Source organism: Hemitrygon akajei, chromosome 11 (assembly GCF_048418815.1).
Source record: "Hemitrygon akajei chromosome 11, sHemAka1.3, whole genome shotgun sequence".
In the NCBI taxonomy this organism is placed as follows: domain Eukaryota; kingdom Metazoa; phylum Chordata; class Chondrichthyes; order Myliobatiformes; family Dasyatidae; genus Hemitrygon; species Hemitrygon akajei.
In genome coordinates this window covers 134502173-134775955 of record NC_133134.1, presented here as the reverse complement: position 1 = coordinate 134775955, position 273783 = coordinate 134502173, and the positions used below count along the sequence as shown (strand labels likewise).

General features: G+C 40.2%; 4 protein-coding genes across 7 annotated transcripts; all 4 read right to left on the bottom strand.

Moving 5' to 3' along the window:
• Window positions 1-9404: 9404 nt before the first annotated feature.
• On the bottom strand, window positions 9405-15095 carry LOC140736027 (tumor necrosis factor receptor superfamily member 6B-like). Its single transcript, XM_073061717.1, has 4 exons — window positions 15074-15095; window positions 13955-14345; window positions 13255-13449; window positions 9405-11421 (listed from the first exon to the last, which is right to left on the bottom strand). The coding sequence occupies exons 1-4, from the start codon at window positions 15083-15085 to the stop codon at window positions 11069-11071; spliced, it is 951 nt and encodes a 316-aa protein (XP_072917818.1). The 5' UTR covers window positions 15086-15095; the 3' UTR covers window positions 9405-11068.
• An 11040-nt stretch (window positions 15096-26135) lies between these two features.
• LOC140736026 (tumor necrosis factor receptor superfamily member 6B-like) lies at window positions 26136-31845 on the bottom strand. The gene is made up of 4 exons (XM_073061716.1): window positions 31716-31845; window positions 30596-30986; window positions 29896-30090; window positions 26136-28063 (listed from the first exon to the last, which is right to left on the bottom strand). The coding sequence occupies exons 1-4, from the start codon at window positions 31725-31727 to the stop codon at window positions 27612-27614; spliced, it is 1050 nt and encodes a 349-aa protein (XP_072917817.1). The 5' UTR covers window positions 31728-31845; the 3' UTR covers window positions 26136-27611.
• Window positions 31846-43490: 11645 nt separating this feature from the next.
• LOC140736025 (tumor necrosis factor receptor superfamily member 6B-like) lies at window positions 43491-79054 on the bottom strand. 2 transcript variants are annotated; one of them, XM_073061715.1, is made up of 4 exons: window positions 78919-79054; window positions 47978-48368; window positions 47278-47472; window positions 43491-45420 (listed from the first exon to the last, which is right to left on the bottom strand). In XM_073061715.1, exons 2-4 carry the CDS (start codon window positions 48264-48266, stop codon window positions 45068-45070), a joined length of 837 nt encoding a protein of 278 aa, XP_072917816.1. In that variant the 5' UTR covers window positions 48267-48368; window positions 78919-79054; the 3' UTR covers window positions 43491-45067. The 2 variants fall into 2 exon arrangements, with proteins under 2 accessions (XP_072917816.1, XP_072917815.1); XM_073061714.1 differs by lacking the exon at window positions 78919-79054 and adding an exon at window positions 49097-49227.
• An 11340-nt stretch (window positions 79055-90394) lies between these two features.
• rtel1 (regulator of telomere elongation helicase 1) lies at window positions 90395-259447 on the bottom strand. 3 transcript variants are annotated; one of them, XM_073061710.1, is made up of 36 exons: window positions 259360-259447; window positions 253172-253281; window positions 251670-251865; window positions 249623-249713; window positions 245499-245580; window positions 240433-240493; window positions 238250-238325; window positions 235286-235370; window positions 233264-233329; window positions 227977-228130; window positions 226260-226298; window positions 224406-224484; window positions 219349-219446; window positions 218655-218710; window positions 213419-213493; window positions 208947-209028; window positions 204015-204147; window positions 203369-203482; window positions 200367-200407; window positions 199281-199366; window positions 193836-193913; window positions 193633-193710; window positions 189522-189668; window positions 189024-189139; window positions 181943-182066; window positions 180145-180295; window positions 171048-171199; window positions 130873-130959; window positions 125867-126077; window positions 121259-121402; window positions 112838-112981; window positions 112193-112444; window positions 109522-109722; window positions 103647-103874; window positions 101879-101979; window positions 90395-90898 (listed from the first exon to the last, which is right to left on the bottom strand). In XM_073061710.1, exons 2-36 carry the CDS (start codon window positions 253271-253273, stop codon window positions 90794-90796), a joined length of 4035 nt encoding a protein of 1344 aa, XP_072917811.1. In that variant the 5' UTR covers window positions 253274-253281; window positions 259360-259447; the 3' UTR covers window positions 90395-90793. The 3 variants fall into 3 exon arrangements, with proteins under 3 accessions (XP_072917811.1, XP_072917814.1, XP_072917813.1); XM_073061713.1 differs by lacking the exon at window positions 101879-101979; XM_073061712.1 differs by lacking the exon at window positions 112838-112981.
• Between the last annotated feature and the right edge of the window lie 14336 nt (window positions 259448-273783).

The window sequence follows — 273783 nt, the reverse complement described above, 5'->3', positions numbered from 1 at the left end:
AGCTGCTTATGCATCAGTGGGGGTAGCTGGGGGGGCTTTGGGGTTCTAACATTTAACTGTCATTCATTATTTGGAGCACTCCTCTGTTTCCGTGGATGTTTGCTAAGAAAAAGAATTTTAGGATGTATATTGTATACATTTCCCTGACATTAAGTGTACATTTGAAACCTTTGAATTTCATTCAAATTTGCGCCAGCACTGTGCTGTTCCCGCAGTTTATAGACTCACTTTCAAGGACTCTTTATTTCATTTTCTCAATATTTATTATCTCTTTTATTATTTTCTTTTTCTTTTATATTGCATGGTTTGCTGACTTCTGCACATTGGGTGTTTGTCCATCTTGTTATGTGCAATCTTTCATTGATTCTGTTGTGTTTCTTTGTGTAGCCTGGGAAAAATGCACACTCAGGACAACAAATACCGTTTTGCGTCTTTAATTCCTAAATCTGTTTTAAATGTTTTAATGCAGAAAGAAGGTATCAAAATAAAAAAAAAACAAGTTTGAAAAAACACAATTCCTTACAGTCTCAGATTAATTTTGGTCCACTTACTTGTGTGTCAACTAATTACATATGCAGTATGAAAATACATAAAATAAAATAGACAAAACTAATATGGCAGTTGCAATTTTTGGCACACACGTACTTAAATTCCAAACACGTATAGGCTAGACCTTGAAATGAATTCTCCTCGCCCACACTACTAGTCTGATAAGGAATTCGCACGACCATGCTATCCAATGCCAATACCTTAATCGCGAAAATCTTTCCTCACCACACGACCAGTATGCCTGGGAAAAGCAGCTCCCAGTACTTGATGTTCATCTTTCTAGAATATTGTAACTCTTATTTTCTACTCTGTATGTGCATAATGATGTCATCATTCTCTCTTAAAGGCACAGGCAGCTGTTTTTGCATCACTGGGGTGAATACATAAGTGCATTTTTAACAATAATAAAAAGTAATATTCAACAGTCACCTGGTTACATTTATATTTACTGTGAATGCCTGCAAGAAAATGAATCTCTGAGTTGTATATGGTGATAAATACGTATTTGATTATAAATTTATTTACAACAGCCCCATCTCTGGTTTGATCATCCATATGTTGTTTTGAGACACCCTCCTGAATGCACCAACAAAGTCTAATCTAATTCCTTGGCACTAAGAGAGTTCACTTAGGGAAGTTAAAATCACTCCGTACAACTACTCTTGTCATTTTTACATCTTTCCATGATCTGCCTGCAATTCTGTTCCTCTAGCTCCCACTGGTTATTAGGAGGCCAATAGTATAAGCCCATCATGATGATTGCATCTTCCTTATTCCTGACTTGTACCAATATGGCCTTGCTGGATAATCCCTCCAAGGTGTCTCTCTCTCTCTGTGCAGCCATGACATTCTCTCCAATCAGTAAAAAAATTGCACTATTTTCACATATGGATGCCATGCCTAAAACATCTATTCCCTGGAACACTGAGCTGCCAGACCTGCTCTTTTCTCAGTTTCTATTCTTTCCTACCATGTCTAAATCATTCCCTCCATCCACCAACCCTCCCACTGCTCAGGTAATGCCTTGTAAATTCTGCTGCAGCCACAACTGTTGAATAATTAAATTAAATCCACTCTGATTCAATGTTGTAAAACAATGAAACTTGAAAGCCTCCAAGGGGTTGAATACTTTTTATAGGCACTGTAAATGTAGATCTTCATCCCATTCCTCCGTCTGGTTTGAAAGAACTGTGTACAGTTGCAATTAATATGTACATTGCTGGCTTTCACCCTAATCTTCAAGTTAAATCTGAACCCATGCCGGATGATTAAAACTTGTCAAGATTCACAAAGTACCACAATTCAGAAAGTTAATAGTTTATTAAAACTGAATAAGCACAATCTGCAATGTGACATATTACATAACAAATAATATTATAAAAGCCTACAAGAAGTTATTTGAAATAAAATACTGTAAAATGCCATTGGCTTACATGGCCTTTGTACTCCATATATACATCCTTAGCTCTTCATTGTAACTGACTGAATCTTATGTATCCCTAATTTGAAATATTACACAATTCTAGCCATCACTCAAAGAAGATTGATCTTAGAGATGGAGATTTACTGTGTTCTCAGTTTCATTGAGACATGGCTTACTCTGGATACATAGGTAAGACCTCGAGGCTTCATATTACACAGGATGGACCAGAATGTGGATATGAAGAAAGCAAAAGGGTCTGTGTTTCATGGTAAACACTTTGTGATGCTTGGATGCAGCAGATTAATTACACTCTTGTTCCCCCGACCTGGAACGATTAAGTTATACTTACCAACAGAGTTCTCTCCTCGATCCAAAGGCCAACATGAAGCAGGCACTTGAAGTACTGATTGCAACCATTAGCAAACAAGAAGCAGCTTACCCTAACACATTTCACATCATTGTAGGGGACTTCAATCAGGTTTGTTTGAAGAAATCTCTGCCCAATTATCATCATCATATAACCTGCAGTACCAGGGGTCCAAACACACTCAACCAATACTGAACTACAATTAGGAACCCCTACTGATCCCTACTGGATCACTTGGCTGTCCTTCTTCTACCTGCATACAGGTAGAGGCTAAAGAGCAAGGCTCCAGAGATAAGGACAACAAAGGGGTGGTTGTGGGAGGCAGAGGAGCGTCTATGGGATTCCTTTGAATCAGTGGACTGGGCTGTGTTCAAGGACTCAGCGGAGGATCTGAACGAATACACCATTGTTGCCACAGTCATAGACAAGTATGTCCCCACAAAATCATACAGGGTCTTTCCCAAGCAGAAGGCCTGGATGAACCATGAGATTCGCAATCTGTTGAGGGCCAGATCGTAGCATTCAGGTCTGACAACCAAGTAAAATGCAAGAGGTCCAGCTACGATCTCCGGAAAGCCATTTCATGTGCAAAGTGTCATTCTGGATCAAATGTGAGTCACTGAAGGATGTTGCACAGCTGTGGCAGGGTATGAATGTTTTTAACTCTTATAACATGAAAGGAAGTGACACAGGTGACAACAAAGTTTTTCTCCCAGTTGAGCTCAGTGCCTATTATGCTCACTTTGACTGTCAAAACGTGGAGGCACTTTCACAAACTCCCACAGCCCCTGATGATCCAGTGCTTTCAGTCCATGAGACCAATGTGAGAGCATCCTTCAGGGCTGAGAACCCACGGAGAACACTTGGTCCAGACAGGGTTCCTCACGGAGTACTAAAGAGTTGTGTTGATCAACTGGCTAGAGTGTTCACTGATAAATCCAACTTCTCATGTTGGTAATCTGAGTACCCAGCTGCTTCAAGCAGACTTCAATTAGACCAGCGCCTAATAAGAATGTAGTAACCTGTCTCGATGATTATTTTCCAAAAGCACTTACATCCACTGAAATGAATTATTTTCAGAAGTTTGTGATTAAGCATATCAAACCCTGCCTGTGAAGCAACTTGGATCCATCCCAGTTTGCCTACCAACACAACAGGTCAACAATAGATGCCATTTTATTGGCTCGTTACTCTACCCTAAAATATTTGGGCAGCAAAGATACATACATCAGGATGCTCTTAGAAAAACTTAGAAAACCTACAGCACAATACAGGCCCTTCAGCCCACAAAGTTGTGCCAAACATGTCCTTACCTTAGAAATTACAGGGCTTACCTGTAGCCCTCTATTTTCCTAAGCTCCATGTAACTATCTAAAAGTCTCATAAAAGGCCCTATCGTATCTGCCTGCACCACCGTTGCCGGCAGCCCATTCCATGCACTCACCACTTTCTGAGTAAAAGACTTACCCCTGACATCTCCTCTGTACCTACTCCCCAGCATCTTAAACCTGTGTCCTCTTGTGGCAACCATTTCAGCCATGGGAAAAAGCCTCTGACTATCCACATGATCAATGCCTCTCATCATCCTGTACACCTCTATCAGGTCACCTCTCATCCTCCATTGCTACAAGGAGAAAAGGCCGAGTTCATTCAACGTATTTTCATAAGGCATGCTCCCCAATCCAGGCTACATCCTTGTAAATCTCCTCTGCACCCTTTCTATGGTTTCTATATCCCACCTGTTGTGAGATGACCAGAACTGAGCACAGTACTCCAAGTGGGGTCTGACCAGGGTCCTATATAGCTGCAACATTACCTCTCGGCTCCTAAATTCAATTCCATGATTGATGAAGGCCAATACACCATATGCCTTCTTAACCACAGAGTCAACCTGCGCAGCTGCTTTGAGCGTCCTATGGACTCGGACCCCAAGATCCCTCTGATTCTCCACACTGCCAAGAGTCTTACCATTAATACTATAATCTGCCATCATATTTGACCTACCAAAATGAACCACTTCACACTTATCTGGGTTGAACGCCATCTGCCACTTCTCAGCCCAGTTTTGCATCCTATCAATGTCCCGCTGTAACCTCTGACAGCCCTCCACACTATCCACAACACTTCCAACCTTTGTGTCATCAGCCAACTTACTAACCCATCCCTGAAATTCCTCATCCAGGTTACTTTTAAAAATCACAAAGAGTAGAGGTCCCAGAACAGATCCCCGAGGCACACCACTGGTCACTGACCTCCATGCAGAATGTGACCCGTCTACAACCACTCTTTGCCTTCTGTGGGCAAGCCAGTCCTGGATCTACAAAGTAATGCCCCTTGGATGCCATGCCTCTTTACTTTCTCAATAAGCCTTGCATGGGGGTACCTTATCAAATGCCTTGCTGAAATCCATATACACTACATCTACTGCTCTTCCTTCTTCAATGTGTTTAGTCACAACCTCAAAAAATTCAATCGGCTCATAAGGCATGACCTTCCCTTGACAACGCCATGCTGACTACTCTTAATCATATTATACCTCTCCAACTGTTCATCAATCCGTCCTCTCAGGATCTTCTCCATCAACTTACCAACCACTGAGGTAAGACTCGCTGGTCTATAATTTCCTGGGCTATCGCTACTCCCTTTCTTGAATAAAGGAACAACATTCGCAACCCTCCAATCCTCCGGAACCTCTCCTGTCCCCATTGATGATGCAACGATCATTGCCAGAGGCTCAGCAATCTACTCCCTCATCTCCCACAGTAGCCTGGGGTACATCTCATCCGGTCCCAGCGACTTATCCAACTTGATGCTTTCCAAAAGCTCCAGCACATCTTCTTTCTTAATATCTACATGCTCAAGCTTTTCAGTCCGCTGCAAGTAATCCTTATGATCGCCAAGATCCTTTTCCGTAGTGAATACTGAAGCAAAGGATTCATTAAATACCTCTGCTATCTCCTCCAGTTCCAAACACACTTTCCCACTGTCACACTTGATAGGTCCTATTCTTTCATGACTTATCCTCTTGCTCTTCACATACTTGTAGAATGCCTTGGGGTTTTCCTTAATCCTGCCCACCAAGGCCTTCTCATGGCCACTTTTGGCTCTCCTAATTTCCTGCTTAAGCTCCTTCCTATTAGCCTTATAGTTGTCTAGATCTCTAACATTACCTATTTTTTGAACCTTTTGTAAGCTTTTCTTTTCTTCTTGACTAGATTTATTACAGCCCTTCTACACCACGGTTCCTGTACCCTATCTCAATGGAACATACCTATACAGAACTCCACACAAATATCCCCTGAATATTTGCCAGATTTCCTCCTTACTTTTCCCTGAGAATATCTGTTTCCAGTTTAAGCCTCCAATTTCCTGCCTGATAGCCTCATAATTCCTCCAATTAAATGCTTCACTAACTTGCTTGTTCCTACCTCTCTCCAATGCTATTGCAAAGGAGGCAGAATTATGATCACTATCTCCAAAATGCTCTCCCACTGAGAGATCTGACACCTGACCAGGTTCATTTCCCAATACCAAATCAAGTACAGTCTCTCCTCTTGTAGGCTTATCTACATATGGTATCAAGAAACCTTCCTGAACACACCTAACAAACTCCACCTCATCTAAACTCCTTGCGCTAGGGAGATGCCAATCGATATTTGGGAAATTAAAATCTTCCATCATGACAACGCTGTTACTATTACATCTTTCCAGGGTCTGTTTCCCTATCTGCTCCTTGATATCCATGTTACTCTTGGGAGGTCTATAAAAAACACCCAGTAGAGTTAATGACCCCTTCCGGCTCGTACCTTCCACCCACAGAGACTCTGTAGACAATCCCTCCATGACTTCCACCTTTTCTGCATCTGTGACATTATCTCTGTTCAACAGTGCAACGCCCCAACCTCTTTTGCCTCCCTCCCTGTCCTTTCTGAAACATCTAAAACCCAACACTTGAAGTAACCATTCCTGTCCCTGAGCCATCGAAGTCTCTGTAATGGCCAGCACATCATATCTCCAAGTATTGATCCACACTCTAAGCTCATCAGCTTTGTTCACAACACTCCTTGCGTTAAAATAGACATAACTCAAACCTTCGGTCTGAGCATGTCCCTTCTCTATCACCTGCCTATCGTCCCTCTCGCCCTGTCTACAAACTTTCTCTATTTGTGAGCCAACCTCCTTTACCCCAGTCTCTTCAGTTCGGTTCCCAACCCCCAAGAATTCTAGTTTAAATTCTCCCCAGTAGCCTTAGCAAACCTCCCTGCCAGGATATTGGTCCCCTGGGATTCAAGTGCAACCCGTCCTTTTTGTACAGGCCACACCTGTCCCAGAAGAGGTCCCAATGATCCAGAAATCTGAATCCCTGCCCCCTGCTCCAATCTCTCAGCCACTCAGTTATCCTCCACCTCATCCTATTCCTATTCTCACTGTCATGTGGCACAGGTAGTAATCCTGAGATTACTACATTTGCGGTCCTGCTTCTCAACTTCCTTCCTAACTACCTGTAGTCTTTTTTTCAGGACCTCTTCCCTATTCCTACCTATGTCATTGGTACCAATATGTACCACGACCTCAGGCTGTTCTCCCTCCACCGCAGGATATTTTGGACGTGATCTGAAACATCCCGGACCCTGGCACCTGGGAGGCAAACATCCGAGTTTCTTTCCTGCATTCACAGAATCGCCTGTCTGACCCCCTAACTATAGAGTCCCCTATCACTACTGCCTTCCTCTTCCCTTCCCTACCCTTCTGAGCTGCAGGGTCAGATTCTGTGCCAAAGGCATGACCACTACCACTTCCCCCAAGTAGGTTGTCACCCCCACCCCAACAGTACTCAAACAGGAGTACTTACTGTCAAGGGGTACAGCAACGGGGGTACTGTCTAGTACCTGACTCTTTCCCTTCCCCATCCTGACTGGGACCCACTTGTCTGTCTCCCATGCTTCTGCTGTGACCACCTGCCTAGAACTCCTTTCTATCACCTCCTCACTTTCCCTGACCAGGTGAAGGTCATCGAGCTGCAAACTCAGTTCCCTAACTCGGTCCCTCAGGAGCTGCAGCTCAACACACTTGGTGCAGATATGGCCATCTGGGAGGCTGGGAGACTTCAGGACCCCCCACATCTGACACCAAGCACAGAAAACTGGCCTCACACACATACTACCTCCTTTCCGCAATTAACACAGTTAAACCTACCTTGCCTCGTAGTTACCGCCTAAGGCTGTTGAGACAAAGCCCCGTCACTCTGCTGCCCGCTCCGCTGCTGCCCGCTGGATACGGCAGTTTTCTTTTTAAACCTTTTGTGTGCTACTGGCTGACGTCACGCGCCTGTGCAGTCTCGCCTTTCTTTTACCCCGAGTAGTAAAAAACTCCCTTCGCTCTGAAAATTCAGCTATTCACTCGCAGCCTTCTTGTTCCGAATCAAATTGACTTCACTCTTCATTGTCTACAGTTCAGCATTCAATTTTATCACCCCCAAAAAACTAATCAATAAGCTTCAAGACCTTGGCCTCAATACCCCTTGTGCAGCCAGATCCTCGATTTCCTCATTTGCAGACCCCAGTCGGTTCAGATTGGCAACAACTTCTCCTCTATGATCTCCATCAGCACAGGTGCACCACAAGGCTGTGTGTTTAGCCCCCTGCTCTACTTGCTTTGTGAGTGTGTGACTACGCATGGCTCCAATGCCATATTTAAATTTGCTGACAACATCATTGTCATTGGCTGAATCAAAGGTGGTGATAATTCAGCATGGAGGACTTAGATTGAAATCCTGGCTGAATAATGTCATAACTCAACCTTTTACTGAATGTCAGCAAGACCAAGGAACTGATTAGAGACTTCAGGAGAAGCAAACCAGAAGTCCATGAGCCAGACCTCATCAAAGATGGAGAGGGAAACAACTTTAAATTCATAGATGTTATTATTTTGGAGGACCTGTCCTAGACCCAGCATGTGAGTGCAGTTACAAAACAAGCATGGCAGAGCCTCTGTTTTTTAGATGTTTGCAAAGGTTCTGTGTGTCATCTAAAACTTTGTCAAACTTCTCTAGAAATATCTATAGAAATAGAAATCTGGTGGAGAGTATATTGACTGCTTGTATCACTGTCCGGTATGAAAACACCTACGTACATTGTTGAATGGAGAAGCCTCTAAAAAGCAGTGGATACAATCCAATTCAACACAGGTAAAGCACTCCCCTCCACTGAGCACAGCTACAAGAGCAGTCACAGGAAAGCAGAATCCATCATCAAGGACCCTCACCATCCAGGCCATGCTCTCTTCTTGCTGCTACAATCAGGAAGAGGGTACAGGAGCCTCAGGACTCACACCACAAGGGAAAGGAACAGTTATTACCCCTCAAACATCAGGCTCCAGAACTAGAGGGCATAACTTCACTCAATCTCACATGAACTGTTGTTTCATCGATAGACTCGTGCAGCAACTCCTCATCTCATGTTTTTGACATTTATTGCTATTTTATTTATTATTACTATTATTTTTTCTCCGTTTTTGCATCGCTTTTTGTCTTTTGCACATTGTTTGTTTGTCCTTCCTGTTGGGTGTGGGCCTTCATTGATTCTATTGTGTTTCTGATGTTCACTGTGGATGCCTGCAAGAAGCTGAATCTCAGGACTGCATATGGTGACATATATGTACTTTGAACTTTGACAAATAGGTGATCAATCGTGTCCTCAATTTCTTACAGATTGGTGTAACTACACTCTCCAACATCTTTATTAGAACATAAAAGGGTCATGCTCACTACAGTAGACATCTCTGCCTGGTATAATTTATGTTCAAGTTCATATAATTTAATGAATTGATGGATTTCATTAATCTATGACATTAATTGTCACAGAGGAAGATCTCTGAGCCCATCAGCACCTTGAAAAGATCTTACTCATTCCGTCACTTGTAAATTGACTTGCAAATTCTGCTGACAGTCATATTACAAAGGATCCATGCAGCAGGCAAATAAATCGCAGTCTTAGATCTCTTTGAAAAATTCCTGTCAGAGATTCATATCCAGTTTCTTCAGAAAGCTCTGATTCTTCAAGCATCTAGTTTTAGTCAATGTAGTAACTGACTGCACCTTTATTAAGCATCTTTCAAACTGACATGTAAAAGCAAAACATTGGAAAAAGCAATGGATAAAGAAAATACTTGATTTTTATTTAGAAATTCTTCAAGTACACCATCTATTATAGCATATCTCTAAATATAAATGTCGATAACTTAGCGGCAGCTTCACAGCTTTGCATTGTTTCAATATTCAGTCACAAGTTATTCACATGTTCTCTTTAATTCAACTAATATAAATTAAATTTCAATGTCAAGGTATCCTAAAATAATATAGAACAGACAAATACTTTTCAGGATCAAGTGTTTGAACAGATATCCAATGACTTACTGTTGCCCTGTAAAATTCATTGGCTGCAATCATGTTGAATGTTCTAATGGTATACAAACATAATTCCGGAATGACCTCAGATTTTATTCCTGTGCAATATTGTTTCTTCATCCACATCAATATTTTCATGCACTTAATCTTTTTAAGATGATTTTACACCTTTCCCCTTCATTTTTGGTGTTAATTTTATTTTACTTTCTGTCAAATTAAGTATGATAAAAGCTACTGGTTAGTTGCTTTCTGCTGTCATCTGGAATTCTTCCATGCAATTTATCAGCCTGGGTAAGATCAGAACTGTTTTTGGATTTTCAGAAATTGAAGGCTGAATAAAATTAACATAGGGGTGGTAGAGTACATGCTAAGTGAAATGTTAGACCTTATGAGTAACTTCTTTTGATAGTTAGCATATTATGCAGAAATTCAACAAATAGCTTTAGAAAATTAATAAGACATATTTCTAGCTGCCTGGCGTTCTCTCACACCTTTGTTAAATTCAATGATTGTTGAACAATTACCATTGACAAATTCTTATTTACCAGTAAAATATCTTGAGTTATTTACAAGAACATGAGCCAAAAATTGACACCAGAGCAAAGAAGCAGATCATCTAATCGGTGAGATATACAGCGATTGACTGTTGGATAAAGGGAGCTGCATATGCTTACAAGGCTAGACTTACAGTAATGTAGAATACTTGGAAGCTTGCAGCACGCATAAGGAGGAGTAAGGTCACAGAACAATGGGGGAAAGAATGAAATCAGGATTAAAATCGGGCTTTCTTTAGTGCCCAATACCACAGAGCATTTGCTGCCAGTTAAGATAGAGGCAATAGAGTTTTTGGTTCAAGATTACAGAGGATAGAAAATAGAAGCCTGACCAGTGAAACATTGTAACAAATAGCTTGGATCAGGGATTCAGTAGCAAGTGGGCGAGGTAGGAAGAGATGGGCACTGCTTTTCTAATGCCAACAGAAACATTGTGGAATTAGAAGGCCTTCCCAAGGTCAAAATGACATTTGGGTAGTCTCCATATTCTCCTCCTCTCAAATTTCTCCCCTTTTACAGCATTGATATTTGCTGAAGTAAAATTGCCCAGATATCAGTAATATCCAAGTCACAGGTTTCCATGTGTAACTCCAGACAATGCAAAACATCACAGATGAGCCAAACTTCAGCACGCACACGTCACAGGATACCCAGCAAGAGTGGAAAGCTCAGCTAGCTTTCTTCCTCCATTTGCAAAGTTGCATTCAACAGCTGCTGAATCAGTTTATTAAAACCTGGAATAAGATCCAAATCCTCCATTTGCATATAATTTAGTAATAATTTTTTTTTAAACCATTGGCCTTTAGTCCAAGGGGATTGAGTAATTCTGAATTTAAATGATTATTGCACCTGAAACGTTCTAGCACATTTTTTAAAATATTTTTCATCTTTGCCTTTTCAAGTACTGAGACCATTTTTTCAAATACATGCTCTTCATTGACATCTTCTTTCCATTTCGTTAACAGGGGGTGTAATATTAGAAATATCATGTTCTTGTTCTCCGGTTTTTCTTGCTTAATTATTTTCCGAGCATTTTGAATCTGAAGTAAATTAAGAAACTTAGCAAGCCTCTTTACTGGGATCCTCTGATAGGCCACAAACTGAATAAGTGCTTCATTGCACTCTGTTGAAGAAAGAAAAACCAAGGTTGAACAATTTATTCGACAACCTATATTGGTATTAAGCTATTGATATTTCCAGCCATAATAAACCTTTGTCTTTTCCTTTCTCGAGAAAGTCACAAGAAATTGAAAGTGCCAATAGACGTTCTAATTGAATTTCTTTTTAAACTCAAGACTTGAGTGGAGCTAATATTATGCAGGAATGTACAATGCAGATCAATTAAAACAAATCTCATGTCAAGCAAAATAAATAATTTCAGCAATTCAGCTATATTCATGTATTTCAATGTAGTTCTACTTATTGAATGGAGTTGATGGTTAGGATGAATGAAGAGTGAAAGTATATTTCTCTCCTTTGGTTCTCCTGAGCTCAGTTATTTGTTTACCTGTGCTTTATGATCTGAAAGATTCTAAAGCTGTGGTTGTTATATGTGTGCCTTTGTGTTGGAAGGCTGGGGTTCAGGTCCTATTCCAGAAAAACTCACACATGCTGCAATAGTAAAAAAGGAGTACACTGCAAGAAATGCCTTGAAGGAGAGATAAGGAATTACTCAGAATTCAGGTCGATGGATTTTGTCTACACTTCTCACTGCTTCAATAAAGCAGCCAACATAATCATAGACCCTACGCATTTTGTACCTTCTTTCTTCAATTGTATCCCCTCTTCCACTGGGCAGAAGATACAAAAGCATGTAACACTAGGCTCAAGGACAGCTTCTACCTGCTGTTATAGGACTGTTGAATGGTTCCCTGGAATGTTAAGATTAATTCTTGACCTCAAAATCTACCTCATTATGATCTTGCACTTCATCATTTATCGACACTGGAGAGAAAATTCAAAAATATGAGATGCATAGGGACTTGGGGGTCTTTGTGTAGGGTTCCCCAATGGTTAATTCACAGGTTGAATCTGTGGTGTGGAAAGCCTATGCAATGTTGGCATTCACTTCGAGAGGACTAGGATTTAAAACCAAGGATGTAATGTTGAGCCTTTATAAGGCACAGGTGAGGCCTCACTGGGAGTATTGTGAGCAGTTTTGGGCCCCTTATCTAAGGATGGATAAGCTAACATTGTAGAGAGTTCAAAGGAGGTTCAGAATAAGGATTCTGAGATTGAACTGCTTATCATATGGGGAGTGTTTGATGGTTCTGGGCCTGTACTCAATGGAATTCAGAAGAATGAGGGGGAAGATCGCACTGAAACCTAACAAATATTGAAGGTCCTAGATAGCGTGGATGTGGAGATGATGATTCCTATGGTGGGGGAATCTATGACCAGAGGACACAACCTCAGAATAGAGGGATGTCCATTTGGAACTGAGATGAGGAGGAATTTCTTTAGCCAGAGAGTGGTGAATCTGTGGAATTTATTGCCACAAGTAACTGTGGGCAACAAGTCGTGGGTATATTTATGGCAGAGGTGATTATTCAAGGCACGATGGAATGCAGGGAGAAGGCAGGAGATTGGGGCTAAGAGAGAAATGGATCAGCCATGATGAAATGGCAGAGCAGACTTGATGGGCCAAATGGCCTAATTCTGCTCCTATATCTTAGGGTCTTAAGATAATTTCGATTAGAAGAAGTCTGTTACTGGATGGCTAAACTGTTCATGCCAGTAGCTGCTTTATGTGATGAGCAAGAGAAATGTAAGGTCCTATTCATGACTTTTTTAAATCTTATAAGTTTTGTGGATGGTGCACAGAACATCCAGTGAGATTAATATTTTGATTCTACCGACCTCACAATGATAAATTCTGATTATAGAGAAAATATTTCATTGCATATTGGATATTTAAGAGAATCTAAGCATTATAATGAAAGTGAGAAATACATACCTGTTTTATTGATAGAAGATCCAATATATTTCTTGCAGGGAGTACACAAAGTGTTGTGATATCGGTTACCTGGGACATTAACCACTAAACCTTCATCACAATTTGTGTGAGCTTTACAAGGTTCTGAACTAGAGGGTGTTGAAGAGAAAAAGCCATCAGAACATTGTTCACAGATTGTGTCTTGGAAAGCCGTTCCTAGGAAACACAAAACACATGGGTCCAGTTAAAATTCAGGAGAAAGGAAATTCCTTTCAGAAATACATATTATTGAATACTTTGTATTTCAATCTCAGACTAACATATTTGTGGTCTATAATGAATTTAGGAACCCCATTATTTGACACATAAAGTAGAATCAAAAAGAAAATTATTCATCTGTTTGAATATAATCTCTTATATACCAACCCATTACAGTTCACGTTTACAAAAAAACCTATATGTGCTGTAGGCTAAAATGACAGCCAAATTCAGCTTTAATTCTGAACACTTACTTTCAACTGATTTAGCAGTGGAATTCTGTCTTTCAGAATAAGCCCACTATCTGTACATATCTTTACAGTTTCCCACACATCCTTACTTAGCAAGTTATACACATCATGATTTGCAGAAAAATAAATGTATTATATTTCCTGATAAAATCCACAGGTATCAATACAACAGGTGTTAGATAAGGATCCATTAAGGGAGGTATTAAATTTACCTGCTTTAGTCACACCAGAACCAGCGGGGCACTCTTTGTGTTCCAGGCAGAATTCAAACTCTAAGTAATAACCAGGTTTGCATTCGCACACTCTGTTATGTGTGGAGTTACATTGCTGCTTTTCGTACTGATGCTCCACACAGAAAACGTTACAGTAACGACATTTCCGAAGATAATTCCAGTACTGAGTATAATGCAACTCTGGGCAGCACCCACATATTGTTGGATGTGAACTGGTGCAGTGCTTTTCTACAAACGTCCCCGGTGGGCACTTCTCACATGTCACCATCTGACCAGTTATTTCATCTCTTCTTTGGTAAGTAGGTTTGGCTTCTAACAGAACAGCATCTGCTCTTGAAATAATTCCTCTGAGTGCAATACAGATGATGTACTGTAGAGGAAATTATAATAAAGGAATTATTCAATCTATCTATCTTTGCCAATACATCCGAAATAATTTTGGACAAAATATTCCTTTTGTTTGCCTGTTTTTAGAAATTACAACACTTTAAAATGTACCAAAAGCAATCAGCCATTTCATTCTTCAATAGACACGCAGGCACGATAAGCCGAATGGCAGCCTGGTTCAATGAAGTACAATTTAAAACTCAGATCTGTAAGTTATTAATACTTCAGTATTGGGGTTTCCGACTTAAGATCCCGAAAACTCCAAACATTTCCACACCATAAGCACAAAACCTGCACTATAAAACCAAAAGAGTTTGGCTAGCGGGAGCTCAAGGGATGACAACTCTGGCTTCAGACTTTGATCGAGCTGTAAACTCACTCTGCTTCACGAGCGGAAAGTGGTACACAGATAACTACCAGGATCTTTGAAGCGCGACTTAAATAATCTACTGATTCTCCTACGAGTAAAATGCTTAGTCAATAGCGCTGCCACGTAAAATATATATATTTATAGTTCGAGACATAATTGATTACACTGGACAATATATGAAAAAATGTTTATATATAAAAGACTTTCAATTATTAAATGTGGGTAAAGTTTCTAAAAATAGGAACAGCGTGACACTTTAAACGCTTTCGAACCACGATTTAAACATTTGTCAATGCAGAGTCAATAGCAGCGAAACTTTTCAGAACTGTTCATCCGCTTACCTTGAAGATCATGTTTGCTTGGGATTAGCTCAACTATTGAAGAACCTGATAATCGCATCATTTATAGTGCTACAATTACGTAAGGAATGAATCACTGCGAAATGACGACATTTTCGTAGTTTGAAAGGAAGAAGGAAATGATTGGAGGGATTTCTCAGCGTTCCTATAGAGTACTTTAAAAACATCACCGTTTGGAAAATGATCCCAAAGACTTCATCGGTATTACAAAGTATCACAAGAGTGACCGTGCAATTATAATTCCTGCAATATAACTGGTCTGGGCCTGGGTGCTTGGATTTCCAGCATCTGCAGATTTTCTCATGTCTGAGGAGCACAACCAGAATGGTTAGTCAAATCCAACACCTGGCATGTGTCATAAGTGTGTTTTATGGCACGTGCTAGGTCCTGGATTTAACTGATCATTGTCCTGTAGGAAGAGGAAACCAGAGGTTCTAGAGCGAGTCGTCATTGGGGATCAGAGGAGGAGAGGATCAGCAACTTTAAATTCCTAGTTTTTATCATTTCAGATTTGTCCTGGGTCCAGCATGTAAATGCTATTACAAAGAAAGTAGGGCAGCGTCTCTACTTTCTTAGAAGTTTGTGAAGATTTGGCATCTCATCTAAAACCCTGACGAACTAGAGGTGTGCAATGAAGTATATATTGACTGGCTGCATCGTAGCTTGGTATGGAAACACCAATGCCCTTGAATGGAAACACCTGCAAAAAGTAATGGATACAGCCCAATTCAGCACAGGTAAAGCCGTTGAACACATCTACATGGAGTGCAGTCGCAGGCAAGCAGCATCCATCATCAAGGACCTCCACCACCCAGGCCATGCTCTCTTAATGGTGCTGCCATTAGGAAGGAAGCTACAGGAACCTCAGGAACCACACCACTATGTTTAGGAACAGTTATTGTCCCACAATCATCAGGCTCTTGAACCAGAGGGGATAATAGCTGCTTAGGAGAACGATGGTGCCTAACGGCAACTCCTTTGCTTGCATCTTCAGAAACAGCTTTATTTCTGTCTTTAACATCTCTTTTTCCCTTTCAGCGTTCTTTTGAAGACCCCGACCTGGAGTTACACGCTGACTTTGGTTTGTTGTAGGAATGGGACCTGCTCTCAGGGCCTCACGACTGGCTGTTATTCGGTTCGCCAAAGATGCAGCCTAGAAGACTAGTGCGCCTTCAGGGTTCTGGGATTTCGTGGCTCTGGAGGTGGGTGGACTCGAGGTCGGTACCGTTGCAGGAAATCAGTGTGTCGTGGGAGACGGAAGATCGAGAGCAAGCTGGCTGCTGGTTGTGTGCGCAGAGACCCGAGTTCATTGGGCTCAGAGCTCAGAAGAAGTGATGCAATGGACTTTTAACATCATAAATCAGTGAGTTGTTTGTTATGTCTCCCTTCTCACACTGTTTCCATTATTAGGGAGAGAGAGAGCTTGTGGTATGTAGAATTACCAGGTGAACGAGTGGTACTTGGGGTACTGAAAGTCTGTGTCTTTATTGATGCTTTTCTGTATGCTTCAGTGCTTGGTGGTGGGGGGGGGGTGCAGATGTTTTTTTCGCTCGTGGGGGAGGGTGTTGCTTTGCAGCTGCTTATGCATCAGTGGGGGTAGCTGGGGGGGCTTTGGGGGTCTAACATTTAACTGTCATTCATTATTTGGAGCACTTCTCTGTTTCCATGGATGTTTGCTAAGAAAAAGAATTTCAGGATTTATATTGTATACATTTCCCTGACATTAATTGTACATTTGAAACCTTTGAATTTCATTCAAATTTGCGCCAGCACTGTGCTGTTCCCGTAGTTTATAGACTCACTTTCAAGGACTCTTTATTTCATTTTCTCAATATTTATTATCTCTTTTATTATTTTCTTTTTCTTTTATATTGCATGGTTTGCTGACTTCTGCACATTGGGTGTTTGTCCATCTTGTCATGTGCAATCTTTCATTGATTCTGTTGTGTTTCTTTGTGTAGCCTGGGAAAAATGCACACTCAGGACAACAAATACCGTTTTGCGTCTTTAATTCCTAAATCTGTTTTAAATGTTTTAATGCAGAAAGAAGGTATCAAAATAAAAAAAACAAGTTTGAAAAAACACAATTCCTTACAGTCTCAGATTAATTTTGGTCCACTTACTTGTGTGTCAACTAATTACATATGCAGTATGAAAATACATAAAATAAAATAGACAAAACTAATATGGCAGTTGCAATTTTTGGCACACACGTACTTAAATTCCAAACACGTAAAGGCTAGACCTTGAAATGAATTCTCCTCGCTCACACTACTAGTCTGATAAGGAATTCGCACGACCATGCTATCCAATGCCAATACCTTAATCACGAAAATCTTTCCTCACCATACGACCAGTATGCCTGGGAAAAGCAGCTCCCAGTATTTGATGTTCGTCTTTCTAGAATATTGTAACTCTTATTTTCTACTCTGTATGTGCATAATGATGTCATCATTCTCTCTTAAAGGCACAGGCAGCTGTTTTTGCATCACTGGGGTGAATACATAAGTGCATTTTTAACAATAATAAAAAGTAATATTCAACAGTCACCTGGTTACATTTATATTTACTGTGAATGCCTGCAAGAAAACGAATCTCTGAGTTGTATATGGTGATAAATACGTATTTGATTATAAATTTATTTACAACAGCCCCATCTCTGGTTTGATCATCCATATGTTGTTTTGAGACACCCTCCTGAATGCACCAACAAAGTCTAATCTAATTCCTTGGCACTAAGAGAGTTGACATGGGGAAGTTAAAATCACTCAGTACAACTACTCTTGTCATTTTTACATCTTTCCATGATCTGTCTGCAATTCTGTTCCTCTAGCTCCCACTGATTATTAGGAGGCCAATAGTATAAGCCCATCATGATGATTGCATCTTCCTTATTCCTGACTTGTACCAATATGGCCTTGCTGGATAATCCCTCCATGGTGTCTCTCGGTCTCTGTGCAGCCATGACATTCTCTCCAATCAGTAAAAAAATTGCACTATTTTCACATATGGATGCCATGCCTAAAACATCTATTCCCTGGAACACTGAGCTGCCAGACCTGCTCTTTTCTCAGTTTCTATTCTTTCCTACCATGTCTAAATCATTCCCTCCATCCACCAACCCTCCCACTGCTCAGGTAATGCCTTGTAAATTCTGCTGCAGCCACAACTGTTGAATAATTAAATTAAATCCACTCTGATTCAATGTTGTAAAACAATGAAACATGAAAGCCTCCAAGGGGTTGAATACTTTTTATAGGCACTGTAAATGTAGATCTTCATCCCATTCCTCCGTCTGATTTGAAAGAACTGTGTACAGTTGCAATTAATATGTACATTGCTGGCTTTCACCCTAATCTTCAAGTTAAATCTGAACCCATGTCAGATGATTAAAACTTGTCAAGATTCACAAAGTACCACAATTCAGAAAATTAATAGTTTATTAAAGCTGAATAAGCACAATCTGCAATGTGACATATTACATAACAAATAATATTATAAAAGCCTACAAGAAGTTATTTGAAATGAAATATTGTAAAATGCCATTGGCTTACATGGCCTTTGTACTCCATATATACATCCTTAGCTCTTCATTGTAACTGACTGAATCTTACATAACCCTAATTTGAAATATTACACAATTCTAGCCATCACTCAAAGAAGATTGATCTTAGAGATGGAGATTTACTGTGTTCTCAGTTTCATTGATACATGGCTTACTCTGGATACATAGGTAAGACCCGGAGGCTTCATATTACACAGGATGGACCAGAATGCTGATTTGAAGAAGGCAAAAGGGGAGGGTCTGTGTTTCATGATAAACACCTTGTAGTGCTTGGATGCAGCAGATTAATTACTCTTGTTCCCCCGACCTGGAACGATTAAGTTCAACTTACCAAGAGAGTTCTCTCCTCGATCCAAAGGCCAACATTAAGCAGGCACTTGAAGTATTGATTGCAACCATTAGCAAACAAGAAGCAGCTTACCCTAACACATTTCACATCATTGTAGGAGACTCCAATCAGGCTTGTTTGAAGAAATCTCTGCCCAATTATCATCATCATATAACCTGCAGTACCAGGGGTCCAAACACACTCAACCAATACTGAACTACAATTAGGAACCCCTACTGTTCTTGGAAAGTGGATCACTTGGCTGTTCATCTTCTACCTGCATACAGGTAGAGGCTAAAGAGCAAGGCTCCAGAGATAAGGACAACAAAGGGGTGGTTGTGGGAGGCAGAGGAGCGGCTACGGGATTCCTTTGAATCAGTGGACTGGGCTGTGATCAAGGACTCAGCGGAGGATCTGAACGAATACACCATTGTTGCCACAGTCATAGACAAGTATGTCCCCACAAAATCATACAGGGTCTTTCCCAAGCAGAAGGCCTGGATGAACCATGAGATTCGCAATCTGTTGAGGGCCAGATCGTAGCATTCAGGTCTGACAACCAAGTAAAATGCAAGAGGTCCAGCTACGATCTCCGGAAAGCCATTTCACGTGCAAAGTGTCATTCTGGATCAAATGTGAATCACTGAAGGATGTTGCACAGCTGTGGCAGGGTATGAATGTTTTTAACTCTTATAATGTGAAAAGAAATGACATAGGTGACAACAAAGTTTTTCTCCCAGGTGAGCTCAGTGCCTATTATGCTCACTTTGACTGTCAAAACATTGAGGCACTTTCACAAACTCCCACAGCCCCTGATGATCCAGTGCTTTCAGTCCATGAGACCAATGTGAGAGCATCCTTCAGGGCTGAGAACCCACGGAGAGCACTTGGTCCAGACAGGGTTCCTCACGGAGTACTAAAGAGTTGTGTTGATCAACTGGCTAGAGTGTTCACTGATAAATCCAACCTCTCATGTTGGTAATCTGAGTACCCAGCTGCTTCAAGCAGGCTTCAATTAGACCAGCGCCGAATAAGAATGTAGTAACCTGTCTCGATGATTATTGTCCAAAAGCACTTACATCCACTGAAATGAATTATTTTCAGAAGTTCGTGATTAAGCATATCAAACCCTGCCTGTGAAGCAACTTGGATCCATCCCAGTTTGCCTACCAACACAACAGGTCAACAATAGATGCCATTTTATTGGCCCGTTACTCTACCCTAAAACATTTGGGCAGCAAAGATACATACATCAGGATGCTCTTAGAAAAACTTAGAAAACCTACAGCACAATACAGGCCCTTCAGCCCACAAAGTTGTGCCAAACATGTCCTTACTTTAGAAATTACAGGGCTTACCTGTAGCCCTCTATTTTCCTAAGCTCCATGTAACTATCTAAAAGTCTCTTAAAAGGCCCTATCGTATCTGCCTGCACCACCGTTGCTGGCAGCCCATTCCATGCACTCGCCACTTTCTGAGTAAAAGACTTACCCCTGACATCTCCTCTGTACCTACTCCCCAGCATCTTAAACCTGTGTCCTCTTGTGGCAACCATTTCAGCCATGGGAAAAAGCCTCTGACTATCCACATGATCAATGCCTCTCATCATCCTGTACACCTCTATCAGGTCACCTCTCATCCTCCATTGCTACAAGGAGAAAAGGCCGAGTTCATTCAACCTATTTTCATAAGGCATGCTCCCCAATCCAGGCTACATCCTTGTAAATCTCCTCTGCACCCTTTCTATGGTTTCTATATCCCTCCTGTTGTGAGATGACCAGAACTGAGCAGAGTACTCCAAGTGGGGTCTGACCAGGGTCCTATATAGCTGCAACATTAACTCCTGGCTCCTAAATTCAATTCCATGATTGATGAAGGCCAATACACCATACACCTTCTTAACCACAGAGTCAACCTGTGCAGCTGCTTTGAGCGTCCTATGGACTCGGACCCCAAGATCCCTCTGATCCTCCACACTGCCAAGAGTCTTACCATTAATACTATATTCTGCCATCATATTTGACCTACCAAAATGAACTACTTCACACTTATCTGGGTTGAATGCCATCTGCCACTTCTCAGCCCAGTTTTGCATCCTATCAATGTCCCGCTGTAACCTCTGACAGCCCTCCACACTATCCACAACACACCCAACCTTTGTGTCATCAGCCAACTTACTAACCCATCCCTGCACTTCCTCATCCAGGTCACTTTTAAAAATCACAAAGAGTAGAGGTCCCAGAACAGATCCCCGAGGCACACCACTGGTCACCAACCTCCATGCAGAATATGACCTGCCTACAACCACTCTTTGCCTTCTGTGGGCAAGCCAGTCCTGGATCTACAAATTAATGCCCCTTGGATGTCATGCCTCTTTATTTTCTCAATAAGCCTTGCATGGGGTACCTTATCAAATGCCTTGCTGAAATCCATATACACTACATCTACTGCTCTTCCTTCTTTAATATGTTTAGTCACATCCTCAAAAAATTCAATCAGGCTCGTAAGGCATGACCTTCCCTTGACAACGCCATGTTGACTACTCTTAATCATATTATACGTCTCCAACTGTTAATCAATCCTTCCTCTCAGGATCTTCTCCAGCAACTTATCAACCACTGAGGTAAGACTCACTGGTCTATAATTTCCTGGGCTATCACTACTCCCTTTCTTGAATAAAGGAACAACATTCGCAACCTTCCATCCTCCGGAACCTCTCCTGTCCCCATTGATGATGCAAAGATCATCGCCAGAGGCTCAGCAATCTACTCCCTCATCTCCCACAGTATCCTGGGGTACATCTCATCCGGTCCCAGCGACCTATCCAACTTGATGCTTTCCAAAGGCTCCAGCACATCTTCTTTCTTAATATCTACATGCTCAAGCTTTTCAGTCTGCTGCAAGTAATACTTATGATCGCCAAGATCCTTTTCTGTAGTGAATACTGAAGCAAAAGATTCATTAAGTACGTCTGCTATCTCCTCCATTTCCAAACACACTTTCCCACTGTCACACTTGATAGGTCCTATTCTTTCATGACTTATCCTCTTGCTCTTCACATACTTGTAGAATGCTTGGGGTTTTCCTTAATTCTGCCCGCCAAGGCCTTCTCATGGCCACTTCTGGCTCTCCTAATTTCCTTCTTAAGCTCCTTCCTATTAGCCTTATAGTCGTCTAGATCTCTAACATTACCTATTTTTTGAACATTTTGTAAGCTTTTCTTCTTGACTAGATTTATTACAGCCCTTCTACACCACGGTTCCTGTACCCTGTCTCAATGGAACGTACCTATACAGAACTCCACACAAATATCCCCTGAATATTTGCCAGATTTCCTCCTTACTTTTCCCTGAGAATATCTGTTTCCAGTTTAAGCCTCCAATTTCCTGCCTGATAGCCTCATAATTCCTCCAATTAAATGCTTCACTATCTTGCTTGTTCCTACCTTTCTCCAATGCTATTGCAAAGGAGGCAGAATTATGATCACTATCTCCAAAATGCTCTCCCACTGAGAGATCTGACACCTGACCAGGTTCATTTCCCAATACCAAATCAAGTACAGTCTCTCCTCTTGTAGGCTTATCTACATATGGTGTCAAGAAACCTTCCTGAACACACCTAACAAACTCCACCTCATCTAAACTCCTCACTCTAGGGAGATGCCAATCGATATTTGGGAAATTAAAATCTTCCAACATGACAACGTTGTTACTATTACATCTTTCCGGGGTCTGTTTCCCTATCTGCTCTTTGATATCCCTGTTACTCTTGGGTGGTCTTTAAAAAACACCCAGTAGAGTTAATGACCCCTTCCTGCTCGTAACTTCCACCCACAGAGACTCAGTAGACAATCCCTCCATGACTTCCTCCTTTTCTGCAGCTGTGACACTATCTCTGTTCAACAGTGCCATGCCCCCACCTCTTTTGCCTCCCTCCCTGTCCTTTCTGAAACATCTAAAACACAACACTTGAAGTAACCATTCCTGTCCCTGAGCCATCCAAGTCTCTGTAATGGCCACCACATCATATCTCCAAGTACTGATCCACACTCTAAGCTCATCCGCCTTGTTCACAACACTCCTTGCGTAGAAATAGACATATCTCAAACTTTCTCTATCACCTGCCTATCGTCCCTCTTGCACTGTCTGCAAACTTTCTCTATTTGTGAGCCAACCTCCTTTATCCCAGTCTCTTCAGTTCGGTTCCCAACCCCCAAGAATTCTAGTTTAAATTCTCCCCAGTAGCTTTAGCAAACCTCCCTGCCAGGATATTGGTCCCCCTGGGATTCAAGTGCAACCCGTCCTTTTTGTACAGGCCACACCTGCCCCAGAAGAGGTCCCAATGATCCAGAAATCTGAATCCCTGCCCCCTGCTCCAATCTCTCAGCCACTCAGTTATCCTCCACCTCATCCTACTCCTATTCTCACTGTCATGTGGCACAGGCAGTAATCCTGAGATTACTACCTTTGCGGTCCTGCTTCTCAACTTCCTTCCTAACTACCTGTAGTCTTTTTTTCAGGACCTCGTCCCTTTTCCTACCTATGTCATTGGTACCAATATGTACCACGACCTCAGGCTGTTCTCCCTCCACGCAGGATATTTTGGACGTGATCTGAAACATCCCGGACCCTGGCACCTGGGAGGCAAACATCCGAGTTTCTTTCCTGCATTCACAGAATCGCCTGTCTGACCCCCTAACTATAGAGTCCCCTATCACTACTGCCTTCCTCTTCCCTTCCCTACCCTTCTGAGCTGCAGGGTCAGATTCTGTGCCAAAGGCATGACCACTACCACTTCCCCCAAGTAGGTTGTCAACCCCCCCCCAACAGTACTCAAACAGGAGTACTTACTGTCAAGGGGTACAGCAACGGGGGTACTGTCTAGTACCTGACTCTTTCCCTTCCTCATCCTGACTGGGACCCACTTGTCTGTCTCCCATGGCTCTGCTGTGACCACCTGCCTAGAACTCCTTTCTATCACCTCCTCACTTTCCCTGAAGGTGAAGGTCATCGAGCTGCATCTCCAGTTCCCTAACTCGGTCCCTCAGGAGCTGCAGTTGAACACACCTGATGCAGATACGGCCATCTGGGAGGCTAGGAGACTCCAGGACCCCCCACATCTGACACCAAGCACAGAAAACTGGCCTCACACTCATACTACCTCCTTTCCGCAATTAACACAGTTAAACCTACCTTGCCTCGTAGTTACCGCCTAAGGCTGTTGAGCCAAAGCCCCGTCACTCTGCTGCCCGCTCCGCTGCTGCCCGCTGGATACGGCAGTTTTCTTTTTAAACCTTTCGTGTGCTACTGGCTGACGTCACGCGCCTGTGCAGTCTCGCCTTTCTTTTACCCCGAGTAGTAAAAAACTCCCTTCGCTCTGAAAATTCAGCTGTTCACTCGCAGCCTTCTTGTTCCGAATCAAATTGACTTCACTCTTCATTGTCTACAGTTCAGCATTCAATTTTATCACCCCCAAAAAACTAATCAATAAGCTTCAAGACCTTGGCCTCAATACCCCTTGTGCAGCCAGATCCTCGATTTCCTCATTTGCAGACCCCAGTCGGTTCAGATTGGCAACAACTTCTCCTCTATGATCTCCATCAGCATAGGTGCACCACAAGGCTGTGTGTTTAGCCCCCTGCTCTACTTGCTTTGTGAGTGTGTGACTACGCATGGCTCCAATGCCATATTTAAATTTGCTGACAACATCATTGTCATTGGCTGAATCAAAGGTGGTGATAATTCAGCATGGAGGACTGAGATTGAAATCCTGGCTGAATAATGTCATAACTCAACCTTTTACTGAATGTCAGCAAGACCAAGGAACTGATTAGAGACTTCAGGAGAAGCAAACCAGAAGTCCATGAGCCAGACCTCATCAAAGATGGAGAGGGAAACAACTTTAAATTCATAGATGTTATTATTTTGGAGGACCTGTCCTAGACCCAGCATGTGAGTGCAGTTACAAAACAAGCATGGCAGAGCCTCTGTTTTTTAGATGTTTGCAAAGGTTCTGCGTGTCATCTAAAACTTTGTCAAACTTCTCTAGAAATATCTATAGAAATAGAAATATGGTGGAGAGTATATTGACTGCTTGTATCACTGTCCGGTATGAAAACACCTACGTACATTGTTGAATGGAGAAGCCTCTAAAAAGCAGTGGATACAATCCAATTCAACACAGGTAAAGCACTCCCCTCCACTGAGCACAGCTACAAGAGCAGTCACAGGAAAGCAGAATCCATCATCAAGGACCCTCACCATCCAGGTCATGCTCTCTTCTTGCTGCTACAATCAGGAAGAGGGTACAGGAGCCTCAGGACTCACACCACAAGGGAAAGGAACAGTTATTACCCCTCAAACATCAGGCTCCAGAACTAGAGGGCATAACTTCACTCAATCTCACATGAACTGTTGTTTCATCGATAGACTCGTGCAGCAACTCCTCATCTCATGTTTTTGACATTTATTGCTATTTTATTTATTATTACTATTATTTTTTCTCCGTTTTTGCATCGCTTTTTGTCTTTTGCACATTGTTTGTTTGTCCTTCCTGTTGGGTGTGGGCCTTCATTGATTCTATTGTGTTTCTGATGTTCACTGTGGATGCCTGCAAGAAGCTGAATCTCAGGACTGCATATGGTGACATATATGTACTTTGAACTTTGACAAATAGGTGATCAATCGTGTCCTCAATTTCTTACAGATTGGTGTAACTACACTCTCCAACATCTTTATTAGAACATAAAAGGGTCATGCTCACTACAGTAGACATCTCTGCCTGGTATAATTTATGTTCAAGTTCATATAATTTAATGAATTGATGGATTTCATTAATCTATGACATTAATTGTCACAGAGGAAGATCTCTGAGCCCATCAGCACCTTGAAAAGATCTTACTCATTCCGTCACTTGTAAATTGACTTGCAAATTCTGCTGACAGTCATATTACAAAGGATCCATGCAGCAGGCAAATAAATCGCAGTCTTAGATCTCTTTGAAAAATTCCTGTCAGAGATTCATATCCAGTTTCTTCAGAAAGCTCTGATTCTTCAAGCATCTAGTTTTAGTCAATGTAGTAACTGACTGCACCTTTATTAAGCATCTTTCAAACTGACATGTAAAAGCAAAACATTGGAAAAAGCAATGGATAAAGAAAATACTTGATTTTTATTTAGAAATTCTTCAAGTACACCATCTATTATAGCATATCTCTAAATATAAATGTCGATAACTTAGCGGCAGCTTCACAGCTTTGCATTGTTTCAATATTCAGTCACAAGTTATTCACATGTTGTTTTTAATTCAACTAATATAAATTAAATTTCAATGTCAAGGTATCCTAAAATAATATAGAACAGACAAATACTTTTCAGGATCAAGTGTTTGAACAGATATCCAATGACTTACTGTTGCCCTGTAAAATTCATTGGCTGCAATCATGTTGAATGTTCTAATGGTATACAAACATAATTCCGGAATGACCTCAGATTTTATTCCTGTGCAATATTGTTTCTTCATCCACATCAATATTTTCATGCACTTAATCTTTTTAAAATGATTTTACACCTTTCTCCTTCATTTTTGGTGTTAATTTTATTTTACTTTCTGTCAAATTAAGTATGATAAAAGCCACTGGTTAGTTGCTTTCTGCTGTCATCTGGAATTCTTCCATGCAATTTATCAGCCTGGGTAAGATCAGAAATGTTCTTGGATTTTCAGAAATTGAAGGGTGAATAAAATTAACATAGGGGTGGTAGAGTACATGCTAAGTGAAATGTTAGACCTTATGAGTAACTTCTTTTGATAGTTAGCATATTATGCAGAAATTCAACAAATAGCTTTAGAAAATTAATAAGACATATTTCTAGCTGCCTGGCGTTCTCTCACACCTTTGTTAAATTCAATGATTGTTGAACAATTACCATTGACAAATTCTTATTTACCAGTAAAATATCTTGAGTTATTTACAAGAACATGAGCCAAAAATTGACACCAGAGCAAAGAAGCAGATCATCTAATCGGTGAGATATACAGCGATCGACTGTTGGATAAAGGGAGCTGCATATGCTTACAAGGCTAGACTTACAGGAATGTAGAATACTTGGAAGCTTGCAGCACGCATAAGGAGGAGTAAGGTCACAGAACAATGGGGGAAAGAATGAAATCAGGATTAAAATCGGGCTTTCTTTAGTGCCCAATACCACAGAGCATTTGCTGCCAGTTAAGATAGAGGCAATAGAGTTTTTGGTTCAAGATGACAGAGGATAGAAAATAGAAGCCTGACCAGTGAAACATTGTAACAAATAGCTTGGATCAGGGATTCAGTAGCAAGTGGGCGAGGTAGGAAGAGATGGGCACTGCTTTTCTAATGCCGACAGAAACATTGTGGAATTAGAAGGCCTTCCCAAGGTCAAAATGACATTTGGGTAGTCTCCATATTCTCCTCCTCTCAAATTTCTCCCCTTTTATAACATTGATATTTGCTGAAGTAAAATTGCCCAGATATCAGTAATATCCAAGTCACAGTTTTCCATGTGTAACCCCAGACAATACAAAACATCATAGATGAGCCAAACTTCAGCACGCACACGTCACAGGATACCCAGCAAGAGTGGAAAGCTCAGCTAGCTTTCTTCCTCCATTTGCAAAGTTGCATTCAACAGCTGCTGAATTAGTTTATTAAAACCTGGAATAAGATCCAAATCCTCCATTTGCATATAATTTAGTAATAATTTTTTTTTTAAACCATTAGCCTTTAGTCCAAGGGGATTGAGTAATTCTGAATTTAAATGATTATTGCACCTGAAACGTTCTAGCACATTTTTTAAAATATTTCTCATCTTTGCCTTTTCAAGTACTGAGACCATTTTTTGAAATACACGCTCTTCATTGACATCTTCTTTCCATTTCGTTAACAGGGGGTGTAATATTAGAAATATCATGTTCTTGTCCTCCGGTTTTTCTTGCTTAATTATTTTCCGAGCATTTTGAATCCGAAGTAAATTAAGAAACTTAGCAAGCCTCTTTACTGGGATCCTCTGATAGGCCACAAACTGAATAAGTGCTTCATTGCACTCTGTTGAAGAAAGAAAAACCAAGGTTGAACAATTTATTCGACAACCTATATTGGTATTAAGCTATTGATATTTCCAGCCATAATAAACCTTTGTCTTTTCCTTTCTCGAGAAAGTCACAAGAAATTGAAAGTGCCAATAGACGTTCTAATTGAATTTCTTTTTAAACTCAAGACTTGAGTGGAGCTAATATTATGCAGGAATGTACAATGCAGATCAATTAAAACAAATCTCATGTCAAGCAAAATAAATAATTTCAGCAATTCAGCTATATTCATGTATTTCAATGTAGTTCTACTTATTGAATGGAGTTGATGGTTAGGATGAATGAAGAGTGAAAGTATATTTCTCTCCTTTGGTTCTCCTGAGCTCAGTTATTTGTTAACCTGTGCTTTATGATCTGAAAGATTCTAAAGCTGTGGTTGTTATATGTGTGCCTTTGTGTTGGAAGGCTGGGGTTCAGGTCCTATTCCAGAAAAACTCACACATGCTGCAATAGTAAAAAAGGAGTACACTGCAAGAAATGCCTTGAAGGAGAGATAAGGAATTACTCAGAATTCAGGTCGATGGATTTTGTCTACACTTCTCACTGCTTCAATAAAGCAGCCAACATAATCACAGACCCTACGCATTTTGTACCTTCTTTCTTCAATTGTATCCCCTCTTCCACTGGGCAGAAGATACAAAAGCATGTAACACTAGGCTCAAGGACAGCTTCTACCTGCTGTTATAGGACTGTTGAATGGTTCCCTGGAATGTTAAGATTAATTCTTGACCTCAAAATCTACCTCATTATGATCTTGCACTTCATCATTTATCGACACTGGAGAGAAAATTCAAAAATATGAGATGCATAGGGACTTGGGGGTCTTTGTGTAGGGTTCCCCAATGGTTAATTCACAGGTTGAATCTGTGGTGTGGAAAGCCTATGCAATGTTGGCATTCACTTCGAGAGGACTAGGATTTAAAACCAAGGATGTAATGTTGAGCCTTTATAAGGCACAGGTGAGGCCTCACTGGGAGTATTGTGAGCAGTTTTGGGCCCCTTATCTAAGGATGGATAAGCTAACATTGTAGAGAGTTCAAAGGAGGTTCAGAATAAGGATTCTGAGATTGAACTGCTTATCATATGGGGAGTGTTTGATGGTTCTGGGCCTTAACTCAATGGAATTCAGAAGAATGAGGGGGAAGATCGCACTGAAACCTAACAAATATTGAAGGGCCTAGATAGCGTGGATGTGGAGATGATGATTCCTATGGTGGGGGAATCTATGACCAGAGGACACAACCTCAGAATAGAGGGATGTCCATTTGGAACTGAGATGAGGAGGAATTTCTTTAGCCAGAGAGTGGTGAATCTGTGGAATTTATTGCCACAAGTAACTGTGGGCAACAAGTCGTGGGTATATTTATGGCAGAGGTGATTATTCAAGGCACGATGGAATGCAGGGAGAAGGCAGGAGATTGGGGCTAAGAGAGAAATGGATCAGCCATGATGAAATGGCAGAGCAGACTTGATGGGCCAAATGGCCTAATTCTGCTCCTATATCTTAGGGTCTTAAGATAATTTCGATTAGAAGAAGTCTGTTACTGGATGGCTAAACTGTTCATGCCAGTAGCTACTTTATGTGATGAGCAAGAGAAATGTAAGGTCCTATTCATGACTTTTTTAAATCTTATAAGTTTGTGGATGGTGCACAGAACATCCAGTGAGATTAATATTTTGATTCTACCGACCTCACAATGATAAATTCTGATTATAGAGAAAATATTTCATTGCATATTGGATATTTAAGAGAATCTAAGCATTATAATGAAAGTGAGAAATACATACCTGTTTTATTGATAGAAGATCCAATATATTTCTTGCAGGGAGTACACAAAGTGTTGTGATATCGGTTACCTGGGACATTAACCACTAAACCTTCATCACAATTTGTGTGAGCTTTACAAGGTTCTGAACTAGAGGGTGTTGAAGAGAAAAAGCCATCAGAACATTGTTCACAGTTTGTGTCTTGGAAAGCCGTTCCTAGGAAACACAAAACACATGGGTCCAGTTAAAATTCAGGAGAAAGGAAATTCCTTTCGGAAATACATATTATTGAATACTTTGTATTTCAATCTCAGACTAACATATTTGTGGTCTATAATGAATTTAGGAACCCCATTATTTGACACATAAAGTAGAATCAAAAAGAAAATTATTCATCTGTTTGAATATAATCTCTTATACACCAACCCATTACAGTTCACGTTTACAAAAAAACCTATATGTGCTGTAGGCTAAAATGACAGCCAAATTCAGCTTTAATTCTGAACACTTACTTTCAACTGATTTAGCAGTGGAATTCTGTCTTTCAGAATAAGCCCACTATCTGTACATATCTTTACAGTTTCCCACACATCCTTACATAGCAAGTTATACACATCATGATTTGCAGAAAAATAAATGTATTATATTTCCTGATAAAATCCACAGGTATCAATACAACAGGTGTTAGATAAGGATCCATTAAGGGAGGTATTAAATTTACCTGCTTTAGTCACACCAGAACCAGCGGGGCACTCTTTGTGTTCCAGGCAGAATTCAAACTCTAAGTAATAACCAGGTTTGCATTCGCACACTCTGTTATGTGTGGAGTTACATTGCTGCTTTTCGTACTGATGCTCCACACAGAAAACGTTACAGTAACGACATTTCCGAAGATAATTCCAGTACTGAGTATAATGCAACTCTGGGCAGGACCCACATATTGTTGGATGTGAACTGGTGCAGTGTTTTTCTACAAACGTCCCCGGTGGGCACTTCTCACATGTCACCATCTGACCAGTTATTTCATCTCTTCTTTGGTAAGTAGGTTTGGCTTCTAACAGAACAGCATCTGCTCTCGAAATAATTCCTCTGAGTGCAATACAGATGATGTACTGTAGAGGAAATTATAATAAAGGAATTATTCAATCTATCTATCTTTGCCAATACATCCGAAATAATTTTGGACAAAATACTCCTTTTGTTTGCCGGTTTTTAGAAATTACAACACTTTAAAATGTACCAAAAGCAATCAGCCATTTCATTCTTCAATAGACACGCAGGCACGATAAGCCGAATGGCAGCCTGGTTCAATGCAGTACAATTTAAAACTCAGATCTGTAAGTTATTAATACTTCAGTATTGGGGTTTCCGACTTAAGATCCCGAAAACTCCAAACATTTCCACACCATAAGCACAAAACCTGCACTATAAAACCAAAAGAGTTTGGCTAGCGGGAGCTCAAGGGATGACAACTCTGGCTTCAGACTTTGATCGAGCTGTAAACTCACTCTGCTTCACGAGCGGAAAGTGGTACACAGATAACTACCAGGATCTTTGAAGCGCAACTTAAATAATCTACTGATTCTCCTACGAGTAAAATGCTTAGTCAATAGTGCTGCCACGTAAAATATATATATTTATAGTTCGACACATAATTAATACATTGAAGACAATATATGAAAAAATGTTTATATATAAAAGACTTTCAATTATTAAATGTGGGTAAAGTTTCTAAAAATAGGAACAGCGTGACACTTTAAACGCTTTCGAACCACGATTTTAACATTTGTCAATGCAGAGTCAATAGCAGCGAAACCTTTCACAACTGTTCATCCGCTTACCTTGAAGATCATGTTTGCTTGGGATTAGCTCAACTATTGAAGAACCTGATAATCGTATCATTTATAGTGCTACAATTACGTAAGGAATGAATCACTGCGAAATGACGACATGTTCGTAGTTTGAAAGGAAGAAGGAAATGATTGGAGGGATTTCCCAGTGTTCCTCTGGATTACTTTAAAAACATCACCTTTTGGGAAATGATCCCAAAGACTTCATCGGTATTACAAACTATCACAAGAGTAACCGCGCAATTATAATTCCTGGAATAAGACTGGTGGGTCTAAAACAAATGCTCGTCGATATAACGCGACTAGAACGGCTGCTTGTCATTAATGCAGTATACAGTGTTCTTGCGGCAATTGCAAATAACGTGATTTCTAAGTTACAAAGCGCAGGGTTTATATGATTTTCAATAAAGAAATCAAAAATTGCATAAAAAGATTCACCATTCAAGCATGTGCAGTCTCTGTAAAAGGCTACCAATAATTGTATAGGAACATCAGTTTCCTACATGGGGCCGAAAGTTTATTACAGCTCTTTTCACCTCTCACAACACACACAAAATGCTGGTGGAACACAGCAGGCTAGGCAGCATCTATAGGGAGAAGCGTCGTCGACGTTTCGGGCCGAGACCCTTCTCCAGGACTAACCGAAGAAGAGATAGTAAGAGATTTTAAAGTAGGAGGGGGAGGGATGAAGCTGAGAGCTGGAAAGGTGATTGGCGAAAGTGAGACAGAGCTGCAGAAGGGAAAGGATCATGGGACGGGAGGCCTCAGGAGAAAGAAAGGAGGGGGTGGGAGCACCAGAGGGAGATGGAGAACGGGCAGAGTGATGGGCAGAGAGAGAGAACAAAAAGGGGAGAGGAAAAATAAACAAATCAGGGATGGGGTAGAAAGGGGAGGAGGGGTATTAACGGAAGTTAGAGAAGTCAATGTTCATGCCATCAGGTTGGAGGCTACCCAGCTGGTATATAAGGTGTTGTTCCTCCAACCTGAGTGAGGCTTCATCTTAACAGTAAAGGAGGCCATGGACAGACATATCAGAATGGGAATGAGAGGTGGGATTAAAATGTGTGGCCACTGGGAGATCCTGCTTTCTTTACACCTCTCATATTTTTATTTACAAGGTAGAAGGAAACCACGTCTTTGTTGGCCCTCAGACCAAACCCATCTCAGTATCATCTTCCCACTTACTTTCCTGTAACCTGGTCTCTTTCACAGAAACATTAATACCCACAACTACCCCCACCCCACCAACAAACACTGCTTAACAATATATGCTAATCCCGTATCACATCCTTGGGCATATTGGCTGCAAACACAATTGACACGTTTCACTGTATGTTTATATGTACATGTGATTAATAAATTTGAATCTGAATAGGAATCAGATCAGAAAAAAATCTTTGGACTAACACTGAAGCCATCTAAGGTTTGCATTAGCTTCATTGAAAATATCATGCACAGACTTGTGCTCAGTAAACACTAAAAGATTCTGGCCATGCAAATGTTTGTGAAACTTTGTCAAACTGAGGTGTTCACTAACCCTCCCCTTCTCAGTCACATTGCTTAGTTTAGGCTTCAAGCTCACTTTCCAATAAATTGCACATACTGCCAGAAAATCACGGGACTGCAGCAATGTTTTTGTTCCCTTGTGATCAACAACTGATGCAGACGTCTGACAGATGGCAGTATTCACCGTAGTTCAGCATTCAAAAGCATGTCTTCGGCTCTGTCAGGGTGACTGCAAAGAGCAGGAACACAAGGGGCGCACACAAAATGCTGGAGGAACTCAGCCGACCAGGTAGCAGCTATGGAAAAGAGTTAAACGTCGGTGTTTTGGGCCGAGACCCTTCATCAGGACTTGGATTTGGTTGCTTGGATTTCCAGCATCTGCAGATTTTCTCATGTTTGAGGAGTACAACGAGAATGGTTAGTCAAATCCAACACCTGGCATGTGTCATAAGTGTGTTTTATGGCACGTGCTAGATCCTGGATTTAACTGATCATTGTCCTGTAGGAAGAGGAAACCAGAGGTTCTAGAGCGAGTCATCATTGGGGATCAGAGAAGGAGAGGATCAGCAACTTTAAATTCCTAGTTTTTAATCATTTCAGATTTGTCCTGGGTCCAGCACGTAAATACTATTACAAAGAAAGTAGGGCAGCGTCTCTACTTTCTTAGAAGTTTGTGAAGATTTCAGGGTGTGCCTTCAGGGTTCCGGGATTTCGTGGCTCTGGAGGTGGGTGGACTCGAGGTCGGTACCGCTGCAGGAAATCAGTGTGTCGTGGGAGACGGAAGGTCGAGAGCAAGCTGGCTGCTCGTTGTGTGCGCAGAGACCCGAGTTAATTGGGCTCAGAGCTCAGAAGAAACGATGCAATGGACTTTTAACATCATAAATCAGTGAGTTGTTTGTTATGTCTCCCCTCTCGCTCTGTTCCCCTTATTAGGGAGAGAGAGAGCTTGTGGTATGTAGAATTACCAGGTGAACGAGTGGTACTTGGGGTACTGAAAGTCTGTGTCTTTATTGATGCTTTTCTGTATGCTTCAGTGCTTGGTGGTGGGGGGGGGGTGCAGATGTTTTTTTCGCTCGTGGGGGAGGGTGTTGCTTTGCAGCTGCTTATGCATCAGTGGGGGTAGCTGGGGGGGCTTTGGGGTTCTAACATTTAACTGTCATTCATTATTTGGAGCACTCCTCTGTTTCCGTGGATGTTTGTGAAGAAAACCAATTTCAGGATGTATATTGTGTACATTTCCCTGACATTAAGTGTACATTTGAAACCTTTGAATTTCATTCAAATTCACGCAAGCACTGTACTGTTCCCGCAGTTTATAGACTCACTTTCAAGGACTCTTTATTTCATGTTCTCAATATTTATTATATTTATTTATTATTATTATTATTATTATTATTATTATTATTATTATTATTATTATTTTATTTTTCTTTTATATTGCATGGTTTTCTGGCTTCTGCACATTGGGTGTTTGTCCATCTTGTTATGTGCAATCTTTCATTGATTCTGTTGTGTTTCTTTGTGTAGCCTGGGAAAAATACACACTCAGGAGAACAAATACCGTTTTGGGTCTTTAATTCCTAAATCTGTTTTAAATGTTTTAATGCAGAAAGAAGGTATCAAAATTTAAAAAAGTTTGAATAAACACAGTTCCTTACAGTCTCAGATTAATTTGGTCCACTTACTTGTGTGTCAACTCGTTACGTATGCAGTATGAAAATACATAAAATAAAATAAACAAAAGTAATACAGTAGTTGCAATTTTTGGTACACACATACTTAAATTCCAAGGAGTTAGAGGAGATTTCGTCTGTCACCAAAGGCTCTTATGAATGTCTATAATACAGAGTGTTATGGTGGTGGTATGGAGCTTCCAACGCACAGGATCACAACAGACTACAGAAGGCCCTGGACCCAGCCAGCTCCATCACAGACACAAGAAGATGACATCCATCATTAAGCAACTTTACCATCTAGGACACGCCTTCTGGTTGTTATTATCATCAGGCAGGAGGTACAGGAGCTGAAGACCCACACTCAACAATTCAAGAACAATTTCTTCCCCTCCATCATCAGATTTCTGAATGGTCAATGAACACATGGACCTTTACCACATTATTCCTTTTGTCACCCTATTTATTTTTGTAATTTATGGATTTTTATATTTTTGCACCATACTGCTGTTGTAAAACACCAAACTTCACCTAATAGGTCAGTGAAAATAAATATAATTCTGATTCTCGTTATGATTCTGACTGGGACGGAACCACCAGCTTGGTGAGAACCTGGTGCTTTTTGTTTAGATGTGGTGATAAAGCATTCTGTCAGATGGTGAGGACAGTCTGCTTAGGGAATTACGTTCCTTCTTATAATGCAGTGACCAAAACTCCACACGTGGTCTAACCAGAGTTTTATAGAGCTGCAACATTATATTGCAGCTATTGAACATAATCCCCCAACTAACGAAGGTCAACACACTTTCTGAATCACTGTATAAACTTGCATGTAACACACACAAAACGCTGGAGGAACTCAGCAGGTCAGGCAGCATCTAGTAAAAGTGTATAGTCAACATTTCAGGCCAAAACCATTAAGTAAGACTGGAGAAAAAATGCTGAGATTTAAAAGATGAGGGAGAGGGGAGAGAGGAACACAAGGTGATAGGTGGAGGGGGAAGGATGAAGTAAAGAGCTGGGCGGTTGATTGGTTAAAGGGACAAAAGGCCATGGAAAAACGAAAAGGGGGAGGGCACCAGAGGAAAGCGATGGGTGGGCAAGGAGATGTGAGCGAGGGAAAAGGGGTTGGGAAACGGTGAAGGTGGGCATTACTGGAACTTTAAGAAATCGATGTTCATGCCATCAGGTTGGAGGCTATGCAAACCAAATATAAGGTGTCATTCCTCCAATTGAGTGTGGCCTTATCACGGCAAAGGAGATCATGGATGAACATATCAGAATGGGAATAGGAAGTGGAATTTAAATGGGTGGTGGCCCTGGGAGATCCCACCTCCAATCTGATGGCATGACCTTATGATATCTTTTGATGTCAGAGGTTCTTGAACCTTGCCACCCTTATCCATGATCTTCACAGAAACATGCTAGTTCCGAACCTTAACCAACTGGTCTTTTAAAAACTTCCACTTGTCAGATGTGGATTTGCTCTCAAACAGCCACCCCAGTCTAATTCTCCACTTCCTACTTAATACTGTTTTAATTAGCCTTCTTCTGATTTAATACTTTCACCTGAAGACCAGCCTTATACTGATCCACATCTATTTTAAAACTAACTTAAATACGATTGCTATTCCCAAAATGCTCCCTCCACTGAAAATTCACTCACCTGGCCATGATCATTCCTCAATAGTACAGCCCCATCTCTGGTTTGATCATCCATATGTTGTTTTGAGACACTCTCCTGAATGCACCAACAAAGTCTAACCTAATTCCTTGGCACTAAGAGAGTTCACATAGGGAAGTTAAAATCACTCCGTACAACTACTCTTGTCATTTTTACATCTTTCCATGATCTGCCTGCAATTCTGTTCCTCTAGCTCCCACTGGTTACTAGGAGGCCAATAGTATAAGCCCATCATGATGATTGCATCTTCCTTATTCCTGACTTGTACCAATATGGCCTTGCTGGATAATCCCTCCAAGGTGTCTCTCTCTCTCTCTGTGCAGCCATGACATTCTCTCCAATCAGTAAAAAAAATGCACTATTTTCACATATGGATGCCATGCCTAAAACATCTATTCCCTGGAACACTGAGCTGCCAGACCTGCTCTTTTCTCAGTTTCTATTCTTTCCTACCATGTCTAAATCATTCCCTCCATCCACCAACCCTCCCACTGCTCAGGTAATGCCTTGTAAATTCTGCTGCAGCCACAACTGTTGAATAATTAAATTAAATCCACTCTGATTCAATGTAGTAAAACAATGAAACTTGAAAACCTCCAAGGGGGTTGAATACTTTTTATAGGCACTGTAAATGTAGATCTTCATCCCATTCCTCCGTCTGATTTGAAAGAACTGTGTACAGTTGCAATTAATATGTACATTGCTGGCTTTCACCCTAATCTTCAAGTTAAATCTGAACCCATGCCGGATGATTAAAACTTGTCAAGCAAGTACCACAATTTAGAATGTTATTAGTTTATTAAAACTTAATAAGCACAATCTGTGATGTGTCATATTACATAACAAATAATATTATAAAAGCCTACAAGAAGTTATTTGAAATGAAATATTGTAAAATGCCAGTGGCTTACATGGTCTTTGTACTCCATATATACATCCTTAATTCTTCATTGTAACTGACTGAATACTATGTATCCCTAACTGGAAATATTACACACTTCTAATCATCACTCAAAGAAGATCGATCCTAGAGATGGAGATTTACTGTGTTCTCAGTTTCATTGAGACATGGCTTACTCTGGATACATAGGTAAGACCTCGAGGCTTCATATTACACAGGATGGACCAGAATGTGGATATGAAGAAAGCAAAAGGGTCTGTGTTTCATGGTAAACACTTTGTGATGCTTGGATGCAGCAGATTAATTACACTCTTGTTCCCCCGACCTGGAACGATTAAGTTATACTTACCAACAGAGTTCTCTCCTCGATCCAAAGGCCAACATGAAGCAGGCACTTGAAGTACTGATTGCAACCATTAGCAAACAAGAAGCAGCTTACCCTAACACATTTCACATCATTGTAGGGGACTTCAATCAGGCTTGTTTGAAGAAATCTCTGCCCAATTATCATCATCATATAACCTGCAGTACCAGGGATCCAAACACACTCAACCAATACTGAACTACAATTAGGAACCCCTACTGTTCTTGGAAAGTGGATCACTTGGCTGTCCTTCTTCTACCTGCATACAGGTAGAGGCTAAAGAGCAAGGCTCCAGAGATAAGGACAACAAAGGGGTGGTTGTGGGAGGCAGAGGAGCGTCTATGGGATGCCTTTGAATCAGTGGACTGGGCTGTGATCAAGGACTCAGCGGAGGATCTGAACGAATACACCATTGTTGCCACAGTCATAGACAAGTATGTCCCCACAAAATCATACAGGGTCTTTCCCAAGCAGAAGGCCTGGATGAACCATGAGATTCGCAATCTGTTGAGGGCCAGATCGTAGCATTCAGGTCTGACAACCAAGTAAAATGCAAGAGGTCCAGCTACGATCTCCGGAAAGCCATTTCATGTGCAAAGTGTCATTCTGGATCAAATGTGAATCACTGAAGGATGTTGCACAGCTGTGGCAGGGTATGAATGTTTTTAACTCTTATAATGTGAAAAGAAATGACATAGGTGACAACAAAGTTTATCTCCCAGGTGAGCTCAGTGCCTATTATGCTCACTTTGACTGTCAAAACGTGGAGGCACTTTCACAAACTCCCACAGCCCCTGATGATCCAGTGCTTTCAGTCCATGAGACCAATGTGAGAGCATCCTTCAGGGCTGAGAACCCACGGAGAGCACTTGGTCCAGACAGGGTTCCTCACGGAGTACTAAAGAGTTGTGTTGATCAACTGGCTAGTGTGTTCACTGATAAATCCAACCTCTCATGTTGGTAATCTGAGTACCTAGCTGCTTCAAGCAGGTTTCAATTAGACCAGCGCCGAATAAGAATGTAGTAACCTGTCTCGATGATTATTGTCCAAAAGCACTTACATCCACTGAAATGAAGTATTTTGAGAAGTTCGTGATTAAGCATATCAAACCCTGCCTGTGAAGCAACTTGTATCTATCCCAGTTTGCCGACCAACACAACAGTTCAACAATAGATGCCATTTTATTGGCTCGTTACTCTACCCTAAAATATTTGGGCAGCAAAGATACATACTCCAAGGATGCTCTTAGAAAAACATAGAAAATCTACGGCACAATACCGACCCTTCAGCCCACAAAGTTGTGTCGAATATGTCCTTACCTTAGAAATTACTAGGCTTACCTATAGCCCTCTATTTAACTAAGCTCCATGTAGCTATCTAAAAGTCTCTTAAAAGGCCCTGTAGTATCTGCCTGCATCACCGTTGCTGACAGCCCATTCCACGCACTCATCACTCTTTGAGTAAAAAACTTACCCCTGACATCTTCTCTGTACCTACTCCCAAGCACCCTAAACCTGTGTCCTCTTGTGGCAACCATTTCAGCCATGGGAAAAAGCCTCTGACTATCTACACGATCAATGCCTCTCATCATCCTGCACACCTCTATCAGGTCACCTCTCATCCTCCGTTGCTCCAAGGAGGAAAGACCAAGCTCACTCATCCTATTCTCATAAGGCATGCTCCCCAATCCAGGCAACATCCTTGTAAATCTCCTCTGCACCCTTTCTATGGTTTCCACATCCCTCCTGTAGTGAGGCGATCAGAACTGAGCACAGTACTCCAAGTGGGGTCTGACCAGGGTCCTATATAGCTGCAACACTACTTCTCGGCTCCTAAATTCAATTCCATGATTGATGAAGGCCAATACACCATAGACCTTCTTAACCACAGAGTCAACCTGCGCAGCTGCTTTTAACATCCCATGGACCCCAAGATCCCTCTGATCCTCCACACTGCCAAGTCTTACCGTTAACACTATATTCTGCCATCATATTTGACCTACCAAAATGAACCACTTCACACTTATCTGGGTTGAACGTGATCTGCCACTTCTCAGCCCAGTTTTGCATCCTATCAATGTCCCACTGTAACCTCTGACAGCCCTCCACACTATCCACAACACCTTCAACCTTTGTGTCATCAGCAAACTTACTAATCCATCCCTCCACTTCCTCATCCAGGTCACTTATAAAAATCACGAAGAGTAAGAGACCCAGAACAGATCCCTGAGGCACACCACTGGTCACCAACCTCCATGCAGAATATGACCCGTCTATAACCACTCTTTGCCTTCTGTGGGCAAGCCAGTCCTGGATTCACAATGCACTGTCCCCTTGGATCCCATGCCTCTTTACATTCTCAATAAGCCTTGCATGGGGTACCTTATCAAATGTCTTGCTGAACTCCATATACACTACATCTACTGCTCTTCCTTCATCAATGTGTTTAGTCACATCATCAGAAAATTCAATCAGGCTCGTAAGGCACAACCTTCCCTTGACAAAAGCATACTGACTACTCTTAATCATATTACACCTCTCCAACTGTTCATAAATCCTTCCTCTCAGGATCTTCTACATCAACTTACCAACCACTGAGGTAAGACTCACTGGTCTATAATTTCCTGGGTTATCTCTACTCCCTTTCTTGAATATAGGAACAACATTCGCAACCCACCATTCCTCCAGAACCTATCCTGTCCCCATTGATGATGCAAAGATCATCGCCAAAAGCTCAGCAATCTCTTCCCTTGCCTCCAACAGTAGCCTCCAACTTGATGCTTTCCAAAAGCTCCACCACATCTTTTTTCTTAATATCTACACGCTCAAGCTTTTCAGTCCGCTGCAAGTCATCACTACAATCATCAAGATCCTTTTCCATTGTGAATACTGAAGTAAAGTACTCATTAAGTACCTCTGCTATTTCCTCAGCTCCGCACACACTTTCCCACTGTCACACTTGATAGGCCCCATACTTACACAACTTATCCTCTTGCTCTTCACATACTTGTAGAATGCCTTGGGGTTTTCCTTAATCCTGTCCGCCAAGGCCTTCTCAAGGCCCCTTCTGGCTCTCCTAATTTCCTTCTTAAGCTCCTTCCTATTAGCCTTATAATCTTCTAGATCTCTAACATTACCTTTTTTTTAAGCTTTTTGTAAGCTTTTCTTTTCTTCTTGACTAGATTTATTACAGACTTTCTACACCACAGTTCCTGTACCCTACCATAAACTTCCTTGTCTCATTGGAACATACCTATACAGAACTCCACACAAATATCCCCTGAATATTTACCAGATTTCTTCCGTACTTTTCCCTGAGAATATCTGTTTCCACTTTAAGCTTCCAATTTCCTGCCTGATAGCCTCATAATTCCCCTTATTCCAATTAAGCACTTTACTAACTTGTCTGTTCCTATCTTTCTCCTATGCTATTGCAAAGGATGCGGAATTATGATCACTATCTCCAAAATGCTCTCCCACTGAGAGATCTGACACCTGAGCAGGTTCATTTCCCAATACCAAATCAAGTACAGCCTCTCCTCTTGTAGGCTTATCTACATATTGTGTCAAGAAACCTTCCTGAACACACCTAACAAACTCCACTCCATCTAAACCCCTCACTCTAGGCAGATGCCAATCGATATTTGGGAAATTAATATCTTCCATCACGACAACTCTGTTATTATTACCCCTTTGCAGGATCTGGATCCCTATCTGCTCCTCGATATCACTGTTACTATTGGGTAGCCTATAAAAAATGCCCAGTAAAGTTATTGACCTCTTCCTGTTCCTAACCTCCACCCACAGAGACTTCGTAGACAACCCCTCCATGGCAACCGACTTTTCTGCCACCGTGACACTATCTCTCTTCAACAGTGCCACAACCCCACCTCTTTTGCCTCCCTCCCTGTCCTTTCTGAAACATCTAAAACCCAACACTTTATTATCACCCCCAAAAAACTAATCAATAAGCTTCAAAACCTTGGCCTCAATACCCCTTGTGCAGCCAGATCCTCAATTTCCTCATTTGCAGACCCCAGTTGGTTCAGATTGGAACAATTTCTCCCCTATGATCTCCATCAGCACAGGTGCACCACAAGGCTGTGTGCTTAGCCCCCTGCTCTACTTGCTTTGTGAGTGTGTGACTACGCATGGCTCCAATGCCATATTTAAGTTTGCTGACAACATCATTGTCATTGGCTGAATCAAAGGTGGTGATAATTCAGCATGGAGGACTGAGATTGAAATCCTGGCTGAATAACAACATAACACAACCTTTTACTGAATGTCAGCAAGACCAAGGAACTGATTAGAGACTTCAGGAGAAGCAAACCAGAAGTCCATGAGCCAGACCTCATCAAAGATGGAGAGGGAAACAACTTTAAATTCATAGATGTTATTATTTTGGAGGACCTGTCCTAGACCCAGCATGTGAGTGCAGTTACAAAACAAGCATGGCAGAGCCTCTGTTTTTTAGATGTTTGCAAAGGTTCTGCGTGTCATCTAAAACTTTGTCAAACTTCTCTAGAAATATCTATAGAAATAGAAATATGGTGGAGAGTATATTGACTGCTTGTATCACAGCCTGGTATGAAAACACCTACATTGTTGAATGGAGAAGCCTCTAAAAAGCAGTGGATACAATCCAATTCAACACAGGTAAAGCACTCCCCTCCACTGAGCACAGCTACAAGAGCAGTCACAGGAAAGCAGAATCCATCATCAAGGACCCTCACCATCCAGGTCATGCTCTCTTCTTGCTGCTACAATCAGGAAGAGGGTACAGGAGCCTCAGGACTCACACCACAAGGGAAAGGAACAGTTATTACCCCTCAAACATCAGGCTTCAGAACTAGAGGGCATAACTTCACTCAATCTCACATGTTCCATCACTGAACTGTTGTCTCATCGATAGACTCGTACAGCAATTCCTCATCTCATGTTTTTGACATTTATTGCTATTTTATTTATTATTACTATTATTTTTTCTCCGTTTTTGCATCGATTTTTGTCTTTTGCACATTGTTTGTTTGTCCTTCCTGTTGGGTGTGGGCCTTCATTGATTCTATTGTGTTTCTGATGTTCACTGTGGATGCCTGCAAGAAGCTGAATCTCAGGACTGCATATGGTGACATATATGTACTTTGAACTTTGACAAATAGGTGATCAATCGTGTCCTCAATTTCTTACAGATTGGTGTAACTACACTCTCCAACATCTTTATTAGAACATAAAAGGGTCATGCTCACTACAGTAGACATCTCTGCCTGGTATAATTTATGTTCAAGTTCATATAATTTAATGAATTGATGGATTTCATTAATCTACGACATTAATTGTCACAGAGGAAGATCTCTGAGCCCATCAGCACCTTGAAAAGATCTTACTCATTCCGTCACTTGTAAATTGACTTGCAAATTCTGCTGACAGTCATATTACAAAGGATCCATGCAGCAGGCAAATAAATCGCAGTCTTAGATCTCTTTGAAAAATTCCTGTCAGAGATTCATATCCAGTTTCTTCAGAAAGCTCTGATTCTTCAAGCATCTAGTTTTAGTCAATGTAGTAACTGACTGCACCTTTATTAAGCATCTTTCAAACTGACATGTAAAAGCAAAACATTGGAAAAAGCAATGGATAAAGAAAATACTTGATTTTTATTTAGAAATTCTTCAAGTACACCATCTATTATAGCATATCTCTAAATATAAATGTCGATAACTTAGCGGCAGCTTCACAGCTTTGCATTGTTTCAATATTCAGTCGCAAGTTATTCACATGTTGTCTTTAATTCAACTAATATAAATTAAATTTCAATGTCAAGGTATCCTAAAATAATATAGAACAGACAAATACTTTTCAGGATCAAGTGTTTGAACAGATTTCCAATGACTTACTGTTGCCCTGTAAAATTCATTGGCTGCAATCATGTTGAATGTTCTAATGGTATACAAACATAATTCCGGAATGACCTCAGATTTTATTCCTGTGCAATATTGTTTCTTCATCCACATCAATATTTTCATGCACTTAATCTTTTTAAAATGATTTTACACCTTTCCCCTTCATTTTTGGTGTTAATTTTATTTTACTTTCTGTCAAATTAAGTATGATAAAAGCTACTGGTTAATTGCTTTTTGCTGTCACCTGGAATTCTTCCATGCAATTTATCAGCCTGGGTAAGATCAGAACTGTTTTTGGATTTTCAGAAATTGAAGGCTGAATAAAATTAACATAGGGTACATGGTAGAGTACATGCTAAGTGAAATGTTAGACCTTATGAGTAACTTCTTTTGATAGTTAGCATATTATGCAGAAATTCAACAAATAGCTTTAGAAAATTAATAAGACATATTTCTAGCTGCCTGGCGTTCTCTCACACCTTTGTTAAATTCAATGATTGTTGAACAATTACCATTGACAAATTCTTATTTACCAGTAAAATATCTTGAGTTATTTACAAGAACATGAGCCAAAAATTGACACCAGAGCAAAGAAGCAGATCATCTAATCGGTGAGATATACAGCGATCGACTGTTGGATAAAGGGAGCTGCATATGCTTACAAGGCTAGACTTACAGGAATGTAGAATACTTGGAAGCTTGCAGCACGCATAAGGAGGAGTAAGGTCACAGAACAATGGGGGAAAGAATGAAATCAGGATTAAAATCGGGCTTTCTTTAGTGCCTAATACCACAGAGCATTTGCTGCCAGTTAAGATACAGGCAATAGAGTTTTTGGTTCAAGATTACAGAGGATAGAAAATAGAAGCCTGACCAGTGAAACATTGTAACAAATAGCTTGGATCAGGGATTCAGTAGCAAGTGGGCGAGGTAGGAAGAGATGGGCACTGCTTTTCTAATGCCAACAGAAACATTGTGGAATTAGAAGGCCTTCCCAAGGTCAAAATGACATTTGGGTAGTCTCCATATTCTCCTCCTCTCAAATTTCTCCCCTTTTATAACATTGATATTTGCTGAAGTAAAATTGCCCAGATATCAGTAATATCCAAGTCACAGGTTTCCATGTGTAACTCCAGACAATACAAAACATCATAGATGAGCCAAACTTCAGCACGCACACGTCACAGGATACCCAGCAAGAGTGGAAAGCTCAGCTAGCTTTCTTCCTCCATTTGCAAAGTTGCATTCAACAGTTGCTGAATTAGTTTATTAAAACCTGGAATAAGATCCAAATCCTCCATTTGCATATAATTTAGTAATAATTTTTTTTTAAACCATTGGCCTTTAGTCCAAGGGGATTGAGTAATTCTGAATTTAAATGATTATTGCACCTGAAACGTTCTAGCACATTTTTTAAAATATTTCTCATCTTTGCCTTTTCAAGTACTGAGACCATTTTTTGAAATACACGCTCTTCATTGACATCTTCTTTCCATTTCGTTAACAGGGGGTGTAATATTAGAAATATCATGTTCTTGTCCTCCGGTTTTTCTTGCTTAATTATTTTCCGAGCATTTTGAATCCGAAGTAAATTAAGAAACTTAGCAAGCCTCTTTACTGGGATCCTCTGATAGGCCACAAACTGAATAAGTGCTTCATTGCACTCTGTTGAAGAAAGAAAAACCAAGGTTGAACAATTTATTCGACAACCTATATTGGTATTAAGCTATTGATATTTCCAGCCATAATAAACCTTTGTTTTTTCCTTTCTCGAGAAAGTCACAAGAAATTGAAAGTGCCAATAGACGTTCTAATTGAATTTCTTTTTAAACTCAAGACTTGAGTGGAGCTAATATTATGCAGGAATATACAATGCAGATCAATTAAAACAAATCTCATGTCAAGCAAAATAAATAATTTCAGCAATTCAGCTATATTCATGTATTTCATTGATGTTCTACTTATTGAATGGAGTTGATGGTGAGGATGAATGAAGAGTGAAAGTATATTTCTCTCCTTTGTTTCTTCTGATGGTTCTCCTGAGCTCAGTTATTTGTTAACCTGTGCTTTATGATCTGAAAGATTCTAAAGCTGTGGTTGTTATATGTGTGCCTTTGTGTTGGAAGGCTGGGGTTCAGGTCCTATTCCAGAAAAACTCACACATGCTGCAATAGTAAAAAAGGAGTACACTGCAAGAAATGCCTTGAAGGAGAGATAAGGAATTACTCAGAATTCAGGTCGATGGATTTTGTCTACACTTCTCACTGCTTCAATAAAGCAGCCAACATAATCACAGACCCTACGCATTTTGTACCTTCTTTCTTCAATTGTATCCCCTCTTCCACTGGGCAGAAGATACAAAAGCATGTAACACTATGCTCAAGGACAGCTTCTACCTGCTGTTATAAGACTGTTGAATGGCTCCCTGGAATGTTAAGATTAATTCTTGACCTCAAAATCTACCTCATTATGATCTAGCACTTCATCATTTACCAACACTGGAGAGAAAATTCAAAAATATGAGATGCATAGGGACTTGGGGGTCTTTGTGTAGGGTTCCCCAATGGTTAATTCACAGGTTGAATCTGTGGTGTGGAAAGCCTATGCAATGTTGGCATTCACTTCGAGAGGACTAGAATATAAAACCAAGGATGTAATGTTGAGCCTTTATAAGGCACAGGTGAGGCCTCACTGGGAGTATTGTGAGCAGTTTTGGGCCCCTTTTCTAAGGATGGATAAGCTAACATTGTAGAGAGTTCAAAGGAGGGTCAGAATAAGAATTCTGAGATTGAACTGCTTATCATATGGGGAGTGTTTGATGGCTCTGGGCCTGTACTCAATGGAATTCAGAAGAATGAGGGGGAAGATCTCACTGAAACCTAACAAATATTGAAGGGCCTAGATAGCGTGGATGTGGAGATGATGATTCCTATGGTGGGGGAATCTATGACCAGAGGACACAACCTCAGAATAGAGGGATGTCCATTTGGAACTGAGATGAGGAGGAATTTCTTTAGCCAGAGAGTGGTGAATCTGTGCAATTCATTGCCACAAGTAACTGTGGGGGATGAGTTGTTATGTATATTTAAGGTAGAAGTTAATAGATCCTTGATTATTCAAGGCACGATGGAATGCAGGGAGAAGGCAGGAGATTGGGGCTAAGAGAGAAATGGATCAGCCATGATGAAATGGCAGAGCAGACTTGATGGGCCAAATGGCCTAATTCTGCTCCTATATCTTAGGGTCTTAAGATAATTTCGATTAGAAGAAGTCTGTTACTGGATGGCTAAACTGTTCATGCCAGTAGGTGCTTTATGTGATGAGCAAGAGAAATGCAAGGTCCTATTCATGACTTTTTTAAATCTTATAAGTTTGTGGATGGTGCACAGAACATCCAGTGAGATTAATATTTTGATTCTACCGACCTCACAATGATAAATTCTGATTATAGAGAAAATATTTCATTGCATATTGGATATTTAAGAGAATCTAAGCATTATAATGAAAGTGAGAAATACATACCTGTTTTATTGATAGAAGATCCAATATATTTCTTGCAGGGAGTACACAAAGTGTTGTGATATCGGTTACCTGGGACATTAACCACTAAACCTTCATCACAATTTGTGTGAGCTTTACAAGGTTCTGAACTAGAGGGTGTTGAAGAGAAAAAGCCATCAGAACATTGTTCACAGATTGTGTCTCGGAAAGCCGTTCCTAGGAAACACAAAACACATGAGTCCAGTTAAAATTCAGGAGAAAGGAAATTCCTTTCGGAAATACATATTATTGAATACTTTGTATTCCAATCTCAGACTAACATATTTGTGGTCTATAATGAATTTAGGAACCCCATTATTTGACACATAAAGTAGAATCAAAAAGAAAATTATTCATCTGTTTGAATATAATCTCTTATACACCAACCCATTACAGTTCACGTTTACAAAAAAACCTACATGTGCTGTAGGTTAAAATGACAGCCAAATTCAGCTTTAATTCTGAACACTTATTTTCAACTGATTTAGCAGTGGAATTCTGTCTTTCAGAATAAGCCCACTATCTGTACATATCTTTACAGTTTCCCACACATCCTTATATAGCAAGTTATACACATGATGATTTGCAGAAAAATAAATGTATTATATTTCCTGATAAAATCCACAGGTATCAATACAACAGGTGTTAGATAAGGATCCATTAAGGGAGGTATTAAATTTACCTGCTTTAGTCACACCAGAACCAGCGGGGCACTCTTTGTGTTCCAGGCAGAATTCAAACTCTAAGTAATAACCAGGTTTGCATTCGCACACTCTGTTATGTGTGGAGTTACATTGCTGCTTTTCGTACTGATGCTCCACCCAGAAAACGTTACAGTAACGACATTTCCGAAGATAATTCCAGTACTGAGTATAATGCAACTCTGGGCAGGACCCACATATTGTTGGATGTGAACTGGTGCAGTGCTTTTCTACAAACGTCCCCGGTGGGCACTTCTCACATGTCACCATCTGACCAGTTATTTCATCTCTTCTTTGGTAAGTAGGTTTGGCTTCTAACAAAGGAGCATCTGTCCTTGAAATAATTGCTCCGAGTGCAATACAGGTGATGTACTGTAGAGGAAATTATAATAAAGGAATTATTCAATCTATCTATCTTTGCCAATACATCCGAAATAATTTTGGACAAAATACTCCTTTTGTTTGCCTGTTTTTAGAAATTACAACACTTTAAAATGTACCAAAAGCAATCAGCCATTTCATTCTTCAATAGACACGCAGGCACGATAAGCCGAATGGCAGCCTGGTTCAATGCAGTACAATTTAAAACTCAGATCTGTAAGTTATTAATACTTCAGTATTGGGGTTTCCGACTTAAGATCCCGAAAACTCCAAACATTTCCACACCATAAGCACAAAACCTGCACTATAAAACCAAAAGAGTTTGGCTAGCGGGAGCTCAAGGGATGACAACTCTGGCTTCAGACTTTGATCGAGCTGTAAACTCACTCTGCTTCACGAGCGGAAAGTGGTACACAGATAACTACCAGGATCTTTGAAGCGCAACTTAAATAATCTACTGATTCTCCTACGAGTAAAATGCTTAGTCAATAGCGCTGCCACGTAAAATATATATATTTATAGTTCGAGACATAATTGATTACACTGGACAATATATGAAAAAATGTTTATATATAAAAGACTTTCAATTATTAAATGTGGGTAAAGTTTCTAAAAATAGGAACAGCGTGACACTTTAAACGCTTTCGAACCACGATTTAAACATTTGTCAATGCAGAGTCAATAGCAGCGAAACTTTTCAGAACTGTTCATCCGCTTACCTTGAACATCATGTTTGCTTGGGATTAGCTCAACTATTGAAGAACCTGATAATCGCATCATTTATAGTGCTACAATTACATAAGGAATGAATCACTGCGAAATGACATTTTCGTAGTTTGAAAGGAAGAAGGAAATGATTGGAGGTATTTCCCAGAGTTCCTCTGGATTACTTTAAAAACATCACCTTTTGGGAAATGATCCCAAAGACTTCATCGGTATTACAAAGTATTACAAGAGTGACAGCGCAATTATAATTCCTGCAATATGATTGGTGGGTCTAAAACAAATGCTCGTCGATATTACGCGACTAGAACGGCTGCTTGTCATTAATGCAATATACAGTGTTCTTGTGTGCGATAATTGCAAATAACGTGATTTCTAAGTTACAAAGCGCAGGGTTTATATGATTTTCAATAAAGAAATCAAAAATTGCATAAAAAGATTCAGCATTCAAGCATGTGCAGTCTCTGTAAAAGGCTACCAATAATTGTATAGGAACATCAGTTTCCTACATGGGGCCGAAAGTTTATTACAGCTCTTTTTACTTCTCATATTTGTATTTACAAGGTAGAAGGAAACCAGGTCTTTGTTCGCCCTCAGACCAAACCCATCTCAGTATCATCTTCCCACTTACTTCCTTGTAACCTGGTCTCTTTCACAGAGGCATTATACCCACAACTACTCCCACCCCACCAACGCACACTGATATACTACAGAACTACTGCGTAAGAATATCTATGCTAATCCCGCATCACATCTTTGTGCATATTGGTTGCAAACACAAATGACACGTTTCACTGTATGTTTATATGTATATGTGATTAATAAGCTTGAATCTGAATAGGAATCAGATCAGAAAAAAATCTTTGGACTAACACTGAAACCATCTAAGGTTTGCATTAGCTTCATTGAAAATATCGTGCAAAGACATGTGCTCAGTAAACACTAAAAGATTCTGGCCATGCAAATGCTTGTGAAACTTTGTCAAACTGAGGTGTTCACTAACCCTCCCCTTCTCAGTCACATTGCTTAGTCTAGGCTTCAAGCTCACTTTCCAATAAATTGCACATACTGCCATAAGATCATGGGACTGCAGCAATGTTTTTGTTCCCTTGTGATCATCAACTGATGCAGACGTCCGACAGATGACAGTATTCACCGTAGTTCAGCATTCAAAAGCATGTCTTCGGCTCTGTCAGGGTGACTGCAAAGAGCAGGAACACAAGGGGCGCACACAAAATGCTGGAGGAACTCAGCCGACCAGGTAGCAGCTATGGAAAAGAGTTAAACGACGGCGTTTTGGGCCGAGACCCTTCATCAGGACTTGGATTTGGTTGCTTGGATTTCCAGCATCTGCAGATTTTCTCATGTTTGAGGAGTACAACGAGAATGGTTAGTCAAATCCAACACCTGGCATGTGTCATAAGTGTGTTTTATGGCACGTGCTAGGTCCTGGATTTAACTGATCATTGTCCTGTAGGAAGAGGAAACCAGAGGTTCTAGAGCGAGTCGTCATTGGGGATCAGAAGAGGAGAGGATCAGCAACATTAAATTCCTAGTTTTTATCATTTCAGATTTGTCCTGGGTCCAGCATGTAAATGCTATTACAAAGAAAGCAGGGCAGCGTCTCTACTTTCTTAGAAGTTTGTGAAGATTTGGCATGTCATCTAAAACCCTGACGAACTAGAGGTGTGCAATGAAGTATATATTGACTGGCTGCATCGTGGCTTGGTATGGAAACACCAATGCCCTTGAATGGAAACACCTGCAAAAAGTAATGGATACAGCCCAATTCAGCACAGGTAAAGCCGTTGAACACATCTACATGGAGTGCAGTCACAGGCAAGCAACATCCATCATCAAGGACCTCCAACACCCAGGCCATGCTCTCTTAATGGTGCTGCCATTAGGAAGGAAGCTACAGGAACCTCAGGAACCACACCACTATGTTTAGGAACAGTTATTGTCCCACAATCATCAGGCTCTTGAACCAGAGGGGATAATAGCTGCTTAGGAGAACGATGGTGCCTAACGGCAACTCCTTTGCTTGCATCTTCAGAAACAGCTTTATTTCTGTCTTTAACATCTCTTTTTCCCTTTCAGCGTTCTGTTGAAGACCCCGACCTGGAGTTACACGCTGACTTTGGTTTGTTGTAGGAATGGGACCTGCTCTCAGGGCCTCACGACTGGCTGTTATTTGGTTCGCCAAAGATGCAGCCTAGAAGACTAGTGTGCCTTCAGGGTTCCGGGATTTCGTGGCTCTGGAGGTGGGTGGACTCGAGGTCGGTACCGCTGCAGGAAATCAGTGTGTCGTGGGAGACGGAAGATCGAGAGCAAGCTGGCTGCTGGTTGTGTGCGCAGAGACCCGAGTTCATTGGGCTCAGAGCTCAGAAGAAGTGATGCAATGGACTTTTAACATCATAAATCAGTGAGTTGTTTGTTATGTCTCCCTTCTTGCACTGTTTCCATTATTAGGGAGAGAGAGAGCTTGTGGTATGTAGAATTACCAGGTGAACGAGTGGTACTTGGGGTACTGAAAGTCTGTGTCTTTATTGATGCTTTTCTGTATGCTTCAGTGCTTGGCGGCGGGGGGGGGGGTGCAGATGTTTTTTTCGCTCGTGGGGGAGGGTGTTGCTTTGCAGCTGCTTATGCATCAGTGGGGGTAGCTGGGGGGGCTTTGGGGGTCTAACATTTAACTGTCATTCATTATTTGGAGCACTCCTCTGTTTCCGTGGATGTTTGCAAAGAAAAAGAATTTTAGGATGTATATTGTATACATTTCCCTGACATTAAGTGTACATTTGAAACCTTTGAATTTCATTCAAATTTGCGCCAGCACTGTACTGTTCCCGCAGTTTATAGACTCACTTTCAAGGACTCTTTATTTCATTTTCTCAATATTTATTATCTCTTTTATTACTTTCTTTTTCTTTTATATTGCATGGTTTGCTGACTTCTGCACATTGGGTGTTTGTCCATCTTGTCATGTGCAATCTTTCATTGATTCTGTTGTGTTTCTTTGTGTAGCCTGGGAAAAATGCACACTCAGGACAACAAATACCGTTTTGCGTCTTTAATTCCTAAATCTGTTTTAAATGTTTTAATGCAGAAAGAAGGTATCAAAATAAAAAAAACAAGTTTGAAAAAACACAATTCCTTACAGTCTCAGATTAATTTTGGTCCACTTACTTGTGTGTCAACTAATTACATATGCAGTATGAAAATACATAAAATAAAATAGACAAAACTAATATGGCAGTTGCAATTTTTGGCACACACGTACTTAAATTCCAAACACGTATAGGCTAGACCTTGAAATGAATTCTCCTCGCTCACACTACTAGTCTGATAAGGAATTCGCACGACCATGCTATCCAATGCCAATACCTTAATCACGAAAATCTTTCCTCACCATACGACCAGTATGCCTGGGAAAAGCAGCTCCCAGTATTTGATGTTCGTCTTTCTAGAATATTGTAACTCTTATTTTCTACTCTGTATGTGCATAATGATGTCATCATTCTCTCTTAAAGGCACAGGCAGCTGTTTTTGCATCACTGGGGTGAATACATAAGTGCACTTTTAACAATAATAAAAAGTAATATTCAACAGTCACCTGGTTACATTTATATTTACTGTGAATGCCTGCAAGAAAACGAATCTCTGAGTTGTATATGGTGATAAATACGTATTTGATTATAAATTTATTTACAACAGCCCCATCTCTGGTTTGATCATCCATATGTTGTTTTGAGACACCCTCCTGAATGCACCAACAAAGTCTAATCTAATTCCTTGGCACTAAGAGAGTTCACATAGGGAAGTTAAAATCACTCAGTACAACTACTCTTGTCATTTTTACATCTTTCCATGATCTGTCTGCAATTCTGTTCCTCTAGCTCCCACTGATTATTAGGAGGCCAATAGTATAAGCCCATCATGATGATTGCATCTTCCTTATTCCTGACTTGTACCAATATGGCCTTGCTGGATAATCCCTCCAAGGTGTCTCTCTCTCTCTGTGCAGCCATGACATTCTCTCCAATCAGTAAAAAAATTGCACTATTTTCACATATGGATGCCATGCCTAAAACATCTATTCCCTGGAACACTGAGCTGCCAGACCTGCTCTTTTCTCAGTTTCTATTCTTTCCTACCATGTCTAAATCATTCCCTCCATCCACCAACCCTCCCACTGCTCAGGTAATGCCTTGTAAATTCTGCTGCAGCCACAACTGTTGAATAATTAAATTAAATCCACTCTGATTCAATGTTGTAAAACAATGAAACTTGAAAGCCTCCAAGGGGGTTGAATACTTTTTATAGGCACTGTAAATGTAGATCTTCATCCCATTCCTCCGTCTGGTTTGAAAGAACTGTGTACAGTTGCAATTAATATGTACATTGCTGGCTTTCACCCTAATCTTCAAGTTAAATCTGAACCCATGCCGGATGATTAAAATTTGTCAAGATTCACAAAGTACCACAATTCAGAAAGTTAATAGTTTATTAAAACTGAATAAGCACAATCTGCAATGTGACATATTACATAACAAATAATATTATAAAAGCCTACAAGAAGTTATTTGAAATGAAATACTGTAAAATGCCATTGGCTTACATGGCCTTTGTACTCCATATATACATCCTTAGCTCTTCATTGTAACTGACTGAATCTTATGTATCCCTAATTTGAAATATTACACAATTCTAGCCATCACTCAAAGAAGATCGATCCTAGAGATGGAGATTTACTGTGTTCTCAGTTTCATTGATACATGGCTTACTCTGGATACATAGGTAAGACCCGGAGGCTTCATATTACACAGGATGGACCAGAATGCTGATTTGAAGAAGGCAAAAGGGGAGGGTCTGTGTTTCATGATAAACACCTTGTAGTGCTTGGATGCAGCAGATTAATTACACTCTTGTTCCCCCGACCTGGAATGGTTAAGTTATACTTACCAAGAGAGTTCTCTCCTCAATCCAAAGGCCAACATTAAGCAGGCACTTGAAGTACTGATTGCAACAATTAGCAAACAAGAAACAGCTTACCCTAACACATTTCACATCATTGTAGGAGACTTCAATCAGGCTTGTTTGAAGAAATCTCTGCCCAATTATCATCATCATATAACTGCAGTACCAGGGGTCCAAACACACTCAACCAATACTGAACTACAATTAGGAACCCCTACTGTTCTGGGAAAGTGGATCACTTGGCTGTCCTTCTTCTACCTGCATACAGGTAGAGGCTAAAGAGCAAGGCTCCAGAGATAAGGACAACAAAGGGGTGGTTGTGGGAGGCAGAGGAGCGGCTAAGGGATTCCTTTGAATCAGTGGACTGGGCTGTGTTCAAGGACTCAGCGGAGGATCTGAACAAATACACCATTGTTGCCACAGTCATAGACAAGTATGTCCCCACAAAATCATACAGGGTCTTTCCCAAGCAGAAGGCCTGGATGAACCATGAGATTCGCAATCTGTTGAGGGCCAGATCGTAGCATTCAGGTCTGACAACCAAGTAAAATGCAAGAGGTCCAGCTACGATCTCCGGAAAGCCATTTCATGTGCAAAGTGTCATTCTGGATCAAATGTGAATCACTGAAGGATGTTCCACAGCTGTGGCAGGGTATGAATGTTTTTAACTCTTATAACATGAAAGGAAGTGACACAGGTGACAACAAAGTTTTTCTCCCAGTTGAGCTCAGTGCCTATTATGCTCACTTTGACTGTCAAAACGTGTAGGCACTTTCACAAACTCCCACAGCCCCTGATGATCCAGTGCTTTCAGTCCATGAGACCAATGTGAGAGCATCCTTCAGGGCTGAGAACCCACGGAGAACACTTGGTCCAGACAGGGTTCCTCACGGAGTACTAAAGAGTTGTGTTGATCAACTGGCTAGAGTGTTCACTGATAAATCCAACTTCTCATGTTGGTAATCTGAGTACCAAGCTGCTTCAAGCAGGCTTCAATTAGACCAGCGCCTAATAAGAATGTAGTAACCTGTCTCGATGATTATTGTCCAAAAGCACTTACATCCACTGAAATGAATTATTTTCAGAAGTTTGTGATTAAGCATATCAAACCCTGCCTGTGAAGCAACTTGGATCCATCCCAGTTTGCCTACCAACACAACAGGTCAACAATAGATGCCATTTTATTGGCTCGTTACTCTACCCTAAAATATTTGGACAGCAAAGATACATACATCAGGATGCTCTTAGAAAAACTTAGAAAACCTACAGCACAATACAGGCCCTTCAGCCCACAAAGTTGTGCCAAACATGTCCTTACCTTAGAAATTACAGGGCTTACCTGTAGCCCTCTATTTTCCTAAGCTCCATGTAACTATCTAAAAGTCTCATAAAAGGCCCTATCGTATCTGCCTGCACCACCGTTGCCGGCAGCCCATTCCATGCACTCACCACTTTCTGAGTAAAAGACTTACCCCTGACATCTCCTCTGTACCTACTCCCCAGCATCTTAAACCTGTCCTCTTGTGGCAACCATTTCAGCCATGGGAAAAAGCCTCTGACTATCCACATGATCAATGCCTCTCATCATCCTGTACACCTCTATCAGGTCACCTCTCATCCTCCATTGCTACAAGGAGAAATGGCCGAGTTCATTCAACCTATTTTCATAAGGCATGCTCCCCAATCCAGGCTACATCCTTGTAAATCTCCTCTGCACCCTTTCTATGGTTTCTATATCCCTCCTGTTGTGAGATGACCAGAACTGAGCACAGTACTCCAAGTGGGGTCTGACCAGGGTCCTATATAGCTGCAACATTACCTCTCGGCTCCTAAATTCAATTCCATGATTGATGAAGGCCAATACACCATACACCTTCTTAACCACAGAGTCAACCTGCGCAGCTGCTTTGAGCGTCCTATGGACTCGGACCCCAAGATCCCTCTGATCCTCCACACTGCCAAGAGTCTTACCATTAATACTATAATCTGCCATCATATTTGACCTACCAAAATGAACCACTTCACACTTATCTGGGTTGAACGCCATCTGCCACTTCTCAGCCCAGTTTTGCATCCTATCAATGTCCCGCTGTAACCTCTGACAGCCCTCCACACTATCCACAACACTTCCAACCTTTGTGTCATCAGCCAACTTACTAACCCATCCCTGAAATTCCTCATCCAGGTTACTTTTAAAAATCACAAAGAGTAGAGGTCCCAGAACAGATCCCCGAGGCACACCACTGGTCACTGACCTCCATGCAGAATGTGATCCGTCTACAACCACTCTTTGCCTTCTGTGGGCAAGCCAGTCCTGGATCTACAAAGTAATGCCCCTTGGATGCCATGCCTCTTTACTTTCTCAATAAGCCTTGCATGGGGGTACCTTATCAAATGCCTTGCTGAAATCCATATACACTACATCTACTGCTCTTCCTTCTTCAATGTGTTTAGTCACAACCTCAAAAAATTCAATCGGCTCATAAGGCATGACCTTCCCTTGACAACGCCATGCTGACTACTCTTAATCATATTATACCTCTCCAACTGTTCATCAATCCGTCCTCTCAGGATCTTCTCCATCAACTTACCAACCACTGAGGTAAGACTCGCTGGTCTATAATTTCCTGGGCTATCGCTACTCCCTTTCTTGAATAAAGGAACAACATTCGCAACCCTCCAATCCTCCGGAACCTCTCCTGTCCTCATTGATGATGCAAAGATCATTGCCAGAGGCTCAGCAATCTACTCCCTCATCTCCCACAGTAGCCTGGGGTACATCTCATCCGGTCCCAGCGACTTATCCAACTTGATGCTTTCCAAAAGCTCCAGCACATCTTCTTTCTTAATATCTACATGCTCAAGCTTTTCAGTCCGCTGCAAGTAATCCTTATGATCGCCAAGATCCTTTTCCGTAGTGAATACTGAAGCAAAGGATTCATTAAATACCTCTGCTATCTCCTCCAGTTCCAAACACACTTTCCCACTGTCACACTTGATAGGTCCTATTCTTTCATGACTTATCCTCTTGCTCTTCACATACTTGTAGAATGCCTTGGGGTTTTCCTTAATCCTGCCCACCAAGGCCTTCTCATGGCCACTTCTGGCTCTCCTAATTTCCTGCTTAAGCTCCTTCCTATTAGCCTTATAGTTGTCTAGATCTCTAACATTACCTATTTTTTGAACCTTTTGTAAGCTTTTCTTTTCTTCTTGACTAGATTTATTACAGCCCTTCTACACCACGGTTCCTGTACCCTATCTCAATGGAACGTACCTATACAGAACTCCACACAAATATCCCCTGAATATTTGCCAGATTTCCTCCTTACTTTTCCCTGAGAATATCTGTTTCCAGTTTAAGCCTCCAATTTCCTGCCTGATAGCCTCATAATTCCTCCAATTAAATGCTTCACTAACTTGCTTGTTCCTACCTCTCTCCAATGCTATTGCAAAGGAGGCAGAATTATGATTACTATCTCCAAAATGCTCTCCCACTGAGAGATCTGACACCTGACCAGGTTCATTTCCCAATACCAAATCAAGTACAGTCTCTCCTCTTGTAGGCTTATCTACATATGGTATCAAGAAACCTTCCTGAACACACCTAACAAACTCCACCTCATCTAAACTCCTTGCGCTAGGGAGATGCCAATCGATATTTGGGAAATTAAAATCTTCCATCATGACAACGCTGTTACTATTACATCTTTCCAGGGTCTGTTTCCCTATCTGCTCCTTGATATCCATGTTACTCTTGGGAGGTCTATAAAAAACACCCAGTAGAGTTAATGACCCCTTCCGGCTCGTACCTTCCACCCACAGAGACTCTGTAGACAATCCCTCCATGACTTCCACCTTTTCTGCATCTGTGACATTATCTCTGTTCAACAGTGCAACGCCCCAACCTCTTTTGCCTCCCTCCCTGTCCTTTCTGAAACATCTAAAACCCAACACTTGAAGTAACCATTCCTGTCCCTGAGCCATCGAAGTCTCTGTAATGGCCAGCACATCATATCTCCAAGTATTGATCCACACTCTAAGCTCATCAGCTTTGTTCACAACACTCCTTGCGTTAAAATAGACATAACTCAAACCTTCAGTCTGAGCATGTCCCTTCTCTATCACCTGCCTATCGTCCCTCTCGCCCTGTCTACAAACTTTCTCTATTTGTGAGCCAACCTCCTTTACCCCAGTCTCTTCAGTTCGGTTCCCAACCCCCAAGAATTCTAGTTTAAATTCTCCCCAGTAGCCTTAGCAAACCTCCCTGCCAGGATATTGGTCCCCTGGGATTCAAGTGCAACCCGTCCTTTTTGTACAGGCCACACCTGCCCCAGAAGAGGTCCCAATGATCCAGAAATCTGAATCCCTGCCCCTTGCTCCAATCTCTCAGCCACTCAGTTATCCTCCACCTCATCCTATTCCTATTCTCACTGTCATGTGGCACAGGTAGTAACCCTGAGATTACTACATTTGCGGTCCTGCTTCTCAACTTCCTTCCTAACTACCTGTAGTCTTTTTTTCAGGACCTCTTCCCTATTCCTACCTATGTCATTGGTACCAATATGTACCACGACCTCAGGCTGTTCTCCCTCCACCGCAGGATATTTTGGACGTGATCTGAAACATCCCAGACCCTGGCACCTGGGAGGCAAACATCCGAGTTTCTTTCCTGCATTCACAGAATCGCCTGTCTGACCCCCTAACTATAGAGTCCCCTATCACTACTGCCTTCCTCTTCCCTTCCCTACCCTTCTGAGCTGCAGGGTCAGATTCTGTGCCAAAGGCATGACCACTACCACTTCCCCCAAGTAGGTTGTCACCCTCCCCCCAACAGTACTCAAACAGGAGTACTTATTGTCAAGGGGTACAGCAACGGGGGTACTGTCTAGTACCTGACTCTTTCCCTTCCTCATCCTGACTGGGACCCACTTGTCTGTCTCCCATGCTTCTGCTGTGACCACCTGCCTAGAACTCCTTTCTATCACCTCCTCACTTTCCCTGACCAGGTGAAAGTCATCGAGCTGCAACCTCAGTTCCCTAACTTGGTCCCTCAGAAAGCTGCAGCTCAACACACTTGGTGCAGATATGGCCATCTGGGAGGCTGGGAGACTTCAGGACCCCCCACATCTGACACCAAGCACAGAAAACTGGCCTCACACACATACTACCTCCTTTCCGCAATAAACACAGTTAAACCTACCTTGCCTCGTAGTTACCGCCTAAGGCTGTTGAGCCAAAGCCCCGTCACTCTGCTGCCTGTCACACTGCTGCCCGCTCCGCTGCTGCCCGCTGGATACGGCAGTTTTCTTTTTAAACCTTTTGTGTGCTACTGGCTGACGTCACGCGCCTGTGCAGTCTCGCCTTTCTTTTAGCCCGAGTAGTAAAAAACTCCCTTCGCTCTGAAAATTCAGCTGTTCACTCGCAGCCTTCTTGTTCCGAATCAAATTGACTTCATTGACTTCACTCTTCATTGTCTACAGTTCAGCATTCAATTTTATCACCCCCAAAAAACTAATCAATAAGCTTCAAGACCTTGGCCTCAATACCCCTTGTGCAGCCAGATCCTCGATTTCCTCATTTGCAGACCCCAGTCGGTTCAGATTGGCAACAACTTCTCCTCTATGATCTCCATCAGCACAGGTGCACCACAAGGCTGTGTGTTTAGCCCCCTGCTCTACTTGCTTTGTGAGTGTGTGACTACGCATGGCTCCAATGCCATATTTAAATTTGCTGACAACATCATTGTCATTGGCTGAATCAAAGGTGGTGATAATTCAGCATGGAGGACTGAGATTGAAATCCTGGCTGAATAATGTCATAACTCAACCTTTTACTGAATGTCAGCAAGACCAAGGAACTGATTAGAGACTTCAGGAGAAGCAAACCAGAAGTCCATGAGCCAGACCTCATCAAAGATGGAGAGGGAAACAACTTTAAATTCATAGATGTTATTATTTTGGAGGACCTGTCCTAGACCCAGCATGTGAGTGCAGTTACAAAACAAGCATGGCAGAGCCTCTGTTTTTTAGATGTTTGCAAAGGTTCTGTGTGTCATCTAAAACTTTGTCAAACTTCTCTAGAAATATCTATAGAAATAGAAATCTGGTGGAGAGTATATTGACTGCTTGTATCACTGTCCGGTATGAAAACACCTACGTACATTGTTGAATGGAGAAGCCTCTAAAAGCAGTGGATACAATCCAATTCAACACAGGTAAAGCACTCCCCTCCACTGAGCACAGCTACAAGAGCAGTCACAGGAAAGCAGAATCCATCATCAAGGACCCTCACCATCCAGGTCATGCTCTCTTCTTGCTGCTACAATCAGGAAGAGGGTACAGGAGCCTCAGGACTCACACCACAAGGGAAAGGAACAGTTATTACCCCTCAAACATCAGGCTCCAGAACTAGAGGGCATAACTTCACTCAATCTCACATGAACTGTTGTTTCATCGATAGACTCGTGCAGCAACTCCTCATCTCATGTTTTTGACATTTATTGCTATTTTATTTATTATTACTATTATTTTTTCTCCGTTTTTGCATCGATTTTTGTCTTTTGCACATTGTTTGTTTGTCCTTCCTGTTGGGTGTGGGCCTTCATTGATTCTATTGTGTTTCTGATGTTCACTGTGGATGCCTGCAAGAAGCTGAATCTCAGGACTGCATATGGTGACATATATGTACTTTGAACTTTGACAAATAGGTGATCAATCGTGTCCTCAATTTCTTACAGATTGGTGTAACTACACTCTCCAACATCTTTATTAGAACATAAAAGGGTCATGCTCACTACAGTAGACATCTCTGCCTGGTATAATTTATGTTCAAGTTCATATAATTTAATGAATTGATGGATTTCATTAATCTACGACATTAATTGTTACAGAGGAAGATCTCTGAGCCCATCAGCACCTTGAAAAGATCTTACTCATTCCGTCACTTGTAAATTGACTTGCAAATTCTGCTGACAGTCATATTACAAAGGATCCATGCAGCAGGCAAATAAATCGCAGTCTTAGATCTCTTTGAAAAATTCCTGTCAGAGATTCATATCCAGTTTCTTCAGAAAGCTCTGATTCTTCAAGCATCTAGTTTTAGTCAATGTAGTAACTGACTGCACCTTTATTAAGCATCTTTCAAACTGACATGTAAAAGCAAAACATTGGAAAAAGCAATGGATAAAGAAAATACTTGATTTTTATTTAGAAATTCTTCAAGTACACCATCTATTATAGCATATCTCTAAATATAAATGTCGATAACTTAGCGGCAGCTTCACAGCTTTGCATTGTTTCAATATTCAGACACAAGTTATTCACATGTTGTCTTTAATTCAACTAATATAAATTAAATTTCAATGTCAAGGTATCCTAAAATAATATAGAACAGACAAATACTTTTCAGGATCAAGTGTTTGAACAGATATCCAATGACTTACTGTTGCCCTGTAAAATTCATTGGCTGCAATCATGTTGAATGTTCTAATGGTATACAAACATAATTCCGGAATGACCTCAGATTTTATTCCTGTGCAATATTGTTTCTTCATCCACATCAATATTTTCATGCACTTAATCTTTTTAAAATGATTTTACACCTTTCCCCTTCATTTTTGGTGTTAATTTTATTTTACTTTCTGTCAAATTAAGTATGATAAAAGCTACTGGTTAGTTGCTTTTTGCTGTCACCTGGAATTCTTCCATGCAATTTATCAGCCTGGGTAAGATCAGAACTGTTTTTGGATTTTCAGAAATTGAAGGCTGAATAAAATTAACATAGGGGTGGTAGAGTACATGCTAAGTGAAATGTTAGACCTTATGAGTAACTTCTTTTGATAGCATATTATGCAGAAATTCAACAAATAGCTTTAGAAAATTAATAAGACATATTTCTAGCTGCCTGGCGTTCTCTCACACCTTTGTTAAATTCAATGATTGTTGAACAATTACCATTGACAAATTCTTATTTAACAGTAAAATATCTTGAGTTATTTACAAGAACATGAGCCTAAAATTGACACCAGAGCAAAGAAGCAGATCATCTAATCGGTGAGATATACAGCGATCGACTGTTGGATAAAGGGAGCTGCATATGCTTACAAGGCTAGACTTACAGGAATGTAGAATACTTGGAAGCTTGCAGCACGCATAAGGAGGAGTAAGGTCACAGAACAATGGGGGAAAGAATGAAATCAGGATTAAAATCGGGCTTTCTTTAGTGCCCAATACCACAGAGCATTTGCTGCCAGTTAAGATAGAGGCAATAGAGTTTTTGGTTCAAGATTACAGAGGATAGAAAATAGAAGCCTGACCAGTGAAACATTGTAACAAATAGCTTGGATCAGGGATTCAGTAGCAAGTGGGCGAGGTAGGAAGAGATGGGCAGTATTAGAGAAGTTTAGGTGCACTGCTTTTCTAATGCCGACAGAAACATTGTGGAATTAGAAGGCCTTCCCAAGGTCAAAATGACATTTGGGTAGTCTCCATATTCTCCTCCTCTCAAATGTCTCCCCTTTTATAACATTGATATTTACTGAAGTAAAATTGCCCAGATATCAGTAATATCCAAGTCACAGGTTTCCATGTGTAACTCCAGACAATGCAAAACATCATAGATGAGCCAAACTTCAGCACGCACACGTCACAGGATACCCAGCAAGAGTGGAAAGCTCAGCTAGCTTTCTTCCTCCATTTGCAAAGTTGCATTCAACAGTTGCTGAATTAGTTTATTAAAACCTGGAATAAGATCCAGATCCTCCATTTGCATATAATTTACTAATACTTTTGTTTTAAACCGTTGGCCTTTAGACCAAGGGGATTGAGTAATTCTGAATTTAAATGATTATTGCACCTGAAACGTTCTAGCACATTTTTAAAACTATTTTTCATCTTTGCCTTTTCAAGTACTGAGACCATTTTTTGAAATACACGCTCTTCATTGACATCTTCTTTCCATTTCGTTAACAGGGGGTGTAATATTAGAAATATCATGTTCTTGTCCTCCGGTTTTTCTTGCTTAATTATTTTCCGAGCATTTTGAATCCGAAGTAAATTAAGAAACTTAGCAAGCCTCTTTACTGGGATCCTCTGATAGGCCACAAACTGAATAAGTGCTTCATTGCACTCTGTTGAAGAAAGAAAAACCAAGGTTGAACAATTTTTCAACAACCTATTTTGGTATTAAGCTATTGATATTTCCAGCCATAATAAACCTTTGTCTTTTCCTTTCTCGAGAAAGTCACAAGAAATTGAAAGTGCCAATAGACGTTCTAATTGAATTTCTTTTTAAACTCAAGACTTGAGTGGAGCTAATATTATGCAGGACTGTACAATGCAGATCAATTAAAACAAATCTCATGTCAAGCAAAATAAATAATTTCAGCAATTCAGCTATATTCATGTATTTCATTGTAGTTCTACTTATTGAATGGAGTTGATGATGAGGATGAATGAAGAGTGAAAGTATATTTCTCTCCTTTGTTTCTTCTGATGGTTCTCCTGAGCTCAGTTATTTGTTAACCTGTCATCCAACAGATGACAATATTCACCATAGTTCAGCATTCAAAAGCATGTCTTCGGCTCTGTCAGGGTGACTGCAAAGAGCAGGAACACAAGGGGCGCACACAAAATGCTGGAGGAACTCAGCTGACTAGGTAGCAGCCATGGAAAAGAGTTAAACGACGGCGTTTTGGGCCGAGACCCTTCATCAGGACTTGGATTTGGTTGCTTGGATTTCCAGCATCTGCAGATTTTCTCATGTCTGAGGAGTACAACGAGAATGGTTAGTCAAATCCAACACCTGGCATGTGTCATAAGTGTGTTTTATAGCACGTGCTAGATCCTGGATTTAACTGATCAATGTCCTCCAGGAAAATGCTCAGAGGTGATCCTACACCTGATGGAAGTCTGTTGTTTTTGAAACAGTTCAAACTAAATATTATTTTAAACCTTTGCTGGTAATCACTAAATAGGTTACCAGTTGTGACGATCTGTACACATCCCAGCTGACAAGTAATCAGTCAGAGTTAAGGGGTACCTGTGTATCTTTGCCTTTCTGCTGATTTTACTTTATCCTCTCCACAGATTCCAGTCTCCACTAAAAGTATGAGTAGAGCAGCTCAGGCAGGAAACTGAACTTGTTTAATAATAATTCCAGCACAACTTTTAGCCTTTGAGCAATCGATTCCTCTATACAATAAAGTTCAGTGTAACCTTTGAAAAACAAAGCTCTAGGTTTCCCCATCTGGTGAAACTTATCTTTCACACCCTGAGTACTGTAATTCATCAGCAGACAGCTCAAGGACTACTTAAACATGACTGAAACTGTTCCTTCATGCTACTTAATCTAGCTTTATCTGTCATTGCCTTTTCCAGATTTCTCACCTAGCAAATTAGGTATTTGCCCAGAAACAACAATCAGATGAGGAAACTTTGTTTCATTTTCACTATTTTTTTCCTAAATTCAAATATTCTAATTACCATGACCCTTTCCCCATTGTGAAGCAAGGTACTGTGTTCCTTGAACTACAGTACCTGGTCATTGGTAATTAAATTCCTGCTTTCTGATACTGGAACATCATTATCATTTTCTAATGATACTACCTTTTTCCTTTAGATCTCAACTGAAGTGCAAAAAATTGATTCAAATTCTGACTTAATGTGAACAGATAATACTATACATTTAGTGGCCACATTAAAAGGTACAGGATCTTCTGCTGATGTAGTCCATGCAATTCAAGGTGAGATATGTTGTGCATTCAGCAATGTTCCTCTGCACATCACTGTTGCTTTCTTGAGTTACTGATACCTTCTTGTTAGCTTGAACGAGTCTGGCCCTTCTCCTCAGACCTCCCTCATTAACGACGTGTTTTCAGTATGGAACTGCCTCTCGCTGGCTGCGTTCTTTGTTTTTTGCACCATTCTCTGTAAGTTCTAGAGACTGTTTTGTGTGATGTTATGAGTGATGAACAGATCTGATGGACAATGGGGTGCAGAGTTACCCATCCCCCCTCCCTGAGAACCATGAACTATTGCTGTTGCTATGCTGCTCATGATAGAGAGAGACGAAACACAGGCAAGAACATCTGCTACAGATAAGAGGGGGAGAGAGACTGTTGATTAACTGTATTATGACTCTTCCTGGATTATTTACTTTCTACTACAAGGACTGTACTTGGCTTGTTAACATTCCTCAGGAGATAACAGGAGTGGCCTGATTTGATGGACACGGTCATGCAGAGTTGATGGATAGCTGAGACCCCATGAGTGGGGATAAAAAGACAGGTCTGGAGAGACACCCTTCAGACACACCAGTGGACACTGGCTGAGTGTTGGGAACCCACAGAAAGGTGGGGGCTTCGGAGACCAAACCAGGTGATCGGCCAGTAAAGCTCACAGTGTTACAGCAGGGCCGGTGGGGACTTGTGTGTGTGTCCACTCATGCCAGAGTGACGAGTCCACCACAGAAGAACAGTCTAGCTGAAGACCAGAGGGGTCATAACTGAATGACCACAACGATACGACGGATTAAGAAAGCAAAGGAAGGTTTGGCTGCTGTAGCTGTTACCTCTCGCTCACTCTCTCTCCCTCTCTCCAATGATTTCAACACAACAACCATAACTACTTCAGCATTTATGAACTGAACTTTATACTTTTCTATGACAATTCATTTACCCCTAGACATCGATAGAGCTTGTTTATTATTGATTATTATTATTCCTACACTTTTAGGTTTATTACTGCTAACTTGTTTTATATGTATATTTGCATTTTTGATATTGTATTATGTAGTTTTCTAATAAACACCTTTAGTTTGGTACCACCAGACTCCAACGGATACTTCTATCTTTGCTGGTCTGACACCCAGTTACGGGGTACGTAACAGTGAAAATCCCAGGAGATCAGCAGCTTCTGAGATACTCATATCATCCTGTCTGGCACCGACAATCATTTCACAGTCAAAGTCACTTAGATCACATTTCAAAGTTCAAAGTAAATTTATTATCAACATACATATATGTCACCATATAACAACCCTGAGATTTATTTTATTGTAGGCATATTCAATAAATCTATAGAATAATAACCATAATAGCATCAATGAGAGACCACCCAACTTGGGCATTCAACCAGAGTGCATTAGACAATGAACTGTGCCAGTACAAAAATAAAGAAATAATTCTTACCCTTTCTGATGTTTAGTTTGAGAAACAACTGAACCTCTTGATCATGTCTGCATGGTTTTAAGCAAAGAGTTGCTGCCACATGATTAGCTGATTAGATATTTGGATTAATGAACACATTTATAGGTGTAGCTAATAAAGTAGTCAATGAGTGCAAATACCTTGCTTGTACTCTTCCAGGTCATTGTCTTCCTCATCTAATTCAAGTCTTTAAATAACAAAAAAAGAAAATGCTAAATGTTCAGGTGCACAGGCCACGTTTATGGGAGGAGAAACAGCTAAAGTTTCTGGTTGAATGATTTTCTTCCAAATATTCATCACTTCTCTCTCCACAGTTTCTATTTGATCTGTTGAATACTCCCAGTATTTTTTTCCTTTATTATTTTAGATCTTCATCATTTTCAGTGTTTTTGATTTTCAATGATCCATGGACCTCTTGCTAATAAGCTTTTCTTGCTTTAGGTGCCTGAATTTGTCTAAAATCCTAAAATCTAATAGAAGACATGTAACACTCCTAAAGGCAAACTATTTAGTTTTAGCTTTTTTTTTCACAAACTATCATGACTATGCCTTTGCATAATGAATAAAAGCTGCTAATATTCAGCAGTGAAATGCATGTTAAAGTTTTTATTTTTATTTAAGGGCAACTCATTCAATCGAGGGCTTGATAACAAATACAGTTTCCTACAGCTCTTTAAATACTACTTTAAATACATTAGTATTCTTTAAATATAGAAGGTCAAGAATAGTCTGGATAATAAAGATGAATTTAAATCTAAATCAGCTATCAATTTCTTTACAGATATAAAATAATGGTATTGAAAACCTTACCTTTTTATAAAGTAACTTTTCTATGTGGAACCAATATCCTCCATTTCCTGGGACAATTTTTGTCTTTTGATGAATGATCATTGTCATCACATATGGCTGGACTTAAGGTATTTTTAATTCAACAGACTTGTCACCTTCAAATTATTGGCCCTCAAAATGGTATCAGCCTTGATGGCCCAGATGTTTCATTACCAGATGTCGCCCTAGGTATATTCAAACTGTGATGTAAGGCAACTACCTAAGTCTTCAGTACAACACTGATTTGGTGATCCATCTTGTGGACATCAGGTCCTCTCATGGCCCCTGTGCTGAACAGTGTTTGTCAGAGAACAGGGCAATGAAGTAATCCAGGAGGTGTCCACGCCCCACCCCAGATGTCTCCAATCTCATATTGGAGATATGAGATTGGAGATGATATGATATTGGAGATATCAGACATCTCCAATGTCTGTTTATTCTCATACCATTCCACTTGATGGTTCCATTCCATATTTTGCCATCATATCCAACACCCACATTGAAGTTGTTCTTGAGAATTACTTCATCATGCCTGGGATGGAGGCATTATCAAAATCATTACCTTTCAATGTTGCTGTCATGGAATGCCCTGGTGATAATGGCATGTTAATCTGGTACAGGGTCATTAGCCTTCCAGTAACATTTACGGCAGCATGCCAGTGTAACAATATCCTTTCTACAAAGAAGTGGATCTTCCACCGCTGCTCCCTCAGCAAGCTGAGAGCTACACTGTGGTGTCTGTTGAGCTCCCAACATGTTTAAATACTTCACGCATTCCCTTTAACCTGCCCACCTTTATCATTCATCTATATACTAGCAACAAAATCAAATATCAAATTACTTCCCCACCCACACACTCTTGGAATGCAGGTAATTCTGAGCAGCCAGAGGAAGCCAACATGGTCAAAGACACAATGTGAAAATTCCACACACACAGCACCAGAGGTCAGGATTGAAACCAGGTAATTGGAGATGTAAACACGAGGAAATCTGCAGATGCTGGAAATTCAAACAACACACACAAAATGCTGATGGAACACAGCAGGACAGGCAGCATCTATAAGGAGAAGCATTGTCGATGTTTCGGGCTGTCTTGATGAAGGGTCTCGGCCTGAAACGTCGACAGTGCTTCACCTTATAGATGCAATCTGGCCTGCTGTGTTCCACCAGCATTTTGTGTGTGTTCATTGGAGATTTGATTACATTAAGGTTGTTCCTTGTGAGATCCTGGACAACAATGGCTACTCATCATTCTGGGTGGTCACTCTTTGAGCTATCCATGTGTGTTCCCATGTTCCAGATTCCCAAGTTTATCTTTTCCATGTCTTGGCCCCAGTAACAGAGATTCCATTGAGTTCAACTTCCCATTCAGTAGAGATGGTAGAGCCTATATTTACCATTGAGGATGAGCAATGTGTTTACCTTGAACAGGGCTGATCTGCCATTGATCCAGCTGCTGCAGTATACTCCTGTCCTGAGATGGGTGCCTGGGCGCCCCTATCACATGGCTGCTCTCAGTAGGCAGATTTTGACTGGGGGGCTTTGTGTATCCCAATCATGCCCCTATTGTCAATCCTCCACTACCACGGAGTTTTTGAATTTGATGTAAACCTGGATGTATTTTACTTAGCAAAATTTCACCATCCTAGGAATCAGTTTTATGCTCACCATGCCAGATTTATCATTTCTCGGATAAAGAGACCAAAGCTGTACAGAACATGCACTTTTTACAATGATTCAAATATTGAGTATTGAACATGAGATCCGTTTTAATCTGTTTGAACAACTGAGCCATTCATATTAAAGTGCTGAATTGCAGAGAATGCCTACTCATTCTTTTTCTCATGTAATTGATCTGTAAATGCAAAACATTTTCAGGTAAATTTTGTGCTATTTTGACTCATACTCTTGAAATTAAATTAAATTGCATTCTGATATTGTCATCAGTTATTCAGTCTGTCAAAAAATATTTTACCGTCTGAGTCATCGGTTTGTTTTATCATATGAGGGAGTGCCTCAATACTAGAGAACTTGTGGAATCCTGTGATGGTTAATAATCACAACAAGCTGAACTGATGTGACACTTGTTTACACGGTGGTCAGCAGCACAGGAGCGCCGCAGGGAACCGTACTCTCTCCGGTCCTGTTCACCCTGTACACATCAGACTTCCAATATAACTCGGAGTCCTGCCATGTGCAGAAGTTCGCTGATGACACGGCCATAGTGGGGTGTGTCAGGAATGGACAGGAGGAAGAGTATAGGAAACTGATACAGGACTTTGTGATATGGTGCAACTCAAACTACCTGCGTCTCAATATCACCAAGACCAAGGAGATGGTGGTGGACTTTAGGAGATCTAGGCCTCATATGGAGCCAGTGATCATTAATGGAGAATGTGTGGAGCAGGTTAAGACCTACAAGTATCTGGGAGTACAGTTAGACGAGAAGCTAGACTGGACTGCCAACACAGATGCCTTGTGCAGGAAGGCACAGAGTCAACTGTACTTCCTTAGAAGGTTGGCGTCATTCAATGTCTGTAGTGAGATGCTGAAGATGTTCTATAGGTCAGTTGTGGAGAGCGCCCTCTTCTTTGTGGTGGCGTGTTGGGGAGGAAGCATTAAGAAGAGGGACGCCTCACGTCTTAATAAGCTGGTAAGGAAGGCGGGCTCTGTCGTGGGCAAAGTACTGGAGAGTTTAACATCGGTAGCTGAGCGAAGGGCACTGAGTAGGCTACGGTCAATTATGGAAAACTCTGAACATCCTCTACATAGCACCATCCAGAGACAGAGAAGCAGTTTCAGCGACAGGTTACTATCGATGCAATGCTCCTCAGACAGGATGAAGAGGTCAATACTCCCCAATGCCATTAGGCTTTACAATTCAACCGCCAGGACTTAAGAACTTTTTAAAAGCTATTATAAATGCTTTTTGAGATATTGATTTAGTTGCATATCATATTGTATGTAATTAGCTTTGCTACAACAAGTGTATGGGACATTGGAAAAAAAAGTTGAATTTCCCCATGGGGATGAATAAAGTATCTATCTATCTATCTATCTACTTGTCGCAGTTCATCGATAAACATGTTGAAAGGTCTGAGACAGCACAGGTGTATGTGAAAGAATACAGCCTCCCAGCTTCAGTAATCTGGGTTCAATTCTGACCTCCGGTGCTGCGTGTACAGAGCTTGCACTTGGTCCCCATGACCGTGTGCATTTAGATGCTAAATTCCTCTGCTTCCTGGTTTGGCAGGGTAACTGGATATTGGATGTTGTGGTTAGGGTGTAGACGAGTGATAGAACCTGAGTGGAGATAAAGGATGTGTGTGAAGAATAACACAGGTTTAGTGTAAGTGGGTCCCTGCTGTTCCTATGCTCTATGGCTGCATTTTTGAAGTCATGTGCAGGGCCTCCAAAAGTCAGAAATGGTAGGATTCACAAAATGAAAATGGCAGATCTTTTCAAGTTACTTTCAGAGAGGTTGTGAGGAGGACGCAAGTGACTGCATGTGACCTACCACAGAAATTGTTTTGTCAGAGGAGCAAGTCAGACAGACCACTGGTCCTCAGTTCAGAGATGAATAAAATAGACTGAAACATGAACAATTTCACGTGGTGGATGCAGGGTTGATTTGAAGATTTAAGAGAAATTTGGATAGGAACATGGATGGGAGGGGTATGGAGGGCTATGGTCATGTGCAGTCAATGGGATAGGCAGATTAATAGTCCAGCACAGGCTCGATTGGCTGAAGGGCTTGTTTCTGTGCTATAGTGTTCTATGTCTCCATGACTGTAAGCATGTTTCACATCCACGGCATCCTGAACAGAATCAGAGTCACAGAGTTGTATACAGCACAGAAACAAGCCCTTCAGCTCAACTTGTTCATGCTAATCAAGATGCCCCATCCAACATTTGGCACATCATCTTCGAAGCCTTTTTGATCCACATACTTGTCTATCTGCATTTTTAAAGTTGTTATTGTACCTGCCTCAAATGCTTCCTTGGCAACTGATTCCACATAAATACCATTCTTTGTATAAAACAAAGTTTCCCCTCAAGTTCCTATTTAATCATTCTCCTGTCATCTAGTTCTAAGTTTGGCAAAAACTATTGTGTGCATTCACCCTATCTCTGAACTTCATCATTTTATACACCTCTATACGATCTCCTCTCAGCCTCCTGTGCTCTAAGGAATAAAGTACAAATCTGTTGAATGTCTCCCAATGACTTAGTCCCTCAGTGTCCTTGAATATCTCTTTTTTTGCACTTTTTCCAGTTTATTAATACCCTTCCTATACTAGGGTGACCAAAACTAAACACAATATTCCAGATCTGGCCTCAATGGCTTTATTTATGAAGGTCAGCATGCCAAAAGCTTTCTTCACCACCAGACTATCTGTGACTTTATTTTCAGTGAACCATGTATTTGTGCCCCAAGTTCCCTTTATTCTACAACAATCCCCAGAGCCCTGATGTTCACTGTGAAAATTCTACCTGTACTGAACATTCCAAATGGTAACATTTCACACTTAGTTTAATTAAACTCCATTTGCCATTTCTGGGCCCAATAACTCAGCCAATTTTTGATCACATTCTTCATTATGCATTATAACACCTATCTTAGTGTCATTTGTAAACCCACTAACCATGCCTTGTACATTGCGTCCAAATAATTGATATGGATGACAAACAATAGGTGTTGCACCAGCTTCTGAGGAACATCAATAGACATGGGCCTCGAGTCTGAACAGCAATCTTCTTTCGTCATGCTCTACTTTCTACTATTAAGTCAATTGCGTACCTAATTAACAAGCCCTCCTTGGATTCCACGTGATATAAACTTTTAGAGCAATTGAGCATATGGAACCTTATTAATTTATTTACTGAATTACCACCATCCTATCATCAATTTTCTTGGTTACTTCATCAGAAGTCTCCATTAAGTTTCTAAGACATGTTCTTCCACAAGAAGCAATATTTATTATGGATATTGAGGAAGGATCATGGCCCAAAATGTCAACTGTTTGCTCTTTTCCATAGATGCTCCCTGACCTGCTGAGTTGCTGCAGCATTGTGTGTGCGTGTTGCATTCATTAAGGACCTTGCTCATCTCCTCCAGCCCCACACAAAGATGTTTCCTTTGGTTGTTGAGGGGCCCCTGTTTCTCTCAAGTTAATCTTTCCCCTTAATATACTTATAAATTTTATTTGTATTTTCTTTAATTTTGTTTCTGCCGAAGTTATCTTAAGCCTAATTTTAGCATTCCCAATTTCCATATTAAGTACACCTCTGTATCCCTTATATTCCTCCAGAAATTAGCTTGACCTACCTGCCTGTACATGATCCATGCCTCCTTTTTTTTTCTGGCCAGGGATCAGTATCCTTGGTCATTGAGGGCTGCCTAATCCTACCAGTCTTCTCTTCATATCAACAGGAACAGGCAGGCTTTGAGCTCTCACTATCTCACTTTTAAACCCTTCCATTTGTCTATGGTTCCTTTGCCAACAAGCAAGCTACACCAATTAATCTTTGTGAGCTCCTGTTCCACACTGTCAGACTTCACCTTGCTCCAATTTAGAACCTGAACTATAGATTATTTATTCCCATAACTATTTAAAAACATATAGAACTTAGAAATCTACAGCACATTACATGGTTGTTCTGACCATGTAAACTACTCCAGAAACTACCTAGAATTACCCTACCGCATAGCCCTCTGTTTTTCTAAGCTCAATGTACCTATTATCTAAGAGTCTTTTAAAAGACCCTATTGTATCCGCCTCCACCACCTTCGTTGGCAGTGCATTTCACATAGCCACCACTCTCTGTGTGAAAAACTTACCCCTTACATTCCCTCAGTACCTACTTTCAAGCACCTTAAAACTATGCCCCCTTGTGTTAGCCATTTCAACCCTGGGAAAAAGCCTTTGGCTATCCACATGATCAATGCCTCTTATCATCTTACACACCTCTATCAGGTCACTAATAGAACTATGGTTACTGGTCCAAAAGTGTTCCCCCATTGTTATCGCAGTCACTTGCTGCACCTTATTGATAAGAATAGACTGAGCATTGACCTCTCCCTAGAAAGGCTTTCTACGTATTGCACATAACAAGTTCCATCCCACTTAGGTCATTAATTGTATGGCAGTCCCAGTTTATATTAGGAAGGTTATAAATCCCCTCAGACAATTCTATTGTTCTTGCAGTTCTATACTTCTTCCTGCATACTGTATTTGTTCAATTTACAATTGACTATTTGTGGCCTTATAGTATATAAGTGATTGTACTATCTTATTTCATGGCACATAAAGCTACACTGGATGATCGTCAGTGATTTCATTTCTGAATACAGCTGTGAAATTCTCCTAAAATATTCCCTCTATTTTTCTTTCCCCAGCTGCACGGGTAAAATCATTGCTCTGAGCAGGAAATTTTTACGTGGCCTGAAAACGCAGTGCACTGTAACTTTTTCTTTGTAATGTGCATACTATGAGTGTTTAGAATGAAAATTGAAAAATTACTTTCTTTTGATTTTACTAATTAACAGTACAACATAAGAAATCTTTCACGTTTTGTAAACTTTATTTGGGTTGGTGCATGGCCTAGTGGCATCGGTCTAGTGAGCTGAAGGTCACTGAGTTCGAGCCTCAGCTGAGGCTGTTATGGTCCGGTCTGGAGCCCGCATTCCAGGTCTTGATCCAGTCTGCGGACTCTGGACTCCAGGTCTTGTAGCCGTCCCTCCTTTCACCCTTAACCCCAAATAGGATCATCTTAGCTTAAGGAGGTGCACCTGAGACCTATTGGCTGGCAGGTGTATATAAGGGGCTCTGGGATTGTGTCTAGTTGGGGGTTGTTCTGTTCCTATATTTGTCTTGTACCTGCTGGTCTGTCTGGCTATCCTGTTTTGACCCTGGCTTGGAGTACCCACTGTTAATCATTTAGTTCTGTAAGTCTGTTCTTGTAGTCACCCTGGACTGAGCTCCCTTCTGATCCCTTGCCTCTGTTGGGTAAGCAGGCTGGACTGCTGTTGCCCAGTGGTGGGGGGGAACTCTGACCCTTTCCTACCCCTTGCTTCTGATGGGTGGTGCCCTGCATCCTGTCCAGGTGTCCTGTGACCTGTCCAGGCCCCTGTTTTCCTGCCTGGGAGGCTGGGCCCTCCCAGAAGTAATGTGGCATGCCCAGGGGGCTATCCTCCCAGCATTCCTTATCCCATAGACCCATCCTTTAGCCTAGCCTGGGTCCTGCCTTTGCCATGAACTCTCTGAACTCCAGGATCACCTTTGCATGCCATGGTCTCCCCATCTTGTTCTATCCTTTAGTTGTTCCTGTCCTGCCCCTGGTACTTCAGTGCCTGTGTTCTGCATTTGGGTCCAGTTTCCATGTCCCCATGTGACAGAGGCAGTGTGTTGTGTCCTTGAGGCACTTAACTACACATTGCTCTGTGATGACACTGGTGCCAAGCTGTTTGTGTCCTAGTGCCCTTCCCTTGGACAACATTGGTGGCATGGAGAGGGGAAGGCTTGCAGCTTGGGCAACTGCTGGTCTCCCATGCAACCCTACCTAGGCCTGTGCCCTGGAAACCTTCCAAGGTGCAAATCCATGGTCTCATGAGACTAATGGATGCCTATAAAACTTTATTTGCATCTGCCTTTATTACAAATACATCGTTTATAAACATTATCCAAATTAACTTTGCATCCAGACAAAAGATATGTCTTAATCCTTGAGATCATTCAAATGTTTGAGAGAGAAAAGAAAAAAAAGAATAAATAAATAAACAAATAAATAAATTGGGGAGGGGGCATTAATGGAAGTTAGAGAAATCAATGATCATGCCATCAGGTTGGAGGCTACCCAGGTGGCATGAACATTGATTTCTCTAACTTCTGTTAATGCCACCTTCCCCTTCTTACTCCATCCCTCATTTATTTGTTTGTTTATTATTTTTCCCCCTTATTTTTCATTTTTCTCTCTCTCTGTCCCCCTCACAATCACTCCTTCCCTGCTCTTCATCTCCCTCTGGTGCTCCCCTCCACCTTTCTTTCTCCCTAGGCCTCCTGTCCCATGATCCTTTCCCTTCTCCAGCTCTGTATCACTTTGCCAATCAACCTTCCAGTTCTTAGCTTCATCCCACCCCCTCCTATCATTTCGGATCTCCACCTCCCTCTCCCACTTTCAAATCTCTTACTATCTCTTCTTTCAGTTAGTCCTGACGAAGGGTCTGAGCCCGAAACGTAGACTGTACTTCTTCCTATAGATGCTGCCTGACCTGCTGCGTTCCAGCAGCATTTTATGTGTATTGGTTGAATACATTTCATTTGAATTTTTAAAATAGTGCAAGAAATTTGTACTTTAAAACTTCATTAATTTTAAAGCAAATATTTACATTAACTGAAATGGGATCACACAGGGTACATATGGTATGATATGGGCCTCCGTCAGTCAAGGTCGACCACGATGTTGCATCCTTGCCCTTTTGGTACATAAGTCCGGACAGTACAATATGGAGAGCAAGCCGTTGCCCATGTAGCAAGTTCTCCCTCTCCATGCATCTGATGAACTCAAAGGAATGTCAGAGACCGATAGAGTCTGGCACCCGCAGCGTCACAGGACTTGTCAGTCAACATTAATCTCAGTGTAAGACTGCCTTAGGGACTCCAGCTCCAGTTTTTTCCTGTGGGGTTTACTCCTGAAGCCTTCCCCATGAGAGCAAGGCAGTGGAGATTTGAGATCAGAGTTCTCCTTCTCCTAGATGAGGGGCCAATCAGAACTGATGAGCCCCATCTGCCTGAAATGACTGTTTTAAGGAACCAGTAACCCACCGTTGCCCCTTCTCCTGTCAGTAGAAGTGGTTCTGCCGGGCTTAGTGGCTAAGCCAGACATGAAGGCCAGGAGGTTATTTGAAGCACATGCCATTGGAAGCATTTAATACATATTGGGAACTTGTCCCCATTATCAGCCCTGGCTATAACAACCTTAAGGAATCACACAGGGGTCACACCTGCACGAACTCTGCACCTTAGAACTTCACCACGGAGTTGGAAGCTCAGACACAGTGATGCATAAAGGGTGGGGAAGTTATGTGGATACATTGCTTCAAGAAGCAGTCACATTCCCTTTGAATTAATTTTAGAATTAAGTCAGCCAAGACAAACAGGAAACTGTGGTTATGAGTAAGGCTGGAATGCAAATCCAGAACATAGGACTGGAGAAACCTCAATGCTTGGGGTTTATCCAACAGCACAGAACTCTTACAGCTTCTGCGGATGAGAGCAGAAACTGTTGGGACGGCACGTAGACTGTACACAACTTGAGGCTATTCAAGTAGGGGAATGAAAAGGATTGTCGTAATGATAACAGTATAGTTAGGGGGACAGATACACCATCTTCAACAATGAACACAGCACAGCGCAACACAGGGCCCTCAGCCTTCAATGCTGTGCTGTCCTTTTTAATCTAATCCAAATTCAGTCTAACCCTCTTTCCCACATGTGTCAATCTAAGAGTATCTTAAATGTCCCTAATGTATCTTCCTTTACCACTATCCAGAGAGCACATTCCATGCATCCACCACTCTCTGTTTTATTAAAAAAAACCTACTTCTGATATTTCTCCCTCTAATCAACTTAAAATTATTTCCTCTTGTACTAGCCGTGACCACAATGGGTAAAAGTCCCTGCCTGTCCACTCTCCTCTCATTCTCCTTCGCCCTCAAGGAAAGATTGAGCCTCATGAGGAAAACCTCAAACTTTCCTCACAAGAGCTGCTTTTTTTCTTTGCGCTTTCTGGAGAGAGTCTCATGGATACAAATACACAATTAGTTTATAAATTGGTAGCATAAAACAGAAGAAAAATAATGCAGAATAAAGTTACAGTTCAAGCAGACAAATAAAATGCAAGGACTGTGACAAAGTTGATGGGGAGATCAAGAGTTCATCTTTACGGATAGAAATTTGCCTTCCTGTTCCATACAGCCCTATCACACCCTCTGGCGAATCTACAGAACTGTTAACATTTAATTACTTTGAACCTAACAGTACTACTTCAACCATTTCAACAGAATCATAGCTGATTTTTTACCTCAGCACCACCTACCTCACCAGCACCCTTATCCCTCTCTTTCCTTAAGAGCTAGACACCTCACCCTTTGGTACAATCAGAGAGTCCCAAAAATTCACGATTAACATAGAACAGTACAAGCCTTTTGGCCACAACGTCGCACCAAATTTTTAACCTACTCCTAGAATCAATCTAAGCCTTCCCTCCCACATAAACCTCCATTTTTCTTTCATCCATGTACCTATCTAAAAGTCCCTTAAATTTCTTCAAAGTACCTGCTTCTACCACCACAACATCAGTGTGTTCCAAGCAATCTGTGTCAAAACAAAAATACCTTTGACGTCTTCCTTATGCTTTTCTCCAATCACCTTAAAATTATGCCCACTTGTATTAGCCATTTTTGCCCTTGAAACAAAAAGGCACTGGCCTCAGATGGAAGTCAATAACGGAAGGTTGTTAACTCTACCTTCAGAATGGTTGAATCCATGAACCCTGCTCTGGACAACAAGCCAGGAGAAACATTATCCTTATACTGACTGTTGGAGACTCTGTAAGCATGCTTGTCCGTGTCGCTCAGATGGGAATTCCAGGTAAATGGAATTTTAGGTGGACAGGTATTCCAGGTAAACCTTCTAGGGCAGCACAGTAGCACAGTGGTTAGCACAACGCTTTACAGTACCAGTGACCTGGGTTCAATTCCTGCTGCTGACGGTAAGGAGTTTGTATGTTCTCCTTGTGACCGTGTGGGTTTCCTCCGGGTGCTCCGGTTTCCTCCCATGGTCCAAAGACATACCAGTTGATAGGACAGTTAGTCATTGTTAATTGTCCTGTGCTTAGACTAAGGTAAAATCGGGGACTGCTGAACAGCGGTGCAGCTCAAAGAGCTGGAAGGGCTTATTTCGCCCTGTGTCTCAATTTTAACAAATAGATAAATAAGTAACCACATAAATAAATGAGGGGTGAGAGCCTCAGATGGAAGTCAATAACAGGAGGTTGTTAAATTCAGGAACCACTGAGGAATGGGTGAAGTGGAAGGAAAGGAGGAGGGAAAGGGTAGGTTGGTTGGTGTGCTGGCATCAGTGGGACAGTATATGGTGGGAGGAGACACAGTGATAGCTCCATCTACTGGTTACAGCATAAGTAGTCCGAGCACTCTGCTGGGCTAAATGGGGGAACTCCATTCAAACTGTTGACTTTAAATGTGGGAATTAAATTCTTACTGCAAAATAGTGACAGTGTCGCACCATGACAGGAAATGCAGATGTAGTGAGAATCGATAAAAGTAGAGTAGTGGCATAAAATGTTTGTCAAGTTACTGGACAGAGATCTTGCTGACAGACCAGCTGTGCTGTTGCCTGGTCAAGAAGTCATAAAATAATACAGCATGGAAGTAGGTCCTTCAGACCAACTCATCCATGCTAACCATGGCACCCACTGAGCTAGTTCCATTTGCCCATTTGGTCCTTAACCCTCTAGCTTTTCCTGTCTGTTTACTTATTGTTTACTCGCAAACAAAAAAGACAAGTTTATTTCATTTAAAGAACTTTACTTAGTCCTTTCAAGTTCAGTACGAAGACTGCCATCTTACCCACAATCCCTCACACACACATGCCATAACTGAGAAAGTGATCACATCCAAATGACCGGAACTCAACAAGCTTCCATCCTTCATGTATACTAAACAAATTTTTAAACATTTAAAAAAACAATTCAAATGTCTATTGGGATAAGGGAATTAGTTCTAACCTTTAATGCTGATACATTTCTTAAGCCTTCGCTAAGTGCCTTTAGCAGCACAAGAGCTGGTGCTCCCTTCTTTGTGAGACAGTCAGCTAGTTGTTTCTTTGTAGTTCACCATAGCACGTGATGAATTTTCTGTAACTCGGCAGGCCAGACAGCATCTATGGAAAAGAGTACAGTCGAGAATTTGGGCCGAAACCTTTCAGCAGAAGTTAAAAGGTGGGGGGAAGGGAGGGAGAAACACAATGTGTTGTGCATGGATTAGTTCCTTGACACTGCTTATCTCTAGATGAAGCCTCTTCTCTGTAAATGACCTGGTGGATTTGATGGCAACAACCAAAGAGTACCGTAGTTGTCTGCGAAGCCATTTATTTCTTCTTTGGGTCACCATGGACAATCTCAGAATCACAGAACACTGCAGCAGCAGCTGCGTAAAAAGGGCCCAGAGGATCATCAGTGACTTCAACCACAAACTCTTTCAGCTGCTACTGTCTGACAAATGGCACCACAGCATTAAGGGCTGGACAAACAGGCTCTGGGACAGCCTCTTTCAGATTGGTCTATACACATTGACCTGATTGTATATCTGACTGTACATTCATGTATACAAAACAATTATGTATGCAATCTTACTGTTTGGGCAATATCCTCTCACATTTCCCTTCCTTATCGCTTGTACATTATGACAGAAATGCAACATAAGGATTTTTATTTCCTCATGTTGTGAGATGGATATAAGAAATACAATTCTAATTGTAATTCTAATTCCTTAATCCCCCATGCTCTTACGAATGAAGACCTAGCCTACTCAACTTCTTCGAATTTGAATTGTACTTGGAACAATGCCACAGTCAAGTGGACAACAATAATTTAAAAGAAACAGTGGTAAACCACTGGGAAGGGCTCTAGAGATTAGAAATTGCAAAAAATAAAGAGAAGGAACAATGATAAATTTCAAGACTATAAAGTTAGGAGTAGAGTCGGCCCTCCTTATCCGGGGGGGATTGGTTCCGAGACCCCCGCGGATACCAAAAATCGCAGATGCTCAAGTCCCTTATTTAACCTGTCTCAGTGCGGTGGTCTTAAGGACCCAGCGGAACCCCAGACTTTATTTAACATTTTCAGTGCGGTGGACGTTAGGACCTAGCGGTGGAGCTCTGAATCGGCAGTGTTTCTGTTCACGAAAATTATCATGATCACGATTGAAAGTAAGCTGGAAGTAATAAAGCGATTGGAAAAGCGTTAGGCTACAGTTGGTCAACAATCGGAACAATTTTAATGGAGCTTATGAAAGGTCCTGCCCTGATGAAAGCTACAATTATTACTAAGCAACGCAGTGGTTTAATTATTGAAATACATATGTTTCTTAAGTGTTTTATATGCATAGAAAGGTTAAATATGTACTATATACTAAGAAAAACGTTTGACTAACTGATGCTTAATAATACCGGATGTACCTGTTCCGACTTCAAATCCGACTTAAAGACAGACTCAGGAATAGAACTAACTCGTTCATAACCCGGGGACTGCATGTACTTTTAAGTCATTTCTAGATTACTTATAATACCTAATACAACGTAAATGCGATGTAAATAGTTGTTATACTGTATTGTTTAGGGAATAATGACAAGAAAAAATAGTTTGTACATGCTCAAATAACGAGTGCTGGAGGGAGAACTTCCGGGTTCTCCCGATCTGCGGTTGGTTGAATCCGCGGATAAGGAGGGCCGACTGTATATCTGAGTGGGAGAAAACATACTAAAAATACCTTTAATGAGTCAGCCTAGGTAATAAAGGTAAAAATGTAAACTTGAAGGCTCTTTACTTTGAATATATGAAACATTCATAACAAGAAAGGTGAATTAATGGCATAAATAGAAATAGCTGACAGAAATATGTAAATTAATTAATACTATTCTAGGGTAAGAGATGGCAGAGTGAAAGGTAGTTTAACACAGGCACTAAGAATGAAATAAAGGTAGCAGAGGTAAAGAATTTTCCCTTAGAATATCCAGTAAATTCAGTTTGCATGGTGCTAAATAAAAACAAGGGGCTGAAAACAATGGTTGTAAAGTGGACCATAAGATAAATCAGGGGACTACACCCTCAAGAACAAGAGGAGCTCATGGGCAACTTTCACCAATATATAGGCTGACAAACTAAGCCCAGAGAATGAATTTGTGCAGTAGATCAGAAATCACAGCTCCAAAAGTCCTATTTACTGTAATTGAATTCTTTTGCTTTCAAATAGAGAATGTACACATTTAATATTTGCAATCAGTGATCCATATTCTTGCATTTTTGAGGAATTGAAACCAATTCCTCAATTGGTCAGCACTGCCTCAATCATCCCACAAAATTTGAACTTTTATGTCCAACTCCAGAGATTAGTGCAAAAATCTAGGTTAACAATCCAGTACTGTACTGAGGAATTGATATATTGGAGGGATTGCATTCTAGATAACAATTTAAAACAGGGTTTCTCAACCAGGGTTCTGTGAGATCATGATCAAAAAAATATCTGTTTTGAATTTTGTGTAATGCGCGATGCTAATGCTCGCAGTGCTGGGCAGTGACCAAGCAGCCTCATTAGCAATCTCGTTAGAGGTCTCTCAGCCCAGTGCACACTCGGACCATGTCCATTCTCAGCTTTTGATGCGAGACAGGGAAGGCCATTGATAATTGGTGAGTGCTGTATTGCACAAAAGGGAGGACAGTGGGCTGATGAGGAGCGTGAAGTCATTTTACTGCTCTAGTGCAACAACGGATACAAAAAAGTCTGTCTTTACAATGAAAGCTACTTATCAATGGGTTTTACATGGATTGGTGATCCAAGCTGTCCTGTTCCATTGTGCCTAATCTGTGTTAAACAACTTACAGATGTAGCAATAGTTCCAGCAAAATTGAAAAGACACTTAACTATAAATCACAGCAGTATGACATGTAACAGTGCTGATTTTTTTAAATGGCTATTGTAATTTCCAAACAGAGTGAAGTGTTTGTTAATAAAGTCACAGTCAGTAAAAGAATCTGGCAGCAGGTTATTTAGTAGCAAATTGATTGGAGTACTGAGCAGACAGAAGCATTTGTGTGCAGGTCTGGCGAAGAGCTTCAGAATGCAGGGATTTTTCGATGGGAGTCAGACGCAACAGAAATGTTCCCACGAAGGTCTGGCAAAGAGCTTTAAAAAGCAGGAAGGTTTTCGATGGGAATTGTTGATTGGAGTACTGCACAGATGCAACAGAACCCTTCCTGTGCAGATCCGGTGAAGAGCTTTAAAAACCTAGCCTTTATAAAAGAGAAGTATCACCTAGCAGAGCGGTCATTGTGGGAGAGGTCACTGTCGGAGTTGTCTAGCAAGGCTTTGGCTCTGCGAGAATAGGCAGAGTAAGGGAAGTAGGTAAGTTCATTCCATCTGGGTAGCCTCCAACTTGATAGCATGAAGTCGCGATGTGACCACACTCAGGTTGGAAGAACACCACCTTACATTGTGTCTGGATAGCCTCCAACCTGATTGCATGAAAATATTCCCATTCCGATATTCTGAATGTTCCAGAGATTAGAACATGTCCACATTATCCTGAAAAGGGAAGGTGAGCAGCCAGTAGTCGTAGTACACATTGGTACCAATGACATAGATAGAAAAAGGGAGGAGGGCCTGCAAAAACAATACAAGGAGTTAGGAAGGAAGCTGAGAAGCAGGACCTCAGGGGTAGTAATCTCGGGATTTCTGCCTGTGCCATACAACAGTGAGGATAGGAATAGAATAAAGTGGCAGTCAAATGGGTCGCTGAAGAATTGGAGCGGGGGACAGGGATTCAGAATTCTGAATAATTGGGACCTCTTCTGGGACAGGTGTGACCTGTACAAAAAAAGATGGGGCGTACAAATCTGAGGGGAACCAATATTCTTGTGGGCAGGTTTGCTAGAGCTGTTGGGAGTGGTTGAAAGTAATATAGCAGGGGGATGGGAACCAGCATGATAAAGCCAAGGATGAGCCAACAGCTTTACAAGTAGATGATGGATTTAACATGAACGTAAAGAAGGACAAGCCAATGACTGGGTACAAATACAGACAGAGCAAGAGTTAAATTGTACCACAGAGGCAAAATTCAAAAGGGCGAAGAATGCAGGACTGCAAGTGTTGTATTTAAAGGTGCGTGACATTCAGAATAAGGTGGTTGAACTCGTGGTGCAAATACAGCTTAGATGGTATGACGTTACAGGCATCACTGAGTCCTGGCTGAAAGAGGCCATAGTTGGGAGCTTAACATCAAAGGATATACTTTGTGTTGAAAGGACAGGCAGGAAGGCATAGGCGGCAGTGTGGCTCTATTGGTAAGAGATGGAATTATTTAGAAGGAGGTGACACAGAGTCAGAGAATGTTGTAGCTTTGTGGATGGAGTTAAGAAATTGCTAGGGTAAAAAACCCATTATGGGAATCATTTATAGGCCTCCAAATAGTAGCCAAGATGTGGGGTTGAGATTGCAAAGGGAACTGGAAAAGGCATGTAATAAGATTAATGTTACAATTGTAATGGGGGACTTTAATAAGCAAAGGAATTGGGAAAATCAGGTTGGTATGGATCGCAGGAGGGGCAATTTGTTGAATGCCTATGGGATGGCTTTTTAGAGCAGCTTGTGCTTGAGCCTGCTCAGGTAAAGGCCATCTTAGATTGGGTGTTGTGTAATAACCCAGATCTGAATTTGGGTGCTACTGGTAAGCAGTTCTTGTCTTACACTTGTTCATCACAAATATGTACTTAACAGTAAAAATTATTACATGCCAATAATATAATGAAATAATAATGTGTGTAGGTTATCAAGCAGAACAGCAGCATTGGGAGAGAATAACTAAATCAGATGTTGAACAACAAACAGCAGCAGGATTTCAGTCTCCACCTCTGAGACCATGTGTTGATTAAAAGGTGACAGTACACTGTATTTGTATTTTACTTTTTTCAGTCTTTATGCAACGTATAAAAACAATCAACATTGTAGACTTGTTCTGGTGCCCAACATATTAATGCAATTACAGTGGCATGCAGAAGTTTGGGCACCCCGGTCAAAATCTCTGTTACTGTGAATAGCTACACGAGTAAAAGATGACCTAATTTCCAAAAGGCATTAAGTTAAAGATGACACATATCTTTAATATTTTAAGCAAGATTACTTTATTTCCATCTTCTACAGTTTCAAAATAACAAAAGAGGAAAAGGGCCCGAAGCAAATGTCTGGACACCCTGCATGGTCAGTGCTTAGTAAGATCCCCTTTGGCAAGTATCACAGCTTGTAAACACTTTCTGTAGCTAGCTAGGAGTCTTTCAATTCTTGTTTGGGGGATTTTCACCCATTCTTCCTTGCAAAAGGCTTCTAGTTCTGTGAGATTCTTGGGCTGTCTTGCATGCACTGCTCTTTTGAGGTCTATCCACAGATTTTCGATGATATTTAGGTCGGGGGACTGTGAGGACCATGGCAAAACCTTCAGCTTGCGCCTCTTGAGGTAGTCCATTGTGGATTTTGAGGTGTGTTTAGGATCACTATCCTGTTGTAGAACCTATTCTCTTTTCATCTTCAGCTTTTTTTTAAGAGACGGTGTGATGTTTGCTTCCAGAATTTGCTGGTATTTAATTGAATTCATTTTTCCCTCTACCAGTGAAATGTTCCCCGTGCCACTGGCTGCAACACAAGCCCAAAGCATGATTGATTCAACCCCATGCTTAACAGTTGGAGAGGTGTTCTTTTCATGAAATTCTACACCCTTTTTTTTCTAAAAAAAATACCTTTGCTCATTGTGGCCAAAAAGTTCTATTTTAACTTCATCAGTCCACAGGACTTGTTTCCAGAATGCATCAGGCTTGTTTAGATGTTCCTTTGCAAACTTCTGACACTGAATTTTGTGGTGAGGACACAGGAAAGGTTTTCTTCTGATGACTCTTTCATGAAGGTCACATTTGTGCAGGTGTCGCTGCATAGTAGAACAGTGCACCACCACTCTAGAGTCTGCTAAATCTTCCTGAAGGTCTTTTGCAGTCAAGCAGGGGTTTTGATTTGCCTTTCCAGCAATCCTACGAGCAGTTCTCTCGGAAAGCTTTCTTGGTCTTCCAGACCTCAATTTGACCTCACCGTTCCTGTTAACTGCCATTTCTTAATTACATTACAAGCAGAAGAAAGGGCTACCTGAAAACGCTTTGGTATCTTCTTATAGCCTTCTCCTGCTTTGTAGGCATCATCTGTTTTAATTTTCAGAGTGCCAGACAGCTGCTTAGAGGAGCCTATGGCTGCTGATTGTTGGGACAAGGTTTGAGGAGTTAGGGTATTTATAAAGCTTTGAAATTTGCATCACCTGGCCTTTCCTAATGATGATTGTGAACAACCCATAGCCCTAACAAGCTAATTAAAGTCTGAGTGAGACCTTGGTAAAAAGTTATCTGAGAACTCAAATCTCTTGGGGTACCCAAACTTTTGCATGGTGCTCCTTTCCTTTTCTCACTCTAAAATTGTATAAAGCAAAAATAATACACTAATCTTGCTTAAAATGTTGAAAGGAATGTTTCATCTTTAACTTTATGACTTTTGGAGATCAGTTCATCCTCTACTCACTTAACTATTCACAGTAACAGAAATTTTGACCGGGATGCCCAAACTTTTGCATACCACTGTATACAAACTGCATGCTAACAACTATATTTAATTAGGAGTTTGAGTGGATTTGGCATAGTGTTTTACTAAAGATTCTGGCAAATATTACAGATGTACCATGGAGAACATTTTGATAGGTTGCGTCACTGTCTGGAATAGAGGCATTAACGTAAAAGATCAGGAAAAAGCTGCTGAGGGTTGTAAACTCAGCTAGCTCCATCACGGACATGAGCCTTCCAACCATCGAGACCATGTTCAAAAGGCAGTGCCTCAGGAAAGGACCCATGATTAAAGACCCACACCATCCAGGACATGCCCTCTTCTCATCTCTACTGTCAGGGAAAAAGTATAGGATCTGAAGAGATACACTCAAAAGTTTTAGGAGCAGCTTCTTCCCCTCCGCCAACAGATTTGCGAACAGACCGTAGATAGATAGATAGATAGATAGATAGATAGATAGATACTTTATTCATCCCCATGGGGAAATTCAACATTTTTTCCAATGTCCCATACACTTATTGTAGCAAAACTAATTACATACAATACTTAACTCAGTAAAAATATGATATGCATCTAAAATCACCCTCTCAAAAAGCATTAATAATAGCTTTTAAAAAGTTCTTAAGTAGTTTACTTAAATACATTGAGTCCTAACCCCGGAACATTAACCTATCTTACTCCTGGCGGTTGAATTGTAAAGCAGAATGGCATTGGGGAGTATTGACCTCTTCATCCTGTCTGAGGAGCATTGCATCGATAGCAACCTGTCGCTGAAACTGCTTCTCTGTCTCTGGATGGTGCTATGTAGAGGATGTTCAGAGTTTTCCATAATTGACCGTAGCCTACTCAGCGCCCTTCGCTCTGCTACCGATGTTATACTCTCCAGTACTTTACCCACGACAGAGCCCGCCTTCCTTACCATCTTACTAAGACGTGAGGCGTCCCTCTTCTTAATGCTGCCTCCCCAACACGCCACCACAAAGAAGAGGGCGCTCTCCACAACTGACCTATAGAACATCTTCAGCATCTCACTACAAACATTGAATGACGCCAACCTTCTAAGGAAATACAGTCGACTCTGTGCCTTCCTGCACAAGGCATCTGTGTTGGCAGTCCAGTCTAGCTTCTCGTCTAACTGTACTCCCAGATACTTGTAGGTCTTAACCTGCTCCACACATTCTCCATTAATGATCACTGGCTCCATATGAGGCCTAGATCTCCTAAAGTCCACCACCATCTCCTTGGTCTTGGTGATATTGAGACGCAGGTAGTTTGAGTTGCACCATATCACAAAGTCCTGTATCAGTTTCCTATACTCTTCCTCCTGTCCATTCCTGACACACCCCACTATGACCGTGTCATCAGCGAACTTCTGCACATGGCAGGACTCCGAGTTATATTGGAAGTCTGATGTGTACAGGGTGAACAGGACCGGAGAGAGCACGGTCCCCTGTGGCGCTCCTGTGCTGCTGACCACCGTGTCAGACCTACAGCCTCCCAACCGCACATACTGAGGTCTATCTGTCAAGTAGTCCACTATCCAATCCACCATGTGAGAGTCTACTCCCATCTCCGTTAGTTTGTGCCTTAAGATCTTGGGCTGGATGGTGTTAAAGGCACTAGAGAAGTCCAGGAATGTAATCCTCACAGCACCACTGACCCCATCCAGGTGAGAGAGGGATTTGTGTAGCAAATACGTGATAGCATCCTCCACTCCCACCTTCTCCTTATACGCAAACTGAAGAGGATCCCGGGCGTGCCTGGTTTGTGGCCTCAGATTCTGTATTATCAGCCGCTCCATGGTCTTCATCACGTGCGACGTCAAGGCAACACCACCTCACTTTTTGCACAACTTATTTTTTAAAATAAATTACTTTTTGTAACTTGTAAATTTTTTATATATTGCATTGTATTGCTGCCACAAAATGAAGTTTACAACCTATAGTACATCAGTGATAATAAACTTCATTCTGATTCTGATACTGAGCATTCACACACAGTGCCTTGTTTTCAGGCCCCAACTCTTTGTTCACAAAAGTGAGCATTACAACCATGGATTTTTATCAATTTAGCTGTGAATCACATGTTCTGTTTTTCACAGTAGAGCCCAAAAAAAGGGGAAGTTGTAAAGCATGAAAAACAAAAATAACTGAAATGTTAGCAGTTCAAAAGCATTCACCCTGTTTGCTCAGTACTTAGTTCATCCACCTTTCGCAGTTACTGTATTACAGCCAGTAGTCTTCTTCGATAAGTCTCTATTAGCTTTGCACAATGTGTTGGACCAAGATTTGTCCATTCCTCCTTGGAAAATTGTCCAAGCTTAGTCGGTGAGTGGCAGTGGACAGCAATCTTGAAGACTTGCCAGAGATGTTCGAACAGGTTAAGCTCATGACTCTGACTGGGCCATTCAAGGATTTCAATTTTCTTAATTTATACCCACTCCATGGCTGCTTTGGCATTGTTCTTTAGTTTGTTTTCCTGCTTAACTTTCTCCCATCCAGTTTTAGCTTTCTGGAAGAGACTAGCAGGTTTCAGAATCAGAATCTGGATTAATATCACTGATGTATGTTGTGAAATTTGTTACTTTTGTGGCAGCAGTACAATGTAATTCATGATAATAGAGAAAGAAATTGAAAGTTACAGTAAGTGTGTGTGTATATACTGTGTGTGTGTATGTATAAAGTGGTGAGGTACTGTTCATGGGTTTAGTGTTCATTCAGAAATTGCACGGCAAAGGGGAAGAAGCTGTTCCTGAATTGTTGAGTGTGTGCTTTCAGGCTTCTGTACCTCCTCCCTGATGGCAGCAATGAGAAGAGGGCATGTCCTGGATGGTGGGAGCCCTTTCCTTGATGAGGTTCTGGAGATTACAGAGGCTAGTGCCCATGATGGAGCTAATTTTTCAACTCTCTGCAGCTTGTTTTGATCCTGTGCAGTAGCCCCACCTAACCCCATACCAGACCAGACAGTGATACAGCCAGTAAAATGCTCTCCACAGTATACCCATAGAAATTTGCCAGTGTATTTGGTGACATACCAAATCTCCTCAAACTTCTAATGAAATATAGCTGCTGTCTTGTCTGCTTTACAGCTGCATCAATATGTTGGGTCCAGGTTACATCCTTAGAAATATTAACACCCAGGATCTCTTTCCACTTCTGTATGTTCCCTCGTCTTATCCTTTCTTAAGTCCACAATCAGTTCTTTAGTCTTACTGATGTTTTTATCCAGGGTATCTTCGTATTTAGCAGCATTGATCTTCCACCAATCCTGACCAGATTTCCAGCCTCTGCTGCTGAAAAGCATCCCCATGGCATGATGCTAACTCTACCATACCTTACAGTAGGGGTGGAGTTACCGGGCCAATGGCTGTGTTAGAATTACGACACACATACCGATTAATGTTGAAGCCACAAAGTTCCACTTTAGTCTCATTCATCCACAAGACCTTCTTTGACATATTTACAGTATCTTCTAAGTGATACTTCACAAAGTCTTTACAGGCAAGGATATCCTTTTTTTAAGCCAGGGCTATTTCCTTGCCACTCTTCAATAACTACCCTTTTTGTGTAAGGTCTTAAAAATTGTGGAGCCATGAACTTCATCTCCAGTTGCAACCACTAGTTTCTGCAGATCACTCAGAGTGATGGTTAGTGCCTCAGTAGCCTCTCTTACAAGTGTCATGTTTCTCCGGTAATTAAGTATAGAGGGACAGCCTGAACAAGACAGTGTAGATGTGGTTTCATATTTTATCCACTTTTCACAATAGATTGCACTGAGCTCCAAGGTATGTTCAGTGCCTTTGAGATAGTCTTTTACCATTCCCCAGAATATGCTTCTTTATTATCAATTGCTCTTTTGTCTTAATTTTGGTTCAGTCTATTGAAAATCTATCATACTGTTGGACCTTACAGAGAGAGGGGGTATTTATTCTTATGAATTAATTGAAAACAGGTGATCCTCCAGTTTTCTACATCAACAAATTGGATGAGTTGGTAAGATAATATATTGCTCCTGAGGAAACTTAACATAGTAACATTGTCACATGGTGCAAGCAGAATCATCTGCAGCTTAATGTGAAAAAGACTAAGGAGCTGGTGGTGGACCTGAGGAGGGCTAAGGCACCAGTGACCCCTGTTTCCATCCAAGGGGTCAGTGTGGACATGGTGGAGGATTACAAATACCTGGGGATACGAATGGACAATAAACTGGACTGGTCAAAGAACATTGAGGCTGTCTACAAGAAGGGTCAGAGCCGTCTCTATTTCCTGAGGAGACCGAGGTCCTTTAACATCTGCCGGACGATGCTGAGGATGTTCTACGAGGCTGTGGTGGTCAGTGCTATCATGTTTGCTGTTGTGTGCTGGGGCAGCAGGCTGAGGGTAGCAGACACCAGCAGAATCAACAAACTTATTCGTAAGGCCAGTGATGTTGTGGGGGTGGAACTGGACTCTTGACGGTGGTGTCTGAAAAGAGGATGCTGTCCAAGTTGCATGCCATCTCGGACAATGACTCCCATCCACTCCATAATGTACTGGTTAGGCACAGGAGTACATTCAGCCAGAATTTAACACTGAGCGTCATAGGAAGTCATTCCTGTCTGTGGCCATCAAACTTTACAACTCCTCCCTCGGAGTGTCAGACACCCTGTGCCAATAGGCTGGTCCTGGACTTATTTCCACTTGGCATGATTTACTTATTATTTAATTATTTATGGTTTTATATTGCTATATTTCTTCACTATTCTTCGTTGGTGCAGCTATAACAAAACCCAGTTTCCCTCGGGATCAATAAAGTATGTTTGTCTGTAATTACCAAGCGGATGAATACTTTTTTCAGCTTCACAATTTGGTTTTAATTTTTGGTAAATTGTTAACAGGTTTTGGAATTTTTCTTTTGATTTGACATGATGCATAATGTTTTGTATATTAACTCAAAAATTCTACTTCAATATTTTAAATTTAGAAAATGAGACAGTAAAATGAGAAAATATTTGCTTTCTCAAAGCAGTGTAAATGTTTTATGAAATCATAACTTAGGTGAAAAAATCAAAATGACAGTTATCATGCCACAAAATCATATCAAAACATTCAGTGTACTTAGTAAAAATATTGTTTTTTGACCAAAATATTTATTATTCACATACTCTGTGCCTTTTACAAAAAAAAATGATAATGGTTGCTACAAATTACAGTCCAACACTTTGACACCCTCTGAGAATCATATTCAAGCTGTATTCATTCATGAATGTCCGTCATAGCCTTGTGAATTATCTGTCTCAAAGAAAACTTGCCTCAAGTATCTTCTGGTGGTGGTTCCTTTGCATTGAGGGCACATTTTACTCTCCTGGAAGGATAGAAGGACAAAGAATAAGTTTGTAAACTGAACTGCATTTCAATATAGGTGTGTACATTAGACAGCTGAGAAAACAATGACGCTCTTTAATGCTCTCAACTTAATATGGCTTACAGTGCGAAATAATTGTAAATATTAGAATAAAAATATCAGTCAAGAATAGCATCAAAGTGATTTTCATGTTTTACAAATAATACTTAAAACAGCTTTGTTTTTTCTTTTCAATGTAATTTATCTGTGTTTTCCAAAGGGAAAACTCTGCAGAAATGGAGAAAACAGATTAATTGCCATGACCAATTGAACTACAGTGCCCATAAAAAGTATTTCAACCACCCCCCCCCCCCCCCCGGGGAAGTTTTCATGATTTACTATTTTGCAACATTGAATCATAGTGGATTTAATTTGCTACTGATCAACAGAAAAAGACTCTTCTGTGTCAACGTAAAAACAGATCTCCACAAAGTGATCTACATTAATTACAAATATAAAAGTATTCACCCTCTTCAAGTCAGTATTTGATAGATGTACCTTTGGCAGCAGTTACAGCCTTGATTTTGTGGATAGGTCTCTATCAGCTTTGCACATCTGAACACTGCAATTTTTAACTGTACTGTATAAGATTAGCTTTATATTTCAAAACCTGGAAAAGGTTTTGTGAATAAAGTTCCTTTGGAACATTTAAGTATATGGTAATTATTGTGTTGCTTTATGTGCAATTTGATTGTACATATCAATACTACTTGTTTCCCCAGAACATTTCATACAACCCACATGCTGCTCCCAATTAAAGAATATGATTATTGGCTGTAAAACCTTAAAGATCAAGAGAGTGTAGATCTAATGTACTCTAATGTACGGAGTTATTAGATACTTCATGATTGTTACCAATTTTTTATAATCTATTAGTAAGATTAAAATGTATAAACAACTTGTCTGGCATTTCACAATCCAGACAAAGCTTGTTTAACAATAACAGGAACTGCTATTCCACTGAAATACAGTTGAAACATTATACGTCATGAGCATAATAGAATACCTGGAACTTAACTGGCAAGTGCAAGTAAGGAACATTCCAAACAATATGTACTTTGTTTTGGATTTAACTATTTAAATTGCATCCATAGACTGGAGAGTATTAGCTATAAGGAGAGGTTGGACAAATGAGTTTTCTCTGGAAGGTCTTACACTAAGATCTGATATAAAATTATGAAAGTCATAGGTAGGTCAGATAGTCATTTAGACTAGGTGCAAGTGTCAAGAGAACAGAAGGCACAGATTAGCAGCATCTCCATGACGACCAAAACCTTGTCGTGGTTTGGAGGCTTGGGTGCCTCAATGATCCAGATGGCTATGTTGGCTGCAGTCAGTGCTTTATGCTTTGGCTCTTGGTTGGGTCACCTATGCCAAACAGATCAAAGAGTAGAGGACATACTAAGAGTGGCTCACAAGTCCTCCAGGCTCAGGGGTTCAGATCAGGAGAACACTGATGGGAAAACAAACTTGTTACTGAATCAATAGTAACAAATCCTTCTACAACTGCGTGCGATGGTATTCCCAAATCTCTACCTGGGACTTGCATGACTGACAGTAGCGAAAACCAAGGAAGCTATCACATGATGAAGAAAGCCATGAAAACTGTCAGAAATGTATGACCTTCATTGATGCCCTAAATGCCAGAGGCAGAACGGACAGCAGGAGCCTGTAACGTGGTGCCAGAGGCAGCTAAACAAGAAGATATACCAATTGCTTGCATCCATTTACAAATAGGATACAGACCATGTTCATGCAAATGGAATTAGTTACATTGGCCTGTAGCTATGCAGTACTTTTGTATGTTCTGTTGTAGACCATAAGACATAGGAGCAGAATTAGGCCATTCAGCCCATCGAGTCTACTCTGCAATTTCATCATGGCTGATTATTTTTTCTTCTCAACCCCATTCTCATGCCTTCCTGGAATGTTCAGAATAATCAAAAACCTATCAACCTCTGTCTTCAATACATCTGAAGACCTAGCCTATAATACCATGGGCTCATAGCTTGTTAAGCCTCCTCATGTGTGGCACCTTGTCAAAGGCCTTCTGAAAATCCAAGTACAGAACCTCAAGTGATTCTGCTTTATCTATCCTGCTTGTTATTTCTTCAAAGAATTCCAACATATCTTTTCAGGCAAGATTTTCCCTTAAGGGAATGATGCTGACTTTGGTCTACTTTATCATGTGCCTCCAAGCACCCTGAGACCTCATCCTTAATAATCAACTCCAACATCTTCCCAACCACTGAGATCAGATTAACTGGTCTATAATTTCTGGGGGGTAGTCCATCTGATCCAGGTGATTTATCTACCTTCAGACCTTTCAGATTCCCAAACATCTTTTCCCTGGTAATAGAAACTGCACTCACTTCTGCTCCCAGACATTCTCGAACTTCCGGCATATTGCTAATATTTTCCACAGTGAAGATTGATGCAAAATACTTATTCAGTTTGTCCACCATTTCTGTGTTTCCATTCGACCTCTCCAGCGCCATTTTCCAGCTGTCCAATATCTGCTCTAGCCTCTTTCACACTTTATATACCTGAAAAAGTAACCGCTCTTTTGCTTTTATGGTGTAGTTGACTTCCTTTGCCTGCCACAGTTGCATCATCCTGCCTTTAGAATACTTTTTCTTTGGGATGTATCTATCCTCCGTCTTCTGCATTGCTCTCAGAAACTCCAGCCATTGCTGTTCGACGAACATCCTTGCAGGTGTCCCTTTCCAATTAACTTCAGCCAGCTCCTCTCTCATGCCTCTGTAATTTCCTTTACTCCACTGTAATATTTATACTTCTGACTTTAGCTTCTATCTCAAATTTCGGGGTGATTTCTATCATATTATGATCACTGACTCACAAGGGGTCCTTTCCCTTAAGCTCACTAATTAAATACGGTTTATTACACAACACCCTATCCAGAATAGCTTCTCTCTAGTGAGCTCAACCACAAATGATCTCTCTTAGGGTACAGTTATGTGTTTAATACAAGAGTTTTCTTCTGACCTCAGTGAATTAAAAAAAAAAGTAACAATGCTATGCACCCTTATTCCAAAACACATAGGATAGAAAAGATAATTAATCCTACATTATCCTATTGGATACTGAAAGGCTTGGATAGAGTGGTTGCTTCTATTAGGAGCAGAATCTAGCATATGAAGGCAGAGACTCAGAATAAAAGAGATAAGGAGAAATTTCTTCAGATAAAGGGTGGAACTCTGTAGAACTCATTGCCACAGAGGGCTGTAAAGGACATGCCTTTGGGTTTGTTTCAGGCAGATTGATAGGTGGTTGTTTGATAATGGGATTATTGATTATGGAGAGAAGGTAGGAGAATGGGGTTGATTTAAAAAAAATCATGATTGAATGGTGGAGCAGACTCAATGGAACAAATGACCCATTTCTGCTCCTCTATTTTATTGTCTAATGGGGGACATACATCTAAGGTACACTTGGGAACCAGTGTCAATGTGTGACAGCTGCACTTTCAACTTTTTAAAACTCTCCCAACATGCGTGGAACTATATAAAGTTAAAGAATGGTGTCCATTTCGTCACTAGATCTAAATTGGCCAATAGTGAGAAAAATCCAATTCCACTGCCTGATTCTTCTTCTGGAGACCTGCATTTAGTAGCTTGAAATGTTTATCCAATTTCTCTTGAAAAGATGCAATATCCCTTGCCTCAAACATTTATTAAGTTCAAGTTTATTATCATTTAAGCATATACATGTATACAGTCAAACAAAACAATGTTTCTCCAAATCAGGGTGTAAAGCACCGTAGTGCATACAACACACAATAACTTATGAAAGTAAAGATAAAATCTACAGATGAATTACACATAAATAAAGTAAGTGCTAAATTAAATATCATAAGATAGAGAACAGATTAACCAGTTTGAATGCAATGCGGTAAGGAATTCAGAAGCCTGAGAGAACAAACTGTTTCTCATCCTGACTGTTCTTGTTTTTATGCATCGGAGTCTCTTGCCTGATGGTACAAAATCAAAGAGGATGCTGGATGGATGGGCAGGATCCTTAATAATACTAAGGACCAGGTATACACAGTGCTCCTGATAAATGTCCCCGATGGATGGTAGGGAGACCCCTATGATCCTCTCAGCCGTTTCTCGCAGTCCTTTGTAAGGACTTCTGGTCCAATGCTCAGCTGCTCACATACCTGATGAAGATGCAACTTGTCAGGACGCACTCAATGTGCTCTTATAAAATTCAATTAAGATGACAAGGGTGGGTGAGAAGGAGCTTCTCCTTAGGAAACGGAGGCACTGCTGTGCCTTCTTGTTCAGGGAGGTGATATTAAGAGATCAGATGAGGTTATCTGTGAACTCCCAGGAACTTGATGCACATTACTCTCTCCATGCATTTGCAGAAGGGAATGGTTCATCTGCACCTTCTTGAAGTCCACAATGATTTCCTTGGTCTTCTCCATGTTCAAACTTAGGGTTTGCATCTCACACCAATCCACCAGCTGCTCTACTTCCACTCCGTACTCCATCTCATCATCGTTGTTGATGAGGCCAGCCAGCGTTGTGTCATTTGCAAACACGATGGCACAGTTTGAGCTGAATCCTGTGATACAATCATGGATCAGCAGTGTGCTGAACACACAGCCCGGGGGAACGCTTGTGTTCAGCATAATAGGACTAGAGACGTTGTTACCCACACACATTGACTGTGGCCTTTCTGTTAAAAATTCCAGGAGCCAGTTGCAGTGGGAGGTGTTGAGACCCCAGCGCTGACAGTTTCCCCATTAGTCTCTGGGGTATGATGGTGTTAAACATCGAACTGAAGATTATAAAATAGCAGCTTGGCATTTGAGACCCCATTTTCCAGGTAGGGACAGGACAGAGAGGAGGCAGAAGTTACTGCATTGTAGTGGATCAACCTGAGCAATAAGCAAACTGGAAAGGGTTCATTGTAGTTGGGAGGAAGACTTTAATGCACTCCATGACTAGTGCTCAAACCATTTCACATTGGTTCTGTTAATACCACCGGACTATAGTCATTTAGAGAGATTACTGTCACCTTCTTTGGCACTGGAATGATAATTGCCGCCTTAAAAACCAAGGGGATAACGTACTGTTCCAGAGTGATGTTGAATCCATTAGCACCTCAGTTAGGTGGGCTGCGCAGTCTTTCAGAACCCAACCTTGTATATTATTGGGCTCCACAGCTTTGCATGGGTTGACTCTGGCCAGGGTCTTCCTCACCTCAGCTTCAACTAGACGGAGTGTCTGCTCCCTGGGGGAAGGTATGTCTTCCTCGCAGGCACCTTGATCTGTGCATCAGACCAGGCATAAAATACATACAGCCTCTCAGGGAGTGAAGCATCCTGGTCACTGACGTGCAGGGTAGCCTTGTAGTCTGTAATCCTCTGAATTCCCTGCCACAGGCGCCTCGTGTCTCTGGTATCACAGAAGTGGCTATAAATTCTTTGAGAATGCTCCCATTTCGCTGTCCTAATGGAGTGGAAAAGCAATTCTTGCTTCCCTGATAGCTGTCATATCCTTCAATTTAAAGACAGCATCACAATCCCTCAGCCATGCATGGACCTCTGCAGTTAAGCCATGGCTTCTGATTTGCCCTCACCTCTGTGTGTTCGTGATGTTAACATCCTCAGTACACCTCTCTGTGTAGCTGGTCACGGAATCCATATATTCCTTGATGTTAACGTGGTTGCCATTGGTAACAGCCTCCCTGAACCTTCTCCAGTTTGTGTTTTCAAAGCAGTCCTGCAGTATTGACATTGCCCCCTCAGGCCAGGTTTTCACCACTTTAGAACCAGTTTGGCCCTTTGATCAGTCGTTTGTATGCTGGAATTAGCATTACAGATAAGTGATCCTAGAGCCCAATGTGGGGATGGGGAGTTGCTTTATATGCACCTGATATGTTAGTATAAACCAGGTCTAGTGCATTTTCACCTCTGGTAGCAGAACCAACATTCTGGTGGAATTTAGGCAGGACTGTTTTTAGGTTTGCATGGTTAAAATCACCAGAGACAATGAAGGTTTGAAAGTCACTGATGCACTGTAGAGCTCACGCAGTGCCTTGCCAGCATTAGTGGGGGGGTAGGGGGAGATATATACAGTTACCAACACAACTGTGAACTCCCTCGATATATAAAACAGTCTGCATTTCACAAAAATGAACTCAAGTATTGGTGAACAGTGGGATGCCACTGTTAAACCGTCCGTACACCAGTTTTTATTTAGATATATGCAGATAATGGCACCGCAGGTCTTGCCTGAGATCACTGGGCTCCTGTCACCCTGAAACATGCTGAAACCTTCCACCTGGATGGCTGCACCTGGCATCAAGTCCTGAAGCCAAGTTTCCGTGAGAATTAGTTTGCAGATGTTCTTCATCTCCCGCTGGTTCAGTCTCAGGTGCAGGTAGTCCAGTTTATATTCAAGTGAATGGATGTTTATAGTAGGAACGATGGGAGAGCTGCCTGAAAGGCTTTGATCTAAGTCGCTCCTGGTTCCCAGCGTGCTTTCTACTCTTTTACTTTTGTGCGCACCACTTTCAACGGCGCCTCTTGCAGAAATCTGTAGCAGCCAATGGCGTGCACAGTAAGCACAAGCTGTGGAGCTCCTCTGCAGTCCAACAGTTCACTAGTGAGGTGGAATTGCTGTACAGTATATTTAATAGCCAGCAGCGTTTTCTGATCATACTAAAGATGTACAGGACATGGATGCAGCAAAACATTCAAATTTCCAACAAATTTGTGTGGTTAAAGAATTCTCTTCATCTCCTTCCCTAGTTTGTCAACAACTCTCAACCACAAAAAATACTTTTAAACCTAGTTACAATCAGATCTTTGAATATAGAGTTGGTTAAATTTTCTTGTCTATCTCACTTTATTGATAACATAGTATTTGAACCATTCTCTCATGATCAGATTTTCTTCCCAATAACCACAATGGTGATTCCACAATATACACTGAAAATGCCCCTCATCTCTTATTATGTAATAAAATCCTAAGCCTACTGTATCAAGGCTATATCCTGATAATGGTGCTTGTATCCCCATATGCCCAAAATTCTAATTCATTTTCTAGCACATGGCACTTACAACTTTAAGTATTGATATATTTAAATATTTAGATTTTTTGTGGCCTTTTACATTCCTCTGTTCCTCTATATTTATCAGACAAATTATGATGGGAAAACATAGTTACTTCCAATACAGCACACACTCAGTGGCCACTTTATAAGGCACACCCACTCATTAATACAAATATCCAATCAGCTAATCATGTGGCAGCAACTCAATGCACTAAAACATACAGGTATGGTCAAGAGGTTCAGTTGTTGTTCACACAATACATCAGAATGGGAAAGAAATGCGATCAAATTAACTTTGACCATGGAATGATTGTTGGTGTAAGATGGAGTGGTCTGAGTATCTCAGAAACTGATCTCCTTGGATTTTCACAGACAACAATCTCTAGAGTTTACATAGAATGGTGCAAGAAACAAAAAACATCCAGTGAGCTGTAGTTCTACTGGTGAAAACACTATGTTAATGAAAGCTGTCAGAAGAGAATAGCCAATCTGGTTCAAGCTGACAGGAAGTTGACAGTAACTCAATCAACTAAGCATTACTACAGTCAGTGGCGTATCTGAGGTATGGCATGTGCCCTGGGCGCCACTGAGCAGTTTCTATTAAAGCCAGACAAACCATCTTCGGATAGTGGGAAAAAAATGTTCTTCAGATGTATGATCTGTCTTTGATTATCAGGGGTGAGAAGCACTAGGATGGCCTTATTTCAGAGCATTATGTAAGAAGACCATGAAAAGTTTCTTCGCAAAGCAGGAAAGTGGAGCTGAAGGACGGAAGAGATGAAAGTTGGAGGTGGAGGAAGCCAAGAAGTCAAGCAAGTTCTTCATGCCCTTCTTTGAAAAGCCCGGAACAAGTAATTCAACATGTTCTATGGAGTCGTCTGCACCTACTACAAGTTTGTTAGAATCCAAAGGTGGATCGAGTACAAATGCGTCACCAGCCAAGCAGGTAGTCAAGTCAGATAAATCCGAGTATGACGAGATTAAGAGTGAGGCTACCATAGAGAATGTGGACACGACAGGAGAGGAAGACGGTGATGGTGATGTTGAGTTTATTGACGAGATTTTACCTGATGAGATTGAACCTGACAACAATGAACCTAATGAACTGGATGGTGTCAAAGAGCCTCAAACTGTCATACCAGAAGTGATTGAACAGCATGACATTGGACTTCTGAAATTCGATAAGGATACTGGAAAAGCAATTCTGCCTGATGCGTTGAGAACAGAAATAATAAAGCTGGGTTCAAAGTATTTTCAGAACAGTGAGAGGCCTTTCCTACCAACAAATAACTGCTCAATGAACAAAACTTGCTTCAAGAGGAAATTGGGAAATGGTCGTGGTGAGGAAGTGCATTGTTCATGACTGGTCTATTCCCCTTCTAAAAAGTCTGCATTTTGTATCTGTTGTCTTCTCTATTCCCCGTCAGACCATCAATCCTCATTGGAGCAGGAAAGTGGATTCAACCAATGGAAAGCACGTGAAAGGATCAGTGTTCGTGAAAATGCCAAAAATCATTGGGAATGCTTCACACAATGGAAAGAAATGAAAAGAAATTTAGCTGGAAACAGAGGAGATATTGATGTGGTATTTCAGTCACAGATTGAGAAGGAAAAGCAGAAGTGGCGTGATATCTTGATGAGAATCCTTCATTGCATAAAATTCCTTGCGACTCAGAATCTGGCTTTGCAAGGAGAGATATTTCAGCTAGACGATGACTCCAATGTTCCCACAATGTTTCCTTGGCTTACTGAAACTACTGGCCATCTTTGACCCTGTCATAAAAGAACACCTCACTCATTTGGAAAGTCCCCTGGATCCACGTCTTATCATTCACCAGGTGTCCAGAAAAAATTCATCCACATGATGGCATCCAAAGTTCGCCAGAGTTTACTGAGAAGCATTGGTAAAGCCAAGTACTATGGTCTCATGTTTGACTCGACTCCTGACCAAGCACACCCGTGAGCAGATGTCAGAAGTAGTGAGGTATGTGGAAGTTGATGTGAGAGGAAAACAGTCCATGTTAGAGAGTCCGTCCTTGGTTTTATCCAGATAAGCCAGAAGGATGCTGACAACTTGGTTGAAGACATCTTGAAACAGCTAGAGAAGGACGAAATGGAGCTACAAGATTGTCGGTTACAGTGCTATGACAACGCTGCTATGACAACGCTGCTGTGATGGCTGGACACAGATGTGGTGCTCATCAAAGAATAAGTGAGAAAAACAACCTGGCAGTGTTTGTGAATTGCGATAATCACTCACTCAACTTGGTGGGTGTACATGCAGCCAAGCAGGATATAATGATGGTCATGTTTTTTGGAACCATCAAAGCTCTTTATGTATTTTTCTCTCATTCAACACAGTGCCGGGAAAAACTCAAAAACTCTGTCCCTGTGGTTGTTAAGTCGGAGTCCAAAACCAGGTTGAGTGTAAGGACAGAGGCAGTGAAGCCCGTCAACAAGTACCTTGAGGAGATACTTCAAGTTCTCTAGGACATGATAGACAATGAAAACGAGACCAGTGAAACAAGAAGTGACGCAAGGCAGCTGTACAACCGCATGCTGAGTTATGATTTTCTGATCTTGCTAGGATTTTGGATCAAAGTACTTATTCGCATTGACCGTATTCAAAAGAGGCTGCAGGATCCTAGCATGAACTTCCACAATGCTGCCCTGGATCTGAAAGCCCTCTGAGATCACTTTTATGATGAAAGAGAAGTGTTGGTCAATAAGTCACTTGAAGAAGGAGTCGGTCTCTGTCAAGAATGGAATACTGAAGTTGAAAGACATCAGAGACGAAAGAAACGAATGGCTGATGAGAACTCGAGAATGTTGCTATCAAGGTGGGTCAAAATTAAAATATCAAGACCTGAAGAGCTTCTTGAACTTATTGTTCAGTATGGAGATGAGAGCGTCTTCCCCAATCTTCGCTCTTCAGATAATACTAACCATCGCAGTTTCCATCGCCAGCTGTGAGAGATCATTCAGCAAGTTAAAACTAATACTTTCGCATTTGAGAGCCTCCATGGGTCAAGGCAGACTCTGTGATCTTGCTCTGCTGAGTGTAGAAGGAGAAGAAACTGAAAAAACTGACTTTGATCACATCATAGACCAATTTGCATCAGTGAAAGCAAGGAAGGTGCAGTTATAATTTTCATGCAGTGCCATAATTTGTTAATTAAAAGATTAACGAGCTTGACTTGTATTTTTGAGCCGATATTATGGTAAAGTTATCTAAAAGATGGGTGTCAGATGTTTGGACAGGGGCACAATTTCAGTGCTTGCCATAGGCGCTATTTTCCATAGATGCGCCCCTGACTACAGTGGTGTGCAGAAGAGTATCTCTGAACACAACACGTTGAACAATCAAGTGGACAGGCTATAGCAACAGAAGACCATTCCTGTATCTAATAAAGTAACCACTGAACATGCATCAGAGGAAGTGAACTCAATAGACAGTTATGGATGCACTTTATAATTCCCAAGTAGCAGAAAAACAAACATACACTTGGCGCAAGTCCAACTTATAATGAGCCATCAAAAGGAGAAAGTAGCAAAGGAAAAACAAATAAACTTCAATCCAATTTAAAAATAAATGTGCACATTTACATAAGTTAAGCATTTACATAAATTGCAACCCAAGCCAAACTAAATAAACAATTTAATTACATTTTAATTAATAGTGAAAAAAACCTAGTTAACCATCTATCCTAAATGCTCCTAAATATACATGCAACAGGAGACTGTCTTTTCAGTTAATTTTCTCAGACTTGATCTGGTCATGATTATAATCAATCAACCTTCCAAAACAGTTAGAATCCTTTTCCCCATCATAAATTTAAAGATCAGTCTAACCTTCAATAACTGCTTCCAGCAGGACATGCAGGAGGTGAAGTCACAGTACTGACAACTAAATGGCACTGCTGCATCAATTCTACAATGTGTGCAGTGGAAACCTAGCAGAATATGTTGCAAAGTTTTCAATATTAAAAAATGATTCAAATAAATTAAAACATTATTGTGCACATTCTTAATGTCATACAGTACCTTTCAGTACAATGCAGAAAATGAATCAGGAAACAGCACAGAAGGAGAACGTTGAGGAAGAATTTTAAGCAGACTCTGTTGCTGTATTTACCTAGCTGGAAACTGTTTTCACACAAATTTTCATACAATGGCAGTTACTACATTACAAACAACTCTACAACTGTAACTTTTTCGTAACTTAACTACTGAGACAATAATAATATGTGAGCAGGTGACGATATTCCTTTGTGGTTAAAAGTCTGAGATCAAGTTAGGGAATATTTTCCAAACTAATATGTTAGCCTCACACCATGAGCCTGAAGTGTACAGGTATCAACAATCTAGCTCTAAAAAGCAAATTATACTCAATAAAACAACATCAAAAATTTAAATTTGGTATAAAATTAAAAGTTAATCTTAATCTGATTTTTAAAAGAACTTTTAAAATAAGTAAACTTTGTGGCAATTTTGTTTTATTCCATATTGATTTGATAGTTTTGGACACATCAAATCAGTTCAGTCTGGGAATGTTAAAACTGGAGCTTACAACGAAAAAATGCAACAGAGATTGCTTTAAATACCTAAAGCATTTCAATATCTAAATCACCAAACGTGCAATTCAGGTATTTTAAATGGGTTACATCACACTTCAAAGTAACATAAAATCCATCTAATTTTTCTAACACATCTGTTTACTGACTTATAATGACTCCTCATCAAACAGACTTTGTATTAAAACCATAATTTGTGATTTCATTTCTGACTCAGTGATTATTTTTATTTTCAGGTTTAATTAAATCAAGACGACGTCTGTAGGCTTAAGAGATGAAGCAGTTTTGGAATGTCCTGAGGAAGTGAATGACACCATAAATGCAAAGAAAGGCTTCAAGCTCTTCCCTGTCACTTCTTCCTTCAATCCATATTAGGAAGTACTCAGACAGACCTATGAAGAATTTCCAGGTAAGTTAGTATAGGCAAAAACTCTAGAATGTGTAAACATGCAGAGAAGCCTTTGTTAATGGCAACTAACCACAAAAGAAAGCCAAAATATTTCCTCCAATTTACTAAAAGAAACCTAAAAGAAACCATGACATTGATTTTCACCGAGATGAATGAATAACACGTAAGCAAGCTAGCTTATCCAAAAAGATCTGCTTTATAGAATGCCTTGAACAACATCAGGACAACATTAAGTGGTCTTCAATCAATTAAATATTTGTAGAAAACAGTCTATATTATAATCGAGGATACACAGCAACTAACTCATTGAAATAAATGGTCAGCTCAACAGATTTAGACTTTGATTAGGAGATAAATTTTGTCTTGGACACTGGAAAAACTCTTGCTTCTTTTCAGATTGTGCCACTGTATTTTTGAGTCAGTGTTACTTTCTAAAGACAGAAGCAAGAGTATTATCACTGAACACTTTGTCCAGTAGAAGCATGGCAAAGGGCAAATACCTGAAAGTGGTAGATTTTTAAAATTAACTTTGGATATGGAAAACTATTTTAGCAAGTTAAAAGGGTATGTTTGTTAAATGTCAGAAATACTGTAAACTTGAGCTCAGTTCTAGCATAATTTAATTCATTTAACTTACCAAACTTCAAATTCACATCAGAGGAGAAAGGCAACAGTGTTTCCTTTGATGTTGGAGGCCGTATAGTTTTTGTTGTTATTTCCTGAGCTTCAGAGGGACAGCTTTTTACTGAACTGTCATAAACACAATGCCAAGTGTTTGAAGTCCCTGAAGCATTTGATGCTTTTAATTTCTCACTCTTTGGAAAGAATGCCGAAATCTTACATTGTGTTGAAACAGATCCTTCACCTATTAAAATATAATTGTAATTTACATTAATTATTTAAGCAGAAAAAGGTATCACTACACACAAAAACTTGTGACAGTGATCTTTATCTTGATTACCCACAAACTGTAACTGAATTTATTGTTCTATTGAATAATGCTGCTGTGAATGTGCCATTCAGTTTTAAGTGAAAACTTTTTTTGAAGATTATCAGTTACAATTCAGCATGGCTAAAGCCTCATACGGGATTTAATTTCCGACTGTTCTCTTAAAAGTACATTTCCTCTCTCCATAGCTGAGAAGCCATTTGGTTCCAAGCCAACCCAGTTATTGTGCTTGTCCACTGGTTCTTTTCAATGTAATAACTATGTAGAATCTACAAGTATAATTCTGTTCAACCAATATTCAAATATGGTCAGATTATGCCTTTTGATGGTGGTACAATGTTCATGATGAGAAAAAAATGACCTTTTGCTCTGTAATTTAATAAATATCAATTGATATTGCTTTCATAGAAAAATACAGCACAGGCCCTTTAGCCCAATTAGTCTATGCCTACCAATATTCCTATCTACATTAGTACTATTTGGCCCATATCCCTCTAAACCTCTCCTATCTGTCTGGCTTATTTTAAATGTTGTTACTATATCTGCCTCAAATACTTCATCTGGCAGCTCATTCCATTCATAGATCATACTCTGGATGATGAAGGGTCTCGGCCCGAAACGTTGGCTACTCTTTTCTCACGGATGCTGCCTGGCCTGCTGAGTTCTTACAGCGCTCTTTGATCCACAGCATCTGCAGTTGTATTTTTGTGTTTTTATACTCTGAATGAAAAGGCTGCTCTTCAGATTCCTATTAAATGGTGCACATCACCCTATAGCACTGCCTCCTGCACGCATGCTGAGCTCTGACGAAGGGTCTCGGCCCGAAACGTTGACAGTGCTTCTCCTTATAGATGCTGCCTGGCCTGCTGTGTTCCTCCAGCATCTTGTGTGTGTTGTTTGAATTTCCAGCATCTGCAGATTTCGTATTTGCACATGCTGAGCTTGTTGACTTCATTAACTTTGCCTCCAACTTTCACCCTGCCCTCAAATTTACCTGGTCCATTTCCGACACCTCCCTCCCCTTTCTTGATCTTTCTGTCTCCATCTCTGGAGACGACTTATCTACTGATATCTACTATAAGCCTACAGACTCTCACAGCTACCTGGACTATTCCTCTTCCCACCCTGTCTCTTGCAAAAATGCTATCCCCTTCTCACAATTCCTCCATCTCTGCCGCATCTGCTCTCAGGATGAGGCTTTTCATTCCAGGACGAAGGAGATGTCTTCCTTTTTTAAACAAAGGGGCTTCCCTTTTTCCACCATCAACTCTGCCCTCAAACGCATCTCTCCCATTTCCCGCACATCTGCCCTCACCCCATCCGCCCGCCATCCCACTCGGGATAGGGTTTCCCTTATCCTTACCTACCACCCCACTAGCCTCCAACGTATAATTCTCCGTAACTTCTGCCACCTCCAACGGGATCCCACTACCAAGCACAACTTTCCCTCCCCTCCTCTTTCTGCTTTCCGCAGGGATCGCTCCCTACGCGACTCCCTCATCCCCCCCCGACCATCCCTTCCCACCGATCTCCCTCCTGGCACTTATCCTTGTAAGCAGAACAAGTGCTACACCTGCCCTTACACTTCCTCCCTCACCACCATTCAGGGCCCCAGACAGTCCTTCCAGGTGAGGCGACACTTCACCTGTGAGTCGACTGGTGTGGTATACTGTGTCCGGTGCTCCCAGTGTGGCCTTTTATATATTGGTGAGACCCGACGCAGACTGGGAGACCGTTTCGCTGAACACCTACGCTCGGTCCGCCAGAGAAAGCAGGATCTCCCAGTGGCCACACATTTTAATTCCACGTCCCATTCCCATTCTGATATGTCTATCCATGGCCTCCTCTACTGTCAAGGTGAATCCACACTCAGGTTGGAGGAACACCTTATATACCGGCTGGGTAGCCTCCAACCTGATGACATGAACATTGATTTCTCTAACTTCCGTTAATGCCCCTCCTCCCCTTCTTACCCCATCCCTGACATATTTAGTTGTTTGTTTTTTTTTCTCTCTCTCTGCCCATCACCCTGCCTGTTCTCCATCTCCCTCTGGTGCTCCCCCGCTCCCTCTTTCTTTCTCCCAAGGCCTCCTGTCCCATGATCCTTTCCCTTCTCCAACTCTGTATCACTTTCACCAATCACCTTTCCAGCTCTTAGCTTCATCCCACCCCCTCCGGTCTTCTCCTATCATTTCGCATTTCCCCCTCCCCCCACTACTTTCAAATCTCTTAGTATCTCTCTTTTCAGTTAGTCCTGACGAAGGGTCTCGGCCCGAAACGTCAACAGTGCTTCTTTCTATAGATGCTGCCTGGCCTGCTGTGTTCCACCAGCATTTTGTGTGTTGTTTGAATTTCCAGCATCTGCAGATTTCCTCGTGTTTACCCTATGTCCTTTATTATTTTGTACACTTCTGTAAGCTCACCCCTCATTCTCCTACACTCCAATGAATGAAGTCCCAACCTCCTTAAAACCTTTCCATAACTCAGTTCAAGGCCAAGCAACATTATCATAAATCACCTCTGCATTCTTTCCACTTTAACAACATATTTCCTATAGCATTGTGACCATAACTAGACAGACTATTATTCCAAATGCAGCCTCACCAATAATCTGTACAACTGTAACATCATATTGCACACTTCATCATATTACAACTTCCATACCGGCAGTCTCCGGGTTACGAACGAGTTCCGTTCCCGAGTCCATCTTTAAGTTGGATTTGTACATAAGTCGAAACAAGTACATCTGGTATTATTCAGTGTCAGTTAGTCAAACGTTTGTCTTAGTATATAGTATATATTTTACCTTTCTATGCATTTAAAACACTTAAGAAATGTATGTATTCCAATAATTAAACCACTGCGTTGCTTAGTAATATTTGTAGCTTTCATCGGGGCAGGATCTTTCAGATGCTCCATTATTCTCACTTTATCCATTAAAATTGTTCCAATCGTTGACCTAACGCTTTTCCAGCGACCGATGGTGTTTCACCTCTTTCCAAAAGCTTTATTATTTCCACTTTATTTTCAATCACAATTGCTTCCCGTCAATGGAACAAAAACACTGCGGGCGGTGGGTCCCGAGTTGTGCCGACTCCTGAGGTCCGCTGGCTCCTAAAGACCACCGCACTGAATTCCCCGGGTCCTAAAGGCTACTGCACTGAGACAGGTTAAATGGGACAAGTGGGGGCGGTGCTGGGTTTGGGTATTTGATCCTCTACAATATTCTGCGTGGGAATTTAAACTGGAGGTGGCAGTGTTTTCTTTTACGAGGTCGAGTTGCGAGCTCGACATCAACCCAGCACTGGATCGAACTCAGGAACCTCCATTCTCCAGCCTGGCGGTGATATCATTGCGCCACCAGCCGACTGGAATGGAATGGGGGGGGGGGGGGGGGTTCAGGGCGAATCTTGCTAAGAAAAATTTAAGCCAAATACAAAGTTACACACTCAACACAGTGTCAACGGCAACGACTTAAAATGGCGGACGGCGTTGCGATCCAACTCAAAATGGCGGACAGCGTTCGTAACTCAGGGACTACTTGTACTCAATGTCCTGACTGATAAAGTCCAGCATGCTAAAATCTTTCTTCACCACCTTCTATGATGCCACTTTCAGAGAGTAATGTACTTGTACTCCCAAGTCCCTCTATTCTCCAACACTCTCCAAGGTCCTACTATTCACTGTGAAATCCTACCTGATTTGTCTTCTTAAAATACAAATGCTCTTATCCAAAAATAAGATCCATTTGCCATTCCTCAGCTCACTTACCCACTGATCAAAATCCATCTGTATATTCTGATAACAATCTTGACTGTCTACACCAATCTTCTCTACCTTCCTGTGTTCTTGATCATCCCTGGAGATTTATCTATCTTCATAAGTATTAAGACATCCAGCATATACTCTGTTATAATGTGGACTACCACAAGACTCATCTCCAGCTCCAAAGTCTTCAGGTTTTTCTTCACAGGAAAAAAAAGGGAGAAATATTCAAGACATCGCCCAACTCCTGCAGTTCCAGACAAATTGTCCACTTGGTCTGTGAGGTCCATTTAAGCACTTAACACTCTGGCAGTCCATAAGCATGACCTTATTATTTCTCTTCTGCACTATTTATTTTGTAATTTATAATGATTTTTGTTTTAGTGTTAAAATATCTTTTTCCCTTAATATTCTTATAAATCTCTTTGAATTCTCCACAATCTTATCTGCAAAGCTACCTCATGTCACCTTTTTGCCCGATTTCTTTCTGAAGTATACTCCTGCATTCTCCTATAATGATTCACTTGGCCCCAGCTGCCTAAACCTGCCCATGCCTCCTTTTCTACCTTGCTACAGGATGACCCTTTTCATCCAGGGTCTCCTACTTTTGCCAGACTTGGTTTTTACTGTAACAAAAATATGACAAACTTAAACTCTTGTCATTACACTTTTTAAAGCCCTCCACTTCCCTGTGGTTCACTTGCCCTCAACTTACTCCAATCAACATTTGCAAGTTCCAGTCTAACACTGTCAAAATTTGCCTTGCTCCAATTTAGAACTTAAACTGAAGGGCCAGTTCCATAGCTATTTTAAAACTAATAGAATTATGAACTATTTCTCAAAGTTTTCTTCCACTGTCACCAGTTCCCCCCCCCCCCCCAAACACACACACATTACTCAAGAGTAGGTCAGGGTTTTGCCCTTCCCTGTAGGGCTTTCTATATATTGCCTGAGGGAACTTTCCCTGAACACTCTTAACAAATTCCATCTATTTAGGCCCTTATCACTCATTACATCAATCCATAAACACAATCTCATTACTACTTTTTTACATTATTTATTTTGTCATTTATAGTAATACATGACTTTGTACTGTACTGCTACTAAAAAAAAACAGATTCTATATACTATACTGTAGGTCAGTGATAATAAACCTGATTCTGTTCCATTTTATATTAGGAAAATTTAAAATCCCCTACTATAACTATGTTATTATTCTTGCAAATTTTTACAATCTCGCTGCATATTTATTCCCTTAATTCCTGCTAACTATTAGGAATCCTATAGTACATTCCCAACAATGTTATCATCACCTTCTATTCCTTACCTCCAATCATGAAGATTCTTTGGATGACCCTTCAGTAATTTCATCTTGATTACTGTGTGATGTTCTCCTTAATGAGGAATGCAACTCCCTCCTCCTCTACCCCATCATACCTATGGCACCTGTAACCTGGAACATTTAGCTGCTAGTTCTGCCCTAATGACTACATCCCAGTTCCGTGAGTTATCTATGCCCTGAGTTCATTTGCCTTTTCTGTCAGGCCTTTTACATTGAAATAAATGCAATTTAATCCAAAAACCTTTCCTTGTTTCCTGTCATGCTGCCTTTCTTGTAAACTCAACTTACTGACATTGAATTCTGCATCAGATTCCAGCCCCCCACTGGCCTCGCTGCTTCTTTGTAACCTGCCCCACTGCATTCTAGTTTAAGCTCTCCCTGGTAGCACAGGCAATGGCCTTACCATGGAAATATTGTACAAATATTACTTGTGAAAGACAGTAAATGGCTACTTACCATTTTCTCTATTGCTGGCAATCTCCTTTTCTGTCATAAGTGTATGCTTAGGGAGCTTCTGTTGATCCTTATTCAGAATTTCCCCTTGTTTATCAAGCTGATGCTCCTTCTCGAAGAACTGATGACAGTCTGCTCCTGTTAGTTCTTTGCATATCTGGTTAAACTGTGTTTTGTGATGTGTTCTAACAAACATATAAAATCCTGTAACGATATAATTAGTAAATATTGCCACTGTTTAAGCAATTCAGTATTTTATTTTTGTTGAAAACTACTTTGAAATTGATATCAAAATGTTTCCAACGCTACCAAATAATTCTCCCATAGGTGAGCTGAGAATATCGGATCAACTGAGATTTCTATAAATTGCTCACTTTTACTTGTGTGTCGATTTTTGTTCCTACTGTAAAATTTTCCAATAGCTTCTCCTTGATTTCTAGCCATGATTACATCAAATGGCATACTAGGCTTTCTTGCATTCTTTTAAGCTAAATGCAACTTCTGGGCCACATGATCAACAGATATGTATAAATACTTTTAAACTCAATGCAGCTCTACCTTCTTTGCCACCATTTCAATGCCTTTTCCTGCAAGTGATGGATTTGACAGGCAAAACACAAAATAGAAAAGGATCAAGAGCTAGAAAATGGGAAAACAAACTTATAACTGCGAGGTTAAGTACAGCTCTGATGCTATATTCAAGTTAGCTGACAATACCACTGTTGCTAGCCAAATCAAAGGTAGTGACAAACTGGCATATTGGAGGGAGATTGAAAAGATGGCTGAATAGCACCACATCAATAACCTCACAATCAACGTCAGGAAACCAAACATCTGATTATTGACTAGAGAGGGGAAAGCAGAGATCCATGAGCCAGTCCTCAGTGGGGATTAGAGTTGGAGAGGATGAGAAACTCTAAATTCCTTGGCATTATTATTTTAAAGGATGTATCTTAGGACCAGCACATAAGTGCCATTGTAGGCCTCCATTAGTCTCGATAGACCATGGATTTGCACCTTGGAAAGTTTCCAGGGTGCAAGCCTGGGCAAGGTTTTTTTTATGGAAGACCGGCAGTTGCCCAAGCTGCAAGTCTCCCCTCTCCACACCACCAATGTTGTCCAAGGGAAGGGCATTAGGATAAGTGCCATTACAAAAAAGGCACAGTAGCAATTCTACTTCCTTTGAAGTTTGCACAGATTCAGCATGTCATCTAAGACTCTGACAAACTTCTATAGATGTTTGATGGACAGTATCCTGACTAATTGCATCATGGCCTGGTATGGAAAAATCAATGGCCATGAATGGAAAAGCCCACAAAAAAAAAGTGGGTACAGCCCAGTCCATCATAGGAAAATCTCTCACAACTGCAAGGAGTACTGCCACAAGAAAACAGTATCTATCATCATGGAGCCCCACCATCCAGGCCATCCTCTCTTCTCACTGCTGCCATCAGGAAGAAGGTACAAGAACCTTAGGTCCCATACCACCAGGCTCAAGAACAGTTATTACCCTTCAACCATCATGCTCTTGAACCAGCGTGGATAACTCACCTCAACAATGAATTGATTCCACAACCTATGGACTCACCTTTAAGGACTCTACAACTCATGTACTCAATATTATTTATTTATCTAGCTATTTATTATTTATTGCATTTGCATAGCTTGTCTTCTTTTGCACATTGGTAGTTCATCTTTCTGTGTAGTTTTTTATTGATTCTACTATGAATATCTGCAAAAGTGAATCTCAGGGTAGTATATGCTGACATATACGTATTTTAATAATAAATGTACTTTGAACTAAAGAATGTTATGAATGCAAGACATTGTTTATCCAAAATAGATGTAAACACTTATTCATAATGAGTCCTGAACAGTTTCTATAAATTTAGCAATTCCTTCTGTTATAGTCAGGTTTAATCCTGTCCTTAAAGGTCATACATCATGACCAATGGTTCAGATATTTGAGATAAATTACATTCCTGTGATGCCATTAGCAATGATTGAATGACGATTCAATAATAGTTCTTAAATGCAATGGCAAAGAACTTTGAGCTTCTAAGGTAGAGTAATTTATTAGATACTGTATTTATGTAACTGATAGCAGTTTTGACTGTTGTAAACAGTGATCAGCAAGTAATCTTTTCTTCAGAACTTTAACAGACTTAAACTACTCAGCCCCAATTGTGAGCTTCCAGATCCTGTACACTAGAGTCCTTACAAACATACTCATTTTATACGGAAGTATTTTAAGACAATTAAATGGAGGTGAAGAACATACTGCAGTTACAATTAGTCAATTCATTTGGTACATGACAAAGCATAAACAGTAGCAAGCTGAAATGGAATCTAAGTTAAGGAAGAACATGTAATCAACATTAAAACAACAATCTGGAAATCTGAAATATCAACAGAAAATGCTTAGGTCAGCCATCAACCACTTTCCAAATCACAATTCAAGCAACAAAACCACTATTAGCTGTGCTGCCTGTGTTCTGTAAAATTTTTTCACAATCATTGGAGAATCTAGGTATTTTCAGAAGAACTTAATGAATGTCTTGGAAGTAGTCAACCATATAAACACATGGAGATAGATGTAGCATTGGAGAACTAACTGCAAAACAAATACAACCTTACTATACAATTCAACATTATCGAAACAGTAGTTACTTACTTCTTAGCAAATGAAAATCCTCACACTTTTCTGTAAATAGCGCTGCTATTTCTGACACCATGTTTTCATAGTTATCAGTCCTTTTATACGTCTGAAGTATTGTCGAGAATCTGCTGTATTTACAAGGTCCTAAAGCTTTCTTAACATCATTAATATAAGCAGCAAGTAATTGTTGCTTCTTCTGCTCTGCTGTTGTAATTGATGTTTTAGATGTGCCCGCAAAACTGGTTAGTTCATTATTAGATATTTCATCTATATTTAAAGACAAAAGCCTATATTAATGCAATATTTTAAGCAAGATAAAATAATTAATTGAAAATCTCATTCATTTTTAGTTGGAATAGTGAGGATATTCATAATAAAACTTAAATTTCTTAGTCCTAAATTCCTAATCTTTCCTACAGGATTTTTAAACTGTAAAACACTGAGATATTGCAATAGCAGAGCTTATTAAAAAATGACAGGTGAATCAGAGATCAAAGTATGTTTAAATTTCCCAAATCATACTCTTGGGAGTTTTCCAGTTAGGATTATTGAATAGCAAGGTTACCTAAACAAAAATAAAATTGAGAGAACACAAAATAGGAAAACTAATCAGCAAAAGAAATTGTAATATTACATAATACAGCCTAAAAATTCACATACCTTTGCTAAGAGGTCCATAGTTTAAATGCTGTCCACCTTTATTAAGGTGTGTGCAAGCATTTAGCTGTTGAGTTGAACTTGCTGTTGATGTGAACTTACTCATGTCAGAATCTGCACTCGCAAATTTCCACTTATTTTCACCACCTGAATTTTTCATAGAATGATGAACTACAATTATTCTGTTTAAACATAAGGGTAGTAAATTTGCAGCCTTCAATTTAACCTAGATAGTAACCAATTTTAAAAATTCTATGGCTATAGTAGAATTCCAATAATTATTTGTAAATAGTAACCAAGATGTGAAAGTCTGCATGTTTCTAGCTTATTTTTTTCATGATTCAAAATTGATTCTTGTCATTCCAGATCTGATGCAGCATAAAAAAACACAGTAAGCATAAAGAATGCAATAAAAACAATAAATACATTAAAGGCCGGTTAATTGGGACATTGGTTTATTAGGCAGCCAGTTATCTGGGACAATTCTTAAAGAACAAAGTCAAGTTTGAGCAAATACCTTGGGATTCCCTTAATTTACTTGGGACACTATGCTAATCAATCAGGACAGGAGACAGATACTGAAGAGTTTCTAACTAGCGGCGTTTGCGTGCACTTGTGTGAGATCCTACACTATGCTTAGAGCACACACTTTTTAAATAGCATCAGTTGTGTGTACTTCTGTTCAAAAACTAGCGATTTCTGTCACTGATAGTTATCGAAATAAGCAATAAGACAATTCAGAATTGTTTATGCTGACTGCGGCTTCAAGATTGAGACTGGAGGTGCCAGAAAAGCCAGGAGTGAAAATTAAACAATTTCATTACTTCAACAGGATAAGGACTATGAAGAATTTGAAGGTATCGGCACTCTTCTTGAATGATGCAGTGTTAATGAAGATCTGAAGGATACAGTCGGTGAAAGCATTGTACGAAGGCAATCCATTATCTGCACTTGGTGTCTGTGCTGATTTTGTTCATTTACAGTCAAAAGAACATGGCAGTGTACACTGGATGAATTCCTCTGTTGATAAATATTGGGAACTAATACACAGTTTTATAGTACTCTGTTAGTATTGGTAGTGTTCTAATTTATTCAGTATTTCATTTAAATACACCCAGACCCTGCATAATACTACCCAGCATACTGCTGATTTGTTACAATGCGTTTATTCAATCCTTTATTGAAATTTTTAAAAATGACAAAAATTCATTCACACACATGTCCATTTACATAATGTTATAATGACCCCGCATAGTGTTGATTTATATAGCATTCCAACTCTAAGGAATGCATCCTCAGTGTTAAGCAGGTCTGAGTGCACATAATTTGTTATTCTGTCAAACTCTAGTTTGCCTAATTTTATACCTCTTTAACTATTTCCATGAAAGTTTGGAGCTACTAGCTTTGTCTCTTCATTTCTCTGTGAACTAAGATCTGGATCCTGATTGAACCAAAACTTTTGGTGTGAAGATTTACATTTAGCTCCCCACATTGACCTCTGCTTTTGAAGACAGCACATACTCTGGGAAACAATTTATGGTTTTGATGAACCCTGTTATAGGCTATGCCAATATTCATTTTAACAAATTCCAGATGGTGCCCTTTTCTCCTTAGGGTGAGAAAATCCAAATCAGCTCGATTCATCACTATTATTTAATGGCTGAAGAATAAGCTTAGTTTCAGAATCATTAGTGGTCCAAGCAAAATAAGAAACAAATCTGAAACCATCTAACCGTATAAGAAATATTCTACATGTGCATGACAGCTTAGAAGCAAGGGAATAATCAGAAAATACACCCTAAAGTGAAAGTAATTATTGTTCTGTGAAAAAGAGTTATGCAATATGAGGAACTACATTATTTGTATTTCCTGGAAAATTAACCTTGTGAATTCCAGATTGTTCCGCTTTTTAGAATAAATATTAGTCACAGCTGTCAGTTATAAAATTTCTTTAGCTTCTTTTAAAACTTATTGCTAGAAAATAAACCTTTTGCAGTAGCTTCTGCCGCAATCTTCATATGGTTATATTGCAAGCAACAAACAAAAAAAGCTTGAGGAACTCAGCAGGTCAGACAGCCTTATGGTGGAGGGGTGGGGTGGCGGGGAATGGACAGTCGACATCCAATCCAGATGAAAAGACTCGATTTGAAATAATGTCTGCCCATTTTCCTCCACTGATGTTTTAGATCTGCTGAGTTCCTCCAGCTTTCTGTGTTACTCCATATTCCAGCATCTGCAGTCTCTTGTGCCTCCATTTGTAAACTATATTGAAGTAGTCTGAATTGAACAGGCACATTGTTATGTGCTGATGAAATATACACACAGATTTCAAGAGTCCAGGACTTTCCAGAAACTGTAACTTTGATTTATTAATGTGATGTATAAATTTGCTATTTCAAATTTCTTATTAAATCAATAAGCTGATTGACAATGGAGCATGCAGTAAGATACATATTACTTAAAACCTCAATAAATAAAACAATTTGTTTAAAGTTAAACAGGATTTAAATTTCACATTCAGTTTGGGCTCTCGGATTTTACTCTGTCTCTCAGATTCTAGGACACCATGGTGAAGACCACAAGACCATAAGATAAAGGAGCAGAATTAGGCTGTTTGGCCCGTCTAGTTGGCTCAGCCATTTCATCATGGCAGGTCCATTTCCCCCTCAGCCCCAATTTCCTGCCTTCTCCTTGTATCCCTTCATGCTCTGACCAATCAAGAATCTATCAACCTCTGCCTTAAATATAAAGCCTCCATAGCCGCCTGTGACAATTCCACGGATTTACAGACTCTGGCTAAAGAAATTCCTCCACATTGCCGTTCTAAAAGGACGCCCCTCTATTCTGAGGCTATGTCCGCTAGTCTTTGACTCTCTCACCATAAGAAACAGCCTCTCAACATCCACTCTGTCAAGGCCCTTTATCATTCGATAGGTATCAATGAGACCCTCCCATTCTTCTGAATTCTAGTGAATACAGGCTCAGAGCCATCTCTCTTCATGACAAGCCATTCAATCTTGCAAACATTTCCATGAACCTTCTTTGAACCTTTTCCAGTTTTAGCACATTCTTTCTAAAATAAGAGGCCTAAAACTGCTCACAATACTCCATGAGGCCTCACCAATGCTTTATAAACCCCCAGTGTTAAATCCTTGCTTTTATGCTCTAGTCCTCTTGAAAGGAATGCTAACGTTGCATTTGCCTTCCTCACCACACACTTATCCTGCAAATTAACCTTTAGGGAATCCTGCACAAGAACTCCCAAGTCCCTTTGCGCCTCAGTTTTTTGTATTTTCTCTCCACTTAGAAAATAGATAACACTTCCATTTCTTCTACCGAAGTGCATGACCATAACTTCCCAACACTGTATTCCATCTGCCCATTCTCCAAATCTAAGTCCTTCTGTAGCCACTTTACTTCCTCAAAACTACCCCTGCTCTCTGCCTATCTTCATATCATTTGCAAACTTTGCAACAAAGCCATCAATTTCACCATTCAAATCATTGACATAAAACGTAAAAAGAATCGGTCCCAACACAGACCCCTGTGAAACATCACTAGTTACCGGCAGCCAACCAGAAAAAGCTCCCTTTATTCCCACTCTTTGCCTCCTGCCAATCAGCCACTTCTTGAGCCATGATAGAATCTTCCCTGTAATACCATGGGCTCATAATTTGTTAAGCAGCCTCACATGTGGCAGCCACAAAGGCCTTCTGAAAACTGAAGTACACAACATCAACCAATTCTCCTCTGTCTATCCCACTTGTTATTTCTTCAAATAATACCAACAGATTTATCAGGCAAGATTTTCCCTCGAGAAATCCATTCTAAGACCTATTTAATCACGTACCTCCATGTACCCCAAATGACATCCTTGATAATCGATTCCAACATCTTCCCAAACATTGTGGTCAGACTAACAAGGTCAAGGAAAGTTGAATTTCCCCATGGGGATGAATAAAGTATCTATCTATCTATCTATCTATCTAACTGGCCTATAATTTCCATTTCCGGCCTCTCCCTTCTTGAAGATTGGAGTGACATTTGTAATTTTCCAGTCTTCCAGAACCATTCCAGAATCTAGTAATTCTTGAAAGATCATTACTAATGCCTCCACAATCCCTTCAGCCATCTCTTTCAGAACCCTGGGGCGTACACCACCTAGTCCAGGTGACTTAGCTACCTTCAGACCTCCCAGTTTTGCAAGAATCTACTGCCTAGTAATAACTTCAGACTTCATGACCCCTGACTTCTAGAACTAACACCATACCGCTAGTGCCTTCCACAGTAAAGACTGATGCTAACAATTTTTCAGCTTGTCTGCCATTTCCTTGTCCCTCATTACTAACTCTCCAGTATCATTTTCCAGTGGTCCGATATTCACTCTTGCCTATTCTTACACTTTATGTATCTGAAGAAACTTTTGGTATTATCTTTAATATTATTGTCTAGCTTGTTTTCATATTCCATCTTTACCTTCTTAATGACTGTTTTAGTTGCCTTCTGTTGGTTTTTAAAAGCTTCTCAGTCCCCTAACCATACTAATTTTTGTTCTATTATATGTCTCTCTTTGGTTTCTATGTTGGATTTGACTTCTCTTGTTAGCCACAGTTGTGTCATCTTGCCTTTAGAATACTTCTTCCTCTGTGAGATGTATATATCCTATGCCTTCCGAATTGCTTCCAGAAATTCCAGCCATTGCTGTTCTGCTGTCATCCCTGGCAGAGTGATTTTCTAATCAATTCTGGCCAACTCCTCTCACAAGCCTCTGTATTTCCCTTGAATCCACTGTAATACTGATAAATCTGAATTTTGTTTCTCCTTCCCAGATTTCAGGGTGAATTTGTTCATATTATGATCACTTTCCCCTAAGGGTTCTTCTACCTTTAGCTCTCAAATCAACTCCAGTTCTTTGCATAACATGCAATCCAGAATACCTGATTCCCTTGTGGGCTCAACCACAAGCTGCTCCAAAAAGCCATGTTGTGTGCATTCCAGAAAATGCCCCTTCTTGGAATCCAGCACCAACCCAATTTTCCAAATCTACCTGCATATTGAAATCACCCATGACTATTATAACATTACCCTTTTGGTATGCATTTTCTATCTCCCATTGTAATTTGTAGACCACATCCTCACTACTGTTTAGGGGCCTGTATATAACTCCCATCAAGGTTTTCACTCTTGCAGTTCCTTAGCTCTATCCACAATGATTCAACACCTTCAGACCCTATGTCACATCTAATGACTGATTTCATTTTTTACCAGCAGAGCAATGCCACTCCTTCTGCCTTCCTCCCTGTCTTTTCGATACAATGTGTATCCTTGGACATTAAGCTCCCAGCTATAATCTTCTTTCAGCTACGATTCAGTGTGCTTACATCATACATGCCAATCTGTAACTGTGCTAAAAGTTCATCTACCTTATACCATATACTGCGCACATTCAAATATAACACCTTTAGTCCTGCATTTTCCCTTTTTTATTTTGTCTGCCTTTTAAGTTGCAACTCATCCTGTAGACTACAATTTTGCCCTATCATCAGCCTCTCCTTGCTAGGAGTCTCACTGCACATTGCCTGTTTGTAAACCAACTACCTCATCTTCAGCACTATCACTCTGGTTCCCACCCCACTGCCAAGTGAGTTTAAACCCATCCGAAAAACTCTAGCCAACCTGCCCACAAGGATATTGGACCCCCTTGAATTCAGGTGTAAACTATCCATTTTGTACAGGTCGTAGCTTCCCCAGAAGAGATCCTAATAATCCATGTATCTGAACCCCTGCCCCCCGCATCAGTTCTGCAGCCATGCATTCATCTGCCAAATTATCCTTTTCTTATCCTCACTGGCACAGGCAGAAATCCAGAAATTACCTTCCTGAAAGTCCTGTTTCTCAACTTTCTACTTAGCTCCCTAAAATCTCTCTTCAGAATGTTGTCTACCTATGTCATTGATGCCAATATGTACCAAGACTTCTGGATGCTCACCCTTGCTCTTGAGAATGCCATGGACCTGGTCCGAGACATTCTTATTCTTGGCCTCAGAACCTGTTGCAAAGCTCTGCGTTTTAAATCTTGAATGCAGACTTGCCTGAAAAGTAGCTCTTTTCATTCACTTCTCAACTCAGAGAAACTGATGCAAAACTCTGCCTTTAAAATCTCAATTGCCCTCCTGATTAAAATATAGCTCTTTTTATGCAGTCCTGACGTTGATTGTCGTTAACTCAGAGAAAACTGCCGCGAAGCACTGCTCTTTAAACCTTAATCACCATCCTCATTAAAAGGTAGCTCTTTTTACACAGCCCTGACATTGATTGTCCAACTCCATGGCAAAATGGTGCCAGTTTGTATAGAATCATAGAAACCTAAAGCTCAAGAGCTCACAAATGATACATACAATTATAAAGTTGATGCTTATCTAGCTCAGCAGTTCTTCACCTTGCAAGTTTCAGCATGTTAAAATTTCTTCTAGGTACATTATGAATGCATTGAAGAGTTCTACCTTGCTTGTGGCTAGTGATCCTATCATTCTTTGGGTGCCAAAATATTTCTTTGAATTCCTTCATTAGATTTTGACTCCTGCTAAGTGAACAAAGCTTTTCCTACTCACATAATCGAGACTTCGCGCACTGCAGTCCTAAAGAAAATGATCCCCACCTCGTAATCATGCTTCCTATCTAATCTTTTCCAGTCTCAACCAATTCTTGTAATTCAATTCGAACTATATCCGTACTCTAATTATGCTCTAACTAGTACTTACAGTTCTTCCATCCCCTCCCTGTTCTTGTATTCAATGTCCTTGGAGCACACTTTAGCATATTTCAAAATCAGTGACATTTTCCATTAGCATGTACAAACTCCATAAAAGCCACAGCATCATTTTACAAAACTTCATATAAAACATGCATTTCATTAGTCTTGCTCCTCAGTCACTTCTCGGGAAGCATGTGCACTGGGACTCCAGCTGTACATGAAAGATCTGACAAGTAGGGCCCCTCTCAGGCCCAGTCAAGCAAGGTTTGGCACCAATTTGAAAGTTTGGACAAAGAGGTGTTCTGGCAAATGACTTAATGACTTTAACAGACTGCCCAGTAAACCATCCACCAGGATCCATCATCTCCTTCACAACACCCCCTCCTAATAGGCTTTGAGTCCTGATGAAGTGTTTCAGCACAAAACATCAACTCTTTACTCCCTTCCACAGATGCTGCCTGGCCTGCTGAGTTCATCCAGCATTTTGTGTACGTTGCTTTGGATTTCCAGCATCTGCAGATTTTCTCGTATTTGAGGTTTTGAGAATGTTTTATGTAGACAATGACTTGCAGTTCTTCTGGATGAAATGTTCCATCAGGGACAGGAGGAATAGAAGAATGCTGCTGAACGGAATGTTCTACGGCAACATAGCCAACATCATCCTTCACAATATTGGAAACAGTCAGAATTCCAGTACATACAGTATTGCATTTGGTATTATACCAGGGTCTATGTACAACTTGATGTAGCCATACGCAAAGGTAGTCTTTAGGATGAAAGACAAGTTAGACACATTTTCCACCACTTTCCTTGGAGATATATACAGTGTATTTTTGATATTGGGATAAAATAGAAAGTGGTTTGGGCAACTGCACTTGAATACTAAGGTGCAAGGCCTGGTATCCTGTTTATGATGACCAGCTTCTTTGTCCAAGTGGGAGTGATAGCTGCTGTTAGAATCCAGTTTCTATTTCAGCCTAACTACAGGCAATGTTCAGCTTATGGTGTATATCCCAGCTCCCCTATACCATACTCCCAGAACCTACAGATAGTCAGAACTGCCAGTGTAGGAATATTGGATAATTTGGAGCTATAACCAAAGAATGTGGCCTCACTTTTGCCTGACCCTTAACCTAATACAAACCGGTTTCAGATGCCAATCAATCTGCAGAACTATCTTGAGTTGCATTTAAAGATTTATAAGATTCGTCCTGAGTGGCAACACTGTCTGGGCTCAGCTACCCTCTTTTGCCCACATCCTTCCAGGCGGGCTCAGCAAAGGATACGACGTAACATAGAAGACAGAGGATAAAAGGGGAACCTTGTCTAATTCCTGAATTTCCTTTGATTTACTGAAAAGCAAACACTCATTAGTTATTTCATAATTTGCAACATTTCCCATTAGAATATCTTAACTGGAGGTACACATATGGTTACAGTAAAACCAGACAAATTATTGTTGAGATTGGTTGATGGAAAGTACCTTTAGATACTTCCTATTTATTATCTCAACAGAAAATGACAGTGAGTGTTTAATTTCATCTGTATTGTATCTTGAAGGGAAATATGAAGGAAGCTTTTTTCGCAGGCTCGTGCAAAATTGCTTTCTCCTTAAGAGGAACTGATCAGAAATTAACATATTCCAGTTAATAAAGGTTTAAAATACATACCTGCATCGGTTTCGTGTTCTCTCTTCTGCCTCTCTTCTCGTGGAATGGCATGCTGTGGTTTAAATCCACAACCTTCACCAGTCAAATTATAGCAGGCTTCATCAAACATCTTCTTGTGATGTGGGCGAACAAACTGATAAAAATCTGTTTGTAAGGAAATGCATCAGAACCAGAAAGTATCTCAGAGTGTTAGTTTGTCATTATTATGTAGCATTTCACAGCACTCCAACCTGATATAGTTAACATAGAATCACAATTATGAAGCAGTATTGGAGTTCTCCATCACCATGCATCTAACCTCTTTCATCCTACACATGTAGACAGCTAATGGTGCCAAGGTGCAGAAGAACACATATAGTGGCATGCAAAAGTTTGGGCACCACTGGTCAAAATTTCTGTTACTGTGAACAGCTAAGGGAGTAAAAGATGACCTGATTTCCAAAAGGTATGAAGTTAAAAATGACACATTTCTTTAATATTTTAAGCAAGATTACTTTTTTATTTCCATCTTTTACAGTTTCAAAATAATGAAAAAGGAAAAGGGCCCAAAGCAAAGGTTTGGGCACCCTGTATGTTCAGTACTTAGTAACACCCCTTTTGGCAAGTATCACAGCTTGTAAACACTTTCTGTAGCCAGCTAAGAGTCTTTCAATTCTTGTTTGGGGGATTTTCGCCCATTCTTCCTTGCAGAGAAGGCTTCTAGTTCTGTGAGATTTTTGGACAGTCTTGCATGCACTGCGCTTTTGAGGTCTAACCACAGATTTTTGATGATGTTTAGGTCGGGGGACTGTGAGGGCCATAATGAAACCTTCAGCTTGCGCCTCTTGAGGTAGTCCATTGTGGATTTTGAGGTGTGTTTAGGATCATTATCCTGTTGTAGAAGCCATCCTCTTTTCATCTTCAACTTTTTTTTTACAGACTGTGTGACGTTTGCTTCTGGAATTTGCTGGTATTTAATTGAATTCATTCTTCCCTCTGCCATTGAAATGTTCACATGCCACTGGCTGTAACACAATCCCAAAGCATGATCGATCCACCCTTGTTCTTAACAGTTGGAGAGGTGTTCCTTTCATGAAATTCTGCACCCTTTTTTCTTCAAACATACTTTTGCTCATTGTGGCCAAAAAGTTCTATTTTAACTTCATCAGTCCACAGGACTTGTTTCCAGAAAGCATCAGGCTTGTTTAGATATTCCTTTGCAAACTTCTGACACTGAATTTTGTGGTGAGGACACAGGAAAGGTTTTCTTCTGATGACTCTTTCATGAAGGTCACATTTGTGCAGGTGTCGCTGCATAGTAGAACAGTGCCCCACCACTCCAGAGTCTGCTAAATCTTCCTGAAGGTCTTTTGCAGTCAAACAAGGGTTTTGATTTGCCAAACTTTTGCATGCCACTGTATCGTCACACCCATCACATATAGTTACAATCCAGCACATACAGACACAAAATAATATTAGCACAAGTCCACGAGAGGCATGGCCTGAAGACTGACAGATTGACATAAAGTGCAAGGTGTAGGATTATGTAATATTCCTGGAACAACTGTAATAAAACAAGGAATAGTATAAACATGTGAAACAGCAGCAATAAAAGATACAAATGAGCAGTGAAAGATGAGAGAGTGTCTGTAATTTAGGAATTGACTCACTGAAAGTGGAATACAGCTGGCAGAACATAAAGTGGCATGCAAGAGTTTGGACACCCCGGTCAGGATTTCTGTTACTATGAGTAGTTTAGTGAGTAGAAGATGAACTGATCAGGAAGATTTAGCAGACTCTGGAGTGGTGGTGCACTGTTCTACTATGCAGCGACACCTGCACAAATGTGACCTTCATGAAAGAGTCATCAGAAGAAAACCTTTCCTCCGTCCTCACCACAAAATTCAGTGTCAGAAGTTTGCAAAGGAACATCTAAACAAGCCTGATGCATTTTGGAAACAAGTCCTGTGGACTGATGAAGTTAAAATAGAACTTTTTGGCCACAATGAGCAAAGGTATGTTTGAAGAAAAAAGGGTGCAGAATTTCATGAAAAGAACACCTCTCCAACTGTTAAGAACAAGGGTGGATCGATCATGCTTTGGGATTGTGTTGCAGCCAGTGGCATGTGAACATTTCAATGGCAGAGGGAAGAATGATTTCAATTAAATACCAGCAAATTCCAGAAGCAAACGTCACACCGTCTGTAAAAAAAAAGCTGAAGATGAAAAGAGGATGGCTTCTACAACAGGATAATGATCCTAAACACACCTCAAAATCCACGATGGATTACCTCAAGAGGCGCAAGCTGAAGGTTTCATTATAGCCCTCACAGTCCCCCGACCTAAACATCATCAAAAATCTGTGGTTAGACCTCAAAAGCGCAGTGCATGCAAGACTGCCCAAGAATCTCACAGAACTAGAAGCCTTCTCTGCAAGGAAGAATGGGCGAAAATCCCCCAAACAAGAATTGAAAGACTCTTAGCTGGCTACAGAAAGTGTTTACAAGCTGTGATACTTGCCAAAAGGGGTGTTACTAAGTACTGACTATGCAGGGTGCCCAAACTTCTGCTTCAGGCCCTTTTCCTTTTTTGTTATTTCGAAACTGTAAAAGATGGAAATAAAAAAGTAATCTTGCTTAAAATATTAAAGAAATGTGTCATCTTTATGCTTTTGGAAATCAGGTCATCTTTTACTCACTTAGCTATTCACAGTAACAGAAATTTTGACCAGTGGTGTCCAAACTTTTGCATGCCACTGTACTCTCAAAAGTTTTCTATATTAACTTTGAAGTAGCATAGTATCATTGAGTCATAGAACATTAGAGTACAGAAACAGACCCTTAAGTCTCATGTAGTCCATGCCGAACTATTAATCTGCTTAGTCCCATCAATCTGCACACGGATTATAGCCCTCCATATCTCACATCTGTGTACTTATCTGAATTTCCCTTAAAAGTTGTAACAAACCTGCATCTACCACTTCCACTAGCAGCTTGTTCCACACTCTCACCGCCCTCTGAGTGAAGAAATTTTTCCTTATGTTCCCCTTAAACATTTCATCTTTCACCCTTAACCCATGACCTTTAGTTCTACCCGCGCCCAACCTCAGTGGAAAAAGCCTGTTTGCATTTAGCTCATCTCTAACCCTCCTAATTTTGTATACCCGTCAAATCTACTATCATTCTGCTATGCTCCAGGCAATAAAGTCCAAACCTATTGAACCTTACACTTGTTTGCATTAAATTCCATCTGCCATTTTCCCAGCTGGTGTAGATCCCACTGCAAGCTCCATGTCACCACAATCTTGGTGTTATCAGCAAATTTGCTGATCCAGTTAACCACATTATCATCCAGATCATTGAAAGATGACAACCAACAACGGACCCAGCACCAGTACCTGTGCACACTACTAGTCAAGTGCCTCCAGTCAGAGAGGCATCATTTACTACCACACTCTGGCTTCTGCTGTGCAGCCAATGTCTAATCCAATTTACTACCTCATTCTGAATGACTGACCTTCTTGACCAATCTCCCATGCGGGACCTTGTCAAAACCCTTGCCAAAGTCCATGTAGACAACTTCCACAGCCTTGCCTTCATCAACTTTCCTGTTAACTTTCTCAAAAAACTTCACAAGATTGGTTAGACACAACCTACTACGCACAAACCCATATAGACTATCGCTAATCAAATACTTATATATCTAGTCCCTTAGAATACCTTCTAATAACTTACCTACTACTGATTTATTTTCTATTTCCCACTGCTTAAAAATTGTTTTATGTAGCAGTGTCTCATTCTATTTTATATTGTTTCATTTAATATTACTGAAATGTGCTATTTTCTAATTAAGCCTTTAATCTCTCCTTGTTCAATTTTAGTACTGAATCTAATAATGCAATGGTTACTATTTTACAGTAATTTTTGGCATTTTTCACAGAAGGTACAAAGTTCTAAATTGTTTACATTTTACCTTGATGCATGAGTGTTCAAACAATTCTGGAGCCTCAACAAACATATTCAATTACACAAAAGTCTATTTAAAATAAAATATTGTTGCAAGAGAGTCCAGAGATATTCAAAAAAATAAATTAGCTTAATAGCAGAACCCCAAGAAAATTTAGATTGCTTAAAAAGCTTCGGGATAGAAGTATGGCACTATCATCACTTCTATTTTCAGTGATAGAAGCATTTCTATGACCAGTACAAAATAATCTATTACCTAAAGAAATACAAAACTGTGAACTTGCAGATTGGCACGAGAACAAAAGCAAAAAGATTCCTAGCACCAGTCAGGCAGATCAACTTAAAGTTTAGTACACAGAACATATCAGCAGTATTTACATTTACTTTATTATGAGGGGGAACAGAGAAGCAATGATATATTTTTGAACATCTGTAGTGCAAATAGTGCAGATATCAGAAATATAGTATATGGAGATAGTATAGTATATAGTATCAGAGTCCAATATAGTATATAGTATATAGTATCAGAGTCCAATGGGTACAGTTGTCTATTTTTAGATGGTGTGACTCAAAATCACTACTTCATTTAAAACCTTATTTGGTAGTATTTAGTTCTGTGTTTTTGGTGAAGCTGCACAATACTTAACTCTTTACAATTAATTACCTCGCAGAAGGTTGTTTTTCCTCGAATCTTCTGTAAAAAGAGCAGCCATTTCACTTAACATGGCATTAAAATCATCAGTCACTTTGTACTTCTGCATTGCTTCTGTGAAACGCTCATAGTTTGCCTTGCTGAGAGTCTCTTTTACAGCTACTATGAAAAATTTGGCTTTTTCTGCTTTTGTCTTCTCTGATGGTGGTAACACATCAAAGCCCTATATAGAAAGAAACAAATCAACTGCCAAATAAACAAATCTATTGCTGAAAAGATATTCAATAAGATTAAAATCTAAGTAAACACTGAAAACAGAATTATCCTGACAGTCAAGTGACATCAATTAATGCTGAATTTTCAGTACAATTAAAAGCAATAGTTTTTAAATACAGTTGATTCCAGTTAACTGAGCCATCAATTAATCAGGGCAGTCAGTTATTTGGAACAACTCTATAAGAACAAAAACAAATGGAGAAAATACCCAGGATTCCATTTGTTTATTTGGGACACAATGGTGCTTAATTGAGACAGGACAATGTTGCTGAACATTTTCTAACCAGCATCAGTAGTATGCATGTCACTTGGCTGTTAGACACTACAATAGTGCTTAGAGTGAACAGTTTTTAAAATAGTGTCATTTGCGTGCTTGTGTTCAAAAAGGTAGCGACTGTTCTCACTGATAGTTGGTGGTTTCGAGCATTCAGGCTCAGAGAAGTCAGAAATGGCTGGCAGTGAAAATGAAACAATTTCACTACTTCAACAAGTTAGGAGCTGCAAAGAATTTAAAAGGTATTGACAATCATACTGAATATTACAATTAAAATAAAGACTTGGAGGATGCAGTCATTGAAAGCACTGCTTGAAGGCAGTCCACTACCTGCACTAGCGCTGACTTTGTTCATTTACAGTCAATCAAAATATGTCAGCGTGCACTGAATGAATTCCTTCGTCAGTAACTATTCAGAAACTAATAAACAGTTTTATAGTACTGTAGTAGTTTTGGTAGTGTTCTAATTTATTCTGCATTTCTTTTAAATACATAATTTGTTACTCAGTTAAACAGTAGCTAACTGGTGCTGTTGCTTAATTGGTCACAATGTACTGGTTCTGATATGTCCCAATTAACCAAAATCCACTGTACTGAAGTAGTTGGGAATACTTTAAATACAGTTCTATTGAAGTGCTAAGAAGCTTGAAAAATAACATTGTGTATTTTACTTTTCAGAAACTGGCCACTCATCCTTTCTATTGGTTCATTGGAAGTACAGAAGTTCTTCCACTCACGACTCACATTTGGTCACAAACTTGTATATTCATCATTCTCAAATACCTCTGCAATTCAATTTTAAGTTTCAAAACCAAATTAGTTTCTCCACCTTTTAGGTTTGACATTCCAGATCCAGAGTGAAAAAGAAAATTTCTCCTCTCTCCAAAGGAGCTTTTGGCATTGAATTCATAAGACCATAACACAGGAGCAGAATTAGGCTATTCAGCCATTGAGTCTGCTCTGCCATTCCATCATGGCTGACCCTGAATCCCACTCAACCCCATACACCTGCCTTCTCGCCATAACCTTCGATGCCCTGGACCAATCAAGAAACTATCAATTTGTGTTTACAGTCTTGACATCCACAGCTGTCTGTGGCAGAGCATTCCACAGATTCACTACTCTCTGGGTAAAATAAATTCCTCCTTACCCTTATTCTAAAAAGTTACCCCCCCACCCCCAAATCTGAGGCTGTGCCCTCTAGTTCTGGATACCCCCACAATAGGAAACATCCTTTCCACATCCACCTAATCTAGACCTTTCAATATTTGCTAGGTTTCAATGAGATTCCCCCTGCATTCTTGTAAATTCTAGTGAGTACAGGCCCAAAGCTGCCAAATGCTCCTCATATGTTCAGCCCTTCATTCCTGGAGTCATCCTTGTGAACTTCCTCTGAACTCCAATGACAACATATCCTTTCTGAGATATAGAGTCCAAAACTGTTGACAATAGTCCAAGTGTGGCCCAACTAGTGTCTTACAAATTCTCAGCATTATCTCCTTGTTGAAGAGTCAATTGATATTCTACTCCCTTTAAAATAAATACCAATACTGAATTTGCCCTTTTACCACAGACTCAACCTGTAAATTAATCTTCTGGGAATCTTGCACGAGGACTCTTAAGTCCCTCTGCACCTCTGATGTTTGAATTTTGTCCCCATTTAGGTAATAGTCTGCAAATTTTGTTTCTTTTACCAAAATGCATTATCATACATTTCCCAACACTGTATTCCATATGCTACTTCTTTGCCCATTCTTCCAATTTTTTTAACTACTTCTGCAATCACATTGCTTCCTCAGCACTTCCTACCCCTCCACCTGTTTTTGTATCATCTGCAAACTCTACGAAAAGCCATCAATTCCGTTATCTAAATCACTGACAAACAATGTGAAAAGTAGAAGTTCCAATATCAACCCCTGAAGAACACCACTAGTCACTGGCAGCCAACCAGAAAAGGCCCCCTTTATTCTCACTCGCTCTCTCCTGTCTGTCGGCCATTCCTCTATCCATGCTAGTATCTTTCCTGTAACACCATAGGATTTTATCTTGTTAAGCAGCCTGATGTGTGGCACCTTTTCAAATGCTTTCTGAAAACCCAAGTAAATGACATCCACTGTCCAACCTGCTTGTTACTTCCTTGAAGAGCTCTAACAGATTCATCAGGCAAGATTGCCCTTTACAGAAACCATGCTGACTTTGACTTATTTTATCATTAGTCCCCAAGTACCCCGAAACCTCATTCTTAATAATGGACTCTAACTTTTTCCCAACCACCGAGGTTAGGCTACCTGGCCTATAATTTCCTTTCTTTTGCCTTCTTAAAGAGTGGAGTGGAGTGACATTTGCAATCTTCCAGTCTTCCTGGACTATGCCAGAGTCAAGTGATTCTTGGAAGATCATGACACATGCATCTGTTATCTCTTCAGCAACCTCTCTCAGGACTCTGGAATGTAGTCCATCTGGTCCAGGTGACTTACCTCTCTAAAGACCTTTCAGTTTACCTAGCCACTTTTTCCTTTATAATACAGTGGCTCTTGCTCCCTGATACTCACAAACCTCTGGCACACTGTGTCTTTCAGAAGACTGAAACAAAGTACTTATAAGTTCATCCACCATTTCTTTATCCCCCATTACTATCTCACCAGCATCATTTTCCAGTGGTCCAATATCAACTCTCATCTCTCTTTTACTCTTTATACAACTGAAAAAAAAACTGTTGGTATCCTGCTTTATATTATTGGCTAGTTTGCCCTCATATTGCATCTTTTCTCTCTTATGGCTTTTTCAATTGCCTTTTGGATTTTAAAAACTTCCCTATCATCCAACTTCACACTTATTTTGCTACTTTATATGCCCTTTCCTTAGTTTTTATGCAGTCCTTAACTTCCCTTGTTAGCCATGCCCACTCCTTCCATTTGAGAACTAGTACTTCTGTGGGACATATCTATCTTGCGCCTTGTGAAATACTCCCAGAAACTTCAGCCACCTCTGCTCTGACATCATCCCTGCCAGCAACCCCCTCCAATCCACCTGAGCAAGCTCCTCTCTCATGCTTCTGTAATTCCCTTCATTCCATTGCAATACTGATACAAGTGACTTATGCTTCTCCCTCTCAAATTGTAGTACGAATTCAATCATATTATGATCAATGCCTCCAAAGGGTTCCTTTAACTTAAGCTCCCTAATAAGATCTGGATTATTACACAACACTCAATCTAAGACAGCCTTTCCCCATGTAGGATCAAGCACAAACTGTTCTAAAAAGCAATTTTGTAGGCAGTGAACAATTCCTTCTCTTGCGATCCGACACCAATCTGATTTTCCCAAACCCTTGAATATTGAAGTCCTCTATTACAATTGTGACATTACCCTTATTACATGCAATCTCAACCCCTTGGCAGTTCCCTTTGTAATCTCAACGCCACATCTTAGCTACTATTTGGAGGCCAATTTGATCCCCATAATAGATTTTTTACCCTTGCTGTTTTTTAACTCCACCTACAAAGATTCAACATTCTGACCCTATATCACATTTCTAAAGATGCAGTTCCATCTCTTACCAACAGAGCCTATGCTTTCCACCTGTCTTTTGACACAAAGTATATACCCTTTGATATTAAGTTCCCAACTATGACCTTCTTTCAGCCATGACTCAGTGACGCTGACATCATACCGAACAATCTCTAATTGAACCACAAGTTCATCCAGCTCATTCTGAATTCCACGTGGATTTAAACACAATTCCTTCAGTCCTGCATTCTTTGCTCTTTTGAATTTTGTCTCTGAGGTACAATTTTACTCCCTATACTGTCTGCATTTGAACTCAATCATTGGCTTGTCCTTCCTTACCTTTATGATCTCTTGTTTTGTTGGTATACTTGCAGAGGGGATAGTTTACACTGTCAGTTCTATTAAAACAGTTAATTATTTTTAAGTTCTCTATGTAGCCACCTTTCAAGTGGTTGAAGCCTAGTACCAACTTATCCTACCTCTCCTCATAGCAGTTTGTTCCTCACATTTACTTTGTAACTTTTCTGTGATTTATACTCTTTTGTAATGTGGTCTCCGGAAAAATTCTAAATACTGTGGGCTTACTAGCAATCATAAATCCTAGTGTGGTCTTTTGTGTTCCTTTTCTCTATTTATAAACTCAAGTAACTCATATGCATTCAGATCATTTGTCAACTTGACTTGCCATCTGTAAAGATTTGCAAATAGAAGTCTATTTACCAACACTCATTCATTGCCTTTGGATAATACTCTTCCAAAACTGCATAACCTCACACTTCCCCAACTGTACTCCATCTGATGTATTTTTGGTCTTTTATCACACTGTCTTGTCTTCCTCACTATCCAATACTCTGACAAGTTTTCCATCACCTGCAAACTTTAAAATGTTACACAGTACCCCAGGTCTTGGTTAATGAAGAAATTTGAAAATAATGCGTGAAATTACAGGCATACATACATAACTATTCACAAGTGTGATTTTTTTTCTGCCTCCTTTTTGTTCTCCACTCAGATGTTTAAGTGACGTAGTTGATATCTTAACTGCCTAAAGAAATAAGGGAAAAAATAACAATTTGTCACATTTACCTATAAAGCAAAAGGTGATAAATGTTCAGAAGTAATTCATTCATGTCACATATAATGTTACATTAATGTGATTTCCGTATCTACTAATTATAATCTCAGTTATTATAGTGCAAGAAATGGGCTTACATCTGACTCAATACCAACACTGAATTAGAACTCGAATTTTATTTCTTACATCTCACAACATGAGAGAGTAAGCATTTTTATGTTGCGTCTCCATCGCTAAGTACAATTGATAAGGAAGGGAAATGTGAGAGGATACTGCCCAAACACTAAGATTGCATACATAATTGTTTTGCATACATGAATGTACAGTCAGTTATGCAAGTAAATCAATGTGTATTGATCAATCTGATGGCCTGGTGTAAGAAGCTGTCCTGGAGCCTGTTGGTCCAGGCCTTAATGCTGTGGTACTATTAGCCAGATGGAAGCAGCTGGAATAGTTTGTGGTTGGGGTGGCTGGAGTCTCTGATGATCCCCCAGGCCCTTTTTACATAGCTATTGCTGTAAATGTCCTGAATAGAAGAAAGTTCACATCCACAGATGCGCTGGGCTGGTCACTCAGTTATTCACGATGATCTTCACAAGTTCTCAAGCTCAACAGGCTGATGCATCAGCAAATCCTTGTGCCATACTGGCCTTAAAGGTGCTCCTGGGTTGTAAACGGATTTGAAGATTTATTTATCACCTCCACTTATAACTAAGTGGAAGTAGGTGCCTCAGAACTAGCTCCCCTCCAGATCATTTGGAAGACTGAAGGGAATAAGACTACAGAATCCAGAGTGGAAGAACCTTTTACAGCAACTGAGAAACAGATGTTGCTGAATGAAATAACTGCTGTTAAATGTCGATGAAAATGTTCCTTTTTGGCAAGGGAATTGAAAAATTAAAGGAAGCTCATCATCTGAATCTAAATGATATACACCTCCTTTTGAAGGTTAAATTATTAAGCAAGGTCTGGTCCATGCTCCCTGACAGTGTCCAAATTAAGAATTGGCTTAAAGAATGAAGCAGATCCCCAGAGGGAGCCAGTTAAGGATGCAAACACGAGGAAATCTGCAGATGCTGGAAATTCAATCAACACACACAAAATGCTGGTAGAACGCAGCAGACCAGGAAGAAGTATAGTCAACGTTTTGGGGCGAGACCCTTCGTCAGGACTAACCAAGTCCTAACTAACTAAGCAATGGTTAGTTCAGTTAAGGATGCGATAGTTAAGGGTCAGGCAAACCAGAACAAGGTCAGTTTAATTAAGCAAGGTCCATAGGAGAAAGTTGAGGATTTTCCTGAGCAAAGTATCAGGCATTTGAGCAACATAGTTGCCTAAAGGTGATCCAGTGGATTGATGACATCTTCTTACAACTCCTGATGGATGGTATGGGTCCACATTTGACCTTATTAATAAAGATGGGATTATCTGTGGGTCACACATTTAGCCAGATTCTAAACTGGAAGCAGAGGCAGAGGGGGGAAAACCAGGAGAATGCCATAGTGGCAGCTTTGAGGCAGGACAGGCAAGGTGATGTAGAACTTTTCAGCTGAAGAAGTAAGAGGCATGTAGTCCATGGCTGTAAAACGGGAAAAGTCCAAATTAGGTGAAACAATTGTGAAAAGACAGGACAATTGTTGGTTCAAAGGCAGGTGGAAGACAGTACATGAAATGCAGACACAACAGGCTGAGGATTAGCACTTGGCTTCATGTGGTAGTAGAAAAAGACCTATCTTCCAGATCTCCCAGAGGAGTTGAAATGACTCCAGATCTATTAGCAAGTATTGACCCTTTTCAGGAAGGGTGGGGACCCCAGAATGTTTGTCATTGTGCTTGATTACTTTGCAGATAAATAGCTATGTGGATGATTAAATAAAGATAACAAATAGGTAGTAAATAATGACATAATGAAATAAACAAACTAAACTGATTAACAGAAACAGAAATGGGTATAGAAGGAATCAAACTGGGTAAAGGGCAACTAAATTTAAAGGTAAGGGTGTGGCAGATGTGACAGTTTAACCTTCAAATCATCAACTCTTACATGTTACGAGTGAACATAATATAGCAACACGACACAAGGTGGCCATCCTACATCTGTAAGGTCTCTCCCAGCCAGAAATTAAATGGCAAACAGGACTTTCAAGATGTGCTGTCTGAACTCTTTTGAAGAACCACAAAGAAGCGGGGAAGGTTGAAGACCAGAAATGCAGTGGTTGGTCACAGAAACTGAGGGCAGCACATGAGAGAATCAGCAAACTAATGTCAAGATTCAAGATTCAAAAACTTTATTGTCATTCTAACCGTACATCAGCTCTGCAGGGCAGAATGAGACAGCGTTTCCAGGAGCAGTGCAATCATAACATAACAAGCGCAACACTAAATAATAAACATAACAATAAATAGTAAAACACAACAGCCACATGTCAGTTAAAAACAAGTTATAAGTGTCCAGTGCAAGTTAGAAGTGTCCAAAACAGAGTCAGGTAGAGCAGCTATTTAGCAGTCTGACTGCCTGTGGGAGGAAGCTGTTTAGTAGCCTTGTGGTTTTAGTTTTGATGGTCCTGTAACGTTTACCTGATGGCAGAAGAACAAACAGTTAATGGAGAGGGTGTGAGGGGTCTTTAATGATGTACTGTGTCTTCTGGAGGCATCGACTCTGAAAGAGGTCTTGGACAAAAGGTAGGGAGACCCCAATAACCTTCTCTGCTCCCCAACCACCCTCAGCAAGGCTTTTTTGTCGGCAGCACTGCAGCTGGAGTACCAGGTTGTGATGCAAAAGGTCAGCACACTCTCAACCGCGCCTCTGTAGAATGTAGTTAAGATGTTAGTGGGGAGTGATGCTTGTTTAAGTTTCCTCAAAAAGTGCAATCTCTGCTGGGCTCGTTTCAAAATCCCAGTGGTGTTCCTAGACCAGGTGAGATTGTCCCAGATCTGCACCTCAAGGAACTTGACGTTTTCCACTCTTTCCACTGTGGAGCCGCTGATGCTGAGGGGTGTGTGCTCAGGCTGAGACCGTCTGAAATCGACGATCATCTCCTTGGTTTTGGTGACATTAAGCATCAAGTTGTTGTCACTGCACCAGCTCTCTAGGTGTTTAACCTCCTCCCTGTACATTGTTTCATCATTTTTGCTGATGAGCCCCACCACTGTGGTATCAGGTTCTCCTTGAATCTGGCTGCACAGTCATATGTTAGCAGTGTAAACAGCAATGGGCTAAGCACACAGCCTTGTGGGGATCCAGTGCTCAGTGTGATGGAGTCAGAGATGTTCCTGCCAACACGGACTGACTGTGGTCTCTCTGTCAAGAAATCCAGTAGCCAGCGACACATGAATTGGATAAATTGAAGTTGTTGAGTGCTGCTATCAGCTCTGAACTCACATAAACCACTAGGACCCAAGTACACCCCTCTATAGTCTGTAGAAGTCTTGTCTGAAGTGGTCTTGAATGAGTGAATGAATGAATGAATGAATGAAATTAATTTATTTCTGTCATAACAAAAATGATTTCATAGGACCAAATTACAAAAAAACTTAGATATTCTTTAAAACAGACCAAAAGGGTGTAGGCTGAAGCTACAGCTTATTACGCCTACCCCTCTTACTTATACAAAAACATATTTGGCGTCAATCATCACATCAAAAACAAAAAAATTCATAATCTTTTTAACACAAAATCCAATTCCAAATATCATTTATTTACATTACTCCCATTCATTTTGAATCATGTATTTTATATTTGTTCATTAAATAATTTTTAAACTTGTTAGGTCAGATTCAGATTCAGTTTATTGTCATTTAGAAACCACAAATGCAATGCAGTTAAAAAATGAGACAACGTTCCTCCAGAATGATATCACAAAAGCAAAATGACAAAACAGACTACACCAGAAAATCCACATAACGTTTGGCAATCCCCAATCCAGAGTCCAGAGAGGTTGCTACGTATTAGTATCGTGCTACTATCTTAGCGCGTTCCCTGGAAAGGAGCTCCAAAGCCACCAGACAAAAAAAGACCAAAAACTAAAGCTACAAGACTTGCACAAAACCACAGTTACAACAGTGTTACGTGTAGTGCATGTTTTTAAATTCTTACTACAACTTGTTAGGTGTAGTGCATATTTTTAAATTCTTACTACAACTGTTCCATAGATTCACCCCTCTGACTGAAATATAATGATTTTTTACATTTGTTCTTATCCTTTGTTTTTGAAATATACATGTTCCTCTCAAATCATGTTGCCTTTCTCTCATCTTAAACAAACTTTGGATACTTTATGGTAGCTGTACATTTTTTACTCCATATATAATTTGTATTATTTTAAAATCTACAAAATCTCTGAATGTTAAAGTAGTTAGTTAAATAAATAGTGGATTGGTTGGCTCATAATAACTTGTCTTATTTACAATTTGTATAACTTTCTTTTGGAGTAGAAAAACAGAATTTGTATTTGTTTTGTATGTATTTCCCCATACCTCTACACAGTAAGTCATGTATGGGACTATAAGTGAACAGTATAATGTATACAAAGATTCCTGATTTAAGAAATCTTGCACTTTTGTACAGTATTGCAATAGATTTTGACATTTTTGCTTTGATATAATTTATTTATGGTTTCCAGCTTAATTAACTATCTATTACCACTCCTAAAATTTCGTTTCAGATACCTTATCAATTTCAACATCATTTATTCTAAGTTTACTATATGATTTTGGTACACGGTTTCCAAATATTATGAATTTAGTTTTACTTAGATTCAGTGACGATTTGTTAGTATCAAACGATTTCTTTATAATTTTTAGTTCTTTCTCCACTGTATCCAAAAGTTGTTTCAGATGTTCCCCACCATAAAATATAGTTGTATCATCAGCAAATAATATACATTTTAATGTCAAGAGATCATGGAAGAGTTCCTGGTAAAAAGCCATTTCTCCAAAATAGAAACAGAGCCAGACTCACCTACGTACAAAAACACAAAAACTGGGGTACTGAATGATGAAAGCAAGTGCCCTGGACTGACGAGTCAAAATTTGAAATTTTTGACTCAAACAGGAGGCAGTTTGTCCAAAGAAGAGCAGGAGAGTGCTACATGGATGAGTGTCTGCAACCAACAGTGAAACACTGCAGAGGTTCTATGCAAGGTTGGGGCTGCATTTCTGCAAATGGGGTTGGTGATCTGGTCAGAATTAATAGATTCCTCGATGCTGAGAAGTACAAGCAGATTATCATCCATCACGCGGTACCATCGGAGAGGTGTCTGATCAGTCCCAACTTCATTCTGTGGGCGGACAATGACCCGAAACACATGACCAAAGTCATAAAGAACTACCTTCAGCAAAAAGAAGAACAAGGAGTTCTGTAAGAGATAATTTAGTCTCCACAGAGCCCTGATTATAGAGGCTGTCTGGGATTACCTGGAGACAGAGGCAAGCAAGACAAACAAAGTCTGCTGAAGAACTGTGGCAAGTTCTCCAAGATGCTTGAAACATCCTACCAACTAATTTCCTTCTAAAACTGCACGACAGCATACCTAAGAGAACTGATGCCGTTTTAAAGGCAAAGGGTGGTCACACCAAATATTGATTTGACTTAGGTTTTTTTTTTAAAAGCTGTTTACCTGCCCTTTATAATAATTTTTTTGATATTTAGTAACTTTTCATTTCATTATTTTTGAAAGCACCTTTACTTTACAGAATTATTTTTAAATGTACCTAAGACTTTTGTACAGTATTTCTACAGGAATAATAAACATGGAGTCAAACAAGCTTTATCCAGAATATTTTGAACAACTGGGTGGGTTGTCCTTTTGAGCTCTCTTAAGACAGCAGGTAAAATATGTACTGTAAATCAAGGAAATAATGAAGAATGACCAGTGGCAGTGGTAGCAATGGTATATAATTTTACATGGGGACATGTAAAATTGATAGCATGTGATGCTATAAAATGGATATTTGAAAATAACATGCACTAGAGAAATGTCTGGTGGCGAATGATCAGGCATGAGGGGGTAATCTCCTGTTAATACCTGTCATGGGACAAATAAACCATTCATGCTTGAGTGCAGCAGATATATGTATATCTCAGGCAATAGGCACATTCAGTTATCTTTTAACATTACAGTTCCCAAGGTGGTGTGGTGTGGGGCAGCACCCAACACCTCTTCCAACATTTACTCTGTAGGTAGGTTACTCATTGTGGGTTTAAGGCAGAAAGTTTGATAGGATTATTAGGAGTAGGATATGCAGTGGGATATCCTAGATACACAGCAGAGATAGATTCATAAGCCAATTATGTTCTGCAAAAGTTGAAAGGGATCACAGGACAAAATTATGGTGATCTGGCACAAGTTGGTAAACAAGGAGCAGAAGTAGTGTTAGAAACTACTCAGTTACTGCAGCCATTAGAAGACAAAACTAGCAAGAATATTGATAGAATGAATAATGACACTCAACACAGTGAAAAAGATTAAATTTGTGCAAAATGCTGTGTGGTACATATCTGTAGTCGGAGCACATATTCTGCACTTAGAAGGCCATACAGTGCCAGATTGGATTAACAGACAATCAGATGAAAGAATAGGTAGAAGATGTCCATGTGTGCCACATTTGGAATCTCACTCTCACTAGTCACATCCTGGGGGACTGCAAAAATAAGAGGAGTCCACTGTATACTGCAATAGTCCTGCTTATTCCCTAACATGGCAAAAAACATGTACTCACTTATTAGAGTGCATCACTTTGGAAAATACAACGAGGGAATGTCAAAGTGAAATGTAATTTATTTTCAAAGTATGTACATATATGTTACCAAGTTCTACCTTGAAATTCATTTTTTTGCAGGTATTTACAGGAAAATAAAGAAATACAAAAGAATTTATGAAAACCTGTACATAAACAAAGACTGAATATCTCTGAGCAACCAGTCGACTTAAGTTATCAAGTCTAAGACAGGAGATATGCACGTGATGCAATGCCAACAGAGGGGAGATCAATGAGTATATCCAGAGATCATACCAAGGGGCCTGACTGAAAGAGATTTACTACATATGACAAGTGTTGTTTGTCCACTTTGCCTATTAATACTGGGATCTTCTTGAAGTGTGCTTTGGTGAACAATATTTACTATGCCATGACAGCAGCAAAAACATATTACAAGAAGCAGTTACAATGCAATTCGCCTGGCTGTAATGTGGCAACAACTGATACCTCATAATTGTAGGACAGAGCTATTTGCTGGCCTAAGCTAGTTGCAGAAGGAATGCTGAAGTTGGAATTTACCACTTGTTGTAGTTTCATGAAGAACTGTAGAAGTATTGTATGTAGCTACAGAATTACTACCCATTTCACACTTTACTGCTGATTGGGGAAAAGACCATCCAGGAGCAGAATCAGAATCAGGTTTATTATCACCGGCACGTGATGTGAAATTTGTTAACTTAGCAGCAGCAGTTCAATACAATACATAATTTAGCAGAGGGAAAGAAAAATAATAATAATAAGTAAAATGAACACCATAATAAGCAAGTAAATCAATTATGTATATTGAATAGATTTTAAAAATGTGCAAAAACAGAAATATTGTATATTAAAAAAAGTGAGGTCGTGTCCAAAGCTTCAATGTCTATTTAGGATTCGGATGGCAGAGGGGAAGAAACTGTTCCTGAACCACTGACTGTGTGCATTCAGGCTTCTGTACCCCCTGCCTGATGGTAACAGTGAGAAAAGGGCATGCCCAGAGTGCTGGAGGTCCTTAATAATGGACACTGCCTTTCTGAGACACTGCTCCCTGAAGATGTCCTGGGCACTTTGTAGGCTCGTGCTCAAGATGGAGCTGACTAGATTTACAACTTTCTGCAGCTTCTTTCGGTCCTGTGCATTAGCCCCTCCATACCAGACAGTGATGCAGCCTGTCAGAATGCTCTCCACGGTACAACTATAGAAGTTTTTGAGTGTATTTGTTGACATGCCAAATCTCTTCAAACTTCTAATAAAGTATAGCCTTCTTTATGACCACATCGATATGTTGGGACCAGGTTAGATCCTCAGAAATCTTGACACCGAGGAACTTGAAGCTGCTCACTCTCTCCGCTTCTGATCCCTCTGTGAGGATTGGTATGTATTCCTTTGTCTTACCCTTCCTGAAGTCCACAATCAGTTCTTTCGTCTTACTGACATTGAGTGCCAGGTTGTTGCCGCAGCACCATTCCACTAGTTGGCATATCTCACTGCTGTACGCCCTCTCATCACCACCTGAGATTCTACCAACAATGGTTGTATTGTCAGCAAATTTGTAGATGGTATTTGAGCTATGCCTAGCCACAAAGTCATGTGTATACAGAGAGTAAAGCAGTGGGCTAAGCACACACCTCTGAGGTGTGCCAGTATTGACTGTCAAGAAATGGGATGCACCATTGAAAAGAATGATGGATCACGAGAATGGACTAAAACAGCAAGGTGTAGAACTTCCTCTACCCAGTATCTTGTTATCAAATGTAGTCATTGGAGAACAAGATCGAGGACTAAAGGACAAGATTGCTATATTGGAGGGAAATGAGAGATTACTGCATTCTCTGTTTCACTAAGACATGGCTCACCCCCAATAAAGCCAGATACAGTGGTCAGGCTCGAGGGCTTTTTAATCTTGGCAGCCAAAGGCAGACGTTAAGCAAGCACTCAATGTATTGAGTGCTGCAATTAGCAAACAAGCAACAGCTTACCCCAATGCCTTTCAAATCACTGCTGGGAACTTCAGTCAAGTTTACTTGAAGCAATCTCTGTCCAATTATCATCAATATATCACCTGCAGCAACAGGGGTCCAAAAATTCAACCACAGCTTCACTACTATAAGGAATGTTTACCATTCCATCCCTAGACTGCATTTTGGGAAATCTGATAATCTGGCCATCCTTCTCCTATTACATATAGGCAGAACCTAAAAAGTACAGCTCCAGAAGGAAGGACAATGAAGAGGTAGTCACAGGAGATAGAGCAGCAGCTGTGGGACTGATTTGAGTCATAGACTGGGCCATACTCTGGGACTCAGAGGATCTGATCGAATACACCATGGTTGTCACTTGTAGACCAGTCATTTTGGATTGGTAACAACATCTCCTCCATAATCACCATCAGCACAAAGCTGTTTGCATATCCCCCTGCTCTATTAACTTTTTATTTATGACTTTGAGGCTAAGCACTACTCCAATGTCATATTTAAGTTTGCTGACGACACCACCGTTGCTGGCTGAATCAGCATATAGGAGGGTGATTGAAAATCTGGCTGAATGGTGCCACAACAACTTCTCATGCGATATCAGTAAAACCAAAGAGCTGATTAATGACTACAGGAGGGGGAAAGCAGAGGCCCATGAAGAGGTAGTCATAGGAGTTCTCATTGGGGGGTGGCAGAGGTGGGGAGGGTCAGCAACTTTCAATTTGCTGGTGTTACCATTTTCAAGGATCTGTCCTGGCTGTGCCTGTACTTTCTTAGAAGTTTGCAAATATTCAGCATGTCATCTAAAACTTTGACAAACATCTATTACATATGTGCTGGAGAGTATATTGACTTATTGCATCATGGCCTGGTAGGGAAACACTAATGCCTTTGAACAGAAAAACCAACAAAAAGTAGTGGATACCGCCCAGATCATCACAGATAAAGTCCTCCCCATGCTGAGCACATCTCAAAGAGCCCTGTCATAGGAAAGCAGCATCCATCCTTGAGAACATTCCCACTATCTATGTCATGCTCTCGTCTCACTGCTGCCATCAGGAAGCCTCAGGTTCAGGAACAGTCATTACACCTCAGCCACCAGGCTGTTGAACCAAAAGGTATAACTTCCCTCAACTTCACTCACTCTTAATCTCATGTTCTGAATATTTATTGCTTATTTATCATTATTATTTTGTTTTTTTTGTATTTACAGTTTGCTGTTTGTTGCACATTGGTTGTTCGTCTGGATTTGTGTACAGTGTTTCATTGATTCTATTATTGTATTTACTGCAAATGCCATCAAGACAACGAATCACAGGGTAGTATATGGTGGTTTATACATGTACATTGATAATAAATTTACTTTGAACTTTGGGGCCAAAGTGGCTCTGGAGAACCCCTCATTTTGGGACATTACTTGGAACTGGAGTTTGAATATATAATTCCATTCCTGGATTCAACTTGTATCTCATACTGTTGTTGTTGTTGAACAACTGATTGCTTTAAAGGCTGTTATTATTTTAATGTGTTCTGTGACAACAGATAAAGCATTGGCATCAGTGGGAGGGCAGTTTAGAAGGCCAAACTGAGCTACTTTTAGAGATAGAATCTTGTACACTGTACTGGCTACTTTAGACCAAAGGCTAAATGGCATGCTTATCGGAACTGATATCTGAACTTCCCTTATGGACAAAATAAGCATTGCTTTTCATTTCTACTTAGTAATTCCTCAACCTTGTATCCTTCCAACACAACAGCTCTCCAATACTTTAGGACCAGACTATACCAGAGATCACCTTCCTTCCCCCGATTTCACTGAGCTAAAGGTCTCCCACCATCCAGCTGGCATGAACTACTGATAATTCCCAGTACAGTCTCAGATGATCAGAAGAGAAGGCTTCCGCTAACACAATGATGGATGATTCAGCAACTCATGCCATGGTCAGGGAACCAAATAACTAGCCAACTGTGAGGAATTTGTTGTCAAACAATTGGTGAGAGATTCCACCAATCGTCCCACCTTCTAAGCCTGGACTAAGTACAGAAAGACATAGCATATGCTTCTTGTATGTAGGAAAAAGATCCAACAAAACTTTGCTTTAGAAATTTACTTATCAGCCCTGCAGCTGATAGTAATTCAACTTGTGTGGACACACAGACATGTACAAAAGCCAATTCCTTGAACTAGATGGTCCACAGTCCACAATTTAAATAAAGTCCATAGACCATAAGACATAGGAGCAGAATTACACCATTCAGCCAATCGAGTCTGCTCCGCCATTCCATCATGGCTAATCCCAGATCCCACTCAAGCTCATACTCTTTTTGAGATAGTGATTTAGATGCATATCATATTTTTTACTGAGTTAAGTATTGTATGTAATTAGTTTTGCTACAACAAGTGTATGGGACATTGGAAAGAAAGTTGAATTTCCCCATGGGGATGAATAAAGTATCTATCTATCTATCTACACCTACATTTTGCCATATCCTTTAATGCCCTGAATTGTCAGAAAACGATTAACTTCCACCTTAAATATACCCATGGACTTGGCCTCCACCGCAGTCTGTGACAGAGCATTCCACAGATTTAATACTTTCTAGCTAAAAATATTCCTACTTACCCCTAAAAAGTCGTCCCTCAATTTTGAGGCCATACCTTCTAGTTCTGGATACCCCCAACATAGGGAGCATCCTCTCCACATCCACCCTATCTAGTCCTTTCAACATTTAGTATGTTTCAATGAGATCCCTTGCAGTCTTCTAAATTCCAGTGAGTACAAGCCCAAAGCTGCCAAACGCTCCTCCCAGGTTAACCCTTCATTCTCAGAATCATCCTCGTGAACACCCTCTGGACTCTCTCCAATGACAACACGTCCTTTCTAAGATATGGGGCCCAGAACTGTTGAAACTCCAACAGTTTGACTGGTGTTGGTATTCTATAAAGGCTCAGCATTATCTACTTATTTTTATAGTCTATTCCCCTTGAATCAAATGCTAACATTTGCCTTCTTTACCACAGACTCAACTTGTAAATTAATCTTCTGGGAGTCTTGCATGAGGTCTCCCAAGTCCCTATGCACCTCTGATATTTGACACGTACAAAACCTGGATGAACTCAGCAGGTCGGGCAGCATCCGTTGAAATGAGCAGTCAATGTTTCAGGCCAAGACCCTTCGTCAGGACTGCGGTGGAGGCCAAGTCCATGGGTATATTTAAGGTGGAACTTAATCGTTTCCTGACAATTCAGGGCATTAAAGGATATGGCAAAATGCAGGTATATGAACTTGAGTGGGATTTGGGATTAGCCATTATGAACCTTGCCCCCATTTAGATAATATTGTTCCATTTACGAAAATGCATCATCATACATTTCCCAACACTGTATTCCATCTGCCGCTTTTTTGCTCATTCCTCCAACCTAAGATTTGCTGCAATCACATTGCTTCCTCAGCACTACCTACGCCTTTATCTATCTTAGCATCATCTGCAAACTTTGCCACAAAGCCATTAATTCCATTATCCAAATCACTAACAAACAGTGTGAAAAATAGCAGTCCCAATACTGGCCACTGAGGAATACCACTAGTCACTGGCAGCCAACCACTAAAAGGGCCCTTTTATTCCAACTCGCAGCCTCCTGTCTTATCAGCCCTTCCTCTATCCATGCCAGTATCTTTCCTGTAACACCATAAAATCTTATCTCATTAAGCAGCCTCATTTGTGGCACTTTATCAAATGTCTTCTGAAAATCCAAGTAAATGACATCCTCGGCCTCTCCTTTGTCCACCCTGCTTGCTATTTCCTCAAAGAACTCTAATAGATTTGTCAGGCAAGATTTCCTTTCATAGAAATCATGTTAACTTTGATTTATCATTAGCCTCCAAGTACCCAGAAACCTCATCTTTAAAAATAGATTCCAACACTTTCCCAACCACTGAGGTCAGGCTAACTGGCCTATTATTTCTTTTCTTTAGCTTTCCTCCCTTCTTAATGAGTGGAGTGACATTTGCAATCTTCCAGACCTCGGGACCATGTCAGAATCAAGTGATTCCTGAAAGATAATGACCAATGCATACATTATCTCTTCAGCAGCCATTCTCAGGACTCAGGGATGCAATCTATCTGGTGCAGGTAATTTATCCACCTTAAGACCTTTGAGTTTGTCTAGCACTTTTTTTCCTTTGTAATAGCAATGGCACTCACTCCTGCTCACTGACACTCATTGACCTCCTGGCACACTGCTAGTGTCATAGAAACATAGAAATCTACAGCACATCTGTGTGAAAAACTTACCTCTGACATTCCCCCCTGTACCTACTTCCAAGCACCTTAAAACTATGCCCCTCGTGTTAGCCATTTCAGCCCTGGGAAAAAGCTTCTGGCTATTCACATGATCAATGCCTCCCATCATCTTATACACCTCTATCAGGTCACTTCTCATCCTCTATCACTCCAAGGAGAAAAGGCCAAGTTCACTCAAACTATCTCATAAGGCATGCTCTCCAATCCAGGCAACATCCTTGTGAATGTCCTCTGCACTCTCTCTATAGAATCCATATCTTTCCTGTAGTGAGGTGACCAGAAATGAACACAGTACTCCAAGTGGGTTCTAACTAAAGTCTTATATAGCTCTAACATTACCTCCCAACTCTGGAACTCAATCCCACGGCTGATGAAGGTCAACACACCATACACCTTTTTAACAACACTGTCAACCTGCGCAGCAAATTTGAGTGTCCTACGGACACGAACCCCAAGATCTGACTGATCCTCCACACAGTCAAGAGTCTTGCCATTAATACTGACAAACTGTAATGAACCACTTCACACCTACCTGGGTTGAACTTTATCTGCCATTTTTCAGCCCAGTTCTCTATCATATTGATGATCCGCTGAAACTTCTGACAACCCTACAGACTATTCACAACACCCCAACTTTTGTGCCATCAGCAAGCTTGATAACCCACCCTTCTACTTCCTCATCCAGGTGATTTATAAAAATTGGAAAGAGGAGGGGTTTCAGAACAGATCCCCGCAGAAAACCACTGGTCACCATTCTCTGTGCAGTATACGAACCATCCAGAACCACCCTTTGCCTTGTGTGGACAAACCAATTCTGGATCCAGAATGCAAGGTCTCCTTGGCTCCTATGCCTCAATACTTTCTGAATGAGCCTTGCATGGTGAACCTTATCAAATGCCTTACTGAAATCCATATACACTACATCCACTGCTCTACCTTCATCAATGTGTTTTGTTACATCCTCAAAGAGTTCAATCAGGTTCGTAAGGCATGCCCTGTCCTTCACAAAGCTATGCTGATTATCCCTTTTAAAAGCTTCCCAATCATCCAGCTTTCTACTCACTTTTGCTACCTTATATGCCCTCTCCTTTACTTTAATGCAGTCCTTAATTTCCCTTATTACCCACGGTTGCATACCCCTGCCATTTGAGAACAATTTCTTCTGAGGGACATATTTATTCTGCACCTCAAGAACTATTCCCAGAAACTTCAGCCACCTCTGTTCTGCCATCATCTTTGTCAGTATCCTACTCTAAATCACCTGGGCAAGCTCTTCTCTCATGCCTCTGTAATTTCCTTTATTCCATTGTGATACTGCTATGTGTGACTTATGCTTCTTCCTCACAAATGCAGTATGAATTCAATCATATTATGATCACTGTCTCCTAAGGGTTCCATTACAGAAAGCGCCCTGATAAGATCTGGGTTATTACACAACACCCAATCTAAGATAGTCTTTTCCCGAGTAGACTCAGCACAAGCTGCTCTGAAAAATAAACTCATAAGCATTCAACAAATGCCTCCCTACCCCTCTCAGCTTTTCACAGGGGTCGTTCTCTCCACGACTACCTGGTCCACACGTCCCTCCCCACGGAACTCCCACCTGGCACTTATCCCTGCAAGCACAAATGCTACACCTGTCCCCACACCTCCCCCCTTACCACCATTCCGAAGCAACACTTCACCTGCGAGTCTGCTGGAGTCGTCTATTGCATCCGGTGCTCCCAGTGCGGCCTCCTCTACATCAGTGAGACCCGACGCAGATTGGGGGTCCGCTTCGTCGAGCACCTACGCTCCATCTGTCACAATAGACAGGACCTCCCGGTTGCCATCCACTTCAACTCTGCCTCTCATTCCCATCTAGATATGTCCATACATGGCCTCCTCTACTGCCATGATGAGACCAAACTCAGGTTGGAGGAGCAACACCTCATCTACCGTCTGGGTAGCCTCCAACCTGGTGGTATGAACACTGAACTCTTCAATTTCCGGTAATTCCCTCCCCCCCCCCCCGCCCCCCCCCCCCCCTTCCCCAATCCCAGGTCCTTCTCTGCCTCTCTCCCCTTTCAACTTTCTGCTTCTTTATCTCTACAGTTCTTTCATGCTTATCCCCTCTCCCCTCCCCCCTTTATCTTTCCTCTGATTGGTTTTCCACCTGGCGCCTCTAGGCCCTACCCCCTCCCCTATCTCTTTTACTGGGCTTTGGCCCTCTCTTCCCCCCATTCCTGATGAAGGGTCTGGGCCCGAAACGTTGGCTACTCTTTTCTCACGGATGCTGCCTGACCAGCTGAGTTCTTCCAGCGTTGTGTACGTATCCCTCTCTTGCGATCTAACACTAACTTGAGTTTCCCAATCCCCTTACATATTGAAGTCCCCACCTCAATTGTGACATTACCCTTAATACTTGCCTTTTCCAGCTCCCTCTGTAATCTCAACCGCATATCTTGGCTACTACTTGGAGACCTATATATAATTCCCATAATGTTTTCTCCCCCGTTGCAATTTCTTATCTCCACCCACAAAGATTCAACTTTCTCTGACCCTAGTCACCTCTTTCTAAAGATGTAATTCCATCTCTCATCAACAGAACCACACCATCACCAATGCCTTCTTGCCTGTCCTTTCGATACAACATGTATTCTTTGATGTTAAAATCCCAACTGTGGTCTTCTTTCAGCCATGACACATTGATGCCCACAACATCACACCGACCAGTCTGTAATTGTGCCACCAGCTCATCCACCTTATTCTGAATGCTACTCATATTTAAATACAGCACCTTCAGTCCTGCATTCTTTGATTTTTTTGAATTTTGCCTCTGGTAAAATCTAACTCTTTGCTCTGTCTGCATTTGTACTCAATCAGTGGCTTGTCCTTCTTTACATTAATGTTACATCCATCATGTACTTGTAAACCTGCTGGCTCATCATCTCTATCATACTGGTTTCCACCCCACTGTTGTAGTAGTTTAAACCACTTCCAACAGCTCTAGTAAACCTGTCCGCAAGTTTCTTGCAGCCCACAGTGAATTACAACCCGGCATTTGAATGTGATTTGCTTAATCCTACTATCCAGTGAGGGATCGATTTGAGAGATGAACATCAAGCGGGAAAAGATATAACACTCCGGTAAGGCATGATGTGCATGAAGGCTGACTCCAGCAGGACCTTCTACCTGATGAAACTTTTGGAGCACAGTCTAAAGCAGAGCACGGTAACACGTTGCAAGCTGCTCCCAGCAAATCCACTCAGAACTTCTATTATAATCATTCTGTTTTCTTCTACCTCAATGCACTATGTGTAATGACATGATTTATATGATCAAAGTATTAAGATAAGCTTTTCACCATATCTTGGTACATGACAATATTAAAGCAATAAACTTTGTTCATCAGAGACAAGTAAAACTTCTTGGTAATCCCCTGGCTCTAGACAATGGTACTGATTGAAACACAAGATTGGCCACATTACGTGTGCAGTGCTGATGTCTGCAGACTGACTGTCACCGAATCCATTGTTACCTCTGGTTCATCTGGTTCTAAAACAAGAAAATCAAGATACAAAGATAATTCTGCACAGATAAGTTTTCGGCTGTCTGCCAACAGTGTAAAGTTTATTGACTTCCCTGAAGTTTGTTGTTATTGCAGCTGTGTTGGAACTCATGTGTTTTTGCACACAACAATCAGGATTTAATTTAGTGAAAATGACAAGGGCAGGCATACCGATCTACCATAGATTCCGGATTTTAAGCCGCTACTTTTTTCCCACATTTTGAACAGCTTTGAACACTGCGGCCTTTAAAACGGAGCGGCTAATGCATGATTTTTTTTCATGCCGCCTCGTAAACATTTTGCCTCGTAACAGTAGACCAATAAAATTGATGAGTAGTTCACAGAGGTCCAATGAAATTGTACGATAAATCAAGCGCACTTTCACAATTAAATTATTGTAAATCAGTCATTTGTACTCACCCTCATCAACATGGAAAACACTCGAAGCATTGTGCTGCCTTATGGCAGTTATTTAGTTTATAATATTTTCGCTTAGTAATTCATTTTCTAGTTAAAGTTAGAAGAGTTTTAACTATATTTGTTTTCTGTACTACATCGCGGGATGCTATGACATCACACCCGGTTTCGCCGCGTCTTGTGGGATACCAGTTTGCGATAAACGGGAAGGAGGGAGGGAGCGCATTACGCGAGCGGCTTTAGATCTGAGCGAAATGCTGCTTTTAAATGCCGTTTGCGATAAAACGGGACGGCGGGGGTCGAGCGGCGAAGCGAAAACGCTGCTTTTAAGTTAAAGGCGATCAATAACTTTTCCTGGTAGGCTGCAGTATATATATTTTTTACCAGTCGTTAGGAGATATTGGAATGTTGTTCAGTAAAGAAGTATACGCAACGTATATTTAAAAGTAGCCGCGTTCGAAAAAAAGCATTTGCAATATGTGTTTGTTTTTGTTACCATATGGATTTAATTAAAAGTTAAAAAATCCTCACGTGTAATATCTTTCTGTGTAAATATCTCATATTACAACGTGGGACACCTACGGCCGAAAATCCGGTGCGGCCTTTACAAGTAAAAAATTGATTTTATTTCTAAAATTAGAGCCAGCGGCTTTTAATCAGGTGCGCTCTGTAGTCCGGAATCTACGGTAATTGATCTCAAGCATAAGGCATTATTGAATCAGAAGTAGCAGTATGTAGCAGAAACCAAGGGTCTCATCCACTAAAAGCAGACCAAGGAAGAGTCCATATTCCTTCTAGCCAGCCCTTTAAAGATATCCCGACTAACACAGATTAATATTCTATATGCCTTCTTAACCACATTATTTACCTGGATTGCCACATTTGAGGATCGTTGGATTTGTGCACCAAGGTCCCTCTGCTGTTTAATGCTCCTTCGGACCTTAACATGGTGTACATCTTGTTCATTAAAATTCCATTTATTTAAAGTTCCAAGTAAACATATTATCAAAGAAAAACCAACAGGACAGACAAACAGCCAATGTGCAAAACGGCAACAAACTGCAAATACAAAAAGAAAAACAAGCCATGCCACCCAGCAACCCACCTATTTAATCTTAGCCTACTCACAGGACAATTTACAATGACCAATTAACAGACTAACTGATATTTGGACTGTGGAAGGAAACTGGAGGACACCCACGAGTTCATGGAGAAGACATATAAACTCTTTACAGAGAACTCTGGAATTCCTAAGCAGTAATAGCGTTGTGCTAACCGCTACAGTACCAAGGCACCCCCACTGGATTAAAACCCATCTGCTATTTCTCACCCCATTTCACCAGCACATTGCAATCAACTCTGTGCCCCAAGACCCTCCACCAATCTTCATGTTATTTCCAAACTTCCTGATCATGCCCCCAATATCTGCACCCAAAGCATTCAAGTATATTACAAACAACAAGGGTCCTGGCACAGATCACTAGGCATTCAGTCACAAAAATAACCTATTACCATCACCCTCTGTTCTATCATCAAGACAATTTAGATCCAATTCACCCAGGATCCCATGGATCCTAGAACAGTACATCACTGGCATAAAAACGAGAACATCTGCAGATATTGAGAATCCAAAGCAACACACATAAAACCCTGGACGAACTCAGCAGGTCAGGCAACATCTATGAAAAGGAATAAACAGTCAATGTTTCGGTTTGAGACCCTTCTTCAGTACTGGAAAAAAAAGAGAGAAGTCAGAGTAAGCAGGTGGGGGGAGGGGAGGAAGAAGTACAAGGTGATAGGTGATAGGTAAAACCGGGAGGGGGGAAGGGGGTGTAATAAAGAACATGGAAGTTGATTGGTGAAAGAGATAAAGGACTGGAGAAGGAGGAATCTAACAGGAAAGGGAAGGAGCAGCATCAGAAGGAGGTAATGGGCAGGTAAAGAAAAAGGTGAGAGAGGGAAACAGGAACAGGGAATGGTGAAGTGGGGGGGGGGGGGGGGGGGGGGAAATTAACAGAAACTCAAGAATTCAATATTCATCCAACCTAAGCGTGGCCTCATTGTGGCAGTAGAGAAGGCGATGGAATGATGTGTCGACATGTCAGAATAGGAATGGGAAGTAGAATTAAAATGGGTGGCTACATGGAGATCCTGCTTTTTCTGGCAGATGGATTGTAGGTGCTCAGCAAGGTGGTCTCCCAATCTATGTTGGGTCTCACCAATACATAGCAGTGGGCAAACTATTTGGTCCACATTGTTGGGCCGATTTTGATGTTAATTTATACTAAATGTCCTCCTCCTATCATCCATATCACTACATTCCATTTATATTTCTTGGTGTCATCTGCATTTTTATCTTAAATGCTACAAAACTTCCACTCCTATCCCGGGTAACTTATTTCAGGCACCTACCATTCTGTACATAAAACACTTGCCCCTCACGTTGCCTTTTAAATTCCTCCCTCTAATCTTAAAAGTATATTCTCTGGTGTTCGACATTTCTACTCTGGGGAATAGCTTCTGACTCTCATGATTTTATCAAAGACTCTCAATCTTCAAAACTTTTATCTGGTCTCCCCTTAGTCTTTGAAGCTCTAAAGACAGCAACCCAAATAGCCCATCCTTTCCTTATAGCTCATGCTCTCTCATCTAGGCAACATCCTGGTAAACCACTTCTGTACCCTCTTCACATCCATCCTATAATGGGGTGACCAGTTATTGACACAATATTCCATGTGCAGTTTGACTAAAGTTTTATATGCCTGCAACACATCTTCCATAGTTTAAAACTCAGAACACCCAAGAATGAAAACAAGCATGCATATGCTTTTGTTCCCACCTTCTCTACTTGTGTAGCCACTTTCAGTGAACTATGGCTCTGGACCCCAAGATTCTTCTGTACTTCAAAGTTATTAAGAGGTCTAGCATTAACTGTATACTTTCTCCTTTCACTTAACCCCCCAAAATGCCACACCTCACATTTGCTTGGATTAAACTTTGTCTGCCACTTTTCTGCCAATATCTGTAACTGATCTACATCCTATTGATAGTCCTTCACACTGTCCTTATCTCCACCAATCTTTGTATTATCCACAAACTTGCTAATCTACCCATATATGATTTCATTCAGATCATTAATATACTGTATACACAAATAACAAAGCTCCCCTTTAGAACACCACCCACAATAACAGCCTTACACCCCTGACTTCCGACAAGAGAAAATCTATAGATGCTGGAAGTCCAAGCAACATACACAAAATGCTTGAGGAACTCAGCAGGTCAAGCAGCATCTATGGAAAAGAGTATAGTCGACACTTTGAGCCAAGACTGTTCCGCAGGACTGGAGAAAAAAAGATAAGTAAATTTAAAAGATGGGGGAAGGAGAGGTAGAAACACAGGGTGATAGGTGAAACCAGGAGGGGAAGGGGTGAATAAAGAGCTGGGAAGCTGATTGGTGAAAGAGATATAGGGCTGAAAAAGGAGGAATATAATAGAAGAGGACTGAAGGACAGAGACCCCTAATCTCTGTCTTCTATTGGCAAGATAATTCCAAATACAAGCTTGCAATTCACTCTGGGTCCTGTGCATCTTTATCTTCTGAATCCATCTACCAGGAGGGACTTTATCAAATGCCTTACTGAATTCTATGTTGATAACATCCTCTGCCTTACCTTCATCAAGCTCCTTTGTCATTTCCTTGATAAACTCTATCATGTTTGTGAGATATAACCTGCCCTACACAAAGCCACACTGACTGTCCCTAAGCAGGTCATACTTATCCCTCAGTATTCTTTCCAACAGCTTCTCTAGCACTGATGTGAGGCTCACTAGCCTACAATAATCTGGAGGCCACACAAACCACAACTACTGCACTACCACTGTCAATGCACACTTTGCTACCACTTCAGAAAATTCAGGCAAAATGGTCAGACAAGATAGACACTTGACAAAGCCACGCTGGCAATCTTTGATATGTCTCTGCTTTTTCAAGTTATACTCAGAAATGTTCCTCAGAATTTTTTTTCCATTAATTTTACTACTAATCATAACCAGGTCACAAGACTGTAGTTACCACTGCTGCCCTTCTTGAAAAGAGTTCAACATTTGTAGTCATCTGCAATCTTTTTTCTTTATTTCCTTAGCAGACTGCACCTCCCTATAGGTCCTCCTCAACCAAATTCTCCCAGTGACCCGAGAATTGTTCTCCAAATTCTGCTGTGCTGTCCTCCCATCAAGAAGCTCAGTGGAAATGATCTTCATACAGTGGTAGTTTCCAAGAGAAATGCAGGGAGTAGCTGCAAACACTATAAATAGCTTATCCTTATTCTTCTGTCTCAGCAACAGAGCAGCCTTCTCAATTTGGGTGTCCTCATGAATTTGGTTTCCTCTTATGTTTCCTTTGTGGTGGTTAGCAAAGCATGATTCTAACTCATGATTCACAACAAGTTTGGAGCAGCTCAGTGTCAAGCAAGGCTTTGTCATTGTCCTCAGTCTTTCTCACTGCAGTGGTATACCTCATCTCCAACAAGCTTGCTGGTGGAGTGGATCTAAGGAAAATTGCTCAAATTGTATACCAAAGTTACTCCAACCCCAATATCCAAGCTGCATAACACAGGCTATTTTACATTTTTGCAACAGAGTTCTAAGTTATGGAGGTCTTACATGATGAAGCATTTGAGAGGATGGGTTTTATACTCAATATCCACAAGACTAAGTTGACCCTCACTGGTCAACACTGTCCTTTATAACAATACAGATTCACATCATGGCACTGGAAAACATGTCTCACTCTGTGTGTCTCGGATGACACCCCCTGATGAAGGTACACATTAGTGATGAGATCCACCATTGTCTTAAATTTGCCACATCAGCCTCTGACCAACTAAAGCAAAGAATGTTTGAAAATCAAGACCTGGCACAAAATTCATGCTCTACCAGTCAATGATGATTCTGCCCTTCTTTATGTTTTTGAGACGTGAACTTCCTACAGGCACTTCAAATCAATGGAAAGACATCACCAACATTATGACATTAATGTCTCCACCAAAGAACTTCAATGGTGTATGTTAACTTTTTAAACTTGTCATGTTATAAAATGCTTTTGAAAAACTAAATCCACTGTTTTTACTTCCTTAGCTACACCCAAAATACTATTACATTTGTTACAAACTTTACAAAATAACTAGAAAATGGGAGTGACCTGTTGGAGCATCCTTTGAGAGAAAGGTAGTGCAGTCTGACGTGACCAGAATGAACATTAAATTTTCCTTAATGCTATTGGTATTGCTTTGCTTTGGAAATTGAAGAATAAAAACCAGTTTATTAAAGAAGAAAGACACGTAGCAAGGCAAACAACACACACAAAATGCTGGTGGAATGCAGCAGGCCAGGCAGCATCTATAGGGAGAAGCGCTGTCGACGTTTCAGGCCGAGACCCTTCATCAGGACTAACTGAAAGGAGAGATACTAAGAGATTTGATAGTGGGGGGAGGGGGAAATGCAAAATGATAGGAGAAGACTGGAGGGGGTGGGATGAAGCTAAGAGCTGGAAAGGTGATAGGCAAAAGTGATACAGAGCTGGAGAAGGGAAAGGATCATGGGACGGGAGGCCTCGGGAGAAAGAAGGTGGGGGGAGCACCAGAGGGAGATGGAGAACAGGCAAACAACTAAATATGTCAGGGATGGGGTAAGAAGGGGAGGGGGGGGGGCATTAACGGAAGTTAGAGAAGTCAAAGTTCATGCCATCAGGTTGGAGGCTACCCAGCCGGTATATAAGGTGTTGTTCCTCCAACCTGAGTTTGGATTCATTTTGACAGTAGAGGAGGCCATGGATAGACATATCAGAATGGGAATGGGATGTGGAATTAAAATGTGTGGCCACTGGGCGATCCTGCTTTCTCTGGCGGACCGAGCGTAGGTGTTCAGCGAAATGGTCTCCCAGTCTGTGTCGGGTCTCACCAATATATAAAAGGCCACACCAGGAGCACTGGACACAGTATACCACACCACCCGACTCACAGGTGAAGTGTCGCCTCACCTGGAAGGACTGTCTGAGGCCCTGAATGGTGGTGAGGGAGGAAGTGTAAGGGCAGTAGCACTAGTTCTGCTTACAAGGATAAGTGCCAGGAGGGAGATTGGTGGGAAGGGATGGGGGGGGGGGGGGGGGGGGACGAGTGGACAAGGGAGTTGCGTAGGGAGCGATCCCTGCGGAAAGCAGAAAGAGTGGGGGAGGGAAAGATGTGTTTGGTAGTGGGATCCCGTTGGAGGTGGCAGAAGTTATGAAGAATTATACATTGGACCCGGAGGCTGGTGGGGGTGGTAGGTGAGAACAAGAGGAACCCTATCCCGAGTGGGGTGGCGGGCGGATAGGGTGAGGGCAGATGTGCGGGAAATGGGAGAGATGCGTTTGAGAGCAGAGTTGATGGTGGAAGAAGGGAAGCCCCTTTGTTTAAAAAAGGAAGACATCTCCTTTGTCCTGGAATGAAAAGCCTTATCCTGAGAGCAGATACGGCGGAGATAGAGGAACTGTGAGAAGGGGATAGCATTTTGGCAAGAGACAGTATGGGAAGAGGAATAGTCCAGGTAGCTGTGAGAGTCTGTAGGCTTATAGTAGATATCAGTAGATAAGCTGTCTCCAGAGATGGAGACAGAAAGATCAAGAAAGGGGAGGGAGGTGTCGGAAATGGACCAGGTAAATTTGAGGGCAGGGTGAAAGTTGGAGGCAAAGTTAATGAAGTCAACCAGCTCAGCATGTGTGCAGGAGGCAGCGTCAATGCAGTCGTCGATGTAGCGAAGGAAAAGTGGGGGACGGATACCCGTATAGACTTGGAACGTGGACTGTTCCACAAAGCCAACAAAAAGGCAGGCATAACTGGGACCCATGCGGGTACACATGACTACACCCTTGGTTTGGAGGAAGTGGGAGGAGCCAAAGGAGAAATTATTGAGAGTAAGAACTAATTCCCCTAGACAGAGGAGAGTGGTGGTAGAGGGGAATTGGTTAGGTCTGGAATCCAAAAAGAAGCGAAGAACTTTGAGACCGTCCAGGTGGGGGATGGAGGTATATAGGGACTGAACGTCCATGGTGAAAATAAGGCGGTGGGGGCCAGGGAACTTAAAATCATCGAAAAAATTCAAAGCGTGAGAAGTGTGACGAATATAGGTGGGAAGAGATTGAACAAGGGGGGATAAGACGGTGTCAAGGTATGCCGAAATGAGTTTGGTGGGGCAGGAGCAAGCTGAGAGAATAGGACTACCCGGACAGGCAGGTTTGTGGATCTTGGGTAGGAGGTAGAAACGGGAAGTGCGGGGTGTGGGAACTGTGAGGTTGGTGGCAGTGGATGGGAGATCCCCAGAGCTGATAAGGTTGGTGATGGTATAGGAGACAGTGGCCTGGTGCTCCTTAATGGGGTCATGATCAAGGGGTAAATAAGAGGAGGTATCAGAGAGTTGTCGCTGTGCCTCTGCCAGGCAGAGGTCAGTACGCCAGACAACAACAGCTCCCCCCTTATCAGCAGGTTTTATAGAGAGGTTGGGATTGATGCGGAGGGAGCGGAGAGCAGAGCGTTCGGAAGGAGTTGGGTTGGAATTGGAACAGGGTGTGGTGAAGTCGAGACAGTTGATGCAAGGCAAACATAGCTCCTCCTCGTTTAATGAAGGACACTTCTGATGGCAACATTTCTAGTTGATCTGCCACCCTTATGCCTCTCATTGTCATCCTGGAGATGTGCAGCCCTTTCATCCCCCATCTCTTCATTTCTTCTGCTGTTTGTTCTTTGTCTCTGACCTTGGAGACGTGCATTTCTCTGCTCCTTTGTCTCTTCCTCTCTCCTCCTTCTCTGCCTGTTGTTGTCATTCTGGAGATGTGCATGCCTCTCCTCCTCTGCCTCTTCTTCTCTCATCTTTTTTGTTCTGACTCTAATCCTGGAGTCGTACGGCCCTGGCCTCATCCGATTCATGTTCTCTCCCTCTCCTTCCCGCTTCCCGACGACATCTGGCTTTCCCCCTTCTCTTTCCACACGGCATAATTAGGGTGACTATTTTTTTAACCCTAATGCTGGATAGAAGATTTGAAGCAGTGTTATGTGCGCAGCCCCCTCCTTTGTGAGAATCGCAAGAGCACTAAAGGGAGGGGTGAGTCAGTGGACCCAGAAAATGGGAGAGAGACGTGCTGGATGCCTCGTTCCTTGGAGACACATTTGTGGATTGGGGACTAGTATATGTGCAAGCCCTCGGGCAACGTGGGCAGGTTGAGAGAGAGAGATTGCATCATCCACCAACCTGACTGACATCTTCAATCCTGCCAGTCAGAATAAAAGAGGGGCTGTAGGAACAGCCCCCTTGGACGCAACAGAAGAAACGCTAGCGATCCCGTAATAGCGGGCAGCCATTTGAAGGAAGGCACGTGTGTTCGGTTCCCTTGCCTGGGAGCCAGTGGCGGGTACCACAAAAACGATTTTCTTGAACTAACAACGGGGAACCAACTCCCCCGACTCAATGGATTGGCCTCATCAAAAAGACCCGGGCAAGTTTCTTTTTCTCACTAATCTCTCTCTCTCTGCAACAAGTGAAAACCCAGCGGTCCCCAAAAAAAACCCGAAGCCTGCAGGAACTGAGTGACTCTTATATTTTCAACGGACAATATATTACCCCCTAGACAAACGATAGAGCTATTTCTTATTGATGATTATTACTATACCCGCACTTTAGATTGAGTATTGATGACGTATATTATCTGAATGTTTGTATTAACCTTACTTTTGTGCCCCTTTATAAATAAAGACTTTTAAAAATAGTACCATCAGACTTCAACGGACCTCTCTATCTTTGCTGGTAAGTGACCCAGTTACGGGATACGTAACAGCAGTAATACCAAAAGAAGCTGATTATTCTTGATGATGTGGTTGGCACTCTCCTAAATGGACGTAATATAGTCACCGGTGTCCTTTGACTGCAGCAAAGGGTTTTATTTGTGTCTTGAAGTATGTCATTACGGGTTACAGGATGTTATGTCATGCTTAAATTTAGAGAAGAGCCAATGTTCAGTTTTTGAATCTCGTCAAGACTTTTATACATTGTGGGGACCATTTTTGAGTTATTTTCAAAACCTTTGATTTGTTGTAAAAGTACAGATGGTGGCTAATAATATATTTTATTATATGATAAGGGTTTCCCCCCTTTCATCTTGCCTTTCCTAACAGCTCTGGCTTTGGTAGTGGGTTTAGATTTTTTTTTTGTATACCTAATTTTTTATATTTCAATATTATGATTTAATTTAATTTTTATGAATACAGGATTTTGTGATTGTAACTGTATTTTTAATACAATGTATTTGGTACTTTTTTCTGACATATAATATATATCTTCTTGTACTCTGTATTCCTTTATGCAGAAACTAATAAAAATATTGAAAGAGAAGTATGTCATTACAAGAAGATTTAATGATCTCTTATTGATGGGTGGCAGTTAGATCTGTCCCAGTCTTGCACATGCTGATGGTGATACGTGACCACTCAAAATAGAGCTGTCATGCCCTTTTGCTCCGGTTGGTGTCGCTGCTGAGGCTGCCCGTGCGCATGCGTCATGGTGTTGCGTCCCGATTTCCATAATGGTGGATCGGCTCTCGGGTGAAAGGCGAATGAGCAAGTTTATACGAACATATAACCCTGAAATTTGCCTGCATTCTGTAAGTTAGCGCATTTTAAGTTGATTTAGTCAAAAAAAGTGTGGCTGTAATGTACTGTTTGCGCTAATTGGAGGACACAAACAGACAGAGCATGAGAGCTTTAGAAGTATATAGATGTTAATTCTTCAATGTTATCTTTGTCTCCCTTTGAAATAGATAGAGTGACTTGGCATTTTCTGTTTTTATTTTTAAGATGTTGACTCTGCTTAATCATAGTGATCTTCCAAATCTACTGCATGATAGTTAATTAATGTTAGTGTCCTCCTCTAGGTCAACATTCCCAGCTACAAAGTCTGAGTTATACTCAGTCAGCTCTGCTTGGGCTGAGTATGTCATTTACATGCCCAACACCAGATACTGAAGCAAATGCGCTATTCTGAGTTCCATCAGGAATTGGTGGACATGAATACGAAAGAACCAAAGATATTTTCAAAGCTTTCCCACAAAAATATAAGCAGCATTCATGGCTGATGACCACACAAAGTAGATCAGCAGGTCAGGTAGCATCTATGGATGATGTTTCGTGCTGAGACCCTTCATCAGACTGGAAAGGAAGGTGGAAGAAACTTGAATAAGAAAGTGGGGAGGGGGAGGAAGAAGTACAAGGTGGCAGGTGATAGGTGAAACTGGGAGAGGAGGAGGGGGTGAAGTAAAGAGCTGGGAAGTTGATTGGTGAAAGAGATAAAGGGTGGGAGAAGGGGTAATCTGATAGGAGAGGACAGAAGACAATGGAAGAAAGGGTAAGGGAGGAGCACCAGAGGGAGATGATGCGCAGGTTAAGAAGAGAAGGCATGAGAGGGAATCAAGAATGGGGTATGGTGAAGGGGGGAGGCGCAAATTTCAAGAAATTGATGTTCATGCCATCAGGTTGGAGGCTACCCAGAAGAAATGAAGGGTGTTGCTCCTCCAACCCGAGTGTGACCTCATCGTGGCAGAAGAGGAGGCCAGGGACTGAAATGTCAGAATGTAAATGGCAAGTAGAGTGGAAATGGCAAATAGAGTTGAAATGGATGGCAACCAGGAAATCCCACTTTTTATGGCAGATGGGGCAAAAGTGCTTGACACAACAGTCTCCCAATCTATGTCAGTTCTCTCCTCCAGGAAGCCATAGCTGGAGCATTGGACAAAGTAGGTGACCCAAAAGACTCTCAGGTGAAGTGTGGCCTCACCTGAAAGGACTGTTCAGGGCCCAGAATGGTAGTGAGGGAGGAGGTGTGGCACTTGTTTCACTTGCAAGAATAAGTGCTAGGAGGGAGATTAGCGGGGAGGAACGAGTGGACAAGGGAGTCACATAGGAGTGATCTATGCAGAAAGCAGATGTGCTTGAGTGGGATCCTGTTGGTGAAGGCAGAAGTTACAGAGAATTACATGCCGAATGTGGAAACTTGTGAGAAGGCAGGTGAGAGTAAGAGGAAACCTACCCCGATGAGGTCATATGTGTGCAAAATGGAAGAAATGCAGATGACGGCAGCGCTGATGGTAAAGGAACGGAAGCCACTTTCTTCGAAAAACCTCTCAGTTGTTCTTGAATGAAAAACTTCATCCTGTAAACAGATGCGGCAGAGAAAGAGGAACTGAGAAAAGGGGAAGTCATTTTTACATGTGACAGGTTGGGAGGAAGTAGAATCAATAAAGCAGTGAGAATGAGTGGGTTTATAAAATTTGTCAGTGGATAGACTGTCTTCAGAGACAGAGACAGAAAGAGAAAGGGGAGAGAGGTGTCAGAAATGGACAAAGTAAATTTGAGAGCAGGGTGGAAATTGGAGGCAAAGATGATGAAATTGATGAGCTCAGCATGGGTGCAGGAAACTACACAAATGCAGTCGCCATTGTCGTATAGGAAGAGCTGAGAAATGATGCTGGTGTAGGCTTGGAGCATGAAGTGTTCCATATAGCTGACAAAAAGGCAGGCATAACTGGGACCATGCAAGTGCCCACGGTTACGCCTTGAGTTTAAAGGAAGTAGGAAGAGCTGAAGGAGAAATTTTTGAGGGTGAGGATCAGTTTTGCCAGATGGAGGAAAGTGGTGATGGAGGGTAATTGGTTGGGTCTGTTGTCCAGAAAGAAAGCTTTAAGGCCCTCTGACAGGGAGGGACTAGACAACCATAGTAAAAATGCTACAATCAGGGCCAGAGAACTTAAAGTCATTCAAGAGATCGAAAGCATGTGAAGCGTCATGGACATAGGTAGGAAAGGACTGAACCAAAGGGGATAAAATAGAGTCAAGGTATGCAGACATGAGTGCAGTGGGCCAGGAGCAGGCAGAAACATTGGGTCTACCTGGACAGTCAGGTTTGTGGGACTTGGGTAGGAGATAGAAATGGGAGCTGTAAGATAAGGGAACTATGAAGTTGCTGGCAGTGGATGGGAGATCCTCAGAGTTGATGAGGTCAGTGACGGTGCCCAAGACAATGGCCTGGTGCTCCTTAGTGGGATCCTGTTCAAGGGGTAAATAAGAGGTGGTGTAACGTTCTCGCTCGGGTTGTAACGGAACGCCGAACTAAACGTCGAGTTAAACCGTAGTCAATGAAAACAAGGTCGCAGTAAGATTAACCATTTCATTCTGGAGGACTATAGCCCGGAGGTATTACGGGCTAGGCTGGCTTTTAGATCGGTTATGTCGAATTTTCACCAGAAAGGCTACAAGCAAGCGTTGCTGTTTCCAGCACACCTGAGAGTCACCCTTCAAGATGGATCTTTTCGGCTGTTTAAATCGCCAGCGGATGCTCAAGGTTTCCTGGAACAATGACATTTGATCGGGCTGACCAATGTAATTTAGCCTATAGATTTGGATCTGTTATAGATTGACGTTTGGGGTTTTTTTTTTGATACGGTTTACATGTATTTTTTACATACGGTTAAAGCTCTTTTTTTTTACTGGGCTTATTCTGACTTTATATTTTTTCATATTATTAATCTATTAGCATTGAAAATGACCTATTAGGGTTTTTTTTCTTCTTTTTTGTTTTTCTTTTTTTTTAAAAATCGATATACGCTCTTTTTTACACTTTTAACATTTGAATATTAAGATTGGGAAAAAATAAAATGGCGTTTCTTCTTCCCGACAGACTCCAGTGTTTGCAGCGTCATAACTGTTTTGATGTGTTTGAAAGTTTTAAACTTTCATTTATTGTTTTAATTTTTTTTAACCCTTTTGTTTATATACATTTATAACACTAATTTTATATTTTAACTTTTGCTATATCAACCCTTTTTTATAATGTGGGTTGTTTGTATTTTTTTTTAACTTTGTTACGTTTGAGTTGCCGTCTTGAGACAAGGGGGTAATTTTAGTATTAGATCGCTCGCTTGCCTCTTTTTGGCTTTTTTCCTGGGGGTTTGAGGGTGGTGGGAGGGGGATTTTTCTTTTTTTTCTTTTTTTCGCTTGCTTTTTGCTTAGTTTTATTTCATGGGCTTATATGAAACTACAAAAATGGCTGCAGTGCTGTGACTTCCGGTTTCCCTTTGAACTTACTTCCCTCTTCTGGGTTCATGAGTTCACTTTTCTTTCGAACCTATATGTTAACTGTAATATATATTGTCAATATGGATAAGACTATTAACTTTGTTTCTTGGAATACTAATGGTTTAAATAATCCGATCAAACGGAAAAAAGTATTCAAAGTATTCCATAGAATAAATGCTAATGTTATTTTTGTACAAGAGACTCATGTAAGGAAGGTGGATAGTCAGCGGTTGTTTAGGTTTTGGAAGGGCCAACAGTATCATTCAAATTCGCAAGCCAAAGTGAGAGGTGTTTCTATTTTTATAGACTCATCAACTGCTTTTATACATCATGAAACAATTTCAGATCCGCAAGGTAGATTTTTGCTTATTACTGGTTTACTTTTTAATCAAAAAGTTGTTTTAGTTAATGTTTATGCTCCAAATACTGACTGTCCTGAATTTTTTAAATGCTTATTTACATCCTTTCCTAATCTGAATCAATATAGATTGATACTGGGCGGGGATTTTAATTGTTGTCTAAACCCTTTGATGGATAGATCCAAGCCCACTCAAACTTTTCCGAACAAATCGGCTTCTCTTATTAATTCTTTTATGATTGATTCAGCTATTTGTGAAATTTGGCGTTTTCTACACCCTAATGACAAAGAGTTCTCATACTTTTCCCATGTGCATCATAATTACTCAAGAATTGATTACTTTTTCATTGATCAGCATTTACTTATAGACGTTATGGATTGCAAATATGACTCTATTGCTATATCTGATCATGCACCTTTGGAAGTTATCTATTAAGGTGACGGATTCATATATTAGTACTAAAGGTTGGAGGTTCAATCCTGTTTTACTGCAGGACTCTGACTTTGTTAACTTTATTAAACAGTAAATTGATTTGTTTTTCTCAATAAATTCTACAGCAGAGATCTCTAGTGGAATTTTGTGGGATACTTTTAAGGCATATATTCATGGACAGATTATTTCATATTCTGCCGGAGTTAGGAAACGAACTAATTCTAAAATATTAACATTAGTTGATAAAATTAAGGCAATTGACAAGATCTATTCATTGACCCCTAGTAAAGAACTTTATAAAGAAAGGGTGGAACTTCAAATGGAGCATAGTTTATTATTAACCTCCTCGATTGAAAGTCAGTTAATTAAATCGAAAGCTCAATTCTATACATATGGAGATAAGTCTGGTAAACTACTAGCTAACCAATTGAAAATTGTTTCGGATAAGCGACAAATTACTAAGATTCGCAAACAAGATGGTACTTTGACGATTGATCATAAAGAGATAAATAAAGCCTTCCAAGATTTTTATAGTTCTTTATATCAATCAGAATGTACTAAGGACTCTTCTATAATGAGTGAATTCTTAAGGAAATTGAATATTCCAAAAGTAACTGTTGAGGATAGTGTATTTTTGGACACACCTATTACGGAGTCTGAAATAGAAAAGGCTATTTTCTCAATGAACTCGGGTAAAGCTTCGGGTCCAGATGGTTTTTCTGCAGAATTTTTAAAATCCTTTTCTTCTATACTTTCTCCTTGGCTTTGTAAAATTTTTAAAGATGCATTAAGTATAGGTAAACTACCACAATCTTTTTATGAAGCTTCTATTTCCTTAATTCTTAAAAAAGATAAAGACCCCACTGAATGTGCATCCTATCGGCCTATATCTTTGCTGAATACGGATTTTAAGATTTTTAGTAAAATTTTGGCTATTAGATTAGAAAATATATTGCCTCGGATTATTTCTGAGTATCAGACTGGATTCATTAAAAATCGCTATTCATCTTTTAACATTAGAAAATTAATTAATATTGTTTATACCTCTTCATCTAAAATCCCAGAATGTGTCATTTCCTTAGATGCCGAAAAAGCATTTGATAGAGTCGAATGGTCATATTTATTTAATACTTTGCAACATTTTAATTTTAGTTCAAAATTTATATCATGGATTAAATTAATATATCAGAAACCTTTAGCTTCGGTCTTCACCAATAATCAAAGATCCCCTTTTTTCAGTTATTTCGGGGCACAAGGCAAGGTTGTCCTTTAAGCCCTTTATTATTTGACATTGCTTTAGAACCCTTGGCTATAGCTATTCGTGAATCACCCAATATTTTAGGTATTACCCGTGGGGAGACGATGTATAAGGTATCATTATATGCGGATGATTTGTTATTATATATATCTGACCCTGAAAGATCTATTCCTGCTATTTCTTCTTTGCTTGCTCAATTTAGTAATTTTTCTGGATATAAATTGAATTTTAATAAGAGTGAACTTTTTCCATTAAATATGCATACTTCAATTTATAATCAGGTACCATATAGAATTGTTACAGACTATTTTACTTATTTAGGTATTAAAATTACTAAAAAACATAAAGATTTATTTAAAACTAACATTTTGCCTTTAATAGATCAAATTAAGCAACTTGCTAATAGGTGGTCCCCACTATCTTTGTCTTTGGTAGGTAGAATTAATGCCATTAAGATGATGATACTACCTAAATTTCTATATCTATTTCAAGCATTACCAATTTTTATTCCTAAATCTTTTTTTGATATAGTTGATTCTAAAATATCTTCGTATTTGTGGCAGAACAAAAATCCTAGGCTAGGTAAAAAATATTTACAGAAGCCTAAGAAGGAGGGCGGCTTGGCTCTACCAAATTTAAGATTTTACTATTGGGCAGTTAATATACGGTATTTGATATTTTGGACACAAGAATCGACTACAGTTGCTGGCCCACAATGGGTAAATTTGGAATGTAAATCTGTGCAAGATTTCTCATTGATCTCAATCTTAGGATCTTCACTTCCTTTTTCGTTATTCAAAACGAATAAACAGATAACTAATCCTATAGTCAAGTATACATTACGAATCTGGTTTCAATTTCGTAAATTTTTTGGTTTGAATAAGTTTATGCTGTCAAGTCCTATAATATCTAACTACCGTAGATTCCGGACTACAGAGCGCACCTGATTAAAAGCCGCTGGCTCTAATTTTAGAAAGAAAATCAATTTTTTACTTGTACAGGCCGCACCGGATTTTCGGCCGCAGGTGTCCCACGTTGTAATATGAGATATTTACACAGAAAGATATTACACGTGAGGATTTTTTAACTTTTAATTAAATCCATATGGTAACATAAACAAATACATATTGCAAATGCTTTTTTTCGAACCGTGCCTGTAACGCGGCTACTTTTAAATATACGTTGCGTATACTTTTTTACTGAACAACATTCCAATATCTCCTAACGACTGGTAAAAAATATATATACTGCAGCCTACCAGGAAAAGTTATTGATCGCCTTTAACTTAAAAGCAGCGTTTTCGCTCCGCCGCTCGCCCCCCGCCGTCCCGTTTATTGCAAACGGCATTTTTCCCACAAGACGCGGCGAAACCGGGTGTGACGTCATAGCATCCCGCGATGTAGTACAGAAAACAAATATAGTTAAAACACTTCTAACTTTAACTAACAAATGAATTACTAAGCGAAAATATTATAAACTAAATAACTGCCATAAAGGCAGCACAATGCTTTTCTTCGAGTGTTTTCCATGTTGATGAGGGTGAGTACAAATGACTGATTTACAATAATTTAATTGTGAAAGTGCGCTTGATTTATCGTACAATTTCATTGGACCTCTGTGAACTACTCATCAATTTTATTGGTCTACTGTTACGAGGCAAAATGTTTTTGGCGGCATGAAAAAAATCATGTATTAGCCGCTCCGTATTAAAGGCCGCAGAGTTCAAAGCTGTTCAAAATGTGGGAAAAAAGTAGCGGCTTAAAATCCGGAATCTACGGTACTTTTTCCGACCATCATCTATAGATCAAGCTTTTCTTTTATGGAAAACAAAAGGTATAACATGTTTTCGTGATCTGTTTTTGGATGATAACATTATGTCCTTTGAACAGTTATCTAATAAATATAATTTATCTAAAACCCATTTTTTTAGATATTTACAAGTTAGAAATTTTCTATATAATGAACTAAAGTCTTTTTTGAAAGAATGTCCATTGGACATTACAGAAAGAATTTTAGCTCTTAATCCTTGTCAAAAGGGCTTAGTAGCTATCATTTATAATATGATTATGAATGTACAACCAGATATATCAGAAAAAATTAAGAAGGAATGGCAGGAAGAATTGCATTGCCCTATATCTACTGAGCAATGGGAAAAAATTTTATTATTGGTAAACTCATCCTCTGTCTGTGCTAAACATGCTCTAATACAATTTAAGGTTGTACATAGAGCTCACATGTCTAAAGATAAACTTGCTCGATTTTATTCTTATGTTAATCCAACCTGTGATAGATGTCATTCTGATATTGCTTCATTGACCCATATGTTTTGGTCTTGTCCTTGTTTACAAAACTATTGGAAAGATATTTTTAATGTTATTTCAAGAGTCTTAAATATTAATCTTCAACCACATCCTTTTACCGCAATTTTTGGTCTACCAATGATAGATAATAAGCGTTTATCCGCTTCATCCCAACGAATGATTGCATTTGTTACACTAATGGCTAGAAGATCTATTTTACTGAATTGGAAAGAAATTAACCCTCCAACTGTATTTCAGTGGTTTTCTCAAACTATTTCCTGTTTGAGTTTAGAAAAAATTAGAAGTGTGGTTTTTGATTCTTCAGTTAAATTTGAGGAAACTTGGAGACCATTTATTCAACATTTTCATATGAATTAAATGGTCTGATCCTGAACCTTATTGTTACTATCCTGAATTGTGTGGATGGAGGTTGGGAGTCATTGACACTGCTGTATGTATTTAACATTATGCGATTGCCCATGTTGGTTAGTTTTTTTTTTAGTTGTTGTTGTTTTTTTTTGGGGGGGGGGGTTCTTTTTTTTCTCTTAATTCCTTTACATTATACTATGAGTTTGAGAGACTCTATGTATTGATTAATACATATTTCATTGTTAATTAATCTATTATGTACTCTCAAATGTTTTGTACTAATATTTTTCTTATGTTTTTCTTAAAAAATTAATAAAAAGATTTGAAAAGAAAGAAAGATTAACCATTTACTGTTCACTCTTCACATTAACGTATGGTGAAAACTGTTGATAAAAAAATACAAGATTGGTACAGTGTTTGTTTCCTTCTAAATATCACATTTACATCGTGAATACTTGCAAAGGTAAAACTACAATAACTACATTACATTAAAGTGCAGCATAGTCAGAATCTACCTGCTCCATTGACTGCTTTAAATACACTTCAACACAAACTATCCCGACTCTTTAACTAACGAAAACATAAACCTTATCGACCGTCGTTACTTTTAACAGAATCAGCGTTAACATTTTAATTCAACTTATCGATTATCTCATGACTTACAGCGTTGCTTTCACTGTGTCTCTGGTGCATAGAGAGAAAACTGCTCGCGCTGTGGCGCCACATGTGTTTATCCTTGCGTTTATCCCAAACCGGTATTTTCCCACAAGATGCGGCAAAACCGGATGTGACGTCATCGCAGCCGCGATATATTACAGACAAATGAATTTACTTAAACAATCCTAACTTTAACTAAAAAATGCTAACAAACGAATTACTAAGCGAAAATATTATAAACTAAATAACTGCCATAAAGGCAGCACAGGTGGTATTCTGAGAATTGCCATCTGGCCTCAGCATTGTAGATCTCAGTCCTCCAGACTACAACATCCCCACCCTTATCTGAGGGCTTGATGGCAAGGTTGGGATTAATACGGAGACTGGAGAGCCATGCGTTCGAAGGGAGTGAGGTTTGAATTGGAGCGAGAAGTAGTAAAGTTGAGAAGGTTGATACCACATCAGCAGTTAGAGATAAAAAAGATCCAGAGCAGGCAGAAGACCATAGTGGGGTGTCCAAGAATTTGGAGGAGGTTTGAAAACAGGAGAAGAGAAGTGGTCATTGGTACGGGCTGGAGAGTCCTTGCCAAAGAAGTAGGTATGGATACGGAGGCGACAAAAGAAGAACTCAACGTTATGGCAGGCACAGAACTCACTGAGAGTGGGTGGAGGGGGACAAAATTGAGGCCCTTACTAAGAACAGAATGTTCTGCCCCAGAGAAGGGGAGGTCGGAGGTGATGGTGAAAACATAGCAGGGGTTAGAGCTAGGGTCGGGGTGCGTTGAGTGTTGGAGGGGTCAGAGGAGGGGATGGGGGTGTTCTGGGAATGTAGAGTGGGAGGAAGATGGGGTGGGACTGTTCTGGGATCGTAGGGTGGGGAGAAGACTGAGGTAGCGGAAGAATGATGGAGAGTAGCCCGGGAGACCCAGGGTTAGTGTGGAGTAATGGTGGTGGAAGAGGAACCACGGGACCCAGTAGCAGTGAGAAAGGTCTCGGCCTGTGGAAGGAGGTGGCTGAGGTTAGAGCTGGAGACAGTGGGATCTGCGGTTTGAATGCAGCTGGCGAATGGGTTGAAGAGAGAGCTGGTGACAGCGAGTTCTGCGGTTTTGAGGGGGCCAAGTTCAGTACTGGAGTTGGAGGCGCTGGTGTCCACAGTATGGAGGAAATTGATTCCGAAGTTTGAACCTGAGCTGGAGGCAGCAGAGTCAGCGGCTTGCAGGAGGCCGGGGTCCAAGCTGAAGGAGGCAGGGGCGACGGCTCCCAATCCTTAGTGGAAGCAAGGAAGGAGAAGAATCAGCCGTTGGAGGTGTGGATTCAGCAGAGGACGAAGTGTTAGAGAGGTTCATGGTAGGCAGGGAAAAGTGAGGTAGAGAATGGGAGAATGCTTGCAGATATCTTTGCACAGTGGTGAGGGTGGTGCATCGAGGCTGGAGGGAGCAGCGGCAGGAGAAACAGTCAATCAAATGTAGGTACTTTGAATTCTTGCTGGGTTTAAATTCAGAGACCCAGAAATGGAGCTGGAAGCTACATGATATAAGATGGCAGCAGAGGTAAGTTCCCAGGAAGGATAGTGGCTGTAATAGTGAATCTGGGTGAGCACGTGGTCGAAGAATCGGAAAGCAGCAGAGATTCCAGTGGAGGAGCAATGAGAGAGGCTCACTGAGCTCCTGTTGAAGAGAAGATTTAAACTACTTCAGGGTAGACTTATCTCAAAGAGACTTTGCAGTGGCAAAGTAAATCAGACACAAGAGGTACTGCAGATGCTGGAAATCTAGAGCAATGCACACAATGTGCTGGAGGAGCTCAGCAGGTCAGGCAACATCTACGGGTTGGAATAAAGAGTCAACTTTTTGGGCCAAGACCCTTCATCAGGACTAGAAAGGAAGAGGGTAAGAAGTTAGAATAAGGTGGCAGGAGTGGAGGAAGAAATACAAGATGTCAGGTGGTAGATAATCCAATCACAAGCAAGACAAAACCTACAGATGCTGGAAATCCGAGCAACACACGCAAAATGCTGGAAGAACTCAACAGGCCAGGCAACATCTATGGAAAAGAGTACAGTCGAAACCCTGGAGTAAAGAAACTGAAGAGTAGATTTAAAAGGTGATAGGGAAGGGAGAGAGAAAGACAAGGTGATAGGTGAAGCCTGAAAGGGGAGGAATGAAGAAAGAGCTGAGAAGTTGATTGGTGAAAGAGACAGAAGACCATGGAAAAAAGGAAAGGGGGGAGGAGCACCAGAGGGAGGCGATGGGAGGACCAGATGAGAGATAAGAGGGAAAAAGGGATGGTAAATGGTGTGGGGGGGGGGGGGGAGAGAGCATTACCGGAGGTTTGAGAAATCAATGTTCATGCCATCAGGCTGGAGACTACCCAAACGGAATTTAAGGTGTTATAAGGTCCAACTTAAGTGTGGCCTCATCTCAACAATGGAGGAGGCTTTGGATGAACATATTGGAATGGGAATGGGAAGTGGAATTAAAATGGATGGCTACTGGGAGATCCTGCTTTTTCTGGCAGACTGAGCATAGGCACTCAGCGAATAGGTCTCCCAATTTATGCCAGGTCTCATTGATATACAGGAGGCCACACCTGGAGCACCGAACTCAGTAGATGACCCCAAAAGACTCACAGGTGAAGTATGCCTCACCTAGAAGGACCATTTAGGGACCTGAACGGTAGTGAGGGAGGAGGTATGGGGCAGGTGTAGCACTTGTTCCGCTTGCAAGGATATGTGCCAGGAGGGAGATCAGTGGGGAGGGACGAATGGACAAGGGAGTCACGTAGGAAGTGATCCCTGCGGAAAGCACAAAAGGTGGGGGGGGGGGGGGGGGGGGAGGAGAGGGAAAGATGTGGCCGGTGGGGGAGAGTGGGAAGAGTGGAAGGTAAAAGAGCTGGGAAGTTGATTGGTAGAAGAGGTAAAGGACTGGGTAAGAGCGAATTTGATAGGAGAGGTCGGAAGACCATGGGAGAAAAGGAGGAGGAGCACCAGAGAGAGGTGATAGGCAGGTAAGAAGAGAAGGTGTGTGAGGGAAACAAGAATGGGAAATGGTGAAGAAGAAGGATGGGGAGAATTACTGGAAATTAGATAAATTGATGTTCATGCCATCAGTATCCAACAATTGAACCATAGATTCTCATTTGTAGCCAAAATGGTACAACTTATTCCATCTGGGTAGCCTCCAGTAATTCACACAAAGATTCTCAGTTGTAGCCAAAATGGTACAACTTATTCCATCTGGGTAGCCTCCAGTAATTCACACCAAGATCCTGGATTAGAAGCAGGAGTATACCACCTCACAAGTGAACCAACTAACCATCTTCTAACAAACTGAAGGAAGAATTTGCAGTTGCTACATTAGTTTCATCATCCACCTCAGAACTCAAAGAACTGGTCTGAAATCAGGCTAGCTAACATTTTGAAGGATGGCCATAAAGAAAGGGTTTAGATCTAGCAAATTACTATTAATAAAACAGGCCCATCCTAACAGCCTTAGTCTTATGATTTAACGTTTGATGTCTCATGTTTTCAAATACCAAATAAAAATCCGATGACCTATGATTGAGAAGAATTACATGATGATATTGAGATAATAAGTCACAAATCAAAATATGAGTTACTCTGAATGTGTAATTAGGGAGTAAACCAAACACCTATTCACACTTGGATAACTCATATTATTACACCTTCAAGAAATTCTATTTGATTTATTACACACTATTTCCTTTTCATAACATTGTTCAACTTTATGGCAGTAATTTTCCAGAATCCCCATTTACACTCCCTCAGTGATAAATACTAGTATTTAACACCCTTTTGATGTCAAGTAACACGATGGATATTTCCCTCTTTTCTTGACTAAATGATCAGCAGAACAGTTTAAATTTGCTACCTTCCAGTCCACACAGATCATTCTAGAATGAAGGGGTTCCTAGAAGATTAAAACTATCAAATGCATCTGTGGTAATTTAGAAACTTAGAATGGGGGCATATGAGTCCAGTAGGTCTTTTATAAGTAAAATTAAAAATATATCGATGTTATTTACTAATATTAGCAAGTTTACATACATCAATCTCATTTGACCCTCTATACCTTGGAAAGGAGATGAGACTAATTGGAATGCTTTTCAAAGTATTCAGTGTAGACTTGATGGGTGGGTTATCATTGGGTGAGGAAGGAAACATCGCTCTGTGAAGAGTGACAGTACAAATACAATGATGGGAAAAGACAAGACAGCAAGAGGGAAAGATATTTGATTTGGTAACCATAATAGCGAAAACTAAATCATGCTTTCTCTCCCAAATGTCTATTAGAGCAGTTTCAGAGAAAAACAAGTTGAGCTAATGGGCTGATTAATTAATAGTTTAAATACAAGCAGTTAATACTAACATTTCAAGGACAGTGAATTTTTTTGGAATGATCAGGTAAAAATAACTTACATTTTCAGAAATACTTACTTTACAAAAACATACCGGGTAATGGAGAACATTTGTGCTGGTAAAGTGTAAATGGTATTGTAAAATATTTCATTCGAGGACATATCCTACCTTTTTCTCACCTAGGGATGTCCCTTCATCAGCGTTCGTTTCACTATGTTCTAAAGCATCAAGGAGACTTTTGGGTTTTCTTCTTGTGCTTGCAGAGTCTCTGTCATATTCAATGCAAAGCTTAGCCATTCCATCTTCCCCAGAATGACCATCTATGTAAAAATACAAAATTAGTTAAGAATCCTTCTTCAAGGATGCAGAAAGAGTTAGTGACCTCACAATTTGAAAAAAAATAAAAGTTAATCTTGTCCAAGTGAAAATGGATATGCTTTAAAACAATTAAAATGGCATTAACTGAAGCAAAAACTGCACTCTTAGAAGAGAAAATAACATAACATTTCACTAAACCAGCCTTTCAAATGCTGTACTGTAAAACACGCTACTTTTTCAAAATATTTTGGATCTGGGTATCATTGACAAGGTCAGCATTTATTGCTCATCTCTAAAGTATAAGGGAGGGTGTTGGCTACATTTCCTTTTAATGAAGATATTTCTTCTAATGAGGGCACACAGTAGTGTAGGGATTAATGCAATCGCTTACACTGCCAGCCCCACCGCCGATCGGCATTCAGTTCCCACTGCTGCCTGTAAGGAGTTTGCACGTTCTCCCCATGACTACATGGGTTTCCTCCAGGAGCTCCCGCTTCCTCCCATATTCCAGTTGTGGGGATGTTAGGGTTGCACCAACAGCATGGTGACATTTGCAGGCTGACCCTGCATACTCCTTGAATTTTGTTGGTGATTCACACAAAATAACTCATTTCACCAGATATTTTGATGTACAAATTATATTGTACAAACAGAGCTAACCATTAGTCTTTAATTTCCAGTGGACTGTTGAGTAGGGAATTCTAGGCTTTAGATTCAATGACAATAACAGGAAAACATTTCTAAGCTGGCATAGTGTGTGGATTGTACATAACTTTTAAGTGCTGCTGTCCCATCGGTTTGGCTGCCTTTGCTTTTCTCCGTAGTAGAAATTGAGTGTTTGGGAGGTGTTTGCTAAAAAACCTAGATGAGCAGCTGGGGTAACTTTTGTGGGTGACTTTCACCATAATCACTGTAGACCAGTGTCTAAGGACTGAATATTTATTTAGCTTGATGGAGTACGCTGCTTTCTTCTGGATGATACAGAGTTTCCAGCAAGTTGACAGAATTCCAGAACACCAGTGACTTAGAAGGAAAAAAGGGTTTGAGGTGTCAGAAAGCACACCACACACCACAGGATATCTTGCCTCTAACCTTTTATGGCAGCCACATATTGCTGACTAGTTTCCAGCTGATGATGGCCACTCAGATGTTAATCAGAATATCAAGACTCCTTCTCGCTGGAGACAGATATTGCCCAACACTTCTGTTGCATGAATATCGCTTGACACATCAGCTCATGCTTGAATGTTATCTGGAACCACCGTCCGGTGACATAGAAACACAGAAAACCTGCACCTTTTGGCCCACAAAGCTGTGCCGAACATATCCTTACCGTAGAAAGTACCTAGGGTTGCCCATAGCCCTCTATTTTTCTAAGCTCCATGTACCTATCCAGACATGGACTGCTGCACTTGCTGTCAAGTTGGGAATTAAACTAAATTGTGTCATCATCAGTGAACACTTTCACTCCAGACCTTGGGATGGAAGGGAAGTCAGCGATGAAGGAATTGAAGATGACTGTGCTGAGAATAATGCTCTGAGGAACCCCTACAGTGATACACTGGGGCTGGAATTATGAATATGCAACAACTCCTTAATGTACTCCACTTCATAATGTACTGGTTAGGCACAGGAGTACATTCAGCCAGAGACTCATTCCACTGAGATGTAACACTGAGCGTCACAGGAAGTCATTCCTACCTGTGGCCATCAAACTTTACAACTCCTCCCTCGGAGTGTCAGACACCCTGAGCCAATAGGCTGGTCCTGGACTTATTTCCACTTGGCATGATTAACTTATTATTATTTAATTATTTATGGTTTTATATTGCTATATTTCTACACTATTCTTGGTTGGTGCAGCTGTATCAAAACCCAGTTTCCCTCGGGATCAATAAAGTATGTCTGTCTGTCTGACAACAGGCATTTTTTTGAGTTATAAATCCAACTATTTTAGTGTTTTCCCCTTCAGATTTACCAGATGTCACACTTGGTCGATTGCTCTGTCGGATTCAAGAACAGTCACTCTGATCTCACATCTAGAATTCAGCTTATTGGACCATTCTTAAATAATGGCTGTTAAGAAGAATGAAGCTAAGTAGCCCTAGATGGGCATAACTGGACATCAGTGAGCAGGCTATATTGATTAATAAATATCACTTGACAAAACTGTTGACAGTACCTTTCATCATTGAGTGTAAATTGACAAATTAGTAATTAGCCAGATTAGAAATCAAGATTAGATATCAATATTGAAAACCATGGATACAGCAAAAGCTACAGTGGCACATAACATTGCTGCTGAAGATCTACACTCACAACTCAAGTGTAGCCAAGCTGTACAAATAAAAGAACGTAACACAACAGCACAATCATCAGTGAATTCCCTCACCTGACTAATTCTAAAGCTTTAGCATTCCTGCTGTATTACAGCCTGATCCATGAAAGCGTCATCATTCCCAAAGTGATATGTCCACAACATTCCTCCAATACCCCCAGCCCACACAATTGCCTTTCATTTTAATCCACCAACCACACGCTGGTTTGGTAAAGATATAGAGAGAAGGTACCTTCCAGTCTGCCAATCTTATTGTGATTTGGCAAGGGAAACTATATCTACAACAAATAGAACTCAGATAAACATAGACTTGCAAAGAATAACTAACTGCCACTGTTTGCTCAAAATAAATGAGATCCTAAAGGAACTGTTCCTATTGGAAGGCAATCTGAAGGAACAGTTGAAACCAAAAATGCAATTTCCTGTTTTCATAATATCGAGCACAACTTGAATACTTGTTATGCCATATGGTAGCAAGAGCTAAGTAAACAATAAAAATGCAGTAACAAGGTTTGCGGTGAACTTTGCAGAAAATCAATTGTCATGTGTCAAATACTCAGCCACAATCCCACTTCCTCCCATCCCCAAGTCACTCAGCACTAATTATATCTTTTACAACAATGTTTTATAAAATAACAATATGAACTGGCAAGTAGATAATTGAGTACTATGCTACACTTTCAACATTACATCTTTAACCACAATCCCAAGCAAGAAGGAAATCTGCAAAGGAGCCAACTCAAATTAAATGGCAAATAAATACCTCCAGGAGAGGTAATGTCATGTTCTTCTACCACACATAGAGCTGTATTATTTTTTATTTCCTCTCTTCCATTAACATTAAAAACCTACCTTTGACATCCAACATTCCACACCATCCACAGTGACACTTGAAAAAAAACTAATCATAACAAGCTCCCAGTTGACAGGAGTCTAGATAAATTAAGATCCCTCCCATAAAGCACTTGAAAAATTGAATTTAATCTAGTCATCAGTCTCTCATCTCTAAATGGTGACTACATTGCATTCCATGTCTATCTAAGAAACCAACACTCAAGGAACAGAAATACTATAACAGCCCCACAATTTCAAAGTGAATTCTACCTCCAGCATCAAAGACAACTTGTTCCCTTCATAAATATGGGTTATACCTAAACAAGATGTAAAGTGTTAACTCATTTAAGTGATAATGAGCATAAAAAACTAAAGAGAATGGGCTTCACTAATCTGTTTTTCTCCTCATTTAAATCAGGACATAGGAGAGGAGTTGCTATTCTTATCTCAAGTAAGCTAAATTTTGAAAAAATTATTCGAAATAGGAGATAAAGAAGGCCGATATATTCTGGTAAGGGGGAATATAGACGGCAATTCAGTTACTCTATTGAATATATACGCAGCCCCGGGAAGTGATATTGGTTTCTTTCAGAAAATTACTGATATTATGGTAACGGAAACAGAAGGTCTCCTGATATGTGGGGGAGACTTAAATTTACAATTACAACCAAACTTAGACTCTTCCAATAGAAAAACCTATGAAACAAAATCTTTACATAAGAAAGTTAATACACTTTTTGAGGATGTTGGTTTAATTTATATATGGAGGGACCTTTTCCCTGACAGAAGGGATTACACTCATTATTCTGCTCCACATTCTGTATATACAAGAATAGACTATTTCATAACATTTGGAAAAGGCAAAGACAAAATAAACACCTGTGGAATTGGGACAATAGATGTAAGTGACCATGCACCTATATATTTATCTATTGATTTTGACCTACAACCAAAGAATACTATTTGGACACTAAATTCAAGTCTACTCAATGATCCGTACTTTAAGGAACAAATTGAAAAAGAAATTGGTCTCTACTTAGAATTTAATGATAATGGAGAGGTTTCACCTCTCATTTTATGGGATACTCTGAAGGTGGTCTTAAGAGGGGAAATTATAGCAATATCTTCATATAAGAAAAAAATAAGGAATTACATTACATTAGATTACATTACATTAGAATTACATTAGAGGAATTACAAAATAGGCTGAAAGAACTAGAGAAAAAACACAAGTTGAATTTGGCACAGGATACATTAGGGGAAATTAAAAGAATTAGGAATGAAATAAATAATTTGGCTACGCAAGAAATCAGGAAAAACTTAATGTTTCTTAAACAGAGACATTATGAAAGTGGATCAAAATCTATGAAAATACTGGCGTGGAAACTGAAAAAAAAAGATAGCAGTAAATACAATTCATAGAATTAGGGACCCAAGAACAAAAATGATAAAAAATAAGCTAAGTGAAATTCAAGAAGCTTTTGAAGTGTTTTACAAAATGCTATATTCCAAAGTTCCAGGGGGAAGCATAACCCAAATTGACACCTTCTTGAATTCTCTAGAGTTACCCACTTTAAGCGAAGAACAAAATAGGATGACTGCTGACATAACTGAAGTTGAATTAAAAGCTGCAATTAGTAGATTTAAATTAAGCAAGTCACCAGGATCAGATGGGTATACGACAGAGTGGTACAAAGAATTCAAAAATGAGTTAATTCCTGTTTTACTCCCCACACTGAACTGGGCTCTAAAAAAAGGCACAAATGCCACCCAGCTGGAAGGAAGCGATAATCTCAACCATACCGAAAGAAGGCAAGGATAAAATGGAATGTGGGTCATTTAGACCAATATCCGTGCTTAATGTAGATTATAGGTTATTTACCTCCATCATGGCCAAATGATTAGAGGAGTTTCTATCCATACTGATACGTAATGATCAGACAGGTTTTATACAACAACGCCAGACTCAAGATAATATACGAAGGACACTTCACATTATGGATCATATACAAAAAAAAAAATCGAAGCAATAGTGATAAGCGTGGACGCTGAAAAAGCATTTGATTTGGTTAATTGGAATTTTCTTTACAGAGTTTTACATAGATTTGGTTTCCAAGACAATTATTAAAACTATACAGACACTATATGACAATCCTACTGCTAGGATTAAAATCAATGGATATTTATCAAATAGTCTTACCCTAGAAAGGGGCACGAGACAGGGCTGTGCATGGTCACCACTACTCTTCGTGCTATATCTAGAACCATCAGCTCAATACATCAGACAAAATGAAGATATCAGGGGAATTATTATTAAAGGGACAGAGCATAAATTGGCTTGTTATGTGGATGACATTTTGATCTATCTAGGGCAACCAACATACTCTTTACCTAAATTGATGCAATCCTTTGAACAATATGGTTAATTATCAGGATACAAGATCAACATAGATAAAACCCAATTACTTTCATATTACTATAGCCCACCAAGAGAAATTGAAAGTCGATACCCCTGGGCATAGCACACAGAGTCTTTCAAATGTTTGGGCATCATTATGCCAAAAGATTTGGCAAAATTATCAGAATGTAATTATCAGCTTCTATATAAAAAAATTAAGGAGGATGTGGCAAGATGGAGCCTGATTCATTTTTTCAGTCTCAGTTCAAGGATTGAGTCTATTAAAACGAATACACTGCCCAGACTGTTATATCTCTTTCAGACCCTACCAATAGAGATTAATCAAAATCAATTCAATGAATGGAATAAGATGCTATCAAGGTATATTTGGCAAGGTAAAAGGCCTAGAGTTCGTCTCAAAACTCTGCAATTAGCAAAGGAAAAGGGGGGATGGGGCTTGCCTTCTCTTAGAGATTATTATTTTGCAGCACAGTTGAGAGCTGTGATATGTTGGTGCAACCCATCATATGACGCTCAATGGAAAAACATTGAGGAGCGGGTACTTCCCATCCCCATACAAGCAATTTTGGCTGATAACAACCTGCAAAGGTACATAAATACTATTGATAACCCATGGGTGAAATTGACTCTTAAAATATGGAAAACCAATATAAAAGAATATAATCTAGAGGGAGATATTGCAATTCTTAAATGGTGTGCATATGACTCTGATTTTACACCAAATAAATTGGATGCTAGATTTAAGGACTGGACAGCTAAAGAAATAACAGTTCTTTGCAACATAATGAAAGAAGGAACACTGTTCAGTTTTGAAATGCTTAAAGAGAAACTCTTATTGGAAAAACAAGATTTTTATCGGTATTTACAGATGTGACAATATGTTAATAAGACGCTTAAAAATGTAACCAAGGCAGATACATGCTTGATAAAGCTCTTTAGAAAAGCATTTAATTCAGATAATGGTAGTAGAATCATTTCAAGCATGTATAAGGGATTGTCAAATCTTAAAACACATTCGACTTCATACATTAAAACAAAATGGGAGAAGGAAGGAGGGATAATTATATCTGAGGAAGAATGGACAACAATATGGAGATATCAATGGAAGTGTACCAATTCACAGAAATGGAGGGAGTTTGGATATAAAAACTTGATAAGATATTTTATTACACCCTCTCAGAAATCCCATTATGATAGTAACCTCCCTGTTTGCTGGAGAAATTGTGGAAATCAAAATGCAAATCATTATCATATGTTTTGGGGCTGCCCTGTTATCAAAAACTATTGGAGGGGGATACACAATGCCCTACAAGACATCTTTAAATGTGAAATACCCTTGGAGAGTAAGACCATATATTTTGGATATATACCTCAAGAATGGTTGAAAAGAGATAAATATTTAATGAATATACTATTGGTGGCTGGTAAAAAGACTCTTACTAGGAAATGGTTATCACAGGAGAGCCCAACTTTAAATACATGGATGGAAATTACAATGGACATTTATAAAATGAAGAAGATAACAGCACCTGTTAATCATAAGCTGGAACAATTTGATTCATACTGGGAAAAATGGTTTAACTACATAATGCCTCATAGGCCTGATTTTATTCTCACAAATCAATGAATCTGTTGTAAAAAAAAAGATCACTCCTACTTGTACATAGTTCTTTCCTTTTGCTTGTTTTTTCTTTCCACTCTTTTCTATAAGTGTATACCCCAGATTAATACTTTGTGGAGATTTTGTGATATTTATGATTATATGATATATATGTACAATGTCTGAAATACATCTTATGGAAATGTTTGTTTGATGAACTTCAATAAAAAAAATTACAAAAAAAAAGATGCAAAATGTTTAGGGTGTACAGAACTAATAATTCTACTTGGCTGGCTGAAAACCGACCTTTCAATAAATCAAAATTAACACTGCTTTAATCATCAAAGCCCCTAGAGGTCTCCTAACCAACACTGTAACACAGACCATTAGAGCCCACACTCATCACTGGAGGCCACATACCTTCTAACACGTTTGACCAGAAATTATCCTTTTCACCTGATTATACGCACATACCATAAGACCATAATAAGATAGTACAGGAACAGAATTAGGCTATTTGTCCCATTGAGTCAACTCCATTACTCAATCATGGTTAATTTTTTAAAATCCCATTCCCTTGCCTTTTCCATAAAACCCTTAAACTTCATTAGCAATCAAGATCCTATCAATTTCTGGTTTAAATATACCCAATGGCCTTCACAACCCTCTCTAGCAAGATTCCATAGAATCTGGTCATAAATGTGGTCTGACCAGTGCCTTATAAAACCTCAGCAGGACATCCTTGATTTTGTGTTCTAGTTCTTGTGAATGAATGCCAACATTAAATTTGCCTTCTCTATTACTGATTCAAGAAGTGGCACCACCAAATTTTTTTCACTCTCTATCCTGACCTCTTCTTAGTCAAATTTAATTAACCTTGGTCATCTAAACCAACTTGAACTGAACATGGCACATGACCTTGGATTCCCTCTGTGTAATACTGTAAAACATTAAATTCTTGCATGATAAACACTGCTGAATTTATCATATAATACTGTCTAGCTGAAGAAATTCCTCCAGTTTTCAGTTTAAAGAATCATCCCCTTACTCTGAGGCTGTTTCCTCAGAAGCTAGATTCTGTTAAAAATAGAAACATTTTTTCAACGTTCAGTCTATTCAGGCCTTTCAATATCTGGTAGGTGTCAATGAGCTCTCCCCTCATCCTTCTGAATTCAAGTACAAGCTTAGAGAAATCAAATTCATATGTTAAGACTTTTGTTCCTGGGGTAATTCTTATAAACCTCCTCTGAACTCTTTCCAGGGCCAGCATATCTTTTAGATAATGGGCTAAAATTTATCACAGTATTCTAAATGTGGTCTGACCAGTGCCTTATAAAACCTCAGCAGGACATCCTTGTTTTTGTGTTCTAGTTCTTGTGAATGAATGCCAACATTAAATTTGCCTTCTCTATTACTGAATCAAGAAGTGGCACCACCAAATTTTTTTCATTCTCTATCCTGACCTCTTCTTAGTCAAATTTAATTAACCTTGGTCCTCTAAACCAACTTGAACTGAACATGGCACATGACCTTGGATTCCCTCTGTGTAATACTGTAAAACATTAAATTCTTGCATGATAAACACTGCTGAATTTATCACTACTATTTCTTTTGCAAAGATTGAAATTTTGTTTATGTAGTTAATCTTTTGGGAACTTTGTCTATTCAAAATGACTGGAGATAGATTTCTAACACACGTATAAATACCCAAGTATGAAAATGGTTGACTTAATCTACAATAATTATTATACTGTACCTGTACGCTTTCTTTTGAGGCTGGGGACATGAGAATCTAAAGTTTTTGCTTTCTTCAGAATTTGTACAGAAGCAGAAGGAAAAGATGAGGTAGAATTTACTTCTGAGCACTGGGCACTACATGTCACCATCTTTGGTTTTGGTGGAGGCATCTGTTTGTGCAAGGGAAATGCTGTTATTACACTAGTAAGCCTGTAAGTAATGGTCATGCAACTATATCATTTTATGATTAATAAATTTATTTAATTTGCCCAGAAGTGGCATACCATAAATTCCGGTGTATAAGCCGAGAATTTGGCCCTAAGTTTTGGTCCTAAAATTAGGGGGTCGGCTTATACAGAGGGTGCCAACTTTGGAAAAACGAATACACGGAAGACAGGTTGTATTTATTGGTTGTTTTTGAATCAAATTGGTTCCACTGTCGACACATGAATTCTTTGGTTTGTTTAAACTGACATCTAGTGGCTGGAGCACAGACATCAAACCACCGGGGATGACTGCAATGTCCGTATTTTCAGCTTTCAATGCTGCTTTTGTCTCACCTGACAAGTGCGCTTTGAACATGTCCCAGACAAGCAGCAACTTTTCCTTCCTGACACCTTCCGGATGTCGACGCCACACCTCTTTAACCCATTTCAAGCAACCAGCTTCGTCCATCCAGCAGCAGCCTTGAACAGGAATTTTCTGAGCAATCTTTGTTTTTTAGTCTCAACACAAGATCATGTCTGTTCATAAATCGGGTGCACCAACTTCGCGTAGCTTTGAAATTTTCGCTGACCTCATGGTGTTTTTCGTCCCATTTCAACGCTTGAAATCGAATCATTTCTCTGGTAACAATGTATCCAGCCGACCGCTGCCTTTCTCCACTCTCTCTCGTTTACACTAAACTTCTTAGCAGCTGCAGAATTATTTGTTCCTTTAGCGAAATCAACAACCTTCAGCTTGAAGCCAGCATCATATCGCACTTGTTTTAATCTTTTGTACATGGTGGTCACAAACTCAATACTGAGTACACGTTTTGATCCCGTCACCTTGTGTTATGTTTTAACGAGATTACGATGGGTGCTGAATGGTTTCACGGGGGTTACATTTCAGAGGATTCTTTTCCATTGGAAACCTAATCCAAAATTTCTCTCCCTGATTTATTTATTAAGAACTTGCCTATGACGTTCTACTATGTGTAGGCCTGTTTTCTTAGCAGGTACTCGTTCACAAAATTTCCAGGATCCGGATCCGGCAAAGCTGAGTACTGGCATATGAGATCTTGTGATCTTTTCTGGTTAAATCAAAAACCTCTACAAAAGGGGTCAGCTTATACAAAGGTAACATGAGAAGTCACATTTTTAAACCTTGAAAATGGGGGGTCAGCTTACACTCCGGGTTGGCTTATACTCCGGAATATACAGTATTCTTAAAAACAACATGTGGCACTAGAGAACCTTTTGAATATAATAGGCTAAAACATTCATGGTTGATGAACTTATTTCATCCAAAATGTTTTGAAATATATCAAAGCTTTGATCAACTTTAAACTGAAATTCTAGAAGGGATGACACTTGTTTAAAATTACATTACATTAATTTATATAAAAGGTTGACACAACTTCCAAATAATAACCTTTTTAAAAAAATTAGCTGTAGCGCATGGTGGGAAAAAAGATCACAGTAGTAAGCTACTCTCTAAACCACATAACCTCCCAAAAATAATCTCTCTTTGCCGCTGGCCCACTGTTCTTCTGCTAATAACAAGTGGGAGCAGCACTTTGTAGGTTCAATTCAAATATACTGTAGGATACTTACTACTTTTTGAGCAACACGAAAAAACTGAGATACATCTCGAATTATATGTCCGAAGTTATCATACACTTTGACATATGGCTGCAACCATGACGGTAACTGTGATTTCACTTCAGTACCTGTAAATCTAAAAAGAAACAAACTCAGATGAAGTCGACAACAAATCCTAAATTTAGGAAATTAAAAGCTGACTGAACTTAACAGAATAGTATTTTTTAAACAATATCTAACTAACAAGTTCAAACATCAATGACAAAAAATATTTTAAAAAATCTGCTAACAGTTAAAAATATGCACTTATTCAATCAATTTTTTTCCAACATCAGTCTAATCAAATTCAGTAGTCCACTTTACTCAACATTAATCTTATTTAGGTTACACGAGGAAATCTGCAGATGCTGGAAATTCAAGCAACACACACAAAATGCTGGTGGAACACAGCTGGCCAGGCAGCATCTATAAAGAGAAGCACTGTCGACATTTCGGGCTGAGACCCTTCCTGATGAAGGGTCTTGGCCCGAAATGTCGACAGTGCTTCTCTTTATAGATGCTGCCTGGCCTGCTGTTTTCCCACCAGCATTTTGTGTGTGTTGCTCTTATTTAGGTTACCTCATTTTTCACAGCAAACACTACACACAATGTTATAAAAATAAAAAATGATGTCGAAGAACTGACATATTGTGCTGAGTCAATAGTTTAAGAAATAACCTTATTTTGGTAGAACCATTTAGAACTGGTAGAGACAAAGGGGATAATACTATGATGGAGGTACAAAGTATAAGGCTCAAAGGGTTTGCATAATGAAATACAATGGATTCTGGTTAATTGGGCCATTGTGGCAGCAATTTATTTGGAACTTCTATGGAACAACAAAAACTAATCAAGAAAATAGCTGGGATTCCCTTTGTTTGTTAGTGACACTATGCCGCTTAATTGCGGCAGGAGACCGTTGCCAGTTTCTAACTAGCAACAGTCATGGGCATTGTGTGATCACTAGACACTACACCGTGCTTGGAGCAAACAGATTTTCAATCATGCTGCGTTTGTGTTAAAAAAAAGTGATTATTGTCACTAATAGTTGGCAAGAAATAAGCAGCAAGACAACTCAAAACTATTTTGCTCATTGTAGTTTCAAACATTCAGATTTGGAGTTGCAAAAAACAGCTAGAAATGAAAATGAAACAATTCCACTACTTCAACAAGTTAGGCACTCTGAAAATTTTGAAGGTATTGACAATCATTGTTAATGTACAATGTAAGTGAAAATTTGGAAGACATAGGCAAACTCAAAGGTCTCAAGGCGGATAAGTCACCTGAACCAGATGTACTACATTGCAGAGTCCTGAGAAAGGCTGCTGAAGAGATACTGTATGCATTGATCATGATCTTTCAAGAATCACTTGATTCTGGCATGGTCCCGGAGGACTAAAATATTGCAAAATGTTCTCCACTCTTCAAGAAGGGAGGAAGGCAAATTAAAGTAAATTATAGGCTAGTTAGCCTAACGTCAGTGGTTGGGAAGGTGTCTGAGTCCATTACTAAGGATGAGATTTTGAGGTACTTGGAGACTAATGATAAAATAAATCAAAGTCTGCATGCTTTCTGAAAAGGGAATTCTTGCCTGACAAGTCTGTTAAGAGTTCTTTGAGGAAGTAATAAGCAGGGTGGACAAAGGAGAGGCAGTGGATATCATTTACTTGGATTTTCAGAAGGCATTTGGTAATGTGCCACACATGAGGCTGCTTGACAAGATAAAATCCTATGGCGTTAAAGGAAAGATACTGGCATGGATAGAGAAATGGCTGACAAACAGGAGGCTGCGAGTGGGAATAAAGGGGACCTGTTCTGGTTGGTTGCCAGTAACTAGTGGTGTTCCTCAGGGGTCAGTATTGGGACTCTACTATTCACATTATTTGTTAATGATTTCAATAATGGAATTAATGGCTTTGTGGCAAAGTTTGCGAATGATGCAAAGACAGGTGGAGGGGTAGATAGTGCTGAGGAAGCAATGCGATTGCAGCAGGACTTAGTCAAATTGGAAGAATGTGCAAAGATGTGGCAGATGGAATACAGTGTTGGAAAATGTACACTAACGCATTTCGGTAAAAGGAACAATATTTGCAGATTATTATCTAAATGATGTGAAGGTTCATCACAGGTGTGGAGGGACTTGGAAGTTCTTGTGCAAGACTCCCAGAAGGTTAATTTGCAGGTTGAGTCCGTAGTAAAGAAGGCAATTGCAATGTTGGCATTTATTTCAAGGGGAATAGAATGTAAAAGCAAGGAGATAATCCTGAGCCTTTATAACACACTAGTCAGGCCGCACATAGAGTACTGTCAAGTTTGGGGCCCCACATCTCAGAAAGGATGTGGTGTCATTGGAGAGAGTCCAGAGGAGGGTCACGAGGATGATTCCAGGAATGAAGGGTTTAACATATAAAGAATGTTTGGCATCTTTAGGCCCGTACTCACTGGAAATTAGAAGACTGCGTGGGGATCTCAATGAAACCTACTGAATTTTGAAAGGACTAGATAAGGTGGATGTGGAGAGGATGTTTCCTGTGGTGGTCATATCCTGAACTGGAGGGCACGCCTCAAAATTGAGCGGTGATCTTTTAGAACAGAGGTAAGGAAGAAGATTTTTTAGCCAGAGAGCAGTGAATCTGTGGAATGCTCTGTCACAGACTGTGGTGGAGGCCAAGTCCATGGTATCTATCAGGCATAAGTTGATAGTTTCCTGATTGGTCAGGGCATTCAAAGGATATGGCAAGAAGGCAAAGTGTATGGAGTTGAGTGGGATCCGGGAGCAGCCACGATGCAATGGCAGAGCATATTTGATGGGCGGAATGACCTAATTCTGCTCCCATGTATTACGGCAATCATCAAATGGATTGCATGAAAGCAGTCCATTATCTAAATTAGATGTCTGTTCATATTGTTCATTTATAGTCAAATAAAAGAACAAAATCAACAAAAGGTGAATAGTTCCGTGGTAGAATTGATGGTGTTCAAATTTGTTCTGTATTTCATTTACATACATAATTTGTTAGTTGGTTAAATGGTAGTTTGCCTTTTTATGCCTTTTTAACTACTTCCACTGCTGCTGGTTTTCAGTTTATGTTTGGGTTATTGTTGAAGGTAAGGGATGAGGAGAAATGTGGGCCATCCAATTAAGATGGTCGAACTGAAGGGGAGGTTTCTCTGATGAGGGACACTAATGTTGGGCTTGGAGCTTTTGTTCGAGAGGAGTTGAAGAGGGAAGACGCTGGCGAGAAGAGGTCGTAGGATTTGACCCAGAACAGGACTGTGTTTTGACGAAGCCTGGGATGAGATCAATTGAGCGCTGGTGACTTGGGGAAACTGTGAGCGCCAAATTGTGCACATTAGATTGTTTCATTAAAATGGGCCCTTGTCTATTTTTGTTCTTTTCTTTACTAACCCTTTAGTCAAATTAAGAACTATAATATCTTTTAATTGTAGGCAGTGTACTGTCTGTAATTTTGTGGCACTAATTTGTAACAGGGCAGTGAATTACACGGCATCCACACAAACAGGGAGTTTGGGGTGGGATCACACGTCAATTTCACAAGTTTGGCAAGGCCGGAGATTGTCTTCTGTAAACTTGCACATCTGAGGAAACCACAATGGTACGTGTGTGTACACGTACACACACACACACACACACACACACACACACACACACACACTACTGTACCGCTGCTGCAAAACAAAACAAATTTCATGACATTTGTGAGTGGTGACAACCTATTTCTGATGTGGGTCTCCAATTGTGGACTGAAAGTGAGAAGTGAGAAAGGAGCAGGGAGAGTGGAATTATGGTTGGAAAAAAGGGAAGGGAGAGGGGAGGGAGCGGGAAGCACCAGAGAGATGTTCTGCAATGATCAATAAAACAATTGTTAGAAATTAAATGACCTTGCCTGGTGTGAGCTGGGTGTGTCTGCACCTGCTTCACCCCTTGTTCTTGGCACTCTTTTGCTGCCACCTGTTACACATCGCTCTGGTGGCGCTCCACCCTCACCATTCCTGAACATCCAATGCTCCCATCAGATTTACAAACTCACTCTCTGCTCCATGTCAGTAGTGTGCTAAAGCCTTAGGCACCCTAGCTATACGTAGATGCCTTAAGACCTTTGCATAGTACTGTATAGAAACATTATATGCCTCCAAGTTGGGGGAAATACAGAATTTAATGTCATTTACCATGTAGTAAGTTTTCACTGCTAGTTTGTTCTTACTATTTAAATCAGGGGTGTCAAACTACCGGCCCGCGAAGGGGTCCAATCCAACCCGCGGGATGATTTGGGGGGAAAAAGTATATTCACAACCATTTATTATGTATCAGTACGGCAGCCATACAATAGGCGGCAGTTAATCACCCGCCGTGCATAAGTACCTACCAATCTGCACTGAAGACCACTATGTCATCAGACACAGTATAAACACACACTCAGGTAAGTAACACTTATAGCAAGGCTATGATTGTTTGCTGCTGTGGTTCAAAACGCTTTCCAAGAAAAGTTGACATCGAAGGTCGGATATTCAACGATAATTGGAAAGATGTTTTTTTACTTCTGTGAGGTCAACGGCAAACCTGTGTGTCTGATATGCTTGCAACAAGTGGCTGTGGCAAAAGAGTACAATATCAAACAACACCATGAGATGTCACAAGGAGAAAAATATGACAAGAACGCAAGACGACTCAGAACGCAGAAGGTAAATGAGCTTGAAGCAGCTCTGAGAAAACAGCAATCAGTGTTCACCAAAAGTTGAAAACTCATGATGGAGCTGTCAAGGCCAGCTATATTATTGCCAACAAAATAGCTGCTACGTCGAAGCCATACTCAGAGGGGAAATTCATCAAAGCAGGCATGCTGATGGTGGCTGAGCTAGTGTGCCCTGAAAAGAGATAGGCTTTTGGTAATATCAGCTTGTCAAGAAATACTGTGGCAGAGAGAACCGGGGACCTTGCAGGAGATTTGAATAGTCAACTAAAAGACAAAGTGAAGTCATTTATTGTCTTCTCTATTGCAATTGATGAGAGCACCGAAGTAACTGATATAGCTCAATTGGGAATATTTATTTGTGGTGTTGATGCATCTTTGACCATCACTGAGGAGTTTGTGGAGATGGTGCCCATGACAAACACCACAACAGCGAATGACGTCTTCTCCAGCCTCTACGAGGCCTTGGACAGACTGGGGGTTGACTGGAGTCACGCTGTCAGCGTGGGAACAATGGCGCACAGTCCATGGTCAGGAAAAAGGCAGGTGTTGTTGCAAAACTCAGAGAGAAAGTTCAAACAGAGAATCCAGAGCAGGAATTCTATTTTCATTGCATTATACACCAAGAGGCATTATGTAGCAGGAGCCTGAAAATGGACAATATCATGGATGTAGTAATCAAAATGGTTAATTTTATTAGAGGCAAGGATCTCAACCATCAGCAATTTGACACTCTTTTGTCCTAAAGTAATATTGGACACGGCCTACCCTACCACACTGAGTTCCGCTGGTTGAGCAGAGGGGTTGTGCTCAATCGTTTTCTTCAATTAGGTGCGGAAATTGGACTATTCATGAACTAGAAAGAGAAGCCAGTGGCAGAGTTGGATGACCCAGACTGGCTTCACGATCTTGCATTTTTGGTGGATATAACAGAGCACTTAAATGTGCTTAATGTTAACATGCAAGGCTGCAACCAACTTGTTAGGGAATACTACGATAGCATTCGTGTCTTTCAAATCAAATTAGGCTTGTGGGATATGCAACTATCCCAGAGCAACCCAGCTCATTTCCCCTCTTTGCAGTCTGTGCGTGTTGCTCAAGGGAATAATGACAACATGGACAGGTACAAGGATAAAATATCATGGCGGAAAAGTGAGTTTCAGAATCGTTTCCAAGTCCTCACTCAGCTCGAGAAGGAATTCTCACTATTTTGCTCGCCATTTGCCGTCAATGCAGCATCAGATGTGCTGGAGGAACTCCAAATGGAACTAATCGAAATTCAGTGTAACTGGGCTTTGAAATATAAATTTGAGACTGTGGGTCTGGACGCATTCTATCGATAGCTGGGACTGATGTACCCCAAGATGACAGACTTTGCTTCAAAGATCCTTTGCATGATCAGGACGTATCATCATTCTCCATAATGAACATTAACAAATCCAAACCGCGCTCACAGCTGACACACAGACATCTAAATGACATTATGAAAATCACAACTGCCCAGAACCTGGTCCCTGATGTTGACAGGTTGGTTAAAGCCAAGAGATGTTAGGTGTTTGGAAGCAGCGAGTGAAAAAATGAGTGACACTGTTTGATGCACAGCGACACGTAAGCAAAATGCATTATGAAATATTAAGTGTCATAATATTGTGATTCATTCATTTTCTGACTATTTTATTATTGTAAATGTGATCAGTTCAATAAAAGTAAAGGCTAACTGTGTTCATTGTCTGACTCTGATTGCTAATAAAAATTAGGTGTGGTTGTGTAGCCTACATTTACAATTTGTTTTGTTAGGTCTACATTTGTGTCTGCTAACGTTCGATTTCAAATGGTTTATTAAGGAAAGGGTGTAGCTCCCAAAACAATCTTAGCCAAAATAGCATCATTTTTTTCTCTCTCTCAACACAACTTTCTTGTAGCCTATGACTGTAAGTTAATACCAAACTTAAAAATAATGCTTGCTAGGCAATCTTCTTCATAAGAAACGAAATTCGTAAAGTGAAACACTTTGTAGTTATAGCAGAGACTGAGACACATGACAGCAGGTTGAAAAAACGAAGGCAACGACAGCTGTGGGAGCATGCACACGTGCGTTCGCGCGTGCACAACTGATCTGGCACGCGTGAAATCGCATTTTGCCCAATCTGGCCCGTGACCTAAAATGAATTTGACACTTCTGATTTAAATGGTAAATCATATGGCATACTAGAATTTAGTAAGTTAAAAAAAATGTTAGTAGTAAAGTTACATTTGTGATGATGTTGTAAGTTAATTCTGGCACTGACTTTTATCATTTCTTGTTGCATTGGAATAAGATTTTACTTGATTTATTTACACACCTGTGATCACAAAGAAAAATGGCTCCATAGTCATTTCGGTGGCGAATTACCCTTCCAATAGCTTGATTGACAGCACGTGAAGCTTGCTGCCTGTACCATTCTTGTCCAGACAAATACTTAAAAACAAACATGCCATAAAACTGTAAATTAATTGAGTAACATTGCCAATGCAATAAAACTTAATTTGTTGTGAACACTATTGACAAACAGACCTATCAAATAGAAGCAATATGATTTGTGTATTAACCTAAAAAGCAAAATTAACTTCCTGAAAAGCAAAACCAGGTATCCTCTCACGGAGATGGAATATTTTGACCTTATCTATGCGCAGTTACCGAGAAGTTTACTTTTCACACCTGGACAGTATAATTTGAACTTCATATAGTGTTAATAAATCGATAACCATCAAATAGCAAGTACTAAGTAAATAGGTCTATGAATCAGATGCTGTTAAAGGACTGGCTCATTAAGCTACTTTATGCTTTGTCTGTTCAATACCTGAACACCTCCAATGCAATTTCTTCTCATTTCATCAAGGAATTGCATCTTCAGTATTACTCTTGGATCCATTCGTGGAGGAAATGGCAAACCAGTGATAATCACACCTCGCCCATTCATGTCAGCAAAATCCAAACCTTCACTGGCCTAAAGAAGGCAAAGGTATTTATACAGTACAGAGGAATTTAAATGGTAGAAGTATCTTTTTTCATAAAATTGATATCTATTTTAATTAATTCTGTTCAAATTGTCCTAATTCTTTTCAAGGAGATATGTTGAATCAAAGGACATAATCCCACCATGTAGACAGGAGCTCAATATACTTGAAAAGGAGGGAATGCTAATTTTCTTTTCATTCACATACACCTGCTAAATTTTGCACAAATACACCTTATTTTGCTAGATATATTTTTGCTAAAAATGCAGAAACTTTTTCTGTAGTATGGATTACATTACTATCCATTGCTGATGCAATTTCCTGTACTTAGCATCTTCATAACTTTGGTCTGCACCCTATTTCAAGCATTCCTTTAATTAATGTCCACTACTCCCCCTGAATTTTAAAACGTTTGTTTTTGTTTTTCCAGTTCTGATGAAATATTGACTCCACTTCTCTATGAACGGATGCTGCTTGACCAGTTGAGAACTTGCAGCATTTTCTACCTTTATGAGTTATCTTCTAGCTGAAATAATTCCAAAAACCACTATAAGCCAGAAAGGCAATTTTCTGTGGCAGAATAATTTACTCATTAAATTAGATGTGCATCTTTAACTCCAGAGCACTGATGCCAAGTTTCAATCAATTAAATTCCAAGAATGGTGGTTACTGCAGACGTGCAGCAGATAAATTACTAGACTATTAACAAAGAGGCTTGGGGGAACAAGTAAACACAAGAGATTCTGCAGATGCTGAAACTTCCAGATTAACACACAGAAAATACTGGAGGAATTCAGCAGGTGAGGCAGCAGCTATGGAAGTCGACATTTTGGGCTGAGAGCCTTTATCAGGAATGGAAGAGGATGGGGGGAAAATGCCAGAATAAGAAGGTGGAAGGAGGGTATGGAAGGAGGGTAAGGAGTACATGCTAGAAGGTGATAGGTGAACCCGGTTGAGTAGTGGTGATAGGTGGGGTGGGCAGTGAGAAGCTGAAAAGTGATAGGTGCAGAAACTAAAAGGATGAAAGAGGAGGAATCTGATAGGAGAGGAGAGTGGACCATGGGAGAAAGAAAAAGAGGGCACCAGGGAAAGGTGATAGGAGATCAGAAGAGAAGTAGTAAGGGAAGAGGTAGGGTGGGCAATGGAAGAAGAGGGAGGGGGATGGAGAAAATTAACTGAAGTTAGAGAAATCAGGTTGGAGGCTACCCAGACAGAATACAAGATTTTGCCCCTGGAGTGCCGTTCAACTGGCTGGAATATTCAAGATATCTCTAACTTCATGCTTCGGCAGTTTGAGATACTCAACTGCTTCAATTATACCTGTGCCCAGGAAGGTGGTAACTTGCCTCAATAACTATTATCCAGTACCACTTAGATCCACTGTGACAGTGCTTCAAGTGGCTGATGATGAAACATACCAAATCCTGCGACTTAAATCTGCTCCGATTGCCTACTTTAAATTATTGGCTAGTTTTCCCTCATATTTCATGTTTTCCCTTCTTATTGCTTTTTTAGTTGTCTTTTGTTTGATTTAAAAGCTTCCCAATCATCCAACTTTCAACTCACTTTTGCTACCTTATATGCCCCTTCCTTGGCTTTTATGCAGTCCTTAACTTCCCTTGTCAGCCACAGTTGCCTACCCATATCATTTGCGAATAACTTCTTGGGACATATCTATCCTGCGACTTCTGGACTATTCCCGGAAACTTCAGCCACATCTGCACTCCCGTCATCCCCACCAGTATCTTCCTCAAATGCACTTGGGTAAGCTACTCTCTCATGCCTTTGCAATTCCCTTTATTCCATCGTGATACTGATACATGTGACTGATGCTTTTCCCTCTCAAACTGCAGTATGAATTCAATCATATTATGATCACTGTCTCCTGAGGGCTCCTTTACATTAAGTTCCCTAATAAGATCTGGCTTATTACACAATAATCAATCTAATATTGTCTATCTCTGAGTAGGCTCAATCGGAGGTTCACGAGCTAGTTCTCATCAGGGGATCACAGGTGGAGAGGGTGAGCAACTTTAAATTCCTCTGTGTTAATATTTCCCAGGATCTTTTCTGGGCCTAGCACAATTATGAAAAAAGCCATTTAAATGAATGAGATCTAAATGGGCTTCAGTTAACAAGTGGTAAATATTCAATGTACGGGAATTATTTCAAATGCCAAAGATAAATAACCACCAGGTTGAGTTAGTAATGATGACACAATGGTTTTAATAATGTAGTGTAGTTTACTTATGAAAATCCAAACCCAAACAGACTTGTCCCAGAGTGAAGGGCAATGACAAACATTTATGGCTGTTCTGTATCACTGCGGGAACTCAGCACACAAATGCAATTATGAAGAAAGTACGGCAGTAGCTCTACTTCCTCATAAACTTGCAAAGATTTGACATGACATTAAAACTTTGACAAATTTCCATAGATGTGTGGTGCAGAGTATATTGACTGCTGCATTGTTGCCTGGTATGGAAACACTAATGCCTTTGAATGGAAAATCCTATAGGAAACAGTGAATAGTGCCTGGTCCATCATGTGTAAAGCCCTCCCTACCATCAGGCACATCTACATGGAGCACTATTGCAGGAGAGCAACATCCATCATCAAGGACCCCCATCATCCAAGCCATGCTCTCTTCTCAGTGCTGCCATTGGGAAGGTGGTGCAGGAGCCTTAGGGCTCACACCACCACATTCAAGAACAGTTGTTACCCCTCAACCTTCAGGCTCTTGAACCAGGGTGATAACTACACTTGCCCAATAATGACTCTTTATCTCATGTTCTTGACATTTATTGCTTATTTACTTATTATTATTTCTTTTTTTCTTTTGTATTTCCACCATTTGCTGTCTTTTGTACATTGGTTGTTTGTTTATCCTGCTGGGTGCGGTCTTCACTGATTGATTCTTGGATTTACTGTGTATCTCGACAAGAAAACGAGTTTCAGGGTTGTATAAGGTGACATAAATATACTTTGTTAAAAAATTTGCTTCGAACTTGTCTAATTATCTTTTTGATACCCTTCCCGGAAAACACTTCAATTACTTTATCTAATAGCTTGTGTTGGTTTTTCCTTTCTCCCTCAATGCCTTTAATGCTTGGTAGGATAATGTACAAAATACAATGATAGAAAAGAATTTGCTGTTCCTGCACATTAATTGTGCTTGTATATGCTGACAGTATTTTAACTGGTGAATTTAACATTTACAAGTATATTAAGCAATTACCAAGTTGTAGAAGACTTTGAATACAAGAGTAAACTTATCTTACTTGCAATTTTATGGGTTCTTGGTAATACTTCATGAAAGGACTATGCTCTCCTTTTCTAAGAAAAAAGGGTATGTTTGATTGATTCCTAGGATGGTTGGTTTGTCAGTAGAGGAGATATGAAGTAGGTGAGGCCTCTATTAAGGAGCTTAGAAGAATGATAGATGACCTCATTGAAATGCACAAAATTCTTCCTGGAGCTGTAGATGAAGATAATACTTGCCCTGACTAAACAACTCAGAACACTGGAGGATATAATCTTAAAATAAGGGACTGGCTGAAATTAAGACAATTGCTTTTCTGCAACAGGGTAATGAATCTTCAGATATCTCTACCCCAAAGTATAATGAAGCCTTAATCATTGATTACATGCAAAACAGAAGTCAATAAATTTCTGGATATTGAGAAAGGGCACCAAATAAAGATGTCTGAAGTAAGAAATCAGCCATGACCCTGTTGAAGACTAAAGCCACCAGGAGGTGTGAATGTTCCCCCCCCCCCATTCCTAATGTTCTAAACATTAATATCAAGATTAGTGACAGCAATTACGTTTTATTACAAACATGAAACATTATGATTAAATTTTGCATTTAATAAATGCTACATTATCACAAATTAATTGACAAATCAGACATTAACTTGATTTTACAGAAGCCAATGAATCTTGTTTGCTCACCTTTCCTCTGCACACTGCACAGAAACAAGCTCCATTTGACTTTGGATTATTTACTTTATCATAGTATGCATCCATAACCTGAAATAGATTTTCCATTAACTAGGAGCAGGTTGTGAATGTCAAGGACTTTAATTTTCATTAAGTTAATAGAAACATAAAAAGTAAATTCATAAACCAGTGAAAATGAGTAAAATTTATCAAACCTCTGTGAATAATCCTTTGCCCTTTACTTCCACAAAGATAGGCTTGATCTCATCTATTTTATTGGAAATTCCCTCTTCCTGTTAGACAGAATAGTGTAAAATGAATCTGACTCTTAATGACTTTTGAAAATTCAGTGATAAAAACTTTTGTGATGCATAAGGAAGTTTAAAGTAAGTGCCATGCACTCTCTAAGCAGAATGGACAGAAGTCTTGCTGAACATGTTTCAAACAAATTATGTAAACACAGAGTAATTATAACTTAAAATTATTATTCAAGCTGAATGTGTTACGTTCTTCACCCTACTTCATTTCTTCATTTGAACAATAAGTACTCCTGTTTGAGCACTGCTGGGAGGGGCAGCCTAACTGGGGGAAGCAACAGTGGCCGTGCCTCTGGCACAGAGTCTGGTCCTGTGACTCAGGAGGGTAGGGAAAGGAAGAGGATGGCAGCAGTGATAGGGGACTATAGTTAGGGGGTCAGACAGGCGTTTCTGTGGACACAGGAAAGCAACTCGGATGGTAGTTTGCCTCCCAAGCGCCAGGGGGGGATGTTTCAGATCGCATCCAAGATATCCTGCGGTGGGAGGGAGAACAGCCAGAGCTCATAGTACATATTGGTACCAATGACGTAGGTAGGAAAAGGGAAGAGGTCCTGAAAACAGACTACAGGGAGCTAGGAAGGAAGTTGAGAAGCAGGACTACAAAGATAGTAATCTTGGGATTACTGCCTGTGCCACGTTGCAGTCAGTATAGGAATAGAATGAGGTGGAGGATAAATGCGTGGCTGAGGGATTGGAGCAAGGGGCAGGGATTCAGATTTCTGGATCATTGGGACCTCTTTTGGGGCAGGTGTGACCTGTACAAAAAGGACAGGTTGCACTCAATCCCAGGGGGACCAATATCCTAGTGGGGAGGTTTGCTAAGGCTACTGGGGAGAGTTCAAACTAGAATTGTTGGAGTGGGAACCAAATTGAAGAGACTGGGGAAGAGACAGTTGGCTCATAAATAGAGAAAGCTTGGAGACAGTGTGTGATGGAGGATAGGCAGCTGATAGAGAAGGGATGCGCTCAGACCGAGGGTTTGAGATGCATCTATTTTAACAGAAGGAGTATTGTGAACAAAGCGGATGAGCGTAGAGTGTGGATCAGTACTTGGAGCTATGATGTGGTGGCCACTACAGACTCTTGGATGACTCAGGGACAGGAATGTTTACTTCAAGTGCCGGGTTTTAAATGTTTCAGGAAGGACAGGGAGGGCGGCAAAAGAGGTGGGGGCGTGGCACTGTTGATCAGAGATAGTGTCACGGCTGCAGAAAAGGTGAACGTCATGGAGGGATTGTCTAAGGAGTCTCTGTGGATGGAAGTTAGGAACAGGAAGAGGTCAATAACTCTACTGGGTGTTTTTTTATAGGCCGCCCAATAGTAACAGGGATATCGAGGAGCTGATAGGGAAACAGATCCTGGAAAAGTGTATTAATAACAGAGTTGTGGTGGGAGATTTTAATTTCCCAAATATCGATTGGCATCTCCCTAGAGCAAGTGGTTTAGATGTGATGGAGTTTGTGAGGTGCATTCAGGAATGTTTCTTGACACAATATGTAGATAAGCCTACAAGACGAGAGACTGTACTTGATTTGGTATTGGAAAATTAACCTGGTCAGGTGTCAGATCTCTCAGTGGGAGAGCATTTAGGAGATAGTGCTCATAATTCTTGTCTTTTACAATAGCATTGGAGAGAACAGACAAGTTAGAAAAGAGTTTAATTGGAGTAAGGGGAATTATGAGGCTATCAGGCAGGAACTTGGAAGCTTAAATTGGGAACAGATGTTCTCAGGGAAAGGTAGGGAAGAAATGTGGCAAATGTTCAGGGGATATTTGTGTGGAGTTCTGCACAGGTACTTTCCAATGAGACAGTGAAGTTATGGTAGGGTACAAAAGCTTACGAAAGGTTCAGAGAAATAGGTAATGTTAGAGATCTAGAAGAGTATAAGGCTAACAGGAAGGAGCTTAAGAAGGACATTAGGCGAGCCAGAAGGGGCCATGAGAAGGCCTTGGTGGGCAGGATTAAGGAAAACCCCAAGGCATTCTACAGGTATGTGAAGAGCAATAGGATAAGAAGTGAAAGAATAGGATGTATCAAGTGTGGCAGTGGGAAAGTGTGTATGGAACCGGAGGAAATAGCAGAGGTACTTCATGCAACACACACAAAATGCTGGTGGAACGCAGCAGGCCAGGCAACATCTATAGGAAGAAGCACTGTTGATGTTTTGGGGCGAGACCCTTTGTCAGGACTAACTGAAAGAAAAGATAGTAAGAGATTTGAATGTAGGAGGAGGAGGGGGAAATCCAAAATGAGAGGAGATGGGGTGAAGCTAAGAGCTGGAAAGGTGATTGGCAAAAGGGATACAGAACTGGAGAAGGGAAAGGATCATGGGACGGGAGGCCTAGGGAGAAAGACAAGGGGAGAGGAGCACCAGAGGGAGATGGAGAACAGACAAAGAGTGATGGACAGAGAAAGAAAACAAAGGGGGGAGGAAATAAATCAGGGATGGGGTAAGAAGGGGAGGAGGGGCATTAACAGAAGTTAGAGAAAACAATTTTCATGCCATCAAGTTGGAGGCTACTTGGATGGAAAATAAGGTGTTGTTCCTCCAACCTGAGTGTGGCTTCATCTTGACAGTAGAGGAGGCCATGGATAGACATATCAGAATGGGAATGGGACGTGGAATTAAAATGTGTGGCCACTGGGAGATCCTGCTTTCTCTGGCGGACTGACTGTAGGTGTTCAGCGAAACAGTCTCCCAGTCTGCGTCGGGTCTCACCACTATGTAAAAGGCCACACCAGGAGTACTGGAGACAGTATACCACACCAGCCGACTCACAGGTGAAGTGTCACCTCATCTGGAAGGACTGTCTGGGGCCCTGAATGGTGGTGAGGGAGAATGTGTTAGGGCAGGTGTAGCACTTGTTCCACTTACAAGGATAGATGCCAGGAGGGAGATCGGTGGGAAGGGATGTGGGGGGACGAATGGTCAAGGGAGTCGCGTAGGGAGCAATACCTACGGAAAGCGGGGGGGAGGGAAAAATGTGCTTGGTGGTGGGATCCCGTTGGAGGTGGCGGAAGTTATGCAGAATTATACGTTGGACCTGGAGGCTGATGGGGTGGTAGGTGACGACAAGGGGAACCCTATCCCGAGTGGGTTGGCGGGCAGATGGGGTGAGAGCAGATGTACGTGAAATGGGAGAGATGCATTTGAGAGCAGAGTTGATGGTGGAGGAAGGGAAGCCCCTTTGTTTAAAAAAGGAGGACATCTCCTTTGTCCTGGAATGAAAAGCCTCATCCTGACAGCAGATGCGGCAGAGACGGAGGAATTGAGAGAAAGGGATGGAATTTTTGCAAGAGACAGGGTGGGAAGAGGAATATTCCAGGTAGCTGTGAGAGTCAGTAGGTTTATAGTAGATATCAGCAGATAAGCCGTCTTCAGAGATGGAGGCAGAAAGATCAAGAAAGGGGAGAGAGGTATCGGAAATGGACCAGGTAAATTTGACCCCCTCTTTTCCTTTGTTACATCGACGACTGCATTGGCGCTGCTTCCTGCACGCATGCTGAGCTCGTTGACTTCATTAACTTTGCCTCCAACATTCACCCTGTCCTCAAGTTTACCTGGTCCATTTCCAACACCTCCCTCCCCTTTCTTGATCTTTCTGTCTCCATCTCTGGAGACAGCTTATCTACTGATATCTACTATAAGTCTACGGACTCTCACAGTTACCTGGACTATTCCTCTTCCCACCTTGTCTCTTGCAAAAATGCCATCCCCTTCTCACAATTCAAGAAAGGGAGTACAGACAGCCCAGGAAACTATAGACCAGTGAGTCTTACTTCAGTGGTTGGTAAGTTGATGGAGAAGATCCTGAGAGGCAGAATTTATGAACGTTTGGAGAGGTATAATACGATTAGGAATAGTCAGCATGGCTTTGTCAAGGGCAGGTCGTGCCTTACGTGCATGATTGAATTTTTTGAGGATGTGACTAAACACATTGAAGAAGGAAGAGCAGTAAATGTAGTGTATATGGATTTCAGCAAGGCATTTGATAAGGTACCCCATGCAAGGCTTATTGAGAAAGTACGGAGGCATAGGATCCAGGGGGAAATTGCTTTCTGGATCCAGAACTGGATTGCCCACAGAAGGCAAGGGTGGTTGTAGACAGGTCATATTCTGCATGGAGGCCAGTGACTAGTGGTGTGCCTCAGGGATCTGTTCTGGGACCCTTACTCTTTGTAATTTTTATAAATAACCTGGATGAGGAAGTGGAGAGATGGGTTAGTAGGTTTGCTGATGACACAAAGGTTGGGGTGTTGTGGACAGTGTGGAGGGCTGTCAGAGGTTACAGCGGGACATTGATAGGATGCAAAACTGGGCTGAGAAGTGGCAGATGGAGTACAACCCAGATAAGTGTGACGTTGTTCATTTTGGTAGGTCAAATATGATGGCAGAATATAGTATTAATAGTAAGACTCTTGGCAGTGTGAAAGATCAGAGGGACCTAGGGGTCCGAGTCCATAGGATGCTCAAACCAACTGCGCAGGTTGACTCTGTGGTTAAGAAGGCATATGGTGTATTGGCCTTCATCAATCGTGGAATTGAATTTAGGAGGTGAGAGGTAATGTTGCAGCTATATAGGACCTTGGTCAGACCCCACTTGGAGTACTGTACTCAGTTCTGGTCGCCTCACTACAGGAAGGATGTGGAAACCATAGAAAGGGTGTAGAGGAGATTTACAAGGATGTTGTCTGGATTGGGGAGCATGCCTTATGAAAACAGGTTGAGTGAACTTGGCCTTTTCTCCTTGGAGCGACGGAAGATGAGATCACCTGATAGAGGTGTATAAGATGATGAGGGGCATTGATCGTGTGGATAGTCAGAGGCTTTTTCCCAGGACTGAAATGGCTGCCACAAGAGGGCACAGTTTTAAGGTGCTTGAGAGAAGGTACAGAGGAGATGTTGGGGTAATTTTTTTTTTACACAAAGAGTGGTGAGTGCATGGAATGGGTTGTCAACAATGGTGATGGCGGTGGACACGACTGGGTCTTTTAAGAGATTTTCGGGTAGGTACATGGAGCTTAGAAAAATAGAGGGCAATGGGTAACTCTAGTAATTTCTAAGGTAGGGACATGTTCAGCAGAACTTTGTGGGCCAAAGGGCCTGTATTGTGCTGTAGGTTTTCTATGTTTCTAAATCTATTCAAATGGAACAAATGGAAAAAAAAAGTGAAGTAATATAACCCAATGAATCGATAAATAGGCAATAACCTACACAGGGGAAAAAACTGACTTATTCATTCACCAGCCCCGTCAAATAACTTAAAAGCAACAGAAATTTATTTTGAAATGCCTTCAAATAAAACAAACCATGATGAAAGAATATCAGATTAATGACTAACCTTCCAAAACTCTAGACTTTTTTCCATAACTGGATATGACGGAAAGAACACCAACAAACCATCTGGCACCACTCTACATAGATTTACTAGAAGTGAAAAATGGTGAACAAATTTACTTGATAAAATACATGTCTTGAGAAGTAAGTTAATGCTTTCCAATTATTTTCGCAATGTTAATAATGATTCACTTTAAAATATTTTCTTTGTTAGTTCTGGAACACAAGCATACACAGAAAAACAATTCTATAAAACTGTATAGGAACAAATAACATTCATGTTCTGTTATGAGAATGAATCGTTCAATTCAAAGGAAAGGAAAGTTTGTCACAGTATTCAGAAAGCAAATAGAGAGGAAGATTGCACGCAAGCTTGAGATCAAAGGCAGGCTGCACATTTCTACATATATATATTTTAAAAAAGCTGTATGCCTTACATTTAACCTGTTATTTCAAAATCTGAAAGGAGGTAAGGCCTGCTTCATTGAAAAGGTCGTCTTTTTTTCAGCAATATGTTTTTTCCCCAGCCACAAAGTCCAGAAGCCCCATTATCAGGACTACTTCCTACCACAGCAACCCCCAATTCCAATTCATCACACACCTTCAAGCTATCCCAACCTACAGACTTTTTCTGAGTTCCTTAGACATGCTCCCCATAGAGCAATACTCCATTCTAGTACTGATCACTTAACTAATTAAGACAGGACTAGAGAATGAGAGAAAGAAAGACTGTAATTTCTGTTTTGAGGACTGACACATCATCACCTACTTTGAGAGCTAGACATCTGGAATGTAATGATTAAAACAGTCTGAAAAATAAAACTAGCAGTTAATGTATGTATACAAGAGCTATCTCTGTATAGTTAGAAGCATTACCTATGTGTAAAGTATTAGTAAAAATGACTATAAACCTACTACACGTAAAAGTCAATCTGGGTTACGTATCTCCATCAATGAAGGAAATCTCCCCATAATCAGAAAGCACCATATGTAACTGAAGGAACACTAATGCACTTGAATCTTAAGTTTCCTATGAAATGATCTATGAGTAATTAGGAATGGATAACGAAACAAAAAAAAAGCTACTTACTCATTGTTTTTCCTAGGGAAGACATATACTCAGGTGAAAATCTAAACAGGGAGAAGAGTGCCATTACTAAAAGCCATAAAGCTTTTTTTTAATATACATTTACATTTTAGAACATAAGAAATAGGAGCAGGAGTAGGCCATCTAGCACATCGAGCATGCTCCATCATTCAATAAGAATAAGTGATCTGGCCATGGACTCATCTCCAACTATCTGCCTTTTCCCCATAACCCTTAATTCCCCTACTATGCAAAAATCTATCCAACCTCATCTTAAATAGATTTACTGAGGTAGCCGCCACTGCTTCACTGGGCACCACTCTCTGGGAAAAGCAGTTCCTCCTCATCTCCATCCTAAATCTACTCCCCTGAATCTTGAGGCTATGTCCCCTAGTCCTAGTCTTACCTACCAGTGGAAACAGTTTTCCTGCCTCTATCTTATAACTTTTAACTTGCACTGGACACTTATAACTTGTTTTTAATTGACATGTGGCTGTTGTGTTTTACTATTTATTGTTGTTTATTATTTAGTGTTGTGCTTGTTATGTTATGGTTGCACTGCTCCTGGGAAACTCTGTCTCATTCTGCCCTGCAGAGCTGATGTACGGTTAGAATGACAATAAAGTTTTTGAATCTTGAATCTTATCTATCCCTATAAGACCTCTCATTCTTCTTAATTACAGTGAGTACGGTCCCAGGCGACTCAATCTCTCCTCATAGTTTAACCCCCTCATCTCTGGAATCAACCTGGTGAACCAGCTCTAAAGCCAGAATATCAGACCAGAACTACACGCTGTACTCCAGATGCAGCCTCACCAGTACCCTGTATGGTTGCAGCATAACCACCCTGCTCTTAAATTCAATCCCTCTGGCAATGAAGGTCAATATTCCATTTGCGTTCTTGATAGTCTGCTACATCTTTATATACTAATGCATTTTAATTTTGATATAATAAGATACAGTAATAAACAGAAGATATCACCATTGGTGCTAAAATTATCTGAGAAAAATAAACACAATCTCAACTGACATTGATAGCTATACAGAAATGTTAAAATAACAAGCACCAAAATAACTACTTATAGATAGTGTGGTTTTAAGCATTTAATTCACACCCTTTTTAAACTACAGTATTTGTGATGAATGTATCTAAAACTATAGACATAGCAAGTGTTGGATTAGGGTGTAGAACTGTTATTTTTCTAATAGTTTTTTTGTAGTTTAACTTTCCTATACTAGCTTCTATTTTTATACAATCACTGATATATACTGATTTTGCAATGAATTTTCCAGTAATCATGGTACAGTTGTTTCCATTTTTTTTTCTAGAGGTTTCTTTGTATTTTTGTAGCAGGTCTCACACCATTTGAATCTGGCTATTTTAATTCTTACCACTGGAACAGTGTTATTTTTTTAGTTGGAGCTAGCTTTTATAGAGGATGACCATAATGTCTCTTTTCTGTCAGCTCTTCTTTGTTTTTTTTTGTTTTTGTAACACTTAATAAAACAGTTGTAAGGAACAAGTTTCTGACTTTTGAAGAACCTCTGGATAACAAAAGCACCAAGATCCAACACAGGGGATTACAGTAAGTGCAATGTATTTATGCTCTCTAAGTTGTGGAGAGCCAGTGGTAGACTGGTTTCTTATCAAAGCAAGCATCAAAAAATTAAGGACAGAGTTCCACTGTTCCTGATCTTTAGTCATAACAGCTTCCACGTTTAAAGGATTACCTTTACACTTTTCACAAGATTCCACCACCAGATACTGTACTTAGTCCTCTCTTCTCTTGGCACAGGGTCTCCCTGCTTCAAATATTCTGTCCCTACCAAGCATTCAACCGCAAAAGAGTCAGCAGAGATACTTTCATCTTGTCCCTTCTCACCACAGCTTATTCTTATGGTAATACTCTACTACAGATATTACTTTAATTCCATTCATGCCACAACCTCTCTCAAATTTAATTCATTTTTTTCTCATCCCTGTTCTGACAAATGGCCTTCAACCTGAAATATAGTCTTTGTCTTTCCACAGATGCTGACCAACCTGTTGAGTGTTTTATGCATTTTCTACTTTTATTTCCGTGTAATGCTCTGTTTTTACTGTTATGCTGTATGTATTTCATTTAGCAGTTCTGTAAGAGCAGTCTATTCTGTTTTCAGCTTGTTTGGGTTATTGTTGAAGATAAGGGATGAGGAGGAATGTGTACCATCCAGTTAGGATGGTAGAGCTGAGGGGAGGTTTCTCTGGTGAGGAACACTAAGGTTGGGCTTGGGGCTTTTGTTCAGCGGGAGATGTAGAGAGAAGACACTGGAGATGAAGAGGTCGTAGGATTCGACCCGGATGGGTCTGTGATTTCATGAAGCCAGGGCGAAATTAATCGACGATCAGTGAATATGACAAGACTTTGAGCTCCAACTTATGCACATTTGACTGTTTAATTAAAATGGGCTCATTTCTTTACTAACCCTTTAGTTAAGATTCATAAGTATTATTCCTTGAACCGTATGTGGTGTGCTTCTGTTATTTCGTAGCACTAATTTCTAACAGGGTAGCAAATTACAGAGCATCCACACAAACCGAGGTTTGGGGTGGGAGAGCTGTCGCAATCTCATGAACTTGGTGGGACTGAAGAGTGTCTTCCTGTGACTTATGCCGCCATGGAAACTGGGGGTGGGGGGGTGGGGGGGAGGGGTTCATCAGGTTTCTAACATCTGTGTTTTTTTTTTGATTTTCAAGTTTCAACATTTGTTATGGTACAGGCACACATTTGCATTCAAGATGTCTTCTGCTGGTTCTGTTGCCATTGCAAATTAGCAACTCCCACTCTATGAATCAGGGCAAGGATGATGAACTTGTAAATTTCTGACTAACTATACTGGAAAAAAATTCTGAGTCACAAAGACTTTAAGCGTGCATAAGACAGTGAACAAATTTAGTTTGAAAATTAATGTACCTGTATGTAACTTTTTAAGTAAATACTAACAGTATTTCATTTGCAGCCTACCTTTTGTTATATGCAGAGCTCAACTGGACTCCATCAGGGCCTCTTGGAACAATCCCAATCCATATCTGATGTTTGTCAATTACATGAGGATTTTCCAGACTTACAGGGAAAGGACTTAAGGAGATAAGGGCAATATTAATAAAGATATATTATTGTTGTATACTTATCTTTTCATTCTAAGAATAAAGATATAATGCAGTAGTCATCAAAAATTAAGTATTAACAAAATTATTCCAGGGTTATACATGCATTATAATGGAGATATTCATCAAAAGAACTTCTCCTAATTTAGATAGCGATTTATTTGGATTAAGTCACAGGGTATGTATGGTTAAAAACGAGATCACTTCTAATTTCCTGTCATGGCAAACATCTACATAATGCAAATGAGTATAGTTATTTCAAAATACCACTAACACAAGCTTTTCTTTTTACATATATAATGTGGATTAAAAATTAAATTCTTTAACTCTTTATCATTTTGAAACAGGATCAAAAAAATTGAAAGTTTAGACCCATTGAACTTTAAGAATTAAATTTATTTTGTACATCTAGAGTGAAAACAATTTTTAGTTGGAAATGTTGTGACAAAATGCAGCAAATGACTTAGTAATACGTTTCTACATGCTTCAACGACCATACTCACATTTGCATTTCTGATGTGAAAGAGGACAGTGGAGAAAGAGTACCACTTGTGAGGATGATGGACCGAATTCCTTGACGAACCAGCTCAGCCATACTGTAGCCAGGGCAGAAGCACCAATAACTTAAAATTTTTCCTGTCAATATGAAGAGACCAACATATTAATGAATGACGAATGCAATAAATTTAAATACATCTGGAAAAAATGCTACCAGGTATATTTGCAGATAAATTAAAAAAAAATAAGACTCACAAATAAATAACTTGTTTTAGTGCTTTGTATATCCCCTCTACAATTTTAGTACTGAGGAGTGTATTCAAACAAAAGTCATATACTATCCTGACACAAGTATACCTTAGCTTATTGTTTTACTGGTCCTAAATACTGTTACTATCATCACCAGAAGGAATACAGGAGTTCAAGAAGTTGGTTCACCATCCACCAACTTCTCAAGGGCAGTAAGGGATGGCAATAGACATCGACCTTGCTCATAAGTACCCTCACATCCATTGTTTGAATAAAAACAAATGACAATGATAATGGTAACTTCTATGCAAAGTTGTGAATGACATGCCCAGTATAATCGGATACAAAATTTTTTCCACTAAGTACAGGTACCTTTAACTGGACACAAACAATATATCTGAATATTAATTTTACACAGAGGTATTTTAATGAGTAACATGCACAAATATGATTTTTTCTGAAATTTTAAAGGTTCATGTAATAAAATCTTCCCTTTAGTCTATAAACTACACATCATCAAAATGTATAACAAAAGGTCTTAAAGCCATCCATTAGCTTAGTATAATAAAACCCAAGAAAGATATCATTAAACAATACAGCTATCAGCAGACCACTTGTCCCTTTCAGAAACCCCTCTAATACCTTCTTCCTCTGTGACTTGTCCAATTCCTCTTAAAAAGGAAGTATTTTCTGTATGATAAATCTACTCCCTGTGACTAAGTATCTTCATGCTCCATGGGAAGAAATGCCTCCTTATTTTCCACCACAAAAGTTTGTGAACTTTAAATTGATACTATGAAGTTTTTGTAACTCCAACCAGCATTCAATCTTTTCCTAGTGCAAAATCAAAACCCTTCAATGAGTTATATACACTTGCACTGTTTGGAATGTAGCTCCCCGCCGGATTTTGAGATTCTGAAAATAGTTTGTTACACAAACAACAGCATGAACATATTATTTCTAGGATAGAAGATAGCTTGATTTACTGATTCACACTCCAAATACATGTAATTAGAAACAACATAATTAGTGAATTGTTACTCCAGCTATAGTACTGCAGCTGTCGCCATCTGACCAAGGCTGTACAACAGTATTAAATGAGAAGTGACTTAAACATATATCAATAGTAGGTTGCATAAATCATTTGAAGCCCTACATATGACTGCATTCAATCAGTGAATTTTAAAAGTAGGGGTTTCAAACATCACTGAGTACCACGTACAAAATAATGCTCACAGGACTGACTGAAACATTTGATGGTTTATCATTGGAATTACATAAATGCCATTTTCCGGCAAATTTTAAAAAATCCCTTTTAAGATTATGCTTAGTTTGAAAACTGAAAACTCTGTTTTTTATTTGTTTCACACAGAATAGGATTTTTAAAAAACACCTAAAACTCAACAAAGCAAATTCAGGATCTGGCTATATTTTTCTTGGCTTCATGGTATACATGCAGTCCCCAGGTTACGAACAAGTTCCGTTCCCGAGTCTGTCTTTAAGTCGGATTTGTTCGTAAGTCGGAACAAGTACATCTGGTATTATTTAGTGTCAGTTAGTCAAACATTTGTCTTAGTATATAGTATATATTTTACCTTTCAATGCATATAAAACACTTAAGAAACTTATGCATTTCAATAATTAAACCACTGCATTGCCTAGTAATAATTGTAGCTTTCATCGGGGCAAGGCTTTTCACATGCTCCATTATTCTCACTTTATCTTTTAAAATTTTTCCGATCGTTGACCGACTGTAGCCTAACACTTTTCCAATGACCGATGACGTTTTACCTCTTTTTTTAAAAAAATTTTTTTACCCTCTCCCCCCAACCCCCCCCCCCAAACCCCACGAGCAGCTTCCTGGGTCCGGGGCCCAGCACGAGCGCCAACCGACACCTCTTTCCAAAAGCTTTATTATTTCCACTTTATTTTCAATCATGATCGCTTCCCATCAACGGAACAGAAACACTGCAGGCAGTGGGTCCTGAGCTCCACCGGGTCCAAAGGACCATCACACTGAATTCTCCGGGTCCTAAAGTCCACCGCACTGAGACAGGTTAAATGGGACAAGTGGGGGTGTGCTGGGTTTGGGTATTTGATCCTCCACGATATTCTGCGTGGGAATTTAAACTGGAGGTGGCAGTATTTTTTATATGAGGTCGAGTTTCGAGCTCGACATCAACCTGGCACGGATGGGAGAGCGCGCTCAGGAGCGGTCTGTCACTGGATTGAACTCAGGAACCTCCATTCTCAAGCTCAGCGCTGATCTCACTTCGCCACCAGTCGACTGGAAAGGGGGGGAGCGGGGTCAGGGTGAATCTTGCTAAGAAAAATTTAAGCCAAATACAAAGTTGCACACTCAACACAGTGTCAACGGCAATGACTTAAAATGGTGGACAGCGTCGCGATCCGACTTAAAATGGCGAATGGTGTCGTGATCCGACTTAAAATGGTGGACAGCATTCTCCTTCCTCGGTTCGTAAGTACAAGTTGTTCGTAAGTCGGACGTTCGTAACTCGGGGACTACCTGTACTTCAGCTCAATCTCCTTTTCATCATATCATCTGCTCGTGTAATTCTCAACAGCTCTGTAATAACAGCACCTTTTCTTTACTCATATTTCTCTCCAAGAGGCAAGTTGCATGAAGGATTTGCACTCAGTGACCACTTTATTAGGTACACCTATACTAATCAGCCAATCATGTGGCAGCAACTCAATGCATAAAAGCATGCAGACATGGTCAAGAGATTCAGTTGTTGTTCAGGCCAAACATCAGAATATGGAAGAAATACAATGTAAGTGACGTTGACTGTGGAATGATTGCTGCCGCCAGATGAGGTGGTTTGAGTATCTCAGATTCCTGGGATTTTCACACCTAATATTCTCTAGCGTTTACAGAGAATAGTGAGAAAAACAAAAAAAGAAATCTGGTCAGTGGCAAGTCGGTGGGTGAAAACACCTTGTTAATGACAGAGGTTGGAGCAGACTGGCTCAAGCTGACAGAATAGCAACTGCAACTCACTTAACCATGTGTTACCACAGTGGTGTGCAGAAGAACATATCTGAAGATAGATGCTTTATTGATCCCAAAGGAAATTACAGTGTCACTGTAGCACTACAAGTGCACAGATATACAAATATAATGAAGTAACAAAGAATAAAAAATAAGTTACCTCAAACAGTCTAACAGGAGGCGGTCATCACTTCCCTGGCTACAGGTTGACTCATTATAGAGCCTAATGGCCGAGGATAAGAATGACCTCATATAGCACTCTTTGGAGCAGTGCTATTGTCTTAGTCTATTATTAAAAGTGCTCCTCTGTTCACGCAAGGTGGCATGAAGTGAGTGAGAAACTCCAGATTTGCTAGGATTTTCTATAGGGTCTTTTGTTCTACCATAGCCTCCAGTGTGTCCAGTTTGACTCCTATAACAGAGCCAGCCTTTCTGATCAGTTTAGTAAACCTGTTGGCATTACTCGTGCTGATGTCATTGCCCCAGCATACCACTGCATATAAGATTGTACTGGTGACAACAGATTGGTAGAACATGTGAAGGAGAGGCCTACATACTCCAAAGGACCTCAGTCTCTTCAGGAAGTAGAGGCGACTCTGGCCCTTCTTGTACACAGCCTGTGTTGGTGCGTCACTCAAGTCTGTCATCCAGGTTCACCCGCAGATACTTGCAGATCCTCACCACATCCTTGTCCACACCATCAGCAGTACAGGGAACAGTGCAGGCTTAGTCTTCCTAAAGTCCATCACCATCTTCTTTGTCTTGATCTTCTTTCTCTGATGTTGACATGCAGATTATTCAACTTGCACCATTTGACAAAGTCCTTCACCAAGGCCCTGCATTCCTCCTCCCTTTATACACCCAACTGTTGCTGCGTCATCAGAGAATGCACAGCCTTTCAAACCTTGAAGTGGATGGGCTACATCAGCAGAAGACCACACCAGGTTCCACTCCCATTTCCAGATTTACTTTTGTTAGCACAGACTAATGCTTTTTTCTACAGAAGACCGAGGAAAGGTTGAAGCTTTTACATTCTGAAAAGTAATTGTACAGAAGAATTATTGCGGTCAGTGGTATGGGTGGGTACTGACAGGCAAAGGGAAGAAAAATGGAAGAAAAGTCAAAATGAAAAACCATAATTATAAGACGGTCACAAAGAAATGAAACCTTATAAATAAATCACCCTAAAATGTCATTCTTTCACCACTTAGGCACAATGAATCTATGTGTACCATTAAAAAAATGCAATGTAGTAACTCAGCTAGGCTACTCCATGTCTTGGCTTCTACAATCAAGGATGAGGGCAGCGTTAGGTCTATTTGCAGGTTGCCCTGCAAGTTGAAGTCCTAGTTTGGAAATAAAAACTGGATGCCTACCTGCAGCAACAATCCAAACATGAACCAAATTGATGAAATATTCTACTTCTGTTCAGGAATACTGAAAATTGTTTTACTAATTGGAGACATGATTACATAAAAGAAAAGAACATTTTGTTAGAACTTCTTGGATCTCTGAGAATATTTGAAGTACAGATGTTTGCTGCAAGTTCAGAAATATGGCAATTATTTTGCACACCTTCGGACCTCAAGCAACAGATGATTAAACACAAGTAAGTTATTTTTTTACAATGGTACAATCCTGCATTGGCAGTTAAATTATTCCTATAGATTTGTACCGTGTTTTCTTGTAACCGATGAAGTCCATAAATCAGTTCTCTGCTGCTTCTTGTTCCCACTGTTATCTGGGTGTATGTGAACCTAGTGAAATTTAAAACTGCATTTATTTGTACAGCAGTAAAACTGGTTTGGCAGTTATTTAAACAATGAAGAAACAAAGTTATGAGCAAACAACAAAGATAATACAGTGCCATCAACACCTTAAGTTGATAAATAAATTTACATGTGGTAGTACAGTGGATTCTGGTTAATTAGGACACATCAGCATCAGTACATTTTGACCCAACTAAGTGCCTGCTTCAACTTGCTGAGTTTTCATTGAAATAGATAAAAAGGTATTAAGAAAAAAGGCAAACTACCATTTAACTAATTAACAAATTATGTAAATAAAATACAGAACTAATTAGAACACTACAGTACTATAAAACTGTGTATTGGTTCCTACCAGTTATTGATGGAGGAATTCATCCAGTGTATGCTGCCCTGTTCTTTCGATCGACTCTACAATAAGTCTACAGCAGATATGATCTCATTGGCTGTTCATGTGGCCTTGGATCACCTGGATAATACTTATGTCAGGTTGCTGTTTATTGACTACAGTTCAGTGTTTAATACAAACATTCGTACAGGTCTGATCAAAAAACTCCAAAACCTGGGAATACTGTGATCACTTTTAGGTCCCTTATCTATGAAAAGTTTTGCTGTTATTAGAGGGATCCAGAAGAGGTTCACACGAATGATTCTGGGGATGAAAGAGTTAGCACATGTGGAGTGTTTGATGGCTCTGGGCCTGTATGCGCTGGAGTTCTGAAAAACAAGGGGGGACCTAATTGAAATCTTTCAAATATTAAAATACCTAGATAGAGTGGATCTGTAGACAATGTTTCCTATGGTGAGCACACAGCCTCAAAATAGAGGGACATCCATTTAGAACAGAGATAAGGAGGAATTTCTTTAGGCAGAAGGTAGTGAATCTGTGGAGTTCACAGCCACAAACAGCTGCGGAGAGCAAATCATTGAATATATTTACAGTGGAGGTTGATTGGTTTTTGACATTAAATGTTACGAGGAGAAGGCAGTAGAATGGGATTGAGAGGGATAATAAATCAGCTGTGATTGAATGGTGGAGCAGACTCTATGGGTCGAATGGCTTAATTCTGCTCCTATATCTTAGATCTAAAATCAGCGCGGACACCTATTGCAGATAATGGACTGCCTTCATACCATGCTTTCGACGATTGCATCTTCCAAATCTTCATTTTCATTGTAACATTCAAGTTGATTGTTAACACCTTCAAATTCTTCGTAGTTCCTAACTTGAAGTAGTGAAATTGTTTCAGTTTCACTCTCAGCCGTCTCAGGCATCTCCAAGCCTTAATGCTTGAAATCGCAGTCAACGAAGGAGTTCTAAATTGACTTATTTCTCGCCAACTATCAGTGACAAAAATCACTATTTTTTGAACACAAACATATGCAAATGATGCTATTTAAAACCTGTAGGTTCTAAGCAAAGTGTAGAGTCCAACTGCAATGAAGTTGTAGGTGACTGAGGATAGTTTGAAACTGCTTGGCAACAGTTTCCCAATTAAGTAGCATAACGTTCCATACTGCATTCAGACCATCTATAAATTTATACTGCACATTTCCCATGTACATCATTAAAGATGTGAATATGAGAATCGATTATTTTATTCCAAGAAAAGTGTCAAGCTGCTGTTTCCACTGAAGTTGCAGCTCATATTTAGTGGTTCTTTGAGTTGTTTTCTTAGGTTCATAAGCATGGTTTTGAGGAAGGGAGTTAGGGGTCAGATTTGGCCTTAAGGACTGGAATGTAGGGGAATGAGATATCAGTTGGGGTCTAAGCCTCCACTCCACATTTGAAGGTAAGTGTTACGAACCCGCAGGTTTCGTTTACTGTGGACTGTCACTTTAAAAGAGTGCTTCAGTGAGGCAGGACTATGACGTCGTTCACTGACTGACTCGCAGCTTGTTTAACTTTAAAACAAGGACACAGACAGTCACAGTCAGAAGTCAGAAGAAGAGAGGGAGAGGAGCAAACCTGGAAAACGACAGCAGCTCCAGCTTGTCAAAGCTGGGAATTTGGAACGCTGCTATACCCACAAGGGTGGGTTGATTATCGATCCAGTGCACATTGAATGTGTTGTGTCACTTCATATAATCCATAGGAGTGGACTTAGGAATGTCCTGTGGGACCACTCACAGTTAACCTTGCCTGGGTAGGTTATGTGGTAACCCCTTGAAGACAACGTCCCTGTGACAAATCACTTTGGTGGTAATTCGTATGTGGATTTGGAAAGGCTCGACGGAGGATCTTCGACCACTGATATTTATTAATGACCATCGTGGAACCTGTGGAATTCGACGTAATTGCCTCCTCTCAATGTTTTACCTTGGATTACAGATATCTCTCTCCCATCATTTATTCTGTGGATGAACTGAACCTTCATGCTTCACCATCTCAAGACTCTGAGCCTTGTTACCCCAAGCTCGATATATTTACACACACATACACATAACACTGTTAACTTTTGTTTATCTTGGTTAAGTTGCTAATTATAAGTAGATACTAATAAAGATAGTGGTTTTAACATCAAAACCAGGCTCCAAGTGTGAACTCTATTGCTGCTGGCTCATTTCTAAATTGTTACAGATCGTAACACCAGTGACATGGATATGGTACATTCGTGGTCAGATGTCGGACTGGCAGACCAGTGCAAGCAGACACTCCCCCCCCCACTTCTCCCCACAACCACCCTCACAGGGTCAGCAAACTGTTGGTGGTTTCCGGAGTTGGAGGTCCATGTGAACAGCAGTAATGAGTCTGATGAGCCCCTGGGTTTGTGAATTGGTGAGTCCAGATTTCAAGACCCAGTGTTTGGTGTCCTGTTATTGGCGAGTCTGGTGTTTCAAGGTCTTCTATTTGGTGACTGGCCAGTCTTGGGGTCAATGCCGAAGGTTTGAATTGGAAGTCCAGAATTCAAGAGATTCTGCCGAGAGTGGTGCGGACAGCCCAGTGCATCTGTAGTTGTGAACTTCCCATGATTTAGGACATTCACAAAGAGAGATGTGAAAAATGGGCCGAAGGATCACTGGGGACCCGAGTCACCCCAACCACAATCTATTCCAGATGCTACCATCCGGGAAATGGTACCGCAGCATAAAAGCCAGGACCAACAGGTTCCGGGACAGCTTCTTCCACCAGGCCATCAGACTGATGAACTCACGCTGATTTGAGTCTATTTCTATGTTACATTGACTGTTCTATTTATTATAAATCACTATGCTTGCACATTGCACATTTAGACGGAGACATAACGTAAAGATTTTCCCCAGCTATGTGAAGTACTTCACCAAGTCTTCAACTTGAGCCTGAGTCTCTAGAGGGTTCCTGTGCTGTGGAAGATGTCCTGCCTCGTTCCTGTACCGAAGACGCCGCGCCCCAGTGGCACCAATGACTACAGACCGGTGGCATTGACCTCCCACATCATGAAGACCCTAGGGAGATTTGTTCTAGAGCAGCTCCGGCCTGTGGTTAGGTCACACTTAGACCCCCTCCAGTTCGCCTATCAGCCCCGACTAGGAGTTGAGGATGCCATCGTCTACCTGCTGAACCGTGTCTACGCCCACCTGGACAAGCTGGCGAGCACTGTGAGGATCATGTTTTTTGACTTCTCCAGTGCGTTCAACACCATCTGCCCTGCTCTGCTTGGTGAGAAGCTGACATTGATGCAGGTGGATGCTTCCCTGGTGTCATGGATTATTGATTACCTGACTGGTAGACCACAGTACCTGTGCTTGCAACACTGTGAGTCAGACAGAGTGGTCAGCAGCACTGGGGCTCCACAGGGGACTGTCCTGTCTCCCTTTCTCTTCACCGTCTACAGCTTGGACTTCAACTACTGCACAGAGTCTTGCCATCTTCAGAAGTTTTCTGATGACTCAGCCATAGTTGGATGCAAGGGAGATGAGCTGAGTACAGGGCTACGGTGGGAAACTTTGTCACATGGTGCGAGCAGAATCATCTGCAGCTTAATGTGAAAAAGACTAAGGAGCTGGTGGTGGACCTGAGGAGGGCTAAGGCATCGTTGTGGAAGTCAATCCTGGAGTGGGGGAGAGGTGGTTGGAACACTTTATATTGTATGTGTGAGTGGGAGGTCACAAGGCAGCTTATTTTGCTGGTGCTGTGTTGTTGCTTGCTGTGTTGTAAATATTGTGGGCATGCTATGTTGGCACTGGAAAGTGTGGCCACACTTGCAGGCTCCCCCTGCACACCCTCAGGCGTGTTTGTCGTTAATACAAGCAATGCATTTCACTGTATTTTGTGATGTACACCTGATAAACAAATTTGTATCTTGAATATTGGAAAAAAAAGTCACAATAGTCATGATGACTTACCTGAATACAAACATTGTAAGAACACAATCTTAAAAATAAAGTAAAATTCAATAACCTTGTAATGTTTGGCTGCATTCAGTCCCATTCTGTCTTGGACACCACCTTCAGGGGGATCTATGCAAAAAACAATCTGGAAAAAATACTTTTTTATCAGTAAGACTGACTTATTACAATAACATTGTAGTATCACCAACTCTAATAATGGACGGCATGGAAGGTAAAGATGCTGCCTCATAGCTTTGATGCTACCTTACAGTGCTGCGTGTTGGCGCGTGGCCTAGTGGGCAAGGCATCAGACTAGTAACCTGAAGGTCACTGGTTCGAGCCTCAGCTGAGGCAGCGTGTTTGTGTTGTATGTCTCCCATACAACCCTACCCAGGCCTGCGCCCTGGAAACTCCAGGCGCAGATCCATGGTCTCTCGAGACCAACGGATGCCACCACAGTGCTGCACATTTCCACCATGACTATGTGGATTTTACCTGGGAACTCCGGTTTCCTACCATATTGCTGGGACATGCTACATGCTGGTTGACAGGTTAAATGGGCAATGTAAATTACCCCTAACATAGACAAATGGTTGGAGAATCATGTAGAATTGCTGGGCATGTAAAATAATATGTTACACCAAATTAGTGGGGATATTGAGCAACACACTCAAAATGCTGGAGGAAATCAGCAAGCCAGGCAGCATCGATGGAGGGAAATAAACAGTCACCATCTTAAGTCAAGGCTCTTCAACAGGACTAGAACAGGAGAGGACAGAAGCTAGAATAAGAAGGTAGGGGGAGGGGAAGAGTACAAGCTGAAAGGTGATAAGTGAGACCGGGTGAGGGGAGGGGGGGACGAAGTAAGAAGTTGGGAGGGAAGAAGTGGAAGAGAGAGAGAAAGGGCTAAAGATGAATGAATAATAGGCGAGGACAGTGGACAATGGAAGAAACAGAAGGAGGAGCGGAAACTGTGGGAGGTGATGGGCAGGTGAGGTGTAGGGTGAGAGGATAACCAAAATGGGAAAAAGAGAAAAGGAAGGAGGGAGAAGAAATTACTGGAAGTTAGAGAAATCGATATTCACACCATTCATTGGAAGGCTTCGTGGACATAACATGAGGTTTTGCTCCTTCAACCCCAAGTTTGGCCATATCACAACAGCAGAGGAGGCCATGAACAGATATGTCAGTATAAGTCAAATTAATATGGGTGGCCACCAGATCCTGCACTTTGCGAAAGACTGAGCAAAGGTGCTTGACAAGATGGTCCCCCAACCTGCATGGAGTCTCACCAATGTAGAAGAGGCCACACTGAGAGCAATAGACACTGATGGACTCACAGGGACTTTTTGGGACCCTGTATGATGGTGAGGGAGGAGATGCAGGGGTAGGTGTACCTTTTGTCAAACTTGCAAGAAGTAAGTGCCAGGAAGGAGATCAGTAGAGGGGAATGAGTGGTCAAAGGAGTCATGTAGAGAGTGATCTCTACAGAAAGTGGAGGGGGGGGGGGGGGGGAAGAGGGAAAGCTGTGTTTAGTGGTAGGATCCCGTTTGAGATACCGGAGGTTATGGAGAATGATATGCTGAATATGGAGGGTTGTTGGGTGGTAGGAAAGCACAAGAAGACCCCTACCCTTACCATGAGAGCAGGAGGATGGGGTAAGGGCAGATGTGTGAGAAGTGGAAATATGAATGAGGGCAGCACTGATGATGGTGGAAGGGAAACCCTACTGTCTGAAATAAGAGGACATTTCAGATATTTTAAAATAGAAAGCCTCATCTTCAGATCATATGTGACAGAGATGGAGGAACTGAGAGAAGAGGATTACATTTTTACAAGTGACAGGGTGGGAATAAGTACAGTCAAGAAAACTGTGAGAGAAAGTTGGGTATTGGAATTGCTCTGCGGATAGCACAGACTCAACGGATTGAAGAGCCTAGTGACTTCTTACATCCTGCCATAGCACATCTCGCCTTCTGTCACCCAGAGAATTAATTAAATCGAGCTATCTATCTATCTATCTATCTAATAAATTGGTTATAATTCCATTTCAATTTTAGCCAACAGTATCTCCTAATTTTATCTAATGACTTGTAGAAATGCTTTAAAATAACATCCATATAAATTTCTATTTGCTTAGTCAACCCTTTAAAAAATCAAAGAAGTCCATCAGATACGAATTACCCACAAACCTATGCTGCCACTTTGAAAAAGTTTTTTCAATGTGTTCAGCCATGTTATTAGTAATCCTTTACTCTGGGTTAATTTCTCTGAATGTCGCACAATTCATTTTTTTCTACCCTTCTGATACACTTTAAAGATGCTGTCATCAAACAACAAATGCAATGCAAGTTTGTTAACCTCATTCATTCATGCACTGTGTTAGCACTGTATCTTCAAAATATTTAACTTGTGCTATTATCACATCATTAAATTGTATTGTCCCGGTACCGAAGAAACCACAACCAAAGGAGTTGAATGACTTCAGACCTGTTGCCTTGACGTCGCACATGATGAAGACCATGGAGCGGCTGATAATACAGAATCTGAGGCCACAAACCAGGCACGCCCGGGATCCTCTTCAGTTTGCGTATAAGGAGAAGGTGGGAGTGGAGGATGCTATCACGTATTTGCTGCACAAATCCCTCTCTCACCTAGATGGGGTCAGTGGTGCTGTGAGGATTACATTCCTGGACTTCTCTAGTGCCTTTAACACCATCCAGCCCAAGATCTTAAGGCACAAACTAACGGAGATGGGAGTAGACTCTCACATGGTGGATTGGATAGTGGACTACTTGACAGATAGACCTCAGTATGTGCGGTTGGGAGACTGTAGGTCTGACACGGTGGTCAGCAGCACAGGAGCGCCGCAGGGGACCGTGCTCTCTCCGGTCCTGTTCACCCTGTACACATCAGACTTCCAATATAACTCGGAGTCCTGCCATGTGCAGAAGTTCGCTGACGACACGGCCATAGTGGGGTGTGTCAGGAATGGACAGGAGGAGGAGTATAGGAAACTGATACAGGACTTTGTGATATGGTGCAACTCAAACTACCTGCGTCTCAATATCACCAAGACCAAGGAGATGGTGGTGGACTTTAGGAGATCTAGGCCTCATATGGAGCCAGTGATCATTAATGGAGAATGTGTGGAGCAGGTTAAGACCTACAAGTATCTGGGAGTACAGTTAGACGAGAAGCTAGACTGGACTGCCAACACAGATGCCTTGTGCAGGAAGGCACAGAGTCGACTGTACTTCCTAAGAAGGTTGGCGTCATTCAATGTCTGCAGTGAGATGCTGAAGATGTTCTATAGGTCAGTTGTGGAGAGCGCCCTCTTCTTTGTGGTGGCGTGTTGGGGAGGCAGCATTAAGAAGAGGGACGCCTCACGTCTTAATAAGCTGGTAAGGAAGGCGGGCTCTGTCGTGGGCAAAGTACTGGAGAGTATAACATCGGTAGCAGAGCGAAGGGCGCTGAGTAGGCTACGGTCAATTATGGAAAACCCTGAACATCCTCTACATAGCACCATCCAGAGACAGAGAAGCAGTTTCAGTGACAGGTTGCTATCGATGCAATGCTCCTCAGACAGGATGAAGAGGTCAATACTCCCCAATGCCATTAGGCTTTACAATTCAACCGCCAGGAGTAAGATATGTTAAAGTGCCGGGGTTGATTGTATTTAATGTATTTAAGTAAACTACTTAAGAACTTTTTAAAAGCTATTATTAATGCTTTTTGAGAGAGTGATTTAGATGCATATCATATTTTTACTGAGTTAAGTATTGTATGTAATTAGTTTTGCTACAACAAGTGTATGGGACATTGGAAAAAATGTTGAATTTCCCCATGGGGATGAATAAAGTATCTATCTATCTATCTATCTATCTATCTATCTAAATGATGATGCTAATGACATTAGGAGCAAGTTACATTATCAGAAAATGGCTATCAATACAACTTCTGCATGAAAGTGAAACAAAGTCATCAAATCGAAATTTGGTTTCTCCGGACCAGAGGAGACAACATCAGGAGCACTAAATGCAATTGAAAGTCCAAGTGAATTACTTTTTCACTTGGAAGGACTGCTTAGGTTCCTGGATGGCAGAAAGTAAGAAGTAAACAAAAGAAAACAATTGTAGAGGTTGTGTGGGAAAGTGTGATCCACTTCTGAATGCTGAAAGATGGGAAGGGGAGGGAAAGATTACGAATCTTTAGACATTGCTGCCTTAATCATGGCTTTCCCTCCATTATAGTTGAAAGGGCTCTCATCTGCATCTGGCACATTACTGCTCTCACCCATTCATCTCAGCCAGAATAGAATTCCTTTCATTCTTGCTAGCCACCTAATAGACTCTGCAATCCATGGATCATCCTCTGTAAGCTTTGTGGCATTCTAAACAATGCTACCACTAGAAATATCTTCTGCTCCTCTTTCACCATTCTGAAAAGACTACTTATTTCTCCATTTCCTTTTCCACTTCCATGAAACTTTCTCTTCTCACAGCATTATTCAAGCAATGGCAAAAGGTACCTCACTTCCACTTTTTCCTCTTCCATGCCCACCTTCTAGGGACTAAAGTTGTCCTTCTAGTGAAGCTACAATTCACTTGTAGTTCTTTCATTTAGTGCATTACACATTGTGCCCATAATAGTCACTGGAGGAATTAAGTGTAGATCAGACAACTGTTTTGCAGAGCACCTCCATTCAGTCCATAAGGGTGACTCTGAATTCTCAGTCACCTTTCGTTCTATCGTGTTACCTCTCCTTCCGATTTTCATCTTCACAATCTTTTGCTACGTACACCATTCTAATGATGCATATCACATGACTGAGGAGTACCAGCCCATTGGACACAGTGCAGCCTTTGGAATTAGCTGTTTAACTCAATTTCAAAGAACTTGTTTTCCTTCCTCCATAGATGTTTCTGTCTATTTCAGTTTCAACTTGTTCCTTCATTTCATCTCTGCTCAATAATTACCTTGACAACTTTGATGGAACCCCACCACAAATATTCTCTCCATCCCTTCACTCTCTGAAACTTAAAAAAAAATGCTTATTTTCATATTTTCTACCTCTGATGATTTGAAATCCTCTGTTTCACTCTCCAGGAATGCTGCCCATACTGCTGTGACCTTCTGGCACTTTTGCGTTAGTTTCAGATTCTGTTTTAGTTAATGTCAGATTGAAGAGCTGCCTGCAAACTGAGCATCTTAGGTGATCCAGAACTGGGTTTCTGAGGTCTAAAGATGCTTCTTTCTTTAAACAGAAAAAAATGTGTTATCACAATTTAACAAGAGCATCTTACCTGCAGAATATCTGCTAACTTCTGCAAACCACTTGTATTGGTGAATATTCCAACACCTAAGGTAAGTAAATAAAGACCCTATTATAATTTCAAGTTCCAATGTTGTCGTGGTTTTAATTTCTTTGATATTGAAGAGAAAGTTTACTGGCTTCAACATCAGAAACACACTTTTGATGTCAACATCAGAAACACACTTTTGATGTCAACATCAGCAACACACCAGATGTTGGTAGCAGACTTTGTTATATTACACTTTAGCATTACTCTTCTAAGCAAACTCAAGTCATGCCCTGACTGAGGAATAAGCACAAATTAGTATACAAGGCTGCATGCATATGTATGAAAGGAACTAACATGAAAACCTGAGGGAATCTACGTCATTACAATCTGATAACTAGTTTACACAGAATGCCCCCATATAAATTCATTTATACTATTGAGATATACATTTACAGTCTTATCTGTAGCCACTGACAGATCAACCCTTCCCTACTGTTCTACTTATCATTCTGAAGTCAGAAGGAAATAGATCTGAAATGTTGCATCAGTAGCAAAGAAGAACCCAGACTGTACAATTACTTGGATTGTACTTTGAGAGCCACTCTCCAATAATGTAAAAGTTACACTATGCAGTAAAATTTCTCAGGCAGCATGTGTGAGTGACACAAAATTAAAATGAAGCACAAATACTTACGTTCTGACAGAGCACTCATAATCTGGTCCAATGCTTCTAAAATTGCAGACTTGTTTTGGAAAGTAATTTGGGCTTTTGCAAATAATTCGAAGATGAAGCTGTAAATGAACATCGAACATTAATCAAAGAAAAGCAGCAATTACTGAACAGAAAGCTAGAAAATAATCTCCATCAAAGAACTCAAGACTTAATAGAATCATAGAGAAGTACAGCACAGATAATGTTCTTTGGCCCACCTAGTCCATGTCAAAACCATTAAAACTGCATACTCCCATTCACCTACACCCGAACCATAGCCCTCCATTCCCTGCTATTTATGTGCCTATTTAAACTTCTCTTAGATTTGAAATCAAGCTCACATGCACCACTTGCACTGGCAGTTCATTCCACACACTCACCATTCTCTGAGTGAACAAGTTTCCCTTAAACTTTTCACCTTTCACCCTTAACCTCTGGTTGTAGTCCCACACAACCTCAAACTAATATGCAGGCTAACTCCAGATTACATATTTGGATTTTTTATTGAAATATTCCACAGCAGCTCGAATTGTACAGCCCTCTAAAAGGGTGAAGAACCAAAGAAAGCTCTGTGCCTGTCCACACAGTGAAAAATAAATTGATTATATTGCAAAACACTGTTTTGATAAAATTAGAGTTCTGCATCCAATTTTGATCACAACACATTAAGATATGAAGGTCTTAATGCAGCTTAAAGCAGGTACAGGAAAGATTTTCCAAGGATTTACGAATGAGGATCTGTTATGGACAATGATTGGTTAGGTTGGAGTTGTTCTTCTCAAAGTAATACCCTGAACCATGAGGATCAAATGGTCTTCTCAGGTACCAGTACCACCGTATGTCAGAGAGCACAGCTGATAGAAGAGGGGGAGTGGCTCTGTTAGTTTTTTAGGATTTGAATCTCTTTGCACCATTCACCTGGTCATTCACCAATCTGATGCTGAATTGATGTACAACTCCTGCAAAGCAAGGTGCTTGCAGTGAAGCCCTATAGCCTAGATAGGCCAGAAACCTTAGCAAGGATTTCAACCCATTGTACTCAAGTCTAAGGTTGGGCTTGGGGCTTTTGTTTGACAGGAGATGAAGAGGGAAGATGCAGGGGAGAAGAGGTCATAGAATTTGACCTGGAGCGGGACCGTGATTCGATGAAGCCAGGGGGTGAGATCAATTGAGGATTGGTGACTATGGAGAAACTTTGATCTCCAACTTGTGCACATTTGACTGTTTCATTAAAATGGGCCCTTTTCCATTTTTTTTGTTCTTTTCTTTACCAATCCTTTAGTCAAATTAAGATTCAAAAATATAATCTTTAGTCGTATGCTGTGTACTGTCTTGTTATTTCATGGCACTAATTTTTAACAGGGTAGCAAATTACATAGCATCCACACAAACAGGGGTTTGGGGTGGGAGAAGGCCTCAATCTCACGAGTTTGGCGTGCCAGAGGTTGTTTTCCCTAGACTTATGTAGCCAAGGAAACCAGGGTGTTTCACCAGGGTGTTTCATGGAAATATACCAATGTACAGAAGACCATGAACATAGTGATCTTTCCCACCCACTATCAACACTTCTCCTGTACTGAAGATTTATTTGCAACTACAGCTGAGGCACATTTAATCACAGTAGCTTTAAAGGAGTGTAGATGTCTCACATGCTGTGCCTCGCTGAGTTACTGGTAGGAGAATTATTCCAGATTCCCTTGGGTAGATGTACTTTCCCGCAGAGATCCTTTCCTCACTACCTCATTGCACTTCCTGTACTGAGTAAACAGTCTATTTAAATGCCCCCTGGTCTGGTAGCATCTGCTTTAAAGCATAATTCAACATTGGGCAAACCACTGTTTATGGACTTAAGCTACTTCAAGGAACCCTAGAAAGCAGATTTGTAGTGATAGGCAGTGGAGGATAATCAGAAGTAAACCTGAAAATTAATCCTTTAAATTACATTGGGAAGGAGTTCTAAATGTTCTTATTCATGAGTTAAGTTGAGAGATGTTGACACAGGGTACTAGTTGATATGTTTAGAATCAATTCAACAGGTTTTAAATGAGCACTATTTATGGCATTAGCCTTAGTTTAGTGTTTACTGTCCTTATCATAACAGCTTGATTATATACGTACAACAACACACACAAAATGCTGGTGGAACACAGCAGGCCAGGCAGCATCTATAAGGAGAAGCACTGTCGATGTTTCGGCCCGAAACGTCGACAGTGCTTCTCCTTATAGATACTGCCTGGCCTGCTGTGTTCCACCAGCATTTTGTGTGTGTTGTTGTTTGAATTTCCAGCATCTGCAGATTTCCTCGTGTTTGCTGATTATATATGTATACAGGTTTCCCCCGCAATCCGAAGGTAGAGCGTTCCTATGAAACCATTTGTAAGCCGAAATGTTGTAAATCGAAGACGCGATTACCATTAATTTATATAGCAAAAATTTTTGAGCATTCCCAGACCCAAAAAAAACCTACCAAATCAAACCAAATAACACATAAAACCTAAAATAACACTAACATATAGTAAAAACAGAATGACATGATAAATATACAGCCTAAAGTAAAAATATTGTATGTACGGTGTAGTTTCACTTATCAAACTCGGGAAGACAGCAAGCCAAAGTCGATTTGGAGGGAAAAAAATCACACGTACACGCATGCGCAAACAACCACCCGCACAAGGCTTCACTGTCATTGTAGTTTTTCTCGGGGTAAAGACACGTATAAAGCAGGCATCTTTTTTTCGTAAAAGCGAAAATCCTCTTTGGTTAGCGAAAACAGGTACTAATGTAGGTCTTTTGTAACAGCGAGGTGTCATAAAGCAAACTTTCAAAAAGCGGGGGACACCTGTAATTGTTCACATACACATTAGATGCCATACTTAAAATAATCTGAATCCAATTACCGTAGATTCCGGACTACAGAGCGCATCTGATTAAAAGCCGCTGGCTCTAATTTTAGAACTAAAATCAATTTTTTACTTGTACAGGCCGCACCGGATTTTAGGCCGCACCGGATTTTCGGCCGCAGGTGTCCCACGTTGTAATATGAGATATTTACACAGAAAGATATTACACGTGAGGATTTTTTAACTTTTAATTAAATCCATATGGTAACAAACAAATATATATTGCAAATGCTTTTTTTCGAACCGTGCCTGTAATACGGCTACTTTTAAATATACATACGTATCGGTAACACAAATTACATTGCATATACTTTTTTACTGAACAGCACGAACAACATTCCAATATCTCCTAGCGACTGGTAAAAATATATATACTGCAGCCTACCAGGAAAAGTTATTGATCGCCTTTAACTTAAAAGCAGCGTTTTCGCTCGGGTCTGATGAGCTCGCGTAACGCGATCGGGTCTAATCGGGTCTAATGTGCTCGGGTCTGATGAGCTCGCGTAACGCAATCGGGTCTAATCGGGTCTAATGTGCTCGGGTCTGATGTGCTCGGGTCTGATGAGCTCGCGTAACGCGATCGGGTCTAATCGGGTCTAATGTGCTCGGGTCTGATGTGCTCGGGTCTGATGAGCTCGCGTAACGCGATCGGGTCTAATCGGGTCTAATGTGCTCGGGTCTGATGAGCTCGCGTAACGCGATCGGGTCTAATGTGCTCGGGTCTGATGTGCTCGGGTCTGATGAGCTCGCGTAACGCGATCGGGTCTAATCGGGTCTAATGTGCTCGGGTCTGATGAGCTCGCGTAACGCGATCGGGTCTAATCGGGTCTAATGAGCTCGGCTAATGTGCTCGGGTCTGATGTGCTCGCGTAATGCCCCCACCTTCCCGTTTATCGCAAACCGGTATCCCACAAGACGCGGCGAAACCGGGTGTGATGTCATAGCATCCCGGGATGTAGTACAGAAAACAAATATAGTTAAAACACTTCTAACTTTAACTAACAAATGAATTACTAAGCGAAAATATTATAAACTAAGTAACTGCCATAAAGGCAGCACAATGCTTTTCTTCGAGTGTTTTCCATGTTGATGAGGGTGAGTACAAATGACTGATTTACAATAATTTAATTGTGAAAGTGCGCTTGATTTATCGTACAATTTCATTGGACCTCTGTGAACTACTCATCAATTTTATTGGTCTACTGTTACGAGGCAAAATGTTTACGAGGCGGCATGAAAAAAAACCATGTATTAGCCGCTCTGGATTAAAGGCCGCAGAGTTCAAAGCTGTTCAAAATGTGGGAAAAAAGTAGCGGCTTATAATCCGGAATCTACGGTAGGTGAGTACCCAACTAATTGTTGGTAATGACAAGAAAAAACCTTCTGCTGATCAGTATGAAGCTGAGTTGGAAATCAAGCTGAAGCATGAACACAGTATGGCTAAATGGAGGGACAACTTGAAGCACAAAGGGACAAGGGAGTCGCGTAGGAAGCGATCACTGTGGAAAGCAGAAAGTGGGTGGTAGTGGGGGGGGGGGGGGGTAGATGTGCTTGATGATGGGATCCAGTTGGAGGTCACCATTGAATGAACACCATTCTATGTTTCATTTATATTCATCGGAACTATAACACTGATAAGTAGAACTAATTTAAAAAAATATTTTCCAGCTCTTTGAGCCTTTTATTTAAATCTCAAGTAATCTTCTGTTGCTAATTTCTTCTTACAGTTCTGTAGATGTCTATTTGCTTTAGCATTAAATAGTAACTAGAACAAAGTTAGGCAAACAGTGTTATCCACCTGTTGCCCTAATAATCTCACTGCAATGGTGCACCAATCAATGTAGTGCAGAAGTCTGACACTACAAAAGCACAGAGTAAAATGAGAAGTTCCTGGCACCTTGCATGCACTAAGAAGTGCAGCTCCCCATGATAAGCAAGAGGTTTCGATGTTCTTGACTCATTATTGTTGAGGATAAAAAGGAAGTCTAACTTAAACTTCAGTGTTCGAATTAATGAAGTGCATTTCTTTATTTCCTGGTTGTAACATATACATTACCAAATTTGTAATACAAAAGGGCAAAAGGTATCCTGTTATCACACTTAACAATTATTGAGACAGAAGAAGTATTCAATTCATACCTTCCTGGTTTGGTCACTCCACTTCCACTTGGTGATAATTCAATTGAATCTATTGTGCTTTCTAGGTCAAGGAGGATTTCTTTCAATGACGGAAGATAAAAAAAACAAAAACAGTTATAATGTATAGATAAGAAAAATTGTGATTTTTATAGTGAAATTACTGCAGTTATTCTGACATCTGAAAGTGATTTAAAGTTTAATTTATCAAGCAATAATTTATTTTTAAAGCAAATGAAATAATCTTTACTCAGAAAATAAATATTTACTTGGCTAAATAAAATCAAAAATCACAGAACTTTAGTAGTTACTTATCCCAACACAAGCTCTCAGTCAAAAATTCTAATCTCCAATATAATCTTCCCCATCACCAACAGAGCTTTTAATCATCACAGTTCTCTACTTTGTGACACTTCCCTAAAAGAACTGTAAAATTACATCTTAAAAACATATCGCTTAAATTTCAGCTTTTAAGTCAATCTTTTGATATACTCCTTCAAATCTTGCAGTTGTTCACTTCCCTCTACAAAGTTAACAATTTTGTCATCATTCCAGTAATAAACATTTCATGGATATAAAATGTTTAATGCATATGTATAAATACCTACAGAAAAGAAGTCATCACCCTGACACAGTGGTGTCAAAAAAAAACCTCTCACTCAATGTTGCAAAAACAAAGGAGCTGGTTGTGGATTTCAGGAAGAATGGAGACGGGCTAACCCCTATTGACATCAATGGATCTGAGGTTGAGAGGATGTACAGCTTTAAGTTCCTCGGCATACTCACCACCAAGGATCTCACGTGGTCTGTGCATATCGGCTGCGTGGTGAAAAAAAACACAACAGCGCCTTTTTCACCTCAGACAATTGAAGAAGTTTAGCATGAGTCCCCAAGTCCTAAGGACTTTCTATAGGGGCACGATTGAGATTATTTTGACTGGCAGAGAATCTCATCTGGTCCTACAACAACAGCTCCATAGCCAAGAAAGCCCAACAGCGTCTCTACTTTCTGCAAAGGCTGAGAAAAGCCGATCTCCCAACCCCTATATTCACCATATTCTACAGAGGATGTATCGAGAGCATCCTGAGCAGCTGCATCACTGCCTGGTTCAGGAATTGTTTATTATTAATGTATTAATTAATTAATTATTGTACTGCCCTGCACTGTTTTGTGCACTTTTCTTGTGTAGATCTGTAGTCTAGTGTAGTCTTTGTGTTGTTTTTCATAGTCTAGTGTAGCCTTGAGTTGTCTCACATAGTCTAGTGTAGTTTTGTGTTGTTTCATGTAGCACCATGGTCCTGGGGGACCATGTTTTGTTTTTACTGTGTACTGTACCAGCAGTTTATGGTCAAAATGACAATAAAAAGCGACTTGACTTGGATGCATCATTGCCTGGTATAGGAACTGTGCTTCCCTCATTCACAGGACTCTGCAGAGAGTGGTGTGGACAGCCAGAAGGATCACTGGAGACCTGAGTCACCCCAACCACAAACTGCTCCAGCTACCACCATCTGGGAAATGGTACCGCAGCATAAAAGCCAGGACCAACAGGTTCCGGGACAGCTTCTTCCACCAAGCCCTCAGACTGATTAATTCACGCTGACACAGTTGTATTTCTTTGCTATATTGACTGTCTAGTTGTATATATTATTCATTACAAATTACTATAAATTGCACTTTCAGATGGAGACGTAACATAAAGATTTTTACTCCTCATGTATGTGAAGGATGTAAGAAATAGTCAATTCAATTCAAATGTTTGTTATTTTTGTTCATCTTGACCAACAGTCAATGCAATTTCACTTATCCAAGTTATATTTGATATAAAACATCCTCTGAAATTTTAAACTAACTTACTTTTTATTTTGGCCAGGTCACTCAAATCCATTTTGAGCCCTAAAAAAGACAAATTACTTGAACAGCAATGGAAAACTAATATAATTGCACAACCTGGAATATGAAACTAGAACAGAAATACTGAAAGAACTCAAGCAGTAGAGCACACAATAAGAAGTGGGTTTTGATGAACATTCTTTGACCTTAAAAGTTAATTAACACTTTCAGCAGATTCTACTTCACTGGCTGAACTTCGTTGGCATTTTTGCTTTGTATAATTTCAATATTATCTTTTCCAACATACATAACATCTTATTTAAAGTTAATGAAAGGCTAGTATTTCAGTCTTTTTAAATTCTTCATGGTTTTATTTTGTTTACTGGAACCATCACTTTATGAGCAAGCACAAATGCATGGCTGATTCCCAACATGAGGGTTCTAGTTTGAATATTAATCTGAACTATATCTATATTTGGACTTAAAGGTTACTAAAAGATTATCTACCCATTCAGTGATATTCAGACTACTAAGAAATTGATTGTTGGTGGTGCATACTGCACTCTGTATTGTGGCAATACATTCTACTCTGCTGTTGTATTTCAGTTCAGTTGACTACATAGAGAAGAATGTGCTGCTATTGTAGAAAGCAGTTAGTGTTATCAACAGGGGAATGAACATCAAGACAATAATCTCAGAAAACCATTATTATTAGAAATTAATTTGTAAAAGTCGTCATTTATTTCCAAAATCTTGCAATTATAAAATGAAGAGAAACACTTAAATTGCATTTAAGACTTAATAAAATAATTTTGCTTGTTAAAATCCCAATCCTAGCAAATGCATTAAACAGACATCTAGTCATTATAAGCTTTACATAGAAATTAAAATCATAGCAGTTTCATATATTTAAATGATGTTCTAGATTATTCATATCCTGCTTGGTGTTTATGCAATGGTACTCTGATAAACAACCTGGAACTGACTACCAAACTAAAAACATTGGGAACTATGAAAAAAGAAAGAAACATAAATTGTGAAGCCCACAAATCGAGACTATTTATTTACGAATACAACAAGGTAACACATCCTTCTTGCCCAATTACACGAATGGGATAAATAAACCTACTAACTCATACGTCTTTGGAATGTGGGAAGAAACCAGAGCACCTGGAAGCAACCCACACAACCACAGGGAAAACATACAAACTCCTCACAAGATGCGGCAGGAATTGAACCCGAGTTGCTGGTGTTGGAATAGTGTTACTCTAACCACTATGCTACCATGCTACTGATTATTCCCTTGAAGTTCATTCCTAGTTGGTATCAAACTGCTTTATATAACAGCAACAGCACATTTCTTTCTACTTTATGAAGCTGGCCAACATTCCCTCTATTTGTTTTTTTACAGCTGCGCAGTATTGCTCTCAGCAGGAAATGTTTCACATGGCCTGAAACCTGAGTGGCACTTTATATTAACATTATTTTAAAGGAAAATTCCCACAGCGCAGCAACAAAGACTACATACATGGGAGCGTTTTAGTTACTGCGTGGCTGTGCAGCTTAGAGGGAAGTGAAGCTGACTGAACTGAATTTCAGCAGCAGAGTAGAATGCACTGCCACGAGAGACTGTTCAGTAACTCCTGTTCACAAATTATAAAATTCCCCACTTCTCATCAAAACTCATATGAGGGCATTTACCAGAATTCACACAGGCATTTGAAAAGGTTAATGCACAAACCTGAGTTGACTGATTCAAGATTGAAGTCTGTGTTGCCTTCAATGTGTTCTAATTTCTTTGCTTCCTCCTCCAAGATCATATTAACTGCTTCAATTCCAGAAGCAAGGTCATAAGGAGTAAGGTCAAATGAAGCACACTCTTCACACATTTTTTCCTATGATTAAGAAAAGATAAACATCACCTATACAGGCAATTGAGTACAACACAATCCATTCAAATTTTATAATTTTATTACACATTCCACACCTTTATTTTGACTTGGATCATCAAAACTTAATTTTAGTAAACCAGCGCGACAATTTTTGTTACAAAACACTTATCTCAGCTACACACAAACAGCACTGAATCTGACAATTATGTCACAGTTGAGCCGCTACTAAACAGCTTCAGATTTGTTCATTCCCAAGCTCCAGATTGGAATGATGGAGTTTGTATATTCTCCCCTTGATCTTGTGGTTTCCTTAAGATGTTCCTCTTTGCTTTGGCACCCCAAAAAATGTTGGTAGGTTAAATTGCTCTCATGCTTACAAGTGGTGGAGTCTGGGGGTTGGTGGGGATTGAAGGAATGTGGAGAGAATAAAACATTATTAGTATAGATAGTGTAAATGGATGCTTGATGGTTGGCAAGAACTCGGCTGGCTGAGGGACCTATTCCCATGCTGTACAAAGAGAAGAAGATAAAGATAGATGTCTGAGTTTAGCACTTAGCATTAAACTTTGTTATAAGCATAAGGTTTAGCGATAAGAAAACAGCAACTGATTTCAGAAAGTTACCCACAAAGCAACCATATTTACTTAGTCACTGATATAATGTAGAATCCAACTATCAAATGAAGTTTAGGGCTATTCTGAAATCTCTGCTTTAAATAGCATTTGAAGTACTTTTATGTAAACCATCGCAAATTCATTTTGTTGTTTTTCCACCCCAACCTTTACAACACATAATCCTTATTAAAGTCTGTAACTTACATCTGTTAAATTACAATGCACTCTTTGTTCCTCATTTCCTCAACCACCCTGTAACTGTTTTTTTATTTAGTGATACAGCATAAAGTAAGTCTTTCCAGCCCTTCAAGCTCTGCCATCCCAGCAACCCCCACAACCCTGATTAACCCAATCATGGGACAGTTTACAATGGCCAACTAACCTTCCTTTGTCAAGGACATTGTGTCCACAGCCACCGTAATTCTCCACTTGTCAAAATTAGATTTAATGCAATCCCTGCAACCTTGATCCACAACCGGTTAGCATCCAAAGATAAAAAGGTCCAAAGCTCAGGAACTCCTCTCAAATTGTTGTTTTCTTTTTTAACAATTCACCTCATTTGCAGGTGTCCAAACAGTTGTGCTCCTAATTGATTATGGGAAACTGCTTCACAGTGGAGTAACTTGTCGATATGTCAGATAAGAATCTTTAAACAGCTTTTCAAAATATATATACACAATGAATTCCAATTAATTGGGATACATCCGGACCAGTTCATTTTGGCCTAATTAAGCTGCTACCCTAATTAGCCGATTTCATGAAAAAGTTAAAAAGGTATTAAAAAGATAAACTGAGTAAAGATAATGTCTTTAAATGTAATACAAAACTCATCAGAACAGTAATAATAGTACTACAGTACTATAATAGACAATTGACAATAGGTGCAGGAGTAGGCCATTCGGCCCTTCAAGCCAGCACCACCATTCAATGTGATCATGGCTGATCATCCACAAATAGTACCCTGTTCCTGCGTTCTCCCCGTATCTCTTGACTCCGCTATTTTTTTAAAAAATATTTTTTATTAGTTTTTCTATACATTTTACAAATTAAAAACCCCAAATCCCAATGAGGAACATTAATATAGTGCAAAATTAAGCATACAATGACAATATGCTACAAAGGAAGAGAATTTGACAAAAAAGCACCTAAATTGAAGACAAGTAAACTTAGTATCCTCCCCAAGCCCCATAACACAAAAAAAAACAACTCCAGACCGACCACAACACAATATAGAGAGTATAAATCAGGACAATCAAACTCCCAGACTGTGAATACATTTAGCAACAGAAGATAATAATGTCTACAACCAGGGAAAACAAAAGGGAGCTGAAAGCAAGGGACCGAAAAGAAAAAAAAACCAAAAAAAAACCTTAGTCAAGAGGAAGGTTATGAAAGTACTCGATAAAAGGTCCCCAGACCTTATGGAACTTTAGATCCGAATTAAGAACTGAATAATGAATTTTTTCGAGGTTCAAGCAGGCCATGATGTCGTTAAGCCATTGAGCATGAGTGGGCGGGGCAACATCTCTCCATCTAAGGAGGATCAAGCGTCTAGCCAGGAGAGAGGCAAAGGATAATATTCGGCATTTGGTCGGACTCAGACGTAAATCTGTCTCGCCCCAGAAACCGAACAAAGCAATTAAGGGGTTTGGTTCTAGGTGCTGATTCAGAATACACGATAATGTAGTGAAGACATCTTTCCAAAATTTCTCCAAGCTAGGACAGAACCAGTACATATGGATGAGAGAGGCCACGCCCCTCTTGCATTTATCACAGAGCGGACTAATGTTAGGGTAGAATCGAGATAGTTTAGATTTAGACATATGGGCTCTATGAACAATCTTAAACTGTAAAAGGCAATGGCGAGCACAAAGAGAGGTTGAGTTAACTGATTTGAGAATCAAGTCCCAGCTCTCATCGGATAAGGAGGTATTTAAATCCTGCTCCCAGGCCATTTTAATTTTATCCACAGGGGCCTGTCGTAAGGCTGCTAATTTATCTCGAATAATTGATATTAAACCTTTACCTAGTGGATTAATGGAAAGAAATAAGTCCATAGCATTTTTCGCAGGCATGTCAGGAAAGTTAGGAATAAAAGGAGCAATAAAGTGTCTAATTTGGAGATATCTAAAAAAATGAGCATTGGACAGATTGAACTTAACAGAGAGCTGCTGAAAAGAAGCGAAGCGATTATCAATGAAAAGATCTTCAAAATGTCTAATGCCCTTCCTATACCAAACATGGAATGCTGAATCGTACGTAGTAGGTAAAAAAAAGGTGATTATGTGTGACAGGGCTGGAAACGGAAAAACCATGGAAACCATAGCATTTCCTAAACTGAGCCCATATACGCAAAGTGTGTCTAACAAGAGGATTAGTTATTAATCTGGACAGACTACTAGGGAGTGCAGAGCCAAGAAGTGCAGAGATAGATACTTCTTTAGTGGAGCTCAACTCCATTGCCACCCAATTAGGGCACTCGGGTTGGCCGTGGAAGAAAGACCAAAAGGTAGCACAGCGTATATTAGCTGCCCAATAATATAAACGAAAGTTAGGTAAAGCCATGCCACCCTCTTTTTTAGATTTTTGGAGATGGATTTTATTAATCCTAGCGCGCTTATTCTTCCACAGATATACTCCGCTATCTTTAAGAGCTCTATCTAACTCTTTCTTGAAAGCATCCAGAGAATTGGCCTCCACTGCTTTCTGAGGCAGAGCATTCCATAGATCCACAACTCTCTGGGTGAAAACGTTTTTCCTGAACTCCATTCTAAATGGCCCACCTCTTATTCTTAAACTGTGGCAACCGTCTCCTGCCCTAGTTAAGTGGTGTAGTATCCGAAATAAATGAAAGGATTTCCAGCAATTTTCTCAATTAGTTTTTGTTCTTTACGATTCGTCTCAAATAAGCAACTGCCCCAATTAACCAATAGTCCAAATTAATCAGAATCTACTGCATATATATACTTCTACTTTTATAAAATATCTTCATAACATCAGTACAATAAATTTCCCTATCAAAAGATGTTCTAAATGAACCCAAATGGTAAATTTTTTAAAGTGTTTATTTTATTTTGATGTCACTCAATTCTAAAGTACAAATTTCTCCCCAACCTAATTCAGCATTACATTCCTGGAATTAGGGTGTTTAACAGAAACAATTGTTTAACTACTCCAAGAGTCTAATAAATCAAAACTTCATGGTGTTGGGTATGATGGCAGATCTAGATAATCAATTATTGAAGAGACGACAGGATATTAAACACAATATTAGACATACAGTTTTAATTTGATACATAAAACCTAAACTAAAATTCAAATTTTATAATTTTATTACACATTTCACACCTTCTTGATTACCCTGCAATCATTCAGTAGTTAACTAATACTGATTGAGATATGGAACTATACAAAGCTAATATAATTATTGTGCCATTAATAGATACTAGCTAAGAAAAGTGAACTACTCACAGCAAGTAAAAGAAGTAAATTATTAAAGCTCTCCTACTGATTTGTTCTACAGAACCTGCTGCTCAAAGCACTGCAAGTACAAAATATGAAGCAGATGTATGCATCCACAATAATTTTGCAAAGTAATGAGGCTCACCTCATCAAAGATGCAAAGGGACACTCCAGTGAGATAGCAGACAACAGCACTTTAAAAAAAATAGGGACCTTCTTCATCCCAAATAAAAAAAAATCAAGGCTGTAGCATTAGTGCTCTGGTTTTTGGCTGCCTAGGTCCCAAATTAGAGATTCCTTGTAAAATCTATTTACCTTCTCCCATCCTTTATGCTCATTTCTTGAATCAAACTTTTTAATTACCTCTCTAATAATCTCCTATGGCTTGTTGTCAAATTTTGTTTTGATAATGATTACAATAAGTACCTTGAGGTATACTACTAAAGATGTCATATAATGAAAAGATATTACAAACTTCATCACAGATCGGAACACCAAGTCCTCTACTAACATTTTGAATCTGATTTGATAAAATGCCAGACAATACACAATTATTTTGTGAAATTCTATTGCTTTGATGAGCCAAATGACTATATTGAATATGAAGCTTAAATTAATTAAAAACTATACATATGTAGCAATGTTTTTCTTTAAGAACATTTCTAAATGCTGCTTGCATTCTGATGCCATACTTTTAAGTAGACATTCTATTCTGAGCTACGTTGTGGGTGGCCACACACAGAAAATTTCAATAATCTCCTTAAAGCTTGCTTGAAGAACAGCAACATCCCCAATCATGCATGAAGCTCTTGGGGGCTAGTATCGAGAATATAGAAGACACATTGTGGAAGTATAAAAAACCCTAAGTAAATAGAGGAAGGAGTTCACTGACTCACAACTGCCCACTCACTTGCCCAGCCAGCTTCCATCTGTTGAAGAGTCTGCATTTCCGACACTGGTCATTTCAGAGCCCACAAAACCACCGAGGAAATAAGTCATCCTTAATACTAAGATTAAGAAAACACTATGCAAAACAATTTTCTAATGAAAAAGTGCTTACCACATTATGTGCTTCATCAAAAATAACTATCGTGCCACGAAGGTCTAAATCATGGGCTTTACGACTCTACAGAGCAAAAGTACAAAAGGTTAACCAAACAAGATATGTCGATAACTTAAGTAAGTGAATTCATATTGGTGAAGTATTTTCTTCTTCTATAAGAAAATTCAAATTAAAAATAATTTGCCTGCATTACAATAGCACTTTTATTTCGAACCAAAATTAGAGCTTGAAGTGGAGTAACTTGATGTAAAACTTCTTCTTTCAAGTTAAAATTAAATAAGAAGAGATTTAAAAAGGTAATATGTTCCACTTTATGCACTTTACCCATTTACGTTTACATTTCACGACTATAATGAAAGCAATTTTGTCACTTAAATAATGGCATTGAAAAATTGGAAAGCATTGGAAAATTTCTATTTAAGCATTATAAAATTCCAAGCTGAAACTTTAACTCTGCAGAAAGAAAAAAATTTCTTCGGACTTTTTCAAAATGTCAACATTATTAAGACTCTCGACAGAATACATCAGATGAGATACAAATTCAAATTTAACAGAGGTAATGATATCAGACTGGTGATCAGTGGTAATGGCAGCAAAATGACAGCCACTTTAAAAATTTTGCACTGTTCACTGCAAATATCACAAAGTCAGTGTAAATAATTCAGTGTTCCCATGAAGGTCATGTGGTTTTAAAATTGTTTTTATGGTTAAAAAAAAACTACAAGAAATTCTGGTATTACAAAACCATCTTGTTATAAAATGACTGCATGAAATATAATTTTTTTAATGGTACTCCAGGCTGTAATAATAGGTTTGAAGGGTTGAGAAGTCTGCTTTTTCCCATAATTTGTATGCTCATTGTCAGCAAATGAGGGAATTCTGTATTCAAGCTGATATGACTGGAAATCCAGAACATGCTGACACTACTGCTAGCATCATTCTCTGGTGTAATTGTACAGTATTGCCAGAAATTCCTCACAAAATACAGGGCATTAAATTCTACTGCAGAGATAGGATCACATAATTGATCACAGACACACAGTTTTAAATAGCTGAACTGTCACATAGAATATAGTTCTCTAGACCACCTGTCATATAATGCAACATCGTGCCAATGTGAGTTGAGTTTTTTTGGAAGATAAGCAATTTCAATTCTTAAGCAGAAAATTTGAAGGATTGTGTCAATTTATTAGCATGGTGTTCCTCAATTTCTTTAAGGAAAATGAAAAGGATCAAGGAAATGTTTGCATAACATGACATTTTATGATCTTTCATACTTTTTAATGCTTTCCAACATCATGATTTTAATAATAATTCTGAAATCCATTATTGATATATCATAGGATTTTCCAAGAATATTGTATCTATTCATACCAGAGTTTACCATTCTTACTAAGAGCTTCTAACATATCAAAACTACTAGACATCATGAATAAACTCTTCTTGGGCTTCCAGCCAGGTACAGGTATCAATTTTAACCAACGCTTCGATGACAAACTCTGCCATCTTCATCGGGGTTAATGCCTAAGCATGTCTAGTCCAGTGGTATTTATACCCCTGTCGTCCATCCCTCTTGTGTGGTTAGTCCTCATCTATACAGGTTTCTGCTGTCCCAGCTTGTTTACAATTGAATACCAGTTCTTACTTAGAGCGAGACCATCATCTTTGGTAAAATTCTTTTCCTCTAGTTTTATTCCAATAGTTTCATTCACCAGGCGGTCCCAAAAGTCATTGGCTCAGTACAGTAGTTTTGTGCCAAAGTCAGGAAGGATGGACGACGGGGAAAAATACTACCTGACTAGACATGCCCAGGCATCATTCTAGATGAAGATGGCAGAGCTTGTCATTGAAACATTGGTTAAAATCGATACCTGCACCAGGCTGTAGGCCTGAGAAGCGTTTATTCATCATATAGGACTGAAAAGCATTAAATCCTTTTTCACTAGATGTCATGTCAATATGACACATATTATGTCAGTACCATGACTATTAAATAAAGGAAATCTTCTTGAACAATACCTTTGGATCAAGTAAGTAGTTGTATGGCATGAAGATTATTTCAGCGCCCTGCTTCAATGCTCGAGACAAATAGTAAGGACAAACTCTGTTTAAAGACAAAATCAAGCAGGATGCAAGTACAGTTCCACGTGGAAATTCTAATTAATGTAAGAGTGCGCTTGACAAAACTTAAGTGTTAAACTTGTTTTAAATAACTATTGAAATACTAATATTGTAATAATTTTTGTGCCTAGATAAACAAAGTGGATAGAAAACATTAATCGCTTCTCCTCTCAAATACACTTTGTTCATCTGATCTATAATTCATAAAACCTTGCAGAGCTATTTCCATCATCCTGATAGCTTTCCATTATGAAAATTACTAATTACAGGTACTTGGAGATCTGTGTGTTTGGGCAAGTGAAAATGTTGTGGGATGATTTGTCATTCTACTGTAAATTATTTACAATTTTTAAAGATCTGTTATTAAACAGATGCTTCGTCCTCAGCTACCCATCTTGTGCAAGCTGAGCTTCATCTCAGCTACTTGCAACAAAGTTGAAATTTAGTAATACTTGAAAGTTTCAATAGTCATTTATGAGAGTTCCACGTTTATGTATACTGGTAAATGACATTACAGCTGATGATACTTTCGCACTATAAATAGTTAACAATAATACTTACAAACCCATTATAAACTTAAAACAAAGTATCATATAAACATTACTCCATTTTATTTCGGTGTTATCTTTATATGAAAATTTGCCTTCATCATACAATGCAATGATTTAATGTTTGTTCAAAAGCATAATAAACACTATTCATGCAACTGGTTCTAATAAATATCCTCCAATTTAAGAAATCAAAATTCCCTTTTTCTACAAATGTTGAGTAACTGCTGAGTGCTTCAAGCATTTTCTATTTTTTTGTATTTTATTGCACTTCTTAATACACTTAAGAAATAAACAAGTGTATTTCTTAAAAACACTGTACTTATTTCCCTTTACTGGTCAGCAGAATTTTTTTGGTATCATTTTCTGGTACTTAGTGTGCAGTTTGATGTTATTCCTAACTTTATAAAATATGAAAGTAAAAATAATACTATGCCTTTCACTAAAATTAAATTAAAGAAAATTAACAAAAATTAAACAGGAATCCACAAATGTTGAACAAAGGTAAGTATTCTATGGCCAATACCATAGCCATCTGTTGTATAGCAAAATAAAATTCATTTTTTGGGCTAGAGCTATAAACTTCATTTTCCTTAAAGTGCCCCAATCCCCTTTTGTATTTGTCCCTACTATCATTACTTATCCATACTAATCCAGTCAAATCCTTTCCCACACATTCCATAATCTCAGGCAGCATCCCTTCACTCAAAGAGAATTTTGAAGAATTATTAAAATTCACAACACAGGTGTCCCACCCTGTCTGATCAGATAAGAAATAACCCTCTAGTTTTACCCCCAAATCACTGCCATCCCTCATATCTCAAATTATCGTGCCCTGTGATAACCCAATTAAAAAATTTGTATGCTGGCAGTAGCATTTTCCTTAACCACCTGATCCACTTTGTTGTGGTGCTCATTTGATATTCAAAACTGAATGTATCGAAACACCCAATATGAACATAAGATTGGCACAATCTACTATCCTTGATCTCTGCCACAAACTCTATCCCTACTAATTCTACCTATGTCAGAGGTTATAAATTGTTTGCAATCTTGGCAACTTCTTTGATCCCATGATCATATGACTTCATTATCTCCATATGACATTATTCAACTTCAGTTCATCTTCTGCTTGCAAAACTTGCCCTAGTCTTATCTCTAAACTCCTCCAGCATGCTCCTGGGCTGCTTCCCATCCTACGCCCTTTGCTGCTACATCCTATTTAACCCCAACTTCAATTTAATATTATTCTTGCACTAGCTGTTGAATATTAGTCCCCAGAAGAACAATGGCTTAATTTCAATATTTTCATCCTCCTCTTTTGAATGTTACCATAATCTCACCCCATTCTCTTACTTTCTCCAGAATTTCTCATTTTGCCCATCTCTACCCAGAATTTACCACTCCCCTATACAGAAGGGGCACCTTCTCGTATCAAATAAAATAATCAACCTGCATATCTTAGTGATGTGGGAAGAAACTGCAAAATGTCTAGTACGTAAGTCACCCTATAATAAGGAAAATATTATTGAGCTGGAAAAAGAATAAAGATTTCCAAGGACACTGTCAGAACTCAAAGACCTGAGTTGTAGGCTGGACAGGCGTGGACTTTATTCCCTGGAGTATAGGAGATTGAACATTGATCTTACAGAGAAGGATGAGATCACAAAGGACATGGACAGGGCACATACAGTTATTCCCTAGGAAAAAGGTACTAAAAATAAAGGGCTTAGGTTGAAGGTGAGACGTGAATGATTTAAAAGGGGCCTGAGGGTGATGTATATATGATATGAGCTGCCAGAGAAAAGTGGTGGAGTCAGATACAATAACAACGTTCAAAAGACATTTCATAAATAAATGGACAGGAGGAGTTTAGAGATATGGGCTAAATGCAAGCAAATGGGACTAGCTTTATGGGCACCACAGTCGCAATGGACGAGTTGTGGAGAAGGGCCTGTTTCAATGCTGACTTACTGTGTGACCTGGAGGGTTGATGGGCACTACAGTCACAATGGACAAGTTGTGGAGAAGGACCTGTTTCAATGCTGACTTACTCTGTGACCTGGAGGAAACCCCAGTCACAAGGAGAACATACAGACTTTTCCAACTATACCAGTGTGTTACCCTTTCACTTTTCCAACTATACCACTGTGTTACCCTTTCACTTTTCCAACTATACCACTGTGTTACCCTTTCACTTTTGCTCTATATTGCAACATTTCTCAAGAATTAATTATCCTGACACACGTTATCCAGTACATGTTATCCAAAAGGAACATAATTTTAAAATTTTACTGCAATTAACAAATCATACCTGTGCTTGTTGCCACTTTTAACAAGATCTTCTACATCAAGAATGGACTCTGAAAATTCTTTTTCAGTACTCTTTTCTGAAACATATGGGAAATCCTTAAGGTGATACACGTTGCACTAATCATATTGTTACGAATGTGCCACAACTCTGAGGGGCCGAAGGGTACAAAGTAGCCCCCTCCTTTTTGAGAATCGCAAGATCGCTATTAATTCAGGTCTGGGGACCCAGGAAATGAGAGAGAGAATCCTCAAGGGTTTGGAATGTGTGTCCTGCCCTCAGAAAGACAAAGCCACGGATACCGGCCATTGTCTCTTGGAGACGGAATTGTGTATTGAGTACTGTACTATTCATTGAAGCCCTCAGGGAATGACCAGAGTGGGCTGGTTGAGGGATTGCATCATCCCAACCTGATTGACATCTGAGACCCCGTGAGTAAGGATAAAAGAGGGTCTGGGGAACAACCCCTTCAGACGCACCAGGAGAAACGCTAGAAATCCCGTGCCAGCGTTTAATAGCGACAGCCGGTGGGGGGCCCGCGTGCGTCCTTTTCCAGTTGCCTCGGAATTGGCGGGCCTTACCACGGAAGACGGTTTAGCTAAAGAAGAGACCACCACCAACGAAATTTCGAAGGATCGACATCATAAAAAGGAAAAGCTGGCAAGTTTCAAAAATCCCTCTCTTGACTCCAACCAAAAGCTGCAGCCTGAATGAACTAAAGTGACTTTTATATTTCCATCAGACAATACATTATCCCCTAGACAACTATAGAGCTTATTTCTTATTGATTATTATTATACCCACACTTTTAGAGTTAGTATTGACAATGTATATTATCTGTATGTTTGCATTGATATTATTTTTGTGTATTTTTACCAATAAATACTGTTAAAAATAGTACCATCAGACTTCACTGGACCTCTCTATCTTTGCTGGTAAATGACCCAGTTACGGGGTTCGTAACGATATTATTATGCTTCATGAATACCAGATGAAAATCTAATGAAATAAATCTTCACAAAGCTTTAAAAAATTGGGGTTTGATGAAATAATTTCATCATTTTGAAATAACCAGAAGTAGAGGAACAAAATGAGACAAACCTACAAACAACAGCAAGTCCAATTCATTTATCCTATTGAGTGCAATGACATAAATTAGGCAGAAGTGTGAAGAAGTATTCTTTCAATCTCTTAGATATTCTTTCCAATAGCATCTACAAGACTGTATGTGTTTAGATTATTTACCGTCATTTATAAATTGTTTCAATCTGGCATTTTAATTTAATTAATATTTTGCCTGTAGCAATTTAGGTACTCTTTTTTTGACTTGTTCATTGAAAGATGCTTCAATTGTAAGATTTCAGCAAAGTTTTAAAACTGTTACCTAAATGTAAGAAGAGCAGAAATGTCAAAGCAATGTATCACAATTTACACATTTAATACACTTTGCTTTGCTACTCTTCGTATAAATGACCATTTATTTCACAGCAACAAGTTGGAATGCACAGAGAAAATAGCAAGAAAAGGAGTGCAATGACAATGAACTAAAAATGTCAGCAAGAAACTTCCTCAGAAAGGACACATGGATGATGTACATCATAGCATTATCCTGGGAGTGACAAATAGGATACTGGTAAAAATAAGGAGGACTAAAAACAGGTGTTGGGGAAAAAAATAAGAGAGTTTAGAACAGAATCTTGAGAAACAGAAATTATCTGCTACCAGCTAGAAGAAATCCATGGCAGAGGAAATAGCAGAACATCTCAAAGTCGATGAACTCAACCTTTCAAGGGATATCCAAACTTCAATTTTTACCAGCTTAGTGCTCTTTGTCTTAACTAATCAGAACTTTATCTTGTTAATTTCTTCCCAGTAAATATCTTGTTTTCATTACACCAATCAATTAATAGGCCTTGTTTCCCAATAAAGTATTTTTCGTTTTTCTTATTCCTTTTCCTAAGTATTTTTCTCTTTTGCCTTTTCCACTACATATTTTAATGCAATCAATTTGCTTCTTTAATCATAAAATTATTTTTTGGAATGCAAAAAAAAAAGATCCCAGCAATGGAGGAAGGTCCGTTCAAAATCAAACAGCAGCTAGGCTGTTGCTTCTTGTAGGATGTGTAGTTAAGGAATAAGCTGGCAAGGAGTGTATACAAATCTCAAAATTAGAATTTTGCTCTTACCCTCAACATTGTTATAGAAGTGGCAGGTATGTGAGGATGTTTTTGCTCGACACATATGGACCTGGAAATTAAAAACTCTCAAATTAATGTACTGTGTGCATGAAAATACTGTACAATTTGTTTCCCATAAAAAATTAACAATATTGAACAATTCCATTTAGTCTCTATAACTCAGAAAATGCTTACACCAATGTTATCAGTAGAGCTGGGTAAAGAAACTGAGAAATTAATGCACAGTCAGACTACAAACTCCTGAACTTCTTGATCAGTACAAGTCATATCTATGAATCAACAAGGGAATCCATATTATGTGCATTAAATAGAACAAAAGAGAATCAATTAGCCAAATCTAAACTTGAGGTTTGTAACCCATTTCTGGCTAATTTTTATGGTTTCCACCACATTAGAGTTCAAGGACGAATTTTGAGGGCAAATTATGTCATCCTGAATTGAATGGAACAGTGAATCTGATTCTCCTTTAGATCCTCATGTAATTCTACAATGTTTTGTACAGGAGATTTCTCTGAACACACGAAATGCTGGAGGAACTCAGCAGGCCAGGCAGCATCTATGGAAAAGAATACAGTCAATGTTTCAAGCCAAGACCCTTCAGCAGGAGATTTTCTCTTGTTTGAGATTTTTCTGGAAGTGGTTTTGCAAAAAATACCTGCTGATGAAAGGTTAAGAAATTCCACACCTGTGAAACTAGGTGGCACTACTAATTTTCAAGCTGCTTTTGCACTTATTAAGTACATTTTTCCATTAATTATTGAACTCACTTAATCTAAATGAAATTAGCATGTTTCATTTGCTAACAAGGAATTTAAAATGAATATAAATAACAGCAGCATTCAACAAGATAAGAAATAATTGGACAAGATGAAGAATTCAAATATTGAATGGTCTTTAAGTGTGGATGAGAAGACTATGTTTTCTCACATGGGAGAATATACAATTAGGGATCACTGTTTAAAAATGGGGAGCTTCCCATTAATGACAATGACCAGGAAATTTTCTTTTCCCTTGAAATTTTAGAAGGTTCCTCAAAAGGCAACAGAAGTAGAAGAGCTTAAAATTTTCTAAGCCATAAGTAAAAAGACTCTTGACAACGACAGGAGTGGATGGTAATCAGGGATAGGCCTGAATGTGGAGTTAAGATGACAATTAGATCGTTAAGGTCTTATTGAATTACAGAGCAAAGTAGCTTATTCTGTTCTTTACAACTTTCTTGAATTGAAGATCTCACTTCAGACTATAAGTAACCACAGTGAGGACCAAAAGCAGTAAATAGGAATTGCAGCAAATCACAACAGCAGTCTAGATATGGCTTGACTCTACAGATTGAGAGTACTAGTTTCTGACAACATGCACCAAGAATGAAAAAAAAATTCAGTAAGAACACACACATGAGTAAAACACACATCTATTTAATTTCTGGTTTATATTGCTTCAATATTAAATAGAATTATCTCTTAAAACTATGTTACAATTAAATAAAAATATTAATAATAAACAGGTAGAAATTAACCTAATTTAACAGAGACATGTACAGTGATTATTAATTTAAACTCTATATGGATTTACATTACAAGGATATTTACTTGTTGGTCAGATCAAAAGAATATCACTTATTTTTAAATTAACAAAATTCAAACCACAATATTTTGTCCATAATATTGCATATTACATATTGAAAGGCAACATCCCTGTATTTATCAGTGCAAATTTTATGAAGCCTAAGAGACTGCTGCTTTTTCTCAGTCTGTTATTATTGCTATTTAGCCCGAAAAATACACAATACAGTGTGTTATCACCCAAGTAATTTTGTATTATGGTGGTTTTTGACAAAACACTTAAATTGGGTTAACTACTGGAAGGTATTCTAAGGGACGGATGTATAAGCATTTAAGACAGACAAGGACTGATTAGGGATAGTCTAGCAACATACACAAAATGTTGGTGGAACGCAGCAGGCCAGGCAGCATCTATAGGAAGAAGCACTGTCGACGTTTTGGGCTGAGACCCTTAGTCAGGACTCATAGTCAGGTGTCCTGACGAAGGGTCTCGGCCCGAAACGTCGACAGTGCTTCTTCCTATAGATGCTGCTTGGCCTGCTGCGTTCCACCAGCATTTTGTGTGTGTTGTTTGAATTTTCAGCATCTGCAGATTTCCTCATCTTAGGTATAGTCTATGTGGCTTTGTGCTTCGTAGGTTGTGTCTAACAAACCTTACAGAGTTTTTCGAGAAAGTTACCAAGGAAGTAGATGAAGGCAAAGCAGTGGATGTTATCTACATGGAGATTAGCAAGGTCTTCAACAAGATCCCACATGGGAGTTTGGTCAAGAAGGTTCAGATGCCTAGCAGTCAAGATGAGGTAGTGAATTGGATTAGACATTGGCTTTGTGGGAGATGCCAGAGAGTGATAGTAAGTGGTTGACTCTCTGAGTGGAGGCCTGTGACTGGTGGTGCGCTGCACAGATTGGTGCTGGGTATGTTGTTGTTTGTCATCTATACCAACTATTTGGATGATAATGTAATAAACTGGATCAGTAGATTTGCAGATGACACCAAGATTGGGAGTGTACTGGACACTGAGGAAGGCCAGCAAAGTTAATCTGGACCAGCTACAAAAATAGGCCGAGAACTGGCAGATGGAATTTAATGCAGACAAGTGTGAGGTGCTGCACTCTGGAAGGACAAACCAGGGTAGGGTTTACATGATGTACAGCAGGACATTGAGGAATGCAGCGGAACAGAGGGATTTGGGAATACAGATCCATAATTTCTTGGGAACACCATCACAGGTAGATAGGGTCATAAAGAAAACTTTTGGCACATTGATCTTCATAAATCAAAGTACTGAAATCCTACCGAAGTGTTTCAGCCCAAAATGTTGACAGTACTCTTTCCATAGATGCTGCCTGGCCTGCTGAGATCCTCCAGCACTGTGTGTGTGTTTATTGAATACAGAAGTTGGGATGTTATACTTCAGTTGTACAAGATGTTGGCGAGGCCTAATTCAGAGTACTGTGAGTAGTTTTGATCATCTATGTACAGGAAAGACATCAACCTTCAGGAACGACACCAATAAGATTGAAAGAGTGTAGAGAAAATTTACAAGGATGGTGCAGGACCTGAGTTATAGGGAAAGGTTGAATAGGTTAGGACTTTATTCCCTAGAGCGTAGAAGATTGAGTGGAGATATGATCGAGGTATAGAATTTATGAGATGTATAGATAAATCAGGTTGGATGAGACTAGAACTACAGGTCCTAGTTAAAGGTATAAGCTGAAATATTTAAGGGGAACATGAGGGGGGGATCTTCTTCACTCTAAGGGTGTTGAGAGTGTGGAACGAGCTGCCAGTTGAAATGGTAGATACAGGTCTGATTTCAGCATTTAAGGGAAATTTGCAGAGGTACATGGATGTGAGGTGTATGTGAGGTCTGGGTGCAGGTTGATGGGACTAGCCAAATTAATAGCTTGGCATGAGCTAGATGGCCTAAGGGTCTTTTCCTGTGCTTTAGCATTCTATGATTCTTTGACTCCGTGGAAGAAAATAAAGCCTGAGAATTAAAGATTAACCAAATCATGAGGATAGCAGGCTAAGAAGAAAATGGGGTCTGTCTGCCTACTCATACTAATTAGCAATAAGTCCTGTTAGAAATGAAGAACTGATAACACACAGGTGTAATAAGTCCTGTTAATAATGAAGAACTGATAAACATGGATGTTGCGTGTAAGGATGATCCTTAGCCCTCAAAGCTATATGACTAATGAATTGTCTTCTATAATCAATGGGAAGGAACCACTGGCCTTTTAAACTACATGACTAGCAGCTTGGCTTCTTCTAATTAATGGGGAACTGATTGTGTAATGTACCCGGCAGTTCCCGGGTTACGTAAAAGTTCCATTCCTGGGTCCGTCTTTAAGTCGGATTTGTTCGTATAGCGGAACAAGTACATCCGGTATTATTTATCGTCAGTTAGTCACGTTTGTCTTAGTTTATAGCATATATTTTACCTTTCTATGCATATAAAACACTTAAGAAACTTTTGTATTCCAATAATTAAACCACTGCGTTGCTTAGTAATAATTGTAGCTTTCATCATGGCAGCTCCATTCACATGCTCCATTATTCTCACTTTATCCGTTATCCTTTAAAATTTTTCCGATCATTGATCAACTGTAGCCTAACGCTTTTCCAATGACCGATGGTGTTTCACCTCTTTCCAAACGCTTTATTATTTCCACTTTATTTTCAATCGCGATTGCTTCAATGGAACAGAAACACTACGGGTGGTGGCTCCTGATCTTTACCGGCTCCCGAGGTTCGCTGGGTCCTAAGGACCACCACATTGAGACAGGCTAAATGGGACAAGTGGGGACTGTGCTGGGTTTGGGTATTTAATCATCCACAATATTCCGCGTGGAAATTTAAACTGGAGATGGCAGTTTTTTTTTTAACGAGGTCAAGTTGCGAGCTTGACATCAACCGAGCACGGATGGTATGGGAGTCACTGGATCAACATCAACCCAGCACGGGAGCAGTCTGTCACTAAATCGAACTCGGGAACCTCTGTTCTCCAGCCTGGCATTGAATTCACTGCGTCACCAACCGACCGGAACGGGGGGGGGGCAGGGTCAGGGTGAATCTTGCTAAGAAAAATTTAAGCCAAATACAAAGTTAAACACTCAACACAGTGTCAACGGCAACAACTTAAAATGGCGGACAGCGTTGCGATCTGACTTTAAATGGCGGACTGCGCTCTCCTTCCTCGGTTCATAAGTATGAGTTGTCCGCAAGTCGGACGTTCGTAACTCAGGGACTACCTGTAAACATTATTCCATTCTTAAAGTTAAAAATTCTATTAAGATGATTTAACAGTAACAAAAATATTATTTTTTTCTGAGTAAGCATTTTTTCTTATCTCTTCTTACTTACGTGTTATAATGCAATATCTCAAATTATTTGGGCTCTCTTTACAATTTGCAAAACAAAAGCCAGTAAAGTTAAAGTACAAGGTGAATGCACACATGGAAATCAACTGAATTGCTTGGTTTTACCTTTGCATGATTGCTTTCCAGTTTCATTACTTCAGGATGGATACAGAGCTGGTCTCTTGATCCAAGTACGCACACCTTTGGTCTAAATGGTTAAAAAAAGGTAAGTGTTAACAGAGGTGATGAGGCAAAGATAATTTTAACTACTGAATCAGTAGCTTTCACCATGTTTTCTTCAAAAGTTCATAAATTTATAATTCAAAATAAGACCACACCAAATATAATCTTTGTTTGTAAAGTTGACTAATGCAGCCTAACTATGCCAGTACTACAATGGCAGTAACAGAAAAGTGGCAAATATTGAATATGAAAGAAAAAGGACAGAAAAGGAAGAGCCAAGTGTAGCAATAATACCAATTAGGCATGACATTGCAGCTTTGATAAGACAGGATGACTTCAAGGAAATAAATAAGGTAAAAAAAATTATTATGATTTGAAGAGCTACAGGAATTCTGCAGGTCTCCAAACAGAGAGGAAAATAGAGGATTAAGTCAGTAGGGAAATCTCTAAATACAACTGTGTTGACATTCCTTAAATATCAATTGAGTTGATAATAAAGATGTAATGGAAATAATTCCAAAAATGTATTCAAAAGAACTTTGACCACTTTGTCTACAGCCGAACAAATCAACATTCACTGCTGGATCTGGTGGTGGAAATGAACTGAGTCAAGTGGATCAAATATCGGTGGGAGAACTTGCAAATCAATTTAAACATTGTATCACAAAGTTTAGATTATTAACAGAGAAGGGTAAACATAACTCCTGAATTTCAATAGCATTAGAGGGGACTAAGGCAGGATAAAATTGATTGGAAGAATAATAATAGATCTTTGACTAGATGTCTAGTGTATAGCCTAGGTACATTCCCATAAAAGGTGGGATATGAAACTGCTACTCGTTAGATGAAGTGAAGAAACCGAATGTTATTAAACAAACTAAACAGCAAAGAATTCTGAGAATAGAGTGACAGTCAATATAAAATCATCTGCTAGCTGGTAGGAAGTGAAGTGGGGATCTTTGGACTACAAAGGTGATGTGTGCAGGTGACCCTCACTTTTTGAACGTTCGCTTTATGACAGTGGGCTGTTACGAAACACCTACATTAGTACCTGTTTTTGCTAACCAAAGAGGATTTTCGCTTTTACGAAAAAAAGACGCCCGCTTTATACGTGTCTTTACCCCGAGAAAGACTACAATGATTGTGAAGCCTTGTGCGGGTAGTTGTCTGCGCATGCGTGTACATGCGCACGCATATGCGTACGTATGCGTGCACGTGTGTAGGCGTGTACATGCCAATTTTTTTTCCTCCAAATCGATTTTGGCTCGCTGTCTTCCAGATTTTGATAAGTGAAACTACACCGTACATACAGTATTTCTACTTTATATAGGGTGTATATTTATCATATCATTCCTGCTTTTACTATAATGTTGGTGTTATTTTAGGTTTTATGTGTTATTTGGTATGATTTGGTAGGTTTTTTTTGGGTCTGGGAACACTCAAAAATTTTTCCTATATAAATTAATGGCAATTGATTCTTGGCTTTACAACATTTTGGTTTACAAATGGTTTCATAGGAATGCTCTACCTTCGGATTGCTCGAGAAACCTGTACCTAATCGTGCATGGCAACACTAGGAAATTTAATAAGCTCATGGTGAAGGATTATGATAAAACAGGAAAAAAAATTGGGCAGGGACAAGATATGGATCAACAAAGGAATTGTAGTTGATTTATAAAAGTTAGATTGCATGACTAATTTAATTGGATGTTATAATGGTTGATAAAGGAAGCTCTATGGAGTTGTTCATATTGATTTTAAGAAAGTAACAAAATACCATAGAAAAGGCAGTACAATTACACTGAGACACTTTCAACAGGTAGATCAATGTAGACTGAATAAAAGCTTGGCTTAAAGACAACAATGAGGCAAATGTTGGTCTTCCAGAGAAGGAAATGGTATGGAGGTCATTTAGAGTTAAAGCTAACAGCTTTATATATGAATGAATGTTATTAGAATACAGGGTAAACTTCCAAAATTGCCAATGATACCAAATTTTAGGTGATAATAGAACTAATTGACCGCAACAGGCCACGATAAAACTAGTAGAAGCAGCGGAGATGAGTCAAATGGAATTTAGTAGAGCGGTGCAAAGTGATACATTTTGGCAGTAGGAATGTGCAGAGGTAATCAAGATTTAATGACATAATTATAAAGTGCATTTAGAAACAGAGGGACCTGGTAGTTAATCTGAATAGATCCATAAAGGTGAAAGGAAATATTGGGAGAATAGCTAGTAAAGCACATAGGATCATGTTGCCCTCAGGTTATGACAGGACTCTGTTCAGATGAACTGTTTGCAACCCAAAACAGTTTGCAAGTTAGAACTGCAGCCAAGAAGTAATTTCCCAGATGGCAGAAGATGCCTGCAGCTCTACAGCAACCAGAAAATTCATCCCAGATCTCCAAAATGCTTGTTCACTTGTGTGGCTGCTGATACAGCACTGTGTAAAGGTCTCAGGCACATATATATATCTAGACAGAGTGCCTAAGACTTTTGCACAATACCGTATTTGTCAATGTGGAGTGGAAAGCGAGTTTGTAAATCTGGCGAGAGCAAAGCATGTTCAGGTATGGGGAGGATGCAGCAGTGAAGTGGTGTGGGGCTGGTGGTAGTGAAGGAACACCAGGGATGAGAGGTGGCATGGATGCAGACACACACCCAGCCCTGAGATACCAGGCCAGGTCATTTGACAATTGGTTTATTGATCACTAAAGAATGTCTCTCTGGTGCTTCATGCTCCCTCCACTCTTCCTTCCCCTTTTCCCAACAATTCCCCTCTTCCTGCCCCCTTTGTACTCTCAGTTAACAATAGAGACTCATACCGGAATAAGGTTTATCATCACTTGCATATTTCATGCAATAGATAAAATTACTACAGTACTATGCAAAAATTTTTGGCTATATCTATGTGCCTGAGGCTTCTGCACACTACTGTAGGTCAGGTACTCATAAGTAGTAAGGATATATAAAGGCCCAGCATGCAAAAACAGAGAAGTTTTGTTGAACTATTATAAAACTCTGGGTAGGCCATAACTAGAACACTGGATGTGAAGGTCCTTGAGTCAGTGCAGTGAGATTTAATAATTTTAAGGATGGAACAAAGGAGGTTGAGGACAATTTGACAAAGACCTAGAAGATAATGACAGCAACCCACACAATATGCTGGAGGAACTCAGCATGGCAGGCAGCATATGTGGAAATGATTAAATAGTTGATGTTTCAGGCTGAGGCCCCTCGTCAGGATTGAGCGATTGAGGTAAGGGAGATAAAGAAAATCTGTTTCCATTAGCTGACAGTATAGCAGTTAGGAGACATGGATAGGACAAGAGGTACAGGCGAAGTGCAATGAAGAACTTTTTATTGGAGAGTAGGTAATGATTTGGAATGCCATAACTATGAGAATGGTAGAAATGGGAATGATTAATGATTTCAAAAGGGAATAGGGTAGTCTCTTTTTTAAAGATGCAGGTTATACTTTATAAAAGGGACTAGTGATTCATTCTGCAGAGTTGGCAATGCTGAATGGTTCCACAATAACAAATTGAAGACTTACAGCATCAATCATACAAAAGGGAACTTCCTACTTAAGACTGTTCCTTTTATATTCATAATTGTGACTTTTAAAATGAACTCTGAAACTGTCTCATGAAAAATAGCTCAAAGTGTCCTGTAACTGAAAATCACCATTAATCCTCTAGATATACATTAATTACACTTTCAGCCCAGAAGTTTCATATAATGTATCTGTAAAATATTCAGTTCCACCAGACTTAACTGTTTTCTCTTTGAAACAACTATTATTTAATGAAGAGTATTCTGGTATGGCAAGGTATTTAAAAGTTTACATTTACAATTTCTGTAGTAAAGATGCTGTAGTGAAGTTAACACCGATTTCACCAAAAGATAATTGAATAAAGAATCTTTACATTCCATTTTCATAACACAAGTTTTAAGTTGGTAAAAATTAATCCACAATACTTTATCACCTTAGACATAATAGACAGAGCTAACATTTGAGAAAAAGGCAAATGCTAACTGAGCTGATGTGAAAGAGGTATCTCACCTATATGAGGTAGTTCTTAGCTCATTAATAACCTGAGTGAGCTGTGAATGAGTTCTTGAGGCATAAATGATCTTTGGAATATCACCATAACCTACGAAGGAGATATTATCAACAGAAAATTAACATCAAAAATGAAAATGATGCACCAACATATGATAGAATGCAAAATAATGTTTGTTTACATAGCAAAACAAGAACTATTGAAGCTTCTATATATGACAGTGTTACCCTGTCAAAACATGAGAGAAGCAGGTCTGTGATGCATTTTTTCTCCATTCTTTTAATAAAGCAAGATTGTGTTATATTATATTAATGGAAATTTAAGAATTATGGGGCTATTCATATAAATGTTGAAATGGCAACAGAGAGATTAAGTTCTCTGTACCGTACAAGTTCACTTATTGGCTTTGTATAGCATCAGAACCACAAACAGCAGAAGAATGGAATTATTAAAAATGTGCAAAGAAGGATAGCGTTACGTACAGATAAATTTCCCTGAATTTTAAGCAAAGAAGTTGTTTATCCAACCCTTTACATGCCCTAAAATCTGGCTTGCACACTGAACAATGAATAATAGCTGTTTTAGAATGGGGGAGGGAGGAGCTTAAATCCTCAATTAAGCTGATGTGTTTTGCACAAGGAAGAAAGGCAATTTAAAGGAATCAGTAACATGCAATGTTAATCTGTAAAGATAAAAGAGACCAGTAATATCAGCAATATCAGATGTGAATTTCAAACCCCCAGGACAAAAATATCATTTACAATAAAAAAAATATAGAAAATGCTTGAAATACTCTTTTCTCTTTTTATTGCACATCTGCAATCTTTTGTTTTACTTTTTGGATTTTGCTACCCCCCCTCCCACCCAAATACTTGAGTAAATATGTATTATTTTAGTGGCTAAGAAAGTTAAAATTAACTCCGTCTTTATTATGATTTACCATGATTATGGTAATACCCATTAAAGACATGTGACTTTCTGCTACCTTATGCAAGTGGTGTTTATTTGTGGATGCATTGGATGCCGAGTTCTAGTGGACCATTTAAGTTACTTGAGAATTAATGCACCTGCCATCTTCTACATAACTCTGTATGGCAGTCCTTCAAAATTAGTTATTTTTCTTTTCAAACTCAATGACTCATGGAATAGAATAGAATCATAGAAAGTTGAGCCAAGGAAAGAACTCATTTGCAGTCACCCTACTTTCCAGCTTTTGCTGAGTTTTTTTACTGAGGTAAAAATGAAATACTAAAAGTCGGAAGTAAAACTGCAAACACTGGATATGCTCAGCTGGTCAGTGATATTGAGTACTTGTACCCCCTTTTTGTTTTATTATGTTATCAGCAGGTTGAAATGTACTTAATTCAGCCAATATTCAGTAAGATATTTTCTGAGTGAGGTCAGCTTAACTTTGAATTCTGCAGCTGCGCACTGAAACACAGAAAGCAGATTAAGCTGAAGATGAGCAGCCAGTGCATCTGATCCTCTGAGCCACTTACTGCCGAGTCCAACGGCAGATACACAAAAGCACCTAAATTCATCTTAGCCTGGTGGCTTTGCTTATGCAAAAAGATCACCAACTTTTATTGCAAGGGTACATGCCTTATATTTTTTGTTTGAAGCAGAGATTTAGGATCCAATGCCTGAGGACACAAACTTGCTCCACAAACTTGTAGCTCCATTTTCAAATTACAAAATGACTGCTGAGATTTTCTATCAGGATTGACACAACAGTTGTAACTCTGATGGCCATCACAATGTAATATACTTACTCCAAAAGTTCATCAAAAGGGGATTTTAATTACATTTGATAGAACAAGTAAGTGGCAGTGATGGCAGCACTGATACTGGTGTACTATTGTAAGGAAATAAAGGAAAAAATAAAGACAGGATTGCAATTTCAGCTCTGACCACATTTTTTGTTGAAAAATGCACATTAATAGACGTCATGTGATAAATTTCACTTTGGTTCTTCAATGAGGCACCTATAATGTGCAACTAATATAACAGATGGATGAAAGGAAGCAAGGTAAAAGTTGATCATACCCAAGTCGGCATCTACAGATCCACTGCCCCACGAAGATAGAGGCCTGTTACTAAAAAGTTCATCACCATTTAATTTCTGGGCTATTTTATTTGCTGAAATGCTGTCTCTTAAATGTTGCCTCCAGGCCAGAGAAGCACACAAAAGACAAAGTGTTTTTCCTGTCCCTGTAGGGCTTTCCAGAACTCCATTCACCTTCTGTAAAATAAAAACAGAATATATAATCTTCCATTACATTGTTCCACGACCTCCAAACAATCTTCACTAAGAGATACACAACAATCTGTGAAACTAATTTATTGAGAGAAACCTCCATATACAGCAGATCACCTTTAGACTGGTAGTTTCTGCCCTTTACTCAGCCAACAAAATTGAACCCCCCCCCCCCCCAAATGCATTTATACACCGTAGTGTAGCAGTTAGCACATGCTATTACGGCTGGGGGAGGGGGTGGAGTTGAAGATTGGAGTTCAATTTGTGCGCCGTCTATAAGGAGTTTGTACATTTTCCTCACGACTGCTGGGTTTTCTCCCGGTGCTCCGGGTTCTTCCCACAATCCAAAATGTAACAGTTAGTAGGGTAAGTGATTCTTGTAAATTGTCCTGTGATTACGCTAGTGTTAAATAGGTGGGTTGCTGGATGGCGTAGCTTGTTGGCCCTGATCGTCCTGTTCCGTGCTGTATCTCTAAATAAATAAATGAAGTATGAAGCAGAAATATTGTACGCTAGTTCTTATTTCAGGCTGAAATAGGTACAATATTACCTATGACCGGCCACAGTGATGATGGAAAACATCAGAGCCATGAGCACCAACTTTAATGGGAAATGTCTTGCACACAATGCAATGCTCTTTGTGTATGTACTTACTTAAAAGGTACTTCCACAATTCAGTATAAAACTGTCCAGATTATGAACAGCTGGTCCACTAATGCTCTTTGCCCTTGGGCTGCGACTGTTAACTTGAAGAAGTCATTATGACCGATTGCACAGACATTAAAATATGGCGCTAATTAAAACTGGTTTTTAATTCTGTGCCCTATCACCCTTCACAAATGGCAAATGTAGTACCAGGTACTACATAACTAGACTAACTTCAATTACATGATATATTAAATTATGTGAAACACTATTATAGGTTCTCATATACACCCAGGACCAGACCTAACAAACCAACATGATCACTTTTAATCCTCAGTGCCGCATTGGATCCAGAGTAACAATTACCTTGTTCTCCTTACACCTGCGTACATGAAATGACATTAAACAATCTTAAATCTATTTATCAGATAGATATTAAGTTTGTCAGGAGACAGGTGGGAGGAAAATCATTTTTATGATTTGACATACTGCAATACCTATTTATTCACTAAAATTTAACAGTACCTTAGTTTCACTGAATGAACAAACCACAATGCATCGTGCTTGAAGATATGTTTTAATACTCGAAGGAAAACAGTAAAAACATTGCTGAATGATATGTAATACAGTATATATAGCTTATTACCTTTTGTAGGCATTCTATCACCTTGGACATATAATCTTCCTGGCATTTATAGGGAATATATGGAAAATCTATACTAATCCCATCAAGTTGGATTTGGGGCATCTTGGTTACTAAAAGAGAATAAACGTAAACAAAATGCAGAGTGTTATTAAGGTTCCCTCTTTCAGCTTTCCAAATTTACTCCATGGTAATAGTGTTCAATTTTTTTTTGATTAAAAGCAAATTCTGTTCACTGTCTCAACTGGTGAAATAAACAAAGTAAGTTATGGTAAGGTCAGAAGCATATTAAAACATATGATAATAAACAGCAGTGACATTCCACAACTTTTCAACTCCAACGTAACTGTTGTGTGACATCTGTACTCATAGGATCTTGAATGTATTCCAAAACAAGCAAACTTATACTTCAACTACATTACTATAAGGCATAATAACAGTGCACTGCTGAACATATTCCAATGATCATTTACATGAGAAAGTCTGCAGACACTGGAAATCCAAAGCAACACATTCAAAACGCTGGAGGAGCTTGGCAGGTCATGCAGCATCTATGGAAAGGAGTAAACAGTCCCTATGTTTCATTGCCAAAATATTCTGTAACTATGGATCACCTCCGCAAAAAACTGGTTAAATGTTCTCAATCATACATTTGTATTCACAAACAATTATGAAACCAGGAACTTTTGTATTATAGAATAGCAAAGTAGCTTTAGCAAGTAAAGAGGCCTTTTGGCCTGTCAAATCCATACTGACTCTATGTTTGAGCAATCTATCCTTTTGTCCTTAAATCCAAGGTTCAAAGTACATTTATTATCAAATATGTATAAATTATACAACCTTGAGATTCATCTGCTTCCAGGCAGCCACAAGAAACCCGAAGGAACCCAATATAGTAAAAAGACCAACACCCAATGCGCAGAGAGGAAAAAAAAACAAATCATGCAAACAATAAAGCAAGCACCAGCATTCAGAAAGAAATTGAACCCATAAACCAGAAGCCTGGAGCAGCTAAAGTAAGTCCATATCCTCATTCTCAGTTCATCACACAGTAGGGCAAATCGTGACGAAGCTCACCAGCACTAAGCCTGGAGAAAGGGAAGCACGACACAGTCTCAGCGCTGAGGAGAGCGGATTAAAATGTCGCTGAGCGGAACTAGCCCCAGCCCTCGCCTCCGATCCCTACACCCTGACTTTTCAGTCCATCTGGACATGGCATCAGAATCAGGTTTATTATCACCGGCATGTGTCTTGAAATTTGTTAACTTAGCAGCAGCAGTTCAATGCAATATATAATCCAGCAGAGAGAGAAAAAATAAAAAATTAAACATAATAATAAATAAACAAGTAAATTATGTATATTGAATAGATTTTTAATAATGTGCAAAAACAGAAATACTGTATATTTTTTTAAAAAGTGAGGTAGTGCCCAAAGCTTCAATGTCCATTTAGGAATCGATGGCAGAGGGGAAGAAGCTGTTCCTGAATTGCTGAGTGTGTGCCTTCAGGCTTCTGCACCCCCTGCCTGATGGTAACAGTGAGAAAAGGGCATGCCCTGGGTGCTGGAGGTCCTTAATAATGGACGCTGCCTTTCTGAGACACCGCTCCCTAAAGATGTCCTGGGTACTTTGTAGGCTAGTAACCAAAATGGAGCTGACTAAATTTACAACCTTCTGCAGCTTCTTTCGGTCGTGAGCAGTAGCCCCTCCATACCAGACAGTGATGGCATTTAAGCTGTCCAAGCACTAGGACCCGAAACCTGTAATATGCTCTGTGCTGGCCTGTACTTGATGTTTCCAAATCTGCCCAGCGCTTAGATGGATCCAACCTCACTCCTGATTTAGATGGATGGGTTCAGGAAGAACTCTGCCCCAACTTTGTCAACTCCGCTTGCTCCAACTCCGGCTGTGACTTCAACTCGAACATGCCTTAACTACGCTCTGATTCTGTCTCGCACCCACATGCCTCGACCCTCGGATCAATCTCGCCTTTTCATTGTGGTGATTGGTTACAACAATTTTTTCCACATAAAAAGCGTTATTAATAGGGTATTTAGTTGTACTTCTTGCTTTGAAAACCACCAGTAAGCTTTCGCCCACCTTCAGTAGCATCATTGTAAACCTGCAGATTCTTTCCTTTCAGATAATTACGAAGTTCTCTTTTAAACATTGCAAATAAGTCTGTTTCTGCCTACTATGAAACCCTAAATGTTTCAGGAGCAGCTTCTTCCCCTCCACCATCAGAATTCTGGATGGACAATGAATCCAGGAATACTATCTCACTATTTTTTCTCTCTTTTTTCACCACTTGCTTAACCTTTTTTAATATATGCTTTCTATTGTAATTTAGTTTTTTTATTACGTATTGCAATATACAGCTGCTGCAAAACAACAAATTTCACAAAATATGAAGTCAAATTAAATCTGATTTTGATAAAGACTGACAGAAACTGCTTTACAAAAGTGAAAATGTCACTTTTCATTCATTTATCAGTTACCTTCATTTTAAATTCTCATCCTCTTCTGCCATTGGGAACTGGCTCCATCTAATTTACATATGGCCTGTCATATCTCTGTTCACATGAAGTCCTAAAGCGCAGAATCATTTGAATAAATCTCTTCAGCCACCCCTCTCACGCCTTCACCTTTTTCTGATAGTGTGGCACTCAGAACTGGATCCCATATACTATATCAAAGTTTTACAAAGGTTCATCATGACCTCCCAGCTATTGTGTATGATACCAATGAATAAAGACAAGGATCTTATCTGTTCTGTTAACCACTTTATCAATCTGTCCTGCAACTTTCAATGAACAATGCAGATGAAATCTCAAGATATTCTACCTGTATCCCTCTTCATGTCAAGTCAAGTCACATTTTATTGTTATTTCGACCATAACTGCTGGTACAGTACATAGTAAAAATGAGACGACGTTTTTCAGGACCATGGTGTTACATGACACAATAGAAAAAGTAGACTGAACTACGTAAAAAACAACACAGGAAAAAAATACTACACTAGACTACAGAACTACCCAGTACTGCATAAAGTGCACAAAACAGTGCAGGCATTACAATAAATAATAAACAAGACAATCGGGGGGGGGGGGGGGGGGGGTCTCATTCTCCCTACCAAACTGTGACAATGTACATTTCTCAGCATTAATTTTCATCTCAGCTACCCATCCCATCTATTAGCAAGTCAATTATGACACACCTAACAGTTCACTATGCCAAGTTTTATATCATCTGCAACTTGTAAACAATGTCCTGTACACCCAAGTCATCATATACACCTGCGTCTGTTGCAATGTCAAACTTTGAAACTTTGACGATTCAATTTTGTTTATACACTGGAAAGGATACTTGCCTTCTCTTACGTGTCTAAATTGTGCAACATACAATGTTTTGGAAAGAGTTCAGTGCGTTACTCATAATAACTTGTGATCATTGATAAATTTCTACCCTTTAGAATTGTTAACAGAGAAATGGACCTTGGAGCAACTGAACTTGTCTTTTGTTAAAATTGCCCTTAGCCCTGGTATTCTGATCACCTCTTTCTACATTCTACCTGTACTGAATCTAATTTGCCATTTCTTATCTGTTCTATGAGCATACCTAAAGTGCTACAGATTGGTGCTAACAGTAAAATTTATATTCTAGTCAATCCATCTCCACAAAATACCATCTGCTTTATGTTGTCAATGCCATGTCAGAATCAGGTTTATTATCATTGACTCAGATGATGTGAAATCTGTCTATTTGTGGCTTTAGTACAGTGACATGGGAGCACAGTGATTGGCGCAACGCTATCATAGCTTGGGGCATTCCAAAGTTTGGAGTTTAATTCCAGCACCAACTGTAAGGAGTTTTTACACTGTTATTGGTCCCTGTACATTGTCCCATGATTGGGCTACGGTTAAGTAGGTGGATTGTTGGGTGGTGATGCCTGTTGGACTGGAAGGGCCTGTTCCGTGCTGTTTCTCTCAATAAATAAAAATAAAAGGACATAGCTACCACACATTGCAAAGGTAGTGCTCACAGACTATTCTGAAATCTGATAGCAGAGGGAAAGAAACTATTTCTGAATTACTGAGTGCAGGTCTTCAGTAGGAACACGTTCCAGACGCTGAGGTCCCTCAGTGATAAATGCTGCGTTCCTGAGGCACTGCCTCTTGAAGAGGTCCTCAATAGTGGGGAGGGTTGTGCCCATGACGGAGCAGGTTGAGTCTATAGCCCTCTGCAGCCTTTTGTAACCCTGTGCATTGGAGGATAGGTCACTCAGCAGGTCAGGCAGCATCCGTGGAAACGAACAGTCAACGTTTCGGGCCTGATGAAGGATCTCGGCCAGAAACGTTGACTGCTCGTTTCCATGGATGCTGCCCAACCTGCTGAGTTCCTCCAACGTGTTGTACGTGTTGCTTTGACCCCAGCATCTGCAGTGTACTTTGTGTTTATGCAGTCACTCAGAACGTCTACATCATTATGGTTCAAACTGTTATTCCAGTCGAGATTCAAGCATCACTTTCTGGAAGTATGAGAACAGCAGTTCATGGACAGGTATGAGACCGAGACTTGGAACTCACAGTGAATGAGAGGACAAGAGAATTGGAAATGGGGCGCTCAGCACTGTTCCCCTCAAATTTGTAAAAACCAGTGTGCACAAAAATCTTGTGCCGTGCACTTTTTGCCCAGTAACAAGATGTGTGCAATGAATAATTCTTCAATAAAAACAGTACAAATAAGCCAGTTCTAAAATCTGCAGACAATTCATTGCAAACTCCACTTTGACAACACCATCCACATGAAAAACTGGAAAAGGAAATGTGATTGTGTACGATTGTTAAATATACTTAACATGTCAACAAGGTAAAGGGTGACAATCTTTTGTGCGCAGTTTAAATTCCTGTGTGCTAGTAGCAAAAGATGTGCTTGCGCGCACACCTTAGAGGGAATATTGGCACTCAGGCAGTAGGAGTGAAGGATCACAAGGGATAATAGTTTCATTGGGAAGAGAAAACTAGAGAAAGTTGTAGTACTCAACATTTCCTAAAGAACCTGGATCAGAATGAAGGCAATGGACAATGAAAGAGGTCTTGAGAGCCACAAGAATTATGCTCCAGCTTGCTGGTTTTGTCAAATCTTTCTGTTACGATCAATGTTTTCAAATGTCCAGTTATGCATTTCATTGATCTGTTCGTTACATTCCAGAGATCAGATTACTTTGACTGGTGACACAAATTTCAATCTAGGTAATGTATGCTTTCCATGAGACACAGTAAGACTTCCTCCCTTTCCCACCAAAGTGACTCAGTATTGATGAAAAAGTTGTCTCTTGTTGACTCAGTTGTCTCTAGCACTCATATATCTCATTCTTTCTCACCAGACATCTTGTGACATAGCCTTATCTTGGCAACAAAGGTGATGACCACATTTCCATTCCCCCACTGCAGCAACTCCCCTTTGCCCTCAGCATTGTGTCCTAAGAAAAACTATTTCACAATCTTCAATATCTTTTCCATACTTAATGGCATTTTACACACTCCCTCAAAAGGACATATTAGAGGAGTTGCTCTTCTACTCACTCAAAAAAAAACTCACATTACACTGTTCTCAATTCCATCCCTCCCAATGGCTTCTAATAATATCACTTGCTCACAGAAGCATCTCCAGTCATTCCACGTACAGTCTAAATGTTTGTGGACACACACATTTCCAGCTCATCTCCATATCCACATCATCACTATTATTACAGGCCTGCTTCTTTATCCTCACACTAACTACTGCCTTTCTTCTACAGGAGCAAGATCCCACACTCACAGGAGCTTCCATGTGCTTTCAGTAAAGGAAGCATTATTTGAAGGTAAACAAGACTCATTGACAGTGGCAACAATGCAGAAGTCATGCATCTTAATTTTAAAAGAATTACATACACACTCAATATACTGAAAAAGCAAATTCAGCAATGCAAGTACATGGCATAAATGGAATGTAATCAACACAGGTTTCACGCACATTAAGAATTTGCTGCTGAATTAAAAGTGCCACTAATTTGAAATTCACAAATTTACCCTGGGGAGGATCTGCGCTACACCTGCAAAAAAAATTGCTCATTAAACTTCTCAAAAGTCATCACTGGTAAAGACGGAGGGGCAACGCTAACAGCGCAAGTCTCATTAAGGAGCGACTAACCTCAATTTCAAATTGAATCTCCGGCTCCGCGGCCCAAATCGGCGCGCTGGACCAACGGAAAGCATTCGCCGCCTTGAGCGCCCCCTACTGGATCGGCAGGCGTGCTCCTGCAGTCCTCCCAATATATGGATCGGTCCACTCCAGCGGTCCTCCCAGGTCGCCGCTGCCTTCAGCGCCCCCAGTCGACTGTTTCGCTTACTCTGAGCTGCGAGTTAAACATCACGCTGCTGGCAGTTCTCTTCTCCGTTTATTGTATAATTAAATAAGTATTTCAAATAGAGAACAAGAGAAAGAAAAATAATAGTGCTTGTGAGGTAGTGTACATGGGTTGTCCATTCAGAAATCTGTTGGTAGAGGGGAGGAACTGTTCCTAAAACGTTGAGTGTGTGTCTTCAGGCTGCTGAACCTCTGAAGAGAAAAGGTCCTGGGTGACGGGCGTACTTAAAGACAGACATCACCATTTGAAGATGACCTCTATGCTGGGGACGCTAGTGACCATGATGGAGCTGGCGGAGTTTGCAACTTGCTGCAGCTTTTTCCAGTTCTGTGCAGTGGCCCCTCCATACCAGACGGTGATGTAACCAGTCAGAATGCTCTCCATGGTACATCTATAGAAATTTGCCAAAGACTTTGGTGACATACTAAGTCGCCTAAAACTCCTAATGAAATATAGCCACTGGTGTGCCTTCTTTGTAATTGCATTAATATGTTGAGCCCAGGATAGATCTTCAGAAATGTTGACAACTAGGAGCTTGAAATTGCTCACCCTTTAGAACATAAAATACTGAAATCTATTAATCTTTACTCTTTCACAGGGCTCATCCTCTTGCTCTTCACATACTTGTAGAATGCCTTGGGGGTTTCCTTAATCCTGCTCACTAAGGCCTTCTCATGACCTCTTTTAGCTCTTTCATTCTTGAGCTCTTTCCTGGAACTCTTGTAATTTTCTACAGCTCTAACAGTACCTTGTTTCTTGAACCTTTCATAAGCTTTTCTTATTAACTAGATTTTCTACATCCTTTATACACCATGGTTCTTTTACCCTACCATCCTCTCCCTGTCTCTGTGGAACAATATATGCAGAATGCCTGAACATTTGCTACATTTCTGCCATGCATTTCCCTGAGAACATCTGTTCCCAATTTATGCTCCCAAGTTCCTGCCTAATAGCATCCTATTTCCCACTACCCCAATTAAATATTTTTTCCAAATTTTCTGCTACTATCCCTCTCCGGCACTATTGTAAAGGAGATAGAGTTGTGATCACTACCTCCAGAATGCTCTCCCACTGAGAGATCTGACACCTGACCAGATTCATTTCCCAACACCAGCTCATGTACAGCCTCTCCTCTAGTTGGCTTATCTATATATTGCATCAGGAAGCCTTCCTGAACACACCTAACAAACCCCTTGCTCTAAGGAGATGCTAGTCAATATTAGGAAAGTTAAAATCACCAATCACAACAACCCTGTTATTATCGCAGCTTTCCAGAATCTGCCTCGCTATCTGCTCCTCGATGTCTCTGTTACTATTGGGGGGTTCTATAAAAAAATCCACATTCGAGTTATTGCCCCTTCCTGTTTCTGAACTTACACCCACAATGAATCAGTAGACAATCCTTCCATGACTTCCTTCTTTTCTGCAGCCGTGATACTATCCCTAACTAGCAACGTCACTCCCCCACCTCTTTTCCCTCCTTCCCTGTCCTTTTTGAAACATCTAAAGCCCAGCACACCCAGCAGCCATTCCTGCTTCTGAGACAACAATGGTTCTGTAATGGCCCTATCCGCTGCCGATTCCTCCAGGAGGACTTCTCCTTCCTGAAGTCCGCAATCAATTCCTTGTTCTTGCTGATGAGTGAAATGTTGTTGAGGTAATGCCATCAACCAGCTGATCTATCTCTTGTACATCTCCTTGTTGCCTTCTTTTACTGGCATTAATTGGACGTCTACTGGTACTAATTGTGAATTAGCTATTTTGCTCCACTCCATATGGGAACAGGGAACAGAAATGGAAATGAAAAATCACTTTCCTTTTAACAATCACAATACCCAAGAATTAATAAAGTTCAAAATAAATGTATTATTAAAGTACATATACATTACCATATACAATGCCGAGATTCATTTTCTTGTGGGCTATCACAGTAAATAGAAGAAGCACAATAGAATCAGTGAAAGATCACACCCAACAGGGCAGACAATAACCATGCACAACAAAACTGAACTGTGTAAATACAAAGAGAGAGAGAGAGATAAAATATATATATATAAAGAACATGAGATTAAGGAGTCCTTGAAAGTGAGTCCATAGGTTGTGGGAACATTTCAATGTCAGGGCAAGTGAAGCTGAGTGAAGTTATCCGCTCTGGTTCAAGAGAGTGATGGTTGAGGTATGATAACTGTTCCTGAAAGTGATGGTGCAGGTCCTGTCCCTTCCTCCTGATAGCAGCAGTGCAAAGAGGTCATGGCCTAGATGGTGGGGGCCCATAATGGTGGATGCTGATTTTGTGCAGTGGTGCTCCATGTAGATGTGCTCAATGTTGGGGAGGGCTTTATCTGTGAAGGACTGGCCTGTATCCACTACTTTTTATAGGCTTTTCAGGACAAGGGCATTGGAATTTCCACCTTCTATAGTTAATGAGACAACCAGTCAATATAGTCTCCACCACACATCTATAAAAGTTTGTCAAAGTTTTAGATGACATTCAGAATCTTCACAAATTTCTAACAAAGTTAGAAGTAAACATAAATATAATATATTTAACTGCCGTGCTTTCTTCATAACGGCACTAAATGCAGGAACTAGGATTGATCCTCTGAAATGAAAACACCAAGGAATTTAAAGTCGCTGACCATTTCCACCTCTGATCCCCTAATGTAACAGCATCATGCTAGCACTACCAGTGAGCACATTATGTCTGGTTCCACCACGGTAGTTTATTTTGCCTGTCTTGTGGTGATGGCAAATCAGCATAGGAGGGAGATTGAAAATCTGGCTGAGTGGTGCCACAACAACAGCCTCTTACTCAATATCAGTAAGACCAAGGAGGTGAGTATTGACTACAGGAGGAGGAAACCAGAGATCCATGAGCTAAGCCCCACTGGGGGATCAGAGGTGGAGAGGGTGAGCAACTTCATATTCCTCAATATTATAATTTGAGTGGATCTATCCTGGGCCCAGAATGCTAGTGCAATTATAAAGAAAGCATGGCAGCACTTCTACTTCCTCAGAAATTTGCAAACATTTGACATGATATCTAAACTTTGATGGACTTCTGTAGATGTGTAGTGGAGAGTATATTGACTGGCTGCATCACAGCCTGGTATGGAAACACCAATGCCATTGAATGAAAGTAATGGATACAGTCCAGTCATTCATGGGTTAAGCCCTCCCCACCATTGAGCATATCTACACGGAGTGTTGTTGCAGGAAAGCAGCTTCCATCACTGGGACCCCCAACACTCAGGTTGTGGTTTCTTCTCACTGTTGCCATCAAGAAGGTGACACAGGAGCCTGAGGATGCATACCACCAGGTTCAGGAACAATTATTACTTCTCATCCATCAGGCTCCCGGGCCAGAGGGGATAACTTCCCTCAATTTCACTCTCCCCTATCACTGAACTGTTCACACAACCTATGGACTTACTTTCAATGACTCTTCATCTCATGTTATAGATATTTATTGTTTATTTATTTATTGCTTTTTTTTTTATTTGAACAGCTTGATGTCTTTTGCACATTGGATGTTTGCTCATCCTGTTGTGTGCAGGCTTTCATTGATTCTATTGTGTTTCTTGGATTTATTGAGTATGCCCGCAAGAAAATGAATCTCAGGGTTGTATACAGTTTCTATACACTTCCCCTTGGAGGTTTTCAAGTTTTATTGTTTTACAGCATTGAATCACAGTGGATTTAATTTGGCTTTTTTTGACACTGACCAACAGAAAAAGACCCTTTCATGTCAAAGTGAAAACTGGTCTCTACAAAGTGATCTAAATTAATTACAAGTGTAGTGCCCTGTTTCACATCTTTACTGTTCTGCTGTAGGTATTTCGCTTAGCAGCTCTGTAAGAGCTGTTTGTTCTGCTTTCAGGCTGTTTCAGTTATTGTTGAAAATAAGGGATGATGGGGAATGTGTGCCATCCATTTAGAGGGAGGTTTTTCTTGGTGATGCTGGGGAGACCCAGTCGTAGCATACAATCCGGTGGGAGACTCGTTTGTTTGAGATGGGTTGCGAGCGACGTTCGGAAGGTGGTGTGTGCTTTCATGTTGACCGAGGACCCAGCAAGTGAGTGATAGAGAGTTCAAGATGAGCACCAACTTGTGCATATTTCTGTTTAATTAAAATGAGCCCTTTTCTTTTTGTTATTCTTTACTAACCCTTTAGGTAAGATTCATAAATATAATTCCTCTAATGGTATGCAGTGTACTCTCTGTTATTTTGTGGCATTAATATGTAACAGGGTAGCGAATTACACAGCATCCACAGAAACTGAGGGTCAGGGCAGGGGTTGGCTCATGCCTCAATTTCACACATTTGGCAGGGCCGGAGATTGTCTTCCTTAGACTTACACTGCTGAGGAAACCGAAGTGTTTCATTGTGGGGGTATCGATTTTGTTGGATGCTGTGTGATTGCCCTGATCATTGATCCAGTGGATTGTGTGTTTAAGTCTGTTGTTAAACTATTGTTCGGTAAAGTGATTACAATACATGGTTACGGATGCTGCAGGGATGGAGTGGAGATTTGATGAAATGGCGGGCAAAAACTTTGTTCTAGTTCAGACTAGCACTAACGTAACGGCAGTGGAACTGCCCGGTACTATTAGGGCCCCCGGGAGGGGGGGCTATGGGCTGCCCATACTTTCCGAGAGGAGGGAAGTGAAGATGAGCATGCAGAATCGAAACCCGAGTTTCCCGTAGCTGGGGGCGGAGACTTTAAAGACAAGTTGCTCTCGTTTATGCGGAGTGAGGGGAAGGAGTTGTCTGATGTAGAAGGTGTAGTGGGTCCTCCAGCAAGAACTGAGCATTCTGAGTTGGTAGCGGCCCTTACCTCCCTGCTGAATAAATGGCAAAATACTCAGGTTCAAAGTCCCAGCTATCGTAGGCTCAGCCTGTTCTCAGGAACGAAGCCCACCCCTAAAGGGGAAGAGGAGTATGAGACTTGGGCAGAGCAGACCTCTCTTTTGATGGATGAGGGGCAGTTCTCTGTTGATGAAAAGACAGTGATTGGTTGAAAGTTTAAAGGGGCCAGCTGTTGACATAGTGAGATCTGGAAAGATGCAGAACCCCTTTGCTACCTCTGTGGCCTACATGCAAGCGCTAGAGAAGATGTTTGGTGCAACGGGAAGCCCATTGGAGCTTATGACAGGGTTTCAGAACATATTTCAGGAGAAGGAGACAAAGCTTTCTGACTACATTTTTCGGGTAGAGAGGCAACTAAATTGCTTGCGGCGTAGAGGGTCCATTCAAATGGCTGCGGTGAATCAGTTATGAATGGACCAAGTAGCAAAAGGTGCCCATTCACCGGACCTGATCACTTGGGGTCTCCAAATGTCTTGTAAGGCGTGCTCCCCTCCCTCGCTTGTCAAGCTGATCAGAGGAGTAAGAGAGGACGGGAATGTGATGGGGGCGCAGGATGCCTCTGTCCTCGGGGTACAGTCCTCAGTAGTGGTCCCCTTGGCTGAGGTAACCATTGATAACCCTCCCCGGGGAAAGGTGAAGGAGCTTGTGGCAGAGTTTAGGACTAAAATGTTGTTATCAGTGGATGCAGACCCTCGTACGATAGAGCTGATAGGAGAGTGGACCCCCTAAGGGGACGACTATGCCGAGGGCTGCTAGTGGCCGGGGTCCCGCAAGCAGGGGTACGGCCATTATTGTCTGTTATAACTGTGGTGAAGAGGGACACTTCAGGCGTGAGTGTGAATAATGGGAAACCCCTCGGAGAGTGAGCCCCCGGGTACCTAAGTGGAGAGAATCAGTGAGGGAACAGCCTGGCATCTCATGGGGAACACGTTTCCAGCAATATATCTAGAAACACCTAAAGCAAAAACCCTTATTCCTGAAGGCTTAGTGGGGCCACGTTCTAGTGAATCGCTACGGATTGAGGGTTTTATGCTAGAACCATACTTGACACTGGTTCTCAGGTTACTCTGCTGTACCATTAGTTTTACAACTGGTATTTGACGCATTTTTCATTGGCGCCACTCAGTGCGCTAGAGATCTGGGGTCTTAGTACAGACGACTATCCATAAGATGGTTACTTATCATTGAAGCTGGAGTTTTCGGAGGCAGAAGTGGGAGTAGCTGAGGTCCTTGATACATTAGTGCTAGTTTGTCCGGACCTGGTTGAAAGGGACAAAGTTTCAGTTCTCTTGGGACATAAGAAGCTAGTGGGAGCCTGCAAGGAGAAAGTTGGAGAGAGCTTTCTGAAAACATTTTCCATTCACTCTATGTTCCAAGCTGCTTTTGAGGAAGTGCCTCGCCACACTGGGCTGGATGATGAGCATAAATGAGGGACTGTGTGGTTCACCCAGTCAAAACCAGTCGGGTTACAGCCTGGGGAAGTAGTGAGAGTGATGGGAAGCCTCAAATTTCCCAGAATGCCTGAGGCCGAAGCCCTCATTGGATGCTCTGGAAGATCACGAAGAGGAGTCATGCTTACTTGGAAGGTATACTGGTGAGGCCTAAACTGTAGAAGCCCTTCGTTGTACAGGTGACCAGGATGACAGTGAGGGTCAGGAACACTTCAGAACAGGAGGTCACCCTTAGGCAGAAGATGCCAATGGCACACTCCTTCCCGGTGGTGGAGTGTCCCTTTGAGATGAGCTGGAGAGAAACTCTCTCTGAAAAGAGGACAAATGACTGCCGAGTCATTCAACTTTGGGGACTCCCCAGTACCCAGAGGTTGGAAGAAGAGGTTGATAGAGAAAGTGTTGAAGCTGGAAGATGTCTTTTCTACTGATGAGTTTGATGTGGGTTGTCGCACCATCCGGGTGACAGAGGACACCCCGTTCAGTGAAAGGTCGCAGCGACTGGCACCTGCAGAGGTGGAGGATGTTCAGCAGCATCTGTGGAAGTTGAAGGAAGCTGGGATCACCTCTGAGTCCAGAAGCCCTTACGCGTCTCCAATAGTAGTAGCCAGGAAGAAGAATGGGAAGGTACAGACGTGGGTGGATTATTGGACTCTGAACAGGCGTACAGTCCCTGACCAGTAGACAGTGCCGAGAATCGAGGATGCGATGGCCTGCCTGAATGGTGAAACATGGTTCAGTGTGCTGGACTTGACGAGTGGGTATTACTAGATACCCATGAGTGAGGCTGATAAAGAGAAGACTTATTTCAAGCATGTGTCTGATATGAGAAGGGAGCTGAAAAAGGCTTATGAGTTATCTGAGGTCTTGGCTGCCAAGCAGAACCAAGGCAATAAGAGGAAGTATGAGCAAAAAGTTACGTTCTCCCACCTCATGCCTGGTGACCGAGTCCTCATAAAGAATTTGGGGGTACCTGAGAGGCCTTAGTTGGCTGACTGTTGGGTGGCTACGCCCTATGTAGTGAAGAGTCAGATGCCAAATGTATCAGTTTTCCGGGTGAAACCAGAAGACGGGAATGGGCCTGTCCAGATTCCACATCGGAACCACCTTCTACCTCTGGGACAAGAAGTGTGTGTTGACCCCAGAGCCTGACCTGGACTGTACACCTAGTAAGAGGATTCTGTGGTGACATGGAGAGACGGAAAGATCAGCAGAAGGGAAGATGATACTGGCCCCTGCCCCTGAATGGGTTATGGATTCGAAAGATGAGGAAAGGGGTGTATGGTACATGCTGCCTCTTGCTAAATCCACACTAACTGGGGAAGAGATTCCCAACCCTTTTCATGCTGAGTCAGGTTTGCAGCTGGATCCCGAAGGGAGGCTGGGCTCTGAAGTAACTGGGAATGAAGCTGAGCAGAGGAAGATGATGCGACAAGTGGCAGAGGAACCCAAGTTGCTGGAAGGCATGAGTAATAGACAGGGTGAGGCCTGTAGACAAGGAGTTTCGCAAGGAGTGTCTGAAACTGAAGACATAGATGATGGGATACAGAAGTCTCAAAGAATCAGGAGAATCCCCAGATAGTCTGGTCTATGTAGCACCGGGGGAACAGAGGGTTGTGACTATCCCCCTAGTGAGTTATGTCACTACCATTTTCAAAGGGATTAGAGGTTCTGACATCACAAAGTTCCTTTGAAAATGGTGTTATTAATAACGGGATGATAAATTATTTCAAAGTTATGAGGACATGACCATGTTTGGTGAGGGGAGAGTGTAGTGCCCCGGTTCACATCTTTACTATTATTCTATAGGTATTTCATCTTGTAAGAGCTGTTTGTTCTGCTTTCAGCCTGTTTGGGTCATTGTTGAAGACAAGGAATGATATGGAATGTGTGCCATCCAATTCTTCTTGGTGGGGGGCAATAACGTTGGTCTTGGGCTTTTGTTTGGCGGGAGATGAGGAGAGAGGACACTGGGGAGATCCGGTTGTAGCATACAACCCGGTGGGAGACCCATTTGTTCGAGATGGATTGCGAGTGACGTTCAGAAGGTGGTGTGTGCTTTCACGTTGACTGAGGACCCAGTGCTGAGTGACAGAGAAGTTCACAATGAGCTTCAACTTGACTGTTTAATTAGAATGAGCCCTTTTCTTTTTGTTATTCTTTACTAACCCTTTAGTTAAGATATAATTTATCTTAATATGAATACTGAATTTCTTTAATCATATTCAGTGTACTGTGAGTTATTTCGTGGCATTAATTTGTAACAGGGTAGTGAATAACACATCATCCACACAAACAGGGGGTTGGTGGGGCGGGGAGGCTCGTGCCTCAGCTCACACGTTTGGCAGGGCCGGAGTTTGCCTTCCCTAGACTTAAGCAGCTAAGGAAACCAGAGTGTTTCACTAATATAAAACACAATGTAAGTGATTGCAGAAGTACTCATCCCCTTCAAGTCAATATTTAGTAGATGCACCTTTGGCAGCAGTTACAGCCTTGAGTCTGTGTGGATAGGTCTCTATCGATTTTGCACATCAGGCACTGTGATTTTTCCCCGTTCTTCTTTACAAAGTTCTCAAGCTCTGTCAGTTTGCATGGATTGAGATCTAGACTCTGACTTGACCATGCCAGGACACTAACTTTGTTTTTTTTTAAGCCATTCCAGCATTGCTTTGGTTTTATGTTTGGGTTCATTGTCTTGCTGGAAAATAAATCTTCTAAGTCACAGTTCTCTTGCAGACTGCATCAGGTTTTCCTACAGGATTTCCCTGCATTTTGCTTCATTCATTTTACCCTCTACCTTCACATGCCTTCCAGGGCCTTCTGCAGTGAAACATCCCCACAGCGTGATACAGCCACCACCATGCTTCGTGGTAGGGATGGTGTGTATTTGATGATGTGCGGTGTTTGGTTTATGCCAAACATTGTGTTTAGTCTGATGTCCAAAAATCTCAATTTTGGTTTCATCAGATCATAGAACCTTCTTCCAGTTGACTTCAGAGTCTCCCACCTGCCTTCTGACAAACTCTGGCTGAGTTTTCATGCGAGTTATTTTCAACACTGTCGTTTTCTTTGCCACTCTTCCATAAAGCTGTGACTGGTGAAGCATCCGGGTAACAGTCGTTGTATGTGCAGTCTCTCCCAACACAGCCACTGACTCTTGCAACTCCTCCAGAGTTGTCATTGGTCTCCCGGTGGCCTCCCTCACCAGTCCCATTCTTGCACGGTCACTCCGTTTTTGAGGATGGCCTGCTCGAGTCAGATTTACAGCTGTGCCATATTCTTTTCATTTCTTGATGAGTGACTTAACTGTACTCCAAGGGATATTCAGTTACTTGGAAATTTTCTTGTATCCATCTCCTGACTTGTGCTTTTCAATAACTTTTTTGTGGAGTTGCTTGGAGTGTTCTTTTGCCTTCATGGTGTAGTTTTTGCCAGGATTCTGACTCATCAGTAGGTGGACCTTCCAGATGCAGGTGTATTTTTACTACAGTCAATACAGTCAATCACCTTGACTGTGCATGGTGATCTCTATTTAACAAATTATGTGACTTCTAAAACCAATTGGCTGCACCAGTGATTATTTGCTGTGTTATATTAAAGGAGGTGAATGTTTATGCATTAAATCATTTGTATTAAATTTGGATCAGTTAGAAGAAATCTGCTTTCATTTTGACACGGAAGAGTTTTTTTTCTGTTGATCAGCATCAAAAAAAGCCAATTTAAATCTACTGTGATTCAATGTTGTAAAACAATAAAACATGAAAACTTCCCAGTGGGGGTGAATACTTTTTATAGGCACTGTATGTACTTTGAAAAGAAATGTACTTTGAACTTTTAACGTTAAATGAAAAAATTGGACACTCTCGGCATACTGAAGAGATGTCATTGAACTCTATGAATTAGTCAAGAGTTGCAAATATAACTTTTTTAAGTGATCAGTACACCACTATAAATCACAATATAAGACCACAGAGGATGCCAAGATGTTACCTTGTTAGAAATCGAGCCCATCTGTTCCTTCTTCCGTGAACCTTCAGAGGCAAAGGACATCAAAGAGGCACCAGTAAGGTGGTAGTTTCTTGGCTGATTTGTTCTTGGATTTATGTTAGGCCTTTTTTGCACCACCTTCAATGTCACCTTTTCCCTTTCAGCTTTCAGCCAGTCCTAGTGGCTCAGGCCATTGTAAATCACTTCTGCATCTGATAGCCAATTCAGTATGAACTAGTACAGTATTGTTCAGTTTACTCTAAATAAACCTGTCAGTGGCCAAGCAGCAATTGTCATTATATGTCCTGGGATTTTTGGCACATTTTCTGCATTAAGAATTTTGAAAAACTTCTAACAGTTTGGTTTATAACATTTATAACATATAGAGGAGAAAAAACTGAGTTACATTAAGTGTAGTATATATATGTCTGCTAAATAGTTAAGTTAAAATAAGTAGTGCAGTTTTTTTTTGTGTGCCATACTCTACCAGAGCCTCGACGACCATTTATTTTCCAAGTGGTTGAAAACCATAGTGGTTGGAGGACAGATTCTGTGAGTGGTCCCCCACGTCCTTCTCACAGCGCAGTTGTTTTTTTACGATATGAGGACACGTTGCGAGCTCAACACTCAACCCGGCACAGATGGAAAGCATGCCTGGGAGCGGCCCGACTGGGTTCGAACTCAGGAACCTTCACCCCGGATCCGGTCCAGCGCTGATGTCACTGCGCCACCCGCTAGTGCAAAACAACTGAAATAAAAAAGTAGTGAGGTGGTGTTCATGGGTTCAATGTCCATTCAGAAATTGGATGGAAGAGGGGAAGAAGTTGTTCCTGAATCACTGAGGGTGTGCCTTTAGCCTTTTGTACCTCCTTCCTGATGGCAACAGTGTGAAGAGGTGGAGGGGATCATTAATGACGGACACCGCCTTCCGAAGGCACCGTTCCTTGAAGATATCTTGGATACTACAGAGGCTAAAACCCTTGATGGAGCTGACTAATTTTACAAGTTTCTGCGGCTTATTTTGATAATGTGCAGTAGCCCCCCCATACCAGACCGTGATGCAGCCAGTCTGAATGCTCTCTATGGTATATTTATAGAAGTTTTTGAGTGTTTAGTTGACAAACCAAATCTCTTCAAACTCCTAATGAAATATAGCCATTGCCTTGCATTTTTTATAGCTGGATCAACATGTTGCATCCAGCTAGAAAGAACTTCCCTAGTTTTTTTTTAAACTCTAATTTCGGTATAGTTGAGGCCATCTTACCATGACTTAAAAAAATCAAGATAAAATTTATTCATAATATAAATTACTTGCAAGATTAAACATTGCAATGCCTTTACGTTCTTATATTCATAGTCAATGCTTTCAGGATTGTTCTATTACACTCATTATAACCAATAGGACTGTTGCAGCTCCAATGGCCCCTTCAGGTAGTACACCACTAAATTAATTTTATTTATTTAGTTAGAGATACAGTGTGGAACAGGCCCTTCTGGCCTAACAAGCTGCACCACCCAGCAGCCCACTTTCTTAACCCTAAGCTAATCACAGGACACTTTACAATGACAAATTAACCTACCAACCTGTATGTCTTCGGACTGCAGGAGGAAACTGAAGCACCTGGAGGAAATCCCTGCACTCACGGAAAGAATGCACAGACTTTCTCACCGAGGATACCGGAATTGAATTCTGAACTCCAATATCCTGAACTGTAAAAGCATCGTGCTAACTACTATAAACATGTACAAAAGATTTGACCACAGCATCTGCAGTGTACTTTGTGCTAACTACTATGCTACCGCGGTGCCATTGAGGGGCTTCCTGACCCAACCTGGCCCCTCCCCCTCTAGTAGAGGAAGAATCCTATACCATGGTCCTTCTCCACTTGTGTCAGGGAGTGGAAGGATATAGATTAGGATCTCTGGGCAGCCACACAAATGAGCCGAGGATTATCACAAACAGGTGTTGCTGACATTAAGCACACTTCACTTCATCTGAGTTGAGATGAAGCAGGAGGCAGGGAACATATAAATGTATGAATTAAGAGAAAGAGAGTAACTTGGCACCTCAAATCTATAGTCATTATTCAATAAAAACTGATCTGATCTGACAGTAATCTCAAACCATGGTGTCCTTTGACCTCTTATGCAGTATTTATCTATCTCTGCTTAAGAAAGTTTCAAATACTCTCCTTCCATTGCTCTTTTAAGAAAAGAATGTCAAAAGCTTACAACAATCCAGAAGAATAAAAATATGTCCCATCTTTGTATTATTTTTAAACAGTGATCTCTGATTCACATTCCAACTCAAGAAGAAACACTGACTTCACATTCCTCCTGTCAAGTCTTTCAGTGTCATATGTTTTAATTATGTCTCCTCTTACTCTTTGAAACTCCAGTGGATACTCATCAAGCCTATTCAATATTTTCTTATGCAGCAACCCACCTATTCCCGATAGCAAACTTAGTAAATTTTCCATGAAATGTAGGCGTAGGACAGGCAAAGTAATATTTCTCAATGAATGTAACTGGCAGAGTTACTAGTAAAACAGAAACCAATCCAAAGAAAACTTCCCAATCTACAGGACCAAGGAGTAACACAATCTCAAGAAGACAAAAAGAAAAACAATCAAATGGGACTAATTTAATTAATGCTCCAAGTTCCCATGATATAACTTCGTCATTCAAAGAAATTCAATAAACCAAGTGGAAAAATGTCATATATTGATTACCACCAAAGCAGTACTTAACTATTGTAAGCAATCAACTCCTACAATTGCCAACTGAATTAGGAAAGCTTTAGTTTCCTACTGAGGAAACTCCAATATTGTCTGTTATTCTTCTGAGGGAGCTTCATCATTCCAACGTGGCTTAAAGTCACATGTCAAGAAAATTTGTAATAGGATTAAGAAATTATGTGGACATTTATGCCTTACAAGTACCAAATACTATTTGTCTTTAAAAGACTAAAACCTGTCAATGGATTTAATTGAAATATTATTAAAAATCTATGTAGCAGTGTAAATGATTAAATCAAGTTCTAGGAAAATAACTGTACTGGATAAAATTTTAAAATGTGATGTATTGTGAGGGAAAGACAAATAGCATTCAAAATCTCTGATAGGAAAATCATACAGAGTGCATCTCATTTTAAAGAGATATGGGATGTTTACATGGGAGAACAAAGCCGTGTTAAATGGAAGAACTAAAAGGTGTGAATGTTGTTTATTGATAAACCTAAAGTGCAAACAATAAAATACAGAAGACATAAAAGCAGAAAACAGAAGCTCTTCATAGCTCAGGCTATATCTGTAGTGAAAGAAATGGAGTTAATATTTCATTCAAATTGCCCTTTAATAGAACTAGACAAAGGCAACCCCATTGTGGAACTTCTTTAAGGTGTGTATTTCTGCTGAAGAAATGGGATATATCAAAGAATGAAGGAAAAAATGAACAGATTTTGTAAAACAAATGAAAACACATCTCCTATGAACAACCATTGACGTTAAATGCTAAATCAGTTTTTTTCTCCGCAGATACAATCTGATCTACTGAATGTTTCTAATTATGGCACAGAAAGTATTGGATAGATAAAAGGATTAAAATAATAAAAATATTCAAGGTTAAAGATGAAATAATAATATTATACAATAATAACAATTAATAACCCAAGGATTGGAGTTAGGGGCAATCAGGAGCAAAGAATTTAGCTGCACTGAATTACACTAAGGGTTTCTAAAGGACTAAATGCTCCAGACTCATGGATTCCATTGTCAAATTCCCTTGGCACAGAGTAATACCACCAGAAAATAGCTGAAACAAAAAGGAACAGATTCTGGCACAACATGGTTCTGGCTCATGTTGTGGTCTTTTGAAAGCTATCAACCCCAGCTGGAATCTGA

Coding starts and splice junctions, on each gene's coding strand:
- LOC140736027 (XM_073061717.1), bottom strand. Junction 13,450..13,954: donor TTCTGGTGTGACTAAAGCAG/GTAAATTTAATA, acceptor TGTGTTTCCTAG/GAACGGCTTTCCAAGACACA. Junction 11,422..13,254: donor ATCTTCTATCAATAAAACAG/GTATGTATTTCT, acceptor TTTCTTCAACAG/AGTGCAATGAAGCACTTATT.
- LOC140736026 (XM_073061716.1), bottom strand. Junction 30,091..30,595: donor TTCTGGTGTGACTAAAGCAG/GTAAATTTAATA, acceptor TGTGTTTCCTAG/GAACGGCTTTCCAAGACACA. Junction 28,064..29,895: donor ATCTTCTATCAATAAAACAG/GTATGTATTTCT, acceptor TTTCTTCAACAG/AGTGCAATGAAGCACTTATT.
- LOC140736025 (XM_073061714.1), bottom strand. Junction 47,473..47,977: donor TTCTGGTGTGACTAAAGCAG/GTAAATTTAATA, acceptor TGTGTTTCCTAG/GAACGGCTTTCCGAGACACA. Junction 45,421..47,277: donor ATCTTCTATCAATAAAACAG/GTATGTATTTCT, acceptor TTTCTTCAACAG/AGTGCAATGAAGCACTTATT.
- rtel1 (XM_073061710.1), bottom strand. CDS start 253,273: ATGCCCCAAATCCAACTTGATGGGATTAGTATAGATTTTCCATATATT. Junction 171,200..180,144: donor CCTCAAAAGAAAGCGTACAG/GTACAGTATAAT, acceptor ATTTTTACATAG/ATGGTCATTCTGGGGAAGAT. Junction 109,723..112,192: donor GGATTTTCATTTGCTAAGAA/GTAAGTAACTAC, acceptor ATATCGTTACAG/GATTTTATATGTTTGTTAGA.